At 31.7% G+C, this 280,935-nt stretch overlaps 5 protein-coding genes across 11 annotated transcripts; 3 read left to right on the top strand and 2 right to left on the bottom strand.

Annotated features, from left to right (window-relative positions):
- Window positions 1–5,190: 5,190 nt before the first annotated feature.
- Window positions 5,191–7,079, bottom strand: LOC136977689 (SCAN domain-containing protein 3-like; the record flags this gene model as incomplete). Its single annotated transcript, XM_067273233.1, has 3 exons — window positions 6,897–7,079; window positions 5,681–6,099; window positions 5,191–5,629 (listed from the first exon to the last, which is right to left on the bottom strand). Coding segments are annotated over exons 1-3 (1,041 nt in total), but the record flags the coding sequence as incomplete, so codon positions are not given.
- Window positions 7,080–19,166: 12,087 nt separating this feature from the next.
- On the top strand, window positions 19,167–19,823 carry LOC136977688 (uncharacterized). Its single transcript, XM_067273232.1, has one exon. The coding sequence runs from the start codon at window positions 19,167–19,169 to the stop codon at window positions 19,821–19,823; it is 657 nt and encodes a 218-aa protein (XP_067129333.1).
- A 25,937-nt stretch (window positions 19,824–45,760) lies between these two features.
- On the bottom strand, window positions 45,761–110,334 carry LOC136977672 (hypoxia up-regulated protein 1-like). Of its 2 annotated transcripts, none has more exons than XM_067273215.1 (12): window positions 110,131–110,334; window positions 102,400–102,458; window positions 87,326–87,390; window positions 82,321–82,352; window positions 77,519–77,597; window positions 72,547–72,778; window positions 71,900–72,028; window positions 64,436–64,613; window positions 60,802–60,988; window positions 54,278–54,412; window positions 51,246–51,461; window positions 45,761–45,958 (listed from the first exon to the last, which is right to left on the bottom strand). In XM_067273215.1, exons 2-12 carry the CDS (start codon window positions 102,452–102,454, stop codon window positions 45,881–45,883), a joined length of 1,386 nt encoding a protein of 461 aa, XP_067129316.1. In that variant the 5' UTR covers window positions 102,455–102,458; window positions 110,131–110,334; the 3' UTR covers window positions 45,761–45,880. The 2 variants fall into 2 exon arrangements, with proteins under 2 accessions (XP_067129316.1, XP_067129315.1); XM_067273214.1 differs by having other exon boundaries at window positions 110,144–110,334.
- Window positions 47,457–127,241, top strand: LOC136977669 (uncharacterized). 3 transcript variants are annotated; one of them, XM_067273212.1, is made up of 2 exons: window positions 47,457–47,463; window positions 125,327–127,241. In XM_067273212.1, the coding sequence occupies exon 2, from the start codon at window positions 125,382–125,384 to the stop codon at window positions 127,029–127,031; it is 1,650 nt and encodes a 549-aa protein (XP_067129313.1). In that variant the 5' UTR covers window positions 47,457–47,463; window positions 125,327–125,381; the 3' UTR covers window positions 127,032–127,241. The 3 variants fall into 3 exon arrangements, with proteins under 3 accessions (XP_067129313.1, XP_067129312.1, XP_067129311.1); XM_067273211.1 differs by lacking the exon at window positions 47,457–47,463 and adding an exon at window positions 124,632–124,851 and having other exon boundaries at window positions 125,142–127,241; XM_067273210.1 differs by lacking the exon at window positions 47,457–47,463 and adding an exon at window positions 124,632–125,058 and having other exon boundaries at window positions 125,097–127,241.
- A 4,764-nt stretch (window positions 127,242–132,005) lies between these two features.
- sgg (shaggy) lies at window positions 132,006–260,938 on the top strand. Of its 4 annotated transcripts, XM_067273219.1 has the most exons (10): window positions 132,007–132,354; window positions 193,156–193,322; window positions 220,149–220,339; window positions 224,844–224,927; window positions 232,337–232,447; window positions 232,518–232,648; window positions 232,724–232,830; window positions 242,293–242,486; window positions 249,300–249,486; window positions 258,716–260,938. In XM_067273219.1, exons 2-10 carry the CDS (start codon window positions 193,292–193,294, stop codon window positions 258,967–258,969), a joined length of 1,290 nt encoding a protein of 429 aa, XP_067129320.1. In that variant the 5' UTR covers window positions 132,007–132,354; window positions 193,156–193,291; the 3' UTR covers window positions 258,970–260,938. The 4 variants fall into 4 exon arrangements, with proteins under 4 accessions (XP_067129321.1, XP_067129320.1, XP_067129318.1 ...); XM_067273220.1 differs by lacking the exons at window positions 193,156–193,322; window positions 258,716–260,938 and adding an exon at window positions 252,517–252,854 and having other exon boundaries at window positions 132,006–132,354; XM_067273217.1 differs by lacking the exon at window positions 193,156–193,322.
- Window positions 260,939–280,935: the final 19,997 nt, after the last annotated feature.

Here is a 280,935-nt window from a genome sequence, read left to right as displayed (position 1 = left end):
TTAAATTTTAAACCATGACATTAGTTAAAATTTATTAATTTGTACACAAATATTAAACTTTAGACATATTTCTTCATATTTCTTGGTGATCATGTAACCGAAAGTTATTTTTATTTTGGCGGGAGTTATATTCGTAATCACAGTTACAAATTATGTAAAATTCAGCTTTATATTATAATATATCATTCGAGTAGTACCGGCGCTTAAATATTTACAGGATTAATTGACGTTTTCGAATTTTGTTTGACGAAACTGAGGAAGGCAAGTTTATCGATAGTTGTATAATGAACGGAATTTAAGTAAATTAGTTGACTTTGTATGTTTCGATGTACTTTTTTCGTAATATTACGATATACGAACTTTTGATTTTGTAAATTGTGTTAAACTATAAAATAAAGTTTTATGTTATTCTTTTACTTAATGACGTATTTATAATGTTTCTGAACTAAATAATACTTATTAAATTGAAATCCAAGCTTTACAATGTACTATGCATATTATAGAAGACCATTTTACTAAAAACTACTACGTCTTATTACAGATTACTCTAATGTTAATTTTACGAAAAGTAGGTCAGACAAGGACCGTTAGACTAATGACGTTGGCTGTTTACTTGTTCGGGTTGCATTGGTGCTCTTGCGATAGCGTCATTTACAGACGTCACACCTACTTTTTTCTGACGCGAGCCAATTAGAAATATCAATTTTTTTAACCAATCAGATGATGGCAGGAGGTTTAAATTCGATTTATGTCGATAGATGGCTGTCTAAAATTTCATATTTATTTAAATTTTCTCTCTTTTATTGTAATTTCTCGAGAACTAAAGGATATTCCAAAACAATGTTGGAGAATCCAAGTACTCGTGAAAATTCGAAGACATCACGAAATGGTCCAGGTATTTTATAAGAATTCTTAAAAACAACTTGGAGTAGCTCACGTCAGTGGTACAACCTCGAAAATACAGTAAAATAAAATAAATATTTATCATCATCTGTCATTAATATGTAAAAACAATTTTGTTGGTAGATTTGCCAATAAGTTGTAATTTCTTTATATAGTGTACTGTACATTATGTTTCTTAAATTATGTTGTAATCAGGTGGCTGTAATTGAAAAACTCCATTAAAAAATGCGTGCATATTGTACACGATGTCAGTGTCGTACAGTGAACACAAGAGACATTCATTTAAATTTAAAGTTTGTTGTCGACAATTATTTTATATCCAGTAGTATATATCAAATTCGATAACTACAAAAAAGTTTTCTGTTTAAAGATTTAATAGATAAAATTAATAATTTGGCTACCGAAATGGCGTTATATCTATCCAGTTGACGTAAAGGTCGAACGCCAAAACATTCTGTGTCTATGCTAAAGATTAAGAAAACTTAATCCTTTAAAAACTCTAAAATATAATCCAAGTAAAATAAACTACTCTTTAAATCCGATTTCGAGTGAGTTATTTAGACAAAAAAGAAACGAAAAGATGCTGTACTTTGATTAACTTCTTTATTTTATTTCCCAAATGCATTTCGCAACGCCTCATCAGTTGGTAGTTGAGTCGTCTTTCTTCTTCTTCTTCTTCTTCTTCGTTCCAGTTCATATGTAGTTGAGTCTTGGTAACCTCCGTTTCTTTTATGCTGGATGTTGTTTTCCCAGCATGCATCTATCTGCATACCGTCATTCAGATTAATTAAATTTGCATATTCTTTTATACAAAAATGTTCTATTATTCTACGTTTTAAACAATTTCTTTCTTTATAAAGTATTTTCACATTATTTCTATCTATTTTACAAAAATTATTTTTATAATGTAGGTACCACGGTGATTTTTCTCTTTTTAATCTTATTGCTGCCTCGTGCTCTTAAACGTATTTCCAACTTCCTTCCGGTTTCTCCAACGTAAGACTTCGTTTGTGGACAAGTACAAGATAATTTATAAATTATACCTGCAACATCAAGTTTGTTTAATTATACTTGTATTATCTTTGTTTATGACATTAACTATATTCAACAATTTGTTTTTTTGTTTGGCCACGATACATATAGAATACTGTTTAAGAATTAATTTATATCTCTCATAAAGACTCAACTACCCACTGATGAGGCGTTGCGAAATGCATTTGGGAAATAAAATAAAGAAGTTGATCAAAGTATAGCATCTTTTCGTTTTTTTTTGTCTAAATAACTCACTCGAAATCGGATTTAAAGAGTAGTTAATTTTACTTGGATTATATTTCAGAGTTTTTAAAGGATTAAGAAATTTAACCGATCCCATTGCCTTTTTCAAATTTTTTGAATAGTTTCAGCATTAAGAAAACTGAACACGACATGGCATAGAACAAAATGTAATCTGGCTCTATAATAACACACACACACACACACAAAAAAAACATATTTAAGCAAACTATCGCAACATGTATGCATACTTCTTGATTTTAAGAATTATATTCTTTAATAATTTTTTACTAATAAATCGACTTTCAATCAGGAAATTAATATAAATACAAAACCTTAATACAGATGTTGCCTAATGTAACATTCTTACTTGTAGGCATATATATATAAGCTCGTTTCATTTAGAATAAATTTTAACATTACGTATCGTTTCGAAATACGTTATCACTTCTGTTTCTGTGTGCATCAATTTCCTGTACCATTACACATTTAGTAGTTTCTTGGTTAGTATTGAAATATTTGAAAACCGTGGTATTAAATTTTGCATTGTCAAAAACTTATTCTTCCTTTCAACGTGACAGAAAAGTGCAAGTTACAGTAATATGTAGGCATCTATTCTAAATGATTATTAACACTTACGCCAATATTAGAGAGTGATAATGACGATTTTCTTCTTATTCTATTAAAAATTATTACAGTATATGATATAATAATAAAAGATAATTGAATTATTTTTAGACTTTGGTTAAAAACATTCATTTGAAAGCTAACAAAAAAACATGAGAATATAGATTAGCTTACCTCTGTCAAACATGCAATTAATATGCATTGTTAACAACATTAAAATATTGACAAATTTGAAATCCATTTATATGCAAATTCTGCAAATTAAACAGTAATAATTTTAATCCTATATTTTACTTAATATTATTAAAATATGCATCTTGCAGCTGCCTTTCATTGTTACAGATACAAACTTCAGAGTGTACAAGAGAAAATACTAATGAAAGAAATAAATCAGCAGACAGCAAATATTTGTCATGAGAAAGTTTATAATAAAACCAAACCCAACATGCAATTTTCCTTCCTTCGTGCAACAAATAAGAGAATATATCTATTCAAAAAGTTAATACATCTATTCAAAAAGTTGAAAAAATTTTTATTTTCTTAAATTTTCTAATTGAAATAAATAAAACTCAAAAGTTGATGCGGACAATAGAGTTTCCTATTTCATCTCTAGTGCAAATAACAATTTTCAGCCACGTATTGTCCATTGTTACTCAGTAGTTGTTTGTATAAATTTTTAATTTATATGTTGCTATTACTACATTATAATATATCAAGTTTATTGACAAACAGAATACGAAGAAGAAAAACACAAAGACAGACGAAAAGATTAAACTTTTGCATTGTGCGTATTTTGGTTTTCATTCAAACCTACAATTATTTCAATCGGAAACTGTAGAACTGTAGAAACTGTCTATAGAAGTAGTGAAAGATATTTTATGAATGTATTATACATAAAGAGATAACCCTAATAAATGAAAGAAACTACTTTTGTAAAAAATAAAATGTGATCATTATGGCACATTAATAAATTAATTTAATTATCCATTATACTGTTTGTAAATTATACCTGCAGTAATTTCATACTTGTGACTCACAACTTGTAACAAGTACAGCTGAAGGGGACAGTTAGATTGAGTAAAACACTTACAGTTGTTACAATAAATAATCAGTGTATAAATTATCTTTTTAGTGATTTTTTTACCGCGTGAATAGGTTCAGGTGCATAGTAAGTGCACTTGAAACTAAAAAATTGGTGCACGTATATCCAATTATAGTATATATAACAGAGGGAAAATATGGCGATAAGTCTAAACATTACCTTTATGATTTTACGTTTTAATGATTAAATACTTAGCTGTTTTATATACCAGGGGTTCTCAATCTTTTTTATACTGCGACTCCCTTTACAGGCTAATTTTTTTGCACGCCCATCTAAAAAAAGATACCTGCGTGTAGCTCTAGCAGACATTAAAATTACTTTATTATTCAAAGAAAACGCCAAAAAATTAAGAAGCTTAATAATTATTATTTATTAGAAAACATAACAGTACAATGAATGAAAAGGATGATCTTGCTTTTCTGATCATAACTTCTCAAATCGGGGCTGAAGTTTTGAAATCGCTACTCTCATTTCTTTTTCTAAATTTATTTGTGACGTGTATTTCGACTTGATTACTGCAACTGCAGAAAAGCCAGTTTCACACAAGTACGACGTAGTAAACGGCAAAAGAACCTTCAAAGCTGTAGTACTGACAGTAGGATATTTTTGGCATACATTGCTCCAAAATTGAAATAATATTTCTTTATTAAATCGTAGTTTTAGGCTGGTATCACAAGATAGTTCTAACAGCTGTTCTTCATCGACTGTTGAAAGTGTAGATGGGGTTGGGTCGATTGGAATGGGTCTCTAATCCAGTCTTATTGTTCTATATTGGTTGGAAAATATGTATCAAAATGGGTGCTTAGTGTTGATAAGTGTTGGATAAATATCGATTGCAAACTTGGCTCCAGATTTTGAATAGATTTTTCTTGCAGAAATTTATGTAAAACAGGAAAACAGTCAGTATATCCTTGCTCCTTTTCTATTTTTCTTTTCCATAACAGCAACTTCTTTTTAAACGCTGCAATTTTATCAGCCAGTTGCAGTATATGCGTTTCGTTTCCCTGCAGCGATTTATTAAGGACATTTAATTTCTCAAATATGTCTCAAAGATACGCCAGTTTTATTAAGTCAGTATCTTTAAACTTTTTTGCATTACGATGTGATTCTATCAATAAATACCTGTACAACTCATTTTTTAATTCGTATACACGTGAGAGTACGTTACTTCTCGACAACAAACGAGAGTTACAGTAATAAAGTAAAAATGTATACTCGGCACCCAAATCTTCACAAAGCTTTCGGAAAAATCTTGCCTTCACTGGTCTTGTTTTTATAAAGTTTACCACTTTAATAATTATATCAATCACAAGATTTAATTCAGGTGAAATATTTTTTGTAGCCAGGGCCTCTCTATGTATGACGCAATGTGTCCATTTTCCATTTGGTGCCTTGGTTTTAATGAGAGCTTGAAGTCCTCCATACCGCCCTGACTGCGCGCGAGCTCCATCCGTACACACACTGACACAGTTCTCCCATTGAATGTTATTTTCTTCCGTGTATGAATTTATGATCGCAAACAAATCACTAGCCTTCCCGGTAGTCATCTCTTTGCAAAATAACAAATCCTCACATACATTTGCTTCTTCCATGTACCGCACGTAACATATTAATTGAGTGTCATTATTACTGTCTGTCGCTCCATCCAGCTGAATGGCAAATAAACCAAAATGTTTTTCCACAATTTGCTTATTAATGTCTTTAGCTATGTCATGAATGCGACGACTAATCGTATAGTTAGAAAAAGGAATATTTTTTTATTTTTTTGCCACCGACTCTCCAATCATCACTAATATCATATCAATCGCTGCAGGTAAAATAAGATCTTCAGCAATCGTGTGTGGTTTCTTGCATTCGGCAATACGGTCAGCGACCTTGTAAGAAGCGAGCAGTGCTTTGGAGGGAATAGATGCACTGGAAATCAAGGATGTCGGCTGATGTTTCAGTTCTTGCAATTTTCTTGCAAAAAAATCTCGCGGTTTTCCTAGTAAATTACTGCGAGATGTTTCTAAATGACGTTTCAATTTATTAGGAAGCATACTTTCGGCTGCCAGCACCTTATCACAAACAACACATTGGGGTAGTTCCACATTTCCTTTGCCAACGTAGGTAAATCCAAAATCTAAATATTGGTCATCATATTTTCTGTACTGTTTTCGTTTTTCTGCTTTCCTTTGTACTCTTTCCCGAGTTTTCTATTTATTTGAATAAAGTTTTGCATTTTACAATACGTAATTTAAATACAACACACTTGAAATCAAAACACTGATTCATCAACGCTTGTAATCGACGAAAACAAAAGACTGAATGTTAAGGTTAATCATATTCGTTATTGTAAACCGCGCTTTAGTTAGGCGCCATCTGTTCATTTGTTTGTATGCCCGACTATCAAAAGACCGCTTGGGATCGAGTCTGTTTATAACTTGAAACATAATCTTGTCAGTTGTATATACAAAAGGTAAATTGTTTATTATATGATAAATGTATACTTTATTTCGTCAATTGTTCACGGTAGCAGATGCTTTTTGTGTAGAATCCAAGTCGGATGTATGTAAGCTAATAAATGTGCTCGTTAATCTTATCTCGCCTTTTGATTCGTTCACGGGTACAAGAAATTACCACACTGAACGAAAGAGCGGGAAATTGGAGGAGCGAGGTGATGAGACGCATGCGCCGCGCACTCACTCATTACGTCGCTGTGGGTAATTAATTAAGTAAATGTCGGTAGCAGAAGATCGCAGCTTAATGCCTCATCTTGCTTGTGCACTCTTCAAAATCTGGATCATTCGCTACAGTTTGATCAACGATTTCGGTTATCTTTACCAAACTTTTACCAAGGAAATTTGTAGCAAAATTCTTTGGGTTCTTCGTTTTCAGAATCACTATTTTCCAGTTCTACATGAATTCCTTGTTCTGCTAGTTCTTGAAGGTTGTCATTTGTAAGGCTCTGTCAAAAAATTTGCTCTAACTCCTCAATATTCTGCTCATCTACATCTAGTCTTGCTGTATCGATTACGTCGACAATTTGGTCAACATAACGATACAACGATACTGCAATCGGCTCTTCTCGTTGAGAATTCTTGAATATCTTCAGCCATATCTTCTTCCACACTTTATTCATGCATTTGTCAGTTGATTCTTGCCAAATGAAGTTGATATTGCCTATGACACCCATGATGTTTTTTTTCCCAAATTGCAATAAACAAACATAGATTTTGGGGAAGTGCAGTGGTACGACGAATTGCAACTTTTTGCTGATTGGTTGTTGTTCGGAAATTATTTTATTTTATACGAATCAATGAAATGCAGCGATAATTTAAATAAGCGTAAATTTTGAGCTTTTTTAAAGCTTCGAGCATACCGCGTTATATTTAACCAGCTTTAATCGAGGCAGCGTTAAGCGGGGCCTTACCGTAATGTAACAATAAGAATCTGAACAAAATTATCAAGAAAACAATAGATAAGTCAAAGACTAACTTTTTTAAGCGTTGCCAAAATTTCACAAAGGCCCCAGCTTTTACTCCTCAAACAAAAACAGTTGCTTAAAGTTTACTTGAATGATCCAAGTAGAAAAATACTTTATGGTAAAAACTTTAAATAATTGCAAAATAAAGGAATATAACAGATTTTTCAGAAGAAAGTAGATTCGGAAAGATTTATAACAAGTAGAAAAAATATTTCTATCTATCCGTACTTTAAAAGCTTTAAAATATCTGCAGGTATTTTCACAAAATTGCTATTTACTAAATGTTTCCATCTAAATATATTTATCATTTAATATAATTCATTGTTAAAAATAAAAAATTTTCTTCTAATTATTCTGAAATTTATCGAAGTAATTGCGTTCCTCCGATAAATTTCGTTACAATTTCGTTACTTTGAAATTTATCGTTTGATATTATATTATTATTATTACATAAATTATATCGTTTATAGTACTAAAACATACCAATGATATTATATTACATAAAAAATACATAGATTCTCATTTTTCATAATTATTTCTTACCAGAGATGTAAAATAAGAAAGCCTCAAGCAGCGCCGCCCCTAGCTTTTTCGGGGCCCGGGGTATATCTGAAATTGCAAGGCCCTTTCTAAAAATAAACTAAAGTATTAGTAGAAAAATCATATAAGTAAAATAATTAATGTTCACTGTTCAAAAATTTATTTAAACAAATTGCGGAATTTATAAAACAAAAAGTGTAAAAAAAAATATTTTTTAAAATTGTATGTCTGTTTTTATTAATTTTTTAAAATAAACCTTTTGCACTATTTTATGTAATATTAATTTTGCGAGCTTTTGTTTTAGCAAAACCTTTTATTAAATCATCGCATTTAATTTTTCACATATTTTGTGCTCAATAGATAAAAGTGTCAGATTTGTTAATCATTCTTGTGACATTGTTGAGCGTAAATAATTTTTAATAAGTTTTAATTTACAAAAACTTTGTTCTGCCGATGCTGTTGAAATCGGAATTGATAATAATATTCTTAAACAAATGGCCAGATTTGAAAATAAGTCGCGCATATCTCTCAGCATATTCAAGCACTGTACTAGTGTTGCATTTTCACCATTAGTACAAATCGAACAAAAAATTTAATTTCTTCGCATAAACCGGCTCTATTTGGATCACGATTATCATGCCTTAATTTCAAATCTAAATCCGTGCTAAACTTTTTAAGTTGGTCGTCTTTCATTGTTCGTAATAGGGGAATATTGTAAAGAAAACCGAAAATATTAATATGATTTTCAATTTGTTCAAATCTTTATTGTAATGAAGATATGGCTTGATCTATTATTGCTAAGAAATAATTTCTGTATAAGTTACTTTCTGGATTATTTACACATTCATCTGCTCTTTCTCCTTCATAATCAATAAACGTTTACGTTTTCTTGTTCTTACGGTTTTTAACTTGTTTGAAATATCAATTTTTTCACAAATATTATTTGCTTCCATTTTAGATTTTTAAAAATTTACTAATGGAAAAGATGATGTTGACAATTGGTTAGGACATAAACAGCAGTAAAAACAAAATAACTTATCTTTTAGTTTTGAATAGAGAAGCCAGATTCTGCAATATTTTTGTTTTAATGTACTTTTGTATAATAAGATACATTAAATTTTCTTCCTAGATCATCTATAGGAAAATCGTAATTTGTTACTTGAACAATGTTTTTATTAATTAATAATAATCTGATTTTCTCAGCGGGGTGTGATGTCCATGTTCCAGGTTCGTCTTCCAATATGGTAGATAATTATTTAGTTTTCTCGTTTGCACAAAGAAAAAAAATCTTCATCATTTGTAGCTCCATCTTTATTCAATAACAACGGTAATTCTTTGTATATAACTCTTCTTTATTTTGTACACTAGTTCTAGCTATAGCCAGATCGTTTTCTTCGTTATCAGTTTTTAAGTATTTAAAAAGACTCTTTTTGACGACTTTCTAAATCTTTTTTATTTTCGGCACGTTTTCTTTTCTGGTTACCACTTAAATAATTTGTATTTTTATCAAGGTCTTTATAAATTAAAAAAGTAGCATTAAGCAGAATAGATTTCTTTAATTAAAACATTTATTAGCTTACAATATTCTCAAGTGTATAAATGTCCTATGCTATACTAACTACATCAACCTGAATTGGCGCCTAGTTTTGTTGGTAGGTTACATACTGCCAAATTACAATTTATATTATGAAAACTATTTTTTTTTCTTTATTATTATTTTGATTCAAGAAATCAAGATTCATGAGATTTTTTCAGTGTACCTTACAATTATATTTTAAAGTGAAGTTATACATTGAAATACGAGTTGTTACATTTTAATTATAAACCATCATTATGCTGCATCCTCTTAAGCGCGGGCCAGGAGCGGTTGCCCCAGTTGACGGCTCTAGGGGCGACCCTGGCCTCAAGAAACTGACAGACAACTAATTAAGAACATCAGCAGAATTCCACCAATAATTACTCGCTGAAGTCAAAGAACACCGAAGCAAAACATAGAAAACATGTTTCTTATGTGAAGTGACCGTAAATCAAAGTAAAAAGATCGCCTTATTGCGTGCTTATCATTTCAATAATGTCCCAAATCTCAGTGTGCTTTTCGCAGATTTCTTCTAATTTCTTTTTCAGTGACAATGAATTTTTCTCTAATTCCTCTAATTCTTCAGATAACTTTATAACTCTTTTAGCTACGACCAGTGCAGAAATATATGAAAGTTATTATTAAAAATATATGAAAGTTTTCACGCTAAGAATTATTTTTAAAAAATAGATTAATTTGTTTATTTATTGAAAAGAAAGAAGACATTGAAACTTTCTAATGTGGATTTATATATTTTTGTTACCTCAATGGGAAATTAAAAATAAAAAAAAAAAAACATTTTTAGTGGATGTCGATTCATTTCTGTTCTTTTACTTATTTTGTATAAATATATTATAACAACAATTTCAATTGCATCGAAAACCAAAGTTCAGTTTGAGATAGAACAATTTTCATATTCATTTTTTTCTTGATATAAATAAAACTGTTGAATAATATTACATTGATTCATTTTCAAGAATTTTTGTACACAGGTGTGAGGTGGGTCATCCAACATAAGCTTAGAAAATGGTTACTGGTTAAAATACACATTGTTAATTAAGATTCCATTAGGACCAGCCAGGAAACTTCAGGCAAGTTTCCTGGCTGTTACTACTGTTTATCCGGAAATCTTTATCGAGATAAAGCTTTCAGGGCCAAAGCAAAATTACAGAGTGGTCGTTTGGTTGGTTATTTTAAAAGTATAGTAAAATACAACATATGGGCAATCTATCAAGGGTTTACAGATGATTTTTCTGTGGTAAATTAGGCTCAAATTATGTATTGGAAACGTAATGAAACCAAAAGAAACTTCACATTTTCAAACGTTTCTAAACCCCAACTGTCAACTAGCCACTAGGGGGATACTATATAAGGAAGCAAGGGGTAATAAAATTTTTATCTAAATTAAGAGTTTACAAAAAATATTCATAAAGAATCGTTAATGATTTTCTATGAAGTTGCGTAAAATGTTGCTTATAAAACTTTTAACATGCAAAATTAATTTTTACATATTTTAAGCAGTATTTTGTGTTGAAAAAAATTATACAATTCATTGTATTACTTCTGCACTATTCAAATTATCATTTTTACTTAGAAATGTTGCGTGTTGATTAACAGTTGATTAATATTTGTTGTAAATTTAATAAAAATTCATTTTATTTAATAAAGTTTTAAAACTATTAAACAACTATTTTTGTTATTGATTATCTGACTAGTTGAATAGGAGACAAGAGGAGTCTGGAAAATAAGGAATTTAATTAACTATTACAGAAAGAAAAACTAATTCATAAAATGAATTTTACTAAGAATCGATAAAATTTAATTCGATACATAAAATGTTCTCTTAATTATTTATATAATCTGTTGTAAAATCAATAATTTTAATTAAATCGCTATTTATTAATATGGTATGTTTTGCGGTACGAATTATTAACTGTTTTGTTACAAAACCATTCATATTAAAAATCGTGATTATTATGTTACGTCACACTTTTACCATATGACATGATATATGTTACATTTTTGCCCCTAGAACATTACATTTAACTACAGTCAAACCTGTTTTTGTGCAATTTTTTATTTGTGCGATTTGTTTTGTGTGATTTTTTGTGCGCGGTATATGAATTTCAATCAAATTGGTATACTGCACAAAAATAATTGCACAAAACACATTGCACGTATAAAAATTGCACAAAAAAAGACCGCACAAAAACAGGTTTGAGTGTACAAAATACAGTTCTGTTTAGATTTCACAATGAATGCATTCATTCGTAATCTGATTTTCTTGATTATAACGTTTATTCTCTATAACATTAGAAGTGGTAAGTAATTATATGTGAAGAATTTCATTAATATTTTCTATAAAAGCACTACTGGTGCGTAGTTGGTGTGGGTTCACTTTCTTCACACGAGCTTTTTTTTAACTCTTTCTGCCATATGGTCACAAAGTGGGACTCCTTTAGCAAGCACATAACGGGATCTCCGATGCCAACAATAATGAGGCCATGCCCGAATATGTCTGCACATACGACCGCCTAAAAACATTTTGGGTATTTTTGATGTGTTTGTATTCGATTCCCATGTCCACCCAAAGCGGCAGGCCAGCCGGCCTTTCAAAAAAGCTGGCTGCTTTGAGTTTTCCATGTCTTCTTCACGTCTCTAAACCCTAAATAGGACTAGTAACTTACATACGTTGTTTTTTTCAATCAGGGACTCGAGGTCTTTGGAATGGCAGTGAGACTCTTTCTACCTTGTTGCACGTTATTCAATTGTTGTTGGTTGAGTAGAGATTCCAAAAACGCTTCAAGGGTTGAGTAATCCTACACTGTGAGACGGATTTGGATGAGATGCTTTCTGGTGTTCTTCTGTCGCATTTTTTCCGAAAATTCAAGTTCTATTTCTTCAAGCTGCGAAAAATGCAATAAGTAACGTTTTTATTGCGCGCCGAGTTTACTCAGGAAAAAGTCAGAAAAGTGTCGGCATCTCACAGACTCCATGCGAGTTTTCAGGTAAGAAAAATTCGGCGAAAAAAACATGCTTGCGATAATCGCTATCGTCGATCGCGACCATCTCGAGCATAAAGATCGATTCTAGCCCAATTTTGAAGCGAGATATCGCAACTGATTAATAAACTCAGTAAAGTCTCACAATTCTCTGCGAGAAGTCGCGTTGTCACGCGCGAGAAATAACAGCGACAAAAATTTTTAAAATTAATTTCTCTAATACATATTGCGCTAATTCTACTTTCGAGGTAGGAGTAACGCAGGGTTTACTGACAAATTTTTTGGCATTAGCACGAAATTTCTACTGACTTCACTTGAATGAGTCATATTTCTTCCCCTTAACAAACAAACGCGATGGGAATCGGTGAAACATGAGATAAATTACAGCGAGTTGAAATTTGATATATTTATTTTTTGCGTTTTTCGTATCAAATTACATTAAATTCGACGCAAGTAAAGCATTTGTGTCAATATAGAAATATTTTACACTGTTTAAAAGTAGGGAAAATGAAGAAAACAAAAATGTAATGATAATTTTTGAAGCGAGGCAAAAAATTTACAATTTTAGGATAGAAAAACGGAGTCTGTGCGACTCCTGGTGAACGAATGTGGGTCGAAAAATCACGTGATCGCTGAAGGGGTAATGTATGTCTCTCAATGTGTATTTCCTCTAATTAAGAATACCTCTAAGAACTCTGTTTATACTGTACTATTTTAGATTCGTTTTTTCGCGTTTTGCGGGAAGTCGAACATATTTTTAGACACTTCAAATAATTCCCTAATTAGTTTCCAAAGACGGGGGGTACCTATTTCTTGCACGGGAAAACGGGTGAAATCAGCTTTGTAACATAACCTTAGTAGTGATATAAACTAAATTGTTCAATATAATACAATAAAAGGGTTAGAAGTACAAAGTTAGCTAATCGTAATGTTTGTTTTTCTTTTTTGCTTCGGCAATGATGGGCTTACCTTCTAGTTTGATAATAAACTGTTAAAATGTTGGCAACAGATTGTATAAAACACTTGAAAGATATGTTCTCATAAATCTTGCCTTTATAGAAAATTGTTGGACTGCAATATGAAAAAATTGTAGCCCGATAAATTCTGACTCTCGTCTATCTGTGTGTTTGTTTGTCTGTTTTTTTATAATCTCGAGAAAGGAGTATGATTGATGAATGTCAAGAATGGAGATAGAACGCTGAGGGCCACGAGGACCAGATTAACTATATACGAACTTCCGGTTTAGAACGGAACTAACGTTACTTTGATTGAAATCTTTGTCTGAACGGAGTTACATAGATGACCGACACGACTATTTTATTAACAAGAAAGTATTACGTACAAGAGCAAGACTAACATTAAAAGAATTGAGAATATTGTGACGAAAAGTTGCAGCCCCGCATTCTAACGACATCACCGAAAATAATCGCTTGTTAAAATTGGTTCGGTGTATAAATGGGATATTTATTACAATAAATATAAATTAAAATGTTTTATTAAAATATTTTATAGTTTTTAATCCTCTTCCTGTCCCCCGCGGTAGAATTTTCCAAAAATGTCTTCTCAGTGTGCAATCTCATGACATATCCTGTGTACCAAATTTCAACTTTCAAATCCAAATCCTAATTCTTTAAGCTCTGTGCTTAATGTTGTTTTTATTATTATCAACCCATCTAGATTACATTATAAGATTAGGATCAAATTTAGGGAAATTTCGTTTACGCTATTTTATTTATCAGATATCAAACAGCAAAAAAAAAAAATTATTATTAGAATTATTATTGAATTTTATCTGAATAAATGTTTAGTAATAAAATACATTTTTTATTTAAATAACTATAAAATACAAAAAATTTATTATAAGAGGGGAATTAATTTACTTGATAATAAGCTTACTTACATAAAATGATTAAAGAACAACACATTACTTATAACAATAATGAAAGTATATTATGCACGATCAGAGTTTTCTATTTCATGCTTTCATAAAAAAATTATATTTTTTAGGACTTCAAATTCAGACTATTTTAGTCTAAATTCACATATTCACTGCAATGATAAATGTGTTGAATGATTAAAATCAATGCTGAGATAATTATATTTCTGATTGTCTGATTGATTTCTGACAGTCCTCTATTATTGTTGTTTGTTCCATTTTAAAAGTAATCAGCAGCTAAAAATTTATAAAACATTTGAAATTGCATTTCTGAGATTTTCAATTGCATTTATCCATAAGCTGCGCAATTCGTTTTTTTTTTCAAATTAGAATTTTTCATATTAATACAACATTTACTAGTGACAATAGGTGTTCAATGTACGAGAGTCTTTACCGTGTATAAAAAATATTATAAATTTTGCAGATTTAAATAATTCGAAATTTAACAGTGAAATTTAATTAATATTAATTAAAAAATTACAAAAAGAATTTATGAAGTTTTCACAGTTGAACCTATAATTCATCATTGTTACCGTTGTAGAGTGTATAAAGAGTAGTATGTACAGTACAACTTATTCTTTTTCTATACAAATGTTTCTTTATATAATGGAATTTAACTATGTGCTAAAATAAAAAATATAATATATTTAATTCGGTCGCTTTTAATGATTATTTGACATATTTATTAAGATAAACTTTAAATTTGTATTAATTTTATATTGTCTTAAAATAAATTATCGTAAAGTATATATTCTATGAATTACAATAAATTTATATTGTGAAAATATATAAACATATATTCAAAAAAGAATAATCGTATAATAAATGCGAATAAAATTAAACCTGTTTAACAAGAATAGGAATAAAATAGCTTCTGAATTTTCTTTTTCTGAACATCTAGCATATAGATTTCTATGTTAAATCAATATGGTAAATTCGAATTAGTTGAACTGTTTAACTCAGATAGTGTTCTGTTTTTCGCACAATGTTTTCATAAACTCTCTGGAATTTTAATTAACTAATTATCAATCGTCTATGGAATAAACTAATGAGGAACTTTCTATAAAGTGTAAAAAATAATTATGACAAAAAACAACGTGTCGTATCAGAGTGGGCTGGGAATATTGGCTTTCAGGCATTATGTCACCTAGAGAAAAGCAACCCAAAAACTTTCCAATGGTAGTGTTTCCGGATATGTATGTCATTATCCTTCTCTTACCACTCCGTTATTCCCGTAGCTAGCCTGAACGAAACCATTTTGGGCTTGATTATAAAGGGCATTAGAAACGAAGAGTAACAATTTACACGATATTTATCTTCGATATAATATTAATATGAATATGTTCTATATTAATATCACTCTGTTATAATAACATAAATATTTATATTTCTTTTTAGGTAACGCTGTAAATACGAACCGAACTACTATAAAAATATCTGCGATTCCGGTAATATTTTTATAGTATATTAAATATTTACCTAACTCGTAACGATTTATTAATTGTTTTTATACAATATTTCTATACAGGTTCCTCCATTCGTTATAACAAATGAAAAAAACGATAACGACATTGGTGGAATCGACTTCAATTTTTTAAAATTGGTGCTGGAAAAATTAAAAGTCGAGTAAGTTAAAAGTTTTTCAACGTTTTGTATTCTTTCAGTTTTATATATTTTTAATACGTTCGTATATTAGTTATGAAGTTGTACTACCTTTTGATACAACGTTCGGAGAAAAACTACAAAATGGATCGTGGAATGGATTGAATGGAAGACTACAAAGAAAAGTTAAGCCTTTCAATAATAATGTTCATGACTTAGCTTGGGTTAAAACTAAAAACGTATTTACTTTAGGAAATTGATTTTGTATTACTTTCAACTTACGTAAATTATGAAAGTTTTCAAGTTGTGGATTATACAGTTCCTTTTGATTCCGATGAAATTATCTTCGTTGTTTCGGCTCCTAAACAACTTTCCAAATTAACAACCATAATTAAACCATTTGCAATAGAGGTATAGTAAAAATTTTTAAATTATATTAACAATTTTATTGTTGTTGCTCAAATTTATGTATAGAGAATCTAATGCGATTCCATATTCTGTATCTTAATCAATTATAATATTGTTATCGGCCTTGAATGTAATTAATAATAAAGTCATTGTAATAATTTTAACAATAACAATTATAATTAACAAATATTACTTAAACAGTAAACGAGATAAAAATATTAAAAAATGTATCAATAAGTCATAATTGTAAACACAGTTCATTTTGTAAATTTGAGATTTCATTTGCATGAAAATATTATTCTGTTTTTCCTATTAGCCTACCAGAATTCTTTAAATAATATTAGTACAGTAGTTTGGTTTGAGACGATTCGGCTACGCGACACATAGGAGCCAGGAGGACTTTCTACGTTAAACTGGCTTATATTTGTATTATGAAAGTAATACAACTCGGAGAAGTTGAATTATCCAACACGTTGGTGACACACGAACCCCCGATTAACTGTCAGATTTCCGGACTGTACTATATATCATTGACGTTATGCAATAATAGTATTTTTTAAATAGCTCAGAAATATAAGACTATATGAAGATTGTCGCGCCTCTTTCACAGTTGCACAGCCAGTGGTGATATTCCAAATATTTAAGAAGGAATTCGCTAGCAAAAGATTTTTCCCTAACGTAACGTGTAATGGGTGAAGGCCGGGTAGCGATGGTGTTTTAGATCTGTTGACCTTTTTTCTTTTTCTTTTTTTTTCTTTTTTTTTAAGCAGAGGAATTTCTTACCGCGAAATGGCGCTTCTAGAAATCGAAATAGACACGTGTCATCATCTCTCGACATACATTATACATTTTCTTTCGCTGTCCATAGCCCGACACGTGTTCCACAGCCATCTTGTATTATCTCGCGCGCGTGGCATTCTGGGATCTCTCTTATGATTGGATCTACTTTCAAGAATTCTCTTGAATCGATCGCGATTAAACCTTGTTTCGGTCGAGATTGAAACGGTCGAGAGGGATCGCACCAAGACATACTCCCTGACCTTGCTCACAATCTAGATTGAAATGCTCGGTACAAACGGGGTATAAGGCCCTAGTTTAGTAGTATTACAGAGTATAATACGCATATTTTAATATATTTTTTTAAAAAAAACAAACCCACTGAGAAATGTTCCGTGTGTTTAACAAGGTTCGGGAAACTGAAAACTTTAACAACGGGTTCGTGCGAACCCGTTCGGAAAACTGAAAATTTTAACAACGGGTTCGGCCGAACCTGTGCGAACCCGCCGAATATCACCACTGTGCACAGCTAAATTCAATTGTAAAAAATTTCATAAGTGGTAGAGGGAATGAAAATCACTGAACAATACTGGTTTGTGGTAGATTCGCTCTTAACCAACAAGTGTGGAGTTTGGCGGTGGGGAGATTTCTACGCTTCTGTACATATCTAACAGTATTATAAATCATTGTTTCTCATAACTCTAGTCAACTCAAACACCCTATTAGATAGACATGTGTGTTTCTTTATATTTTCTATGAGATAAACCCAATCTACTCCACATGTACAATTTCAGATGACATTTATCTATTTTCGAATTACAGTAGAGAGTCGTTAATCGGAACCCCGGTAATCGGAACGATTTTCAGTCGGACTGTGTCGTGCTGAATCGAACGTTTTTTGATACTAGATTTACTTCTAAAGTATAATTTTCATGTTTTTATATTCTTCAATATATTTATTTTGTTTGTACAAAATGAAGAAATAATTTTTAACGATACGATAGCCTCGATTATTATTATAAAAATTTTCGTTAGGCTTAAAATCGACGAAAATTCAACACGAAGCGACACGCAACTGAGAAAAATTTGAACATCGGACAGGTTAATATATTTTTTCGTACATAATCGGTAATCGGAACAAATCACTAATCTGAACAACTCCAGTCCCCAATTGATTCCGATTAACGACTCTCTACTGTAATTCGCTTAAGATTGAGTAGGAATGACCAAGGCTAGTTGTCACAAGGGAAATATTGTCACAGTGCAAATATCGCCTATATAATCAAAACTGAACGGTCACGTCATCTAGGAGTAGATTCGTTTACCGCTCGCCTACGTCATCACAAAATTCGAATAATATCCGTTGCATTGTTTTCCGTTAATTAACGGTTAAAAGATTTACGGCAAGTCGCCTAAATTTTGATGTGTCATGTTTTGTGCCTTTTGAAAACTTGCAATTAGTTAAAGGTGAGTACCAACTATATTTCCTATTAGGTGGGTCCTTAATGTATATATATACATTATGAGCAATCGAATTTTTTATTTTGAAATTAGAAACTATTAACTGATTTGTTAAAAAAGTTCATTTGGGGCAAATTGTCACACATCGAACGGGGTAACTTGTCTCTGTGACAGTTACCCCGTTTTGTGTACAATCTTTTTATTATAAGCGGTTGACGATTTTTTATCATCATACATTATACACTCAAACCTGTTTTTGTGCTGTCTATTTTTGTGCAATTTTTTATTTGTGCGATTTGTTTTCTGTGATTTTTTGTGTGCGGTATATGAATTTCAATCAAATTGGTATACTGCACAAAAATAATTGCACAAAACACATTGCACGTATAAAAAATCGCACAAAAATAGACCGCACAAAAACAGGTTTGAGTGTAGTTATAAATTTAGAAAGGGGAAAACATTACTCTAATTAGTTTGTTCTTCTCTTTATCCAGATGGTACGAAATTATAAAAGGAAAACTGATAGAAATGCCCAACCTGAAGACGTTTTACTAAGTTCTGCCAAAGCAGTAAAAAATGATGGTCAGCCAATTTCCATTAGGAAAGCTGCAGAGGAATACAATATCTATTACAGAACTTTAGCAAGATTCTGCAAGAAAATAACTGACGAAAAACTTGATTCTGGAAGCTCTACGGCTCAAATGGGTTATAAAAACAGCAGACAAGTCTTTACCAGTGATGAGGAGTTAGAGTTAGAAAAATATATAAAAAAAGTTTCTGATATTTGTTTTGGGTTAATGCCAAAACAAGTACGTAATTTAGCATATGACTATGCAACACCGCTTAAAAAACCGTTTCCTCAAATCTGGAGTGATACCTTAATGGCAGGCCCTGATTGGTTTACAGGATTGCTAAAGAGGCATCCTAGACTATCGATACGAACACCCCAAGCTACCAGTCTATCTAGAGCCACAAGTTTCAATAAGACAAATGTGGATGCCCTTTTCACAAATTTAGGAAATTTATTTAAGCGTTACCATTTCTACCCCAATGACATTTACAATGTGGATGAAACTGGAATAACTACAGTGCAACGTCCTGATCGTGTTCTTGCTAGAAAAGGATTTTGTCAAATTGGTTCTATCAGCTGAGCTGAAAGGGGCAAGCTACTAACCTATGGCTCTTGCAGTATCTGCTTCTGGAAACAGCATTCCGCCGTTATTTGTGTTTCCTCGAGTACACTTTAGAGACCACTTTCTGCAAAATTCTTTTCCAGGTTCTATTGGAACAGCAAACTCATCCATCTGACAGGATGAAACAGGAGCAATTTCTAATATTTTTGAAGCATCTCGTTGAAACTGATAAATGTACAAAAGAATGGCCTATACTGTTATTTCTTGATAACCACGAGTCTCACTTCTAAATTTCCGGATTAAATTTCTCAAACGACAACGGTGTCGTTATTTTATCTTTTCCCCCACACTTCAGCCACAAGCTCCAGCCACAAGCTCCAGCCTCTAGACCAGAGTGTTTTCGGCCCCTTAAAAGAATTTATCAACTCTACATGTGCTTCGTGGATGAAAACTAATCCAGGGAAAACTATCACCATCTATGACATTCCTGGTATTGTCTCTTCAGCACTTCCATTAGCAGTTGTGCCAAATAATATAATATCTGGAATTTATACATTGAACAGAGATATTTTCACCGATTAACACCATCTTCTAAGCTATGTCACAGATCGTCAAGATCCGAACAGCTTTGCATCTGCAGCCGAAAACATTTTCATAGAACGATCAAATAACACAGAAGATTCAGCAACTTATACAGATTCATTTATAATAAATAAATTACCAACCAATACATGTGCAGAAACTCCAAATCCGAACATACCTTCGACTTCTGGTCTATCTGGTTGTCCACCAAATGCGAAAACCTTAGTAGCTGCTAAGCCCCAGTCATGTTCAGTCATTTTTCAGGAGGTTATTCGGCCACTACCAAAGGCAGGAGGAAGAAAGGGTAACCGTCAAAACAAAGAAAATGCAAGTCTGCTATATTGACAGACACCCCTGAGAAAGACAAGTTGGAGGCACGAAAAAAATCTAAAACTTCAGAGGTTAAAATAAAAGCGTCTCCAAGACACAAGGCTGCGTCTAGTAAAATAAAGAAAAGATTCGCAGCTAAGACTGACTCATCACAAGAGGAAGAAGAGACCTTCTGTTCGATTTGTGGTGAGAGTTATAGTCGATACAAGGAGAAATTGATTCAGTGCACCAGATGTAAAAATTGGTCTCACGAGCTATGTACGGATGTAAATCCATTTTATGGTTGACAACTGTGATTCTGAAGACGATATGTAAAGATTTGAGTTAATTATCTTTTTGCAGAAAAAATAATAAGAAATCAGTAGTCTATTTTCTTTATAGAATTGATACAAGTAAATATCATATTAAGAGTAATTTAACATAATCAAATTAATTTAACATAATAAACTCAGGAAATGTGAGACTTAGGCTACCTGTAAATGTTGTCACAGGGTGACACAGTTTTATAAATAAATTAATAACTCTGACAAAAAATTATTGAATGTTTACATATTTATTATAAACCAAATCAAAAAATATGTAGGTGTATACATTTTCACTTAAATCTAAATAAATTGTTATTATAGACACTAATACTAGAAATGACTAAAAACTGTAACAACTAGCCCCGGTCTCCCCTATTTATTAGTATTAAATACAATTTATTATTAATGGCAATAAATATGATAATCTTACGAAGAAATTGTACATTAACAAGTAGACAAATATATTTCTGATTACAGGTTTGGATAATGATATCAGTTATAACAATCGTGACTGGTGTGTTACGTTATCTAATAATACAGAATAGAAATAAGATTGTACAAGGTAATCAAAAAGTATGGTCCATAAAAGTAAGTTTTTTGTTTCTATTACAAACTTTGATATCAAAAGGTAAGCATTTATATAGTTATTTATATAACGCTAGGTTTAAAATTTGTAAAAATTTAGATAAAATAATTTAAGTATTAAAACATGAAATCGTTTATTGTAATTAAGATAATATCATTTTATTATTAAAAAGATTTCATAAAACGATTCACGTTACAATTTTTTACAGTTACTTTTATCATTTTTCATATATATGTAATAATTGATATATATATAATTCATTTCTTGTATATTTAATTTAACAGGTGGTATAATAAGCCATATTCGAGATACTACCACAAGAATTATTCTTGGTATTTGGCTATTGGCAACAGTCGTGATTACTTCGGGTTACTGCGGTGTACTATTTTCTTATTTAACTCACTCTGTCTATGAAAAAGTACCAAATACTATTGAAGAATTAATAAATGACGTATTGACAGAAGAGTATTCTTGTGGAAGCATATGTTTGTCAATAGACGAAAACTTATTAATGGTAAAATTATTACTCACATCAATCAGTTTGTTCACAATTGTTACTTTTCAGAAAAGTTACAAGTTTCTAATTGATTTATATACATTCTTACGTAGTGACTTTCGTATATATACTGAGAAGCAATTTTGAAAATATATTTCTCGTCCTATCTGTATTTCCAGAAAATTGAAAATGGTCCATTTAAAATTATAGGCGATTACAAAAAATCATCCAGAAAATTGTTTTCTTACTTATGAAGAAGGGATAGAACATGCTTTGAATGAGAAATTTGCATTATTTGGATCAAGAAGTATAATAGATTCAGTTACAAAACAGAGAGGAGAGAATTTGTTTGTACTCTCAAAAGATTCCATTATTAATTTTAATATTGCATTTTTTGTCAAAAGGAATTTCGTTCTGAAAGCAGAATTTGATAAAATGTAAGTTTTTATTTGAGTGCTCTGATAACTACTTTAAGTATTTTTATACTAATACATTTGTATGCTATTTTCATATATTGGTAAATATACACAAAACAAGACTTTTTATTTAAAATTATACCTTATGCTTCATAGTGCTGGAACAATGGGAGTAATGTTGAAATTCGTTTATCCTGATCAAGCAGAGAGCTAAGTAATATGTAATTAATTCAATATATTCGAATGGCGAGAAGGTCCGTCGGTACGAATTGATCGAAGAAATTGATAGCCTGCATCCAGATGTCAGAAATTACATCCTGGATGCATCCTATTAGGGTATTCGAAATTTCTTACTTTCTGCAGATGTCTGCCATCGAAATAAGTGGATATTCTTTCCTAGCTTCGCGTCATTTTTCCATGTAAAAGAAATTATAAAGTTCAAAACAACTCCAATGGTTCCAGACTTGATGCATCAAGAATATATATGTGTGAAGTTCTTCAAACATATGAAACTGTTAGTCGTCTCAAATAAAATTGATGCAGGATAAAAAATGAAATTTGCATGTCCTTTTGTTAAAATTTAATGTTATCAATCTTCTATATTTGCTTCTAATCTAATGATTTACTATATCTTTCAAGTGTTTTTAATGGGATACCAAAAAAGTTATTTCGTTATTTTACTTTATTAAATATGCATTTCGGACAGTTTTCTCTTTCTGCAATTTAAAAAAAGCGTTACAAGTTATTTTACAATTACATTAACTCAATGAAGACTTTACATTAAATATACATTTTTCTGTTTTTTTTTCATTATTATTATATTTATATTTCTTGATTCCTTCTCTGAGACCTTTTCTAAAGACATCTTCAATAGACTGAAAGGGAAAGCTCTCAGATTAGAAGTTTGATAATACATATTACAATACTAAATAATTAGATAATAAATGTAATCAGAATAAAGAACTGAATAATTTTCATATACTTTTTATGAAGCTAATCGTTTGTGTTAGGTTTTTAGAAAGTAAAAAAATAAACGATAAGTGAATAATTTTATGTTTTATTTTAGTATTAGAAATTTAAGAGATAATGGAATTTACAAGAAATTAACCGATGATATGATGCCACCAACAAAAAATGTTGAGGAATCGGCTTATAATCCTTTATCATTAGAAGACATGATGAGTACTTTTATTCTTCTCTTCATTGGTTATGCAATTTCTGTTCTTTGCATTATTTGCGAATATTTAAAAAATCGTAATTTAAAAAAAAACTGAAAATCTAAGAGATTTTACTGTAAAATACATAAACATGACCAACATTCCTGTTACAGAATTAGACCTATTCATAAAATAATTAAGAAAAGTTTGGTACGCAGTGAACACTGAAAGCAAAAGGGATATATACAGTTGGCTTATGCATTATATTTTTGAGAATAATGGCTCATATACCCTTACATATTCATATCATATTTGTCTCATTATCACGTCTTTCATCTGAAATGTTTTGAATTTCAAGATAAGCTTTTGGAACTTATAAAAAGTAATTTAAGTCATTATAAAGACTATAATTAATTAATTATTTTGTAACTCTTTGTGGAACATTATGTTCATCAAATGAGAAATTTCTCTCATTCCTAATAACAACCGTCAACTCCTACAGTAAGACAAATATTTATGTGTAGTATGTCTCAGATAATAGAATTTATGTAGTAACTAGTTTTGTGTAGAATTCGTATTTGTGTAATTTAAATTATGCGAATAAATCTTAATATACTATTATGTATTCATTGAGTTTATCTTTATTTAATATTATCAATACCTAGAACGCGTAGAGTGTTTTAACCACAGTATAATGCTTTTTCATTGTACAATATAAGTGTGAAATGCAGAGGCTTTGTGATCTCACTACTGTGACACCAGTTGCGAGATTGGGCGCCTTTCTCTCCAGGATGATTTAATTATAGAAGACAAGGAAGATCAGCGAAATCTCTCTGTTCGATATGCATAGAGCGAGGTTGGGTTAGGCACTTAGATGAGCAGAATTTAACAAACTATTTATTTAAACGACTACTGAAATCTATACATATTGATAACTAAAATGAAAGAATTAATTAAAGCAGTAAGTACACAAACATATCAAAGGAATGGTCACAGACTAACCTTTAATATTCAATGTCTCAATACACCTCGATCTGAGAAAGTTTATATCAAAATAATAAGTTGGTATTTGCGTACAATACATCTAAACATGATGAAGATATCTAGAGCTTTTGCAACAATTGGAGATGCAGAGGACGAAGTTCCATACTTCTGGAGACTTCTCCACGATTCGACATTCAAAAAGAGTGCCAAAATAAACGGGAGCTAATATATGGCTAAAGTATGACTCAACATAACTCTTCAGTTATGTATAATGAGTGATTGGTGTATGACTTAAGCCTAACCATATGGCTAAAGAGTGAGTAAAGAACGATTGAAACGCGGGTTAAACTTGATATTTCGCCTTATATAATCGTTGGTCCATCAATTGTATTGTTATGTCCCGGAGAGAAATTAGGCGTTTCTGGCCGATAGTTAAGTGAGACATCGAATTTAATCGGTTTCGAAAGTACGACATAGCTTCTCTCTATGATTGAAAGTACAAATGTGAGAATAGCCGATTGGAGTGAAAAGTTGTCTCGACAGCCGAGCGGTCAATACTCTCATGTGGGTGAAGCAAGACTCACCAAGACAGGTTTACCATTAAAAACCATTTAATAAACATAAAAATTTCCTTACAAATGTCTCTTGTTTGATGAGGTAGAACCACACAAAGCGCGAGAATAATTGCCCAAAAAGAGTTCGATAAATGTTCGTGTCTACGTGACTTGTAGTTCGACGTGGACGGCGAAATATCCGTAGGCCCCGGAGCGTATAGCACGTCTTTCGGCTGCTTCTCTCCGAGCGAACCGACGATCTGAAGATAGCTAGGAGACACAGCAATTACCGATGCTTCCACGGGGTCCGAAAAGGTTCCTTTTCTGCAATATTTCGGGAGCACACACGACCAAGAGAGGAAACTTACGCATCCAAGAACCAAAACCGTCCTTGAAACAACGGTTTTATACCGTTTTTACCTAAAGTCGCCTCTCCATTGGTTTCTCATTGTCACCTCGTGACAATTCGAAACCATATGGAGGGTGCAAGAAAAGTCAACGTCGCGACTGAATATGATTTCTCTTCAGTCGCGTTTTCCTCGAGTTTATTCTCTTCTATTGTTTAAAATGATTTACACACAAAAAAATCTATTGTTCGATCGAAACATCTAATCTCTCCCGTTCGTGTCGGGAAAGAAGCTCTTTAAATTCTTGATTGATATCCCCCATTCGGACCTTCTTGTCTGAGGACCCCCGTTCGGGTCCTCATACAAAGATGCAGGGCCGGATTAATCCACTTTGGGACCCTAGACATTTTCTTCTTACCGGGCTCCTTTCTCTCCCATAAGAAGAAATACAAGAATACATTTTCTTAAGATTTTAGAATTCACAATAACTATATAAAAAGCAATATAATTTTGTTTATTTGTTTATTACGAGTATATACAGTTGTCCAACAGAAAAGTAAACTTTCTTATTTACAAATCTTTCAAAAATAGACAATTTGACCGGGCCCTAGACGTTTGTCTCATTTGTCTATGTAATGATCCGGCCCTGCAAAGATGGCAAGAATAGATAATTTTTCTAGATTCTTCCTGTCATAATTTACATTTAAATCATTAATTTAATAAAACTATTAAAATAATTTTTCTCAAAATTAAAAAATGCATTATATACAAATTTTATTTTTTCATAACTGATAAAATCAGTGGGGAATATGTTTAACTAAAAAACCTATTATACTGGTAAATCAAATGTATTCCCCGTTGATGGAAAATTTAGTTTAAAAAATTCAGCCGAAATTACGTAACTTTCTCCTCAACAAACAATATTATATGTGGCACTACTTGTTACGAGATTTAATTTTCAATAACTTTTTATATAATGAATTTTTATGAAATGGAAAAAACCTGCTTTTGAGGTTAGAAGTGACTTTTATAAAAAATAGTTTAGATTCAAGTAAGTAAAAAATTTTCATTTGCCTAAATCCTATGCCACTCCAGAGTTGACACACAATCTTGTTCTTATCCCTAATCTAAGATTTATAACCATTGCTGCCGCCTGCTTCTGGTGGAACTATCCTAACAGCGCCTTCGTTTTACCCTAGTTTACCCTAAATTGAAAAACTTTGAGCTCATGTTCGGATGAAAAATGACGAACGATTTTATTACGCAGATCACTGTACTATTATCGTAAAATAATAATCAGAACAATTCCTAAGAAATTGTTTCTAAAAACTAAAATGTCTTAGGATTTTCAGGTTTTATCAGAGGTATCAATTTACATCTGAAATGGAAAGTGCCAATGGCTCAATGGCATTAAAATTAAGAAAAGAGAAATTCTATTCGGGTATAATATACAATGTACACCCGTGTACCTAGCACCAATCTAGCACTTTAGCTTCTGTTGTCCTATCCTATAACCCTCCAGATAGGGGAAAACAGAACGGGTTTAGGCTAAAACTTTTTCTGGCGAAACTTGTGGTGCGTGGGTAATAGAATCAGATAACAGAGCAGTTTTATCCTAGATTTATTCTAAATATGAGACTACCCTAAACATTATTCTAACAGGTTTAAATTACTCTAGAAAAAGAGTAATTACCCTCGGAATGACAGCAGTGCTTATAACTACCAAAACTTGACAGCATCATTCCTTCAACACTCATAACTTCTTGAAAAAACACTCAAAACTTTCTGAAAATTTTCAAAAATTTTTCATGAAATGACACAAGACTTATTAAGCTTCAACGTGGGTGAAAGAAAAGTGTTCCCTCCACATACGCTGACGTCAATACATACGGAAATAGACCCCATATTGTTATAAATTTTTCGATATCTCCAGGTCTCCTCAGTTCAAACATGAAGATCTCGTGGGTGACGTTTTTGACCGATCACCAAAGTTTCAGTCTGTTATATATAAGAACCAGACCGATAAACATTTATGTCTTGAATTTTTTATTTTCTAAACATTCATTAGTAATAATTTTGATTAAATAAAAATATTCAGATAAAATTTTATAATTATACCTTTTTGATCTCAGTTGCACAATTTTCATGTCAATGCAGTAATTACATTAAATTATATTTAAGGTAGAACGACGTTATTTGGGACCATTATTTTATTTATTTGCATACATAAAAAAGAGATGGCAACTTTCGAACTTTCGTATAAACATCTATTGTCCCTCATTCTTAAATGTCTTCTCCCTTCTTTTATCTACAAATGTCTATCGTTGTAGAAATTTTTTCAAAACCCATTCGTTTACCTTGTTATACTCGTATCGTCTTATGTTGAAAGCTTTAAAACACACATATATATATATATATATATATATATATATTTCCAAATAAAATATTTGTCCTTTCAAAACTATTATACGCTAACTGAACACGATAATCTTAGAAATTAGTGTATAGTACACATACAAAGTGTATGCATGATATAAGGCTATTTGATTTAGGAATAACTGTATGCTTAATTTGTATGTATGCCACATTCGCTTATATTAAATTTCACTAACTGGTAATGCCGGTCAAGTTATAAAATGAATCTCTGTTGGGTATTTTAGGTGTGAAACTTCTTTATCAGGCTTAACGCATTTTGGTCTGGTCGAACAGATAATTGACAGGAAAAAAACTTAAATAGTGTCAAAAAAATTTAGAGAGTGAAAAGAAATTTTTTTATATCTTGTATTTTAGTGAATTTTGTCATTAATAAATACTTCATAAGCAACTTCCATTAACTTCTTATTATATTTTGTCAACGTGGACATTAATTATTAACAGGACAGTTATACTGGTGTTAAGCGTTTACGAAAGAATTGATGGAAAAGTTCTTAAAGAAAACAGACTTTCATTATTAAGCCACCTGTTATTAATCCTGTTAATAATTAACGTCCACGTTGACAAAATATAATAAGAAATTAAATAAGGACAATAAGACAATAATAATAACTTCCATTAACATTTCCGTTTATTCGTTCAAAAATCCTCCCTTTTGAATGATTATAAAAGTGAATGAATATATTCGGTAAATATTGCTAATTTTAGCTTCGTACATATAAGCATGTTTCTTCATTTAATTTTATTAATAACAACAAAAAAAAAGTAAACTACATTTAATTTAAATATATACTGTACAGTCTTGAGCAAGGAAGTTGTCGCCAGATAGATCGATCGCGCAGCTCAGGAAGTTGATCACGTAATACGCCAGGACGTCCTACCTGTTAGCAAAGGCATTTCAGGTGGACTGGTCCGATTTGCGCCGTAATAGGGGTGAGGAAATCGAGCTGGAGGGACTAATTGTGCAGTCAAGCGTGATGCAGGTTGACAACACTAATCGCTCATCACTTGCCTAATGCTAGGTTCGAAGCATCGGTCGTTTGTTTTTTTTAATTGTAAATTTCCGCCACTGATCATCAGAAATATAATTTTATCTGTTATTTTCATACTTTTCTTTCTTTATAACGTTTTATTTGCGTTTATTTTTTGTAATTAGAGACGATACAGCTTTAAAATAAACAGATCAGGTCTCACTTGCCAATAGACTATCTCAACTTACACCGATTGTCGTCGGTTCCTTTGTAATCGGAGAAAAAGAGATCGGATGTCAATGTCCAGTGTTAAGCGTTTATTGCTTTTGCCGTAATCTGAGTAGAGCGGGAGAGGTCACTTAATAAACCGCCAAGTGTTTTATTACCCTTTAAACAACTCCTCCCCACTTGTTATTCTTAGTAATCTGAGAAGGGTAGATCGTGGGTCAAGGTCAGTAAAAGTTTATTACTTTAGCAACAGGGTGTCATATGAGCTGCCACCCACTCCCCACCCTTAATGACAACAACGCGCTAAGTGCTTTATTATTGTGTAAACAAAAACCTCTTTCTCTATCAGAAATAGGTCAGTTGTCAAGGCTACTGTTTGATTGTATTGAACAGAATGCTGTCCTTGATATTTACGAATCATTTTGTAAAAACTGTTTACTTTTAATTCCTTTCTTGTAATTTATTTCCCGCCTCGGTTATAAAATTGCTTTTTATCATGTTTTAAATCTGCGCGTTTTATAATACGCTTGTATAAAGTAACGAATTAAAATTGAAATGCACATTTCGTTGTTTCATAAAATATTTATTGATTTTGATCAAAGTTCAAGTTTGCAAAAATGTTTCCATATCTCTACATCTTCGTTATTACATATATATGAATAAAATATATTGTCATTTTATAAACAGATCTTATTGAATTCAATTTGTTTTATTTTCTTGTATTTATATTCGTATTGTATTCGAATTCGCCATTTTATAATTTGTAAATATGCACGTATCACATTATATTTCATTCGTTTAATTCTATACTACTTATGTAAAAACTATTTTTATATCATTTAATTTCCTTTTATATGTTTTTAATTAGTTTTTTAAGCTAATGCGACCTAATCTACGAATGGCAGCTTCCTCGCATCACATAGAATTCTACGGGAAAGCCATCACTGCAGGCGTAAAGTTGCCTCTGTAAAGTTGTTTATCCGAGAAACATGCCGTTCAGGAATCATTTTCGACATTTTAAAAGAATATAAATATACACACTGTTTTATATTTTTAATGAATATTTATTTCAATAATCAAAAGCTATACATTCTTCTGGGCATGATTTCGAAAGAAGCCTTGTAATGAATAAGGTTAAACAATTGTAAACAACCTGATGGTGTTTTGAAATATAATAAATATAAATATTTTACATGGCATAATTAAACGCGACACATTGCATTATCGCCATGTAATTCAGATGCAATGTATCGCTCTTGGCGATACATTGCATCTGAATTTGATTTCCCTTCCCCTTTTTGCAATCTCGCCACTTTATTGCTTACTGATTAAGTTTTGCAAGTTCAAAGACAAAACACGACGTATATTGGTTCGTTATTATCCAATAAAACATTCGAAAATTTCCTTTCGAACCGCATTTTCGAAAGGAAATTTCCATTCGAAAGGCAAACTTAAAAAGTTTAATTGATATAACAAAGCAATCGCGATAGAAGTAATTTTCGACTACTGGCACGTGGCCTACCTACTATAGTAGCTTGTTTATATTTACGGCTGGCAGATGGCGCGTTTCAATTGAAGGGTAATTTCCGCATGTGAGTACATGCGACACGGAAAAACGACGGAACGGCAACCGTTTCCTGTCGACAGTTCCATCGCCCGTTTCCGCAAGTCAGTACCAGGCTTTACGCAAACCCGGAGTTACGTGATTTTCAAATTCCGACGATTCGTCTTTTGTTTGAGCTCCATGCAACTCTTGATGTCTCACTTCCCCACACACTATTGTACAGCTTACATGTTCGGATGTGTCGCGTGGAATCGACACATAGCTACAATTTATTTTGTGTTATTTATATCTGTGTTTGTTGTATCTACGGAGACTTGAGAGACTCTACTATGTCATTCTGCACTTCGTTTGAATGACATAGTAGAGTCTCTTTGATCTTGTTTGATGCAGAAGAACTGATTCTTCTGCATCAAACAAGAAAAAAAAACTTCATATTTAGAATGTAAAGTTAAAATTATTAAAGACTTCGATAAAAAAAAATGGAAATTTGTGAATTGGTAAAGAAGTCTTATCTACCAGAATCGACCGTAAAAACAATTATAAAAGGCAAAGAAAAAATTCATGAAATTGTGAAAAATGCTCAATCTTTAAATTCAAGCATCATTCGTAAACGTCACGGTAATATCGCTGAGATGGGAACAGTGTTATCTAGGATTTTATTAAACATTTTTTTCTAAATTTGTTTTCTTTAGTCTCCAGCCCCAATTAAAAATAATTTGTATGTATTTATATGCGAAGTTATACACCCCCGACTTAGGCGAATTCGGCTTAGGTGGTTATCGCTCGGTCCCACCTATCGCGTAAGTTCGGGGTATTAATGTAATCCAATACGGATATAATAAATGATTACTTAGCGCATTTAAGAAATTTAAATGAAATTACAATGTATGTACTAAAAATATTTTTTTATAGTAATTATTGCATGAGTAAATACATGAGTAATAATCTCATAGGTGAATGTTACTATAAGTTGTAGACATTGTTCATTTTAGTGAAAAAATTAAATTTTTTACAATGAAAATCCTAGTGTAATTTTTAAATTTAAGTATGTCAAATTTTATTAACCGTGTTGTGTAATAGTATTTTGTTTATTCCGAATAGATTATTGCTAGGATTTATAGGTAAATTTTATTCTGTTTTATATATCATGTATTTTATTACTGTTCATTAGGTATTGAGAGCTGTAACGTTTTCTACCTGTGGTTCGTACCAGTTAGGAATAGTGCAAGATTTTACTCTAAGTAAAAGCCAGAAATCAGTATATCCAGCCATTATAATTGTTTCAAAAGCTATAAGTACTAATTTATTACAGGATTAGATTAGAATTCCATTCATCATACAAGATCTGCTGTTTCAATCATGCATGATTGAAACAGCAGTAATTGAATGAATTTGCAATTAGTAAATATTAGATTACTTATATATCAAAATATACTAAGTAGAGTTTCTCATTTCCCAGTCCTTTGCTTGTCCTGGGATTTTGAAAAAAAAAGTGAACTGTTTTCCGGCATTCTGAAAAAATCTGGATGTAATTAATTCTTTTAAAAATAACAAAATATATTTTAAAATTGAATGATATAATTATTTTCATTCTAAGAAGTAATATAATACGTTCTGCAACCTCCAAAATCCTAATATTAATAATGCTTTGTAAAATAGATGTTAAAATTACCTTTGACTTACGTAGAAATTTTCACAAATTGAAAAAATTTATTACAGTTTGTTGGAAACTGCTTACAGAAAAAAATGCCTTTGAACTGAGTTGAAAATTTAACCCTCGCAAGGCGAAACAGCGCCCTCTCGCGGTGTTGGGCACATGGGAACACCCGTTAGCCAGTTTCAAAAATCAATTTTGTAAAAATCATAGTTTTTTTCGTTGTTTTGTGATGCTAGGTGAGTATTCTATTGTGTTTTTGAAGTCCTAGTTAACAAAATTACTCAAAATACACCATTCTTATTTATTTATAACGAAAACAAAAAAGTATTACATTTCAGAAATTTTTCAGGAAAAAATCATCAATTTTAGAAGAGTTTTTTACAAACTGTAAACAAGTCTGTTGCTGTCTAAGCTTTGAGTCGCCATCTTCTATGTGTCTTTTAACTGTTTCAACCAATAAATGCTTCGTCACAAACTCCGGGCCAAAAATATTTCAGTATTTCCAAAAATACATCCTATAATATTCAACAGCAACTAGAGGTAAGAAGGCAGATTATTGGCAGATAACATCGATAGTAAAGTTTTTTTTTACACTGTAATTGGTTAATTCCTTTGTCTGTTATTAGATTTGCGAATCATCTACCGTAAAAACAAAATTCGGAATAATTCTCGCGAAATGCCCGCCCCTCAGATTACCACTTTGAATTATGTAAACAATCACTATAAAACCGCTTGTTTTAATAGTGTTTTTCACTTCTAGTTTGCTAAAGAAAAGTTGTTTGACAGTATTTAGACAAATAAACATGATTACAAAACCTTTTAGCAATAAATATTCTCAGGAAACTCCACCTTTCAACCTTTCAAAGCGAAGTCTATGAGATACCTTCTTGCCGTAATCCACTAACTAACACGTTATTAGTTGCCGAGGTTTCTCGTTGTGACTCCTATGTACTCCTTTTTTAATCCTAACTGTTGGTTTTAATACGGGATCCTATAAACTCCAGCTTTATCTTCTTTCTTAATCTCTCCTTTATCATTTCTTAGAATTTTGTAAAGATTCGGAGCTCGATTTAAGACCAACGTTGGAGTTTATATGATCCCGTATGAAAACCAACAGTTAGGATTAAAAAAGGAGTACAAAGGAGTTAAAACGAGAAACCTGGGAGTAAGGGTCAGAGAACATAAATATGATGTTAGGAAAGGGTAGAATGCAACGATACCGACCCAGATGACTCAAGCGCAAGGATCTGTCGTTTGACGTGAAGAGGCGGAAATCGTCAGACAAATACATTCTCCAACTTTAGCGAAAACTGCCGAAAAGATGAAAATATACAAGAGTAGACTTGATGATAGATGCATTAACGCCAGAGATGCAGAGGGCTTACCCTCAGCATGGAAGTTTGCAATTAAAAGACTTATAAATGGTTCGTGATTTGCGCCATGTTTTATTTTATGAGAACTTTAATATTTTTTATTATCTGTTAACTGATTTACTAATAATTTTGGAATTGTTATATGTCTTTTATTTTACATTTACGTAATTTTTTACGCTTTAATTCTTATTTCAATTAGTTGCTCCGTTGTCGGTATTTTTGAATTTATTTTTTTGTGTTCTATTCTATGGAATTATTCCGTGTTCGCCAGTTTCAACCTGATGATGATCTATGGAATAGATCGAAAACGTTCTTTTTTTTAATAATAAAACTCCCTCGGCAACTAATAAGGTGTTAGTTACTGCATTACTTATTTTTGCTGAGTATGTTTTTGTTCTTGCCGTTAGTTGGCTTTGAAAATCCTGTTTATACGCGTTCTATCTTCCAATTGGTCATGTCTATCATGACTGACCGGATATCAAGCAATGAGCGTTCTTTCAGAATCCTAACTCAGTTACACCTCCTCGGTTACTTGCGCTAATTAAACTTCCTCCATTTGGCGCGGGGTACCATGGTTACCCTAAAACTTCGGTGTGGCTTCGTGTAAAAATTAAATTTCGTACGAATTTGAAATTTTTTCAGTGCAATCTTCAGTACTTTGAAGGAATGTAATATTAAATATCTACTGCGCTCTTTCCTTAATAAGGTAATTTAGTAAATCGAAAGACATCTTTTTATGTTATATTCTTTATACATATCAATTTATTTATTTTTTTCTTTTCTTTTCGTGATATCATATAGTGTGGGATCTAGTAGATAATAGAACATTGTTAATTAAATTTTATATACCTATTACGATTGATTAACACAGCAATGACTACTTAAATTAATTCAAATTATTGCAGTGTACGAATGAAATATGTAAAGATAATCTATTCGGTAAAAAGGCTAAGTAATAAGACACGTTGTTCTGGATGATTCACTGAGTTTATATTATTACATTTTTATATCCTAACTAGCTGTTACCCGCGGATTCGCTCGCGCGGATTTTGCATGCAAACCCTAGTTACATTCAGTATTTCAACAACCATAGTAAATTGTTATATAACACCTACCGATAAAAATTGCTGAGAATCAAACAAACTGTTTTTAATTTGATAAATTCTCTGGAACGTTTACAATCGTTCTATAATCGAACCAAAATGCAATAACGAATTCGAATTTAAAAAGGTACGAACATTTGGTTAAAAAATGGAAATATATAAAACTACTAGCAGGTAGACCCGGCGTTGCTCAGTCAAAAGTAACGATAGCGAAGATTAAGATTATTACATTATAGTCACAAAAAAAAGAGTAATTTCATCAACGAACTAAGTTTTTCTAAAAAAAGGTCGAATTTGAAAATCGAATGTTCTAATATTGTTCGATTTTTACGACGAGTTCTGATTATATCCTTCGATTTTCATCGAATATCATAAAGAAGAAAGGTCGAGAAAAACCGAACTAATCTGTTTAAATTTGAAAATCGAATATGTTCCAACATATTACTCTTTTTATTTTTATTTTATTTATTTTTTTTTCAAGCGCCCGTAAATCTTGCACGTCGCTTTCTCTCGTTATCCATTGTTACTTAACACTTCTATTGTTACTTAACACTTTGGTACTTAAATCTGGTACCCTAACTGTGTACCATATTTCAACTTTCAACTCTTACCCGTTTTAGCGAATATTAAGATTATTACGTTATAGTCAACTTTACCCGTTTTCACAGAATGCAAGAATTGGGTCCTCCCTGTTTCCAGACTAATTATAGAATTTTTAGATAGGTCTAAAAATATGTTCGATTTCCCGCAAAAATGAAAAAAACTGCATCTGCGTCTTGCACGTCGCTTTATCTTAACACTTCCATTGTTACGTAACACTTCCATCGTTGATTGAAGTTTTAAGACTTAATTCTGTTCCTCTCCTCCGTGGGGCGGTATTTGAAAAAATCCCTTCTTAGTGTGCGTTCTCGTGACGTACCCTAACTGTGTACCGAATTTCAACTTTCAACTCCTAACCGTTTGCGCTCTGCACTGATTATTATTATGTTGGGTTAAGTAAGATATACTCGGTTAACACCGGTGGCTAAGTACTATGCCGGACCAAAGTCAAGGCATAGTAACCAAAACAGAAATTAAAGAAGTGTATCAGTGTGTGTGTCTGTATTCAGGAATTTTCTCACAATATGACATGTATTCAATATAGTGGCCTTCTGTAGAGTGATGTATGTGTTTCTATTCAATTCTAATGTGCCCAGGCTTTTGTGTAGTGTGTGTGGTATGACACCTGTAGAGGAGAGAACTACAGGTACAATAAGCACCCCATCCATCCTCCACAGATGCCTTATTTCCTGGGCGAGTTCTGTGTACTTGCTAATTTTTTCAGTGCATGCGTTTTGTATATTGTGAGTGTTTGGAATGGATATGTCTATAATGTATGTGATTTTATTGTGTTTGTCAATGAGTGTGATGTCTGGTCTGTTGTGGTAAATTGTTTTATCTGTGATTATGGCTCTGTCATAGTACATTTTGTGCGTGTTGTTTTCCAATACTGTCTGTGGAATGTATTTGCAGTATGGTTCGTGAATGTCTACTAATTTGTGTTTTTTTGCAAGCTCTTGGTGTATTATATTTGCTACTTGATTATGTCTGTGTAAATAATCTGTCTGTGCCAAGAGCTTGCAACCAGAGGTGATGTGTTGTATAGTTTCTGGCATGATGTGACATTTTCTGCATGTGTCATTTGTGAGTGTCGCATCTTTGAGTATGTGTTTTCTGTAGTTTTTAGTATTTATGACCTGATCCTGTATGGCGATCATGAATCCTTCCGTCTCCCCAAAGAGGCATCCCCGAGCTAACCAGCTGTTTGACGCAGTTTTGTCAACAAAATCCTGGGCCAGATCATAAGGATGCCTGCCATGGAGTGCCTTTCGAGCCCAAGATTGCTTAATGGTGTCTATGCTTTTTATATGTTGTGTTGTGTCCATATGATACGAGTGTAAGTTTAATGGTGTGTTATTAGAGTCTGCTAGAGTTACTGCTTTATGTAATTGTGATGTTTCTTGTTTGTTGTAGAAAAACTCTCGCAGTGACTGTATTTGTTTGTAGTGAAGGTTAACTATGTCAATCAGGCCACGTCCGCCATCTTTACGTGGAAGGGTTAATCTTTCTATAGCAGATTTAGGATGATGTTGTTTATGCCTAGTAAGTGAAGTTCTTGTTTTCCTTTGGAGTTGCTCAAGATCTGTGTGAGTCCAATGTATAACTCCAAAAGAATATGTGAGTACTGGAATGACATATGTGTTTATTGCTTTAACTGTGTGTTTTGCATTTAATTGTGTTCTGAGAATAGCATTTAACCTACTTTGGTATTCTTTAATTAATCTTTGCTTTATTTGTGTATGTTCTGTTAGTTTGGCCTGTTGGAATCCTAAATACTTGTAGTACTCGCCCTCTTCCATGGATTGAATAATGTCTATATTTCCAAGTGCAAAATCTTCTTTTTTCAGGATTCCTTTTTCTGTGTGAACTGTTTCGCATTTATCTAGGCCAAATTCCATTTGTATGTCCTTGGTGTATGAATGTGTGATTTGTAGGAGTTGATGAAGTTGTTTTTGTGTGGATGCATAAAGTTTTATGTCATCCATGTACATGAGATGTGACAGTGTAAACTGTTGTTGTTTTTTCGTGTCTGATATTGTAACCATATTGCGTGTTGTTTAACATGTTGGATAATGGATTCAGGGCAAAGTAGAACCAGAGAGGACTCAAGGAATCTCCTTGAAAAATTCCTCGCCTAATAAAAATTTGGTTTGTTTGTATGGCAGTGTTACTTACCCTGAGATGTAGTAATGTTCTCCAGTGCTGCATAGTGTTTTGAAAGAATGTAATGAGTGATGGATGTATTTTGTACATGTGTAGAATATGTAGCAGCCAACTGTGTGAAACACTGTCAAATGCTTTTCTGTAGTCTATATATGCCATGCTTATGTTTCTGTGTTGTTTGTGTGGTTGCCGTAGAATGACTGAATCTATGAGTAACTGTTATTTGCATCCCCTGTGGTTTCTACGGCAATCTTCTTGTTGTTCCGTAAGAATGTTGTGCTCTTCAGCATGTTTGTATATTCTGTTTGCGATACAGGATGTCAATAATTTGTAGTGTTGGAAGACATGTAATTGGTCTGTATTGTGTGGGGTCTGTGGTATTGTTGTTTTTAGGTTTCATGTTGGTGATGCCCTGAGTAAGAAAATTTGGCATGTCTTGTGGATTGATGATGGTGTGTGTTAGATGTTTAGCTAGTTCCTAGTGCGATGTAAACTTTTTGTACCAGAAATTGTGAATGTTGTCTACACCAGGTGTTTTCCAGTTGTGTGTTCTGTTAACAGTGTATTGGAAATCATGTATGTTTATTTCAGCACAGCACATAGTTGGTATGTTGTGTAAGTTTCTGTTTTCCTCCTCGATCCAGCCTGCATCAGCATTGTGCGTGACAGCACTGGACCAAAGAGAAGACCAATATGTTGTGAGTTCTTCTTCTGTTGGTGTGCCACTGTGCTGTGTATTAGTGTTTGGTTTGTTATTAATTTGTCTGTAAAAGAGTTTTTCATTGTTTGTAAATAATTTATTTTGTTGTTTTCGTAGTGTACATGTTTTGTATCGTTTGAGTCTACGTGCTTTGGCAGCAAGTTTTTGTTTTAGTGTATCAATGTATTCTGTAATGCGTGTGTTGTGATGTTCATGTTTTGTGTGTGTTTTCATTTTCTTGAAAATGTTTTTGAGCTGCTTCCTTAATTTGGGTGTTATGTTGCTTTTAGTGTATTGTGTCAGCCTGCCTAATTGCTGTCTAATGTCATTTATTTGTGTTTCTATTCTTCTCTGCCAGGCAGGCTTGTGATAGAATTGTGTTTTCTGTGTATTTGTCTGTGATTGTACTTTCAGTCCATGGTGTGTCACTACTGTGACTGCCCCAGCATAAACTAATGTATGAATGTTTGAGAGTGTAGAAATTGAATGAATATAGTGTGGTAGTAAGTGAGTGTTTACATAATTTAGTGTTTTTTTTACTTCCTTTGACGTGTTGATTTTTGGTATTCGTGGTCGTTATGTGGGATCTGTGCCTGTATATTTAGTGAGTGTTTCCTGAAATATAAGTGAGAGCGTATTAATTAAATCCATGTCTACGTTATCAGTGATGGACAAGGAAGTGTCTGTAGTATCATTAGTGGTAATTGTTGTATGTGTGTTATTATCAATGCTTGTTGCTGGATTATCCTGACAGGTTACGTAATCTTCATTAATGTTAGATGTTTCTGTCTGTTGATGTATTTGATCAGCAACCTGTTGTTTGATAAGTTCAAGTGTTGTTTGTGGAATAAGGTTGTTGTGTATAATTGTTCTTTTTTGATCAACAACCCTTTGTTCGGTGACAGTGAGATGAGGATACTGTCGTGTGAATCTATGGTGTAGTTGTTGTCTGTATGCTGTCATGTTTGTTTCGAGTTTTGTAATGGTGTAGTAAGTACGAATGATAAACTCGTTCATTTCTACTGTCCATTTCATCCGTTGGCGTGGTTTTCCAGCCTTTGTGGTTTGTGGATGCATTGCCACAGAAACACCAAGGCTGGGTTGGTTCCTCACATCTGTTGAGGGCATTGCAGTAGCCATGCTTGGGCCGGTGCTGCTTTCGCCACCGGTAACCAAGGGAGACTGTGACCTATTTTTCGAACGTGAGCCTCTGCCTAACCCACGAACGCGGACCTTGTTAACCGGGCGACGTCCGAGCCGGTATCACACTTTGATCTAGTTATTACCATGATGAATATCTCCACAGAATGTGGGCATGGTCACTCTTAGCTTCATTTCTTCCTATAGACCTTTTTGGCATGGGTGTCCATACCAGGAGCTTATGCTCCAGCCTTCATTGCCCTATGGATCAGTAAAATTACTGGGCTCTCCCACCACGACCAGGTGGTGACCACGGGAGAGTTATTATTATTATTATTATGTTGGGTTAAGTTAGATATACTCGGTTAACACCGGTGGCTAAGTACTATGCCGGACCAAAGTCAAGGCATAGTAACCAAAACAGAAATTAAAGAAGTGTATCAGTGTGTGTGTCTGTATTCAGGAATTTTCTCACAATATGACATGTATTCAATATAGTGGCCTTCTGTAGAGTGATGTATGTGTTTCTATTCAATTCTAATGTGCCCAGGCTTTTGTGTAGTGTGTGTGGTATGACACCTGTAGAGGAGAGAACTACAGGTACAATAAGCACCCTATCCATCCTCCACAGATGCCTTATTTCCTGGGCGAGTTCTGTGTACTTGCTAATTTTTTCAGTGCATGCGTTTTGTATATTGTGAGTGTTTGGAATGGATATGTCTATAATGTATGTGATTTTATTGTGTTTGTCAATGAGTGTGATGTCTGGTCTGTTGTGGTAAATTGTTTTATCTGTGATTATGGCTCTGTCGTAGTACATTTTGTGCGTGTTGTTTTCCAATACTGTCTGTGGAATGTATTTGTAGTATGGTTCGTGGATGTCTGCTAATTTGTGTTTCTTTGCAAGCTCTTGGTGTATTATATTTGCTACTTGGTTATGTCTGTGTAAATAATCTGTCTGTGCCAAGAGCTTGCAACCAGAGGTGATGTGTTGTATAGTTTCTGGCATGATGTGACATTTTCTGCATGTGTCATTTGTGAGTGTTGTATCTTTGAGTATGTGTTTTCTGTAGTTTTTAGTATTTATGACCTGATCCTGTATGGCAATCATGAATCCTTCCGTCTCCCCAAAGAGGCATCCCCGAGCTAACCAGCTGTTTGACGCAGTTTTGTCAACAAAATCCTGGGCCAGATCGTAAGGATGCCTGCCATGGAGTGCCTTTCGAGCCCACGATTGCTTAATGGTGTCTATGCTTTTTATATGTTGTGTTGTGTCCATATGATGTGAGTGTAAGTTTAATGGTGTGTTATTCGAGTCTGCTAGAGTTACTGCTTTATGTAATTGTGATGTTTCTTGTTTTTTGTAGAAAAACTCTCGCAGTGACTGTATTTGTTTGTAGTGAAGGTTAACTATGTCAATCAGGCCACGTCCGCCATCTTTACGTGGAAGGGTTAATCTTTCTGTGGCAGATTTAGGATGATGTTGTTTATGCTTAGTAAGTGTTGTTCTTGTTTTCCTTTGGAGTTGCTCAAGATCTGTGTGAGTCCAATGTATAACTCCAAAAGAATATGTGAGTACTGGGATGACATATGTGTTTATTGCTTTAACTGTGTGTTTTGCATTTAATTGTGTTCTGAGAATAGCATTTAACCTACTTTGGTATTCTTTAATTAATCTTTGCTTTATTTGTGTATGTTCTGTTAGTTTGGCCTGTTGGAATCCTAAATACTTGTAGAACTCGCCCTCTTCCATGGATTCAATAATGTCTCCATTTCCAAGTGCAAAATCTTCTTTCTTCAGGATTCCTTTTTCTATGTGAACTGTTTTGCATTTATCTAGGCCAAATTCCATTTGTATGTCCTTGGTGTATGAATGTGTGATTTGTAGGAGTTGATGAAGTTGTTTTTGTGTGGATGCATAAAGTTTTATGTCATCCATGTACATGAGATGTGACAGTGTAAACTGTGTTGTTTTTTCATGTCTGATATTGTAACCATATTGCGTGTTGTTTAACATGTTGGATAATGGGTTCAGGGCTAAGCAGAACCAGAGAGGACTCAAGGAATCTCCTTGAAAAATTCCTCGCCTAATAAAAATTTGGTTTGTTTGTATGGAAGTGTTACTAACCCTGAGATGTAGTGTTGTTCTCCAGTGCTGCATAGTGTTTTGAAAGAATGCAATGAGTGATGGATGTATTTTGTACATGTGTAGGATATGTAGCAGCCAACTGTGTGGAACACTGTCGAATGCTTTTCTGTAGTCTATATATGCCATGTGTATGTTTCTGTGTTGTCTGTGTGCTTGCCGTAGAATGACTGAATCTATGAGTAACTGTTCTTTGCATCCCCTGTGGTTTCTACGACAACCTTTTTGTTGTTCTGTTAGAATGTCGTGTTCTTCAACATGTTTGTATATTTTGTTTGCGAATACAGGATGTCAATAATTTGTAGAGTGTTGGAAGACATGTAATTGGTCTGTATTGTGTGGGGTCTGTGGTATTGTTGTTTTTAGGTTTCATGTAGGTGATGCCCTGAGTAAGAAAATTTGGCATGTCTTGTGGATTGATGATGATGTGTGTTAGATGTTTAGCTAGTTCCTGGTGCAGTGATGTAAACTTTTTGTACCAGAAATTGTGAATGTTGTCTACACCAGGTGTCTTCCAGTTGTGTGTTCTGTTAACAGTGTATTGGAAATCATGTATGTTTATTTCAACACAGGGCATAGTTGGTATGTTGTGCAAGTTTCTGTTCTCCTCCTCGATCCAGCCTGCATCAGCATTGTGCGTGACAGCACTGGACCAAAGAGAAGACCAATATGTTGTGAGTTCTTCTTCTGTTGGTGTGCCACTGTGCTGTGTATCAGTGTTTGCTTTGTTATTAATTTGTCTGTAAAAGAGTTTTTCATTGTTTGTAAATAATTTATTTTGTTGTTTTCGTAGTGTACATGTTTTGTATCGTTTGAGTCTACGTGCTTTGGCAGCAAGTTTTTGTTTTAGTGTATCAATGTATTCTGTAATGCGTGTGTTGTGATGTTCATGTTTTGTGTGTGTTTTTATTTTCTTGAAAATGTTTTTGAGCTGTTTCCTTAATTTGGGTGTTATGTTGTTTTTAGTGTATTGTGTCAGCCTGCCTAATTGCTGTCTAATGTCATTTATTTGTATTTCTATTCTTCTCTGCCAGGCAGGCTTGTGATAGAATTTTGTTTTCTGTGTGTTTGTCTGTGATTGTACTTTCAGCCCATGGTGTGTCACTACTGTGACTGCTCCAGCATAAACTAATGTATGAATGTCTGCGAGTGTAGAAATTGAATGAATGTAGTGTGGTAGTAAGTGAGTGTTTACGTAATTTAGTGTTTTTCCTACTTCCTTTGACGTGTTGATTTTTGGTATTCGTGGTCGTTGTGTGGGATCTGTGCCTGTATATTTAGTGAGTGTTTCCTGAAATATATGTGAGAGTGTATTAACTAAATCCATGTCTATGTTATCAGTGATGGATGAGGAAATGTCTGTAGTATCATTAGTGGTAATTGTTGTATGTGTGTTATTATCAATGCTTGTTGCTGGATTATCCTGACAGGTTACATGATCTTCATTAATGTTAGATGTTTCTGTCTGTTGATGTATTTGATCAGCAACCTGTTGTTTGATAAGTTCAAGTGTTGTTTGTGGAATAAGGTTGTTGTGTATAATTGTTCTTTTTTGATCAACAACCCTTTGTTCGGTGACAGTGAGATGAGGATACTGTTGTGTGAATCTATGGTGTAGTTGTTGTCTGTATGCTGTCATGTTTGTTTCGAGTTTTGTGATGGTGTAATAAGTACGGATGATAAACTCGTTCATTTCTACTGTCCATTTCATCCGTTGGCGTGGTTTTCCAGCCTTTGTGGTCTGTGGATGCATTGCCACAGAAACACCAAGGCTGGGTTGGTTCCTCACATCTGTTGAGGGCATTGCAGTAGCCATGCTTGGGCCGGTGCTGCTTTCGCCACCGGTAACCAAGGGAGACTGTGACCTATTTTTCGAACGTGAGCCTCTGCCTAACCCACGAACGCAGACCTTGTTAACCCGGGCGACGTCCGAGCCGGTATCACACTTTGATCTAGTTATCACCATAGTAAATATCTCCACTGAATGTGGGTGTGGTCACTCTTAGCTTCATTTCTCCCCATAGACCTTACTGGCATGGGTGTCCCTACCAGGAGCTTGTGCTCCAGCCTGCATTGCCCTATGGATCAGTAAAATTACTGGGCTCTCCCACCACGACCAGGTGGTGACCACGGGAGAGTTATTGTTATTATTATTATTATTATTATTATTATTATTATTATTATTACTGTGTTGATGGAGTGTGTCCTACACAGCATATATATCAATACCTAATGCTAAGCCAGACAAAAGTTTAATAAATAGCCACAGAAAAAAATTTATGTGCTGTTTGTTTCTATATCTGTGTTTAAGAATTTCCTCACTATTTAACATGTGTTTAGCCTGGCAGCCTTCTATAGTGCAGTATGTGTACTGAAGTATAATGTAACAAGACTGTAATGTATGTGATGTAATGTCTGCAAAAAAAATGGAACTACTGGCACACTAAGTACCTTGTAAGTACCTGTACCTTATCCGTTCACTACTGATACTATTTCATGGGCAAAATTCTGCATATTTACTAATTTTTTCTCTATATATTTTGTATGTTGCAAGTGTTGGAAACAACTAAGTCTATAACATATATGATTTTGTTTTGTTTGTCAATGAATATATCTGACCTGTTGTAATGAATGGTTTTGTCTGTTATTAGAGCTCTTAGTGTTATAGTATGTTTTGTGTGTTGTTTTCTATGGCCATCTAAGAAATGTATTTGTAGTATGCTTCTGGGATTTGTAGTAGTTTGTGATCATCTACAAGCTTTTGATATATTATATTGAGTATTTGCTTATATCAAGTAGTCAGTTAAAAGTGATGTGATGTATAATCTGACATGTTTATAGTCTCTTGAATGATGAGACATTTTCTACAAGTGTTGTCTGTGAGCATTCTCTCTTAAAATGTGCTTTCTGTAGTTTCTTGTATTTATGACCTGGTTTTCTATGGAATTATAAACCCTTCTGTCTCTCCAAAGAGGTAACTACAAATCAGTCAATAGTTGAACACAGTTCTGTCAGCAGAATTCTGGCTGACACTACTAGTGTACGTACCATGGAGTTTCTCCAGAGCCCAAGACTGTGCATTTTGTTTACTGTATTAGATCTAGACCAAAGTTAAATGTTACTGTTTTTGTCTACAGCTTTATGAAACTGTAATGTTTCTTGTTTTCTACAGAAAAACTCTTTCAGCATCTGCATTTGTTTGTAGGGCAGATTTAAAGTATCTGAGGCTTAACACTTTGCTTTACAAGGATGACACTTCCTAGTGAACAAAAGAAGATAGGTAGTGCTTGTTGTGTTTTGTTTTTATTCCTGTTTTCCTTATGAGTTATACATTGAACACATTTCAGAAGTATTGTAAAACTCTTAAATGAATATGTCAATACTAGAACAACATACAGGTATATGTTGATTGCTTTAAATGTGTTTTTTACATTCAACCGTGTTGTTAGTATCAAGTATAATTTGCTGTTGTATTCTTTTATTAGTCTGTTTTTTTGTGCATGTTTTCTGAGTTAGAATCCTAAATATTTGTAGATTTTACCTTCACTTATTTAATTATTAGCAACTACTAGAATTTAAATAATTAAATTTAAGAAACTTGATTACATTATTACAGATGAAATTTGCCTTCTTTAGAATATTTGATAAATGTAAAAAGATTTAGAAAATACTTGGACCATAATTTGAATCAAACTCAAAGATATTTCATGAGTGTTCATGATTACATGATCCATATACCAAGTTTGAATTTTACAAGATTTAAAAGAATTCACTATAGCAATAATACTAAATAAATAAATAAATACATCTATCTAAATTTGATGCTAATTATTATTGTATTATATCTCTAATTTCATTAAGGGTAAAATATAACATTAAAAACATAGGAGTGAAAGAAAAAGGTTTTCCAAGTATTATTAACTCTGAAGAACTGCACAAAGAAATTATTGCAGTAAACATTTAGCTATTTTTGTAGATAAAATTGCAATTTTCTTATATTTTTCTTTTATTTACAGATAAAAGGAAGTTGAAATATAGATTAATATAATAGATGAATAAATAAAAATTATGGTTATAAGCTTAATATTTATTTCTAGACTGCTTGAGATTTGATCTGCATTGTACTTACTGATATTCCAATTGTGGTAAAAAATTGAGATCTGCGTAACTAACATTAAAAGAAAAATCTTTTGTGTGACGGTTAAAAGTCATAATCTTCTTTTGAGGAAATGGATTATTTTTACTGAATAAAATTCTTTTTACTAATTTTGTTTTCGGAGTCCCATCCTCTGAGTCTATCTCTCTCTTGAAAATCCACCTGAAAATTAAAAATTCATTGAAAAATATTATTTTCTTCCTAAAATTGATTAGTTTAAAGATACAAACTGAAGAGAAAAAAATCATCTTGTCATATACAAATTATATACTATATTCTTATTATTGCTGTATTTATTTCTTCTACTCATGCTAACATAAAAAAGTTTTAAAAATATTCAATATAAATGCATTTATTTCGAAAATCAATTTTTTATTCTTAAAATATTCATTCATTCATATGGCATCCTCTTTACAGAGGGTTGCAATTGATCAACAGTTCTCCACTCTTCATGCTTATAGGCTTTTCTCAAGCTTTAAACCAGTTCATTTTTTTAATGCTGTTTTGCCATGTTAGCTTAGATCTTTCCTTTCTCTGTCTGTCCTTCACCATTCCTTGAACTGCAATTTTCATCAGTTCCCATGAGGATCCTCTTATTATATGTCCAGCATATGATGTTTTTCTTCTCTAAATGCTGACCATCAGGTTTCTTTCCATTCCAAATTTATTCATAACCCTCTCATTGGTTATTTTACCTATCCAACTAATTCTTTTCATTCTTCTAAGACCACATCTCAAAGGAATTTATCCTAATAACTGCCTCTTGGTTTATTGTCCATGACTTGCATCCATATGTAGTCACACTCCATAATCAGTGTTATAAGTATTTTTAGTTTCAATTTTTTGCATACATTTCTATTTCTTAATACTGAGGATATTTGTGCAAAAGCAGCTTTATCCTTTTTTATTCTGTTTTTAATTTCATAATTATATCTATTATCCTCAGTAATCCAACTTCCTAGGTACTCAAACATTTTTACCTTTTCTATTTTCTTTCTATCTAGATGGTTTCTGAACAATCAACCTTTAGAAGTTGCTTCAAATTACATATACTTAGGAGTTTTATTTTCATCTTCAGGACAATTCTTACAGGCTAAAAATCATAGTATACATAAAGCTAAAATGACAATAGGTTCTATGTGACCTATTTCCTCAAGAGCGAAAATTAACTCTGCTTCTACTTATATAAAATTATTTCATTCAATGATTTCATCCTATATGAGCAATCACTTACTATGATAAACTGGAAATTGTCTTTACTTTATATTTTAGAAAAATCTTCATGTTATACAATAAAATTCCAGCATACATGTTGAGATTGGAGTTTGGAGTTTCTAGAATATCAGTAATCACAATAAAAGTAATAATTTTATTTTGGATACATCTCTTAAAATTAGACAATAAAAGCTATGTTAAATTAGTGTATAATAAACTTTACAGATTGTGTTCAATGATAAAGCATTGCACATATAATTGGGCATTGGCACTGCAAAATCTTTTGGATTGATTTGGTTTTTCTTTTCTATGGCTATCTCAGGATCCTCATTTGATTGAATGTTATCAACCATTAATTATAAAACTGGGCTGTGAACAAAGTATACAAGTAGACTTGTCTCTGTTAGAAAAGAATACACTTTTGATTATATTGTAGCATTAAAAATTCATTTGTGTGTGAAGATTAATTGCTTACGGATATAAATTATTATGTTAAACTATTAATTGTTCATTTTGGAGAATTGGCAGTCAAAATTATATCCTAACATATAATAGCAGATTAACAAAAGATTCTGAAAAAATATGTAGTAACTGTATTATGCAAGTATACGAAAATTGGGAACATGTATTTCTTCATTGTGTTAAATTTAGAGTTGGTAGAGACAAGTATTTATTAAGGTTTAAGTCTTGGAAAGATGATATTAATATATCATGCTTTTCAAAACACAAAATAAAATATAGAATAATAGTCAGTTATGTTGTACTAAATTATTAACTTGTTAATTATTATCATTAATTTTTGTTTCTGTAATGAACTAAGGTTCGAACAATAAAACATTGATTGATTTTCTTTCCATCTAATAATCTTTAGATCTTTGTTTTCTTCTCTTGAGATTATCAAAACTTTCGTTTTGTTCACGTTCATTTTCATTTGGTATCTTGCTTTTCCCACTTCTTTCAATCTATTTAGAATTTTCTTTAACCCTTCTTCAATGTTACATAGCAGAGAAATATCAATAACATTAGGTATGCTGATGACAAGATGTTCATTTAATTTTTACACCTTCAATCTAAATTTTTGAATGTTTCTCTCATCATCCATTCACTGTAGATGTTAAAAAGTGTTGGAGACAAACCACATTCCTGTCTTATTCCTTTTTTAATCAGAATCCATTTTATATTCTCTCCCTAAATTCTGACCATTGCTTTTTGACTTTTATAGATGTTGTAGATTATTCTCAGTAATTTTTTTTTATCAATACCTATTTTTTCAGAATCTCAAACAACAGCATTTGATTAATGTTATCAAAGGCCCTCTTAAAGTCAACAAAACATACAAATAACTCTATTATGGTCAATCATTCTCCTGAAAGTCATATCATTGTAATGACCTCCCTTGTCTCTCTGCCTCTTCAGAAACCAAACTGTGGCTCATCTAGTTCCTGAATTATGTACTTTTCTATTCTTTGCTGTATGATGTTAACTAAAGCCTTGAAGCATAGTTTATCAAGCTAATAATTCTGTGTTTATCACAGTCTATGGTAACCCCAGTTTTAACAACAGGGATGAAGATAGATTTTGTAAAATTATGTTGAATATCTGCTTCTAAAATTTTGTTTAAAAAATTAGTTAGGATTCTTGTTCCATATTTTCCATAGCCTTAAGAAGTTCTTGTATTTCACCTATTCCTAGTGCCTTTCTGTCCATCAACTTTTTCAATGCAGCATCAATCTCTTCCTTAAGAAAGGTTGCTCTTCTTTCTTCTCCATCTCTTCTAGGTTTAAACTGTCCTCATTTCCATAAAGATTGTCTACATATCTTTCCCATCTTAGCCTTTGCTCATCTTTCTGCAATAAAATGTTTCCATTTTCATATCTCAGAGCACCAATTCTGCATTTCCTTTTTTCCATGAGATTAAGCTTAACTTTTCATATACTCTTCTTAAGTTGTTCCCATTTGTGTGGTGCTCCATTTCCAGACATAATTGATTCAACCACTTTTCCTTTGTCTGTTTACACATTATTCTTATTTGTTTATTAATGATTCTATATTTCTCTTGTTCTTCTATGTTGTTAGCATTTTTGTATCATTTTCTTTCATCCAACTTTTTTTACTATCTTTTCTGTGACCCAAGACTTCTTTACTTGTCTCCCTTTTTTGCTGAGGATGTCAACTGCAGTGTCTTCAATGTTTGTTTCAAATCAAATCAGATTTCTTCTGTGTTTCTGTTAGTGTTGAAATTTTGTCTATTTGATATGTCAGTCTATGAATTCTACTTGATACGTCAGCCTGAAAAGTCATCTTGATGCAGTCTATATTGAGTCATTCTTTTGCTTTGTTTTTGGCCTTACATGTTTCAGCTTTATTCTTCATTTTGTTACCAGTAGACTATGATCACTGTTGCAATCTACACCTGGATAAGTGTTAATTATTGCATTTCTGAATCTGTAGTTGACTAGAATATAATCAATTTGGTTTCTTGTTTCTGTTCCTTTTAACCCTTGAGCTCTCTATGTAGCCAATTTTCTTTCATGCTGTTGGAACTAGGTGTTGGTTACAATCATGTTGGTTCTTATGCAAAATTCAACAAGTCTACTTCCTCTTTTGTTTCTTTCTTCTAAGCACCATGGTCCAATTACATTATCTTTTCTTTCTCTTCCAATCTTGGTGTTCATGGTCCCCCCCCATAATAATCACTACATCTCTCTTCTTTTTAAGTTGTAGGCATTTATTTATTTGTTTATAAACATCCTCGTCCTCTTGGAAAGCATCTATCCTCAGTGCTATAGTCCTATCAGATACTTTCTATCCATCAACCAATTTAGCCATATTTTCCAGCATTACTCCAACTCCTTGTTGACGTTCTGTTCCTCCTGAGTAGATGAATCTTATTTCTTTGTCAGTGGTAATATTGCCTTTTCCAGCCCATCTTGAGATCCCTAAGATTGAGATCTTCAGTCTTTTCATTTCATGCATTACATTTTCCATTTTTCCCATTTGATACAAAGATTTAGCATTCCAGGTACCTATGTTAATGAATTTCTTAAGGTTTGCATAGCTGTGTGGAATTTTTGTATCCTAATGACTTTGATCCTGTAGCATCATTTGAAGCATTTCTCTCATGCTTGTGACCTTGGTGTCATTTTCAATACTCAGCTTCCTTTCCACCTACACATAGAAATCTTTTTAATTAAGTTTTCTATCTGACACAGTAAGCTGTGGTGTAATTTTAAAAACAAATAAAAATACTCTCCACACTATTTTCTTTCTTTCATTTTTTTTTCTTTTGCTAACTTCCAATCTATTATTGACTGTGCATTATCCATATGGGCTTCAGCTTCTGCATCAATTTTAAATATATTTAATATGGAACTTAACAAAATTTTCATTATCCTCAACAAATTTTTACATCTGCTAACTATTAATAATCCCGATGTTGCACAAATCTGTCTTGGACATCAAAACATTCAATATGTTAGATTAAATTGAGATCACATTTGTAATCTAATCATAAATATTTTAATGGCTTACTTTCTTCACATCCATATTCCTTTAATACCAGATTATCTTGTATTTATATATCATATTGTTGCCTTAATGTAACAATTAGATTTTTCTATCAGCATCAAAAAACTGCCACTAAAATTAAAGATAAACTATTCCTTGATTCTTCTAAATTTAAAGCTATTTCTGTAGGAAATGCTCTATCCTAAATAATATCTATTGTTTTGTATGTTTTTAATGTTTTGTTATTGGTGTTATAGCAGAGGAGTAGCACATATTGTATTGTCTTCAAGACATTGCTAGATTTAATGTATAAAAATTAAAAAATGCTCCAGCCAAAAACAAATCAAGAATTAATTTTTAAAAGCATGTCAAATTTGCCTGAAGTTTTTTTTTACTTCAAATTTTTAATGTACAACCCTGCTGCTTTAAATGATTCTGCATAAAAATTAGTTCAGATTGGTGAAAATGCACTGGAAATTTCAAAAAATACATGAAAGAATAATAGTAAATTATGTATCTTTTAACCATATCTTCAAAATTAAAATAAGATGCTAATAAATAAATAATATAAGAATTTATAAAGTATACAGTAGCATATGGAAGCTTGAAAATGGAACAAATTAAAATTAAATCTTTGTACAAATGTTTACTGATTAATAGAAAAATAAGTTTAAAATAGAAATTTAGTGATCTATTGCATAGAATTTGAAGTAAATTACAAATATACCTGAATTGGATAAATATTAGCATCTTTCACTACAAATGTTTTTACTTTAAAACCCTTGCTTAAATAAGCTGCTTGATATGCAGCACCTAAGGCAGCAGCTTCATCAGTATTGATGTTTTTGCCCAATTCAGGTTTTTTAACAATTTCCAATAATTTCTGCTGTACTCTAGGAGTCCTTGTAGCAGCACCTGCTAGAATTACTTGATCAATTTCATCCTATAAATGAAAATCTATGTTAATTAATTATCAAAATTTTAATATTAATTGTAAGCTATAAAAATTGTGAGTATTTTAAATTAAACATCACATAATTTTAAATTACAATAAATCTTGAAGTCTGCAGATAAAATTTAAACTTTGAGCAATTGTATGAACTATTTAGTTCTGGAATTCAATATAGTCTACTTTCATATGGTTTAAAAGATTTTACAAAATCTTTATTGCTATTTGTTTTATTTCTATGTAGTAGTAATATATATTTTATAATAGAGTTAAATCCACTAATTGTAAATTAGTTGTAAATTGTAAATACCCAGATAATAAAACTCACTTCTCAAATGTTTCCAAAAAAATGACCCTCTGAAAATTGTTTTATAAGTTTTTGGAAGATTTGGTTTTTAGAACAGCAATAGTTGAGAGATTAAATCTAGTGACATCATTTTTGATAAACAGGTAATGACATTACAATTTTTCAATATCTTGTTTTATAAGCTTTAAATGTGAAGATTAATACAGTAGAGAGTCGTTAATCCGAACCCTGGTAATCCGAATCGCTGGTTATCTGAACGATTTTCAGTCGGACTGTGTCATGCTGAATCGAACGTTTTTGATACTAGATTTACTTCTAAAGTATAATTTTCATGTTTTTTATATTCTTCAATATATTTATTTTGTTTGTACAAAATAAAGAAATAATTTTTAACAATACGATAGCCTCGATGATTATTATAAAAATTTTCGTTAGGCTTAAAATCGACGAAAATTCAACACAAAGCGACACGCAACAGAGAAAAATTTGAACATCGGACAGGTTAATATATTTTATCGTATATAATTGATTATCCGAACAAATCACTAATCCGAACAACCCCAGTCCCCAATTGATTCGGATTAACGACTCTCTACTGTAATAGTATTATTAATGCTAATGATATGGTAAAATAATAAAATAATTTTGTTACACATGAAATAGTCTAAAATTGTAAAGATTCAAACCTATATCATGTAGCTCCAGTGCCTAGCATCTTATCCCTCAGCTATTGTCATTCTAGAATTGAGAAGACATGAAACTTCCAATGACTTATAAGCTAAATACTCAATTTTCAAAGGTCTGTTTTTCAGAAATGCTTGTGAAGTAGGTCCTATTATTTGGCAAGGTGTTTGTGTTTAGGGCTACATGCTCACAAAGTCTTGTTTGAATCAGAGATCCAAACATTTGATCCTCTCCTTGTAAGATAATACTACAACTGAAACTTTGATTACAATAATTTTATACTTGTATATTAATTTTTATGTTTTCAGACATGCTAAGTCTAACAATATTAGACAACTAGCAACAATATCTGTGACCACAATACACAGATTCTACTATATTTACAATGTTGTTTGTCAGTTATATTCAGCACATATAATGATATCTTTTCTTAAAGTTGGCTTTACAGATGATAACTCTAATAGCAGCTCATAATTTGTTAATCTATCTAAAATTTTATAGATTAACTACCAAAAAATAATTTTAGATACTATTATTATTCTAGTTAAGTTGAAATCATACAGGAATAATCTATATATAATTATATCAGAAAAGAAAATTGAACTAAAATTTAACTTTAAAAATATTAAAATTATATTTCTTGAAGTAACAATTTTCATCTTTTATAAAATTATGACAAAACATTTTTGCTAGTGTCCCTTTTTCTATAGCAAACCTGGCCAACTTATAGTTAGGCATGATTTTCTACCATAACTTAAAAGCACTGAAGATATACGAAGGAATAAAAAACAGTTGAAAAAGTTTATCAGGTTGCACATTTTTATGAAATTTTGTTGTGTATTTACTAATTGCATTATAATAAATTTAAGATTAAGATTAAAATGCTGAGGCAATTAAACAGTAGCATTTATCTTTCATCATAACAAAAACAAAATTAATTTCCCATTCATTTGTGGAAATATGTTTTTGCTCTTCTTTGACATACTCATTTTATGTGACACTGAAATTGTTAAAAGCACAAAAAAAATTTTTTTTTTAAAACAACAATCTAACTATAACCATCTGTACAAAAGAGCATGTTCACTTTCATGTGTTTTTTTATTCAGTATCAGTGCAGAATTGCTTTTGATTGTGATGCAGTGAAAAGAAGCACAATTATATATTGTCTTAAAAAAAAAAGTGCTACCAACCCATAACAGTAGCTAAAGAAAATTTCTTTAACTGAAAAAGGAGATAAAGAAAAAATATGTAAAAACAAGAAAATTAGATTTTTTTTCACATTTTAACAAACTCTTATCTAGAATTGACTAAAAATGATGATATGATTAACTGGCTAATAATCAATTTGTTGGCCAAATCTTACCTATAATAGTACAAAAAAAGTCTTTTGCTATGCTAGAAGTCTACTAATTTAACATAAAGCAGTAATTCTATATTCAAGAACTCTCAAATCTTTCTTTACTAAGCCAATTATGATCATTTTAGCATTTACTTTAATATGTTCTTATATGTAGCTTAAAAAAGTTGTTACTGACAAATTTACTTCACATATATCATAATATTTTACATTTTTCATTAAAAAATTTTTACATAAAATAAACAAGTAACCATATAGCTAAGAATAAAAAAGAGGACAAGTGTTTATAAAACAAGTAACTTGTTTCACATAAGAATTCTGTAACATTTTTTTAAGGTAAACTTATGCCAATTTAACTTTTTCTAGTCAATTAGAGATATTTTTACTTTTAAGTTTCTTCTAATTTATATATATATATATATATATATATATATGGTATACAATCAGATATATATTACTCACCATAACCATTCCTGATGATTCTAATGCCATTTTAACAGGATTCTGAACTCTCTCAAATAAATCTGAACAGAGATCTTCAAATTCACCTCTTGTAATAGTAAGTTTAAAATCAACATCATTTAATAATCCTTCAACCTTTGGAATAAAATAAAAATTTTAAAATATTTACAGGAATCAATTAATTAATTAAAACTGAAATAATCTTACATAATTTTATTTATAAAAACTTAAATTTCATCATGTTTATAAAATAACAATGATACCGTATAAAGTTTAGAGTATCTGGTATATAGGATTATATAAATTATATAGGATGGTGGAAAAGATTTTAAAAAAGATAAATTTATTTCGATTTTCTTTTAAAAGAAAATTAAATAATCTCTACTAATCAGAAACTATAAAATGCTAACTGACAAAATGATTAGTTTTGTTCTAGCATTGATACTTTGAGAAGAGTCTAATATCAGAAATATTACCGATATTAATAAACTAAACAAAAAAGTTAAGTATTTTTGAGAAAATATTTCCACCTATCTAATAGGCACTAGCTGGTCTCTAGTTTGGAAGAAAAGCAAGGGTTGTTGGTATCAGAAAAAACATCTGACTGTAAAACAAAGTCAAATCTAAGCACTCACACACTAACCATATGCTTCATTAACATGATATGATACATAGGATAATGCTGTTCATCAGACAAGATGCTAAGAAAAATTTTTAATCTACTATCAGTAAACATGATATATCATTTAATTATTGCTAAATGACTGAAAATATGAATTCATTGTTGTAATAAAGTGTATTTTGATCAAATTATTTATTTTTAATTCATCTTTCAATATGTCTAAATTTATCATGTTTAAGATTATTCAAATTACAGCAAATTGTTTAAACCTTATTAGCATTTATGAAGATAAACTACATTAAAATTAAGATTTTAAATTTAACAAGTAATATAAAAAAATTTTTTTAAAGTCAATTCCTACTTAGGTCAACAAAGAAAAATTTTATTTTAGTTCACACTCTCTAAATATAAGTTCACACTGCTAAATATCTTATATAAGAGAAATTTTTTTCTCCCATATAAAACTAAAATTAATTAATTAATTAATTAATATTTGAAAAAACTGTATTACCATCAAGTGTCATTCACTACAAGTTTAAAAAAACATATTTGACCTTGAGTGGATGAATAAAAAGTATTTTATTAACGATTGAAAATTTGAACAAGATATATAAATATATATAGGGAGAGTGTAAACTAATAGTAGGAATTTAAAAGCTATTTAAAGAGCTTAAATTTAATACAATTAATACCAAAAATGAATAACTTTTTATGCACAATATAAGAGGAGAATATGTAAATCATAAAAAGTCTGAGATTATCTTGAATTCACTGTTGGAAGTTGTTCCTGATAAATCTGGAACAATTTCCAACAAGGTAACAACAACAGGAAACTGGAGTTTTATATTATATATAAGCATTATAAATTACATACACTGAGGACCAAAAATTACGAATAAATTAAGAATAAATAAGAAAAAAAGTGGAAATAAAATGGAACAGCATGAAATTGTAAAAGAAATAATAGTGATGTGAAGAATGAACTTGTACATGCAAATTTTATTTCAATGACAGAATGAGGCAATGGGAGGGGGCTAATGTGAATGCTATAAATACAGTGATGTAAAGGTACATCTCCAATTCCAGACTTTTGTGCATCAGTGAGCACTAGCATAATCTATTGCTGTAAAAGAATAGAATATGGCTAAGAGCTGCCAAATCAATTTGTTTTTGAAAGACAGAATCATTGAAATGTTGGAGTATGGCAATCATAGATAGAAGTGTCTAGAGTAATGAATGTTACACAATGTGTAATTTCTAAACTGTGGAGAACATACCAAACTGCTAAAGATGTTCACAGACAACCTGTAAATGGTTGACTGAGAATAACAACTGCTTGACAAAATTGATTTCTATCCATAACTGGATGATCTCAGCCAGACAACTGTCTTCTGAGCTTACAACCGTGGGATCATCATCATCAGGCAAACTGTTTCCAGAAGGCTCAGGGAGAGTGGTCTGTATGCCAGACATCAAGCTATTTGCCTGCCTTTAATTTGTCAGCATAAGGGAGTCTGTGACAGAGTTGGGATTACTGGAACTTAAAGATCAATGGAGCAATGCAATGTTCTCCAATGAATCAATTGTTTGCAGAGTTTCATCACCACATCATTTGGAGAGAATGTGGAACACTTTACTGTCCACTCATCATCACTGGATGAGATCAGTTTTGCAGTAGTAGCATTATGGTGTGGATGGGCATAATGCTTAATGGTTAATGGATGCACTGACCTTCATATTTTTGGAGGAGGATCTCAATAGAACAAGGTACAGAGACAAGATTCTCAAACCTTGTCTCTAGTCTTTTCCTAGAGGCTAAGGATTTATAGTTCTTATTCATGGACAATAATGCAAGGCCACACCATTCTCAATTGGTAAACAAATTTCTTCAAAGCAAAGATGGCCAGCAAGATTCCTGACTTGAACCTGACTGAACATGTGTTAACTTGGTGGAGACCTTTTATGCTCTTGGATGAAAAGTTGAAGTTAGCCAACCTTCAAGGCACACCAAGCTGAAAACTGCTCTGCTACAGGAATAGGAGAATCTATCACTGCAATTGATCCAGATCCTCATTCATTGCATTAAAGATCACTGTAAAACTTGTATTGCAGCAAAGGGAGATCCATACTCCTTATTAACTGACTATAGCAATCTGTTCTTTTTTCTGTCAACAACAGATGACTTCCCTCTTTTACCTTCTCTTTTCTTCATTTGGTATCTTTTGCATAAGTTATGTAATAAAAATTTTGTGTTCTTCAATTTTTCCCTTTATTTGCAATTGCTTTCTAATTAACTATACCAACTCGATTCATTCTGCCTTTTATTTCATACCATGTTCACAAAAACAGTAATTATTTTTAACTTTTGGACATCAATGTATAATATAAAATTAAATCATAAATGTAATTCTTAAAATTTTGAATATTGCTTCATTTTCAAATGCACTCAAATAGAATGTACTGTACAAATATCATATACATGATATTTCTAAATTCAAATTCTAGCTCATCAGTAGACTGAAAAAATTGATAGTTTATCTTGAGAATTAACTGATATAGTTATAGTTACATTTTTGTACAAGCAGGTTCAGGGAAAACTGATTTGTCTTTTTATGAAAAGAGCAGTACAGCAGGATTGTATTGAGTCTTATTTTATTTAGTTTTTATTTAAATGATTTGATAAATTGTATTATGGCATCTTCGGTGTCTGGTATTAGTATTTGGGATGTAGAAATAAAGATCTTGTCTTATGCAGATGATTTAGTAATAATAGCAGATTTGATCAAAAATTTAGAGAGACTATTTTTCCTAAATATCTTAAGGAATGTCTTAAACTTTGTTAAATTTAAGTTCAACTGACTTTAAGATTATGATTTTTAAAAAATGGTGATGTGAGCTTTAACAAGGAAAGATTTTTTTTTTTAATGGCAAAGGATAGAGGTAGTTAGAGATTATAGATATTTAATAGTAGTGTTTTATTCAAATCAGAGATTTTTAAGGCAGTTGAAATTGATATCAGGTATCCAAATAAATAATGTAGTTTTTGAAATGTGAATAAAAATGTGTATTTTTTGTTTAAAATTTTATTATTCATCAAAATAAAAAATCACATTTATTTATTTGGTTACCTGCTATTTAAGACAATAGTTTTAGAAGTCAAAAACTCTTTTAATTCTTGTGTAAAAGGGAAATTTATTAGGTGGAAAAGAAAAAAAAAGAACATTTATTTGAATCTGATTATTTCAGTGATGATGTATGGCTCTGAGGTCTGGCAGTTTGATTAGATTTTATAATTTGAGAGGATTCAATGCAAATTTATTATAGTTTATGATAATGCTATATTACGTCTTGCCTTTTAGTTTAATAGATTTCTTTATTATTATTATTTTTTTTTTCTTAATTGAAGAGGACAGATTTTAAATCTATTTTGTTTCAGTCATGTAGGGATTTTCTCCTCTTTAGTTCTAAAATAGGTTGGGGAGGAAAGTTAGTGTGTTTTAGTAAACTCATATGGTTATTAAAAGATATTAAAGTCTAGATTTGTTAATGAGAATTTTGGATAATTGTATATTGAAGTTTAGAAATAAAGCTTTACTTAATAATAAGATTTTAGAGAATTATATAATGGTTAGATAAATTGGTAAAAGATTATTTGAATGCTGATATAGGCTTTTGGCACATTAGCTCTTTCCAGGCGGTTAGACGCTTATAGGTGTATATCACATGACTTTTTTGTTAATTGGTAATGCAAAATACATCTTTCAGTGTAAATTAAAAGATTAACCAAAAAATTAGATTAATTTGCAATATAGTCGAGTTTTCCAGCAATCTTAGCTTTGACTAGCTCTTCTGTAAGTAAACTGACTTTAAGCCAATAAGTGTTTTGTTACCACCCCTAAGCCATATTTCAGTAAATACATCTCCCTACCATTCTACAGTAAATCTTCGCAGTTAACTACACAGTTGACTGAAAACAATCAAAGGGAAACTCCTAAGGTTTTATTGAGTAACTTCTGTCTTTGTTGACATTAACTAATCACAGACTTGTGAAAGGAAAAAATTGCTGCAAAAAGCCCTGCCTCCAACCTCCAAAGTAAAATGTAAACAATCACAATAAATTCACTTTTTAAATCTTTTTTTTAGCTCTAATTAACTAATTTAATGTACTTAGACATTAAATTAGTTAATTCGACAATATTTAGGCAAGTAAATATGCTTTCAAAAGTATCTAGCAATAAATAATCCCAGAAAACTCCACCTCCCCATAGTAAGTCTATGGAAGATCTTGCTGTTAATTGGTTTTAAAATTTTTGTTTCTACACCCATTATGCTCTAATTGGTAATTTATATTATGACTGAATCAACTTCGACGAATGAGAGTTTTTCAGAACCATCTGGTCAGGATTTTCCCACGAAGAACCAATCCACGTGAGTGGAGTCAGAAATAACGTAAACAAACATTAAAAAATAGCTATATTCTTTATTTTAGAGCATAATTCTACTAGTTTTTATGTTATTTGACTCTACTTTGACAAGATTTCTTATGAAAAGCTTCCAGCTGAAAAATTTACTGGGAAACTCATTACTCCTGGATATTGCATAATCGCAGGAAAAAATTAACTAATCACCTATTATAGTGTGTTATTGTATAAAGTCTTGAAAAAAAAATATAAAAAGTGTCAAATATTCACTATTTGAAGCAAAAATATATATTGATAAACTTTGATGCGTTGCTTCACAATAACAATCAACTCCCCTCCCAGCTAAGTAATTAGAGATGTAGTGTAAATAATGGCAATAACTTCTCCCCGCTCTAGCTAGAGAGCTGCAGTTTGTACATCTGTTAGTTAGACACATCTGTCTTCTTTTAAACAAAACAAAGTTCAGCAAATCTCTGTAAATTAATTTTTTTTTTCTTTTTCTCATAAGCTTGAAATTTTATTATTATTTTAAATGTGTATTAAACTAAAAATTAAACAATCGTAAACTGTAATATGTTTTTAATCAAATGCAAAAAAACAGATTGAATATAGCATGATTTTGAAGTAAAATACCGCAATTTAAAAAATTATCCAAAAATGCAAAAAACTGCTGCATGACAAATTCCACCTAATTACTTTATGTTATTTTTTGCCAGCCGAAAAAAGGTTAGGTATCTTTTGCAATTAAGATCTGGCTCTTTTGACCACCTTATGAGAGAGAATCTAAATATTCTTTTTGTAATGGAAGAATATCACAGTTACTTATTCACATTTTTTGTTTTTGTATGAAGTTTGGTGAGGATTGTGAAAAATATTCCAGTTTCCAAATCCTATCATTAATTGAGTTTAAAGTCATTGAAAATTTCATTACTAATCTTACTACAATATAATTTTGTCTAATAACTAAAATTAATCAAAAAAATTTTGTTTTATTTTTCAGAGGACATTTTGTTATCTCTGATAATTAAATAAACAGGCATTGCATTTTTTTCATGCCATCTGCTCAGCTGTGAATTATTTGGATTTTTGTTTTTTAACCTTTGAAATTTTGCTGTTTAATTTATTATAAAAAATTTTAATTTACACTTTTTATTAGTGCTCACAGCTGGACTGAAGGATTTTTTATTTGCATATTTTGTATTGATGTATTGTGTATCAATTTATTACTTTTGAATTTTTGTAAAATCTTGTATAGCAAGCTTGGCTTTGTACTAAATAAAATAAAAATATAAAAATTAAAGTTTGCTTATGCAATATTAAATATTTATCTGATGTGTATATACACACATCAGATAAATATTTAAAGTTGTAATAAAAGGAAACTAATTCTTTTACTATTTAAACTGTATCAAAGACCATTATTGACATTATGCTACTAAATTATTTTTTATTGTATAGAACATCATTAAAAATAAACCTACTTGAGCAATATGATCAGTGTTAGCACTTAATACTTTTTGCAATCTTCCTGCTTCTTTCAGTAATTTGGCCATAGCTCGATTATTCTGAAATACATCTTGAGAAGTTTTCTTTTGCTTATTGAAACTTTCAGCTAGATAATGTTGTAACTTCAGTTGCATGGCTAAACCTCCTAAGGTACGGTCAAATCTGAGAAATTTAATGTTAAAACATAAATTAATTGCTCAAAAAACAATATAATGTTCAATTACAGTGATTCTCAACCAGAGTGCTGCAAACACACTACTGTGCCTTGGCCTTCATAGGCATGCAACAAAATTCCAAAAAAAAAATCATTTAGAAATGCTAATTTCTTGTTTACATTTTAATATTTGCATATTTACATAAAAAAATGCAGATATTCAATGTCATATTTCGTTTATACATATAGAGATTTCTTTGATGCATCACTGACATTGGTAGGCCATCAAAAGTTGTGCACATGTACACCACTAACTGAAAAAGGTTAAAGAACCACTGTTCAATTATAAAAGCAATTTTAAAAATTACAGTATTCTTATTTAAATTATTAGCATACTTTTCAAACAAAGCACTGTTTAACTATAGAATGTGTCTTTTTTATATTGGCTTATTATTATTGACAAGATAACAAAATAGTTTATGTATCTTATTTAAACAAATTAAAACTATATTACATCATGATTATTTTAAATTGTGTGTACTGTACATTCAAGCTTCCATATAATAAAGTTCTATATTACAAATTTTAATGAATTTTGCTATGGGTCATTGTAAATATACCTTTTTTTACATTTTTTAATTATTTATTTAACAAAGTTTTAAAATCTATATGATAAAAGATTTTTTTTTTAATGAAAAAGATTAAAATTAGTTGACTCATTTCTGCAACTGTAATTGTCAAATGTTGTATAGATGCAAGTACAGTATGGATAATGTACTATACTCACAACGGGGATAAAATATTTGTATCCAAGAATAGTTTCAAATAATTACATTTTTGATATATTCAAAAATTGTAAGGAACAGCTTCCACTAACAAGAAAATGTCCCAGATAGAATTTTTGATAGGGCTACAGCTGACCCTGTCACACATTTGTAATGACTTTTTTTTTAATACAACCCCCAAAAAAAATGGCAAAATCTCTCAGAAATCAGGATTCCTGACACCACTTAGTCAATTAGGCAGACTAAGACACGAATGAACATTTAATCGAGCTTCTGGAATTTATAGAAAGGTCTGTTTATAATGTGGGTAAGATGATGGAGTTAGGCAAATGATAATCAATTCAAATGATTAAAATATATTTATTTAATAAAATTAGTCAAAATCCTTATATAGAAATAAAATGAGAGATGAATAAAATGATTAAAACATATTAGAATAACAAAAAATATCTAATTATAATAAACCTTTCTTTAAAGAAGAACTCGAACAAATACCTCACTAACTAATCTTCTATCTTTCTGAGAGAGAGTTTACAAAAATATATTACCTTGATGATATTCAGTCTTTCATGTCAGAGATGAGCAGATATTTAAGAAGAGTGCATGGAACTATATGATTAGAATACATGAAGTCTAAACTTGCCTCATGAAAAGTCAAAGACAAAGCTTGATAATAAGCAATGGGCTGCGTTAAGCTGACTTAAATTGAACTAAGCAGAACTGAACTAGCTAGCTAGTGTTTAGGGGTGATGTGTCACCTTTTATTAGAAATCTCCAATCTTCAAGAATTTAAAACAAGCCCTCAATTCTTTCGATGCATGATAGAAGTTGAGCAGTCTTGCAGTGTGTGTGAGAAATCCCATACCAAACTATCGTTTTTGAAAAAACTGTGTTATCTTTCTCCAAATAAACAGGAAGTTCCTTTTTCAACTTTGATAGATATTTACTTGTTTTGTAAAAATTGTACAATTATAACAAAATTTTGTTACATAACTTAATAAATTATTAACCCTAAATTCTTCCTAATAACCTAAATAACCCTAAAACCCTAATTAAAATTCATTTAAATAATCAAAATAGATTAACTATTTTGAATGAAATTAGAATTATTTGTTTAAAGTAAAATAACTTTTGTTTAAAAAAACTCTCAGGTGATAACTATTTCTCAACAAATATATGAGAATATTTGTTATTTCAATTCTAACATTTTTTTCTCAATTTTACTAATACTATACCTTCTATTTGATTTTTCATGCAAAATACACACATAATACTTTGTTAGGAAATGAATTCAAGGTTATTTTTGGAGAATAAAACATTGCTACAATATACAGTGTTCTCCTTTCAGTATTGGTACATTTTTCATTTAATTAAATTTCCAAAATAACAAATTTTCTGCATTTCTTGGAAGAAGTTCATTTTGGAAGATTAACTATATTTCAATTATGTTTTCACAATCATCAATAGAACAAACTTAGTCACCAATAGGACAAAAAAAACACAGCAAACTTTTATTTTTTTTCCACACAGGTTCCACTACAACAAGGCAAACACTACAATTCTATCCCAAACAACCATTTCAACTGATTAGAACATACAGGTTTTCTGTATCCACAATGTGATTTAACATCACTTGTATCCATCACTTTAACATCATTTATGTCCATCCTACTACATCTTGATCAGTTCTTTCAATCAGAACTAACTTTTCCTTTTTTTTTTTTTTTATCCTTGTTAATACAGTTATCCAACTCTGAATCATTCAATTTCCACATTTCAAAAATAACATTCATTCCATTAAACATCTTTTTGAATCTTCTCTTGCACCCTGATTTTTTCATTTTGCATTTAACATTCTGGGCTTTTTGTTTTATCAAAATCTTAAATTCACATATATAAAATTGTACAGAATTGATCCTCAATCTTAACAACTTCCAATAATACAAACACATCTTGTTCGTAAAGTTTATCTTCAACATCTGTATTCCCACATTTGAGATCTCAATCACAATATGCATTTTAAAAATTTATTATTTTCTTTTTCAGTTGTATTATCAAAGCATTAAAAAATTACTCCTTGAAAACATGCTGTAAATTTGCAAATAACAGTTGCCAGCTTGTTCAATCTAAAAATTCAAGATTATCAGAATGTACTATATTTTTGCAGATTGTCTGACATGTCAGTCTATCAGAGGAGACCATGAAATCAGATATTTCCATATGGTAAAAACTGGCATACCAATTTATCCTGGGGGAATATCAGTATGCCAACTTATGAGGTTATACATCCCTCTAGAGGTCACGTAAAAAACAAGTTATGTCATGTGGGATCCTATATATACCAGTTTTATTCTAAAACTATAGTTTAGAATCAAGAAATATTAATAAAAAAATAAGCACCTTTATTGAATAAACAACATTGATTGTCTGACCAAAATTTTGATTAGTGGCTTTTAAACAACTTATAAGGTTTTATAAGGTTTCTATTTAACCAGTTAATCCAGAGATTATACAAAGTAGACACATTAAAGTTTAAAAACTGTGTGCATGCCAATATTGAGTTTGAATCTGAATCAAAATGCAAATAGTACAAAAAAGTTATTTAAAATTAAATACAATCACAAAAATAGTTATTTTTAATAAATTCAATATCAAATCTATGAAACTTACCCTACACCTTTTATAGTAACAACTGGATTAGTTTCTGCATATCCTTTGTCTTTAGTTTTTACCATCTGATAACTTGCTATTGTTGCAATAGTATTTCCAGCTCCCATATCAAAAAACAAAATATTACTTGGAGTTTCATTGAAATCTTTTCTTCGAAAAACACCATAATTCAGAGCAACTAAAACAAATTAAAGTATTTTTTTTTTTTTAATTTAAGAAGTATTAATTTAATATAAATGCATCAAAATATTGCTTTATATTTAACAGTTAAGATGCAAAATATTTTTATGAAATTAGTTCTTATGACATTACTATAATTTTTCTACATAGCCAAATCTATTCTTAATGCATTATCTTTATTAATAATTTAAATTTTTTTACAAACATCTCAAAGCCAGATGTTTTTAATAATAAGCTAAATGATTACTACATTGAATTGGACTACTTTACCACTAAAAGTAATAAAGTAGTCAGATTCAATAAGGTGATCATTTGGCTTAGAATTAAATTTCCTTTATCAGAATAAAAACTGCTAACAGTCTGAAAGAGCCACTTGTTTATTTTTGCAGCAACAATCTAATTAGTAAATAATTTGTGCAATTACTACTTAAGTTAGCAGAAAAAAAAAAAAAAATTGTTTCAATAGACCAGATATGAATTATATAGTGATCTAAATAAATACTTCAACTTTTTTGTGTCTTTATATATTATAGTATTACTGAATTGATTATAAGAAAATTTCATTTTTTAAGGATTAAACAACTGAAGATTGTAATTACTAGACTGACTAGATTGAATAATACAGTAAAAAAACAACTTTAGACAAAAATTTAAGGTTTCAATTTACAGTAAAGTTTATTACTCTGACATCCAATATCCTGGGGGAATATCAGCATGCCAACAGATGCTGGCAATGTAATTTGGTAAATTGTACATAGTCTACATTGTACTGTAATGAGCAAAAATTGCTTCATTAGAGATAGCACACATTTTGTGTTGGGTAACATGCCATAATTGATGTAATTTCTTTCCCATAAACAATACAAAGACAACATATCTAAAACAAATTTCCCCTGTTCTGAGCATACAAGAATTTTATGAATCTTTATATAGGCGCGCGCGCGCGCACACACACACACACACACACACAATGTCATGTAATCATAAAGTCCCTCCATAGAGGATGGGGAAATAGGAGAAACTTCCAAGAACACAGTAATGATACTTTAACTCAATATACAGTTTGCTTGTTATAAGTTATGATGTCACCACTTGACTGAATCATATGGGTATGATTCAGTTAAGTGGTGACATCATAACTTACTTTACTCCACATTGGACCACGCCCACACGGTACAATGTGGAGAGACAATAATCACACTATATATATAATGTCAGATTGAACTGCACATTATTATTTACTTCTCTCTTATTAATAAATATATTAATATTAAGGATAAATAACATTTGCATTAGAAATAAAAAGGAATATAGCATATATTTAATATTTAAATACAGTATATGCTTGAAACAGAAAGATTGGTTTAAGAATGAATATTTATTTTACAAATCCTATGAAAGCTAAAAAAATTTGAATTTTATTGAAGAATTTAGGAGAGTATAAAGAAAACCTTAAATTTACAAATTCAAACATTTAATTCCTGTACATAAACAATAAATCTACTAACCCAATTTTTAATTAATGCCAAAGAATTATCATAAGATAAAGGTCTCTCTTTTGTCAAGTACTGGTCTAGAGTGACCTGCTTCCTGTTACTTTATATGTAATTAAATTAGTCTTATTATATCCTGATAATATAACAGATCATTTGACATCTAATTCCTTTTTTAAGTATTAAGTTAATTTATTCAGTTGTAAATTTAAATGGTTTTTCTATGGGTTCCATTTCATCTTGCCATTTCATCTTTCCATTAATAGTAAATAGAATAATGCCTGTGAATCTTTTTTCTACAAGCTACAAGTTGATTGCATTTTTTAATGACCAATAGTATCAGAAGTGAAAATACAGTAAGATCATGTTAAGATGTTTTTGAAGGACTGGATTGGGAAAATGTCTTAAGCCTTAAGAATCTTAGATGGAAATGGCAAAAAACTTTTTTAATAAACCAAACAATTGCTGGATTTTTGGACTACTTTACCACTACTATTAATAATTAAATACTACACAATAAATAGTACTAGAGATACACATTCGTCATTCATGGGATATGAATGATATGCTACAACAAACATTGTCCCACGCCTTGACTGATATCCTCTCTTCGGAAGAGAGAGATATGATAGTTACCTACTGGTTGTAAACTCTCTCTCTCTCTCTCCACATAGCTAGAATGGGTCTAGTATCCCTAGAGCCCAATATTTACACTTAGTAGTTAACTGTAAGTTTTGTAGTTATAGTGTACTCTAGGATTGAGAACCATATTAAACTTTGTTATGTTTGTCACTGGCTACTTGTCATTAATCGAGAAACAGACATCCTATCGACTTGCCCACTGCACTCTCCACTTGACTAATAGTCCTCCTTAAATTTTTGAACTGATGAACCAAATAGATCAGACTAATCAAGAGTTAGGACGCGACTTTGAACTATCCTAACTGGTGTCAGCTCCTGATAGGGGACAGGAAACTCTCGATTTCCTTGTCTCCAAACATACAGCATTCCAGTGACCAAGTTTTACCAACTTGATGACAAGAGGACCCAACCCTCGCCATATTCTTACATATACAGTTGAGAATCTATAATCTAAATACTTGTGACCTGGCAGTACTTATAAAAAATAATAATTTTGAGAAATCTAAAAAATTATACCTATTTACAACTCAAACTTTCTAAAAACAGATTTTTTTTCATTCAAAGCAGGAAATTCATTAATTTTATATATATTTAACGAGTATAACTTTTTTCTACATTTATACATACTATACATGAAGTACCATTTGAAGTGAATCGTTCGAAGTGAAGTACCATTTTTGAATTTGAAGTGAATCATTCGAAGTGAAATTAATCTATTTTTATCAAATATTTATTGACTTTTATGCAGCCCTGAAAATGGCTGTTGCCGGTCCCAAGCCCGGATAAAGGAGGAGGGTTGGCGTCAGGAAGGGCATCCGGCCGTAAAACATCTTGCCAAAACTACATGATGAGTCTCAGAAACTGTGATAGAAGGAGAACTAGGGCATACCCTGTAGGCGACGCCCTAAAGCTAGATTGCCCTAAAGCTGCGAAAAGTGGGCAAGGGCTACCTCACCAGTGGCGGATGAGGTTAAAGAAGCAAGCCCTACATGAGGAAAAGGTGTTGAGAGTGGGAACACTGAATGTGGGAAGTATGACGGGAAGAGGAATGGAGGTGGTGGATATGATGCGGAGAAGGAGGATTGATGTACTGTGCGTGCAAGAAACGAGGTGGAGGGGAGACAAGGCGAAGGAACTTGGAGATGGATGTAAATTGTTTTATAGCAGTGCAAACAGAAATGGAAGAAATGGGGTTGGAATAGTGGTAGCTGGCAAGTGGAGGAGCGAGGTACTAGTGGTGTACAGGAGAGGTGATAGGATGATGCAAATGAAACTGAGTTTTGGAGATGATCTACTTGTGGTGTTTAGTGTGTACGCACCCCAGGTAGGATGTGCAACAGAGGAGAAAGAATGTTTTTGGAGTGAATTGGATGAAGAAATGAGGACACTGGAAGGAGGGGAGAGAGTAATTGTGGGAGGCGACTTCAATGGGCACATAGGGGGGCAGAACATGGGCTATGAAAGGATCCATGGAGGCCTTGGGGTTGGGGAACCCAACAAGGAGGGGGAGAGTATATTGGGTTTTGCTGTGGCTTTTGATCTGGGGATTGTGAATTCGTTTTTCACCAAGCAGGAAAGTCATCTGATAACTTTCAACAGTGGGCCTCATAGTTCGCAGATTGACTATATCCTTACTAGACGAGAGCACCTTGCGACGGTGATAAACTGTAAGGTTATACCAACAGATCAGGTATCGGCGCAACATCGGTTGATGTGCATAGACATGAAGTTAAGAATGTATAGGAAAAGTGGAAATACACAGATGAAGAAAATCAAGTGGTTTCGTTTAACTCCTTGGGACTCCGGCGAATTAAATACTTTTTAATTTTAATGTAGTTAAACATAAAAACGAAAAAAAAATTATAGAAATGTGTTAATTTTGAAGAAAAAGCTTCAAAGTATAATTTCCTTTGTCTCGCCTTAGCGCGAAACTTGACACCGATGTGTCATTGTTTACACAGCTGGATGACCTTGAGAACAGCTGGTGTCGTCTTTCGCGGGACATTCTCATGAAACTCTCGGGAGGAGAAGGGTAAAAAGTAGGGTGAATACTAGATGGCGGTATATTTCTAAATATTTTTTTAAAATTACGATTTTAATTGAAATTTCCGACCCCCCCGACTTAATTAAACGTATATATAATAAAATCTATTAATTAAAAAAATTACAAAACTATTGGATGCTGTTTTTGACATCAGAAAATAGCTTTAAATAACTTTACCGAAGTAAAATCGACGCACTAGAACTTTAGAAAGATGAATAAAGTTTTATAAAAAAATCCCATAAAAAAACCATTAAGCGTTAATTGCGTGTCATTAAAGGTTAATTAAACTCGCAATAAAATTTTTTCGCGCGGGTAAAAATTTTTCAAAAAATTTGGAGACTTAGAAAACATCCGAAAAATCAAAAAAAAAAAAAAAATTTTTTTAGGGGTCCTAAAGGACCCCATTTTTTGTAACGCTATACAACTTGCCCGAGATATCTCGGGCTAAGGGCTGAACGCGTTAAGGGAGGAGAGGGCGAGGGCGGAGTATGTGGAGAGGGTGCTGCTACAAATCTCGCAAGAATGGGAGGGGGTGCAGGACTGGTGGGCATATAATGCCCAGGCTATCAGGAACTGTGCGGAGGAGGTGCTTGGTGTAACATCTGGAAAGATTAGGGTGCAAAAGGAAGGTTGGTGATGGAATGAAAATGTGCAACAAGTTGTTCAGGTAAAGAAGGAGGCAAAACGGAAGTGGGACAGGTCACGTACTGAGAAAGATAGATTTGCGTATAAAACGGCAAAGCGTGAAGCTAAGAGAGTAGTGGCACAGGCAAAGGCAGGAGCATATGCGAATTTATACGAGGAGTTGGATACAAGGGAAGGACAGAAAAAAATATATCGTTTAGCCAAAATCAGGAATAGGGCAACGAAGGACATTTCGCATGTAAGGCAGATCAAGGACACGACGGGGACGGTCCTTCGAAGGGAGAACGATATAAGAGAAGGATGGAGGGCATACTTTGAGGGACTTTTGAATACAGAGAATGAAACAAAGAACAGAGAGGAAGGAAGCCAAAACATGGGTATGGTACAGATGGTAACCAGAGAAAAAGTGGAAAGGGCCCTAAAGAGGATGAAGAACGGTAAAGCGGAGGGCCCGGATGGAATTCCTGTAGAGGTGTGGAAGTCATTGGGGAGGAAGGGCAGTGACCTGCTATGGGACCTATTCAAAAAAGTCTTTGAGCAGGAGGAAATGCCTAACGAATGGAGAGAAAGTATACTTGTACCTATCTACAAAGGAAAAGGGGATGTTCAAGATTGTAAAAACTATAGAGGAATAAAGTTGATGTCCCACACGATGAAGATTTTGGAAAGGGTTTTGGACGGAAGGTTGAAAGCAGAGGTGACCATTGCAGGAGAACAGTTTGGATTCATGCCAGGACGGTCAACAGTCGATGCCATTTTTGCCCTTCGGCAAATGTTGGAAAAATATTGGGAGAAGCAAACCCAGCTGCATATGGCATTCATTGACCTGGAGAAAGCTTATGATATGGTGCCTAGACAAGAACTCTGGAGGTGTCTAAGGGAAAAGCTAGTTCCTGAAAAGTATGTTAGATTGATACAGGAACTGTATAGGGATGTGGCCACAAAGGTTAGGAGCTGTGTTGGAGTGTCCCGGTGCTTCAAGGTGGAAGTTGGTTTACATCAAGGGTCAGCACTGAGCCCCTTCTTGTTTAACATGCTGATGGAGGTGATCACGGACGGGGTCAGAGAAGAGGCGCCTTGGACCATGTTGTATGCAGATGATATCGTTCTGTGCGCCGAGACTAAAGAGGAGCTGAGGGTTAAATTGGAAAGGTGGTTGGGCACGTTGGAAGGGAGGGGCTTGAGGGTGAGTAGGAGTAAAACAGTGTATATGTGTAGTGGGGAGGTGGATGGTGCCCGGGAGAGGGATCTGGAGTTGAGGGGAGACGTATTTCGCAGAGTCAATACCTTTAAGTACCTGGGGTAACTGTGGCGGAGGATGGAGGTGTGGATAAGGAGGTGACAGGCAGGATTCAGACTGGCTGGAGGAATTGGAGGGATATGTCAGGTGTGTTATGTGATAAGAGGGTGCCGCTTAGGTTGAAAGGAAAAGTTTATCGGGTGGTGGTGAGACCAGCTATGCTGTATGCTATTGAGACTGTGAGCTTGAGGAAAACCCATGTCAAAAGGATGGAGGTGGCGGAGATGAGGATGCTCCGCTGGATGTGTGGGGTTACGAGAAGGGATCACATTCGAAATGAATGTGTGAGGGGGACTGTGAAAGTTACGAACATAGAAGCAAAGATACAGGAGGCAAGGTTGAAGTGGTTTGGTCATGTGGTATGAAGAGAAGAAGAGTATGTGGGAAGAAGGGTTATGCAGATGTCAGTGAGGGGGAGGAGGAGGCGGGGACGACCGCGGAGATGGTGGATGGATCTTGTGGCGGAGGACTTGAGAGGGAGGCATCTGAATGTGGAGGCAGCCCAAGACAGGAAGCAGTGGAGGCGACTCATAAGAAACAGCGACCCTACATAGAGTGGGAAAAGCTGAGGAAGAAGAAGATACATGAAGTACCATATTTTACGGACTATAAGACGCACTTTTTTCTTCGAAAAATTGCCTCCAAAATTCAGGTGCGTCTTATAGTCCGTAGCATCTTATAGTCTGTAAAATACGGTATATCAAGTAGGCTATCAAGTTTGTGATGCCTCTATTAAATTTGTTTGCAAATTCTTGTTTCAAACGCAAAATTGTTAGAATGATTTCTTATATTCATGCATGGTAATTGAATAAATTCACAAAATCAACTGTAAAAACATTTAATAAAAACAAAAAAGTTATGGCTATCTATAATAAAAAAAAATCTATAATCTGGAAATGTGTATTGATAGTGTTGGATTATAGAACTGTATTTTTTAATTTGTGTGTAGTAAATAAAAATTTAGTTAATAAAAAATTAAATAAAAATTTTTGCAATTAATCTACTTTTTTCATAAGAGTTTTGCTTTTACATAAGATATTTATTATTAGAAAGCATATTTTTCAAACCTTTTCATTTTTATTTACTAAAGTTTTTTTTATTTGTTTTATTTTCATAAATTAGCAATTGTAAATTAAAACAATGTAAAAATTCATAAATACCTGCTGTATTAGAATTAATGATTTGAAGAACTTTAATACCAGCTAAATCAGCTGCTTGCAAAACCGCACGCCTCTCGGCTTGATTAAAATAAGGAGGCACAGTTATTACAGCATCTTTAACTGGCTGACCTAAAAAGAAAACCAAAAAAAAAAAACCACAAATGTAAGAGATTTAAAATAATTAAAAAATACTAAATTAGACTCTTGTAAAATATCACTTATTTTTGTTAATTGAACAATTTTAAATTAATAGAATTTCCAGCATTACAATTTCTGAAATATATAAATTTAAAATTGTTAATCCAAAACTAATTGCCAAATTGCAATTAAATTAATAATTACTACATAATTCAGTTTATAGACAATTAGTAACCTCTATATTATTTTTGCTTCCAGATCTATATTAATTCCATAACTATACAGGTTAATATATGGAAGGCTGGGACATTATGTCTCAGCCTTCCACATGTCTCAACTCAGGAAGCCAACAAAGGATTTGGCTATTAATAATAAATTGGGCTGGTTCTTTTTTCAATAATCCAAACTAATTAATTATTAGATATAAATTAATATTTCAAGTTTAATAAAATTTATATAACAAACAAATTTAGTTTAATGAAAATTTTAATTTACATTTTATGTATTACCTGCTGCAGAAGTTGCTATTTCTTGTGCATGTCTTAAAATCATTGCAACTAATTCTTCTGGTAAGAAACTCATGTTGTCAGGATGATGAAGTATAACTGTTCCTCTTTTCTCATGAGTGGTTATATTATAATAAGGAAAATTTTTTTGAAATAACTGGACTATTGGGCTATCTGCTTTTTTACCTAATAATTCCAAGAAGTGTGAATATGCTTTATCTGGAAAACGTACTCTCTACAAAAATAAATATTGATACTTAATTAAGTTGCAATAATCATAATTTTTAATATTTCAAGTAATAGTACAATATGCAATAACAATCAAATGTAGATTATTTAAGTAAGAAAGCTATAGAAAAACTATTGCTCATAAACATATACTTCATATACTTGGATATATATAAATATTTAACAATCAAAATTTAAAAATAACTTAGATGGCTATATCTGGATTTATCAAGCTATTTCAGCCAGCTTAGGCATGCTTGTTACTGGCATTTTGTAGAAAAGAAGCTGTGCTGAAATACTTATTTATTAGTAGTAGTGAATTTAGTATGAGATTTGTCTTTTCATATTCTTTTGTACATTTTATTTGTGTTTTCTTATTTTACCACGGAGGGTATATTACATAAACCCTTTCACAGTGAAACAAAAACAAACTCGATATATTATTCAATTCTGTAAGAGGAAAGTCAAAAATGGTGATTTTATCATTCCCGTTCTCATTACTCTGTTAATCAATGATACTCCAGTAATCGCATTTGCACATAAAGTGTCATTGTCAATAACAATAAAAAAAATGATCTGCTGGGATACAAGCACTGAAGATGAGCCAAATTTTACTTCATTGATAAAGATATGGAGGAGAGTAAACAAAACAAGCTGGACCGAATAGAAAAAGGTCTATGCTTCTATAGGGTTCCAAAATTATTATGAATTAAAAACAACTGCAGTGAACAGAATTGCATTGGTTGCAGTGACAAAGGCAAAGCCTTTAGTAATATAATAACTTTTTTTAATTAAATTTGTTGAAGATAAGAGAAAACTCTCACAATATGTAGTAACTAGGGTTTCTCATTTCCCAGTCTTTTGCTTGTCCTGGAATTTTGGGATAAAAATGAACTGTTTTCCAGGATAGAATTAATTATTTTTAAGATATACAAAATATCTTGAAATCAAATGATATAATTATTTTTCATTTTTTAAAGTAATTTAATATGTTCTGCAACCTCCAAAATCATATTAATAATACTGTGTAAGATATATATTAAAAATTACCTTTGAATTACATAGAAATTTTCACAAATAGAAAAAAATTTATTAAAGTTTGCTGGAAACTGCATACAACAACAAAAATGCCTTTGAATTGAGTTGGAAATTTGAAGAATAAAATGAACTTAGATCAAACTTCTAAGTTAGAAAATAATTTTGAATATTTAAATAAAACATAATACAAAATTTTATTGTAAATTTTTATATGATTTTAAAAAGCAAAAATGGTCAATATTCCCATCACTCAATATGATTCTTATTTTAGTAATGAAAAATCCTGCTACCGAGAATACCCTTTCCGATTCAATTGATGCGAGTGGAATCGTGTTTAATGCATTTAAGAGAAGACAGTTGTGTTTTTTTCATCTCGTTTTCAAGATTGTAGTACTTCTTTTGCTTTCTAGTATTCTTGATTTGTCTACTTTGGCTGCTTTAATAGAAACATTAAGCTTATAGCCCAATAATTTGGCAGTTCATTTGTCGTTAATAATCAGGTTTATGAAGAAAAACTTCATACTTGTTTGTATCCTTGTCCAATTTGCACAACACGGTGTTATGCCGTTATTAAAGCTACTGGGCATGATTAAAAATTAAGACAGCATAAGCACAATTATTCCACATATTACAGGTTCCGACAAGTAAAAAATTTTCAGACTCCTGTCACAAATTGATTATTAACAATCTGTTACATGCCATAACAAGGAAAAATTAAAAAAAACTAATAAGTAGGTTTAAAATTAATAAATACAAATGTATTATGACAGTTTATGAGTTAATTATATTTTCTATTTGCAAAATTTCCTCAACTTTAACACAAAATTAAAAAAAAGTAAACTTTTAAGAAATTTGCGGGATTTCCCAGGATGAGAAGAATTTCCTGGGTTAAAAAAACAAACGGGATCCCAAGTTTCCGTTTGAGAAACCCTAGTAGTAACTAATGTAAATTGGGCAAAAAAAAATTGAAATAATTTATGTACAAATTTAAAATTAAATTGAACACTAAATCTGATAAAAAAACAACACAGTGGAACCTCGCACAACAAGTATTTCACATACCGAGAAAAACAAATTGTAAAAATTGGCCTCACTTAACGAGTGATGTTTTGCATAATGAGTGATGAGGAGAGGGGAAATCCCAAATTGTGCACATGTGGCATGCTCCATCAGTCTGTGTTTAGCACTCGTTCCGCTAGCATCTTAGTGTCGCTTGTGATCATATATTTTTCCAAACTTGTGTTCTCACGTATTACTTATCAACATCAACAACCATAGCCCATTACATAATAAACACGCCAAACATGCCAAATTCTTGGGTCATTAAATTTAATGACCAATTCCAAATTAAATTTTAGAAATGTCTGAATTAAAAATTAACTGTTTATAATTATTAAATTTAGTACGAGATGGAAACATAACTGCCTATCTCTAGTCAAATTAATTAGTTTCTAATATTTAATTATAGCCTTTACCTAACCCAAGAATTTGGCATATCGTTTGGAGTGTTTATCAAACATATTAGCTGTGATTTTTTTTTTGTTTCTGTAAATCTAATCTCATTCCAGGATGGTTCATTCCACGCTAGAAGAAAAGATGATGATGATTCACACTCTTTAACAGTGTATATAGTACTTTATTTTTTTTTTGAACAAACATTATACATAAAACATTTGAGCATTTTTTCAGTGTGGAATGCATTATCATATTTTACATTAATTTCTATGAGAAAAACTGTTTCACTTAATGAGTAAGACTCTGGAACGAATTATGCTCGTTAAGCAAGATTCCACTGTATTTATTCACTTTCACTGTTCCAGAATACAGCTTTTGACAACTGACCTTTCTTTATAGACTACTTTGGCCACCTAAATTTTAAGAATTTCCTTTTAAAGTATTTCCTTTAAAAATTTTGTGGCTACATGCCATATTTCCAATGTATATTTTTTATAAATTTATATTACTTTAAAATTGTATATTCCCTTCTTTCCTTCCTATTTGTCTTTTCTTCCTGGAGTGTTCTTGTTTAACCCTCTTTCTGTGAATGATTAATCCCTTAGAACAAGAGTGGAATACAACCCTGAGGGCAAGAAGGCAAACATGTGGCTCATTCTGGAGCAGGAACTCAAGGAGATTAAACGACAAAATTTGGTCTCTCCAGTGCATTCTAGCCTCGCATGATAGAGACAAGAAGTTTGGAAAGAGAAAAGAATTGATTGTGAGGAATAGAAACATTATCAGTCCTTCGAACTGATTTTAAGAGAGTGATAGAACTGAAACCATTCATCAGCCCAGTAAGAAATCTCATTCCATGATAACATTGCAACTAAAACATTGTACCAGGTTGTGGGTAACCTCTTTTCTGTCCCCTGTTCTTATTCTTCAATTTTTCTAATTAATCATCTTAGTTTACTAGTTATAATTAGTCATAAGCACCTAGCTGTAAGTTATGTATAATTGTAAACAATTAGACGATTGATTCAGGTAGAGGTCGTCACACAAAATTTTTGTCGGGAATTGATCTTTTACCATTTTTCATGTGATTACTTGTGCGTATTATTTGGTGGGAGAGGTGTTAGTTGGCATCCTCAAAGAATCTTGTATTTCATTGAGTGAAATAATAAATTTCATTTTATTTTTATTCCTTTGTCTATATATTGTGCTCATTCACTTCACAATTAAACAAAATTTTTAAAATATAGGTGGGCAAAGTAGCCTATAAAAACCATATTCCAGAATAGTGAAAAAGTGACTAAATGATAACTTTTTCTGACAGACTTAAAATTAAACAATATCATCTAGCAAAAAATGTTAATTATATACAAACAAAAACGTAACTCAGAAACCTTTAACCAATGCAAATCAAAACATTATAAACATTTTCAGACCCCTCCTGGGTCCTTCCTCAGGTATAAACCGTTAGAAACAATTTCTTATACGAAAATTCTTGTTTAGACCACCTCAAATGGTTAGTGCAGATAAAGATCTGCAGGGCATACAACACTTCATCGTCCATTAATTCCAGAGACAAAAATAACTTTTTCTTTGGCTTGGCAGGAACTAATGCAACGGGAATTAAATACATCATAAATCTAAAGGAAGGAGGGCAAGTGAATAGTCGATGTTTATGTGATGTGATTATTTGCTGGACATCAAAGTTCTACGACCGGTATATGGATAAAAACTTTTAAATGACATTCGGTATTACATAGAAACTTTCACATTCGGAACTGTTGAACACGTAATTCAGTTCTCTTTCTCATATTTTAAAAATCACTCCAAAGAACTATTTTTCGTATAAGAAATCGTTTCTAACAGTTTATACCTGAGGAAGGACCCAGGAGGGGTCTGAAAACGTTTGTAATGTTATGTTTCGATTCGCATCGGTTAAAGGTTTCTGAGGTACGTTTTCGTTAGCAAAATCCAATGTGCGGCTGTTCGTATTTATTATTATATACAAACATTAATAAAGATTAATAAGGCATTCTAATATTAGCAAATCTTCATATTTTGTTATAAATACTACCTAATAATTGAAATTTTAACAAAATAGTACATTTTATACTTTCCTTATGATCAAATAATAATTACCCTCCAAAAAACTCAACAAACAGCAACTTAATTATTTAACTTATAAATACAGAAAATCTTGTTTTTAAAATTTTATTTATTAAGAAATACAATAAACTGAATAATACATTTTACTTACAATAGTTGCCGCACTTTCTCCCAAGTAACGTTCATTATCTCTAAAAGCCACTATGACAGGTGTTTTCCTCTGAGATTCACTAAATAAAAATTAATGTCTTAAGAATTAAATACTGTTAAATGAATTTAAGAAAAAAAATATATGATCATGAAATAAGAACATATAAATTCACTTAATAAATTTTATATTTTAATACTCTCTCTAAGTGAGAAAAATGATCTATGTCATCTTCAGAAATGCAAAAAGCTGAATCACACATAATAAAGGGATTGCAAATGTGTACTACTTCAACTTAATAAAGCCATTACAATTAACAAATATTTTCAATTGAAAAACTTCATTAGTAATTACCAAAAACATTCTTACAATGACAAATAAAGCAGGTCTTCTTCTACACAGTGCATATTTTACTATATGAGAATATTTTTATCACTCTGGCAAAATAAATCAGCAACTGATATAATGTGAACTGGTGATAAATGATACACCCGTAGAGTAAATGTTCACACTGATTGTAATGACATTTGTCAATGCTCATGTGAATAATCAGAAGGGCAAATAGTGCTATACTTTATTTTCTGACATTCTTCATAACATACAGACTGTGTTATCAGAATGGTCTGTAGTAAATGAAGTTGGACTTGATGGACTGTGGAAAAGGATTTCACAGCCTATACAAGGAAAGAACACAACAATTCTATTTCCTAAGCCTACATTTGAGATCCATTGATAATTAAATTCTATAAACAGGAAAATTTAAGTAAAAAAGTGGACTTCAGAAAATTTTGTTTTGAAAAATGTATTTAATTATTCAATCATAAAAATTTTTGATAAAATTATTAACTAAAAAAAAAATCACAAATTCTTCAAATTTTTCTTTGAATCGAGGTTTTGGAAGTTTTATTCATCAATGTGTCACTGGGATGCATATTGTTGAAACACTTCATCCACTTGAAATGGATGTAAAACATGCTGATGATTGTGTTCCACATGCAGCCCCCCCACTTATGAAGAAAAACTGAATTGAGTATTATTTTGCCTAACAAAGGTAGGAAGCTATAAAGTTTTATTTTATTTTTCAACTAGTTATTCATTTTTATCTTTGAGAACTTTTTATGGATGAATGAAAAAGTTAAAGTTAAAATAAAAATATTAACTGAAAATTTGTTCTAGCGGGTGATGATTGCTCAGTTTTTGTGTCAACCAAGATTCCATTGTATTTGATTAATGCGATTTTAATTTACATGATATACATCAAGAAATTTATTAATTGCGTTAATCAAGGGACACCTATAGTAGGCAACCTGTATATAGCAGAACCTGTCTACTAAGGAAGAGTTGTTCTGTTTCTTGAGGCTATGTTATAGACAGGTTTGACTCTGTATGTATGTATGTATGTATGTATGTATATATATATATATATATATATATATATATATATATATATAACAGTGGGTGATTGGTTAACGTCGGTCTGCAAACAAATCAGATAACAAACTTAATTCTTTCTTACACGAAAAACCTTGACAATCCAGTGTTTTTATATACAACTGCTAACGTTTTCAACCCCTTCGGGGTCTTCATCAGGCACAGCACAAAGGTAGTTTCAAATGCCCGTGAATGGCAGAAACAGCCTTTGTACTGTGCCTGATGAAGACCCCGAAGGGGTTGAAAACGTTAGCAGTTGTATATAAAAACACTGGATTGTCAAGGTTTTTCGTGTAAGAAAGAATTAAGTTTCATCCAGTCTACAGGAAGAAGTATAGTTGTCAGATAACAAACATTTTCACGAAAGATTTTTATGTTCAGATAATAAACACTTCACAGAACAAAAAGAAGTGATGTAAAATAGTGAATACCAATTAGTCTTTTCTTGTCTCCAGGTGACAATTCGAAATCTTTTGGAGCTCTGAAGATGTTGGCATCGACACTCAACCCAATACCAATTGGACAGTATTCCTCCGAGTTTTGAAACTCTCCCTTGTAATTTCAGCCTTTTGTTTACCTTTCTGACAAATAATTTTTTATAGTCTTCAAGAGACTGTCAAGTGGGTACTCGTTAAGTTTTGTGTTGGTTTTAATTTACAAAGTTTAACTGTCCCATCGGATATTCGTTAACGTTTTAATACCATATTTTGAATTTCATCTGGGCCTTGCATTTACATAATTTTTTTGTTCACTAGTTGATTTCTGTTCTCTGAATTTTTGTAAGTGCTTTTCTGGACTTTTTATTTAAAAAAGAAACTGATATTATTATGGAGCCTAAAAAGAGTGGAATTTCAAGAACTGTGCTCACCATAGAAACCAAGCAAGAGATAATAGCCAAAGTAGAAAATGGGCAGATGTCTAATCTTGCTAAGCAGTATGGCTTGAACAGGTTACAGTAGGCACTATCTTAGCTAAGAAAGATATATCAAGAAAACTCAAGCAGCTAAAGGAGTAATGAAAATCACATCTGAGAAATAAAGAGCATTAAATAGCTCAATGGAACCCTAAAACTGATGTGACAACAGAACTTGAAAAACTCAGTGAGATGTGTTTTTTCTGAAAAAGAAGAAAATGAAAGAGGACCAATGCCAGCCAACATCTGTTATTAAAAATCTTTTGAAGAAGTGGGAGGATGTCAGAACAACAGTCATCCAAATGGTATCCAAACAAGTGTAGCCATCGGCCATGATATTGTATATTTTGTATATTTTATTTTGAATTAATCCTAGCCTTCCTTCCTGTTTCTTTATTCTGAATTCTTTCTAGAACTTTCTTGTCTAACCCTTTTGCCCTTGGGTAGGACTATCTTTTCCACGAAAATAAGAACAAAAGAGGGAGTGGGGCCAAACAGACAGAAAAAGTCAGTCTGGGCGAGAATCCCGAAGAGGTAGGCAGCAAAAAGGGAGTGCTCGAGAAGAATGATCGAAGACTGCAAGTTGCCAAGGGATCATTGAGAAAAGATGACAAAGTCAAAAATAGATGAAAGGTCTACGACAAGGAAAGGGTCACGAATAAGAGGGAAATCCAAAGTTGTGTCCCACCCTAGAGCACATTGCTATAAAAACCATGGGTATTTCTATTCCTTTCCTTAACCTTCCTTATTTCTTCTACTCTTCCATTTTCCTTAGTTTTAAGATAGTTATAAGTTAGTATAAGTTAATACAATCCTCGTCTGATTGTCGCACGTGTGCAAATTAACTATTTGAAGGACAAGTACTTAATGCCTATGTATATAAAATTCATAAAGTTGTAAAGTTGGGATCCAATGTAAAGAACCTGTTTGGAGAGAATTAAACTACTTTGTGCTGTGAATAATATTAAGTTTTGTTTTGTACCATTTCGCTCACGGAATTGAGTGCCTCTTGTTACAAACATCACACTAGAATGAGGTTAATAGGCTTGGGGGATCACTACAATGACAATGCTATTGATTACTTTCAAAAATCCTAAAGAGAGAAAAGTAATTGACATTGGACAGATTCTTTAACTCCCACAAACAGAAAAAACATAACTAATAAAAATGAAAGACTGTGTATATATGTATTTTTATTATTACATATAAACAAACATAATAAGAAATTATATATTTTTTTTTATTTTTTGGTCTCCAAAACAAATTAATCAAATTCCCATAAAAACCTATGGTAAATTGATAATCAGTTAACGAACAATTCGGGTAGCAAACAAAGTCTTGAAATGGTTCATTAACCAATCACCCACTGTAGATATATTAAATATACATTTATTTATTATATTAATTATATATTTATTTATTAAATATTATTATAGTTTTCTGCTCAGACTCAGCTTCTTAATGAATACAGTAGAAACATACAATACACCTTATCACTGAGAACAAACAATTTATTACCTAAAACTAACGTTTTCGGCCCAATTTATGGGCCATCTTCAGGTTACAGCTGTTCGATTCCGATACAAAATCGAACACATTCAAAATTAAACCAAAATAGAACATACGTTTAAATTAAACCAATAGAACAAGCATAGTACAAAATAATAAATAACAAGCATTAGAAATTTCTTTGGCATTAGAAATGACAAAGAAAGAATTGGTGTTAAAGAACAGGCGGGAGTATATGCAATTCCCTACAAAAATGACCAGTTGGGAATCGATAGGGACTACGTAGGTGTCACTAATAGAAACCTTGGAGTGAGGATAAAGGAGCATCGGTACGATGTCACAAAAAACAGGTGCACAACAGCGTTATCCAAAATGGCACAAGCAGATGGTTCAGTGGTAGAATGGGAAAATGCCAAAATTCTTGTAAAAGTACACCCGCCAACGCTGTCATCCATAACTGAGAAATGTGAAATCTACAGAGTGAGTTTGGCTGGCAGATGTTTAAATTATAAGGATGCGATGGTGTTACCGTCATCCTGGAAATACATAGTAAGACGTAACACACGTGATAATGAGTCTGCCGTCACTCAGTAGGCTTCTGGGTTAATGCAAAACAAATGGTTCCTTAAGATTGACGGCCAGTCACAGTATTTTATTTGTATTTTAATTTCATTCATTTTTCGTGTTATTTTAATTTTTGTTATTTATTATTTTGTACTATGCTTGTTCTATTGGTTTAATTTAAACGTATGTTCTATTTTGGTTTAATTTTGAATGTGTTCAATTTTGTATCGGAATCGAACAGCTGTAACCTGAAGATGGCCCATAAATTGGGCCGAAAACGTTAGTTTTAGGTAATAAATTGTTTGTTCTCAGCGATAAGGTGTATTGTATGTTTCTACTGTATTATAGTTTTTTTTATAAAACAAATTTAGTTCTAATTAATACTTACTGATTCAAAGCAATTTCCATAGGCACACCAGGCTAAACAAAAAAAAAAAATCCATAAAATTTTTTAGTAAAAAGAAATTTGTATTTTGTAAACAGTAATATCTTATAAAAACATCTGCCCTAAAAAGTTTTAAAAAAATTCCAATAAAATATAGAAAATCAACAATAGAATTCTTTCTTTTCTTTTTGTTTAAAATAGAAAAGTTGAATCTTATATACTATACAATGTGCTTATTAGCAATAAATAAAAATTACAATGAACTACAGGTATACCTCGAGTTACGTCGTTCTCAATTATACATCACTTGTCAAAAAAGTATATGGAAAAATAAAAATCAAGTTTAAGTCATTTTATTCAGCTTTACATCCGTCCGCCACAAATATTGAAGTCGTAATATCACCAGAAAAGCGTTAAAAGCACATAAAATCATATTAAAATATGTAAATTTACAGTAAATGTTAATATAATCATCATAAATCTTAGAGAACGAAACATGAAAAAATCTGTGTTTCTGTGGTCTTTAAGTGCTCATTATTGGCATTTTCCATCGTAGTTACGACGTACGTCGAAACTACACAAGTAAATTCGACTTACGTCACCTCTCCTGGAACCAATTACCGACGTAAGGCGAGGTATACCTGTATTTACTGTATTTAAATTTTAGATATAAATTTACAAAAAATGCCTGAAATTTTAACTCAGTCCTATAAATATTTTGTGTCATAAATATTCTCACAATTTTACTAATAATTTCTATTTGCACATTTTTCATGGTAATGGTAATATACCATTGTATATCATCATTGCTATTAACATTTATTTCAAAACTACAATAAATGTTTTAATACAATAATTTAGTCTCAATTCAAATAATCTAATTGCAAGATAGAAATTTTTATATTTAAAGCTCTTCAAATGTAAATTCTGAATTGAATTTGCATTCAAAGAGTTTTATTAACAAATGTTAAGCAAATCAAATTGTTTTTGGAGGCAAACAATTTTTCAGAAAAGTATCTTTTCAGCCATCTGAAAAATTTAACCAGAAAAGATGACAGATTACTACTATCTTTTGAATACCTACCTTATGTGGCAATGACAGGATGGCTGAGGCAGTAAAGGCATGAACTTGCCTTCCTGAAGGACCCAGGTTTGAGATCAGAAGCTTCACTTTTTCATGAGTGAGTTATTCAAGATAAAGTGCTCTAGCCCTCCAGTTACCCAAGGTGGGCATAACCAAACCCATAATAGATAGGATTTAAAAGGCTGTCTTAGCTGTCACCAAACTATAGCAGAAATAGTTTTAAAAAACTTGGACAGTTGCACAGTGTTTCAGAAGAGGTGACTACAAGGATACATCCTTGTTTGCATCCTTGCAGCCACTTCAACATAAAACAAAATAAAATTGATGTAACTAAATAAATAGTTTTAGGCTTAATGCAGTTGGTACTTGCTTTGATTAATTTATTTTTTTCCTAGTTCATGTCCCATCTGATTCATGCAAACACATACATAACATTTACTGTGCATGTTAATTTTTAAATTTGTATTGGAGAAAAGCAACAAGAAAAATGATTCCTTGTTCTGTTTGCATTTATCCTGTTGCAAAACATAGTTAATGATATCTGTTGTTTTCATTACAGAAATAAAGACCAGAAAGATGACACCATTTCTAAATACTATATTACTATATACGGTGAAATGATTAATGAACACTCCTGAATAGCAGACACCTCTATCTAATGGACATTTTTACAATCTCCAGTCCCTTCAAATAACATATCTATTATATTTACCTCTAATGGATGCAATCATCCATAACCAACCTTACAAAAACACAATGTACTGCATTCAATATTGTGAAACAATTATGTATGAAATATTTTAAAATGAAAACAAAGAATCAGTTCAAATACTCTCTCAGATGACAAATTTTGACTGTAGGTGAATACAGACTGGCTGGAAATAGGAATGGAAAAGAGAACATGTTGAAAAAGTTGAACAATACTTTATCTATTAGAGAAGACTAATCTGATTAAGTTGTCAATCACCACATATTGTCAAACATATTAATGTTCTTTATTAATATTAATACTTGTGTTATTGTTGGATTAAGCTAATGGTACCAAGAAACCATAAACTTAGGATAAGTTATTCATTCATTGAATGAGAATGGTAGTATAGCAGTAATGAAAAAACTTAAAACAGTTTTACCACATTAATGCTGTTCTTGGAAGTTCAAAGGTCTTATTACAAAGGGAATTTGCCAGCCACTTTAAAATGTGGAAAGATATTCAGTATTCTTGAATTTAAGGTCATTTATTATCTTAACAATTTTGTGGTGGCTAAGATGTAATTTTTAATAAATCGTTTATTGAAAAAAGCAAAACTATTTGAAAAATTAACTACTTGATAACCAAAGAGCAGACAAATCTCTATATTGATTTTTATTAATCATGTGATATTCGGGGTTACTCAAAAGACGACAGGATATAATACAAAGAACAAAACTTTATTATCGAGTATGAACAAAAGGTTTTTTAGAATAATTCAGGTTCCAACTCTGGGAAAGTCCCTTCCAAAAAAAGTTTTTTCACAACACAAATATATACAAAATTCAAAATAATAAAAAAAAATTTGTTAATCCTTTAGAAGCCTAAAGTTATCCAATATGCCGGCTTTGAATTATGCAAGCATGAGCCGCAGTTTTTAAATTAACCTTAACCTACTTATAGCAAAATGATAGAAGACAGACATAGATAGATGAAGGAAGAAGAGAGATAGGATAGGGGTACCCAATTGTCTTGAATGTTCCCTCAGTGATTCAGGTAGACTCAAACTTCTTTTGTCTCACCAGATCATTACTCCACTCTCAGTCTCTGCACCTCTCTGTGAATTTTTCTTTTAGATGCTCCTTCTGAAACATCTCAAAGACTCTTACTATTTGGTCTTCTTATCCTATTCCTGGATTGAACACCACATTTTTGTACTCTTGTCATCTACTAACAAAACGACCAAAAGTATCTCCTTGATCTGGCCGATCTCTCTGGCGTCTACCCAAAAAGTGGCTCTGTCTCCCTTCAAATCGCCTCAGGGCCTTCTTCTACCCATTGTTCACTCCCCAGACCTTTGGGATTTGGGCATGGGTAGAAAGTTCTCGAATTTTGGGGAACAAAGAAATTAGAGAACAATAGAAAGTTGATAGGTATGAAAAAGATTGAGGAAAGAAAGAAATAAAATTATAATATGAACCTATAAACCAGGCGTGGGCAAATGCGGCTCCGAGAGCCACATGCGGCTCTTTTTGAGTTACATGCGGCTCTTGCTGAAAGTGTTAATTTCTGTTTTTTATTATTATTTTTACGATTTTATTTTTATAATTTTGTGAAAATACGTTTATTTAAAAAATTCAATATTTGTTTTATATTATATTTATATTATATAATAAAATCACACTCCTTACCATACTATCCGCCACGACAGTACAGAACTGCGGCTCCCATGCATTTTTCAAAACCTACATTGCGGCTCCCACTGAACTCTTGCTTGCCCACCCCTGCTATAAACTATATACAAATTATGATGTCATGCCTCAATCACTTAGATCACAAATCACATTATATATGCAAAGATAACAAATACATTTCCCACCCCTTGAGATGGCTAGCAAATCACCTTCGTAACTCATCATTCAAACTCTCACCGCCTAAACCAGAGGTCACCAAACTTTTTTCACAGCAAGCCAGATAACAGAGAATGACGAGTGCAGACCACATAACCATTTTGATCAATACAGTACACAATCTTGTAATTGCTTTTGTTAGAAACTTCATTGCAGAGACTTACAAAAAGTACTCTTATCCAAAGTTGAAAAAGAAAAAAAAATAATAATAATAATAATAATAATAATAATAATAATTTTATTTCACTGATTTTCCTAAAAATTACATTACTGTCAGATGCAAAAATCAGATTGAACCAATTTTGACAATTTTTATTTACTTATTTTAAATTTTTCTACTTAGTATGTTTGTTTACAATATATGATATTTCCATATAAATAATTATACTTTATATGGAATAATTATACTTTATGTTAGCTCATTTATGGCACAATGCGGCGACGGGCTGGATGAACTGACCTCACGGACTGTAGTTTGGTGATCCCTGGCCTAAACCAACCTTTGTCCACCCTTCTGTTCATAACAACTGTTTCATTTTTCCTTTTTTGTTACTTCCACCCACTTCATTTTTTATGAATTAATAATTAATCATCGTTTATGTTTTGTTGTAATTTTTATGTTCCATTTAAAGTATCCTGTCCAATCTATTGCTATTTAGAATTCAATTAAAATGAGACTTTTACAGCTGAAAATATCATTTTAATCATATATCCTACTTGTACTTTTTGGTGTATTCAAATTCCTAACACAAATGTGATGTTTTCATAATTCATCTTATTCTTCACTATATGATGGCCACAACAAAACACAGTATAGCCATCAGTACCTCCTAATAGTGGACATCTTTGAATAGCAGACTAACTTCTCAGTCCTGATGGTGTCTGCTGTTCAGAAATTATACTATATTTCTGATTAACTGATAAACTTCTGATAAACTGAAAATACTCAAGGTTTCTGAAAATTCTTATTCCAAGTATTAAAATGAAATTGATTTTACAGATGTTCATTAGCCTATGAATAATTAATTTAAACAAACAAAATTATTGGTAGAAACAAAACATTGTACTGTGTGTGTTTTGCTATAAAGAATAGTGTTAAAGATTGAGAGCTAATTTAATATTTCGTGAACATATTAAACTTTAGTAGTGAAATTTTATATAAATTGTTATAAATGTAAAAACATGTTAAGAGTAAAATTTAAATTTCTGATTAAATTGAAGTATAGAAATAGATCAAATAGTTGAATAAATCCCATTTTTACTTACTACTTAAAATTTTTAACACATGCACAAAATACAAAAAATAAGTACAAAAATAATACTTACTGATACTATTGCAACTTTCATCCATTCTGTACCAAGGTCAACAGACATAACTGCTACACTATAAACTAAAATGTAGAATAGTAGAATTAACATTTTTATTCAATCATTTCAAACATGTTAAAAACTATCATTTAAATATATAAGGTATGATCAGTAAATTCTGACAATTTTTTTCTTACAAAATGAAAAATGTTAGCAGGTGGGTGTTGCACCTCAACAATAGTCTAGACATTAGTGTGTTTGTGTACCAGATATCATCATGGCTCACATGCAGTGGTAGAAAGATGAGAAGGGATACCATATAATGTTAGTGTCACATTCTAAATTGTTGGACCTACAGGAGAAACATGTAGCAATCAAATTTAATGTGAAATTAGGAGAAATGGCCATAGAAGTCCACAAACTAATGAAAGAGGCCACAACAATAACAGTATGATCATGGTTTTGATATAGAGTATGCATTATATTCATAAGTTAATTTTTTCTGGGTTTTGATGCCTTGAAAATTGGATGCACATTAGAACCAAAAGAATACAATAGTATAAAGAATAAAACTATGTAAAGTAAATTATTATTAAATTATTACTTAATTGAAAAAGGCTGTCAGACTAGGTTTTGTTTTCAGAATGTATTTTAATCTTATTTATTCCATTGTTTATTAAACAAAAGTTATACTGATTAACTCCTTGTTTATAAACTGAAGTTCATTAATGCTGAAACACATTTTTAAGAAGTCAAAAAAAAATTGCTTTTTATTTTGGAATCGTATCTTTTTGGGATATCTATATTATTTGATTCCACCATTATACATATTAGAACTAAAATTCTAGCTTTAATCTATAAGAGATGAAAGATATTTTAAAACAATGTCCCTCTTTTTTCCTTAAAATCTTCTTGAAGTTCATTAATGCTGAAACATTATGTAAAAGAGAATAAAGAGGGAATATCATATTTAAACAATACATATATATAACAATAATAAAATTAATTATATATAATTTATCTAATATAACAACAACAACAACAAATTGTTATTAAAATATCTTTTAATCATATTAGTTTTTAAAGTACCCAAAAGTCCCAAATGTCATTGAGGAAAGATGTATTATCTCCAAATATAACAGAAAACTCATTATTAATAATTGACTCATGGAGTAGACAAACAAATATTAATATTTATAACACAGTATTTCAAACATCTATAAATCAAAATTCATGTGAAGTACTAATTAGTGAGGTTGAGGCCAAAGTTTTAAATGCGAGCATGATTCCACTGACTTTCCAAACACCATTTGTCAAACTTCTAGGCTTACAGAAAAGTGGCGCTGAACGTCTGACGTATGCTGAGGTTTGGTTCTATGGAGGACTTATCACACACTATTGACATTTGTCAGAATAACCGAATTTTAATGAATAATCATTGTTTTCTAATATAAAACCACTTGTATTTTAGAGTCCTTTAAACCCACCAAATTGAAACAAGCATTACTAATGAGAGACAGATACTGTCCAAAATGCATACCATAGTTATAATAAAACTGTGTTTGCCCATTACTGTTTGATTACTCTGACAAACATCAATAGTATATAAGTCCTCTGTAGAGCCAAACCTTAGAGCTGCTGAAAACTAGCGCTTTGTGAGAGCAAAACGCTAACAAATGTGCACTAGCATATCCAATGACATCAAAGGCTCCGCCCCTTTCTTTGTGGCCGCATGGTTTTTCCTTTGCTAGTGCAGTGATGCGAGCATATACTTGCTGTTGACAGAATTTGACAGATAGAGCAGTCATGCTAGCAAGAGAAAGCGAGGAAAATGTATGACTGCATAAACATGTTGTCAAGCATTGAAAAAGAAATAATAGAATTTTATCAATGTAAGTAAATTACATGATTAATACATTCAGTATTGAAAAGAAAATAATATGAACATTGTACATAAATATTTTCAGCTAGTTAAGCTAACTAGTTAGGCTTAACTAGTAGGCATTTTTCCCCATGTTGTTTCCAAGTTTGGAACGAAAACTGACTGATTACAGTATAGGTATAATGAAATGTTTGTTCTATAGCCAATCCAAGTCATGTCGACTACTACAAAAAGAACAAGAGGGATTCCACACTAACACAATTAGGAGAGCTTTTAGCTTCTAAACATGGAATCAACATCACTTGTAATTAATCTGGACCATGAATTTAATAACCAGCCTGTTGGCAGCACTAGTCGCTAATCTCCTGTGATGCAGAACTTTTATGTGAGCAAACGTTGTGTAGTTTGCGGCTGCTTCATGTCCGCATAGCTTACCTAGCAAAAATGGCTCGTAGCCTCATGGGAAAAAAGGCAGGGCTTTGGAATGCAACCAAGCATACGCTAGCTCCCACTTCCCACAGTTTGCAATGGCTCTTAGTGCTCATATATCCAAAATTTTAATATACAGTCGACTCCGCATAAGTCGACACCTGGATAACTCGACACCATCGGTTAAGTAGTCACTTTTCTGTGGTCCTGGCCGACTTACGTAGGCATAATTGTTAAAAAAACTCCAGTTTACTCGACACCGTTTAACTCATCACTACTGAATAAGTCGACATACTTTTGCTGTCCCACACTCCGATAAGTCGTCACCCCTCTTGAAAAAATGAATTCACTCCGCACGTGTGGTGTGAACTCGTTTTTTTTCAGGAGGGGGAGTAGATTTATTTATTAATATATAATTAATATATTATTATTATTAATATATATATACATATTAATAAAAATGCCTTAACATTTTATGTATAAAATAATAACAGATAAACAAAAAGAAAATATAAAATCTACATCAGCGTCATATTAGAATACAATTTTGCATTTTCTCACGCTAGAGGCATTAAGAATCCTAAGACGTTACTTTCCAACAATTGACAATTGAAAAGATGATGTTTTCAAGGCGTTTGTGATCGTTGAAAAAGAAAGTCGAGACAGTTAAGTGCTCAAAGCAAACAACACTAAATGAATTTTTCAGTTTTTCGTCTACAGAGTAATCGTAAATGTATTGTAAACCAATACTATTGTTTAACGCAATACTGTATTTTCCTAATTGTAGTTTTGTGGTTTTTTTTCAACTTCGCTTTAGTTGTCACATCGGATAACTTGACACATTTTCACTTCCCCTTGGGGTGCTGACTTATGCGGAGTCGACTGTATTAACCCTTTCCCGGCCAGGGTACCGATCTATCGTTACCCTAATTGTTAAGCAAAAAGGCCAGGGTACCAATTGATCGTTACCCTGTTAACAATCGATTTTTATAAAATTAATCGACAACAAATGTCAGCACTTGACGGCATCGTCTTGTTTATCGTCTGTTTCACATATTTTTGTGCAGGTGGTGTTTTGTTGACTTAAAAAATTTTAATTATTGGTTTTTTTTTCTTAATTTTTCATTTTCTGATAATTTTTTATTTCATTTTTAGCATATTCATGCAATAATATTACTATACTAAGTTCATTCATGCTATAATAAGTTTATTCAGCTATAATATGTTAATGCATTATAAATATTCAAGTTATGACCCTCAGTTCTGATATTTTATGTATTTTTTTTAATTTTTAATTTTTTTTTAAATCTAAAATATCAGCAAATCTTACATCTATTGCTACTGGTAATCATATGTTTATTACAAAAATATATAATCTTGTTTGATATGAAATGGATAAAGTATATTAGTTCATTGGGGATACTATAGATTACCACCTATGGAATTTCGGGTCTGAGCATATATCTGAACTCGGGAGACGAGACGAGTTCAACAATACCCTACTTTTGGACCGGAAACGAAAAATAATAAAGTTATCATACTTTTTTCCAGCGATCGCGCATGATAGGGAGTCATGTCGCTCTCTCCGCTAAGTCGGCCTCGCTATCGCAATCGGGAGTCGCGTCGCTTGCCGTTAAAATTGCCTTTAATTGACGTTCCCCCCTTTTTTACTTTGTTCAAGAACTACCATGAATCAATAACTAGCGACATTTAGCACATGGCAGCCTGCCGGCGGCTCCCCTCCGGGAGGTTAGTCAGGAGCACAAACAGTGGGAATGGCCACCATGTTCGCTGCCATAGGTAACATTAACCGAAATGGCGATCGCGCGATGATCGGAAGTCGCATCGCTCTCTCCGCTCTCGTATCGCGTGTTTAACCCTACTGGAAATGACCGTAGTCTGACGTCATGGTTTGCAGACTTTACCGCAAGATGGCAGTACTAGCAACTATGGTACTGTCTTCATGAGAGCATTAAAAAAGTATGGTAACTTAAAAACCTATATGATAACGTTGATAACTTGAAAACGTATGATAACTTTTTTATTTTTTGTCTCTGGTCCAAAAATAGGGTACCGTTGAACTCGTCTCTGTCCCAAGTTCAAATATATAATCAAAGTCCTGAAATTCCATAAGTGGTAATCTATAGTACACCCAGTTAATTATATTAGTTGAAAGCATAATAAAGTTTATATTTCAAACAAATGTTTGATATAATGTGCGATAATTTCACAATGAATAAACGTACATGCATAAGTGTTATATCAAATTGTACAGAACAATATTCTACGTCATTCTGGCACAGTGACAATAAGAATGAAGTAACCAGACAATGTTAATTTTGACAAAAAGTAACAAATTTTCAAGTTTGAAATTCAGTTATCATATATTTTTTTTCCTCATAAATTTTTCAAACAAACTTTATTGAAAAATGTTGTATTTAAAACTAACTATATTGATAAATATATGTGATTTTTTTCATATGAATAGAATAATATTTAAAAATTCACCAAAAATTAAATTAATATTGCCTGATTCACCTATTTTGCCCTTGGCCATTTTACAAAATAAACATAAACAAGGGGGCGTGGCAAACAACAGGCTAAGGGTTAAAAGTTCCAATTTCGATATTCAAACGAATGAGACTTAAGTCTATAATTAAATCAGATGCTCATATTTATAATTCAACTATCATGTCAGTTATAAAATATTAATGCATTTCAGGGTTATTATTATTGTTATAATCCTGTTATCAAAATGTTCTGTTAAACAAACAGCAAACAGTTTTAATAATTACAAAAACTTTTTATAGAAATGAATAATTTTAGATATTTTATTTTTTTTTATCTTGAAATTATGAAGGGAGAGAATAATATGAGATTGGAATAATTCCTTAAAACTATTCCAATGACCAATTCTGAATTTGATATAAATTTCTAAATCTGGATTTGTTCATATTTTAAATTATATTGGCAATGAAATTAAACATCAAAATGGAGAAGGATTGTCAATAACTGCCAAACAACAGTTGTTGATGGCCATAAGATTTTGTGCTACTGGAAGCTTTAAGAAGATAGCTGGCAACCTTAGTTTTTCTGATGTCACAAATGAATAACCCTATTGGCTGAACAACTCCTAAGAGGAGGAGTAATGGCAAAGAAAGTAAGATCAAACGTTTTGTTGAGGTTCATTTAGATGGCATTCAGAAATAGACAACTGTCATCTTTGCATTGCATTTTAAACCGCAGTTCAGCCAGCCAACATCTAGACACCATTCGGCTGTTAACTCTGTAAACATGAAATTGGCCAAATAGCATAGCATAGCCAATAGCATAGTTGTTAGACTGGTTTTGCTATACAAGTTCTCCTTGTAGCCTAAGGAGTAAAAACAATTTAGTCTTTAGCTACAAAGTAGGAGAAAGTTTTGAGCTTAGAGTTAATCGTTGTTTAACATAAACTTCATCTCTGCAATCAGATGTTAATGTAATAGCCATCTTCACAATATATGCAAAACTGTCAGTTACAAGCAGCAACACTATGGTGCTGGATCCTTTCTGGCCATGGAATACCTAAAGCCCTATTTACAAATTAAGTTAGTTTCATGATTGTTTTCCAAGTATGTGACTTGGATGACTTCTCTTCTATTAGGCTTTTAACTATTGCATTAGCAATATACCATCCAATAGCATCTATTTCATCCATTGATATCTAAATATCCTCCTATACTGTTGCAAATTTCATTTAAAAACACTTTGTAGCAGATATTCAAGTACTTTTTCCTTAGAGTTAAACTCAGTAGGAACATTTCAATTGCTGTGCTTTGAAAAATGTTCTGAATGTTTCAATATTAAATTTATTTCATAGAATTCCTCCTATAAGCATTGCTTTGCACAGGTCTTTGTTGAAAGGATCATATTTTTGTATTTTTGAACACTCAGCAGTTAAAATGCAACACATTTAACTGGTGAGTTTTCAAAAACACAAGAATGCAATTGCATTTCTGGTTTTTTCTTATATCTGTCATAGAATTTTTTATGATATTCTGTTGACAAGTGCTGCTGTACTAGAAATTTTTTGAAGCACCCTACTGACCTTTGACAAACCTGGAAAAAATTAGTGCTACCATTAGTGATTAAGTAATCTTCACAAAGATCTTTTATCCATTGTTGCATTAAAACTTTTCTAGAAGTCTCTTTACCCCATTGTTAAATAAATATTAATACAGTAGAGAGTCGTTAATCAGAACGATTTTCAGTCGGACTGTGTTGTGCTGAATTGAACGTTCTTGATACTAGATTTACTTCTAAATTTTATATTTACTTTACTTCTAAATATAATTTTTATGTTTTTATATTCTTCAATATATTTATTTTGTTTGTACAAAATAAAGAAATAATTTTTAATGATACGATAGCCTCGATTATTATTATAAAAATTTTCATCAGGCTTAAAATCGACGAAAATTCAACACGAAGCGACACACAACAGAGAAAAATTTGAACATCGGACAGGTTAATATATTTTTTCGTACATAATCAGTAATCGGAACAAAATCACTAATCTGAACAACCCCAGTCCCCAATTGATTCCGATTACCAACTCTCTACTGTAGTACTGTATTTACAATATGGTAGGAAAAATTCACAAATACACACTAGATCAGATTTAATATTAGTAGAAAAACAAAAAAGTTCACAGATATCATCAAAAAGAAGCAAAAACCAACAATAGGTCTCCACTTGAAGATGTTTCCTAATAAAGAGGGAATTTCTTAGTTACATGTTTTCTCATGTAGATTACTAATCGATGTGTTTGTTGGCAGATTTCAAATATTTGAATTCAGTGTATTCATCATATTGTAAGGTGCAGTGATATGTTTCATGTTATCAGCAGTAGAAATAGATTATAGTCAAGACCTTGTGTTAAAAAATGTTTCCAATCCTATGCAACCAAAGCTGGGGCAATTAGAATTATGGAATATGGTCCAATTGAAAATTTAGAATTCATATATCATTACAAAATTAGAAAATTAGATTATTATTATTTGGCTGGTTAATCATATATCACGATTAACCAGCCAAATATTTTAAAAAATTTATCAAACTATTGCATCTGCAAACCTACATTTTTCAAAATTTCCCTAGAAATCCTAATTGGAAAAAAAAATTCCTCCTACAGTCCTTAGATCAGAGCCAAATTTCTTAGATCTGGAGAAATTTCCCTAACTTCCCATCACTAAGAACAGTCTGGAAAATTCAGTAAGTCATTGAATAGAAGGACAATATACTATCATCACTAACAATGGCATTAGGTTATGGTCCCTTCCATAAGGATTAGTAGATGTCAAATTAGTCTCAGACAATAACTATAATAACTATTGGATTTTTTTCATGTTTATCATCATCTAGCAATAATAATGTGCAATATTTTGAAATTTCTTCTTCTTCTTGACCTTTTCCCAACAATATGGCATTAGCACTTCCATTCTGTCCTGTTCAAAGCAACTTCTGCAGACACACCACACTCCTTCATATTAAGTTTAAGAGTCTCATTCCAGGTCTTTCTAGATTGTACTCTCCTCCTTGCCCCTTCCATTGACATTCCCAGGACTCTTTGCACTGGAGCTGTTTCTGGTTGACAAACCACCACATGTAGATTTTTCCCTCAGTTTTTCTTCTATCTCCATGATGTACAAGCTTCCCCTGATGTAACTGATCCTCATCTTATCTTTCCTTGTGACACCACTCATCCATCTCAGCATCTACATTTCTGGAATATGCATCCTCTGTACCTGCACTTTCTTCACAGCCTAGCACTCTGAACAGTACCTCAAGACCTAATAACCATTTTATGAAATTTTTCTTTTAATCTTGGCAACATTCTTCTGTCACAAAGTACTCAGTAGCACCTCTCAATTTAGTCCAATCAGCTGTAACTCTTTTCTCATCAACAATCTCTCCATCTTGCTGGAGAGCTGACCCCAAATATTTGAATCTTTCACTCTCTTTCATTCTCATTCCTTCAATTTTCACATCAATGTAATTCTGAGAAGCATATTTCATATACTCCATTTTATTTCTACTGATCTTTAAACAAACATTTTCCTTCCAGTCTTTCCTCCAATTTTCCAACTTACAATGTAATTTGTCTTTGTCCACATCAATAAGAACAATACCCATCTGCAAACAGTAGACACCAAGGTATTTCATCTTGTAAGTCTCCTATCAGCACATCCATAATCAAGACAAACAGGTAAGGACTCAGAGCAGAGCCCTGTTGCAAATCAATGTCTATGGGAAACTTGGTCATCCCATATGAACTTCTTATTCTTGTTGTGGACCCTTTGCACCATACATACTGTCAACTGGGAGATGGTGAGTGGACGCTGGACATCCGGGTGACAAAATAAGAGATGAACAATGGACAAAATACAAATTTTTTTTTCTTTATAAAAAATAATCATTTTCTATTGATCAATCCAGTAAATTTAATTAATATTTTTTAAGAAATGAGTTAAACCAGTAAAAGAACAATTTTGTAATTAACAAACATATTTATGCATAGTGCATACTTTATTTACAAGTATTCATTTTAAAAGTAAATAGAAAAGTCTCTGAGGACAGTTAATACTACCTCCAAAATTAACAAATATACATAAAAACAAAGATAATAATTATATAAAATTAAAAATTCATTACATTATACATTAAATACAATATAAATTAAAAAACAAAACAGTATAAAAGTTCTTTAAAAGATTTTGTTTTCAGAGAACTGCTTTCCTTTGATGTGCTTTGTTAACTGTTCTGACAAAATATCAATTACATTATTTTCAATGCTACAGTAAGTCATTCAAAAGCATTTCCTTTTCCTAAGTTGGAAATAACTCATAGTTTGTAACTCATACCTCATTAGTCAACCATATTTATATTTATATATTTTTTACCAATATTTACAAAAAATTAAATAAAAAGTATCCACAAAATCATATGCTTGCTAAGAATGCAAAATTTTTAAGTTTCTGTCACCAAGTTAACCATTGCCCATTGTTAACTGCTTAGTTGTCACATACCCTTGTACTGTACATATCATCAATGACCTTAATAAATCCTCTTTATTCCTTAATGCCCACCAAATCACTTCTCTTGGGATTCTATTGTAGTCTTTCTCCAAGTCAATGAAAACCATGTATAAATCTTTTTTCTATTCTCAGTGCTTTTCCATCAGTTAGACATGAGGAAAATGGCCTCTGCAGTCAATCTTCCTGAAATGAACCCATACTTATTTTCCTTGATGTCCAAAAAAATTCTCAACCTTCTCTCAATACCTCTCCCAGATTTTCAGTGTTTGGCTCATCAACTTTATGCCTCTAACTTGAGAAATCCTGAATGTCACCTTTGTTCTTGGATACTGGTATAAGACAGCTTTTTCTCCATTCTTCTGGCATATCCCCATATTCAAAATTTTAATAAATAATCCAGTTAGCCATTCAAGACCTCTGTTGCCTAATGCCTTCCATGTCTCTACCTGTATTCCATTTGGGTCCACAGTTTTCCCATTTTCAATTCTACTCAGGGCAACTTTGACCTCTTTGTACACTTATTACTTCAATCCTGCTTTCCTTTTTGTCCATCTCCAGATGCATTTCAACCTTAGACTGGAAGTTCAGTAGATTATAGAAGTATAGTTTCCAATGCTGTCTGATGTCTCTCTCATTAGTTAGCACTCTCTGGTATGCAACTTATCTATCCAAAATTCCAGCTCTTCCTTTCTCTTATTTTGTATAGCCAGTATATTGCCTTCTCACTCTCTCATCTCTAATTTCTTATAAAATTAATCTAAGACTATTTGGTCTTACAAACTGCTCTCTTAGTTCCTGTTTTGGCTTCTTTATACTTCCTATAATCATCCGTTTCTCCCATTTTTTGTTATTTCTTGAATAAAGTTTTCTTTTCCTTAATAATTGTCTGCACATCCTCATTCCACTACCAATTCCAGATTCTTTCCCAACACATCCTTTGCTGTTAGTCTCACCAATCACTTCTCTTCCTACCATCACAATACTTTCAGTCATCTTCCACACAGTATTTACATCCAATTCTAAATCCCAAAGGTCCAACTGGAACAACTCCCTAAATTCTTTTTCATCCTTCAACTTTCACCATCTTATCTTTGGAGAACCAACCTATCCTCCTCCTGTATTTTAATCTTCATCCATCACAAGCATCCTGTGTTGAATGCTAAGGCTTTCTCCTAGTATCACTTTGCCATCTTTACACATCTTCAGATCCTCCCTTCTGATTAAAACATAGACAATCTGTGATTTTCTCCCACTACTCTTGTAAGTCACAAGATGAACCATTCTCTTTACATAAAAGGTATTTAGGCCATTGCCATCTCAAAAATTTGGATTCCTTCCTCATTCTTAGCTTCAAAACTCTGTCCACCATGCACCTTCTCAACCATTTCTTTCATAACATCTCCATTTATGTGTCTGCCAAATATTACCTTCTTGCATTCTGGTATTTCCTGTAATAGGTCATCTAGGCAAATTCCAGAGTTCCTCTTCATCTCTTAATCCTGCCTGAGGGGCATATACACTGAGAAAGTTCCAAACTATCTTTTCTGTCACATTGATCATCATAATCTGGTCATTTATTCTTTTTACTTCTACTACTTTCTTCTTCAGCTCTTTACATACCACAATCCCAACTCCATTCCTTCCATTTCTCATTCAAGAATATCACAACTTGTAGTCACAACCAATTTTTCTAACCTTTTCTCCTTTCCATTTTGTCTCTTGACCACACTTATTCTCCTTTTCTTTAGAACATCTGCCAATTCTCTGTTCTTTCCTGTTAGTGTCCCCATGTTCCATGACATTACCCTTAAACTCTGGACTAGCTTCTTTTGCCACACCCACCAGTCTTGTGTGGTAGCTCTTGCTCATTTTCACAACAGGAAATCACTGCTGTGCATCACAAGGATGCCCTATCCATGGCCAAGTTTCCAGAAAGATTTATGATTTGGCAATAGTTTTACAGCTGGTTGTCTACCTGACACTAACTCGCCTTCTTTCTTATCCAGGCTTGGAATCAGCAATGGCAGAATATTTTGAAATTTGTACAATAACAAAAAGTTGTTCAATGATAAATAATCCACACCTTAAAATTACTCCAGCAGGAATTTTTTTATAAATTAAAATGTTTTTAATCCAGCTGATGGATCTTCATCAGTTGTAGAATACAATTTAACAAATAAAATTTAATGAAGATCCATCAACTGATTCAAAAAACATTTTTTTTTTACTGAAAACACCTGCTGGAGTAATTTTAAAATGTGGATTATTTAATCTTTAAGTTCTTCCTCCAGTTCATTTATAATTTATGTTGTTCAATGATTTGGGAGAGCTAAAATCTTGGTATATATATATATGCATGAAATGCACAAAAATGAAATATGCAAGTTTGTGTAAAATAAAACTATTTACAACATGAAATATTGAAAAAAAAATATGTGCATGTTCATTAAAATCTGATACTTACATATCACTGTCCATAAATGTTACAAAATTGGTTATGCTGACATATAGATGAATTGCAAAATTAAATGAAATTTCAACATAGATGATTAGAAGTCCTTCTTAGTGCATGGAATAGCTTTTGCTGCAAAACAATATGAGTTACACTTCATAAGAAGTCAATCAAAACAATATAGTCAATCAAAACAATAGTCATATAAAAAACATTTCAGAAAGCAGTTCTTACTAATAGTTTTGATGAACTGTTAATTAGAACTGTAGAATCCTTAGGTTGGAAGATACTGAAGCATCTCCTGTACAGTCCTGACCTTGCTCCTTTATATTATCATCTGTGTGATTATTTTTAAAAATTTCTTAGTGGTCAACATTTGGCCAACAGCAAAAATGTCAGTTGCTATTCAGCAGTAAATCCATATGCAGCTGTCAAGTTTCTATGATAAGAGGATCCAAAATTTAGTTATGTGATGAGATATTAGAGGCCAGTCCAATGTATCATGTCAACATTTCAAGCTGTTTCTGTGCATTGTATTTTTCAAATAAAAAATTACGCACAAAAATTTTGATCACACAGTAGTTAATGTCCCCTGAAATTTAGTTTACATAAAGTAAACATATATAATTATAATTTAGTAATCCAAAGTTAGTCAATTCAGAATCAGGATCAAGCTGCATAATACCAAAATCATCCATTTGTGATATTTTTATTAAAGTGACTATAAAAATATAATACTGGCAATAAAACCCAAATCTGCTCATTTTGACATTCAGTGTGAAATTAAATCACAAAGCACACTTCAAGAAAAACAGCACATGTCTAGCTCTGGTCTGAGGAAGTCCTGTGCACCATATACCTAGCAATTTCATGACATCACATGGGAAGTTTGGGCAGAAAAATAGAAATTGGCATTAAAAACCAATTGCCATTTTTATGCAATGCCATGTTTCTAGATTAGAGATTTCTTATTGACTGACAAAATTTGAGGTGACTTATTTCACTATACAAAATTTTGACATGACAGAACATATGAAATACTGTTTACATTTCGTAATCATGGGTTATTTGGAATTATTTATTAAAAAATTATTCAAAAATGATTCCAATTGCTAACAAGGAGAAGGTCAGATGTTTAGGTTTCTGATTCAAACAACACTGGCAATAAATAATACTGCACAGTTTGAACACATAGCCTTAAACACAAACAGCTCCTTGTCCAAATAATAGGACCCACTTCTCAAGCATTTCCAAAAATTGGATCTCTGAAAAATTGAGTGTTTATCTTGTAATTCTTTGTAAGTTTCACATCTGAGTGGCAACAGTCAAGTAGATGAGATTCAAAGTACATGAGCTAGACAACATAGGTTGAAACGTTTGGAATTTTAGTTTTTTTTAATATGTAACAAATATTTTATTGATCCGTTCTGACCAAGTTTCCGTTCGAAACAGAACTTGATCATAAAGTGAGGAGTACCTGTACTGTTAATATATGTGATTAATTGGTTCTGCAAATATGTAAGTCAAAATTGCACATATCAAAGTTAACAATTAATAAAATATAAATTAATTTATAAATTACATTAATTAAGCTCTATAATCATAATTGTTATATTTATATTTCTTGGGCAGAGTAAAAATATAGGAAATGAAGAAACAAAGTTAAAAATCAATTAATAATTCTTCAGTAAATCTTTTTAACTTTGTTTCTTCATTTCCTATATTTTTACTCTGCCCAAGAAATATAAATATAACAATTATGATTATAGATCTTAATTAATGTAATTTATAAATTAATTTATATTTTATTAATTGTTAACTTTGATATGTGCAATTTTGACTTACATATTTGCATACACTATAAGTTTTAGACAAAGTTCTGTGTAGTTGCATACAAAAATGAAAGCAAATCAGGAAAATAACATCAAAGATTGATTAGTGGTTAATCTAAACTCTCATTAAAGTAATCCAAAAAATAAAAACATGAAGTAAAAGTTTTTTAAGAATCAAGCAAAATATTTTTCACTCATCAGAGGCACAAGTTGCTGCCTTTTCTTTTCATAGTTTTCTGTAAAAGCTGAAGAATTTAAACAAATGTTGGCAAAAATTACGCTAAATGTGATAATAGAAATTGAACTATCTGAATAAGAGCACTGTATTAGAAAAACTAAAATTAACTTCTACCTACTAACTAACAGTGAGTTGGAGTAAAATGGAATTGGTTCAGCATTGATATATCTGCATGTTGTCAACATTGAACTTCCCTCAGACCTGCATTAACCGAAAAAAAACTCTCATCAAAACTGCACATACTGAGGATTACTTGTATTCTATACCTTTATGTAAAGAGATGCTTGCACCCATATTTTAACAGGAGCAAGTCAAAAAAGAGCAAAAACAAATAGTAGTATGGAATTTTTCCTTAGAAACAACTGAGTTTTATAATAGTTAGTTTATATGTACATCAAGTTCTCACCTAACATAGTTAAAAGGTTCTTGAAAGCTATGATGTTAAGCAAAAAACATAGCAAAAACCAATTCTACCATATGCTAAATGATATAAACAAGAGTTCTTTCTATTGAATATTTCTGCTTATAAAATCATTAAACTCCACATAAAAAAAAGACTCAAAACTCCTCTAATATTAAGTATGGTAAGTAGAGCTCACATTTATTTCAATCTTTCATAAATGTGAGCTCTACTTAACATACTTAAGATAGATCAATGAAAACAAGATAATTATTTACCCAATTTTGGGAATCAATGAGTGACTAAAATCACAGTGGTGGAGAATGGTATGGGAAGGAACTAAATCCTTATCATTGAAGATAAGAAAAAATGAATAGTAAAGAAAAAATATTTGCAGAAGGTAAATTGTAAGGAGCACCAATCACCATGCACTTCAAAAACAGACAGTTGACAATTACAACAAACTATAGAAGGCACTGTATAAATTTAAAACAGCAAATACAAACAGGGCATATTTGTTTACTTTGACATTAAATGATATCTTACATGTTGTTAATGTGGATATTTATTTATTTATGCATGCATGCACATTATAGTATCAAAAATATATCTGAAAATCAACATTTCAAAAATCAATTGCAACATGATGAGATCAGAAAAGTCAGTAAAGATGTTTTCTTTAAAACAAGTTATTCACTTGTCAAAGCAGTTTCATTATTTTCAGAATACTTCTATTATTTATTATTGTGATCTATTCTGATAATATATATAAAATCTTACCTTGAGTAATAAATAATGAAAGCACACAACACATCCAAATACAAGCAGACTTCATTTTCCTGAAAAAGTAAATATTTGTATTAGTACATAAATATAATAAATTTATTGTTATTTGTTTATTTTAACCACTTGTGAGAAATTTTATTTACTTGTAATGTCAATTTCTTTATACAGGTTAAGGTATACAGAAAATGTACTTTGAAAATAATGTCATAAGAATGTCATTATTTTCAGAAGAAATTAAGAACAAATTAGCAATGTTCTAAATTTGTATTCTATTTAGACATTTGATTTTAAAATTTTGCTACCCCCTTTTTAAATACTTCTCTCCCTATGTGGTGTGTACAGAATTCACAATGTGCCTTGCAAACAGAATGCAATCCTTGCAAAAAAACCCTCCAATCCATACCAATACATCCTTGTGAAAAACACTGCACTGGTAAGTAAATTCTAAATCATTTTCTTCTTCACTACTTGATCATGACTGTGGTAAGTCATCTGAGATGCATGATCTTCCAGATTGCACAAAAGAATATAAATATAATCAATAGCTACATTGTGAACAAAGTCTAGTTCGTCATCCACATTTTGTGGAAGAAATTTCTATAATTTCTATGATGATAAATTCTTATCATGTACTGTACCTACATTATGTAGATGACATGTCCTTAACTTGGGAGAACTGATAAATCATTATTGAAAATAAGTAAGGTGTTTCTCTTATTTAAGTTATTAAGTTGTTTTGTCAACAGTAGTGCATTTTGCCATTTTAAAGTCAATGATCAGTAATTGTAATTGTAATTAATGTGGCTTGTTTTAAAAAATATTTTACCTAATTCATTCTTCCTTACATTGAATTCAACAATGTCTGTCCATTTAAAAGCTTTCCCTCGTCATCAATATGGATAGAATGCACTCTATGGTTCTCACTAAATTTTTAAAAAGAGTAAGCTTTGCCTTTCTTGCAAGACAAAAGACTGGTATAAACTGAGAAGGCATAAAGAATTCACTAGCCTTTTTAACTGCATATGAAATTGCACTGAGAGTGGAGTATTCTTTACATTGTCCATGATTAGTGGTAAAGAAATGAAGACTCACTTTAAATGTTTCAACTATGAAACAATGTAGGCTATATGAGAGCTCCTACCATGATAGAATTCAGATTTTGTTCCCCACAACCTTCGGCAAATAAACTGGCAGTATGGATCTTCCTTCCATTGTATTTCAGAAACATTCTAAACAGTGCTGTTGATACTTCAGAAGCACCTTAACCACTTTCACACTCCTTCCAGATAAAGCAGTAACAGTCCTGAGAGCTATATCATAAACAGTTAAATTGTAAACAGCAAACCTTTTGTAAAATACTGTACTGTTGTTTGATACAGGCAAATAGATGACCTGTTGGAAATCAAAACATAAACAAAGCAAGCTGAGATCATTTTTAGCAGCAAACTTGCCTAAGTCTAGATATGCCTTTAAAATAATTTTAAAATGTAGTGTTTATAGCATCTTTCAAGAAATATCCATAAGTTATAATATTTTCATCAGATATTTGAGAAACACCCAGTGTTTATCATTCCATAGAATGCAAATGATGTTACATAGAGATATAGTGCTCCTTCATAACACGAAAGACCCAGGTTTATATTTAAAGATGTTCTAACTCGTTTTGGCCAAATTTTGAAATACACCTTTACGTATTTTCACCAATGAAATGATCTTAATTTCATTATGTATATATTGAACAATGCGTGCTCTACAATTAAGTTCACGGTTGAATGCAAAGCTGAACATAAGATTTCATTTTCAGAAATACAAATTACTTGTTGGAACTATAAAGTATTTCCGGGTTTTACATAATGTAAGTGTTCCATATATTATTATCCCTAAACGATGCAATCCAGCCACTAGCATATGAGCATATAGCTATTAGTGTGCTGATACAAGACCTCTCCTCTTAATGCCTTCATCCAGTTTATTGGAAAAGGAATTGAATAAAATATCTTCAGTTAATGCTGGATACCATAATAAATTTGTGAACCTTATGATAGACATTATGTGATCAATCTGTTTTTGCAATTTACACTTTAAACAAAAGGACAATTTCGCATATCAGTTATCCCTTTATAGGTAAAACTAGTCAGATTCTTTGACACAGGAATCTACATTTGTAAATTAAAAAAAGTAATCCTTTCTAAATTTATGGGTGTTAGAATAGTGTTTTTAATATAGTGATTACCTATAGTTTCCTGCTTTATATTTTTGCTTTCATTATGTAAATGAGTTAATTTACGTAAGTTATTCAGAAGTTATCACCTATCATTGCAAGTATGGAAAATGTTTTTTTGAAATACTGTATATCAAGCATTTGTTGTTCTTAGATGATTTAAATTTACATATATTTTAAGTATTTGATGTAAAAACAGTTCAGGATAAAATTAATTTGATCTTTATGATTAAATAAATAAATTTGCCAAATTTTAATTTAGGATAATTACATTACAATACTCTCTCATTATATCACACATGTTGGGAGACAAACCAAATGAGCAGTATATCAGATGATGCAATATAACCAATATATCTATCCATCTGTTTTGTTTATTTCAATCACCATGCCAACTTGCTTTTTTGTGGTTGTATTTCATACAATGGTAGTTTTAAGGTCAATAAGTACAGTAATATTTCTTTTCTATTAGAAGTTCAATGTCAACTGATTTTTAAAAAATTATTGGCTAAGGTGCTTTTATATATAGAAAACCCAAAAAAGCAGGATATATCTGAATGAGCAATATAACAAAAAGTTACTATATTTTGGATTATTCTTTTAGCTATATTTAATAGATGACAATCATATTGTAATATTTTTTAACAATCCACAAAAGCATAAACCATTAATTAGTTCATTTAATTTTATTTATCTAATAACAATTTTTAAGCAAAACATTTATTAATTTTTTGTAAAATTTTCTAATTTATATTAATAAAAAATAGCTTTTTACATGATCAGATATTTTATAAATTTTGAAAATGTTAAGTGTAAATAATAAAACTTACTTCTATTGCTATATACTACTAAATAAGAGATCATTTAAAAATGGAAGAATCTAATTCTAACTCTAATCTAATTTTCACTTAAGAATTAAAAATTTTTGATATTGGATGTAGTTTTAAATTGCAAATTGTGACGAAGAATTAGCTTCACACTTTAAGTCAAACTTAATTCAAATTTTTTTACATAACATATGTAAAATTTTTCAAATGAAACAACCAATATTTTCATTTAAACAGGTTTATAAGAGGTGATGCAATTTTCTATAATAATTTGTTCTCTTACAATTTGGCATTATGTTATGATATTATTATCAATTCTGGTTCTAATTTAAACTTGAAATATATATTAATATAGATAAGATAGATAAATTTTTTGTTGTTACTAGTGTTACCACCCGTCTGGTTTTCACCTGGACAGTACGGGAATTTACTCACTTCGGGTGAACTATTAATTTTGTCCGGGAATTTCGTAGAAATTGTGAAATTACAATGAAACAAAGTTCTTGCAAATATTGTTATAAATTTACACCATTTGAACGAAAGACCTCACACTCACTGAAACTCATCAGTTATTCCGCCATGTTACACTGTTTATGCTAAATGTGACGCACAACCTGCCTCTCGACATCCCTAACTGTAACTGATTTAGAACCAGCATGCACATTATTCTTTGCATTGTAAAATGACATTGTGCATGCGTCAGGAACTTCTGTTTGAACAAACCTGACCTGCTGTCCGAGTCAGCGATTTTGTAAAGGTGGCAACACTAGTTGTTACAGCTAAATTATTGAATAAAATTTTATTTTATTTTCAGCTATTAAAAATGTTTAGTAATTAATAATGCATTTTATCATTTTATGAAAATCAAATTAGAATTTTAGATTATATATCTTGATTTTAGATAGCAAATTATTTGTGAAATCATTGCCATATTTAAGCTTAACACAATGCATTCATATTTGTTGACAATACCGTGACAAAAGGCTAAATTTTTTTGACTAAGAAGGATGCCTGTTTGTTTTTAAGCTAAATCTTTATGCTTGCAAATGCACACATGCTAAATATATATATTACATATTTCAACATATTAATTTTATAAACACCATTTTTAAAATCTGACTTTTGTTTTTGGCTGAAATACTTAGCGCACAAAAACTTTTCTCAAAAGGTGCTGCAATAACAGAATCTGATTGCATACAGCCACCAATGTAGCCAACTGCATACAGGAATGACATCAAGAGCAGGAGGAGTTAACTTGTAGAATTAGACAGGGTAGAAGTACCTGCAGAAAGCTTGTAGTTGGCTATAAATGGAGTAGAATTAGCCCCAAGATCTTCATCCAATGATGTCATGTACATAAAAAATGCAGAGTCTGGTTGATGGAACCATTCAAGTATCCTATTTTCACACATTTGCTGAAATAAAACATTAAAAAGTAGCTAATGCATTTTGATGTTTAATATAGTTTCCTGTAATGGTTCTTTCTTTGTCTTTATTTTGTTAGCATCATCATGTTATGAAATATTGCTTTGGATGATTCTTATTTTTTAAAATAAATTATTGCAATAACTGGACATACAATATATAAATAACTAATGACATCTAAATTGAGGTTATTGATGAAACCCTTAAATTTTACATATTTTGTTTTCTGTTCCATAATTTGTTCTAACGTTAGAATCTGAAGACAACCTTTAAATAAAGTTGAAAATGTTAAATCTAGTAAAGAATAAGAGTCTATTAAATGAATTAATTTTTGTTTTTAATAGTTCAAATCACTTTTCTCCTTTTCCATCTACACCAAATCATTTACTAACTACTTTTGAAAATTAGAAATCTTACAAAAACCTAGCAAATTTTAATAAATCTCTTGAGAAAGTTCTACTATTCTTACAATATTACATTACAATTAATATATTTTAATTGGAAATTATGTTTTTCTCTTCCCTCAGTATAACAAGTCCTAGTTCATAAGAACATCCAAAGTGGACAAAAGTGTAATATAAATATTCTACTATTCTATTTATCCAAATACCTACAAGTCATCTACTTGGGGAAATCCAGCTTGTAGATATTAAATATCTGAAAATTGGGCTTTGTTATTGTTTAAATGTCTTCTATTTATTGTAACTTCACAAATTACTGGAGTAATTAATTAAATACAAACAAAACCTTTTATCCAGTAACAGAACTTCAATGAAAATTCCTAACGTTTTCGGCCTTCGTCATGTTTGGAATTTTCGTTGAAGATCTGTTACTGGATAAAAGGTTTTGTTTGTATTTAGTGATTATATATATGCAAAACCTTGTATTAAATCATATAATTAAACAATTCTAAAGTATATAAAATTTATTAACAATTAACAAAAAGAAACAGTGATAGCCTATTTACTAAAGATTATTTAAAAAGTTTATAGCTCTACTTGAGCTCTCAGTTTAAACTTAAAAATTTGTTATTCTTTTTTGGAACAACTTACAGAACAGATTTTTGATCATCATGATTTAAAATTGGTAACCAGAAGCAACAGTGCTAGTCTATTTAATTGTCAATGTGGTGCCAAATTTCATTAACTATAAAATTTACTGTTAATTTAATGAGGAAAATAAAATTTAAACAAAATAATAATTCATATTTAATATCATTTTGATTAATAGTGATTTGATTAGTGAGATAACACTATAAATTGCTAGATTATAACATTTATTGTTTTAGAAATTATTTAATTTTACATAAAAATGCTAAATTATTAGTTATGAATTAGAAAAAGCCAAAAGATTTCTAAACATTTTCAAAAGTAGAAACAGAACTTTTAAAGAAAAGGCTGTTCTGTAGCAAAACTGAACTCAAAGTGTTATAAACTAAACAAAAAAAACTTCTTAATCCTTTCCTTATATATAAATGAACATTAGTTATATAATGAATGTGTTATGATTGGCTGAAAAACAACCCAGCAAGATTTTTACATTTTTGGACTCAGGACACCTTTAAATGTTGAAAAATGCAAAAATATTTGGGGGTTTTCTCTGTATGTATGGATGTTAGTGTGTCTGTGTGGCACAATTCTTGTTCACCCTCTTTGAAGCTTAACTCCAGTGTTTATTTTTGTTGAAAATTTCTGAAATTTTGCAGGAACAAATTTTGTTTATTAAGGGAATTGATGCTATTAAATTTTGGTGATTAAAAGTCAAGAGGGTGGAGAGATAAAGGGGGTCGTGTGTATCTCCAATAGGGTCAGACTTAATGATGATTTTACTCATTATTATTTACAATATTTTTATAAAATCCATCCCTACCCTCAAAATTAAACTTTCTACCATTTTATAATATTCAAATATATTAAAAAATCTTTAAATAAAATATCATAATAGATGGCACCATCAAATATTGCCGGGAAAGTTAAACAACTCATTACTGGACTTTTTAGAGGTGATAAGAGTTGTGTGGATGGACGTTATCATCTTCATGAAAAAGAACACAAAATCCACATATTATATTCTGATTTTGTTTTTTTATAAGTGTCAATTAAGATTGATTTCTAACTGACTAGCTATCATATCATTTCGAAAACTAAATTTTTAAAATCATTTTTATTGCAATTATAATTACTAAAATATCCAATAATCAATATTTTAGGTAACATTTGATATAAATTTTGAATTACTTACAAAATGAATAAACATTAATTATCTTCAAACATAATGCATCAAGCTTAAACAACAAACTAATACATACATACCATAGGTTAGGGTTGGCAAACCTATGGTATGTTTGCCCAAAGTAGTGCAGAAGTTATGAGCCAGGTGATTTCTCCTTATCACATGATTTCAATTTATCGTCTGTCTTTTTCAATCATCCTTTTGGTTTATCACCTGATGATCTTTTTTCAAACAGATTTTTACATTTTTCCTAATTAATGCATATTTAAAGTCTAAAACTTTAGCATAATAAATGCCTTTAAAGTTAAGTATGCTTACTATACGGCATGCAGGCTCAAGCGAGTTCTCCACTCCTGCCATAGGTTATATTTCAGAAAATAAAAAAAAAAGAGTTTAAAATGTATAAAATGTTTCTGAGTAACATTTATCACATGCTAATTAAATTGCTTCTGATGATACCTACGTCTTCAGAAGTGTCAACAAAAAATTACTTTTTACCTCTTAAAAAAGTTAATGTATTTGTATGTCATATTTTTTTATTGCACTCTAATATTACACATTAAATTTGAAAAAATTAAATTGGTCTCTTCATTACAATCAATCAATCCAGTCATTCATTAATTAAATTGGTATTACAGAAAATTTTCCCTAAAAATGTATAATATGATTTTCATTTTTATATTTACATAGTAAAAATAATTATAATTATTTAAAAACTTTGAATGATAAGTAATTTATTTCAATATGATCTCTTTATACCAATTTAACTATTTTAAAGTATTATTTTAAGTAAAAATTACTACTATTTATAATTTTAAGAAATGATTTTATAAAGTCTCAATCTGAAGAAGGAGAAGGCATGCAATAACTCTATCATTATTCTAAATAAATCCAGAGAAGATATACATCTGCTACAGCTTTCATGCTAACATAACATACAATATAGCTTATCTAGCAACCACGGTATAAACCTTAAAAATAAAAGAAGTCAGCTATCAAGTATAAAATATACTTTCTTACTTGAATTATATACCTGATTTTTCTGTAAGTACAACTAAATGTATATATTAATTGATTATTCACGTAAGTCTGGTCGAACGAGAGACATGCACGTCTCCTTTAATTCTAGTAGATTCTGATTGAACCGGCAACGGGGTCAGGTGGCAAAACTTGATTGGACAGTATTTAAATAACTAATCCATTTCAAGTGTAATCGACTATTTATTTTTTAAAATAATTCATTTAAAAGAAGTGTCGTAAATTTGTAAATAAAAATTTATAAAATCTAGAAAATACCATTTTTAAATTAAAATTATTAATCAGTTTGAAGATTTAAACTGTAAAGAAATTAATAAATTAATTCCAACTGTCAAATCAGATCACTCAAAATAAAATGTTATTTTACTAATTATTAAATTTAATAATTTCAAAGCTTCAGAATGTTTATTACTGTACTTCAGAATGAAATATGCCTGAGTGATTGATTGATTTGGATAGGGCTTCATATAGAAGCCTGAAAAGCATATTTTTATAAATGATGCATTTAATTGCATTTCTTGTACATTAAGATATTTAATTAATTAATTTTTATTAATTTTATTATTAAAAAAGTGTAGCACATTTTCATTTAATTAAGGTACAGACGCCTCGAAAGGATAAATGGCCCGGAACTCTCTCCATTTCTGAGAAACCTTGTGTATACAGTAATACCTCGACTTACGCTACCCCGACTTACACTAACCCGGAGTTACGCGATTTTCAAATCTCGTCGATTCGTCTTTTGTTTGAGCGCCACGTAACTCTTGATTACTCACTCCCCCCACACTATTGTTCAGCTTACATGTTCGGACATGTCGCGCGGAATCGACGCAGGGTTACAATTTATTTTGTGTCATTTATTTCTGTCTTTGTTATATCGACGGAGACTTGAGCGACTGTTCAATTGAAGAGAGTTCAATTGAAAAGGGGTTACAAATTTTAGAAAATATAGACTCTAACGAAGAGCGCATTTCTTCTACAAAACGAAAAATAAAAAAATATTAGCACGCTACGAGGAAGTTTTGCGGGAGAAAAACAACCTTTGAGCCGTCATACGAATTTGTTCGATTTTATGAAGCCTTCTACATCAAAATAACTTCGGTTTACGAGTTTAGTAATATAATTTGTTATACATATGTATTTTCTAAGAATTTATTAAACATTTTTCCTAAATTATTGTTTTCTTTAGTCTCTGGTCCCAATAAAAAATAATTTGTATGTGTTTATGTGCGAAATTATACCTCGACTTACGCGGTTATCGCTCGGTCCCACCTTTATTTTTTTTATTTTTTTTTTAACTCTTTCCGCCCTGTGGGCACTAAGAGGGCCTCTTTTAGTAGGCCCATTATGAGTTCGGCCAGGCCCACAATGGGGCGACCGGGTGGTGAGGGACGCAGTCTGTTGAAACATGAATCACCATTTATTCAATTTCAAAGTTCCGGAATACATTATTGACGGCCGACCTTGTCTTGTAGGATACTTGGCCATCAAAATTAAAAACTTCCCTTTAAAAACAACGAAAAAGCTTGAAACAAATGAAAGGAAACGAAAGTCTCAAGATTAGAACTGATGATGCCATAAACGTCTTTCATTTTTCATTCTTTCAATTTGGGAATTGCGGGCGGATTCAGGGTGGCGATTGCCCCAACCTTTCGATATTTCAATAACCCAAAAACTCAGCGTTTAGACATTAAAACTTAAAACTGTCAAACCCATCTATGACTCACTTGTATTGGATGGATTACATTGTATCCAGCGTGCTGCTTCTTGATTTTTTCATTATTCAATATAAATAAATAAATCAGAAGCACTGGTTAATTTACCGAGCACGCTGAGTCATGTAGGATTAGATACTTGCGTTTACATATTACATACACTTTTAGGCTGTTGGCCTATTTGGATATACCGCATATGCTTTGGTTTATATTATTATAACCCGCCCCCCGCGGGGGGGGGCGCCGACGTTTTTTATCGCCCGTCTGTAACAGGCGTGTGGATCTGCCGCTGGGGGTTGTGGAGCTTATTAGTGATGGGTAATACTGGACGATACCGTTCCAAAGGAACAGTTCCACACGTAATATTGAGACAGTTTCGATCGGAAATGCTAACGCGTTCTTCAATTCATTCCGTACATTTATGAATATAGTTTTCCACGGAACGGTGAATTCTTTATCTGAATTAGAACTTGAACTAATAAAAATGTTTCACAGAATTTTAGAATTTATCAAATTAGTTTATATTATTTTAAATTTACAAAGATGTTTAAAAAAATTTATTGGGCTTTTTTTTTTTTTTTTTTTAACTCTTTCCGCCCTGTGGGCACCAAGAGGGCCTCTTTTAGTAGGCCCATTATGGGTTCGGCCAGGCCCACAATGGGGCGACCGAGTGGTGAGGGACGGGGCCCGACATATCCGAACGGACCACCCCCCGAAAAATCCCTGGGGATTATTCGACCCGTTCGGATTCGATCCCGGGTCCCCCAGAGCGGTAGGCTGCCACCTTTACCGCTCGGCCATCCGGCCAAATTTATTGGGCTGTAATTTGAAAAATTGTAGACCTATAAATTCCCACTGTCGTCCGTCCATCTTTTCTTAATCTCGAGAAAGGAGTTAGACGACACCAGATGTGGAAAGCTTAGGGGAATGAGGTCCCGATTAAACTATATACAAACTTCCGATGCAAACTGGAAGCAACATTATTTTAATTCAAAAATCTTTCCCTGAAAGTTTGTTTGTTAAGTTATGGCAACGTAAGACTTGGGCGATCTGCCTAGGGGGTGCCTTCCGGGAGGTCTTTTAAGGGAAACTGGCCCCTATTTAGGCGTTACAGTCGTGGAGAAAACCGGAAAACTACAGGTGGCCAACCCGTCCGAGCGAGGCGCGAACCCAGTGTTCAGGGAACGAAGACCGCTTGGCCACTGGTGGACCAATTCTCCCTGAAAGGTGTTAGATAGATAATCAGCACGACTCTGTTGTTAAAGGAAAAGTATGATGTACAGGGGCAACCACTACTAATTTGAGGTGGAGAGCATATATTTTAAATTAAATAAATTAAACGCAAATAAAAAATTGCAGCCCGGCATTGTGACAATGTCACAATAAATAATTGCTGTTTTGAAATGTCTTTTAAAAAACTTTAAATTAGAAAAAAAACTATACAGTTTTTAAAAAACTTACAAATCAATTTATGACAGCTTTGAGTTACATTATAAACTGTTTTATAAGAAAATTTTATTTTTATTGATTCATTAAAAATTACTCAATCAATTACTGTATTTTCGCGGATTGTCGAGAATGTCGGTCTCTCCGGGGAGACCATGCCATCAGATATTTCCATACAGTAAAAACTGGCATGTCGGTTTAAAGAAAGTTATACATCCCTCTCTAAACTGCACATTAAAAAACTAACAAGTTTTTTAAAACTGCGAAACTGTCAGTATTACATCAAAAACTACTACTATATGTTTATGCTTAATTTTATGATTTCGTCTTCTTTCTAACGATGTAAAATGTTCCTGAAATGACGAAAGTGCTTTTCTGTGTTTATTTTATTGTAATTCGAATTAAAAATGCAAAAATAAACATATTAAATATAAACATCAACCGGAACCTGATGCATAGCAAATAGACACCCACAATTGCCGTAAATAATCGGACTATATAGCCCGATTATTCACTGCAGTTGTGAGTGTCTATAAACATATTATATTTCAGAAACTAAGTAAATTATCTCGACTTAAGCCGATTAACATCCGCTTTGTGTGAAATTTTAGAGAAAGATGTATTTTTAAGATCACGATAGACGGTTAGTGCAGCTCAGACAGACTAACTTCGACTGCTACTAACTTCGACTGCTACTAACGTCGGCTGGATGGCCGAGCGGTCAAGGTGGCAACCACCGCTCCAGGGGGCCCGGGTTCGAATCCAAACGGGTCAAAAAACAGCAGGAATTTTTTGGGAGATGGTCCGCCCGGATATGTTGGGCCACATTCCTCATCATTACCACCCACCCACTCTATTGTGGGCCTGGCTGAACTTACAATGGGTTTGTTAACTGGGGTCCAGATGGTGGAAAGAGTTTAAAAAATAACTACTAATGTCAATAAGCCGTTGATTGTTTTAATGTATTGCAAACGAAAGTTCTCTTCCTAATTTTAAGTCGGTCAAATTATAATGTTATTTTATTATGATCGGAAGAATTTTTTAAACACTTAATTAACAAGTAATTTTTTAAAATCTAATTAATTTTATTTTTTAGTTGCAGTTTAACAAGCATACCGGTAACCCTGGAATTTCCGGCATGCTAGTCTAACCGGGTTAAATCAAGAGTTACATCAGAGTGGATAGATACACTGGTCTTTGAGTTGCCAATACCAAGGCCGCTTGATCGCTTCGCTAATAAGGCCGTCCGCCGATTCTCTCTATGAGACCAAGCGTATAGACGCTAGTTAATATTTTCTCCAATTGTGGCGTTGACGATCAGTGGCATTCCATCGTCAACGTTTCAAGTTTGTACATTAGCCTGGAGATTATACAGGAGTTTGGAGATGTCTCTGCATTTAAGTATTTTCCTCATTAATGCAAGTTGAAAACTTGACAATTAAGAAACGAGATGCTGCAAACGATGTTCCCTAGTTCGTGAAAAAAGCATGGAAATGCTTCGAAAAAAGTGAAATAATAATAATACAGTATTTTTCACACCTTTATTTTCATAAGTCGTTTTCAAGAAGAAATAATAATCGAGTATTATTGGCACGGAAAATACAAACTTTTCCGTACTAACACTATTTAATGATCTCTGTTCGATTCTTAAAGATACCAGTGGTTAATCGTTAATGTAGATATTTTTTTACTCGAAAAGTACGCAAACTTAGCGAAACTAGATCACCTATAATATATTCTGTCTACAGTGTAACCTCGCTTAACGAACATCTCACACAACGAGCATTTTACATAACGAGCAAAAAAATTGTAAAAATTTGTCTTGCTTAACGAGCGCTGTTTTGCATAACGAGTGATGAGGAGAGGAGAAGTCCCGAATTGTGTGCATGCAGCCTGATCCATCAGTCTGTGTTTAGCACTCGTTCCGCTAGCATCTTAGTGTCGCTTGTGAACACATGTTTTTCCAAACTTGTGTTCACGCATATTACTCATAAACATCAACAATCATAGCCCGTTATATAATAAACACGCCAAACGATATGCCAAATCCATGAAATTTAATGACCGATTCCAAATTACATTTTAGAAATGTGTGAATTAAAAATTAACTATTTATAATTATTAAATTTAATAGAGATGAAAACATAACTGCCTACATCTAGTCTAATTAATTAATTTCTAATATTTAAGTATAGTATTTACATAACCCAAGAATTTGGCATATCGTTTGGAGTGTTTATCAAACATATTAGGTGTGATTTTTTTTTTTTTTTGTTTCTGCAAATCGAATTCTCATTTCAGGATGGTTCATTCCGCTCTAGAAAAAGATGATGGTGATTCACGCTCCTTTACAGTGTATATTGTACAATTTTTTTTTTTTTTTTTTGAATAAACGTTATACATAAAACATTTGAGCACTTTTTCGATGTAGAACGCATTATCGTATTTTACATTAATTTCTATGGGAAAAATTGTTTCGCTTAACGAGTGTTTTGCATTACGAGTAAAACTCTGGAACGAATTATGCTCGTTAGGGGCTGTCCATAAATTACGTAAGGTATTTTGGGGTGGGTGGGAATCAAGGATTTCTTACGATTTCTTACTCAGGGGTAAAAGGTAATAGATCTCGTCTTACGTAATATCCTTATTTTTATTTTTTGATCACGTTGAATGGTGGAGTTTTGAATTTGGCTTCAATTTGGCGGTTTCTATTAAGAACGCTCGTTGTGCCAATGCCATCTCGTGTGACGTGATAGAATAATAACGCTAACAGATTCACGCTCTACACATTTTTTTATCATGAGAGAAAGGCAGTCTGGTGGTTTCTCTCTCTTGTTTTGTTTTGTATGACGTGTCTGTTCACACATGTAGTAGCTAGTCGATCTGTCAAAGTTTTTTGCGTCCTTTTGTGAAAATTAAAATTAATATAAAAATGAATATCATGACGTTGATTAATGATAATAATAATGAAAAGATTGTTAATAATTAAAAATAAAGTTCTTAAAATAGATTGTTTATTCGAATTCATTAAATATATATATTTTTAAATTTGTTCACATAAAGTCTTTATAAATAATAGTACATATTAATTAACTAATTAATAATTATGTATTTTGGACCTAAGATTTTTAGGGTTTCATAAAAAAAATTTTTTTGTCAAACTCTTGTTTTTAATCATGCCTAAATATTACGTAAAATAGGAAAGGGGAGGGGGATCAAAGTAAATATTACGGTTTCTTACACGGGGGTGGGTGGGGTCTAGAATGGCGGAAATCACCCTTACGTAATTTATGGACGGTTCCTTAAGCGAGGTTCCACTGTACTATGAAAAATTTTACATTCCCGGACCATATACGATAACTTTTTAAATGTTGTGTATTAAATCTGTTATAAAATTATTACTTTTGTTAATCAAGACTCTCTGTAAGAAGAAATGCCGATATAACGCTTCAAAAAAATTTGCTTATTTTTCGCAACTCGTTTTTAGATTATTAAGAAAAAAAAAAAAAACTTGCGAAAAATATGCTTGGAAATATGATGATATTCAAGGTAAGAACTTGCTATAATTAATATTGGAGAAGTACACAGAAATATGAACAAAAGCAACATATATTGTTTTAAAATTGAAATTAAAAGTATAGCTATGGTAAAAGTCACATTGCTTCAGTTTACGTCTCTAAATAAAATTCTTTATAGAAAAAGCTTGTTACAAGGAAAAATTAATTTATCGAAAACTGTCATAATAAAGTGTACACTATGTTTCTGACCAAATTTTATAAACTGCAAAGAACAGAAATGTACTTGTCTTCTTTCTTATCAGAAATTTACAAATATAAAGTAGACAACATTAGACTTAAGCCCTATTAGTCTCTATGTAGATTTGCTCTTGGCTTTACTGATGTAAGTGAAAATAGAGACGCAAATTCATTATTTACTCAAGTTAAGAGTTACTTAGACGAATTTCAATGTGCTAAAAATTTAGTGGCACAAATATACGACGGTGTTGCCATAATGGCCAGACAACATAATGGTCTCCAAGCCAAAATTAAAGAAATATCGAAACAAGCTATTTTCGTACACCGTTATGTCACAGATTGAACCTAGCTTTTTCTCAGTCTGTTGGATATATAAAATAATGCAAAATATTTTTTCAAACTCTTACAGAATTTTCCTCATTTTCTTCTAAATCTTCTAAAAGATCTCTTCGATCAAGAAGTCAAAAAACGTTTTCCTTTAGTCACACCTATTAGATAGAATTACAATAGCAGGATTATGAACTGCGTTATAAGGTACAAATAAGAATTAAAACAATGGGATTCTCTGATACCATAATCAGGGCCGGCGCGAGGCAGGTTCAGCGCGTTCGCGGAAACCCGGCTCCGCGTTTTGAAAGGCCCCGCGGTGACGAAAATTCATCAGACATTTTGCAGGACCTCCTGTATAATAGATTGAATATTCGGGTATGTGGAAAATACAATCGCATAATCCACTAATCGATGACAACTTGCTGCACACTGACATGAGTGCAAGATTTTCTCTCCCGTCTTTGCATTGAAATATTTCGTTTCAGCGTGTTGCAGACATTGACATTAGCAAGGTTGAGGCCGAAGTTTTAAACGAGAAAACGTGTACGTCGGACGTTCAACGCCGCTTCCCTGTAAGCCTAAAAGATTGACAATGGTATTTGGAAAGTCAGTGGAATCATGCTCGACATTCCAAACGCCATTGTCAAACTTCTAGGCTTACAGGAAAGCGGCACTGAACGTCCGACTACACGTTTTCGCGTTTAAAACTTCGGCCTCAACCTCGCTATTAAATGTTGTCATCAAACGTTGGCACGACTGCAACACGGGTGCGGAGGGCATTAGGTGTTAAGATAAGAATTAAAATACCCAATTAGAAAACACCAATGTTGCTTAACTTTTAACAGAATTATAATACCATACACAAACGGAAAACATTTTTTTTAGTAGTGATGATTCAGTTTGAAGGCGTGACAAAAATCATCAAAGTTCAGTGTAAGTCCATAAAGTCTTTATATCCTGGAAACTAAAATCCAAAGGCAAGCATTTTTTTATATTTTTACTTTTTGTTTAGTATGTAGTAATAAATAATATTTAAAAATAATTTTCACATGTAGTCTTATTTTGGGCGTAAATAGGTTAAAGAAAGACGCAACAGGCTATCCCATTGTTACCGTCTTTAACGTTGGACTAATAAAAAATTATCTTTGATCATCGATAAGCCAAGACCGATTTACATCTGTCTATTCTTTCAATAGAAAGCGAAGTAGCAAACGCAATCAATTTTGATGACGTAACCAAAGATTTTGCGGCGAAAATAGCGAGAAAAATTATGTAATATTCATCATACAAAAAATATATGTAACATCTTTTGTACTTATAAATAATTCCTTATTGTGAAATTTAAGTATAGGATTTGAATGTATTCTGGTCCCGCAAAATTTTTGAACCAGGCCCCGCAAAAGGTCACGCCGGCCCTGACCACAATTGCTTCAAGATTATACTATTATTTAATAGATTTTGATTTCCACTTTTTATTACTAGTTTTTCATCAAATATTTGCACAGTCAGATATCCTATTTAATATATTATGAAAAATGAATTCTAATATAGGATATTGAATTACTAGAATAAATTAGTTTATTGACTTTTTACGACAGAAAAGAAATGATTTTGATATGATTTCAGACGCTTCGGAAAAAAATGAAAATTTTTCAGATATTTAACCAAAAACACGAATGAGACATACTGATATTGGATTTTAAAAAGGAGTCTTATAAACGTCTGTTTTATGAAATAATAGTTATATTGATATAAAATTGTATTGACAGATTTTCAGACATAAAACCTTTAAAATTTTTATCACTTTTAGATGTTATTAGTCTTAAATATTATGAAAAACAATTTTCCGAAGGGAGTTTTAATTCTTTACGTAAATTTTATGAAGAATTTTTTTGATTTATCTAAATTACATAGTCTGGACATGAATATAAATATTGCAATTCACTATATTGACAAGTCACTCTTAGAAATGAAAAATATTATAATTAATGACGATCTGAACAAAGATATACTAAAAGAATTATACGATTTAATATCATTACAGTAATTTTTACTGTACCATCTACGAGTGCATCTGTTGAGTACAGTTTTTCAACCACGAAGCGAATTGATACATTGGCAAGTAATACTCAGTCAGAGGAAATATTGTCACTGGCGTGTTTTCAATAGAAATAGGGATTTTAAATACTTTTAAATCAACGACGAGCGATTTTTCTGATAAAGTAATTAACAAATTTGCGGGGGATAAAAATGCCGAATAGAGTTAGTTTATAAAAAATAATAAAATCGTTTTTATATCTTTGTTTCGTGTCAATTATCTATCTTAGAATTAAAATAAATAAACTGTTTATTTTTGTCATTTCCAGTATTCGTTTAAAATTATCTATGGAAACACAGTTTGTGTTTTAGACCCAATAATCACAAATCTTAAAAAATAAAATAATTTTATTTGGAACTCGAGTACAAGTACTGGCATCATGTGAAGTCCGGAAATAGCCCCCCCCCAAAGGGATAGGTACGAATTTGATAAGGTCAACAGTAAAGAAAACAAATTACAGTATATAAGTGTCGAGTCGACGACACCGGACTTTGATGCTCATAAAGAGTAACGGGAAAAACAAAATTTTAGGCAAAGAAAATTTAGAAAGGAAAATATTAAAAATTTAAGACGCAGTTTAGAAAGCAAAACGAAACTAGAAAGAAAAAAATATGAAAATAATCGTAGATGTCATAGTCAACGATTAAACGCGAGCAGAGTCTAAAAGACGGTGTCGGATAAACCTTCTCTTACCGACCTTTCCCGCGACCTAAACGGAGCTCCATTTATACCTGGAGACAGGTGGGAGACCAATTAGGAAGCACAGAAGAAATATCTGCCCAATTAGCGCCAAGTTAAGCTGAAAAACTTATAAAAACTCCGACTGCAAGAAAAGAAGAAACTTCCTCCATAACAGTTTCTTTGGAATCGTCGCCCTCTTCGCTCCGTGCATCTGCTCGTCTCTATCTTGTGTTACTTATCTGTTCCGAACTGTAATACGCCGCCACCCCGGGGTCCGCCATCGCCAGGACGAAAGAAAACACCTGAAGACATTTAACGGACTGGACGGTGCCTTTAACGACCATGTCAATTATATGTAAGCATTTTTCGACAAAAAATAAACGGTTTCTTAGTGAAACGCTTGTCTTTTCTACCTCCTGAAAACCGCCACCCACATACGTATAGCCCTTAGCCATCCCGACGGTTGGGAATAAAAACTCCCCCATTTCGGCGACCTTACAATCAGTACAACGAACATACCGCGCATTCTTTTATTCAGCGCGCTTGCAGCGCTTTTAGCGCATGTGTTCAATTATTAAGCCTACTGCCAGCGCGCTTAAGCTGCGCTTTCAGCGCACTGGCAGCACCTCTCGACCACGCTAAAAATACTGCTTACAAGATGGACGCCTCCGTGAAGAAGTATCTTTTTCGATTACGAAACGATAAACAGTTTTTTTGCTACATTAAATGAGCAGATTTTTAACTCCTTTGCTTCAAGTATCTTTTTAATAAATGTGAAATGTATAATAACAAAACGAAATATAAGAATCTATTATTATTGTCTTTGTTTATGAAGTCAAACCTACCGTTAAAAGTTGGTTTATGAAATACTGTTTCTAATTTTTATTTACAGATTCTAGCAATTTACTGCAATATTTGAGAGAGAATAAAATTTTGCCTTCTGAAGTAGACTTATCATCATTAAATCATTTAAAAATACATAAAGTGTTAATAGAATCAGTCAACGCCAATGACACAAATAAATCATCATTTCTACGTTTTCTTATAAAAAACATTGAACTTAATGGCTTTTCTTCTAATAATACTGAACAAACGCGCGTAAATATAGCAGTAAGAGAATCATCGTTTACATCGGCCATTTTGAGATAGCTTTCTCTCCAGCAAAAGTGTTTTCGACCGTCAGCAGCAAAAACGTCACTTCCGGTAGCAACTGCTCAGCACACTGCTGAATAAAAGAATGCGCGGATAGTAAAACTCGAGAGCGAGACAAAAGACAAAATCTGGGGAAGCGCTGAAACGTTGCCAGGTTGGCCACAACAGCTTCCCTATCATCAAATGTTACCGCACGCCACTGGAACAGTAATGGACTTTGAAAGTTTATATCTTTCTATTAAATTGGAATCATGCTCCAATATACTTATTGAGTTCATGATTTAACACAAACCAGAGTTATCTGCTTATTCAAATGAAATGAATGAGTTAGCCACATTAGTTTGCTAAGTCGCGGCAAATCGTATAAAGAAAAGAAAAGGGTTTCAATGGGAAATTCTACTTCAGGACTTTTATGCAAACTTGCACTACGTAAGCTCGAAAAAGATATCCTCAGATATTTACTCTATAAAAAGATGTGTATCAATAGATGATGTATTCATAATTTGGAGAAATAACCGGAGGGTTTAGGAGTTTTTGAATGTAGTTAACAACAATAGGCATGGTTTAAACCTAAAACTAGAACAACATAGCACTAGTTGTCTGCACTTCCTAGACATTAACATCCAGTTTAAGAATGGAATGTTTATAGTGATGTAGATATTGTGGTAGTACACCAGTATTTATCTGTATATTTCTAATATATATGTATATATTTCTATACTTTCTTCCTTCTTTGTTCTCGATTCTTTTCTCTTTCAACTTCTAGAAGCTTCTTAATATGGGTGGTGAGTCACCTACTTAGAAAACAAAAGAAAGGTGGTAACCCTGAGGGTAAAAGTAAGACAGGATAAGCTACTTTTGGCTGGGGCGTCGGAGGAAGAAGACGCAGTGTAGTGTTCTCCAGACTGTTTTAGCAGCAGTTGGAGAGACATTAGCCAAGACAAGACTGAATAGTTTGATCTCAGGACTTCTCAAAAGTTATTGGAAAGTTTTTGATTGAAGATATTCCCGACATTTTTCCTCAACCCTCAAGAAAGAAATATTTCGGCCACCACCACCACCAGAGTGTTCATCAATCTTGGGTACCCTTCTTGTCTCATCCTATTCTCTATCCTTCTCCTTCTTCTCTTTTTATTTTGTTAGCATAAGTAGTTTAGTTTTTAGATATAAGAGTTCTTTGTACCGCGGTAGATTTATATTGATCGTTTATCTTTTATTTTTTTGTCGCGGGAATCGCGTCAACGAGTTCTGCCTGGTTTTAGTGTTAATTGATCGTACAAGAGTACGAACGGTTTACGAGGAGCATCGGAATCTATACGAATCCTGATTATTGTACTGACCACGGGTGTAAATAAAAGACGTTTTTATATTATTCTTGGTATCTCTTTGTTAGATCATAAATCACCACGTGCGTGTTTTAACAATATCAAGCCCACTTATGCTCTTCTGTTCATCCCGTCATGTTCTATCGACCCTTATAAGTATAAACTTTCTGCATTCAGAGCACTGGTTAGAAAAGCCTTTTTGTATTGTTCCAATATACAGGACCGCCTAAGAAAAATTAATAGAGTTAAAGAAATTGCTACAACTTTAAGGTATAGAACATTCTCTATAGAAGGACTCGCCACGAGTTATGAGAAAACAAAGATAAGACTCTAAAAAACATCGATAGAATCAATAAATTCACATACAACAAATGGTTCAGAGGCACTATAAATGAGCTGGCAACTTACAAATACTCGATGATAGTTTGCAAAAAAGCTCTTAATATTTACAACTTACTGAGAAATCATAAAAACAAACTAAAGAAAGAACAGACTGTAGTATGCAAAATATTTTATGAAAATCCACAGTTAGGGCTTTAAAACGATTATGTTGGAATCACAAAAAATAAACCTTATAGTGCGACTCAAGAAACACAAGTACAATGTAGAAAAATGCATAATAATAATACAATTTTAGCGTCAATGTCACAGGTGGAAGGCTTTGTTTTAAAGTGGAATGAAGCGAACTTCATTAAAAAGGTACATTCTCTAACAATCCCTATGGATATAGAAAAAATAAAGATTTACAAGAAAAAAGGTTAAAGAGCAGTGCCTGAACGCGAGAGATGCAAAAGTATTACCTTCAGCTTGGAAATATAAGGCATGATCAAAAAGTTTTCGTTCGAAGGCTGTTCAGTCCAGATTTGATATGCCAGTCATGCAAAAGCGCCATGACCATTTAGGCAAGCATCCCACTGCTTTACCAGGTTGAATATACTCCGTTGGTAAAACTCCTGTTTCTGCTGCTTGAAGAAGTCCGAAACTGCCTGCTACACTTCTACGTCGACCTTTTAACGACTTCTTTAAGGGACCGAAGGCGTGAAAATCGCACGGGGAGAGATCAAGACTGTTAGGCGGGTGATCGAGTGTCCCCCATTTTAGTGCACGTAACTTCTGCGATACATTTGCGGTATGGGAACGTGAGTTATCATGAAGCAGATTCACCCCATTTTGCAGTTTGCTTGGACATTTCGCCTTAATTGCACATCGTATTTTCTCCAGCGTTTCGCAATATCGTGCCCCAGTGATGGAGACACTTTATTCCTTGAAATCAATAAGCAATGGGCCCTGGTGATCGAAGAACAGGATAAGCATCACTTTTCCAGCAGATGACTGGCTCTTGAACTTGTTGGGACGAGGCGACAAAGGATGACACCATTGCATGGTCGCCGCTTTTGATTCAGGTTCCCAGTGGTGGCACCGGCTTTCGTCGCCAGCAACAATGCGCTCAAGGAACGTTGCCTTCAACATTGAAATGCAACAGGTGCTTCAAGGAAACAGGCTACCATAAGGTCTGCAGCCAGTGAATACCCTGGGCGTTAAATTCCGAACAACAAAAAAACCGGATGGCTAACTCCTGCCGGATTATGTGTTGCACGCTACCGAAGCTTATGTCGAGATCTTTTGAAAGCGCACGTATGGATACGCGACGATCCGCCCTAATCGCATCATCAGCTGCCCGCTTGTTGTTGTCTGTATTGGATGTGGCTGGCCTCCCAGATCGATCTGCATCTTGGGTCGAATCGCGAGCAGCTCTGAACTTTGCGCACCATTCCACTACAATGGTTTTCGACAGGCATGCTTCTCCATACACATTCTTCATTCTCCGATGAATGTGTACCGGTTTGTTTTCTTCGGCAGTCAAAAGAAGAATCACAGCACGTTGGTCCTGTTTGGACGCATGTGGTATTAACGTCGCCATTGTTCACGTTTCAGCGTTTTCCACACAATAACCCCACGCCTCACTGTCGGTGCTTATATAGGGTAAAGATGCCTATTATGAGATAGGCGCCAAATTTGAGATACCGAGGTTTTGGCCAAACTATTAACGGCAACCATTTGGCGCTAGTGTCACCCGAAGCGTCCTGGCAACACCTCAAAACGTATGTCAGTGCGTGCCGGCCAGAGACACTGTTAGAACGTGGTAGTGCGAATTTTCATAGAAGTACGAAACAAATTTTTTGACATTAAATGTTTACGAGGTATTTAACAACGTTATTATTACGCTAAATTCTTTTAATTTACATTCATTGTATCAATTATACGGTCAATTCCACGATATTAGTGTGGTACTGTTGTTTTCTTTGTCAGCAAAAAAAAGTAGGAAGCCATTTTGTAAAATTTGGATGTGTTCTCAATATGAGACACATGGGGGTTCCTAAAATGAGATATCTCATATTATGATACATGTGTATCCTAATATGAGATATCTCATTTCATATGTGAGGCGAAAGTATACGTATTAGTTTAAGTTATTTTTTATATATTTTAGATGGCTCCAATTAAAAGGAAAACCTGGGATCACCATGCCATGATACGAGCCGTGAATGCAGTGCGGAGCAACCAAATGGGTTACTTAAAGGCATCAAAACAATTTGGTGTTCCTAAGGGTACCCTAGAGCGCTACGTCAAGAATGATGCTCATGCTGAAGTACTTGTAAAGGTTCGTATGGGAAGACATCCAGTCTTGCCTGACCATTTAGAAGTAGAGCTGGAAAAATATTGCAAAGAAATGGATCAACGATTTTATGGCTTACGTCTGAAGGATATTAAGTACATGGCGTATCAATTGGCTATCAAAAATAATCTTAAACACCCCTTCAGCTTGTCTAAAGCGTCTGCTGGAAAAAAATGGCTACGTGGTTATATGAGAAGACATCCTGCTTTATCAGTTAGAACACCTGAAGCAGTTTCTGCTGCAAGAGTGAAAGGGTTCAATCCTGTTGCCGTCAATAATTTCTTTGACTTATATGAGCCAGAAATTGAAAAGATAAAATCCTCTCCACATAGAGTGTACAACGTTGATGAGACCGGAATAACAGTAGTACAACATAAACGGTCCAAAGTCATCAGCGTGAAAGGCAAGCAACAGGTTGCTGCGTTGACATCATTGGAAAGAGGCAAACTAATGACCGTAGTGACGTGCATGAACGCTTGTGGTAGCTATGTGCCACCATTGATAATTTTTCCAAGGAAAAATATGGGCCAAGAACTAATGGACGATGCACCTGCAGGTTCAATAGGCGATTGTCATCCCTCTGGTTGGATCCAAACACACCAATTCACAAAGTGGTTTCAACATTTTATAAATTTTGTAAAACCAAGTGAAGATGATCCAGTTATTTTGATTTTAGATGGCCACTACACACATACACGCAACATTGATGTAATAAATTTAGCTCGAGAAAATAATGTAGCTATTGTTTGCTTACCGCCACATTGCACGCACAAAATGCAGCCCATGGATGTGGCGTTTATGAAACCACTGAAAACTTATTACGCCCAAGAAATTGAAACATGGCTGCGAAATAACCCAGGACGCACAGTGACCAACAAATACGTAGTTAGATTATTTGGCATTGCTTATGAAAAAGCTGCAACTATGAGTAACTCCGTCAATGGTTTTCGGAAAACTGGATTGTTGCCTTGCAATCGCTATATTTTTACAGATGAAGATTTTTCAGTTTTTAATGATGAAGATCTACGTCGAGATGTACTGAATGACCAGACAGATAGACCTTTCCAGACTCACCACGTTTCACCTGATCATGGAGTGTCAAATGAGAATCAGGAGGATCAGAGAGCCGAACACTGTGTAACCCCTTCAATTGGAAATCCTCTTGATGAGAATCACGCATTGGCATCTAGTGCTGGCTTATATGAAAATCCAATGCCTTGCACATCGTCTCATGTCTCACCTTTTGCACTTAAGCCAATACCCAGGCTGTCTAGAAATGATTCTGCCAAGAAAACCAGGGCTGGATCAGCTGCCATAATTACTACTTCTCCATATAAAAACACACTTATAGAATGTTTAAATAAAAAGAAAGAAAAGGAAAATAAAAAGGATCAGAGGAAAAGCTCTAAGAATGCAAGCAAAGAACAACAGACAAAGAAGAATAATAAGAAAGTTGCGAAGAAAAAGAAAATTAAAGAGCCGGACGGTTCCAGTTCTGAAGATGATAACGTACCGGAGCTCGCAGATAGCAGTAGTGATGATGAATCATATGACGCTGAATGTCCATACTGCAGTGGGAGGTTCTCGGAAGACACGAGAGGAGAAAAATGGGCTAAGTGTCAAGGTTGTTTCAAGTGGACTCATGAGGAATGTGGAGAAGTAACGGAAAATCGTTTTTTGTGTTCTTTATGTTTAGATATGTAAAATTTGGAATCCTTTTGAAGAGATCTCTACGCTATCTATATTTATTGATTTTTGATATTGTTTCAAAAGTGCCATTATAAAAATCGCTGTAATTATATTTTTGTTCTTTGATTAATAATTAACAATAATTGATATCTCCTTTATTTTGAAGATTGATGTTAGTGTACATTTAATTAATAAGTGCAAATTAAAAGTGTGATTTTAATTGGGTATGTTTTGTTTTTCCATTTGTTATTTATACTATAAACCTGAAGGAACCTAATAAGAGATACTATCTCATATTAGCAACCCCTAATATCTCATAATAGGAGACCATTTACCTAAGACGCAATTTCGGACTTTTTTCATTTTATCTAACATAACTAAAAATGTATTATACTTAGGACTAAATAGCAATTATATTGCTAAATATATTAAATTCCCTATTCAAAATTGAAATTTGTGACGCTCCAAGTGTAATAGTTATTTTTTTATAGTCAAAAATAAAAATGGTATCTCATATTCGGCATCTTTACCCTACCCCACATCGGCGATGCGCTAATTTGCATATATGTTGCATCCACGTCCTTAAACGGAAACTTTTTAATTGCCCCTTATACATCATTGAAAAAAGATTTAGACATAAAATCCCCTGAATTATATTCCCCCTATAATCATGTTATGCTTATGTGTTATACTCTCATAGTTTTTATTATATATTTTTCTTATTCTCATATTTAATTGTATTTTGTTAACCTTGTATATTTTTCATAAGTTATTCATTTAATTTGTTTCAATTTAAATTTGTATTTAATTTAATCAATTTAAATCCTTCAAAGATTAAAATTTAAATAGAATATTCCACTCATGGAACATTTTCTAAAAACGGTTTTAAGAAAATCTGATGATGGCTGAAACCAGAATAGGAGATTGAATATGAAACCTGACAGGAGTAGGCTGAAAACATTAGTTAATAAAAATATTCTCTCAGCAAATGCATAGGTATAACCATAAATTTGTTTTTTTAAAAAAAGCTTTTGATTCTGTTGATCATGACGACACTTATTACGGCTTAAACTAGGACAAATGAACCTTTCTACAAAATTTATTAATTTATTTAAAAATGTGTTTTCTAACATATTTTATTTAATACAGTAGAAGAAACACTTTTTTGTACGGAATATGTTACATCCAACAAAGGACTTCCTCAAGGTAAACCTTTAAGTCCGAATTCTTTTTGATGATTTGATGAACCTTTAAAATGATCTCCCAAATTTTCATAGGGTCAAACTTCTGAAATCACTTTATCATCTTAAATAAACATAAATAGCCTCCTATATGCGAACGATGTTTTCTGTTGACTAACACTGCAGGATCTCGTCAGGAAATAATAAATTTGATCTATAAACACTGCCAGGAAAACCCCCTAACAGTTAAGGTAAAAAAAATGAAAATAAAGATTTTTCGAAGAGATGGCAAGATTTAAAAATCGGAATAATTTTATTTTTATTTAGGAGAATCACAAATTGGATAGCGTCTCATACTTTAAATATTTAGGTATTTATTTTATCACTAATGGTTAGTTTTCTTTGCATTTGGAAAAAGTTACACTAAATGCTAAAATTTCGAACTAAATAAAAATTTCGAACCTCATCAAGCTTCTTGTTAAACTAAGAATTTAATCACTTAGTAATAACTACAAGTTATTCATATTCATTTCCTATATAGAGAAGATTGTAGGTAGACATAGTTTTTTTTAACACTGCCCTGTGGGCACTAAGAGGGCCGCTTTTAGTAGGCCCATTACGGGTTCGGCCAGGCCCATAATAGGGCGATCGGGTGGTGAGGGACGGGGCCAGACATATCTGAACGGACCACCCCCCGAAAAATTCATGGGGATTATTCGACCCCGGGTCCCCCAGAGCGGTAGGCTGCCACCTTGACCGCTCGGCCATCCGGCCTAGGTAGACATAATGGAAAATACACAATTATTTTTCTTCAAACAAGTTTTTCGTTTAAACCGTTCTGTGCCAGGCCTGTGATAAGAACGAAATTGAGTAGGCCACCTCTGGCTATTACTGTGTTTGCTACGATTCTGGAATAAAATAATTTCTCTTACCGAGTTTTGATTACAGGCAATTGATATATAACAAATTATCGTTACCCAGTAACATGACTTCCCAGGAAATATGGCCCACCACTACTAATAAATTTTTAAACAATCTTGGACTATTCTTTGCTGTCTGTTTGGAATTTTTTTTAACGAAAAATCGTTTATTTTAACCTGTGAAGAAAGATTAAGAGACTTAGGCTTCAGGATGTGTCTTATTTGCGGAGAAAGAATATAAGTTCGAAACATTGGAGACTATCCCTTAATGTCCATCATTCTATCTATTATCTAATATAAATTATAAAATTAAATCATTAACTATTCAGTTTCGTCTAAATCAGGGATCATCAAACTTTTTTCACAGCGGACCAGATAACTGAGAGAATGACGAGCATGGGCCGCATATCAATTTTGTTCAATACAGCACACTGAATATACAAAAAATAAAGACAACCAACACATTTATTTACCAATACACAAACACGATGGCTGCAGGAAGCGCGTAATCGCTTTTCTTAGAAAATTCTTTGAGGTACTTATACAGAAAGCACTCTGATATCCAGTCACAAAAAGTTGCCGAAGTTTTTATTTCACTGATTTATCTAAAATTTATATTACTGTCAGATGAAAAAATCAGATTGGACCAATTTCGGCATTTTTACTTACACTTATTTTAATTTTTCTACATAGTAAATTTATCTACAATCTATGATATTTCCATATAAATAATTACGGTATATTTTAGCTCATTTGTGGCACAGTGCGGCAAGGGGCCGGATGAAAACTTCGTGGGCCGTAGCTTGGTGATCCCAAACTCTAAATAGATATACGACTTACTCTAAAAGGGAAAATAATTGTTGGGCTGCAATTTGAAAAAAAAATTGTAGACCTATAAATCCCCATTGTCGTTTGTTCGTTTTCCTTTTTTTAATCTCGAGAACGGAATTAGATACATAAAAGTCAAGACAAGATATGGAAAACTTAGGGCATGAGGCACCGATTAATTGTATATAAACTTCTCTTGAAAAACGGAAGTCCCGTTATTTTAATTTAAAAAATTTCTGTTAGATAGATGACCGGCTCGACTCCGTTGCTAACGGAAAAGTAGGATGTACAGGGCAAGCAGCTACTAATAACTTGAGGTGGAAAGCACATATGTAGGAACAGTGATAGAAATATTGGACTAGAAATGATAATAATCTTTCAGCGTTCGCAGCCGTCTTGATAGAACAATAATGTTCTGGCCTTCGTAAGAGCTTTTGTCCCTTCTGTGCCGTCACCAACTGTCGTTTTCCCTCACTTCTCCCCTTCCTTGTCTCTCTCTCTCTCTCTCTCGTTCTCCTCGACTCCCCCCTGCGATAAATTTAAGATGGGTTGCCCATCTTAAATTTATTGTCTTAACCGTTTAGGAATGTTACTCGTCTAAACCCCATATATATTTTAAATTAAACGAGAATTATATATTGTGACATTGTCATAATGCCCAGCTACAATTTTTAATCATATTTTTAAATTTAATTGAGGTAGAGAGCATATACTGTATTTTCATTTAAAATATATGCTTAAAAATCATTATACAAGATTTGCTATGGCTGATTTTAAGTTTTAACTTCGTAAAATAAGTCGTCAATTCCTGAATTTTTTTACGTATTGCAGCTGCAGTAGGAGAAATTATCACAATATCGTCAGCATAGGAGATTGAATGTATGTACAATATATTCATTAATTATGAACCCGTTACCATCTCTATCAAAACAATAATTTATATCAAAAGTGTAGAAGCTAAAAGGATGGGGAGACCACATAATACTAACACTTTTTCTTCGATAATAGAGTCGTGGGTCATCTATTAACTGTTTTTAGGGGAAAGGTTTTAAATTGAAATAACGTGACTTCAGGTTTGTATCGGACGTTCGTATATAGTTAAAGTATTAAAGAAAAAGAAACATTGTTTATTTATTTTGATTTAGATTGCGTAATTGTTTATCAGGCTCAAAACTGTAATAAGTACTGTACATAAGCAATAATACATATTAAAAAGGTTCTCATACATATTTAATTTTAATTACACAAATCTATTTATAAGTTTATAAGTAAACTAAGCAATTTGTCAATTTTTAACATGCATTTGGAAAACCTACTTTATTATATAACGGACTTTTGGCTTTAAAGCAACCTCTCCCCCGACTTATTATTATTACAGTATTCGTATAATATATTGTAATTATCATATAAAAATTGAAGTAAAGCGTAATTAATTTCGGTAGATTGATGATAAATTTTTGTATATATAAAATAAAAATATATTTTAAAAACAATATTAGTCCAAGAACGATTATTGTAATTTCAGTTTTCAAGAATTAAAGTAGGCAATTAATTCTGTGAAAGAAATGAATATCGCCATTTAGCGTGGCTATCATAAATAATCATTTATACAAAATTATAAAATTTCATAAATTTCAATTATATTTTTTTCTTATTTTTCAAATTCAAATTAAAATTGTAATATTTTAAACAGAGTTTAATAAATATTCAGGTATAAATTTGGAATTTATATATATATATATATATATATTTTTTTTTCTAGGAAGAATAATTGGTCGATTAATCATTGAGGTTTTAAGAAGATTTCTATATATAGAAACAATATTCGAGTTTAAAAATACATTAAATAAAATAATCGTGTAACTACTCTATTTTATTTGTCGACTTTATCACTTAATTTTTTAATATATAAAAAAAATATAAATAAAATATATTAATATACCTAAAAATCTTTTTAACCGTACAAGAGCGTACTCTGGTGTTAAAGTATATAATGAGGTAAGCGGAGAATTTTTTGGAGCAGTCAACTGTTATCTAGAATCCAATTGGCCGTTAGTAACAACGTCACTAGGCGGCTAGTGACGTCAGGGTCAGCGTTTTGAGGTATCGAAAGATTTGAGTCGATTTTGGTATTACATCGTTTTAATGACAAATTTCCAAATACAAGTAGATACCGTATCCTTTTTAATTTAAGTGAATTCACCCATTACTCAATTCTGTGTTTAAAAAACACTAAGAGTTTATTGATGGACTGTGATTAACTGGAATTATCTGACTGCAGTGTTAAGCCTATCGAACTACGATGTGATGAAGATTCGATTTAAAAGATGAGTGGAAGACCAAGGACAACTTCTTTCGCCGAAACGAATAAACAGTCACAACCTAGTTTTGCAGGCATTAAAATAAGTAGTAAGTAGATTATTTCATCATTTACTCCGTGATCGTAGGATTAAGCCTAGCAAGTCATGACAAAATGGCGGATTACTTAACAGCCTGATTAGTCCTAAATGTTAACTTAAAAGATAAATACGCCCCCAACGACGGAATATTGAACTATATATAAATATAGTATATAAATTCTAAAAAATTTACTTTATATATAGAGTTAAAATATTATCCTTTCTATGAAAGTCGTAACCTGATATATACATAATGAATTAAATTATTGATTAGTTAAAACTTAAATTTTGAAAAATTCTGCTAAAATAATCCCAATTTATTTGGATTATTTTACCAGAATAGCAATAAAGAGGAATGAAAAATGGTGATTTATAGTTTTAGTTATTACTCATAAATATTTGATCATAAATAAAGAGTGAATGTTATGTTTTTTCATTATATTTATACTTTATAGATTCAGCCATCTAAATGTTTAAAAATTTGAGAAATATTTAGTACATGTTCTATATATCTGTTTACTTTTATATCATAGAAGGGGGAAACATTGAAAATGATTAACCATTCTAATTTTTCAGTTTGTATGCTCTATTTGTATATAAGGTAATGATATACATTTTATCTCATTCTCATTTATGAAATACAAGTGAAAATTGTTTTTTTATCTGCTGTTTATCAAAAAAAAATCTTGTAGAAAATATTTTTGTAGGAATAACATCATATAATTAATATGTGGGACCTTGATAATTGATTATTTAATAAACATTTTTGTAATATTCTTCATTATCAAACTCTTAAATATCAGTGTTTAATATATATTATTATTAATTATAATTAAATTAAACATGTAAAAGTTACCATTCAGACATTTAAAAAATATATTTTTTATAAATCAAAAATGAAAATCTTGGTATAAACTTAAACATAAAATTTAATTGACTTGAATTCAGATCTTTTGCAAGTTACTGTTTTTTGTTGCTATGCAATAGATTTGATGTAGAATTCTGATATGTATTTTTAATTGTTCTTATCAAACTATTTAGCGTTTTCCCCTTTTTTTAATTTAATTTATTTATATTTTTCTCATTTGTTATTACTATATGTAACTTCTCTACAATGTCATTGGACAATCAGATCTTGCACAATAATAATCCATTTTGTTTGTACTTTAATTAAATTTTAAAAAATGTTTTTCTTGAAAAATTCAAGTTTTAATATATATCTGTTTTTTTTTACATGTTGTATAGCTTCAATTTGTATTTAACTTCTGTCAGTGATAGATCCAGATTTAAACTTTTTCAGAATTATGGCAGTTTAAGAAAACTTTGAAAATTTCTGATAAAAATCTTATGATGATTATTTTTGGCATATTTGATTTTCCATTTCATTGTGGTTCTTATTGAAATTCTTAAGTTTTGTAGAAGAGTTCTTACTTATTTCATATTGAAGAAATATGAAATAAGTAATATGAAATATGAACTATAGAAACAAATACAGACAACTGAAATTAAAGATAATTTCAATGTAGCTAAGTTAATACATTAAACATTCAAAAATTTTTTTTAGTTTTGCTTATTGTTTAAAAAAAAATTAATTTCTTCTTTCAGAAATTAAGTAATGAAATGTGTTGTATTTAAATAGGTTAGGTGATCTAACATATTGAAGGTTACATGACCTATGTGATTGTATATACATGTTAGGTCATATGGGACATGTATGTGACCTGATATAAGAAATTGTCTTAGACTGTTTATCAAAAATTTTGAAAATTAGTTAATTAAAAAATAAGAGCTTAGAATTTTCCATTCTAGTATATGAATAATTTAGTTTTAAGAGATTCATGCATAATTTGAAAATTATGATATTTCAAAGTAATTATAATTTGATATATTAAAAAACAAATTGAAACATGCTGGGTTCTTATACTGATCTTTATTGATTTCATTAGATACAAAATAATCACTAAAATTGATAACTTAGAACTTTAAAGTTTTCTTAATGGAATATTATATAATTCAAAATAACAATAAAAATATATTAACAACATTAAATCTCAATAATAATAATAATTTAAATATTATTTTGTATTACTCAAGGATTGAGAACAATAATGTAAATATTATAAATATAGTTAGTAAAATAACAAATGAACATAAATACCATAATAATTAAATAGTTCTTTTTTGCAAAGATAAAATGTAATTAAATTATTATTTATAAAACCATTTATATTATCACAAAGATAATAAATGTTCAATGGCAGAACAAACTGCATTTAATCGAACAAGCAAATTAAATTGTAACTTCTCTTTAAAAGTTTAAAATCTATTAAATTAAATTTGTTTTAATTGGTAGCATTTTATAATAATTTTCAAATGTTTATGATGATTTTAAATTTTTAAAATGTTTTTAAATAATTTTTGTAATTGAATTACAAAACTTTACAGAAATATTAAATGTGTAATTGATCTTTTTATCATCAAAAGTAACATATAATAATAATAATAATAATAAATCAAAAAATAACTTCAGAAAGCATGCATACATTATAATGACTTAAGAAGCAAGAATAAACTTTTATGTTGATAACATAATATACTTAAAATTTTGAATAGTATGCTTATATTATTGATGTATTTTTTTTACATTGTGTAGTTGTGAAAGATACATTATTTGTATATATAATATATGAATGATATATCTTTTACAACTACACAATGTAAAAAAAGCAATACCTATTAAATCAGATTATGTTATTTCAAATTAATTTCAGTTTTTAAAATATTGATTTGAAGTAAATTTACAAAGCATATATTGTAATAATTTTAGGAACCTATGTTCTAAACAGTATATAATAAATGATTATTTTATTTTAACAGAGAACATATAAACATTTTTATTGTTATACTAAAGTTTATATACAAAAATGTATACTTTGGTTGTATACAAATGAATACTTTTTGTGTAACATTTATTATTATTAGAGAATGGATTTTAAGGTGCAAAATTATGGTCAGAAAAGGAAAAATATGTTCTGAAAAAGTATACAAAAAGACGTTGATGAAATGCTCTTATTCAGGTCTAAACCAGTTACGTAAACATTCTTAATCCAATACTACAGCAAATATCATAAAGTAAACATATTTACTGGGTTTTATCCAACTTATACTGGATTATGCTCAACGTTTCTATTTTCTAAAGTAAGTTGCTGGCACTTTGAGCTCAGGTGATCCTTTATGTAGAAAAACTCTGCTAAACATCAGCTGAAAACAATAGAGCATATCTTGTATGCAATTTGATAGAGAGTTTAGTCAGAAGTTGCAAAGCTTTCCACATCTAGATTGTTCCTCAAATTTTTGAGGTTTGTTTGACAAATCTGTCAAGGTTGTCCCTCACAGTCTACTTCTACTACTGTTCCTCCTTCTCTATACCTTCTTCCAAACTCTGAATCATATCAGGAAAATACTGGTAGCCATGCACTAAAAAGTTCCTGCCCTAGGTCTTTGTCATTGAGTAATTCTTTTAGCCTGCTTGATGGCTGCTGCATCCATTGAATCTAGGCCACATAGAAATTATTTGATTTTGTCAAAGTTTTTCCACAAGAAAACTATGTACCTTATTCAAGTACCCCACCTGGTTATAACAGGGAATTGTGGTAGATCAGTGTTTCCCAACCTTTTTTGTGCTATGCCCCACCTAAGTCTTTCTAAAATTCTTATGCCCCCCAACATATAAGTTGAACTCTTTTGGAAGGTCTCTCATCATGTTCATTGAAGTTTTTCTTGCACTTAATTGCCACACTGTTTTATTGTAACCACGATAAAACAGTGTTGCAATTAAATCCTTTCATCAAAGTCTCTTGCACTTTCCAGTCGTTGCCAAACGCAATCTGAAACACCACAACTCACATCTGTCCACCTCAAGGTCTGGGCAAAGAATGTCCTTTCTGCTCTTTCACCAGCCTCAGGACCTTGTTCATCTCTTTGTTCTCAGTGGTTCCCAGAATTGTTAATTCCACCCCAAGGGAAAAGGGTTATAAAGGAAAGGGAAACAAAGAACAAAGAAAATTAAAACTAACTTAAATGAATATTTACAATAAATATGGCATACAGCGGCTATACGGTTAACTTTAACTCTGCACGAGTCCATTTTTTGAATTGCCCCCCCCCCTTAACAATCGAATTGTCCCCCTGTGGGGCATGGGTCCCATGTTGGGAAACTGCAGATGGACCCCAGTAATTTCTTGATACAAAATTTGATGACTGGGAGGTTTTAATCAGAATCTTTTTTTAGAGCAGCAATGAACTTATTTACCCTAGTGTATTCCTCCCTGATATCTTCAGAAACATAGCAGTCGATGTGCAGTACATATCATGTGGTTGAGGTTGGATTACATGGCCTTTACTTGTTAGAAAGCCAATAGCATATTACATGCTTGATCATTCACCACAATCCTGACTTTTTCATATTGTATATCCACTGGCAACAGCTTTATGCCTGAATCATTGAATGGCTGCATTACTGTATAGGCATTCATTTTTTCGAGTTGATACTTCTTAAAGAACATGTGTTTTACTCATTCATAAGATAATGAATATCAGCACAATCAGTATATATTTTTGAGCTTGTTGGTAGTTTCATCTAACCTGCTTGAAGGATGACTAATAACATGTTAGGTTTGTGATGGCAGTATATCTCTTGTTTTATTCATGCTAGTACTTCACACTTGAATTCATCAGCATATTATTAAACATTTAATGATAAGTTTAGATCAGGGATCTCCAACCTTTTTCTGAGAAGGGCCATGTGAACTGTAAAAGACAAGTCTGAGGGTCAGATATGAAAGATATAATTAGATTTTTTCCATTTAGTTCAGAAAACTAATATAAATCAACATGAAATTTCTAACTGCTTTTTTAACTATTTTATGCTTGCTGACCATTTCTTTAGAAATTCTTATAAATTCGCTGTATGTAATTTTCTCTCTCATCTGGTACTGATGTTTGCATTTACTTCTCAAGGAATGATCTGAATGCAGGATTGTTTACTGTGTGGACTGGAATTCCTGATTGGATTAATGCCATGGTAAGATCTGCACTGAACTCACTTGATGACTTGCTTTTCAGATTCTGAAGTGAAGGTGTGTATCAGGATGGTTTGCTTAGGCTTTGACTTGTGAAGTTCAACATTCTTTGGATGCTTGCTGTACAAGATGGATTTTTTGGTGCTTCTCATCAATAGCAATATTTATATCATAGATAACATATCAAAGAATGAAACTATCAGTTTCAATGAATTGTATCATTGAATTCTTCTGAAACAACTTGCATACTTTCCCTTCTTAACCTTTGGCATGTTTTTATTGTGAACAATGCATTCTGGTTCGGACTGGTATAACACTAACACAACCAACCATATAGCGAAACTATCCATCACAGAGTCCAAGGCCAGAATGAAATGCTCTTTTTTCTGAACCTTATTTATATCTTGGTATGGACCTCATAGAGAATTGGCAAATAGAATGTAGTTGTTTTGTCAAAGTTTGTATTTTCTCTTGTGGGGTTTTTGCTACATTATCTTGGGAATTATGGGGCTACAATGATAGTAAATATACCATTTTATAGTTCTCAATCTGCTGTACAAAGCAAGGGTATAGGATTTTATGTAACTGCTCAAGAAGAGTGAAAAAAATTTACTTTATCTATTTTTCTGTCCAATCTTTTAAAAATATAAAAGTGATGAGAAATGTGCTGAAGCATCTAAAAAGGGGGGAAGAAATGTGCTAATCTCACAAAAAAGGTACAACATAATGTGTTCATTTTCTTCATTTCATTCCCCAAAATAAATATCTTGAACTATCTGTATGAAAACAGCTCTTTTTTTGGAAAGGTGCTGCACCTTAGAATCTGTTCTCCAATTATTATAAAACGATACCTAATGTAATTTCATTAATCCAACTACCTGAATATTTTATGATCTCGTTTTGTTGTGAAGCTTTTGAATTTGTTTTATCTTTAGAAGTATAGATAGAAAATTTTAATGTCTTTTTACAAAATGTTCATAAATTGCTAATTACTTTTTTGTTTTATATTAGTTGTAGATTCATAATTGTTATATAATACAAGGTTTACAGAAAAGGAAGCCTATCATACATATTCAGCTGAAATGTATATAATTTTTTAAAGAAAGATTGCAGAAATACAAGAAATATGTAAATATAGAAAAAAATTGCTGAATAAAGTTGTTATGTTGAAACTAAATCATTTTTTCTTTTGATATAAACTTTTGATCTATTCAATATTACTCTTGGTGTATATAACAGTATGATTATGTGTCTTCTCAAGAGTTTGAGTTTAGTAATAAGTGAAACTACATATTCAGAGGATTTGTTTTTGATGGTTAATATCAGACAAAACAATAGCACTACTAAAAAATGGTAAATTTTTGTTTAATACAATAGATATAAAAATTGAGATAATCATTTTTATGGAACTTTTACATTGTACATCTTTACATAAATCTATTTTGTCAAGACATTTGTGTCATTGTATCACTTGTTTATGAATTTAACTCTCATAGAATGTTAGCACAGTGGGTGTCTGGACATGTTTAATTTGAAAGCAGACTTTATATTATAATTACTGTAAAGAATTGGGCATTGGATTTTCATAATCTTTCATAGTCTTGACTGTTTTCTATTGGATACTGTTTGCCATATTGAGGATATGTTATTTTGCACTTGGTGTGTTATAACATTTACATAGGTGTTGTAATCTTAACATCTGTTTATGGTATTCTTGCAATTTTTGTGGATAAAATACAGAAGTCTTAGAAAATCAATGCTAATCATAAGCTAGTTGCTTGATGTCTTTTGTTATAAAGGAAAAATGATAAATGGATCTTTTCAAACCATGGCTGATGTTTGTATCATACAATGAAAAAAACAGATAATCTGTGATTCATCTGCTATGATGATTTTTTTCTTTTTTCAGACGAAACTTGTTTGCTTCATTGATTATATTGTGGATCTCAAAATTTTTGAATTATTATTCAAAAATTTTGAGATCCACAATATTGTTATTGTTCAAGTTTGTCTTTGTAGCAGATTCATGGCATATGATAGTTTTCTTGTAGAATTCCTTCAGTATAGAATTTTTGTATCAGAAAAAGCTATAGGATGACTAATAAACAGGTATACTGATATTGCTATTACAAACATTTAGGTTTGTGATGGCAGTATATCTCTTGTTTTATTCATGCCAGTACTTCACACTTGAATTCATCAGCATATTATTAAACATTTAATGATAAGTTTAGATCAGGGATCTCCAACCTTTTTCTGAGCAGGGCCATGTGAACTGTAAAAGACAAGTCTGAGGGTCAGATATGAAAGATATAATTAGATTTTTTCCATTTAGTTCAGAAAACTAATATAAATCAACATGAAATTTCTAACTGCTTTTTCAAATCTCTAAAGATAATTATCATAATTGGGAATAAGTTTAGTAGCACCCAATATTAACATCTCTCTTAAATATTTGTTAGACAATAGTGTTCAATATTTTGGTTTTATATATTTAATTTTCATAAAGGTTTTTGTTTGCAAAAATGCATAAAAGCTAAAATAGAAATTATCTTTGCAAACTTTTTAAGACTTAAAATTCTTTTCTGACAGAGGTTTGTAAAAACTTGATAAATTTCCTTCTTTAAATAGATTTTTATAAAAAATAATTTACAGCAAGATCTGTTAATTCTTTTGACTTTTAAAAAGTTTATATACTTTGAACTAGTTCAAATGTTGATGATAAAAATGTCAGTTAAAACAAGCTATGCGAGCTAGATAAATGTGCTTTTAGGACTGTAGGTTGGAAACCCAATTTAATGTATTATATTGTTTGTGAGCTATTTTCTGGATTCATCCTACCATTTATGCATGGTTGACAAATTATAAGTTCCATTTTTCAATAATAGTGTCTAACTCTTTGGATATTTTATGTACAGTAGAGCGTCGAAAATCGGAATCAATTGGGGACTGGGGTTGTTCCGATTACCGACTTTGTACGAAAAAATATATTAACCTGTCCGATGTTCAAACTTTTCTCCATTGCGTGTCACTTCGTGTTGAATTTTCGTCGATTTTAAGTCTAATGAAAATTTTTATAATAATAATCGAGGCTATCGTATCGTTAAAGATTATTTCTTTGTTTTGTACAAACAAAATAAATATATTGAAGAATATAAAAAACATGAAAATTATACTTTAGAAGTAAATCTAGTATCAAAAATGTTCGATTCAGCACAACACAGTTCGACTGAAAATTGTTCAGATTACTGGCCATTCCTATTACCGACGTTCCGATTAACGACGCTCTACTGTATCTAGTTTTTATAGGAATATACAAACTGATTTATACATCACATATTCATTTATTTATTTTGCTCTTCAAGTTGAAAAAAGCTTTCTAAGTTAAACTTTATAATAAATATATTGTGATTTGTATATAATGAAAATTAAACAAGATTTCCAATATATGTATAATACTAAATTTAGTAATTTTTTGATTGCATTTTTTTTTTTTTTTATTGCTAGTTCTGAATTTATCAAATTACATGAGAAATTTCTTCAGATTAATTTAGTAACATGATAATCCAACTTCTAGTCTTTTAATATTTAGAGAGCATAAGTATACATTTGTAATAGCAATGTTTATATTATATTGACTTTATCAAAATTATAGAGATTTTATTAAAGTTAACAATATAAAATAAATAAAATAGCTTCACAATTGTATGATAAAACCAATTTACACACTCACATTCATGAAAAATTAAGTATTCTATATTAAAAAAATTGAAAAATTTGAATTGCTTTTGAACAATATATTTCTGTTGAACATTTTATTTTCATGTATTCGTATATCTGTACTGCTAGAATTTGTACATCAATACCAACAGAACACACAAGTTTCAATTTTCAATAGATGATGATTAGTGAGAATTGCATTGACAATAGAATTGAATGTAAAAATTAACAGATTAAACTTGTAACAAGTAGGCCTATATTTTTTATAACAAATTCTAAACTTATATTGCTAGGTTAATACAGTATATTCATTATTTGATAATGAAAGCTTTCTTGAATTTTTCTATTGTTTTCAAAATTGCAGTAACTTCAAGGTAAGCATCTAAGTTAACCATATTGAAGAGTGTCCACATAAGCCACAGATGATGGATTATTATATATTTGATCACAATTATATGTATATAAAACTTATTAAAAATAAAGATTTTTTTATTGCTATATACATTTGTAAAATTTTGTGTGATTTCAGATATCTGATAAGATTTCTTTCTCTGTCTATCTCTTGGATCATATTACATATATTGAACAAATGTATGTCTGTCAAGAATTCTTAAATAAATTTTTGATTGTAATACAATATGGAATAGAAATCTAATATATGGTGTTAATATATAATCAAAAGTATGAGCACAAAAACAATTATTTTACTATAACTCAAATGTTTACAGCATTACAAAATGCCTTCAGCATTTTAAATACTGAACAAATACAGGGTGGGAAAGAAAGTCACTTAACACCCCTGTTACAGAATATAGAATGTACTCAAATGAGAATGTACAGTACACTGAGCACATCATGTAATGTGCATAACTCTGTAACCATTTGAGGTAGATCAATAAAATCTTTCAGCAATCAATTCCTTGTAAAATTCTGACCCTAAATGATGTATCATGAACCTTTTCTCATTTTCAGTTTCAGAGTTGCATTCAATATGGCTGCCATCAAAATGGGACTATGCATGTAACACACATCAGTCTGTTTCCCCTTTGGTTTAATGTGCTTCTGACATAAACAAATTAACTTTGGGTACATTCTGTATTCTGTAGCAGGGGTGTTAAGTGACTTTCTTTCCCACCCTGTAGAACACATTTGAATAAGCAATTGTTTTACATTTCAAACACATGCACTTTTTGAAGAAGGCATTATAGAAAATTATAGTCATAGTAAAGTAATTATTTTTGTGTTCATATTTTTGTTATAATATATTAATATCATATACTGGACTTTCATATTGTATTATATTTTAATGGTATACACCAAGAGAGATAAAATTTTAAATTGAGTAATCAAATAATTTTAAATGAAGATTTATAAAATATTTATTGTTTTCTCTATGTATTGAGCCCCTCCCAGGAGCTTAGGATTGCATAATATACTGGCATAAAATATTGGCAGATCCAAGAAGTGCAGCTTTTTGCATTTGGCAAGTGGTGATTTTGCTGAATTCTATCAGGCTAGATATGGCTAAATACTAAATAAATTATGCAACCAATTGGCATGCCTCCTCTAGTGCCAAATTGGTTGCATAATTTATTTAGTATTTAGCCATATCTAGCACGATAGAATTTGGTATTTGGTTGGAGTTTAGCTTTGTAGTCTATTGGGTCTTCTTCAATGCTGCCAAATGGTATTTGTGACTTTGTATTGATATTGTTCTCTGTCTAGCATGTGTGTAGAATTTGTGCTGTTTGTCATGTGAAGCCAGGTGTTGTTGTTGTCTAGCCAGACTGTTTTCAGTCTGCCTGGGTGTTTCTTGCTTTCGATCCTGCCCTCCAGGATGAGTGGCAGTAGATGGTATTTTTGGTGGTTCCTAGTGATGCGGCCTAAGTATTTGCATTTCCTGCTGATGATGGTTTTGATCAGGTCCCAGTCCGTGTGCATGTCCTGCAGGACCTGTGTGTTGGTTATCTTGGCCATCCACAGGATTTTCAGCATTCTTCGGTAGAGCCACATTTCAAAGGCCTGGAGCTTTTTTGTAATGGCTGATGTTAGAGTCCAGGTTTCTACACCATAGAGCAGGATTGGCTAGATGTAGCATTTCAATGTGCATAATTTAAGCATGTACGTATGTCGTATTATTGATATTAATATTGATTTTTTTAAAAATACTATCACACATTACTGGTTAACTTTCTACCTAGTGGCGCAGTAATATAGATAATGCCACACAACAGTTATTTTTTGAATTACTCCTCACTAAATAGAACCTGTAGAGGAGATAAATCAAAAAAGAATGACATCGACAGAAGTCAACCAACTTGGATGGAGAGAAGGCGATTTCAACCCCCTTGTTAAACAGGAAATCAACATGCGATCTGTAGTGTTCTTATCGTTTATCTATCTAAAAGGGTTGACATCATTTGGACAATTTTTACCCTGATTTTACCCCTTTGGAAGGAGAGATTTGATTGGGTAAGGATGAGAAATATTAGTGATTTTCATGCTGAATTCAGGGAGTTCACCAAAGGCTCCCGTTGCAGTAGAAGACGAGCTAGGAGTTCTCCATATGTTTAGGAAGGAGTAACTAGGATTCTCCATATATGTTTAACTAGAAAGTTCGCTAAATAATCTCGCACATAATAATTGGAGTTCACCGTTCGTCTATCTCCCAATGAGAAGACTGAAAGGGTTCTCCCAAGGTGATTGAGAATAACTCTTAAGAAGGTGCCCCATAAACTACATAGAATCTCCGATCTACAAACTCCATAGAAAAGTGAGTTTCCACACTTCAAGTCTATCAACTTGACATATCAGCAAAATATAGAACTTTATGAACTTGTTCAAAGACAATGAGTCCACCAAGGATAGAGGTTGTATGTTAATTAATATCCTATGTAAACTCTCTCACATGTATAGCCTGTAAGTTAAATTTTGGTTATTATCCTTATTCTCACGTGCATAAATCTACATGATAGATAATAGACGTAAGGTAGAAGATTTGAATTTAAGTATAACTTACTCGAGATTTGTAATCCAGATTCATTATATGTACTTTAATTGTAACTTTCATTTTTGTTTTCATTAAATTTAACTTTTGTTTCGTTAAAATGGAGTATTCCTTGACTCGATCGCCGCCTTTTACCTTTCCAACTTACTTGCGATCCCTCCCACTCGAAATTCCTTGTGAATGAGCGTGCCTAACGCGACAATTAGGCTGGTGTCAGGAAAACAACTAACAGGGGTTCTTTGCAGATCCTTGTTCAAATAAATCAAGGAAGCTGTCTCATTTTGACAAACTGTGGACTGATTTCGCAATCAGTTTGCTGAGTAAGTGGTAGACAGTCATAACGTTACCTTCTACCCCCAGCTCACCTCACAATATTGTGCAAATCATTATCGTTGTTGAAGTGATGAGAAAATATTGAATTTGTTGTGAAAGTGTTACTGAAAATAAAACAAACATTTAGTAATAATATTTTATTGCATATAATTCAAAATTTATGTGGAAAAGATTTTGAAATCTTGAAAACCAAACATTGAAACTGAAGCAAAATTGCTGATGTTCTTGATAGCAAGAATGCTATTTATAAGGAATTTGTTTCATTAGATCAGGGGTCGGCAATTTGTCAAGTGAGAAGAGCCAAATTGTCATGGAAACAGGATAACAAAAGTACCAGAGAGCTGCATATACGTAATATACATATGTATAGGATATGGATTTTTAGAGGAAAAAAGTTCAAGATTTTTTATTTAAAAATTTAATTAGAACATTGTCTATGCATCACTTTTGATAGCTTTACTATATCTGGCAAATAGATACAGTAGAGCATCGATTATCCGACCCCAATCAACCAACACATCGGTTAATTGACTGCATTCTAGTCGGCAAATTCAAATGTCCGCTAGTGATGTGGTGCTACAATATTTGGCTATGTCTCGGCTACTTTAATATTATTTTGTTAAATTTCTGTGTGTTTTAGCTCATGGCTCGACCATTAAAGGGAGGCCAGTATTTAAACCAGGTTTAATTTTCTATTTTTCTTTATTTTTGTATTTATTTTGTGCAAAATAAAGAAATAATTTTTAACGATACAAAAGCAATGATTATTATTTTTAAAAAAATTTTGTTAGGCTTATCATTGATGAAAATTCAATGCAAAGTAGGTTAATAGCAATATACTAATATATTAATTACATGGGATATACTAATGTACTACTGTGCAATTTGTTTTGTGCAATTTTTTTTTGTGCGGTATACCAATTTGATTGAAATTCATATACCGCACAAAAAAAATTGCACAAAACAAATCATACAAATAAAAAATTGCACAAAAACAGGTTTGAGTGTAATAATGTATTTTTTCATACTTTTCAGTTATCCAAACAACCCCCAGTCCCCAGTTGAGTCAGATAATCGATGCTCTACTGTACTTATTTTTAATTGAATACATGATTGTAAATTTTCATCTGTTATTCTGCTTCTAAGTTTATTTTTTATTTGTTTTCATAGTTAAGAATATTTGTTCACACATATATATGTAGCTAGCTTTTGGTATTCTCACATATATATATTGTGAGAATACCAAAAGCTAGTTTTTTTAACTTGTCATATGTGTCAGGCAAACTATTCCATTTATCAAATATTATTGTTTCTATTTTAGGCAGTTGTTTTATAGCTGTCCACTTGTGCTGAGAAATTAAATTAGATTTTTCTTTTTTGAGTTCTTCCAAGCGGCTGGTCAAATCTGTGAATTAGTTGCTCCACAGTTCCTTGCTTTTTAAATCTATTAACTGCATCTGGAGTGAACCAGCATCTGTGTCAAAAGGTGTTAAGTTCATTGACATGTATTTTGAGAGGACATACGATGAAAGCTAGTGTAGCCTTATTTGCTCCAAATTGTTGAAAACGTTCACCAAAACGTAAACTCATAAGTTATAAGGCTGCTTGAGATGAGGTGAAATTGGAGTTTATGTCCGAAGAGCCACATGCGGCTCGCAAACTGCTCCTGCCGACCCCTGCACTAGATCAAACAACAGATAATTTGTAATTATGAATTATAAATCACTTGCTCACAAAAATTCAAAATATAAAACTGTTAGTTTTGGTAAAGAGAGAAGGAATTCTTAATGCACAAAAATACAATCTTATTTTACAGAAATTAAGAAGAAATAATTTAATTATGCAATCCTACAGTCTGTTATCTTTTGTTCCCACTTGCTCTCACAGATTATTTCTTGTTTTCTAGAATCAAATCAAGGACAAAGATTTGAAGATAGGACATTAAATCGAATGTGATAAAGAAATCAACAGTTGTAAAATTTGAGGTTTAAAAATATTCTTAATCGTCTACAAGAAAACAAAAGGGTAGCATTTGCAAGAATATTACTTAGATTATTTATTTCATTAGATTTACCTATAGGCCTATATTATAGTCAAGAGTATTTTATATTATTTAACGTTGTTTCAACATTGTTCAAACATTTAAATTTAAATTCATTGTCCTGGAACTTAATTGTCCTACATTAATCACATACATACATACATACATACATACATACATTCATTCATTCATTCATTCATTCATAATTCTGATAAATTATGTTCTTAATTAAATGTGTGAACAATTCAACACTTATTTCTCACATTTTAAGACTGAAATTTTTGTTTTAATATTAAGAATTAAGCTAATACTCCAACTTAATACATAAATTTGATATAACACATCATAATAACTTTTAGATATCTGCAAACTTGTTGAATAATTGTTCAGGTACTGAGAAATATGAAATACAGTAGTGTGTTGTTTATCCGAAAGCTTTCTAGTCGGATTGTGTCGTGCTGAATCGAATGTTTTTAATACTAGATTAACTTCTAAAGTATAATTTTTTTGTTTTTATATTTTTCAATATATTTATTTTGTTTGTACAAAATAAAGAAATAATTTTTAATGATACAATAGCCTAAATTATTATTATAAAAATTTTCATTAGGCTTAAAATTGATGAAAATTCAACACGAAGCAACATGCAACAGAGAAAAATTTCAACATCGGATAGGTTAATATATTTTTTCATACATAATTGGTTATCCAAAAAAAATCAGTTATCCGAACAACCCCAGTCCCCAATTGATTCGGATAAACGACACTCTACTGTATTTACAATAGAAAATCATTCATATTAGAAATACCAAATAATATAAATAGAACATTATGAATTAATACTGCACTTGATTTATTACAGTTGCGTTACAGCTGTATTCACCAACAGTGTTTTAAATCACAAATTTTGTAATTCAGTTTTGAGTTGGTAACCCTAGATTAAAAGTTTCTTTACTTTTTGTATTCACCAGCTCAATCCAATGCTGGATTTTGAAATCCACAAATTAAAGTGAAAAACAATGTTACAAATGCAATAAGTAAACTAGCTACTGGAAAAATAAACTATTAAAAAACAAAAACCTTAATATTTCCAGCAATAAAATTATTTAATAATAACGTTTTCGACTGTTTTAAACAGCCTTCATCAGTTAAAACGAACTTAAAAAACAAAAGAATGCAGAAAAATAGAGCCCAAGCAATGCAAATTGCTTGGGCTCTATTTTTCTGCATTCTTTTGTTTTTTAAGTTCGTTTTAACTGATGAAGGCTGTTTAAAACAGTCGAAAACGTTATTATTAAATAATTTTATTGCTGGAAATATTAAGGTTTTTGTTTTTTAATGTTACAAATTCTTCAATTTTATCTAGATGTGTCTGTGTGAATTGTAATGTACAAACTAAGTATGTGATTTCAAGGTTTTGTACACAATGGATTTTCTTGGTAAAAGAAAATATTAACTTTCAGACAAAAGTATTATAAGAATTAATTTGAAAATATAAAAATGTATTACATATAATACAAATATTGTAACAAATATAGAGACAGAATATAACAGTTACCTGGGAATTATAACACCACAAAATAGTAATTAATATTTTGTTACAAAAACTTAAAAACTAAAGCAAATAAAGACTGAGTGGAAAAAGAAAGGATACAAATTCTTTAAACTGGAAATCCTATAACGATGTAACTGCTTGTGTAAATAGTTTGTCATAAGCAATCACATCATTACTTATTTTCAACTCATAATAACTTAAAATCAACATAAAAATCAAATATTTGTCATTTTATGAGGAATTCAAATAGCTCATGTATTCTAGAGTTGTACTTTCGTCTGTAATTCTAGAGTTAACTTGCTGATATTGGTAGTTAAATTACAATTCAGATTTAAGAGTTAAATTTAGAATGAATGTGTAGTGAATACTGATTTTAACTGAACTCTTAATTTAAGTTTTATTCTAGCTTTAACTGAAGTTGGTAAATATGACTGTAAGGCTTGTATCTCACTATATGACTTTCAAATGATTTTATAGTACACAAACACACTGATAGGAATTGGTTCAGAATCATTATTGTATATGATAGCAAACAAAAGTAGAAGTTCTAATAATTAAAGTAACCAAAACAATTTAGTTACCAAATCAATGAAAATTAAGGAAATATAATTAAATTTACATTGAAATTATCTCAGTTACTAATTTATATATATGCGGAAAATATTTAATTATATTCATATGATTTTGAAGACTTTTTGAAAAATTTAATTTTTTTTTTTTTGTTTGCTATTCTGTCTTGATGCAAATTTATATAATTCATTATATAGTCTGCTTGATTCGATGAATTTCATTATTTAAAATGACTGTTTTAAAAAAATTTTATATGTGAAACCAAACTCCCTGTATTTTTTCTTATGCTAAATTATGATAGATTTCTAAGAATTTGTTATAATGATCATTGAATGATTTGGCAAATTGTGTAATATTTAATTTTCTGATTTGAATGTGAATGTAGATGTAAGAAAAAACTTATTTTACTATTTCAGAGCTTATGCACATCTTTAGGAATGAATTACAGTTAACACAACAACATAACAATACATCAAGTTGTTAAAGAATGTTTAACAACTTGAATAAATAAAAATGTTAATACAAGTATACCACTGAATTTCCTGCACCCTTGATTCAAAAGCTGTGCCACTTTTTCCAGACTCTGTGGTCATGTATAATAATAATTCATCAACACTCTTCTAACCCCACTAATTATACATCTCCCATGTGTCTAAAGTATATCATGAACTTCTAGAAATTTGGATTGATATGGACTAGTGTATACACTTGACACCACCAATGACACTCACCTCTCTTAGAAGCCATAGGTAGGATTAAATTTAATTAAAATAAACTAAGAATGTCATAAAATTGCAAATGCAGTATCACCACCAACAAGTTCAGTGTAAATAATGTAAGTAAGCATAGCCTACAGACAATGTCATCTGTGACTGTCCAGCAAACTAGTCTGGTGGCTGTAGGAATTTTAAGTTCCTTCTTGTAATTTTGTCTGGATTAAAGGTGGTGCTGGATTATCAGTTGCCAGAAATTCAGTGGTGTACCTGTATTTATTTCTGATAATAGTAAAATGATAATGTTTGTTTAATGTTTTCCTTGATAAAGTAAATGTTACTAAATTTTAGTTTTGTTCATTCTTCGTGTAATGCTAATAAAACATATCAATGTATGAAAACATTGTAGGTTAATAAGAATTGGTTGTTTCTAGCATGATAGCATAGTGGGACTTTAAATGATGCATACATAAATGAGAAAAATATAAATCTTTAAAAAATAAAATATAAATTAATAGAATATGAATATAAATATTCATAGATAGAAGTTTATTTGGTAAATTAAAGAGCAAATATGCATCAATAAATTTGATTACAAAAATAAATTGATAATTAATACAGTTTTTCAGATATTCACAAGATATACTAATGTGTGTTCTTATACTTTTTCAATAAGATATTGTTAAAATGATGAATGTAGAAAGTTATGGAATGATCAAGTATTATTCTAAATAAATGGAAGAAATCTTACTGTTACAGTAGAGCATCGATTATCTGACCCCCAATCAACTGTCACATCAGTTAACCGACCGCATTCTAGTCGGCAAATTCAAATGTATGCTAGTGATGTGCGCTATAATGTTTGGCTATGTCTTAGCTACTTTATTATTATTTTTGTTAAATTTTTGCGTGTTTTAGCTGGCAACACTGGCTTGACCATGAAAGGGAGGCCAGTATTTAAATGAGGCTTAATTTTATTTAACGACGATATCCAATTACTGTTTTTAAAATGTGTGCGAGATTTAGTGGCAAAAAAACGAGTGTCAGCTGTGAAGAAAAAGAAAATTTTGGACTTTTTTTTCTAATGTATAGGCTTACTTTATGTAAAATATGTAACCTGAATCCTGAATATATGTGTATATGTATGTATATATATATATATATATATATATATATATATATATATATATTTGTTTTATATTTTTCAATATACAGTACAGTAACTTACTGTATTTATTTTGTGCAAAATAAAGAAATAATTTTTAACGATACAATAGCGACAATTATTATTTTAAAAAAAAAAATTGTTAGGCTTAACATAGATGAAAATTCAACTCGAAGTAGGTTAATAGCGATATACTAATTACATGGAATATACTAATAATGTATTTTTTCATACTTTCTGGTTATCATTTTTTCAGTTATCTGACCAACCCCAGTCCCCAACCCCAATCGAGTCGGATAATCGATGCTCTACTGTAGTAATATCAATGAAAAGCATATTTCCTAGGTTGACTATGTAATTATTTGAAGTCCAGTGGTAAGTGAAATATAATTGGGCCTAAATATGAAATCTGACAAGAGATAGACTATAACACTATAGGCCATTTTTTTTATTTATATGCCTTCAAAATATACTAACAGGTTACAAATTTTGGTTGTAAAATAGTCATTGTAGAAATTATAATTGTAGAAGTATAGACTGACTTAACTACTTTTTAAATCATTTTTATATTTGAAGTATTGAATTCTAATTTTTGTATATTAAGTTTTAATAGTTATCTTATGAATTTCTCTTTACAGTGTAACATTCAATGATTTCTATTATTTTAAATTTAAATATGGTGAAATTTCTCTAGAGTAAATTTTGGAAAAAATCCAAAAAATTTCTTAGAACAAAACATTTACTTAATAATATAATAATAATAATAATAATCACAGATAAAACAATTTACCACAACAGACCAGACATCACACTCATTGACAAACACAATAAAATCACATACATTATAGACATATCCATTCCAAACACTCACAATATACAAAACGCTTGCACTGAAAAAATTAGGAAGTACACAGAACTCACCCAGGAAATAAGGCATCTGTGGAGGATGGATAGGGTGCTTATTGTAGCTGTTGTTCTCTCCTCTACAGGTGTCATACCACACACACTGCACAAAAGCCTGGGCACATTACAATTGAATAGAAACACATACATCACACTACAGAAGGTCACTATATTGAATACATGTCATATTGTGAGAAAATTCTTGAATACAGACACACACACTGATACACTTCTTTAATTTCTGTTTTGGTTACTATGCCTTGACTTTGGTCCAGCATAGTACACAGCCACTGGTGTTAACCGAGTATATCTCACTTAATCCAACAATAATAATAATAATAAAAAGAACATCCATAAAAGTTTACCCAGTTGTGTATGGTTGTGTTCTATTTACTTTAAGAATTCTATTATTTACTTGCTGCCAATATCACATTAATAAATAAATAACTAGCTATTTTATATTTAAATAATTGACTTTTTATTATTTTAATCTATGTTTTGTTGGGTTTTTTTTTAATATTAAGGTTATTCCATGTTGGTTCAGGAAGAAGTTTACCTTTGCCTTCACTATGCCAGATTTTGGTGATTTTTATGTTTTGCACCCACATGAGGCTTCGTGAAGGCATTTTGCAAAATTTTCATTTTTGACAATTTTATATTAATTTTCAAATTTTGAACTTAATGAAAAAGCTCTTTATTTGAATTCATGTATCTAGGGAAGAAAGTGAAGTTTATTGCATTTTGTGGGGACAGGGAACAATAGTGCTTTTTTTTTTTTTTTTTTTTTTTTTGTTCAAACATTTATTGACAAGACTATATATCTTGTTTATAAAATTGCATTGCTGGCCTGGCTTACCAGCTTAGAGTATGAAGGAGTACTGTCATGAGTTGCAATTTGGCAGCACAGAGTATTAGGTGTCCAAATCATATGTGCGTAAAAAAACCAGACTTGTAGGTACTCGGGACTGAGAACCGAGTCAAAATAAAATACAAAATGGCAACACTCTTTCCACAAACAGTCACTAGTGCAAGATTTGCACATGTGTTGCTTATTGGGAAGTTGGAAATGTGAATGTGACTGCAGGGTCGGCACCTTGACACCTTGTCAGGACTGACATCACTGTGTCCACTGGACACGGAAATCTCGATGGCCGTTATGTTATTTATCGTGTGAGCAGTCACATTTGCAGGCTTTTGGACTTGGAATGGAGGCAGATGGAAATGACCAGAAGAAATACACTCCACAAATTAACATTTAACAAAAATACCCCTTTATTGATAGATATTATTTACAAGTTTATGATCATTTCAGAAGCTTAGCACAATGACTAAAAAGTATTTTAGACACTTATCACAATTGCTAAAGGGAGAGGGAAATAGAGAGATAAACCTAGTGCAACCCTGATCAAGGAGAGAGAGCTCACAGTAAGTTTGCAAGATGATAAATACCTTAAAACATTCATGAGTCCTAGTCATATTGATGCATAAATCGAGGAAAGGTCAGCAACTCAGTTTGGAGGGTAATCCTTTTTTTCTCAGCTTCTTGGGCAGCGGCAAGTGGTGATGGCTAAAACAGTGGTTTGGAACACACACACTTAGGAAAAAGGGTTGATGATGACTGCTCTGGCTTGTTATCACCTCCTCTTTTTTATTAGGGGGCTCCTCCTGCGTTTTTCCAATAACTTTGTTAGGAGGTTTAGTACATTGAGCCAATAGTCAAATTTTCACTTGTTGATTCCAGGTGACACATTCCACGTGCCATCTTCAACAAAGAAATAAGTCTGAGGGAAATATCTTTGATGATTTTAGCAAAAAAACTTTAATGAAAAACTAAATCGAACAAAAATTTCTTCACCAAATTTGGCTCTCACATGAATGTTGCAAAATTGAATTTTGACAAACGAATCTTTGAAAAGACCCATTTACCTGTCCCATGTTACTCCCGACATATCTGGTCATCACGTGCTGACCTTGACCGGTTGGCCTGAGATATCTCGTTTCAGTGTCGGAACATTTTTGAAACTAGATGGCACTAGTCATTATAATATTAAAACTAACTTCTGAAATATAAATTTTTTTTTATTTTTTTTTTTTTTTACATTTCTTAATATATATATTTTGTTTATGCAAAATAAAAAATAATTTCGGATGATACAATAGCCACAATTATTTTTTTCATAAACAGGAAATTTTTGTTAGGCATGGACAAAAATTCAACCTGGGGTAACATGCAACAGAGAAATTTTGGCATTAGGTTAATTTCACTGAAAATGCATCATGGATGACCTTGTGGCGTGCGAAGTTTGAATGATCACACTCAAAACCAGAGATACCAAAGAAGATTGGAGAATGAGAACGAGACTTGCCGTGAGCGTCAAAGTGATCCCACTTAGTAGTAGTTTCTGAGACATAGTCTTGTCCCAAATACGGCTTTGCCATTTTACTTGTTTGTACTTAGTTTTTAAATGCTTAATGTTTAAAACTGAATAGCTCAAAACAACCTGTTTGATTTCCCAGTTTTTAATGGGTGAAATCAAAGGGGGATGTTTTGAGCTATTCAATATATTTTTTACTCATACTCTTGTTCTACTGAATGGTAAAGTTTGGTATAGGTAATTTTTCATTTAAAGAAGAAAAGTCAGGTCAATTTTGGTGCAAAATAGATGGTATACTTGATTCTGGTTTATGGGCCCATGAGCTAGGTGGTAGGTCTGATATTCCAGGGGTTGCACTGCATAGCACCAAAATCATTACTTGATGATATTTTTTATTAAAGTGGTGATAAAAATATAATACTGGCAATAAAAGCCCTAGTCCGCTTATTTCAACCCATAAAGTATGTTTCAGCTAAAGCAAAAAAAATTTAATATGACTGAACCTCTGAAATACTGTTTAAGCATTGTTATCAAATGTGTTATTTGGAATTATTTGTTAAAAAATTATTCCTATTTTTAAGTGACACCTTAACATGTTACTTTTGTTTTGTAGATTCCAAATTGATTAGGCTACCAACACCAGCATTAATTAATAAGTAAAACTGGTGGTGATAAATAATTTGAATTGATGAAAAACTGGTGAAATGGTTGGTTTGAAACATGAATAATATATAAAAGATAGAAAGGAATCATTTTTATCTTTTTATACATCATTCACATCATATCAATTTCACTTGTGTTCAAAAATAATTTTATGAGCATGAGAATTGAAGTATATTAATGCCGAAAGACAGTACATATTTATTTATTAATTAATAGTCATTTGGCATCGTTTCTAATTGTTTATCAATTTTATTAACAAACTATGAACTATTGTTCCCTGGCCCTTTACTTATAAAGTGCAACAAATTGCATCTCTGTATTACACTTTCTTCCCTAGATTCGTGCATTCATGTAAAGGGTAAAAAATTCAAAATTTGGAAACTACAATAAAATTGTCAAAAATGAAAAATTTGCAAAATGCTTTGGCAGGGACTCATATAGGATCAAAATAAACCCACTCCTTGAAAATCATCAAAATCTGACATCAAGATGTCAACTCCTGCCTGATCTGACATGGATTTGAATGGTTCATTAATTTTTTTTATTTTTTTTTGGAGGAATTTAGAATTTTAAGTATTTTTTAAAATTAATGATAAGTGAATTATCATTTTCTAATATTACATAAACACTAAATTTGCAAAAGCAAATTGTTAAGTTCAAGAAACAAAATGTTTTTTTTTTTTATTTAATAATGTTTTTAGCCATTCTCAGCCTGCAACAATTACAATCAATCAATCTGGAACACAAATTTAAAATTGATTTATTAAGTTTAGGAAACTATATTGTGTTTTTTTTTCTTTCTTTCAGAGATTTTATAGACAAATTTTTTGTAAAATTTCTAAGTTTATACTTATTGTCCTGGCAAAAAGTTTTTTACATGTATAAAATTTTAGACTCAAAAATATTACTGAATAAAGAATGATTTTGATTTTTTGAGATTAGCAGTTGTAATATAACAAAATTATATTAAATTACAGATGAAGTGTTTTTATAACAGATAACTCACTTTAGTTTTAGCTGTATTAAAAAGCCAGTATTGAGTTTATCATTTACCATAATAAAGAATACAACAGTAAATTAAACGAAGGAAAATGAAAATTAATATAATATGATACAAAATTTATGTATGTTAGTTTATCAAAAGATGTTAAAATAATAATTATTATTGCTATTTGGATAATATAAATAAAAAAAAATAAATGAAGGGAATTTTTGTTCTTGAATAGATTCAAAAATTGGAAAAACTGGGAATTAGAAACACATAATCAAGGTAAAATAATTATTTCCCATTCTGCTTAATTACAAAACATTTATCAACTGTATTTCCAATTATTACATTTTAATTTTTTTTCCATTTTTGTATTAAGTGATCAACTTAAACTTCTGCTAATGCTACATTAAAAGTCATCCTTATTATTACATAAGAAAAACATTTATTATCTAACAATAATCTCCTAATGAAATAAAACAGCATATTTCTATTCTAATTGTCTGCATAATATATTCCAGTTTGAAGTTTTCAAGCATTTTGGTTTTATTTGTTAGATTGTTTGAAGTATAGATACTGATTTAATATTGGATTATCAAACCTTGGCCTTGTTTAGTAAAATAAGTTAGTTAATGAACAATCATAACTTGTGCAGAATTTGAATTGGATTATGAGGAAATATGATTATAAGTGAATTTTTATAAAAGAAAAAAAAGAAAAGAAAAGAGATTATTTACTATATTTTCATTCAAAGTGTGTATATGTTTGTAGTATTAAGGATTTTGTATTAAGAGATAATTACATTTTCTTGTAATATTAAATTCTTAATACTTAGTTTCACCACTAAACCCTTCATTCTGTAAAAAGAATATTTTATAAAATTTTTTCTAAATATTCTGATAGTGGTGACTTGTGAAAGATATACAGTGAGCAAGAAATTGTTAATACAGCAGGGAAGTTTCATTTTCCAAGTCATTTTTAAAAAGTTTATGTAGCACAATAAAAAACAATAGCCAAAATAGAAAAGACATTATTTCTTTTCCCAAAAATTATAACTACAATTATAAGCAAACGTAGGGAAAAAATCAAATGTAAAACAATGATAAAAATGTTGCAAAAAAACTGATCATACAATCTTGTTTACATAATGAACATTTCTCACATTTATTAAATTTAATATTTTGTGGTGCTTCTTTAGCTTTCAATTATGGTCAGATATCATTTTGGCATTGATGCCACCATCTTTTCAAAACATTTTGGGTTGATTGTTTCCCAAACATTTTGTATGAGTTATTTCATCTCTGCTTTGGTTTTGGTCTTCTTTTTGGTATCTGGTGATTGGGGAGATACCAATCTTAGTAATGCCATTACATCAAAAAATGATCTGTAACAATCTTTGCCATATTTTTGAGGTTATTTGTTTGAAAACAAAGTTATTTTCTAACCCCACTTTGCAAACACTTCTCCAAGTTTTCCTTGAAAATATTTTAGTCATCTTTCTTTATTCTTCCATTAATAAATACTAATTTGCCAACTCCTTTTGTACTGAAGCATCCCTAAATCATTACTGATTTCCCACCATGTTTAATAGTTGACCTTATATGGTTGAGATTTACAACAGATAAAATTTTTTGTCATCTAACAAAATAATGTGGATCCAGAAACAGATTATCCACTAAAAGTGTGGTGAGAAAAGAGAGATTATAAAAGATAATGATAATGACTCTGAACAATTGGCTGATGATATAGATGACTTTTTGTAAAAGACAAGAATAGTAGAACAAAATTGATCTGTCAAGAATGTGGTAAAAATATCTGCATAATAATAAAATCACTAAATGTGCCATGTGTGAAGGTGAGCAAAAAATGGAGGCGGCATGACCTATTTTTAATTATCTAGATGCTTCATAAACACATTTGTTCAATAAAAAATTCCAAAATTAATTTCCTCATTTATTTTATTCATATTTTCAAAAGAAATTAAATACTGGAGGATATAAAGCAATATTATATAGTGTAATAGCTGCAACATCACCATTCATGTAACTTTAAAAAGCATACCCACCAAAGTGTTAATAGGAAAAAATTAAATGTACTAGAGACAGTCAAAAAACCACTTCAAAGAATTTGTTGCCTAAAAAGATAAATTTTTTGAAAAAGGGCCAATTGATGGTGAAGAGTCATTGAAACAAATGGTGTATATATTATTTAATAAAACATATTGCTTTTAATTTTTGTCCAGCTTCACTATAAACTTTCTGAACAATCTAATAGGTGCATGATGATGATGATGATGATGATCATAAACAGCTAATAAACATCCCTTTGAATGAGAACCATTTCATTAATTGAAATTATTTTCATTCAGTTATTGAAAGTTATGAAATATGTTTAATTGATTATAAGAAATATTTTGAATTTTCTTAAAGGAATAAAAATCAAGAAAATACTAACAATAATTAAGTAATTTTGCACTTTTGAGTCAATAAGACAAAAAATAGCACTTATGCTTTTATTTAAAAAAAACTGTTTTTCTTTTCTGTAATGTCCCAAATTAGCAAGTTATTTGTATGGTACAGATGAAAAGAACTAAGTATCTAATAAATAGGGACAACTTTTTATAATAATGGTAAATGCTCCCATAAAAAACAACATTGTGACAGCCATTTTCTTCTTAAAACAGATGAAAGTATGTCATAACCTTCATTTAGCCACATTGAATGAAAAGTGTTAGGAAATGGGATTTGTCACATCTAGTGCAATGGCAGTTGATGTATCTATGATTAGTGTGAAGATGAGCTCCTATCACTATTCTGTAAATACTTATAAATATTTCATGTATCACAATACAAAAGCAATTGTATTAGGAAAATCCTGTTTTCAGCTTCTTTCCTCATTAACAAAGCACATCAGAGAAAAGCAGTTTTTTGAGAAAATTTGTTTTCAGAGAACTTTTATACTTTTATGTTTTAATGTATATTTTATTTAATGTACATTTGAATAACCGGTTTATTATGACCACCTACAAAGTTTATGCAAATCAGCTATGATGGCACACTATTGTCACCAGAGGACAAGATTGGTATAATAAAGGATTGCTGGATGATTGTACAGACAGTTGTAGAGAATTGCATATGAAGATATGAGTAAAAGATGTGATTTAACAGATTTTGAAGGTGGAATGATTGTGGAGGCTAGAAGCAGTGGAGTGAGTGATTATCAGCAAAATTGCTTTGCTTGTGAAGTGTTTGAGAACAGATGCTGTTCATGTGTACAGAGTGGACTGCCAAAGAAAAAAGCGGGCCACATTTTAACTCACATTAATTGTGAACTATATATTCAGAAAAAATTATTATTAATTGTTTATTATTTATTTGAATGCAACATGCCATATTGGATTATTCTATAATTATTTTATAATAAATTATATTAAAAGGATGCCAAATATAATAGTTTATTTAGTTTAACATCTGTGATATTAGAATAAGTTCTATTATATGAAGAGAGCTTCAATTAAATATATGCATGAAATTAAAATGTTTAGAGCAAAACTGAGCTGAGAACTGCAGAATTTTTTCAAATAATACAACTTAAAAAAAATTGTTTTTATTGTAAAGAATACCAGTAATTAGACTAAATGGACTTCTACAGGTTGCTAGGTTTAGTGAAAGAAAATTTATAATTAAAGAACTTTAAAATAGTGCTCTGTTTGTTTAACATAAATTTAGAAATGACTTCCTTATCATAATTATGGAACTTAAATACTATCTATCATAGATTTTATATAAAAAGTTTTGAACTAAGTGACTAGCAATAAATCAACAATTTAAAAGAAGAAATCCATTTAGTTGGCTAGACTAATTCCCAGATATATCTTTAGATCACAGTTCAAAATACTTTAAAAAAGTAGGTTAATTTTCTAGTTTAAACATCTGCTGACTACATACTGACTTACATTTAACTACACTATATTTTCTGTAATTAAAAGAGAATTGTGTTATTTTAACATTGTTATACCATTTTGATGTAATTTTATAGATGATTTCAAATTTGTATGATTTATTTATAATAAAATATATTGAGTTAAATTTGAACTGCATATTTTTATTGCACTTAATACATAAAATTAAAAAATTATTTGATGGAATTAAATTTTAAATTATTAAATTTAAAAATAAGTGTTTTATAGATTAGAAAGTAACAACCTGCAATTTTTATTATAAATCATATTTGTTTATATAAATGTAATTTAATCATCATTTCTAATAAATAACTAAATGTTTGACATTAGTAGCAATTGGATTGTACAGTACTTGTATACATATGTATGTATTTATGTATTGTAAATATGTCAGTTATGATCAAGCAAATGTTGGTTTTGAGGTCTTTAAGCAGTTAAGAATTGTAGTTGACAGGATGAGAATAATTGAAGCTCTTATTATAAAAAAACTATTTTTATTATTATCAAGATATATACTTTACCTTGCAAATTGATTTTGTTGTTAAATTTTAATTTGATAATTCCAGTATTTTTAATATCCTTCCTTTACTATAATCAGGATGTAATTTAGTTGTTTACATATTTTGTTGTTGTTCATATTTAAAGTTAAAAGAATCTTTTTTCCCTTCTTTATATTTAGTTTTAGGTTATTATTTTTCATTCTTCTTAAATATTAATTAAATTACTTTCAATTATCCACTATAATTGGACTTATCAATTTATCTATATATAACCCCAAATTATTTAAACCATTATAAATTATGTGAGAATACAGGGGTCATTAATGCAACTAGCCAACGCATTCACTCTGTTGGAACTTTCAGTCTGCTCACTGCGTCGAAGGATAGCTTTTCTATGAGTGGTAATAGATGATCAAGATTGTGCAATCCCGATCAATGTCAGGATGCTAACACCAGATAGTTGATTTATTGCAGACTAATGCGTATATCAAGGAGGACTATTCAACAATAAATGCCTTTAAGATAAAGAATGAGTGGAACTGCAAATATAATATATATAAATATTATTTATTATACTATAACGATAAAATATACACAATAGTCCACAAATATTATAAAATGCAAGAATATCATATCAAAGGATCTGAATTTAACTGTATACTGTATATCTGACACTAATACTTCATGAGAGAGAGAGAATATTCTATAATTATTTTATAATAAATTATATTAAAAGGATGTCAAATATAATAGTTTATTTAGTTTAACATCTGTGATATTAGAATAAGTTCTATTATATGAAGAGAGCTAACAATTGTTCTAAATATTATACTACCTTCACTTGAGGTTTGATCATCTTAAATACTGACGTGTTGATAAGTATTCTGGAGAATGCAGAACAGGAGAATCAATCTTCTATGTGCTCAGTATACATTGTGGTTTATATCTTCTACTGTGCCTTCAATATTCAATACTGTGGAAGACTGCCGAGTTATTATGGCAAATTCTGTCTTCTAAGAACTGTGCTTATGTGGCCAGTTCAGGTTCCAAGAACTGCGCCTAAAGGTGGGAAATTATCCCTTTTTATAGGAATGGCTGAGTAACTGACTTGGTATCATAGGACAGTGAGTAATTTTAGTCAGTAACAAAAAGGAAGTTCATTTCCTCCCTTTTTTGGAAACAAAAAATTTACATCCTTTTTGTTAAAATTTTATCAAAGAAATAAAATATTCTGTTATAGTATTTTATAATAATTAATTCCTTAATCTGCAGATCTCGCAATTATAACTAAGATAATTAATTCTGCACATTTTAGCAAATTATGAAGTTGATGATGAGGATTGAGTTAATAATCTATAAGTAGATTATTATTATGATAAATACTATATTTATGTAAATATTAAGACATTCAATATAGAATCTGCTGAACCTGATGGAAGCCCATAAATTGGCTAAAAACATTCATTTTTTAAACAATGAATGCTGAAAATCGAGCAAAAGGTGTAAATTTTTATATTATGATAAAATTGGATTTATTGAGTTTATTGTATAATTCAGTTGTTGATAATTATTATAAAAGCTAAATATGACCTACTTGAATCTTTAACCAGTGTGTACAAAGTTTAATCATCCAAAACAAACGTTTTCCTAACCCCTTCTGGGTTCTTCTTCAGGTAAATCAACTGGATCGAACTCGAATACGAAAATTTGAACTAAGCCGAATGATGTTATGTTTCAAATGTCCAGTTCGTTTGCGTATTCTGTCACGTGATGTGTTCAAAAGTGTTTGAATTTAACCATCAACCTCCAAACGGTAGTGAATGTACATAAAATATGTTTGTGAGAGATGAATCATCGACAATAATCTCGCATGTTCCCAAGTTTTTTCTTTACCGAAAACTTGAGTAGAAAACTATTTCTCCGCATGTAGTAAGGCCTGCCATGCCATAGAGTGGGACAAGATTGGATTAATTTTTATGAAATGAATATTTTTTTGTTACTTTTCATAATTTTTTTCACTGTGGGGCTACCAATCATTATATGTTGGCTTAACATATTTTACTTCAAATAATTACTCCAATGAACTCATTCAATTGGAAAACAGATTCATGGCTTTTTAATGGCCTTATTGTCACTTCTCTCAGGAGTAATATTAATATATTGTGTGTAGGTCTGTAGCAAGATAAGAATACTGAATGTAATAAGATACTAAAATTAGTCTAACCATTTTTATCTTGTGATTTCATCAAAATAAAAGTATTATATTAATTTACTTGATACTGTTTTTAATTGAAAGTTTCTTTCTAAGGAATTATCATTTACAATTTTACAATGATCAGTTTTGCAAACTAAAATTTTAACTTCAGTTTATTTTTAAAAAGATCAATTTTGTGGTTAATTTTATTAAAATTCTTAGCAATGTTTTTAGAATCACTGATGTTTAAAATAAATTATTTTTACATAATAAAGCATCTTGTTATTAATTCATAACTATATGACTTCTTTAAAGAGGAGAAAGCAGTTATTTTTATTTATTATTCATTAAATCCTTTAATCTATTACAAAAGTATAAATGTATTAAATTTATTCCTTTATAAATTTTCTACATTTTATTAAATACTAATAAATCAGAAAAAATTAATCAGAAATTAACTCTTGCTATAAAATCAAAATTATCATCATCATCATCATTTATTGTCTATTGGAAATTTCTTCCCTATTACAAGGGGATTACATTTACATTGTTTACTTATTTTTTACTTTACAATACTTTTGATTTTAATTTACACCTATTTTTCCGCGAATACATTCCAAACATTTTTAATTTGAATCTTACAATTTTATTGTTCTATTTCATTAATAATAACATGTTTTAATACTTCATTAGTGTTAGTTTGTTTTGTTTTTATAAATGTCGATTATTTTACAAAAATAGTTATAAATTTTATATAAGTCTTTTTTACCCATTTTGTTGAAGTTTTTTTAACAATTCTATTAGCGAGTTGCATTTATAAGTTCGAGTTATGTCATAGTGTTCACAAATATCATTTAATTTTGGACATTTTAATATTAAATGATAAGGTGTTGAATCATCGGAGTTACATAAGAAACATTTTGTTGATAAGCTTATGTAAGTGTTGTTAACATACAGCGAATTTTTATTTAAACGAAGTTGTGCTATAAAGCGTTTTACATTCAAGTTTACCGAATACAACATATATGATTGAACTGATGGTATTTTAAATATATCTAAGTACCACGGATGATATTTACTGCTATGTAATGAGAACTGATCTTTGTTTATGGATTGTGCCATAGCTGAGTTTAAAAGTAGTGAGTAGCCTGTTTTCCAATCTTGAATGTTATCTTGAAATAGTATAAAATCAAAATTATTTAAAAAGAATTATAATCACACTTTGTCATATCTTTTATTTATAATTTTTTGCACTTTCCTGATTTTTAGACTAGTTCATTAATATCTACCCTCAAATAGATGTAAATGGAAATTGTGAGGGGTTTGGAAAAAATTAAATTACTTTAGAATAAATTGTGTCCATATTAGATTGGACGAATTTATAAAATTGTAAGAACTCTTAATTATCACATTTTTAAAATTGCAAAATGTATTAAGATTTAATTAGGCTAATTAGTATTATAATAGGGACTTGACCTGATCTCCTTCGGAGTGTTCATGACACTCTCCTTCCTATTGCATTTTATAATTTTACACACAGTAATTAATATTAGTTTTAAAAATCTTACTGAAAATATTTTTTAAAAATTAAAATATAAAAGAAATATTAACTAGAATTATGTTTTAAAACATTCTCAATCTTAATGAATTTAAATTAGAGTTTTTAATGTATAATAAATTTTCTGTGTGGATGGTCCTAGTTTATTTATTTTTTAATATACTGTTTAATTGTTACTACAATTACAGTACAATCATCAAATTGTAATTATACCAAACTGATGATGCCAAAACATAAATTCCAATTTTTTTATACTTATAAAACCAAATTTTCTATTTTCTTGTCTTATTAAATTGTCAAAGTTTTTAGGAGGAGCTGGAGTAAAGAAATTTTGGTCCTAAGCAAAACTTATGATCCTGTTTATTGAATAAACGATAATTTTATTTATTATGTTCATTTAATAAATGAAATTATTGTTTTTTCAATGACCAGAATTATAACATAAAAACATAAAAGTAATTATACTGCAACTGTATTTACTTTGTTAATTAACCATTTAAATTGAAGTAAAAGTTTACAAACTGATCTATAGGCATCAGTTAGATTTGGGTCTTAGACAATTGTAATTATCTACTTTGCCTAGGACTTCAGCTCCTGATTTTAGGAAAAAATTTGAACACAGCTCAGATAATTTTATACAGTCTCTGGAAAGAATCAGAAGAGTCTCCTTGGTATTAACCAATGAACATCAGCCATTGATTGCTTAGTTGTGGCAAGTTACTTCTGGTTTCTTCCTCATTTGTTAAACATGTCACAGCCATTATAAACAGCATTATGGAATCTTCATGTTCTGGTATTGGAATATGAGGAAGTTTGATATAGTAGTTGTTAAATGCATATTTCTTTATAGTTAATTTTTGTTTGTCTCACTAGATGGCAGAATGAGTTTTCCATTAATTGTGTTAATTTTTTTTTTTAGCATACCTAAAAAAAAAATTAACACAATTAATGGAAAACTCATTCTGCCATCTAGTGAGACAAACAAAAATTCATATATTGCCTGACATATTAAATGAAAAGTTCTGATATCATTAGAGAATCTGTTTAACTGAAGTGATGTCATGTTTACTTTGCTCTCAAGTTGATGTTGATTCTTTCTATAGACAGACTTCAATAATATAGAAAAATTGTCAGATTGAAAAACTCATTGCCAAAACACCAACTGGCAACATTGGAGTCCGAGCAGAAGGAACACTCATTCTTATTTAGTTATTTTAGTTGCAGATTGAGTGGGGAAATCTTTGACCATACCTGTGACTTGTAGCAGTAAATATCCAATCGTGGCTGAGCAGAAGTTAGTGTGACAATGGAAATGGAAAGTGACTCAATTCAGAATAAAATAGCTTATCTCCTAACAATTTTACCATTGTGAAAAAATTATTGCCACTTTAATAAAGTGTTTGCACAGTACAAAAATTGCAATCAGCAGTATGACTGCAGTTTAGAGCATGTTACGATTATGCTGGTCTAGGTATTTTTATTTCTTATTGTACTGCTTAATTTTTTATTCAGAAACTAGTATTTATGTAGATTATGTGTAAATATTTAAGTTTTGTTCTGTAAAATATTCTTTGCAAGTTCTTTCATGTGTATTTTTTCTTAAGTACAATTTTTAATTTTACTTAGAAAAGCTAAATTGTAAAATTTCATTGTTGAATGTTTGAATCAATTACTGACATAGTATTCAATGTAAATTTGTGTGATTTTTGATCAAATATTTGGTTGGAGACTGAACTTCTCTGCAAATTTATCTTTTTATACATATTCTATACTATTAAGGATATCATAGAATAAAAATGTATAAAAATAAAGATTTCAATGTTGTTATTATAAGCTATAATATTTTGTGACTACTGCCATATTATCATTTTTTATATTGAAAATTTTTCCAGGACTATTTTAATTTCCACTGAACCTCATTTATGCAATTGAACATGTTCTGCATCTCTGTACAGAGCTATTCAGTAACATTAACAACATTTTAATGTTTAATTTGAAGAATACTTTACAGTACTATTCATTATATACATTATACAGATTTCACTTGTTACATCACTGTCAACTTACACAGTTATATGTTTGTAGTAAGGATGAGTCAATCTCATTTATTGAACAATGGTGTGTTTTTACAAAAGAACTGAAATCAAAACAAAACTTTAAAAAGAACTGGAAAAGAAAAACTTTTTATTTTAAAACTCTTTTTTACACTAATTAATGAGTGACATTTTGTTGGCTTGAATTAAAACAATATGTTCACTCATTTATCATATGGAAAATTTGCAAATTAATATATTGTGACCGGGGGGTCGGCACCTATTTGATGCCACATCAGGACTGACACCACCGTGTCTCTGCTGACACGGAAGCTGCGGCGGTTCAACGATCGAACGCACGAGCGGTCATATTTTAGGGCGATCGGATTCGGGGTGGAGGACGGGACAATGCCCCGGAAATAACAGAGGCCTCGTTAACTAAAGCATAACGTTTATTTATTTTAAGCATGACTTAGGTACAACATTAAGGGGAAATGGAACTAACAACGCGATTTCAAGAGAGAGAGTTTACAACAATTCGCGTGGCGATAAATACCTTGTTGAAGTGAGTTCGCTAAATCCGTCAGGCGGAGGGCGGCGTTTCTGGAACTAATGGCAAGAGTCTTAGTCCTGGCATTTCTGGCAGGCGTAAGCAGCAGCGTTAATCCAGGTATCGATATCGTTAATCCACGGAACTGGCACAAAACACAAGGACAAATGGCGCACCAGGTAAATTGGTTACTGGGCGAGAGTCGATCCGGGCGACAACTGACGAATTTTTGTAGTACTGTTTTCCTTTCGATGCACTTTAGGGCGAAGGTGATGAGAAAGCGTCATTTAAGCGACTGAGAACTAAACGGATGGTACGTTCTCATGTGGAAAGTTGACAGTTAGTTGTTAGGTAGTTGACAAAAAGGCGACAACTATGACGTCATGGCATAACACGGAAAATATACTGTAGGTCCATAATTCAGATACTCACATCATTGTGTTTTAACCATTTGAATCAGAATTGTAATTAATGAAAATTTTTAATTTTTATGCAAAAGTAAGTTAAATGTACTTTACTATAATTTTAAAAATTGTATGCATTAAGTGTACATTTTTAAAAAAAATAAACCATGGGACAAATATGTCCCAATCTGTGTCAGCAATAAAAAAGCATATATCACATAGATACACACCAACGATTGAAATCACGACTTAGAAAATCTATATTTTTAAAAGAACACATAACATTAGTTTTCATGGTATAGCTTAAAGCAGCTTCTTTTGTTTATGAAACACAAATGAACTTGGCAATTAATCCTTTGAGTCCATTGTTTGCAGCATTTTTTCATGCATGTTATGTGAGGTAAGTGGTCACTCTTATACTGTCAATCTCTTTATTTTTTGAGGTATAGGTATGAAGAGCATGTTTCTTGTTTGACAAGGTTTTGATAAGTCCTCATGCAAGAAATCTCCTGAAGTCAATGGACTTTATTTCTGAATTTGGATTAAGTTTTTTTTCAAACAATGAAGGCATTATTTACAGAATATCAAGAAGATAGGTGAAAGGTCAAAAATAATACTTTGTGTTAGGTTTCCTGTCCATTTCAATAGTTAACTTTTTCTTGTCCTTGAAGTCCACTCCATCTATAAATTCATTGAAGGTCTAGACAATGTTTGGACATCGTTTTTGTTTTTCTTTCTACTATCCCTTTGATGTCTTTCCATATTCTTTGTTATTGCTCTGATCAACACACAACAATGCATCAACTTTCCCTAATGAAAGTTTAAATTGTCTACTATGCTTTTTATTTGCCATGGTTTGATGTTTGAATGTTTCATATAAAAATATTAAACTCTCATATAAATTATTCATTCAAATTTTGACCTGAAATGAATTGGCAAAAAAAAAAAAAACCTTATCAGAAAAGGTAGGAAATACAATAGCCACTCATTATATTGTGCTTGTTGAGAGACAAAGTAAAAGCACAACATAACTGAGTACTAAAAATTCTGGGCTATTGCTAAACAGATTATACATGTTATGGAATCTCTATCCTCTTTTCTTTCATCAACAAATGTGTCTGATATAAAATAAGCTTAGTTTTTCAATACTGAATTTTATTTGTGATTATATTGTATTAATTAATGTTTGCACAAACATTGATTCCATGAATTCCCATTTTCTTTCTTTAACAATGACGTTTAAAGACAAATACTGTTGATATAAAAACAAAATATTAGTTGTGATTTTATTATACAGTACTATATTTCATAATAAATTGCTTATTAAAAATTTGTGTAATTTATATTTTTAATAAAATTTATAAATACAGTAATTGAAAATTTAAAAAATAAATATTAAACATATAATGGAACATCAAACTTATAAAATTACAGAAAAAAATTCTGTAAAAAGCAAAATAAAGTTATTACTGTATAAAAAATTTTAGAATTTTCAGTTCAAAAATAAATAAATCTATTCCTTACACATTACCTGATGAATTTGAAATTTCATACTTTTGTCAATTGTCAGTATTGTGTCAATTCACATAAAGATGTGAAATATTGAATTCACAGAAACTTGTAAATGAGGAGACAATAGCAAGGTTAAGGCCGAAGTTTTAAACGTGAAAACATGTACGTTGGATGTTCAGCACTACTTTCCTGTAAGCCTAGAAGTTTGACAATGGCGTTTGGAATGTCAAGCATGATTCCACTGACTTTCCAGACGCCATTGTCAAACTTCTATGCTTACAGGAAAGCGGCGCTGAACGTCCCATGTACACATTTTCTCACTGAAAACTTTGGCCTCAATCTTGCTAATACTTAAAACCAATAAATAAACAACTTTCAGTTTCAAAAGGAACATAAATGGTAATTGATCTACCCACCTGTTTTGCTTATTTAGATCTTGAAGAATTTTTTGTTTCACCTGCAGTTGTAGTTTCAAGGACAATGGTAGGAATAAAATACCATATTTCATTGCAAAAAGAAATTCAGTGGCAATTGATAATTTAAAATTTATTGACTCAAGTTCATTTAAAATTTGGGAGACTAAAAAAACACAATATATCTGAATCTATGACAAAACAAGGGGCTATTGTACAATGAAAAAAAGCAGGAACCAACACTATAACTCCTTTATGACATAGCCCAATAAAGCGAAAAATATACACAAAAAAAATTGGAGTTAAGAAGATATAAGAAGAACTTTAATAAAAATATACAACAAATGCTATAATGCTAAAACTTAAGGAAAACAATAAAGATTAGTCAAACTTACAGACAGAAACTTAAATCACTGCTGTAGGAATATATAACAACTCTTCATGCAGAATGGGACAGCCATATACCAATTAGTTACCTGAGTGATAAATCTCGCATTTCAATATTTCAAATAAAAAGAATTCACTAGTATTCTTCCCACTAAAAATAACAACTTCCACAACTATTGCTACAGAAAACCACACTTTATTTAAAAGAAATAAACCTAGGAAATATTTTCCAGAAAACTTTTCTTAACTTCATGTTCTAAAAAATTGTAACAAGATAAATATTTATCAAATAAATGTTATAAAAATATAAATAGTAACTGTACTTTTATATTTTATCCTAAAACTGATCTATATAGTTAATAGTTAAAATAGTATTTAAGTTTGAAATAATGGAACACCTACAGTATAAAACTATCTGCTTCATATACTAGATACATCCAATACACCTTATTGCTGAGAACATATATTTATTACGTATAACTAACGTTTTCGGCCCACTTTATGGGCCATCCTCAGGTTACAGTTGTTCGACTCTAATACAAAATCGAACACGTTCAAAATTAAACTAAATTAGAACATACATTTTAAATTTAAACAAATAGAACAAGTATAACACCAAATAATAAATAAGAAAATCCAAATAAAACACAAATGTAAATGCAAATAAAATACGGTGACTGGCCGTAAACATTAAGGAAAAATTCCTTATCCTTTAACGCATATATCTACTGAGCCTCTGTAGAAGCATTATTATGTGTGTTACTTTTTACCATGTACTTCCATGATGACGGTAACCCCGTCGCATCTTTATAATTTAAACATCTGCCAGACAAACCCGCTCTGTAAATTTTGCATTTCTCCGTTATGGATGACAACGTTGGTGAGTGTACTTTTGCAAGAATTTTGGCATCCTCCCATTGCACAACAGAACCATCGGCTTGCGCAATCCTGGATAACGCTGTTGAACACTTGTTTTTTGCGACAACATACTGGTGCTCTTTAATCCTCACTCTAAGGTTTCTATTGGTGACCCCTACGTAGTCCTTATCAATTCCCAATTGCTCATTTTTGTAGGGAATCGCATAAACTCCTGCCTGCTCTCTATCGCCAATTCTTTCTTTGTCATTTCTAATCAACCTATATACTGTGGGGGCCCTTTTGCATAATATACTGGCGTTTTTGTGTCTCGATATTTGCTTCATAATAGGGAAGAGACATTTATTATAGGTAAACTTTGTGAAGTTACCCCCAGCTTCAGGTTTCTTCTTAGAGTTGCTCTTAGGCTTTACGTATGCTGTTATTAAATGCTCTATAGACCTTGTTCCAAACCCTAACTCCTTTGCCACCATTTTTATCTGCTTCAAAGGATTAAATGTTTTCTGAATTGTTTTGATTAAAAAGAATTTTCAACATTGTTTGTAAATGTTATTTTCCTTTATTTTTTATATTTTTCAGATTTATTGTAAAATAAAAAATATTAATATTGAAATATATTTTAATATCATAAAAAATATGATTGTTTCAAATAAATAAATAACACAACTTTCACTAGTCACCACCTTGTGGAGATGTGATCTCAGTACTTATAAACCTTAGAGCAAAACCACTAGAATCATAAGCTTTCAGTAGGTTATCCATGCCAATAAGATATATGGAGAGAAAGGAGCACAGTGTGACTCACAAGCAGCAGCTAGTCAAGAGTGGATGGCTGCTAAATAGCATCTGATCCCTGGTTAGGGATCAGATGCTGTTTATAACTATGACTGGCTAATTTATAAATGTGTGGCCTTAGGTATATAAGAACACCCCTTTCGTGGAAAAAACAAAAATGATTATACATTTACAGCATGATACTGATTTGGACATTACCTAAGTTAACAAGGTTTGCATTCATGGGTTAGGCACATTTTTAAGTTCAAAAAATCTGCCATATTCTCCCCTGGCTACCTGTGGTGAATGCAGCACTGACTCAAGTATGGCTACTGCATCACACACATTTATCACGTCAGACACACACAAACTCAGCCAGAATGCTTCATTGGCAATCCGTCCACTGACCACTTCAAGGCTAGAAACCAATGGATGAAGTGGACTCAAGAAATGAATGACTATCCATACCTACTCTACCACCATAAAAGTCAAAACATATATGATAGCTTAGACAGACAGACAGACATTACATGATAAATTCACACAAAACTAGCTGCATAAACTTTGTTACAAAGCAGAGTTTTTGATCAGAAAAGAGCTTTATTTTTATAAACCTGTTAATAATTAGAAGAATCATACTATTCATCCAGTTTCTTTGCTACATTCCAGTATCTGATTCATTCTTAGAGAATTATTTTTAAAAAGTTAGTCAGTTACATGATTAAATTTTTAAAAACAAAATACTGATATAATGCTGCCTACATTTTAAGAACTTCATATTTCTGGCAGTGAAATTATCAAGAACAGGATAAATTCATTATTACTTAATAAGGATGTTTTTATTTCTAGTTCTTTACTTTAGGAAATTTGTTACCTTTTGAAATTGCAGAATCAAAAGAGGTTCCAAGAATAACAGTATCCAAATGTAAACAATTGGACAGAGATGTGGGAGGTGACACATTTCTTTACAAAGCATTTTTATTTCTAACATAACAAATTCTTAACTTCATCAGCTAAAAAATTTTTGTAATTCTATGTTGATCGTAATGGAATCAATGGACTCTTTCAATGTTTTTAAAAAATATAGATAATATAGAGTAAACAAAAATAATTATTTTGTTTTAGAAAGTTATGTTTTATTTTATGAACATCCAAACTCAATAGTTATGTAGTAAAGCCAAATTATATCAGGCTATATTACAACTACTATCATTAAATGCTAAGTAACATCTAATGCCTACTTCTAGTTCCAAATTACTTAGCAGTTAATTAATAATAGTAATAGTAATAAAGCCCAATATAATTTAGCAATCATTTGGTTTTATTATTATTATGTTGGGTTAAGTGAGATATACTTGGTTAACACCGGTGGCTGTGTACTATGCTGGACCAAAGTCAAGGCATAGTAACCAAAACAGAAATTAAAGAAGTGTATCAGTGTGTGTGTCTGTATTCAAGAATTTTCTCACAATGTGACATGTATTCAATATAGTGGCCTTCTGTAGTGTAATGTATGTGTTTCTATTCAATTGTAATGTGCCCAGGCTTTTGTGTAGTGTGTGTGGTATGACACCTGTAGAGGAGAGAACAACAGGTACAATAAGCACCCTATCCATCCTCCACAGATGCCTTATTTCCTGGGCGAGTTCTGTGTACTTGCTAATTTTTTCAGTGCATGCGTTCTGTATATTGTGAGTGTTTGGAATGGATGTCTATAATGTATGTGATTTTATTGTGTTTGTCAGTGAGTGTGATGTCTGGTCTGTTGTGGTAAATTGTTTTATCTGTGATTATGGCTCTGTCGTAGTACATTTTGTGTGTGTTGTTTTCCAATTTCTGTGGAATGTATTTGTAGTATGGTTTGTGGATGTCTTATTATTATTATTATTATTATAAGGAGCATACACAGCAAACGGGATATAAATGCTGGATTTCAAAAAAACAAAACCACGAGTCGAACACTTCCCAAGCGTTTAGGATTGTGTGATTATTATTATTATTATTATGTTTAGAAAACATAAATTTAGAAATTAATTCAATATATTTGACTTTGGCAGCATATTTCATTAAATGCTATTTTTTATTAAATAATTCCAAATATTAAGTAAGAAAAATTCAAAGAAAATAAATAAAATAATTTTCTAGAAAAGATTTAGAGAAATTCACTATTTTGTTTTAAGCTCATGTAATGGTTTTATTTTTACATTTTTAAAATGAAAGAAAATTATTTAATATTGATAAATATCTTTTTCTTTTTTTATAAATACTTGAGCATATCAAATATAATAAAAAATTACATTTACAATAATAATAAAATCTTAAGAGCAAATATAGATAAAATAAGATTTTTTTTTCTAAACTATAAAACAAGAAATCTATATCTTATAAATAGGATTTTTTAAAAATTACTTCTTCACTGTTATGTAACAGTTAAGAAGTAATTAAGAATGAATTATATCAATAATATGCGTACATATTACCATTAATTATATTATGATAACTTCATTTTTTAATGTCTAAATTTAGTAATACCAGAAAAATGAGATTATTGTAACATTACAATAATGAATACAATGCATGAATGAAATAATTTATTTATGATGATGATGATAAATTTATGTAAGTGAAATTTAAAAGATCAAGTTACAGTTAACTGATATTTTATATGAAATAATTTATTAATTCATGAATTATTTAACAAATAACTCAGGTAACAACTTCTCAACATGATATAATCTAATGTTAGCATTATTTTAAAAAGTTACTTAATTCAAAATTTGTAAATGTATAATTTAATGAATTAATTTTATTACCCACCAGTAGTCAAATGTTCCTATAATATAAATTTATATTTTTACAATTATATGAGGGGGAAAGTTGTTTAAATGGATACCAGTCTGTCTAGATAGATAATCAAATATGCTTAGCAAATATTATAATAGATATTAAAAACAATAAATGTATTCATTATAATATATATATTATAAAAAGTATAAATTTATAAATATCTTTTAATCAATCAAATTACTTATATTTTGTATTTATAACTAAGTAATTACACATCTGAGAACCTTTGTTTAACTCCAATAAGTCATGTATGTAGAAAACAGACTTAACATTTTCAATCCTTCTCTTCAGATATTCTTCAGGTCCAGTTTTTCTTAGGAAAGTATGTATCCAATGAACTTAATTAAGAGTTCCAAATGCATATTCTTTTTATGGAATATCTAACAAAATTTCAAATTCAAATGTGAGGACCGGGTTTAACCCGGCTCAAAATCTTTTTTTGTTCAAACCCCCTCGTGGGAAATTATAGAAAAGGTCGAAATTCAAAGGATGTTCAGCCTTCTGTCGCCGGAAAGCACTTTCTCTCCAGATCCAAACTCTTAGTCACGGAGATCGAATCATCAGCAATTCACCAACAATCACGATTGGTGATCGAAGATAATGTGACCTGTAGTATATAAGGGGGGAAAGGGCTGATAACGGGGTCGCTGAAGGTCTGAATAAGACGCACGTCCTGTTTGATCTGAATCAAGGGCCGAAGCTCGCCAACGACGAGCCGCCACAACCGATCCTCCTGCCAACCTCAACGACCAGAGAACAATCGATTCTCCTGCTTATCCATGCAATTACTCTAGCCAATACATCCTTGGAAGAGGTATGACTCCGAAATTTATAAACTCTATCTCTTCCTGCGGTTAGGAACCGGACGCGTTAGAGTAAATCTATTCTCTGTATTTTGTTTGTCTATCTAAATAAATCGTTATTTGTTTACATCATGGTTCCGTTATTTCGAATATCGCCTTAACTTATTGACGAACCCACACGATTTTGCCACTCGGCCTGAAAAATAACTACCCAATCCCGACAAGTCGGGATATTAAATTTTAGCCATCCACGACAGTGGGGTGGGTCTTGCCAACCTGTTCGCCGAAAAAAGAGATACGACTCTGTCCTACCTCCCAGCGTTCCCACACAAAGGAAGATCCAAAGAAAGAGCTACCACAAACTACAGCTTTGCGAGAACAAAATGCTAGCATGCGTTAACATTTTGCTTTTGCAAAGCTGTAGTTTGCAGCAATTCAAAGAGAAGAATCAAAAATATTAGTCAGTTTTTTTTTTTTTTGCATGCATGACTTACTGGAGTTAAACAAGGGTTGTCAAGCGTGTAATGTATGGAAACTCCAATCTGTAGAGAGTTTGCAATAAGTAAATAACATGCAAAATGAAAATAGCAACTATTTGGTCTAGAAATAATTATTCATTTATTTCTTTATTTTGGATAATTCATTTGTAGGAAAGGAAAAACTGAGATAGTTTTTAACAAATAAAAATTTTTTAAATGTTTGAGTTTATTGAATTTAATCAGTTCAATAATTTAAATCTATATCAGGCATTCAATGCAAATATGGTGAGATCCAAAAAATATTTTTTTGAATCTTGTATTTGCACCAGGTGCTTGATATTGTACCAAAGTTTTTAGGAAGCCTGATAGTTTTTGTGTACATTGGTGTACTTACAACTTGGTCAAACATGAATTAGCAGTCTTTAGGACACTACTAAACAGCACAATTACACACACTTCCTCTTCTGTACCTAGGAACCAGGAAATTAGGTTAAATTTTTGCTTAACATTTTCTCATGGCTTCTCACTCAATGTGATAAATGGCCTAATGAATCATCATTTAAGTAATGGGAATTTGATGCAGAATTTCAATTGCAATAGAGTAGGTCCTATACAAATGACAGATTCATTGTTATGAGTAAGGCCTTGGCTGTGTTAATATCACTGTATGCAAGATTGATCAAATGATATGAACCTTGTGATTCAGAGGCTGTCTTCATTATACGATGTTTCAAATCTGATAAGAAACCCCCAAAGTAGCAGGTGCATAAATGATTGGGCTACTCAGGTGATAGAAGGATTAATTCTAATTAGATTCCATATATAGGTTAACAGTTTCAGGAGATAGTGCAAGAATTACGAAGGCTATTTTTAAATAAGGTCTGTTTTTAATAAGAAGAAAAATACTGTAAATATCATTAAAATATATTTTTTTCCATATTCTACATACTTTTATCTACTTTTCTACATAATTTCCATTTTTGTTTAAACATTTGTCATACCGCTCAACAATTTTTTGAATTCTGACTTCAAAGAAATCTGTCGCCTATGAAAAAGCCCAATCCATGACTGCAGTTTTCACTTCTTCATCGTCGTTGAACCGTTGACCACAAAGGAACTCCTTTAAGTTATGTGTCCTACAAGTTATGTGTAGTGATTCGGGGGAAGATGCCTAACATTATGCTTATAAAGGAAATTATAGTGATAAATTGGGGTTTAGAGGCCTCTAACGAAAATATCATATTCTTGAGCATGTTTTTCAAATAAAACTTTGGAGTATATAAAAAATAATTGTATATTCTGTTTTCAATGACGACTTTTTTACTGTCTGGCATTTTAGGCATCTCACCCCAAGTATCCGGGTGAGATGCCAAATGCTATTAAGGTAAGATAACAAATATAATTGCAGAAAATGAATTTTCGAATATCTTAACCAAATTTAATTTATTGCATATGTAGTACAAAGTACTTCATAGTAAGTATAACAGCGCAGTATAAGTATTGTTAAGTTTCCGCCCGTTCTAACGTGCTCTATGTTCTCGTACGTTCTAGCTAGCTGAAAGCTTTTTTCAGTCCAAAAACCTTTTTGAGACGTCTTTATATAATTTCTATGCATATTCGGCAATAAAACGAGAAAACAAAAATTTATTAAAAATAGGCATATTGGAATTCAATTAACAAAAAATAGGCATGTTACCCCATGAAAAATGTGGCATCTTTTCCATTTGTCAGGGTAAGATGCCTGCGTTGTACGTGTTCTAGCATGTCTGATCGGGATCAGCGGTAGCTACAATGGAAACTTTAGAACCTTAACTACATCACACATTAATTCTCCAATTTTTAATAAATTCTGTTTTAACTTTTAGTTTTAAAATGATTCTAGAAACATTACACAACAAAAACTTCGTTCTTGCTTTTATTCTTATCGGATGTAGAAAATGAGGTAACGGTAGCCAACTACAGGTTTCCGCACTCAATATTGGCCTAACGATTCATCATACAAACACATGACAATATCTGACGTCACCGTTTGAAAATATCAAAATGTAGGTGTCTTCCCCCACTTACCTATCTTACCCCGAATCACTCTATATGTTAGTCAAAACCAGTTTTTAGTTAGGATGCGTTTTAACTAGTTTTATACTGGATGTCTTTGTTAAAACCCGTTTTGTCTAGTTTTAACTAGACAAAACGGGTTTTAACAAAGACATCCAGTATAAACTAGTTTCAACTAGTTAAAACGCGTTCTAACTAAAAACGGGTTTTGACTGTAACATATATACTATTCTCTACAAAAGGTACTCACACAATGATATCACAGCACATCAGGACAGAGACCTATCATTGTTAGAAATTGGATGAATATACATACCATTAAGATAGCCAAACAAAAATTTTAAATAAATACTTTGATATCATTAATTTCCAAGATTCTGTCATCAATGATGATAGGTCGGCAGATGCCTTTAGTGCTTAGTGTTGGGAAAATGTGAGGTTAACCGAGGGTAGGAGATGGAGGATGATTCCTATCTTCTCTACCTCTTAACGGCACAAGACCTTGAGGTCCGACCTCGGTTGTCGAAAGGATGATTAAGGCTCGAGCGGTCAATGATTAGTTATGGATTTGGGATCGTAAGATCCCGTTTACGTCAGGAACTGACACCAATCTATCAACTTTTCGCGGATAGATACGCGTTTTTCGGAAGCATAAGATGCCGATGATGAGGGTAATCGAGGAAGAAACGCACACTCTTCTAATATTAAACAAAAATACCCGTTTATTTTGAGATTGATAGGGAATACATCAATTAACATATTTGGAAGTATTTATATCATCGAATCGAATTATTAAACCGCGTCTCGAGTGATCGGAGAGAGAGAGTTTACAAAACATCGCGAGCAGGATAAATACCTTAGTGATCCGGAGATTTGTGATCCTGAGATTTGCACAAAGTCCGAGGAACGAGAGTTCGCTTGAAAATAAGAGTCAATGAACTGTAGATAGATGGGATGGACGGCTTCAACAGCGGGAGATGATAATCCACGACACACACACACTTGACAGTTGTCGAAACTCTTTCTCTCTCTCTCCTCTCTGCGTTCGTTTTTCCTTTTATTTCGGGATCTTGGGTTCGAGATTTTGTGAAGTACGTCAAGGGTGGAAGTCCCTTTTGACCAATGGTGAATTACATGATATAATTATTTTTCAACAGTTAACTCATCTTCTACAAGGAAGTATTACCGTGGGAACGATAGTTTATGATTAATTTTTACGAGAAAATTTGTCGGTGTTTTTCCGTTTTTTTGTTTCTGTGTTTGATTTAACCCTAACTGTCGAAAATCGGTTGGCAAATAAAATAAAATTTTAATCGAATCTCGTTATTCTTATATTCGAACCTTCACATCACCGCGGACTTTCTAAAATCAAGCTTACTCCTGACGAGCAAGCTGGATTTTTATGAAACGGATGAGTTAACGAAGTTGTTCCGGCTCTCTCTCTCTCTTTTTATATATATTGTACCGCGTTACAGTATTATTTCCCGTTGTGTCGGAAGTTATTGACACGTCGCGATAACGTTGTTGACAATTCGTTGTTAATTACTCTCTCTCTCTCTCTCTTTTTCTCTTTATTTAATAACTCTTTATTTAATTTAACACATTTAATGTCTTCTTTTTTTTTTTAATAACACGTTTTTGACATGTTTAGTGACGCGCTTAGCGTGATATTTGTTTGTAAGAAATTACGATTTAAAGCGGTAAAATATAGTTTATTATTATGCAAAATTTTCAAAATTAAACAAGGTTATTGGGTAAAGTTAAATTTATTGAGTTCATTATTGCGTTCCCTCTTCGGTTTCTTGGGATCCTCTTTTTGTGATTTTGGGAAGTTGGCCATTATTTCCTTCTTTAATTGGGCTGGCCTTTCGTTTAGGAATTCGACTTCGTTTAGGAAGTGGGAGGACCCAAGGTCGATCCTCTACTGGGCCTCGACTCCTCAAGGCGTAAGATGTAGTTGGTTGTTCCTCGATAGAGGGTGTAATCTCTGTTTCTTGTTCTTCCTCAGATTCGGATTCAGATGAAGACTCGAGTTGAGATTGTGCCATTTCTGCAAAGATAAATTCGTCCCATGGATCAATGGTGGAAGGGGGTTCTTCCGAAAGGGAAGGTTGTTGGATAGTCGTGGTAGTCGAAGGTTGGTTTACAAGTTCTTTCTGGTCGAATTCTTGTCGAGCAATAACATGTTTGAGACGATTGGCGTGCACTTGAATTTGTTTCTTTGTATCTATATTTTCGATGATAAAATTGACGGGACTCAATTCAGTTACAATTCGAAATGGTCCTGACCACCTAGGTGCTAATTTACGTTTTAATCCAATAGGTATGGTAACCTCGTCGAGAAATACTCGGTCGCCTACATGATATGTGGGTATTTTGTGAGTTTGTCGATGGTGTATTTGTCTTTCTTGAGCAGCTTGCTCGGCATGTTTCTGTGCTACCTGATGAGCTTCAGCCATTCGGCATCTAAGTTCTGATGCGTAGTTGTCGGTGACGTCATATTTCGTTCGAGTGGGGCTGGTTACAAGGTCAAAGGGATAGGTTGGATCTCTCCCATATAATAAAAAAAAAGGACTGTCGTTGGTAGATGCATGAATGGTTGTGTTATAGGCAAAAAGGGCATAGGGGATCCATTCATCCCAGTTTCGCTGATCCTTAGCGACGTAATGGGCGAGGATGTCGATTAAGGTTTTATTGAATCTTTCTACTACTCCATTGCATGCAGGGTGATATGCTGTAGTGAGAAGTCGTTTGATTTGTAACAATTCGCACACCTCTTTAAACATTTTAGATATCAAATTAGGTGCTCGATCAGTAAGTAGTTGAACGGGAGTTGAGTGTCTTAAGACGATATGAGTAACGAAAGCCTTGGCTATAGTCTGGCTTCGGGTATCTGCTAAAGGTATAGCTTCGGCATAACGGCTGAAATGGTCTATAAAGACGAGTATATATTTGTTCCCTTTGGTAGTAATAGGTAAAGGACCTATGATATCCATAGCAGTTCGTTCAAATAATCGTGTTAAAGGAGGAAATAATTGTAATTCCGCCTCTTGTCGCTTGTCCTTTCTTTTTTGTATAGCGCAACGTTGACAGCTTTGACAATAAATTTTGATATCTTGTTTCATAGTAGGCCAGTAAAACAATGACTGGAGTTTTTGTTGCATCTTCTGAGATCCTAAATGACCTCCTATAGGTGTATCGTGATGGATACGTAGAATGTAAGGGATCAGTATAGATGGGATGACTAATTGATTTACGAATCTTCCTTGTGGGGAAGGAAATTCATGATATAACACTCCTTCTTCGTCGAGGAAATAGCGTTGTATGTCTTTTGCGTCATCTCCGTCTTCTAGACGTTGAATAATAAGTTTCCATTTCTCCTCTCGTCTTTGGAATTCCCCGATTTGTGATTTTGAATAAATGGGGTCAACATCGTTGACTGTAGAAATATGTCGGACAGGGATTCTGCTTAACGCGTCTGCGTTTTTATGACAACTTCCTGCCTTATGTTTAATATCGAAATTAAATTCTTGTAAGAAAATGATCCATCGGGCTATTCGCGAGTTTGTTGAAGAGTCCTTGTTGCTAATTAACCATCTCAATGGTCGATGATCTGTAATTATTGTGAACTTTCTCCCATATAGGTATGGTTTGAAGTATTTTGTAGCCCAAACTACAGCTAAGCACTCTTTCTCAGTTGTGCTGTAATTCTTTTCGGGTTTTCGAAGTATCCTACTAATATAGGCTATAGGTTTTTCTCCATTTTCATCCTCCTGAGATAAAACTGCTCCTATCGCTTCGTTCGAAGCATCTGTCGAAAGTATAAATGGAGTCGCAAAATCAGGAGATTTTAAAAGCGGAGCTGAAGTGACTATTTCCTTTAGCCTTTCGAAACTACGTTCCTGTTCTTCTCCCCATTGAAACTTGGTATCCTTCTTCAGTAGATCAGTCAGTGGTTTTGCTATTTTAGCGTATGAATCGATATGTCGTCTATAATATCCCGTTAATCCTAGGAAAGACTTAATGTCGTGTACATTTGTTGGCCGGGGAAACTGTAAAACGCATTTGATTTTATCTGGATCTGGTCTGATCCCTTCCTCCGAGACGTCGTGTCCGAGGAATTTTATCTGTCGCTGAAGGAAGTGACATTTTTTTGGTTTTAGTTTTAGTCCTGCATCTGCGAGTCTTTGGAAAATCTGTTCTAGACGAATCAAGTGAGTTTGGAAGTCTGGACTGAAGGTCAGTATGTCATCCATATAGACCAGACAAATTTTTCCTTTCAGACCGTGTAGTATAAAATCGGCAGCCCGTTGCCAAGACGCGGGGGCTCCGGAAAGTCCCATTGCCATACGATTCCATTGGTAATGACCGTCCGGTGTTGAGAATGCGGATTTTTCCTTGTCTCGTAACCCCAACTGCCAGAAACCAGACAGGGTATCCATGGTAGAAAAGTATTTCGCTTGCCCGATTAGGCTAAGTGCTTCTTGCACGAGTGGTAAGGGATAAGGATCTGTCTTTGTTATTTTATTTAATTTCCTATAGTCTACAACGAGACGCCATGTTTGATCACGTTTTTTCACCAGGAGAGCGGGAGCAGACCAAGGTGATTTCGAATGTTCAATGATACCTTGGTCTAAAAGTCCGTCGATGATTTTATTCATTTGTTCCCGTTGAGCATAAGGGATTCGATAAGGTGGCTGATATATGGGTGTAGCGTCTCCGGTGCGTATTTCGTGTTCCACGATCGGGCAGTATCCCAAATCATAGTCGTTGACGGCAAATACATGTTTATATTTATATAATAAGTCTAATAAAGGTTTCTTTTTGTCCTTTCCTATGTTGGACCAATCGAATAACTGTCCAAATTCTTGCTTGTTTAGAATTGTAGGTTGAGGGTTGGGCGTTAGTGATTGGGTTGATGTTCGGAGGTTCTGTTTCTTCTACTGCCTCATGGAAAGTTCCAATGCAGTCCCCTTTTGATAATTTTTTTGGTTGAGTAGATAAGTTCGCTATTCGAACTGGGACTTGACCGTCCCTTGTCGTTTTAACTACAGAATCGACTCCCACTACATCTTCTCGATTGTTTATTTCTGTTTCTATAATTCCTATTTCACCCTTCCGTTTTATTCCGGAGATCCTTGCTGTGACAAAAATCTCTGATCTGGGAGGAATATTACAATCTGTCAATAATAATACTTGTCGGATTAGTCCCTCTTTGATGGGGTTCGTTGAAACGAGAGGTGTTGTTTTCTCATTTTGTGTGGGTGATGTAGAAACAACTTGGATTGGTTTACCTCTGCGATTTCGTTTTTCGCGTTTCCGGTTTGGCGTTATCCTTTCTACTCCTGCCTTCCGGAAATCGATTTCCTCTCCTCCTCGAAATAATATTTTTTCCCGTGCCAAATCTATAGTGAGGCCTTGAGCTTTGATTATGTCTCGTCCCAACAGGCCATCGAACGGATAAGGTATTTGATCTTCTACCACGTAACATAAGTACGAAAAATGCAAGGGTCCTATTAAGAAGCGGAATTCCATGGCTCCATATGTTCTGATTCCGTGTCCTGTGACGCTTTGAAATAATACCTTTCTTTCCCTCTGTTCGAATTTGTGTTTAGTCGCTCGTTGAGCGAAGGATCGAGATAAAAGGGTTACCGTGGAACCTGTATCTATGGCCAGTCGAGCCGGGTAGTCATTGATAGAACAACATAAGCTAGGTTCAAAGTTTTTGGCCACTATTCCTACTCCTACTCGAGGTTTACATTCTCTGTGCCTACCGTTGCTGTTTGTAGTTTGTGAATTCGTCCGGGAGGAGAATGAGGAACCTTGTCCAACATTCCTGCAGTTTCCGCCATTTCTTCGCCAGCTCATTTTGTTAATTCTCCCTTGCGGTAGGGGTCGAGATTGAGATGGAGTCTGTCGTGACTGAAATTGGGTTGTTTGTTCGCTTGAGCTATTGTGGTCTTCCCGTCGGGTTTGTTGCCTTCCGCCTCGTGTACCTCCACCATAAAAATTGGGTCGAACATAACCGCGTCCTTCTGATGGGGATGAGTAATGTTGTCTCCCTCTATTCGCCGATTGTATTCCTCTCCGCCGCCGATTTTCCTCCTTGTATTTTAGTTCATTCAATTGTTTTTGTAAATGCGCTATCGTTGCGGTTAGATTGCTATTTGTGTGTTCCGGATTATTAATCGTTCTAATTATTCCTCGAGGGGTTTCTGTTAATTGGAGCACCGTCTCTTCCCAAATGGCCGCTTTGACTGCATTTTGAAATGTTTCAGGATTTTTAGACATTACGGTACGTTTTATTTTGTCATTAAGACCGTTTACAAATTGGACGAGTAGTCTCTCGTCTCGTTCTTTAGCCTGACATCGCTTGATTATTTCCGTTTCCCGCGCGTCGGCCCCTGTCTGTTCGAGTATCGTTTCTGAAACTAGGCTTTGCAGCCGAACCGCGTATGTTTGTACATCCTCATCGCGTTTTTGTATACATGCATAGAATTTTTGCAGTCTAAGTGCATATGGCTCCTTTTCAAATCTCCGCGTCATCTGCTGTTTGAACTCATCATACGTGTCGATCGCTCGCATTCGCTCATCTTTCCACGCGAAATCTCTTGCTATGCCTGTCAGTTTTAGCTTCGCAACTCCGAGACATTGCGCTTTTGTCCATCCTGTCAGTTTTGCTATTTCATCTAGCGAGTCAAAGAAGTCCCTTATACGCAACCCTGATGTGTCTTCTGAAAATGTGGGAGTTAGGGGAATCATTCCCGACATTCCGGAGAATGCGCTTCCTCCTGGATTACCGTCTCCAGTTGTCTCCATTCTCGATTCTTAGAATCGCCGGAAAAGATGTATGGGGGGTGAGATGTCTGGAACGAATCGAAACAGATCCCACTTCTGACACCAGTGTGAGGTTAACCGAGGGTAGGAGATGGAGGATGATTCCTATCTTCTCTACCTCTTAACGGCACAAGACCTTGAGGTCCGACCTCGGTTGTCGAAAGGATGATTAAGGCTCGAGCGGTCAATGATTAGTTATGGATTTGGGATCGTAAGATCCCATTTACGTCAGGAACTGACACCAATCTATCAACTTTTCGCGGATAGATACGTGTTTTTCGGAAGCATAAGATGCCGATGATGAGGGTAATCGAGGAAGAAACGCACACTCTTCTAATATTAAACAAAAATACCCGTTTATTTTGAGATTGATAGGGAATACATCAATTAACATATTTGGAAGTATTTATATCATCGAATCGAATTATTAAATCGCGTCTCGAGTGAACGGAGAGAGAGAGTTTACAAAACATCGCGAGCAGGATAAATACCTTAGTGATCCGGAGATTTGTGATCCTGAGATTTGCACAAAGTCCGAGGAACGAGAGTTCGCTTGAAAATAAGAGTCAATGAACTGTAGATAGATGGGATGGACGGCTTCAACAGCGGGAGATGATAATCCACGACACACACACACTTGACAGTTGTCGAAACTCTTTCTCTCTCTTCCTCTCTGCGTTCGTTTTTCCTTTTATTTCGGGATCTTGGGTTCGAGATTTTGTGAAGTACGTCAAGGGTGGAAATCCCTTTTGACCAATGGTGAATTACATGATATAATTATTTTTCAACAGTTAACTCATCTTCTACAAGGAAGTATTACCGTGGGAACGATAGTTTATGATTAATTTTTACGAGAAAATTTGTCAGTGTTTTTCCATTTTTTTGTTTCTGTGTTTGATTTAACCCTAACTGTCGAAAAGCGGTTGGCAAATAAAATAAAATTTTTAATCGAATCTCGTTATTCTTATATTCGAACCTTCACACAGTTAAATGTCTGCAAAATAACTATTTAAACTACTGTTGAGCATGCTATTTGTATAACTAGCATTACTTTGCCTTTTGCTGCCTGTAATATAATCTTTAGTTAGTTTTATCACTCTGGCTAGAACAGTACAGAAGCATTTTCATATTTGTTATGTGATTTTTACAGTCATTTAAATATTTTAAGTCTTGAGTTGAATTTTTGAAATGTAGTTTGCATTTTAGCCATTATAATTTTAAGCTGATGATGATCTAATTCAGAGGAAACACATTTCTTTCTTATATAATTTTTTGGCTTCCTGAAATAAGCAGCAATAAAAATACTTTATTTTATATGTAATGAATAAATGTGTGTGCGTGTGCATACATGCAAACATACATTCTCTCTTTGCATATTATAATATCCATTGGTACGTCTAATAACTATAAAAAATATTTCTCTTAATCATTGTAATAATCATTGAAAACAATGCCAGTTAGTATACAGTTCATTCAACCATAGATAGGCTATAATAAATGCAAATAGATGTTTGAACTTTCAGTACTGTTCTGTTTTGTTATATCCTTGAGTGATGTGACAAAATTGTAACTGCTGTGTGCAGTGCCTATTCAGTACTTATGAGGACACAGGTTTTTCATCTGTTTTCTCTAATATGGACTCTTAGAAAAATGTTTCCATTTGGGTAGTCTATGGAAAAAAAGCATAGGATTTTTTGAAGTGGTGAATTTAAAAAAGAGAGAGAAAGCAGATATAACTTGAGATAATAAAATTGACTTATTAATCTGTCTATATCTTATCCAATCTATTTACATGGTAGAAATTTCCCAAAATGGATGCTGTCAGGTCTGTTTTGTTGTTCCATCTATTCTCAAGCTAAAACTATACAACTGAGATTTTTCATTATTTAAAAATTTTTAAAATCCCTTTATATATTTATGCATTTTCCTTGAACTTGATTGTTAATTGTTAGCAAAAAAATTTTGCTAACATTTTTTTTTTTTTGCTGTTTAAGAGCTTTCAAAATTAAAAGTATTTGACCAATAAATCCTGTGTGTGGTTATTATTATGTAAATTATTTATTTTCTTTCAACTATGAGCATGAAGTGAGGTAACTAAAATGACAAAAATGAAGGATTTTGAACAGTGAATACTTTTTAGATGTTTTCTTCAATTAATGTTATGAATGCATTTTACTGTGGCTGATGTTGTAAGTTGCAAATTGGTTTTTTAAGTCAGAGATAATTTATCAGAAAGAAGTCTATTACACTCCACAACAATAGTATAACCCACCCCTCTAATTTTTTATATTTACGGTAAAACTAAATATAAGTAAATAAATTCCTAACGCGCCAGCATTGTTCACTTGATTCTAGAACTATGGTATATATATATATAGTTACGTTCCGATGTTGCTTTGTTACGCAGCGGCAAAGTTATTGGTTTGATAGCGCGACAAAAGTATAACCCATTCGTCTCATTGGCTCAAGCAGCTCGGTGCACTGGACATGTCAATTCATGTTTATACTTGTTTCGTGTCACTCGTAAGTTTTTACGCATAAATAAATTGTTTAAGTTAATAATTGTCTATTTTTTATTTAAAATGCCACGGGGAAAACACTTAAACGAAACTGAAATTGATATAATTAAAAAATTACATTCTGAAAATTATTCTAAGGTCAAAATTGCAAAAATCATCAACAGAAGTCATCGTGTTGTGCGAAATTTTTTAAAAGATCCCGAAAACTATGGTAAGAAAAAAAGGACAGGTCGACCGAGAGCAACTACACCACGAGAAAGAAGATCAATTTTAAGAGTTGCGTCCAATTCTACGCTTACCGCAAGACAAATCGCAGCGGAGGCTGGTGTTGATACGAATTTAAGGAATGTTCAACGTATTATACGTGAGTGTGAACATTTAAAACGTAAGAAATTAACAAAAAAACCGCCGTTGTCTAATAAACATAAAGTAGTTAGATTACAATTTGCAAAAGATCATGTTCAATGGAAAAAAAAGTGGCAAAAAGTTATTTTTTCTGATGAAAAGAAGTTCAATTTAGATGGACCTGATGGTTTTAATTACTATTTTCATGATTTAAGAAAAGATAATTTTATATTGAGCCGTCGACAAGCCGGAGGTGGTAGTGTAATGATATGGTCTGGTATTGGATACTCAGGTAAAATGGATATTAAGTTCTGTTCTGGAAAAATAAATAGTAAACGATATATAGAAGTAATAAACGAGCAAATTAACTCTCATGCAATGCGAATTGCTGGTCCTAATTTCATTTTTCAACAAGATAATGCCAGTATCCATCGTGCAAAGGTAGTTAGAGACTACTTTACTGAAAAAAATATTCAAGTTCTTGAATGGCCAGCGTATTCTCCTGACTTGAACATAATTGAGAATTGTTGGGGAAATTTATCACGAGCTGTCTATCGTGGATCAAGACAATTTACTTCTGTTGAAGAGTTAAAGAAGGTGATAGTTGACGAGTGGCAAAATATAAATCAAGACATAATTAAAAAGCTATATGACAGTTTACCGGACCGAATGATTGAGGTGATAAGTAAAAGTGGTGGATCTACTAAATATTAATCTATATGAATGATTATTGTTTGTTATATTTTTCTCGAATTTTTATTTAAATTTCATTACCTGGGTTATACTTTTGTCGCACTGCAAAACTCAATATCATTTGTATTTGGTTAATTATGCATTTAATAAATAATGTATTGGTAGTATAATAAACTTACTAACACCCAAATTTTGTGTATTAGTAATATATTAATATAACTATAATTCTTTATCAGATATGAAAAAATTAGGGGGGTGGGTTATACTTTTGTCGCGGAGTGTATCTTTGATAAAGTTGAGTTCGTTAACATTGTAGTTACAGTGGAACCTCGCTTAATGAGCAACTCGCATAATGAGTAAAATAAATTGTGAAAAAATGACTCGCTTAACGAGCAACGTTTCACATAATGGATGGCCAGGAGAGAGGAAGTCCCGGATTTTGCGCATGCTACATCTGAGTTTTGTGCTTGTTTTGCTAGTATCTTAGTGTTGCTTGTGATCACACATTTTTCCAAACTTATGTTCAGACATATTACATATAAACATCAACAACCATAGCCTGTTATATAATAAATACCAAATGATTTGCCAAATTCTTGGGCTATGTAAAGGCTATAGTTAAATATTAAAAATTAATTATTTATAATTATTAAATTTAATATGAGATGGAAGCATAACTGTCTACTTCTAGTCAAATTAATCAATTTCTGTTATTTAATTATTGCTTTTACATAGCCCAAAAATTTGGCATATCATTTGGTGTGTTTATCAGACATTATCTGTGATTTATTTATTTTTTTTTGTTTTCTATAAATTGAATTTGCATTCCAGGTTGATTCATTCCATGCTAGAAGAAAAGCTGAAGATGATTTCTTCCTTTCACACTCCTTAACAATGTTTATTGTATAATTTTCTTTGAATAAACGGTATACATAAAATATTTGAGTATTTTTTTCAGCGTGGAACTCATTATTGTATTTTACATTATATGGAAAAATTTGTTTTGCTTAATGAGTGTTACACATTACGAGACTCTGGAACAATTATGCTCGTTAAGTAAGGTTCCACTATTTCAACTACCAAACTGCTGGAATCCTTATTATTACCTTATTGTCCTTATTCCAATTCATATTATATTTGTCAACTTGGACTTAACACCAGTTTAACAGTCCTGTTAATAATTTAAGTATTAATGCAAAATTGAGCAAAAGTTCTTAAAGAAAACAGACTTTCTTTATTGAGCCTCCTGTACACATACTTTTGTTTACAACTGTGTTTCGGGCTATCACACCTGAAACACAGTAAACAAAAGTATGTAAATATGTATAGAATTAGAAATATCTCTGGATTAAAGAAATTTAAGATGAAACTTTGCTTTCTCATAGTCTACATTCATGCATAATTTTTTTTTACTCTTTCCTCTGGGCACTAAGAAAACCCTTAATAGGTACATTGTGGGTTTCTCCAGGCCACAATGGGACAGTCAGGTGATGAGAGATGTGGCCTGGCATATCCAAAACAGACTATGCCCAAAAAAAATAATTGTTTTTTCAAACCTGCTGGATTTGTTCCTGTGTCCTCAAATCAGTAGACTGACTTTAACCATTTGGCCATCCAGTCATCTATATGTTTCTTGAAGGGTACCAAAAAATATGCATTAGCATTTTTTGTAACTATAATTAACAATAAAATTATGGACAATATATTTTTCTCTGCATTGTCCATAATTTATTTTGTTAGTAGTGTCCAAAGTTTTCTTTGCCTTTTCTTATTATTCATCAGAGAATCTATTCTTGTATTCAAGTTCACCTAATGTGAGTTCATGGGATTGCAAAAATTTATCAGCATAATATGCATTAACTTTCTGGAACACAACCTCACTTGCAAGAACCAAAATCTTTGATTTTGCATCAGTCATATCATTAAATTCTCTCTGTGATAAATTGAAAACTGTTATTTTCCCATACAGAATCATTTTTTGTGGAATGATTGGCTCTCTTTTCACTCTTTGTTTAATCAATACAGCTTTTTTCATGTTTTCTTCTTCTTTCTGCATCATTTTTCTCTTTTTTTAAACTTATTTTGAGCTCATTGTTAAAATACAAAATTTATTTTAAAACTTTCTTTGTGACAAAATACATCATTTCAAAATGTAGGAATTATGCACAAACACAATGGATTGAAGACCACCTCATGTCAATTTTAGAATAAATTAATGAATACATTTTCTATTAAAAAGTGTTTTTGACTGAATCCTTTTCAGCCAAAAACACTTTTTAATAAACTTTTCGGTATAACAATTTTTTTATTAAAAAGTTGTTATACTGAAAAAATGGAGAAGTTGCTCAAAATTGGTATAACTTTTCAAAAATTATTATAGCAAAAGGTGATTAAGTAAGCAGTCATACATGAAGGAATAGCTGTACAGTGTAACCTTGCTTAACGAGCATAATTCGTTCCAGAATCTTACGCATAATGCAAAACACTTGTTAAGCGAAACAACTTTTCCCATATAAATTAATGTAAAATACGATAATGTGTTCCATGCCAAAAAAAAAATACTCAAATATTTTATGTATGCCGTTTATTCGAAAAAATTTTACAATATGCATTGTTAAGGACCATGAATCATCATCATCATTTCTTATAGCACAGAATGAATCAACCTCGAATGCGAATTCGATTTGTAGAAAACAAAAAAATCACAGATAATATGTCTGATAAACACACTAAACGATATTCCAAATTCTTGGGTTATGTAAAGGCTATAAATAAATATTAGAAATTAATTAGTTTGCCTAGAGGTAAGCAGTTATGCTGCCATCTTGTATTAAATTTAATAATTATAAATAATTAATTTTTAATTTAGACATTATTAAATTTAATACGAGATGGCAGCATAACTGCCTACCTCTAGGCAAATTAATTAATTTCTAATATTTATTTATAGCCTTTACATAACCCAAGAATTTAGCATATTGTTTGATGTGTTTATTATATGAAGGGCAATGGTTGTTGTTTATATGTAATGTCTGAACACAAGTTTGGAAAAATGTTTGATTACAAGTGACACTAAGATGCTAGTGGAATGAGTGCTAAACACAAACTGATGGAGCATGCGCACAATTCGTTTCCCTCTCCTTGTCACTCATTATGTGAAACATCGCTCATTAAGCGAGTCAATTTTTTACAATTTGTTTTGCTTGTTATGGGAGGTGCTTGTTAAGCAAGGTTCCATTGCATATGTTATTATTAGAACTGCACTTTAAAATTTTATAGAATAAAGTCTAATTTTTTTTTATGAACAACTTGCATGAGACATATTAGTCTTAGATGTACATGTTGTGCATGTGCATTTTGATCGGTGCCATATTTGTGACATTTCTATTCTGTTTCAATCTCACCTGATACATGACAGAATAACCAAACTTTAAATAAGGGAAAGCATAAATTCTGAGTGATTCACCTAATGGAAGAGATATGGTGTAAGTAAATTTTAAAACAAAATAAAACAAATTCGACAATTACAAAAAAAATTCCTACACAGCACTTAGAAGGGATGATATGCAATGGTCAATAAAACCATCATAAAACATACATTTTTAGTCAGTATAACCACCAAGTGTTATAGTTTGTTTTAATGTATTAAATTTCTCTTGCTAAGGTATATTCTGAAGAATTCTTTACCAAAATCTTTGGATCAACCCAGTCACTTGATATGTAGGTATGCTGACTTTCAGAGGCAATCAGTTAATTGTGTGTCAGGAAAAGCCTAGGGACTGATTGTATGTTGGTGGTGATGCTGGAGGCAAGGATGACATGTGTCCTTACAACAAAACCGTTTTATTATAGTAAACTAACGCTTACATGAATGTCGAAAGGTAGCTCAACTATTCCACACTGTCCAAAATAACAGAGTTCACTGTTCAGATGTTTTGTGATGGCTGGTAATGGGTCAAGTTGGTTCGAAACGGCTCGGGGCAAAGATGATAATGACAATGACAATGACAATGTTGTAGTCCATTGTCGAGATGGTGGCTCGTCGAAGTGAAGTATTGATGTCAAAGTTTCATTGCGGGATGCAAAAGGACACAGAATAGGCATGATTACATTAGGCAAAAATCAGCAATTCAACCTTGAGATTCGGGGTTTTTATAGGATTTTTCCTTCAATCTTACCTTTTGATTGGTTGTGTATTCCTTTCCTTGCTTTCCGATTGGTCTTCCTTTTTTTTTCTAGGTGAAAACCGAGACTTGATCAGGTCACAAGAGTGGTCTGATTTGAGGTGTCTATACAACTTTTTCAACTCTGATCGGAGATTGTTGATTGAACTATTAACCGGAGATTGTTGACCGGATCGGAGATTGTTGACTCATAATTTAGTCTGTTGTTTCTGTTTTCTGTCATTTTGGAACTTTAACAATCGTATGTGATGTTTTTCTATCCACCAAATCCTGTCCCCTTTTTTGACCTTTTAACTTAGATCTATTGTTTTTGAGTGCTCGTGTCAGAGTTCCATCTTCCCTGGCCAACATTCCACCTGATCTGTTACATCATTCATCTTCCTGTTGCATTTGTTTTGACAACTACAGTAATTTTCATTTTGTTTTTGTTTCAGGAAATTTTTATATATAATCATTGCAATTTTAGTGATTTTGGACCTTGTTTGGAACCTCACAGATACGAAATTGATCTTAAAGTGATTTATATGCTTTTATGTGGTTAAGAATTATAAATTGGGTTATTTAGGTAAAGTATCAGAATATTCTATCTTCAATCATGAACTACAATCCTGTAAGAATGAATTTAAGTAATCTTTATATGGATTAACTCCATTGTACCATACATTAAAATTTTATTTCTGTACCAATTGGCATCTTGACTAGTAGTTGTTAAATAACCTAGTAAAAAAATCAAGCAAAGAGCAGTTTAACTTTCCTGGCAACATTTAAAACTGCAGGTGGCACCATCTGTTATGATATTTTATTTTTTAAAATATTTAATATTTTTAATTATTATAATATGGCAAAAAGCTTAATTTTGAGAGTAGGGATGAATTTTGTAAAAAAAGAAAAATATTGTAATTGCTAATGACAAGTAAAGTCCGACCCTATTCAAGATATGACCCATGACCTCCTAGATCTTTAACTACCAAAATTTAATAACGTCAGTCTCCCTAAAATACAAACCACCTGCAAAATTTTAGAAGTTTTGACAAAAATCACAGAAATTATTAAGCTTTAAATTGGGTGAACAAAATCATCCCTCCCACATACATCTATACATATAGAAAAAATCTCCAAATCTTTTTGCATTTCTCAATATTGCGCAAGGTCCCGAGTCCAAAAGTGTAAAAATGTTCCCATATTTTCCCTATGTTATATATAATAGATTCAGGAAAGTAAAATGTATGTTATACCATCTTCTACACATGATAAACTTTTAGACACAAGCCAAATTATATACATCTCCATAAACATCACAACACAAATATGGCACACAAGGTGGAGTGGTGACGATTTGGTCATGAGATGATGATCATGCAGGTTCTCTATTGAGAAAATTTAGTTTAGTAACTGATTATCACATTTTATTTATAGATCTATGAACTTTGTACTATTCAATGGAAACTTGAAACTTGTTATAATGTAACTTGATCTGACTATATATCTTAGTATTGAATGAAAAATTAAAGTATATAAAAATTTATTTTGTGTTTGAAAATATTGAATTAATTGCACTTTTTATTGCTATTTTGGTATTTTTTTGTTTTTACATATATATTTTAATAAATTTTTATCATTTCTAATATTGATGTTTATACTGTATAAATACAACCATTACATTAGCTTACTAATAATTTATTAAAATTATTTATTTATTTATTTTATTTATTGGAAGTAAACCTCGATCCATGATATTTCTTTATTAGTAATTTACTTATTTCTGAAACCCAGGGCTGCCTGCCTCATTAAGAGAGTAGGGAGCCAGCATGTGGTGAGTTCTTCACAGCTCACTGTTATAACTACTACTACTGTACAGCCTTCATCAATTGGAAGTTGAACAAGCGATTTACAGTTCTTGTCAACCTTAATGGATTCAAGTGCAGCAGATCCTTCTCACAGTAAGAATATGTAGTAGTAGTAACAGAAAATGATGTGGTTTAGAAAAACTAGTGTTTCAGTAAATAGTGTATTCGTTTAATTGTTGAAATTCTTTTGTGATGTACTTTTGTGAAACACTCTTTCTTTGTATCTATGTATATTTTATTTACTTTTTGCCATTTCTTTCATATATGTTTTTATTTGATTATTTAATATTTATTAATTTATTTAGTTAATTATGAAAAATTACTTATTTTTTTATTTATGAAAAAAATTTAATATTTTTTGCATTAATGTTAATGTAGATATACAAGAAAACATATTGCACTGATGGCAACAGATTAACATATATTATTAAGAATGATGATACTTTTTGTTTTGACCTTTTAATATTTTAACTTTTCAACATAGGAAATATACATTCCTACATTAGCAAGTGTTTTTACAATAAATAATGTTTCAATATTCTTAATAATATATTCACATTTAGTTAATGTTACTGTTATTGGTGCAGTGTATGTTTTACTAATTGAAAGAGAAAACAAAAAAAATTATAGATATAGATTCTGTTACATAAAATATAGATGAAATATGAAAATCTTAAATCTAGAAAGTGTTGATGTTTTATTGAAAATACTGTATAAAAATTAAAACATTCAAAAAATTTGTTTGCTTTTTCAATAAATTCACATTATCAAAAATATAATACAAACACTAGACAAATTCTAGAATGAGAGGATGAATTTCCAACCATTAGCATCTTATGAGAATTCATATTTTGTGTGTTATTTAAAATAAATTATTAAAAGAAAATTGACAAGATACATAACACAAGTTTCAAATAGAACTTTATATATTTTTAAAATACAAAGCATATATAATTTTGTTTTAACTTCATAGTTTAAAAAGAAATTATTTTAAATAACCTTTTTAATGTTAGTTTAAATGAGGAAAAAAATTACATAAAATGTAAGTAAAAGTATTCAATATTTAAATTATTTTTCAAAGCAACAAAATGATCATGTGCATTCATTCATTCTTTTTTCTCTTTTGCTTATTGATCAATATTTTTGTGTTAAGATTCTTAATATTCAGAATTAGAATATTTAATTTTTTTATCTTTAATCTTATTCACTACATCCATCACATTCATCTCTGATGCAAATTTTGTAAAATACTTTATGTAGTAAATTTATTTTTCCATATCACTTACATTATTTATAAATTATGATCAGCAATATCTGAAAAGGAAAAAAAATTTAATTTGGCATTTCCCCTTTTCTAAAATATTTAATACTAAAGAGCAAGAATATTAAACTGTATAAAAATGTATTTTTCTTTTTCATTTTTATAGCAGATTACATTTACTTATTAATTAATAGATTTAGAATTATCCATTTAAAAATATTTTTGATGAATGAATTAAAAACCCTTCTGTTCTTGGTATTTTTAATATTAATGATTTATTGGAGTTCCTTGTAATTTTCTAGTGTATAATCAGTTGTTTTTGAACAGTCTATTTATTTTCAACATTCTGTTTAATTTATATATTTATATAAATTTAATCAAATTGAAAATTCTTTTTAAACCTTTAATATATAGTAGTGATAATAATTATATATGTTAGGCTCTGGTGAAAATTTTTAGTTAATGGAAAAAATAATCAGAATGTAATGTGGCTTTACACAAACAGTCACAATAGGAAATTTTGCATCTTTAGCTGCCTACGAAGAGTCACGACATGTTCTGGCATTTTAAAAATGCCAATGATGTGAAATTCATGTTGAGACTTAAAAAATATACCACAATATGTTCCAGCATTATCAGTATACCACAATGCATTGTTGCAAAAACGACATAATGTATCTTTATCACACAAGCACACAACAATTTGCCATCTTAAACACAATGATGAAGAAAAGCAGAGCCAGTTCAAAATCATCTGTCATTTGTCAATGTTGATGTCATATTAGCAAACATGTCTGGGCTCTATCAGTTGAGCACCAAGGAAGGCTTACTTAATTGGCACTAAGCTCCCAATGAGTTACAGCTGCTGATAGTTTCATCAACATAGATGTGTCCTCATGTTTGTTAACTCAGCAGCTTCAGATATAACATCTGCAAGTAAACAGGGCTTTATATACTGTAATTGTGAGGGGACCCTGCATCAATAAAATGTGTAGATTTTATTTGAACAATATTAACTGTAATTTTAAGTGTTGATCTAACAGTTGCTGCAAAAATAATTAAGCTTGGGCATTGTTCTTTATTATTATACATATTTGTCATGTAGCCTGAATTCTTTATTTGCTACTACAGCAGAGTTTCTCAAAGTAGGAGCTAACGCCCCCTTGTGGGCGGTGAGTAAATCTAGGGGGCGCTGGAGGCAGGGTACTGAACGGTGATCAAAGGTAAAAGTTCCCTTTCCTCTGTCAAACGGATAAGAGGAAACATTGCATTTAATGGTTTCCAGATGTCGAGAACGATATACGGTAAGGGCACAAAGTGTGAGATTCATAGAAAAGTTTTCCTAAGAATATTTCCAATCCTTTCTCACACGGGGGGCGTTGGGTATAACTTTATGGAACAAAGGGGCGGTGGATCGAAAAAGTTTGAGAATCACTGTACTACAGAATAAACAGGAAATGACCATGACATGTTGTAGTATGTTGATAATGCCAAAATGTATTGTTGTCATATTCTTTTTAATAGTCCCAGCATAAATTTTGCATCATGGCATTTTTTAAAATTCCAGAACATGTGGCACTCTTATATAAGCAGTTAAGACACACAATTTCTTGTTGTTGCTACTTCTGTAAAACCATGACAAGTTCTGGTCATTTTTTTTCTGCCCATTAAGTGTTTTTCATCTTTGAGCCTAATTTATGCAATAACAATTAATTGTGACAGCAATTGCAGTATGTTAAATAATTTTTTATTTCAATAATTATTGTTGATTTGTGTTGCTTATAATCTTCAGAAAATTTGGATATTTATAAATAATTAAAAAATGAAACTAATAAATATGGCAAAATGTTTATTAAAACAATTACTTTCTTTTATACAATATAAAGAATGCACTAGAATTGTAAATAATACCAGAATTATAATTAACAATTAAATAACCTTCTGTTATAGAGATCACTATTTCAATAGTCTTCATTAATCAATTAATAAATTTATTAATAAGATATTAATGTTAAAATGTTAAAAGTATCTTTATTGATTAATTTTTGGCATGTATGATGAGTATGAGAGGCATTCAATAAGTAATGCCTCCATATTTATATACAAGCATGATGGTAAGATATCAAACTGAAACCAAAACAAGAACAAAGTTTAGTATTTCTAATTTAATTAACACACTTAATTTCTTTACCTAGTTCCCTCATGTTCGATACAGCTACGCCAATGTTTAACAAGTTTTTCAAACCCATCTCTGTAGAAATCTTCAGGTTGTTCTCATAACCATTTCCTTGTGGCTGCTTGAATAATTTCATCACGGGTGAAATGAATTCCTTTGAGATGTCTCTTGAAAGTAGGAAACAACCAAAAGTAGTCAGAGGTATGACTATATGTTCTCAAGCTAACATTTTTGTGTTGACATTTTACATTATGTGAGAGAGATAATGTTGCCTCAATATTAATTAATAGAAGGAAACGAGTTAACATAATTGCAAACAGTTAGTATGGTCTATGGGGTTATCTTTGCAAACTTGGTTATAACATCTATGGAGTTGCTAACAGTATCAGGATTTATTTTATTTCACACGTTCTATTGCATTTGTTTCAAATTCAAAAATTGAAACTGTTTAGTATATTAATTCTGAATTTTGTTTTAATTTATTTATTCTATGCTGCATTATTCTAAAGTGTTAAACTTAAGATTTTAAGCTAAGGATGATCAGATTTTGATTGAAAATATTTATATTAAGTAATAAAAAGTTTTTTCCTGAAATTAGCAGTGATTTATTTACCTAAAGAAATAATCTCTCTGAAATCTTAAGATATAAACACACAATTTTTTAATATATCATCTCTCAAGTATTTTGGCGCATTATTAAATTTATACAACTTCAAAAAATATGCAATTTTAGATTTTGATTTGATCAGTAAATACGTAAAGGCAAACTTGTATGATTAAATAATGAATTAATTTTTGAAAAAAGTTATTTGAAAGAGTCTCAAACATAGTTTTTACAAACAAAATTAAATGATAGTTATACTAGACTAGATCTTTTTTCAAATATTTATAAGTATTTTATTTATTTAAGAAAAACTTAAAGCAATACCAATTAGTTAAAAAAGCTTTCTTGTTAACAAATTGCCTCAAAAAATGAATAAACTTAAAAAATCCAAAAAATAATCTTGCATGTCAACTTTTTTGTCATGATGAACTACATTGAAGGATGCACCAGTCTTTGCAGGACTGTAAATGCAATGTAAACCATTTTTTTCTCCCAGATTAATAACACTTACTTCAAAATATACTTGAACATGGAATTCATGAAAATGCATTTAATAAAAAATTAGAAATAGATTTATTCATATTGAATATTAATGCAATTTTTTTTTTTTTTTTTGCTGGATTTCCTAAGACAGACAGTAAAAATTTTTACTGAAGCTAGACATTGCAATTTTGGCTGCTGGTAAAGATGGTGATCAGAAAGTTTTGATTTGAAATTTTTTTCTGGTGATCATTTTTGAAAATATTTGCTTGCATAAATAGTTTCTGCTGAAGCAAGTAAGCATGTTGGTATCAAAATTTTATAATTTAACAAAATTTTCAGGCAGTGAAGAATAAATCATCCAGTGGTCACAAGTTTTATTAATTGCTGTTTTCAGGACATTATTTGCTTGTAAATCAATAACTTTTATTTGTATTTCACTCTTCTATGTCCAGTTTATAATGATTTTATATAGTGTTGAATGTCGGGGAGACAATATTTTAAATATTGTGTGTATAATATGAAAAGTCATCAAGCAAAATTATTTTAAAATTATATAATTACAATAAATTTTTACTAATGCATTTAGGTGTTTTTAATCATTCATTCTTTTTAATGAATTATTATTTTTAATCTTTAACAAATCAATTTCACAAACTAAACTTTTTAAAATTAAAATTAATAATTAGAAAAAATATTTTTAGAATTGCTGAACTTTGTTTTAAAGTATAAAATAAGACATTTTATTATGTAAAAATTATTTTTTTTTTAACTATAAAATTGATTTTAAAGTGGAGAGAAAGTATTCATTCATAAATCCTGTTATCTGTCACAAAAGTATAAAATTGTCAAATTTGTCCCTTAAATTTCCTGAATTTATTAAAATATTAACAAATTGAAAGAAAACTGTAAAAATATTTTTTTATCATAACAGTCAGAATTGTCATTAAATTCAAAACTGAAAAAGGATCAGGGATACTATTTATATTACAATTATTTATCATCATTTGCATTTTGCTTTCATTTGTAGCCTAGTTCATTAATACCTGCTTTCAAACTGAGGGTGAGAATGTAATTAAGAAGTATTTTGAAAGAGAAACTATTTTAAAACATTATTTTTATCGATACTTTGTTAATAGAAGTATTGCAATTTGTTTCTCAAATTTATAATTTTGTCTAATGCATTATTTTGAAAATCTCAGGATGTTTTAAAACTGAAGTATAGTAATTGTTGCTAAAAGATAATATGATTCTGTCCCTTATTGTCTTCTAGGGTGCATTTCCAGCATTTTTCACTTCTATTCTGTTGCAATTTATATATAATTCCTTACATAAGCAATATTATTTATATGTATATATTAATTAAAAAGTGGTAAATAATTTAAAAATTCAATAAAGAATAGTTGAACTTGGAGTAGACAATGAACACTCAAACCTGTTTTTGTGCGATTTTTCTTTTGTGCGGTATAAAAATTTGATCGAAATTCATATACTGCGCAAATAAAAAATCACACAAAAACAGGTTTGAGTGTACTTTACAATGCAATAGTTGTGAGTAAAATAAGAAAATCTTATGCAAAATAACAATGTGTAAATATTAACTTTATATGTTCATGTGAGATAGAAAATAATAAAGAAACACATGTAAGTGCCTCCATCAATAAAAAGAATCAATGAATTGATTGATGTTTTTCAGCTACTTCAACTTGGACTTCTCTAACAATGATTTTGTTTTTAATTCCAATTCCATAGCCTGATGGAAACTACCATATCCATAATGAAAAGGAATTACAAAACTTTACAATATTATGCTTGCTGATGAATGATAAGTTGAAACATCACTGTCAGAGTACATCTTCCTTTTTTACCATATCATTTGTTGTTCCACAAATACCAGTCTTATGACCATATAAATTCCTTTCCTTATAGTAGTTGTACTGTTCTGCTTTCTTTCACTCAAGTCCTAATGAATTGAATTTACTGCCAGTTCTTCTGTTAGTTTTGTGACCATGTGAACTACAAGGCTGATATCTGAAAACAACTTTACTTTATCAGGACTTCACTTCCTCACTAATGAAAGTATATATGTTTTTTTATAATCCAGCATCTGTAAAAGATAACCCTCCTTCACTCATTAATTCATCAAATTTATGGCTAGCATAAACATCAATTTTGCTTCAAATAACTTGATTCTTAAATATGTTATAAGAGGCATACAAATTTCAAGTTTTTAATATTTCAAATGTTACTCTTCATTCAATAAATCATATCGACTTTTATACTTGTCTTTTCAAGGTTGCTGTCTGTTTTAATCCTCATTACAGGCATGGTTTCCTGGTAAATTGAGAAATCAAGTAATTGGTTTCCCATTTCATCAAAAAAAATTATCAATCTGTCCATATATCAACTAGCATAATCTGTCTAGTTTTATTGATCATACTAGTTGACAGATGTACAGTAATCTTCAACAGAAAATATCAATCTGTTGAGTATTCATTAAAAACTCTTCTTTCTTCTTTAGTCTTTCTCTTTTATTTTTTGTTGTTGTTGAACCATTTTTTAACTACTATCTTTTAATTCCAGAAATGAATTGTATAAAGTACATTCCTTCCAACTTAGCAGTTGTCAAAACATATTAAACCTCTATTCACCTACTTGTAGAGGAAGATATGCAGAAAAGAGAAAGGAATACAATAAACATTTGTATTCAACTGTTGTGAAGTAGAATTGAAATGCATCCTGCCAGATAATCCTATATCTGAACTATATCCACTAACCTGGTCAACTGTGCAGAGGAATGATGTCAAGAGTGGGAGGAGTTAGTTTTAAATTATCTAATTCTGTATAGTTAACTTCAGAAAGCTTGATTTAAAAAGAGGATGGTGTTAGCCTACTGAATATCTTCCAATAACGTCATTTCTATGAAATCTGCAAGAAACTTGCAGTGGCTAGGTTGGTAAATGTGACTCTGATTCAAGTAATTTTCAGAAAACAGTTTGAAAATTTATAAGAATTCCATAAATCAAGTGTTGAGTAAATAACACTTTATTATTCACTTAAAGTATTCTCTGCAACTTTCTGTATGATACTGCAGCACATACTTGTTGCAGTAAGTAGTAGTTTTGAATACATATATATCTGAAAATCTGAAGTGAGCTCTATTTTTGTTTTTAAGACTATATTGCATTGAAATTTCTTGGTTTCCGAAATGTATTATAAACTTAACATTTATGTGAGGATAATTGGGGGTAGAAGGCTCGCTTCCTCCCTGTTATCAGCAACAGATCTGTAAGATCTGTCCAAGGGGTCGTAGGATAGCTTTCATATGTTAATTAACTAAAAGAAGAGGCGGAAACAAGACAATCATAGAATCGATGTCTCCTATCAGGATTTTCCAATACCAGTTAAACCATGATTTAAACAATAGTTTAACTACGATATAAGATAGTGAATAAATTTAAGTAGGAGGGCTTATTCCACGATTGGGGAGGACACGTAGGTAAATGATAAGACTTGACAGAGCTGTGTTCAAAGACATGACCATAATTAATTAACAAACAAGATTTAATAAAGGTTAACAAAGTCAACACAAATATATTGAGAATATATTTCTTATCCTAATCATGAGAGTAACAACCTATCTATTCCTTGTGAGAGAGAGAGAGTTTACAAAGATATAATGTATATCATAAATCGTACTACCTTCGGTCAGTAGTCTTCTCTGTAGCTGGCGACTAAACATTGATATGCGGGAAGACTGTGGTGAAAGTTCAGGAGGGAGATGAGATTCTTGGCAGGAACTTACGGCACACAAGTTAACATGTGGTCCTATGGTAGGTCTATTCTTGGATTGACTGCCCAGAGTTATGTGGCAATTACTTCTCTTGTTGAACTGCCCAGAAAAGTGGGAAAACTACCTTTTTATTGGGCACTCTGACCAATGGCCTAAAATGAATCTGCGGTTACAACAGGATACGCGATGATGGGCAGAGGGATAAAATAAACAGATGAGTGTCAAAATTAAAGATAAGGTTCTGTGGGAAAGGAAGTGGATTTCCTTCTCTAGCTAAAAAGTGATACTGTTTCTTCCCTTTTTTGTAGATAATATGTAATTTCTTACAATAATTTATCAATATTATTTTCTTAATTAAATTATTTATGTTCCGATTCTCACATTTATAAGGAAAACAGTCTGTTATGAAAATTATTTACACAGCTGTAAATACTGTTTTAGAGGCTAAAACATGAATTTGAAGGTAATATGTGAACTCTGTATGAGGGATTTTCCACCCCTTCATAATTGTAGATCCCTCCTGTATAAGCAAAAAAATCAATAGAACCATACTTCTGTATGCTACCCTTTGCAAGATATTTGCCTCCAAAGTTTTCACAATGTCGTTTCTGGTCATGTGACTCCACACTCAAAAGGGCACCAGATTTTTACATGCACAATATATGGGTGTCATGAAAGGCCTTGTGGCAAAAAATCCACATACACCCACTTTTTTACACCACCACATTTGCGCACCTCCTCTTCCCTTGCCTCTATCACAATCTTTCATTTTAACATCACGTCTGTACTCTTTCTTTTCCACTTGCATCTTTCAGAGTTGCCATCTATTGCCTGTAATTACAAATTCTGTAACATCACATCAGTTACCTGAGCTGGGATTCAATCCTGGGTTCTCTACAGCAGTGGGTCACTTTTTGTATATGCCCATGAAGCAGCTCTAACAGAACTGCTTCAGGATTTATATTTCAGGCATACAAACATGAGGCAGCCACTGTGCATGTTGGCCCATCCATGCTTCTCTTCCTTGAACTTAGAGATGCAGTGTGCCGAATAATGGTGCCCGGGATGTTGGTCGTGTGGTCATGGTTCCTCCTCCCTAGGTAACTTACGCTGTATAGTCATCCTCCTGCTCTTGCTATGAGTATTTGTCAACAAAAAGGAAAAAAATTAAAAGAAATATGCCTTTTGCATGTGACTCAAACAGTATTTCCTGTTTTGGATCGTGCTGACATCTTTCAAAAAGTAAGATTAGATGATTTTCTTTGCTCCCTCCCCACCAAAGAAGCCACAAAATTTTGTCATCTCATGGAGCTCATGCCTCTTCCAGATTTAACTGGTTTCATTTTTCTGTGTCTTTATTGTGGAGATAAGTATTAATTGATTTTTTACTTGTAATGGAATGTGGTATGCAGTAAAATTTCCTAGACTTTTAACACACAAGGTATTAGTAGTAGTATTCATTAACAGCCACTTCAGGTCAATCATTGGTAAAAAAATAAAGAAATAATAAATGCATTAACTTCTACTGCCTGAAAACAGTTTTTATCTTTGAACTAGTATTACTGCCTATTCTCCATGATGTGTCAATCAAGGCCTGCTGTTGCTGTTGACTTTCTGCACGTAGTCGTGCACTTCAGTTTGAGCAGTGACAAGGATCTCAGCATTTATTATTATTTAAACTTCAGGAACTTCATGAATAATCAAAACTCAAAGCTGACATAGTCACATGGGTTAATAGTTAAACACAGTAGTCTCATTGGAGTGCACAGCATGACTCCTGATAGCGCACACTCTAGAAAGTGGGCTGATCTTAGGGGGCTATATCTCATGAAGGGTTACATAATAGAGGTAGGGTTCCTTTAACTTTTAAGCTCTTATGGGCATGGAATATAGAAAGAAGATTTGTATTGAAAGACAGACAAGATTCACAGACAAATTTATTGTCATGCACTGTAGTAGTAGAAGGAAAAAGAAAATGAATTTTTTTTTGTTTTTTTTTTTTTTTGCAAAATACACCTAAGCCTCAAATGTAGAAAAATTTGCCTAAAGCTCTACATCTGATTATTCTAATAAAAACCACATTCAGCTAGAGCCATTTTTTTGTGTGAGGCTTTGGATAGGTTTGAACCTCACTGAAATTTGCGTTAAAATCATTTATTTTTAGGAAAAAATTATCTTTTTTTAGAGAAAAAAAAATAGAAGTTAGAAATAGTTTTTCTTAATGAAAATGACGCAAACTTTTAAACAATAGAACAATGGAGAAACGCAGATCGTCTATCTCTGAATGGAAATTGAATTAAACTTCGATTTTGACCTCTCTCGCGCCCTCCATCAGGTTTCGAATTGGCACAAATGATTTTAACGCAAATTTCAGTGAGGTTTGGACCTATCCAGAGCCTCACATTTGTTTCCTGTACTATTTAATGATAATTAAATGTTTAAAGACAAGCATTTTTGATCTAGTCAAGATCTTCCTCGGGTTTGTGAAATGGAATGCGTTTTGGAATGTTAATGTATTTCAAAGAAAAAAACAAAACTTTTCAAATACATAAAATACAAAAATTGCACAATACCAACATAACTATAGGAAAAGTACAAGAAAAAACATAAAACTAAGCATTAAAAAATAATTAAAAAAAAACCCAATGTATCCAGTATATTATCACAATGTTGCATATTATGTGCTTGCATCATCATTGTTCTCATGTACTGTACATAATAGGATTTTCCAAGCATATGACAGGCATTGATCCTCTTTAAAGTTGATACAATGGCCTTTGTTCTCCAATTTAAAAAATTTCTATGGTCTCTAGGGTTTTTATGTACACAGGATACCTAGATGTTTTGATTATAGTTGCCTTGTTGAGTAGGGTGTGCACATGGTTATCGGATGCGTAAGTGGCCAGGGAGGTGCTGGTTTTCTTTTTATATCATATTTATGTTCCACTATTCTGACTTTTAATGAGTGTAAGGTTGAGCCTATACATTCCAGGTTGTTGCCAGATTTATCATCCCTCACAGGAATCTTGTAAATTCCTAGAATTCTAAGCAAGTTATTATGATTCTTCCCATTTTTAAGGATATTAAAGATGGTACAGTTGCATTTGAATATTAATTGTATACTCTTGTGTTATTTCTTTATATATTGGTAGCATGTTGTGATTGTAATCTAGGATGATACATCATGTGTTTTTGTGGTGTGTGTACTCAAATGAGAACAATGATGATGCAAGCACATAATATGACTGTGTCATTCTGATAATATACTGGATACATTGGGTTTTTTTTAATTATTTTTTAATGCTTAGTTTTATGTTTTTTCTTGTACTTTTCCTGTAGTTATGTTGGTATTGTGCAATTTTTGTATTTTATGTATTTGAGAAGTTTTTTTTTTCTGAAATATATTAACATTCCAAAATGTTCATTATCATTAAACAGTACTGGAAACAAAGGTTTTAGTTCAGCGGTCAGCAATCTTTCTGACTTTACGGATCACTTAACTCACAATTTTGAATCCTGCAGACCACTATCATGAATTTTTTTTAAATGATACAAAATCTGTAGAATAATAATCATAAAAGTTTAATTTTACTATTTTAATATGAAATTTGCATGTTTAATTTTAACAAATTAATGCAAGCCTAAAGTTCATTGTTGCTTGTTTGAAATAAGTTTATGGATTCTTAGTGCATTCCACAAAGGATGACAGTTGCGTGCACAATATTGTTTGTTTATTATTTATTGATAACAGTCACTTAGTATTTGATTTTAAATTCAAATAAAAACCCCCAATGAGTGAAAAAAGCAACTAAACATTTTGCATTTTTTTTCATAATACTTTGCATAACCTTCAGTTGATCAATGTCCAAATTTTCTCATGGACCATCGGTTGCTGACTGCTGCTCTAGTTAAATGTGGTTTTTATTAGTATTACTTTCTAATCTCTTTTGTTATGAAGTTATTTCTCTGATTATTCTGACATTTCCCCTTCTGATGACAAATATTTCTTAGACAAATCCTTAGAAATTTTACTAGGCATGTTGTCTTTGCTATCTTCAAATAGGTGTTCCCTTGGACTCAGACATTCATGTAGATTCCTCCCTGATTATGCCATTTTGGAAATCTGTGGCATATGACTTTCGACTCTGAAAAATTGATGAATTTCATGCTAGAACAATAATGACAGCTGTATTAGAGTTGTCTGTTGACATATCTTGACAGATCATTGTATCATGAATTGTAATAACTTGGATGATACTTCCTTGGCATAGGACTATCTGTTCTGGTACCCTTCAATTAGTAGAAGCATAAATCTATTTTTAGAATAGATTAAAACCATTTTGAAAATTTTTGTAAAGATCAAAAAATATTGTTAATTAATATTAGTATGTAGTTTGTTCTTAAATGCTGTGATATCACCTGCTGAGAATATTAGTGACATAACTCAAAATCAATAATTGAAGAGTTATGTTTACTGTTAGACACCCAGTCATTGACATTAAAATGTGTGTCATGTCACCACAAAAATCTTCTAAACTTATTAAAATTTTTATGCTTTTGTGACGTAACTAAAATTTAAAAAAAAAATACACACTAACTTGAAAGAAAGAAAAATAGCTACAAATAAAAACAAAAAATTTAATTGGATAACTCAAATAGTTGAGTAGGAATGAAAGATTGAAGTTTTGATATAAAAACAATTATCTGAAAATGACATTTTCAGAGTTAGGTTGCTAATGTTCTCAGCAGGCATGTGTATGGAATATGTACAAAAATAGTAAATAGCTTTTTATTGTATGCATTTACAGAAAATATTTAATATACATATTTAAATTATGATTTAAAAATACTTTAATCTGTGAGTAATTTAATATCAGAATCAAATATCCTCATTCAGATGACAGTAAGGTGACCAACTTTTTTACAATGAAAAGGAGGACACAAATAAATTGAAGGAAAAAATATTATAAATAAAATAAACATTTTATTCATTGCAAAGATAATACACTATAATAGTCTCTACTGCATGTGTATGTGCCGTGTTGTGTTTCTGTAAGGAGTAAATGAAGCCACTTGCGTGCAGCACACTCTCTCGAGGTCTTCCATGAGAGCACATGCGTCTTGTAATCGCATCTCGTCACACTGTACCGAGCCTTGATGAATCGTTGTGTAAAATACAAACATGTCACACACACACAGATCGGCTCGGCATTGATTGAATATGGAGATTTACAGATTAGTTTTCAAATATCGAAAAGGAGGACATGTAAGAGGACACTTTTCGAGGGAGAACAGACCTTACAAAAGGAGGACTGTCCTCTCTAAAGGAGGATGGTTGGTCACCTTAATGACAGTGAATTAGATTCAGTTGTGTGGATTTATATATTATGATATATATAAATATATATCTTACAAAATTTATATGAAATTTTTCTTTTAAAGCAAAACTTTATACTAATTTTACTTTAATAAACAGCTGAAAGTGATTAACTGTTTATTGGTACTTCTTTTCTGCTTATCCTCACCTAAAACTTGTTGAAAAGTTGTTGTCTTTCCACGATTAAACAACACACAAGACAGTTATAAACTTACCTAATTCTTATCATCTGTTGTATTTTGAAATGTATCTTGACTGTTAGAAGTAAAGTCATCTACATATTTGCATTTTTCTCACTTACTATATGATAGGTGATGATGAATTTACCAGTCATTAAATGAATAATCAATATTACTAATTACAAATATAAACATCTTCAATCCACTAGTTATATATTAAAGCCAAACAATTGCTAGATTATATCAGGTTATATTACTACTACTATAATTAATTGCTATATAATTTGGCACTAGAGGCATGTGTTAGGTACCAGCTCTTGCTAAATTTAATAAATATAATTTAAATTAATATTTTAATAATTAATTTAGAAGGTTCTAGAAGAAAAGAATTGGACTGAATATTACTAATGATTACTAATTGATGTGCACTTCTCCCACCTAGTGTTGAAACTTGAAGTGAATAATCAGTGATAATTTACAAACTGGGCTGCATTGATACTTTCTGGGTAGTTATGAATGTCATGTGGCTTGCAAGCTGCAACTTTCTAACCCCTGCTCTATTTAGTAAGATCTAAACTGTGTTTTATATTGGAACAGACAAGACTTGGAACCAAGTAAATTAAATATTTAATATCCCAATGTTATGTAGTTTGTCAGCATCAGTTTTTAAAAATTCAAAGTGTTTCTTTTTTTCACATTTTTTAAAATGTAAATGAGTTGTTTTGTACATCTGTGAAACATTAGGAAGTATTGGAGATGTATTCTCACCAATATCAGTTGGATGTTGAATGTGTTTAGAAATTTGTTCCAGTTATAGAGAAGGTAATATCAGTTGTTTGGGCTAGTAATGTCTGTACATACATGGTGCCAGTTTTGATTGTTTTTGTCTCTTAAGATATCACATGATTACTTGAAAGAAGGTGCATTGGTCTCAGTTTAGTGTTAATTGTTGTCTTAGTTCTAATGTCCTTACATTTCTATATTCAATGGTTGACTCAACAGTGAATTTTCCATTGAGTCCATCCGTTCAATGATCTGACGTCACATTTTGTAGAAAAAAGAAATGTATCTGTTGAAAGGGCACTTTTCATGATGTCCAACTTAATTAAGGAGAAGGCAACGATTGACTGTTTTGCTAAATAATTAAAGTAACTTGCTTAATCATTATTTGAATAAATCCTTTTATTTGAATGAACCCATATCTGTCTCATTTTCTTGTATACTGGGTCTTTCTTTAATAATTTGAATTTCTTGAATTTATATTATTAGGAAGAATTAGAGGGTCAAATATCAGTCGTAATGAATTTTAGACAAATTTGTGGAGGTAGTTTGTTTATGAAAAAATGCTTAATATTTCAATATTGAACAAATTATTCAACATAATCATGCAATCACGTTTTATCATATACAGATCATTCATTAATCTGTCTATTACAGCATCTACAGCAAGAGTGAATGGATAGTTTCTATAAGTGAAATTTATTTTTTCATGGAAGCTGCCATGTTAGTTTGTAAAATACCCAATGGTCTTTCAGGTTGTTGAGACCATTGAGCTTAATGGTGAAACAGCACCGATGTCACTAGTCTCTATATATATATATATATACATACATACATACATACATATACATAATGACATTATTGTGTTAATAGATTAATGCAAAAATTAAAAAGAAAGCAAGAAAAATATGCATTTTAGAAAGATTTTCATTAAAATTTTGTTAAATTCAAGAACAGAACTAAAAGCAATAAATAAAATAGTCTGTATTAAAAAAACTATGTATGTCTGCGTTTACTCAGTTTTCACATTTTTATGTATAAGTCTAAAATAGGGATTGTTTGAATGATTGTACATTTTATGTCAAATTTCTTCTGAAAACACTTAAGTGTTAAGTCTCACTAGACAAAGATTTGTGACCTTCACAAAATGTCGTGGAAACATATACACGTCCCTTATAATGCCATGAAAATTTTCCAATTAGAACTCATACAGTGCAATAAACAGTCCCATATGAAGTGTAAGATAAATTTAACATTTTCACTAGTTTCAGATTTTTTGTTTAGAAAAGCGGAAATATACACTTACCAGTTGTTTATATATGAACAGTGAAGCCAACAGTTTAAAAAAAAGTTTTTTTTGTTGTAAATAATCACCGATCACCAGTACAAAACAGTTATAAAACCAATTTTTGAACATTTCGCATGTAATCCATGCTTTTTTATTAGCTCTCCAGTGAACAGGAAGCGTTGATTTGTCTACGTTTTTCATTACACGTGGATTTAATGTACGATTAACTAACATCAGCTTAGTTATATGTTCTCCAGCTGCATTAGAACACAAAAGTAAAGTTATCCTGTCTTTTGATGCCTTGAAACCAGAAGCAGAAGTCTCATGTTTTGCAATATATTGTAAAGGTACGACGCAAAAGAAAAACACGTACACGTGTTGATCAATTAAATTAAATTTAATTTTGCGTTGGAAATAAATGGTACAAATTCTTTATGGATTCCCGCTGTTCCCTGGTGTTCGTATCGTAACTGTAATCTGCGTAGTACAGTTCCGTTACAAATGCTGCTCGACAATACTACTAAACTAACGCACACGAAACTTAATCGGACTTAAACTAATAGAAAGGGATAGAAGAAGAAAAGGGAAGTAAGAAGGATTATAGGACAGATGGGTTCCCAATTTCTTGGCTGTTGTTGGGTGCAGATCCTTGTCTCGACTTATAATACTCGTATGCCCTCCCTTAAATGACGGTTTCTTAGCGTTTTCTTCAAGTGATTGGATTCTCTTCTTGATCTATTCCTTTTGGCCCTATTCCACAGAGCTCGCCACTTTTTCAATCTCGAGGTTTGCAGCCACACGTCTTTCTTCGTTTGTGTCCGGCCAAAGAATGTCCAGTGAAAGTTCTTTTTCCCTCCAGGCTTGTCGCCATCTATTGTTTTCCTTTACCTCCTGATGGGCTACGGGTAAGTCCGAGTTCTCGGAAGATCAAGACAATGAGACAAAGAAAATTGGAAAGAAGGATAGATTTATAGAAATAGAATATAAATTAAACTAAAAACTATACATACATAAAGACGTACAGCCACAAAACTATACATAAATAAAGGCGTACAGCCACAATATGGTCTGTTGGACATTTTTTTTCCTGATACAAAGCAAACTTGTCAATGTTATAGACTTGTTCTGCTATATAATTGCCTTCCTCTATAATTTTGGGAAAATGTTTGAGAAATCTTTGACTCTTTGCAATAACAGTTAAAATTTAGACATGTTTGAACTTACATAAATTGATCCAATAATGTATGTCCCTTATAATTCAATTTCCTACAACATGGAAGGGGAAGAGACAAAGATTTAATTGTCTATTCCCCTAATACACTATAATACACCTATCCCTTGATTTACACGGAAGATAGGTTCCTGAGAAAAATGTGTAAATCGAATTTGTATCTTTTTGAATGTAAAACCGTGTAAATCGAAAAGTATGCAAAAAACGCATAATTTCGTTGTTTATTAATTATGAATTTTTTTCAATTTTTTAAAGGTACATAAATCAAACAAAAATATTGAAAGGCAAAAAAATATATTCTTTTATTAATTAAATACAAAGTACAAAGGAACAAAAAATAAAATCTGAAAGATTCATAAAAATGTAATGTAATTGTGTAATGTAAAATGTAATGTAATGTAAAAAATGTAATTAAAAATAATGTAATCGTTTGTTACTTATGAATACGAAAAATTAAAATTTTCTGGTTTAAAACTATGTGCAATGAATGCAACTTCGTGCTTATGGGGGAGTACCTTATATCGGTTTATCGGTTAGTATTTGACGGATTGAAATAAAACTGTCACCTAGTATCCTAAATATCAACTATAACATATAATTAAGGTGGATTGGAATATAGATGTAGATTAGAGTTAAAAATTGTTCCTTTTGATCATAGCCAGTTTATTTTCTACATTTATTTTTTAAACCGTGTAAAAGCGAAAACGTGTAAAAAAAGTACCGTGTAAAACGAGGGATAGGTGTACTTTTCTCACAAATTGGACACCAAAATTAAGGTCTCCAATTCACAAATTTTGATTCTCCATCACATTCTTCCATTCCATTGTCACTTACATCATTTTTATGGTTAAGCACAACTTCTACAACATCAGTTTTCAGTGAAAGCTCAGATTAAAAAATTGTCATTGGCATTTGCAGTCATTAGTAAAAGAATTAATGTTGTTCCTTTCTAACCAGTCATAAAAACTTATATTTGTTATTTCTATTGTGGACAGTTTAGATTTAATGAAGCACTTTGTAAGTGTTGTGGCAGTAACATTACTCCATTAAATCTAAACTGTCTACAAGAGAAATAACAAATATAGTAGTAATCCAGTAGTAATTTTTTTATAATGAACAAATCTTTTCAGCATTTATTCTTTTTGTTGGTTTGTTAATTTTTATTTGAAAATAGTTCTAAAAATTGAAAAATTGTGATAAAAATAAGCAAAAATATTTTCTTTTTCCTTGAAATCAGTCTATATATATAATTTTTTAGAAATAGAATTAAATGACTACATATCAATAAGATATGTATAGCAAAGATTCATAATAAAGGTTAGAATTCCGGAAAGATTAATTTTAGTAAAGTGGCAGTAATTTGCAATAGGAAAAAAATAGATAAATTTTCAAAGAAATACATACTGTGTATACATATATTAGATTTTGAGATGAAATGAAAAGTTGAATAAAATTTTTGAATTTAAATTTAATTAAAATTAATTTAATTATACTATTAATTAAGAATTATTTTCTATCCTTGATGTTAAGACAATTTATATCTGTTATGTGTAACAATTATTAATACAGCTGATTATACTAATTTCATGCATATGATCATACTTCATAATAAATATTTCAGAACTTTAAAAAATTTACAAACAAAAAATTCATTTGTGAATTTTTTAAAGTTTCTACTTATATCCCAGCTAAAATTAGTATATTTCAGAACTATGTTTTGAACCATGTTGTATATTTGTATAAAAGTCCATCTAAACTTTATGCATATTTATTAACATTATACAAAAATCCATTTTAATCAAATTATAATACATTCTTTCTTCAAAGTGTGAAGATAAAGATTTATCATTACAAGTTAACTATTTATGTTTACTTGTTTTGCTTTTTTATTTCTTTTTATTTTCTTTTTATCTTTTGCTTTTTGGATGCTAATAATGAATTCATTGGATACTGGAATTCATTGTTTACCTTGCTGGCCAAAAGTTTCTAGAAGACTTGTTTCTCAAGAAGAAATTATTTTTTGAAGTTGAATTTTTTTGGGTTAATTTATTATTATGAAAAAGTCAACAGAATTTTAAAGTGAAATGCATTAGAATTTGATATATATATATATTACATTTTATAGAAAATCAAGTGGACAAAAATTTTTAGAACTGTTTACTTCCCTAGAGATAACAAAATTATTCATACTAAATTAACAATTAATAACTTGTTACACTGCCTTTTTTTTCTCTACATCATTTAACAACCTAGACGGAATTGATCCATAAAGATTTACAATAATATTTTCATTGAAATTATCAGCACAGTGTTGAATTGCACATTTTAACTTCGTTATGAGTGTTAAACTGTCCATGTCTGTATATTTTTTGTTCCATTAAATGCCAAACATTTTCTGTAATGTTCAAGTCAGGAATATGAGCTGGTCAACTAATTATGGAAACTTTATTCGCTTCAAAGTAATGCCTGACTATGACAGCTGTATGGATTGCAGCATTATCTTGTTGCTAAAACCATTTCCTCTTTGGAAAAGAATTTTAAAAAATGATAGAAAGGTTTCAGGTTATTCAGTTACTTCATCGCATTATATTTTCCTTCAATGAAATTGATTATCAATTTTCCTGACTATTTGTGACTCCCAAAATCTGGAGTTACCTCTATGCTGGCATTCTTTACAATGAAATCTTACCATAATTCCTGTGGTTTTCTCAAATAAGATTTAATATTGTCTGGACCAGCATTTCTCAAACTATGGTTGCATTAAAATTTTAATGGATTGTGAAATAATACTACCTTCCGTAGAAATACTTGTAATACTTTTATCACTGAACTAAGAACAGTAGATGCATCCATTATGTACTGAAAACTGTTAAGAACTTTTTTCATATAATTATTACAGTAGAGCATCGATTATCCAAATACCAACATCAGTTAACCGAAAGCATTTCAGTCAGCAAATTCAAATTTCCGCTAGTGCCGTGGCACTGCAATATTTGGCTATGCCTTGGGCTAAGCCAATATTATTTTTGTTGGTGTGCATGTTTTAGCTGGCAGCACTGGCGTGACAATGAGAAGGTACTTACGAATGCCCCAGTATTTGAATGAGACCTTCCCCCATCCTGAGTGGTGAGCTTTGCTTGTTTTGTGTGGTGTTTTTCTGAGGACTGTGTGTCAGGACATGTGTCATGCTGAATAGGAACATTTTTGATACTAGATTAACTTCTAAAATAAAATTTATTTTATTATTTGTTTTATATTTTTCAATATATTTATTTTGTTTGTTCAAAATAAAGAAATAATTTTTAACCATACAATAGCCACAATTATTATTTTAAAAAAATTTTGTTAGGCTTAACATTGATGAAAATTTAATGCGAATCAACATGCAACAGAGAAAATTTTCAACATGGGATAGTTAATATATTTTTTTGTACATGATCAGTTATCCAAACAACACCAGTCCCAAATTGTTTCGGATAATCAATGCGGACTGTATTGTCATTTAGTAATAAACTTAAGATCAGAAAATGTGTGTATACCAAATTGATTTTCTATTTTGATTAACATCAAAATAGAAAATCATTTTATGTAAGATCATAGTCATAAAGCTATTTAAGTTGCAATGGTTTTGAAATATTTCCTTGTTTATTCAAACTTTTAGGTTTATTGTCATACATAACAATAAATTATAAAAAAAATAAATAAATTTTGGCACAAATGGATCAAAAAATAATTATTTTTGTATATATACAAAATGAAATTGACAAAAGCTTCTTACAATCTAAAAGGTATATTTTAAAAAAGGATTTATTAAGTTTAAATTTAAGCAGTCATTAATTTTTCAAAGTAAAAAAGACTCCTAAATAATTTTGTAACAGTCTAGTTTTATTTACAATTGTCAGTCTTACATTTTTTAATAGTTAGTTAAATTTCAGTTTTTATTATTGAAATTTAAGTTATTTGTTACAAATCTAAATTTGCTCAAACCACTCTTAATAGCACATGTAGAAGTTATTATCATTAATGCATAATTATGCTTGTTTCATTATATAGTATACAGTGACTTCAGTTTACTGTGCTTTCTTAAAATATAGAGTTGTGTAAGCAAAAAGTTTGAGAAATGCTGGTCTGGATCATCCAATCTAAAACATTTTTCATTATTAAATATAATTAAATTAAAATTGGAATGTTGTTTGATATGTTTTTTACAAATTTAAGACATTAGTATTTATGGTTATTTTTCAATGGCAGGTCCTCCTCCATTTTTTCACAAGTAGTTAGCCAGAAATCAATGAATAGAGTGCCAGGAAGCATCTAATTTGAGTTGTTGTTTGATACTTTCACTGCTGACAGTATGTCTCTTGCTACTTTGTTGAGAACATGACACTTAATTCGTTGTGCATCTCACTCTTGTATTGTTTTTGGGCTCCCAATACACTTTTCTTTCTTCCAACTTTTGTTATGCAATATATTGAAAATAGTACATGGCTACTTCTTGACTACTAGTGCTATCTTTCTTATGGTGAGTCCTAAAACAGATAACTGGAGAATCTTTTGCCTTATTTCTTTCAACAAAGTCATATTTTAGAACAAAAAAATATTTAATTCAAAGCAAATATATTATATAATAACAATGAAATTAGCATTAAATATAACAGAATAAACAAAAAGTTCCAAGTGTTCTAAAAACTTTTGGCTGGCAGTTTATTATTACTACTTTATAAATAATTTTTCACAAATAATCAAACCACAACATACACAGGGTGAGTCAAAAGTCCCTTGTCCCCTTTTCATTCCAAAAGTACTGAAGATCTATTAATTTTGTTAATGTAGTTACAACAAAGGAAGTTATGTATAGATAATTGGATCAACATTTTTGTTTATCTTAAATTATTTTCAAGGTCACTTATGTCCTATATCATATTATTGAGAGAAAATAGTTTGAACATGTATTAAAATAATGCTTTCCCTGACAATTGTTAACTAAGTTTCAGGATTTAATTAAAGTGAACAAGTAATCAGCATTACATAATTAGTATTCAAGGTATTAATCATTTTTAAAAATTAATTCAAATTTATTAGAGGTAAAAGTGGCTTTGTTTTAAGTGACCTAGAAAATGATTTTAAAGATTGTGAAAAGTTCATTTCATTATCCATACATGACTACTTCAGTATTTTTGGAATGAATAGGATGCAAGGAACTTGACTCAGCCTGTATATAAATACACTTAAATTTTTATCCCAGATAGAAATAAAATAAAAGGGTAAATTGCATATTTAAAACCTTAATAAAATAATTATAATAAAATCTAAAGTGGATTACTGTAATTACACCTTACAAATTTGTTCTTCATAAAATAGTTTTGGATGTTATAAAAATTGATATGAAATGAACTGTCACAACCAAAACCTTTTGAACAGTATTGTACTAAATGGGATACCTGTTCGAGGAATTCAAACGGAGCCAGGCAGATGGATGAAATGGGATATATACAATGCTTAAAATCAAACAGTATTGTTCTAACGGTCCAAGTAGGAAGCCAGTTTAGTTCAGCACCTGAAGCAGGCCTTGGTGAAGGCCAAAAACGTTTGGAAGTTTTGTTTAGTTCAATACTGGTAAAAAGGTTTTGGTTTTGACAGTTCATTTCTCACTCCAGAATTTCTGATTTTGATTAGAAGACTTATTTTAAATTGATGTGATAAAATAAATTTTATGATGTACAATTACAAAAATATATACATGAAAATATTTATGAAAATTTATCCATAAATATTATTATTAATATAATACATTTTTTAATACTATGGGTGCATTTACTTCTGAGCTAATTTTACTGTCAGCATGCTCAACCTGTATGTTTGTATCTGAGCATCATGCTCATTGGCATTTAGTTGTGTGACCTTATTTTTAACAGAATTAGTAAGCTCAGAGTGCTAGCTAGTTTGCTGTTGAGCTTTGTGCTAATTCAATATGGCTGCTCTGCTGAAAAAATTACTTTCTGTACAAAGAAATGAAAATGAAATTACTTTTGGAAAAATATTCAGCAGAAAATATTTTTATTGATAAATTTCAGTTATTTGTTGTATGAAATGTTTACAATGATCTTTTTTTATTATAACATTTAATAGCTTTAGATGATTTTTTTCATAAAAAAAATCAGAGAGTTAATGTGAAAAAAATTAAGTTCAATTCATTGTTTATAATTAAAAGTGAAGTTTACTTTACATGTGTTTGGAATCTTCAAGTATTATGTTCAGAGCATTAAATAAATCGTAAAGAAATGAACGGAATTAATAATAATCCAACTTAACTTAACTTACATAACTTTGTATACTTGAATGAATTTTCACTTATATATGGAAAATGACTTCTCAAGAAATTGTATCATTTGAATACCATTCTCTCATTACAAACTAATATGATGACAAAGTAATACTTATTTCTATTGAAATAAGCTGATGCTTCTTCAGTTGATGTCTTAATAGCCGTATGCTTTTCATCAATACAGTCTCTAATTCCAGGAAAACCAGATTGGGTATAAAGAATTCTGTTATTTTTACATCATCCTACTCTGGCCAAGAGATTTATTCCAAAATGGCCAAAATAATCTCTTGGCCATCCTACTGATGGCCAAGAGATTATTTTTTCATTTTCATTTAACACTAAGAGAGAATTAACTACCTTATTTATATTACATGCAGTCTGTCTAGACATATTAAAATGACCCTTAGAGAAAAGAAAGGGAAAAAAATGTTTTGTATTTAATGTCAATTATTTGTTGATTTTGAACTCAGTTTAGTTACACCATGAAAGAGTAACATCACATCTATTCACTGGGTAAAACAATTGCATTAAATATGTATTATATATATGTATAATATGCTGTTCACTTATATACTGCATCTAATCTCATATATTACTTTGGCAAATCAAGAATCATTCAGGTTTGTTTATACAATGTCTACAGGCAGCATAAAAGCTACTTTTGAGGAGACACAGGTTGTCTTCCAGAGGAAGTAATTTTTCTGTGTCTAAAATTGGGCTTATTTTTTAAAGGAGACTTTCAAAAGATTCTTTTGTAAGTCTAAGGTGCTGTTTAAAATTGGTTGGATTATAAAAAGGTACAGTCTCTTCAATAAAAGTTTCTATCTTTTTTATTTGTCATTACTTTTCTTTTTTCTTCTTTCATTTTATATACAATTATATCCACAATAAGATCATCCTCATCCAATTCGGAATCGAGTAGTTCTGTTTGTAATGTAACATTTAAAATAGCAGCTTTTGACAATATTATTTTCAGGAACCGCCACATTTCTTGTTAGTGTTTGCGTTTACTTTTGAACTGGACATGTAAGCACGAATATACATGATAATGATGTCACTTCCGGTGTTCAGAAGTAGCACTATTAGCTCAGAAGTAAATGCACCCTATATAACACAAATTTATATAGCATTTTTATTTTATAGATTAGATTTATATAGTAATTATTCTGTTATAAATAAATTTCAATTGATATTATATATATATACAGTATATATATTATAGTTTGTCTTGATGAGTTTTTAACATTTTTTATTCCAATTATCCAAATTATAATTTATAATGCTAAATTATCAGAGATTGAAGAAAAGAAATTGCTGCATAACAAATAAAAAAATTACCTTTGGGAAATCAGTCCAATATTTTTTCACTTGAGCAAGACTGACTTGCTTGTTATATATCAGACATGGGCAAATGCGGCTCTTTTTGAGTTATATGCGGCTCTTGCTGAAAGTGTTAATTTCTGCTTTTTATTATTTTTTTTACAATTTTATTTCCACAATTTTGTGAAAATATGTAATTATATATATGTGATATTTAGTAATTTATTTTCAAGTTGGTGCAATAAATTAAATTGACATTTCAAATCTATTCTTTTAAAACAAGTTCTCGACCCAGATGGGGACACCCTATCCTTCCCTGCCTTACCATACTATCTGCCACGACAGTACAGAACTGCAGCTCTCATGCATTTTGCAAAACCTACATTTTGGCTCCCACTGAACTCTTACTTGTCCACCTCTGCTATATACTGATCTTATTTACTATTATGTCAATATATGTTGTGGACAAAGTGATTAATATGGGCATTATGAATAATGACCAACAAAATTGGGCATTGTAATAAATTTCAATAATTTATCACGCTGCGTGCCCTTTTTGGTCATCATTCATAATGCCCGATTAATCACTTTGTCCATAACATATATAATAAGTTTGAAGATATAATTAAATGCTAATAAGATGCTCATTCTGACAACAGTTTGGAATTTATATATATAATGTGTTTTTCTATGAAATTTTTAAATATCTAAGAATAATTATCACTAAATAGCATAAAATATTTTCAATAAAAGATAGGATTGTGCATTAATTCTTAATTTTGATATACCTTTACTGTTTCAACATAGCCCTTTGTCATAGAAATAAAATACAGTGGACAATCTAAAGATTATATATTTAAAATGAAAGGTCATATCACATGATGTCATCAGTCTATTTTAATATAATTTTTTTAAAAATAGATCAAAGTTATAAAAAAATAAAAATATATAGAAATTGATTTTTAAAAATTACATTTGTTCTTAGTGTTTTTAAAAAATAAATAGTATTCATACTGTAATTGAACAATATGAACTTGTAAATTTTGAAAATTTGTAATGAATGATAAAAGTTTAAATAAATTTGTATCATAGAAAAACTTAAACTGACATCATGAAACCCAATACATTTGTAAAGCCAAACAAACATCAGATAACATCAGGCTACCTTTCCACGATTATATATAATTGCAGAAAAGTAGCCCGGCATAACCCGGTGGTTGTTTGGCTTTGTATAGCAAGAATAAGAATTTCATTTTGGACAAATAAATCTTCCAGTCTTCAGATCTTTTAAGTTGAAAATTTTTTAAAATTACTTTTTTTTCTATTTATTTACATGTTTTTCTTCTCATCATCAGACATTCTATGACAAATAATTTTGAAGATTACTATATTTTTAATGTTTTTGTCATATAAATAACTCCAAGTTCATTGACAGCTAACAAGTGAGTCTTGTTTAAGTGACAAAATATTGTACTGGTTTCCAAAAGGTGGTCTTTAATTTGTTATTCAGCAATTTCTTTTCTTCAGTCTCTGCATTATAAATTATAATTTGGATAATTGGAATAAAAAGAATCTTGGATAAAAATGTTAAAACTCGCTAAGAGTAATAAAATGTAGAACAAGTAATATTATTTCTTTGCTTGCCTTAAAAATATTTTCATGTATAATTATTTAAAATTTAAAAAAATCTTAAAATATTTGATGGATCATATTGATGTATAAAATTGCCATATGTTTAAAAAATTAATTCTGTGAAACATTTATTTACTTGCATCATACACAACATTGTTCTCTCAAAGAAAACACAATTAACTTCAATGCATTTAACTTTGTAATCAGTTAATAGTAATAAAATAATGCCATCATCAAATAAACAATATTATATACTACATAGCAAGAATTTTAGTATATAGAAACTTATATTCTTATATAATTTTTATTTTCTCTCACATTAGTTAATAAGATTTTATTATTGAAAGTAAATCCATGTTTGATTAAATAAAATTTATAAAAAATAAATTAATATTTCATTAATTGCATTTTTTTAAATATTTACATTAATTTAATTTTATAATAAGTAGAATTTTCTGTGTATTTATTATCAGGTAAGGATGGAAGTAAGGTTACAACAGTTGTTGCCACTCCTGGACAAGGTCCTGATAGACCACAAGAAGTATCTTATACTGATACCAAAGTTATTGGCAATGGATCTTTTGGAGTTGTATATCAAGCTCGTTTATTGGAAACAGGGGAAATGGTGGCAATTAAGAAAGTATTGCAAGACAAGAGGTTTAAGGTATACTTCTAAAATTTCATTACTTGACATTGAAGTAAATATTAAATAGTAGTAAAAATAAATTTTCACTGTGCACGTTTTTACTACTATTACTTGGTGTGAGTATAAAGTATAACAATAAAACTGTATTAAGAAATATTAAATAATGCAACAATTTTAATGAATTTCATAATTTTGTTATTTGTTAATTAAAATAAATAGCATTATTCTAATTACTGTTATTTTAAAGATTATTATAATAAATTGTGAAATATTTCATTTCATATTAATTTTATCTCATTATCATGAATTATTATTTTGCTTTTTTTCTATTACTTTCACATTATTATATTATTACATTTCATAGCTATAACAACTATAGCTATAACAACTATAGCTATGAAGAACTATTGTTTTCTTCTAAAATAATAATTAGAGCAGAAAATATTACCATACTTGCATGTAAAAACTGTAGTTTCTAAAACAAGAAGTTTCCAAGAACAATTAAGATAAAATATGTACTTTAAACAAAATAATTTATTGAAGAATTTTCTAAAATTTAGTAAAATTAGAAAGACAGATGCTACTGGTATTATTATATATCATACTTTTACATGAAAATATTTTATTATTATGTTTTTTCATATTAGAATATTACTTTTTAAGACTAGGACATTGTTATTTTAGAAGCAACAAGAAATAGTATAATTAGGATTTAATGATAAATCTGATTATAAACTATAATAAATCAGCATTATATGTTTGTGTTAGGCTCAAAGACTGAAATTGCTCATTGAGCAAAAAAAACAGCCATGTGTTGTGGCTAATTCAAAACAGTCATAAAGTGAAATTCGTGTTGTGGCTTTCATGATATTTGTCCATGAGGCATTCTGGTTAGGTTGGTTAGGTTACTTGGTTTCTTTTCAACAACATGTAATCATTTGTGAAAATCTGTTGCAGTGCTCAATATGTAATGTTTTCTAACAACTAATTTACTAAAAATAATTACTTTGTCAGGAACTTTTATTAATAAATCAGTCTTTTTTATGAGAATCAAGAATGTTTCAGAGTTATTTATTTTTACAAGAACTATTACCGTGACATTTTGAGTTGCATTTTATGTTCTTTAAGAGAGATTTGCATTTTTTATCAATACGGTATCTTTTACAGTGACACATTATAAATTCTTGCTTACTTCCAGATGTTAACATGGATGCTGAGCAAAGTGTGAAATTGAGGGTACGTCCTGAATGTTCATAAAGTTACTGTCAGAAATTGAAAATTCATTAGGAGCATAAAGTTGATCAAGAAGACCCTTGTTTCTTAACTGATAGAGACATGATGGATTAATGCTCATAACAACAGCTAAAACATTTCTGGGAGCTGTACGTCCCCAATCAACATCAGGCACTATAACTAAAACATTTGAACCAATTTCAACCTGTCTCAGTAACCTAACCTAACCAGAATACATCATCATCAAATATCATGAAAGCCATGACACAAATTTTGCTTTGTGGTAGTTTTGAGTTAGCCACAATGCATCGTGGTTGTTTTTACAAATGCTATGACACAAATTTCACTTTGTGGTCGTGTTTTTTTTTTTTTATTTTCTTTCTTTGCTCAATGAGCGATTTCAGTCTTTGAGCCTAACATTTGCATTACTTTTTAAAATGATTGTATGTAATCCATGTGGATTATATAAATAAAAATGTAATCAATATTTCTTAAAGTACATATTAAAATTGTTTTCCATTAAAATATTCATACTATTAAAAACTTTATTAAAAAATGGAAGATTTCTATAAATTGAAGTTTTTGTTTTTATGAAAGAGTTAAATTTTTGAAATTACTTAATAATAATTATAAGAATTTGATACAGATTTATTTATCAAACTATTCCTGCAAAGAAAATAAATAAATAAAAAGAAAAAATAAAGAACAGTCTACAATATATGTATAATAATTGGACTATGTCAGAAAAAAAAATTTACATTAGATAAGAAAATACTGTAATCAGTCATAATAGTTATACAGTTGTAATCATTTTTATGATACTAATAGTCCTATGCTATAATAAACAATGACAAGAGTCATTGTTATTGGCAATGCATCTTTTGGATTATTGTTATTCAGAATGACACTCATTCAGGATAACAACAGTTCAAAGTAAACCATGCTATGTCAATTCACTACATCATTTAAGTCTTTGAATCCCATGATGTATATATAAACTTTACCAACTGTCTTTTCTTTGCATTCCCATTGTTGTTTGATTTTTCTTTTTTATTTATCTGAATATTCATACAATTAATTTCATTTTATATATTTATATTTTCTTTAAAGTTCTAAAGTTAGAACGTAATAATCATTTTAAAAGTCTTATAATAATATGCTTTTCTATTCATTACATTATACTTCTAATTTAACTTATCAGACTAGCCAAGAAAGTCATTCTTCAAAGAATTATGTGATGTGTGTCTGGACAAATTTTCTGTGTGTTTAAAGTTTGATGATCTTTCTTGATTTTAAATGTAGATCTGTTGTAATTTTAGAAAGTTAGGTAGTATATTTTATATAAATTTAAATAAAATAAACTATGATAACTCAATGACTATTAGGCTAAGATCATATCTGGCTATCTTACTTCAAGTCATGGTTAATTTAGAGAGAAAAGGCAGTGCAAATAATAATATTTCATGTATATTGATCATCTGTATTAATAAGTTATAAATAATATGAAAGAATATTAGCCATTTATGAGATTTCTAGCTATACAGAAACCATATGGAATAAAGCTATGTATTGGATGAGGCATAGTAATAAGTAAGGCATACTGATAAGAAGAATGCATCAAGTTATGTGAAGAACTACTGAATTTTATATTACCTATTAAATTTATTTATATCTCAAATTTCGTAAACTTATTATGTTAACTAAAATTTATAGGGAATGATTTATAGTATACCTGAAACCTTAATGAAAGCTGTTATTAAAATATAAACAAATTAGTTAGATTATGACAATTTGATATAAAGAAAAGAATAAAAATTCTTACTAATATTTGTATAATATCAATATTTAAAATAATTCATAAGACAACAATACTATTAATTTTTTAATAAAATTATCTAAAACTTGAAGTCATAAAAAGCTATTTATTGTCTTCAAAACACAAAACCAAAATTATCTGAACTATAGATTGTAGATTTAGTTAAAATATATATGCACTTCAAGCCTTATTAATAAAATAAAAATAAAAAACATGCACATGTGTGCACACAGTATATAAATAATTTATGAGCGAGATATATATATATATACAATTGACTCCGCATAAGTCGACACCCCAAGGGGAAGTGGAAATGTGTCAAGTTATCCGATGTGTTGACTAAAGCAAAGTTGGAAAAAAACCCACAAAACTACAGTTAATAAAATACAATAGTGCTTTATACAGTAGCATAGACTTACAAAACATTGTGTTCTCCATTTACAATTATTCTGTAGATGATAAACTGAAAAATTCGTTTAGTGTTGTTTGTTTTGAGCACTTAACTGTCTCGACTTTCTTTTTCAGTAATCATGAACACCTTGAAAACATCATCTTCACAATTGTCAATTGTTGGCAAGTAACATCTGAGGTTAATGCCTCTAGCGCAGCGATTCTCAACCTTTTTCGATTCACCGCCCCCTTTGTTCCATAAAGTTACACCCAATGCCCCCTAACTCATTTTCTCTTATGTGAGAAAGGATTGAGAATATTCTTAGGAAAACTTTTCTATGAATCTCACACTTTGTGCCCTTACCGTACATTGTTCTCAACATCTGGAAACCATTAAACGCAATGTTTTTTCTTATTCGTTTAACAGAGGAAAGGGAACAGCTGTCAGTGACCCCAACTTTTGCTTTTGGTCATCGTTCAGTACCCTGCCTCCAGCGCCCCCTAGATTTACTCACCGCCCATAAGGGGGCATTATCGCCCACTTTAAGAAACGCTGCTCTAGCGTGAGAAAATAAAAAATTGGATTCTGGTGTGACGTTGATGTAGATTGTATATTTTCTTTTTGTTTATTTGTTATTATTTTACACACAAAAATTCATAAAATGTTAAGACATTTTTATTAATATGTATATATATTAATAATATTAATGTATTATTATATTATTAAATATATTAATTATATATTAATAAATAAATTGACTCCCCCCTCCTGAAAAAAATGAGTTTGCATCACACGTGTGGAGTGAATTCATTTTTTCAGGAGGGGTGTCGACTTATCGGAGTGTGGGACGGCAAAAGTATGTAGACTTATCCAGTGCTGTCGAGTAAAGCAGAGTTTTCTAACATTAATGCCTATGTAAGTCGGCCGGGACCACAGAAAAGTGACTACTTAACCGAGGGTGTCGAGTTATCTGGGTGTCAACTTATCGCGATTTGACTGTATATGCAGTAACAAATATATCAGTATTATTAACATCAAATTTTAGAACAATTTTTTTATTTTCAAAAATATTTTTGTTTTAGAACCGTGAACTTCAAATTATGAGAAGGTTGGACCATTGTAACATAGTAAAATTGAAATACTTCTTTTATTCCAGTGGTGAAAAAGTAAGTACTGTACCTTAGTTTATGAATGATATGATTTGTTATAGTTTTTTTTTTTTTTTTTAAGAAAACTTTTTTAGTTTTAAAAATTCTTATTTCTTTATTTAGTAAAATTACTTAAATGTTCAAAGCTTTATAAATTTCATGTACAGTATATAAATATTAAAGATTGGAATAAAATTTTCAAATAAATCTGTCTCAAGAAATTTGTAATGTTTTTGAACATATAGATAGCATTACTTTGAATACTATTTCAAATCTCAAATGAAATTTATATTGTAGTATTTGATTTTGTATATTGTACATTTAATTTTTCCGTATCAATTTCTAACGATTGAATGGTTTGAAATATCTTGTCCCCCTTTATCTAGATCCTTCTTTTTATATGTAAATTCATTATGTACAGTCCTTATTACAGACTTGAAGCTGTATGTTACTCAAAAGGAGCTCTGAAGTATTTAAAGAAATAGAGTATGATAGCAGTCTGAGATGTCCATCCAAACTTGTTATATTTATATGAGGTCTGTTCAAAAAATAAGCAAACTTTACTTTTTTAATTTTTATTCTTCAAATTACAGATCCTTGTCCCCTTCAAAGTATTCCCCTCCCCTATTCACACACTTATCTCTGCAGTGTTTCCACTTTGCAAAGCAGTCCTAGTAAGCTTCTTTCTGAATGTCCTTTAATGCTTGTGATGAATTTGTTTTGATGTCATAAATTGTGTCAAAACAGCATCCTTTCAGCACAGATTTTAATTTTGGAAACAAGAAAAATTAAGCTTGGTCTGGTGAGTTTCTAGCAAGGCTGAGAGAGGACAGTCATTTGATTTTTGGCACAAAACTGGTGAATTGGCAAGGCTGAGAAAGCAGGCACATTGTCATGATGAAGAAACCACGAGTTATCTCACCACAGCTCTGGTTTCTTTTTTCAAATTTTTCACCCAGCTGTTTCAAAACACCTGTGTAATACTGACAGTTGACTGTTTGACTTTGAGACAAAAATTCAAGTGCACAACTCCATTGAAATTGCAAAAAACAGTGATCATCACTTGACATTGAATTGAGACTGTCATGCTTTATTTGGGCATGGAGATTTTTTGCCAACTGATGATTGAACTTTTGTCTCAATGTCATAGCCATAAACCCAACTCTAGTCACTTGTTATGATACTTTGCATAAATGTTTCATCATCATTGGCTTGTTGAAGGATTTTCAGGCAAATGTCCACTCGATTTTCCTTTTTCAGTTCAGTCAAACAAGGAACAAATTTTGCTGCAACTTGATGTATGTTCAATTTTTCTGTTAAAATATCATGGCACAACTTTATTTAGATTCCAACCTCTTCTGCAAGTTCTCTGACTGTCAGACAACAATTTGCACACACCAGTTCCTTGATTTTCTGAATGTCAGTGTCATCAGTTGAAGATCATCTTCAACTAATTGATGACCACTTTTGAATTGGGTAAACTATTCATAACACTACATATGACCTAGAGCATCGTCTCTGTAGGCTTGATTCAAAAGTTGAAATGTTTTTGTTAAAAGTTTTTTCCAGTTTCACAGAAAACTTCACAAAAATCACCACAAACATTGAACACCTTTCACTCAAAAAACAATGCTGCGAGAATGAAACAAGATGTCAACAATCCAAAAAAGTAGTTTACTCAGAAGGTTATCACGAACATAATGTTGCCAACTTCATGACACTACGACACTTCATTTCTGCCCAATTGAAAAAGTTTGGTTATTTTTTGAACAGACCCCGTATAGCCTGTACTATTAATATACTAATACAGATTTATCTTTGCCGTAATGCATCACAGCAACTCCCCAAGATTCATGAGACATGCTATAATATACTTACTTATTGATACTCTATATGTTTTTCTTAGAAATATTTTAATAGATTTATTTTCTTAATAATAACTGGTGAAAAATAACAACTGTTTATGTACACTATTTAACAAAATTTACTCACCAAGGAGGTATTGGAAATGAATAATTAAGTCTTGGCTTTTTGTGTGTACAAAACCCATGAAATATGTATGTAAATGTGAAAATCCTAAAATATGCACAAAGTACAATATATGTTTCAAAAAATAATTTTTTTTTTATTTGTTGTTAGCCTCGATTTATGCATTTGGAGTAAGGTTGCTAAGCATCCTGTATTTTGCTTCTCAATTTGATGCTCCACAGCACACATTAGTATATCTAAAAACTTTAAAAATAGTTTTTGTTTCTTATTTTTAAAAAGGTTTTTATGAGCAATGCTACTTGATCAATCATATATTCATTTTCAAATCATCAAAGAGATTGGTTTTTATCAGTAAATTATTTTCTGTATATTCAAGCTTGATGAAAACTGTAGAGGGGGGGTCTTTTTGTGATTTTATGAATTCTTGCACAATTTTGCTAGTGAAATAAATTAGTTTTATTTGCAAAAATGATTTGATTAGTGGTGAATGAAAGCCCTGGTTTTTTGTTTATTGGAATTTGAAAAAATTGTAGACCTGTAAATTCCCACTAACATTTGTCTTTCCTTAATCTTTGAAAAGATAGATGAAAGACAAGACCAGATATGAAAACCTTAGGGGCAGGTGGAGGAGGCCCTGATTAACTATATCTGAACTTCTGATGCAAACCTGAAGTCATGTTATTCAATTCAAAAATTTTTCCCTGAAAGGTGTTAGATAGATGACCAACATTACTCTATTGTTAAAGGAAAAATATGATGTACAGGGGCAGGCCATTACTAATTTGAGGTGGAGAGCATATACAGGGTTCCTACGCACCTGGGAAGTCAGGGAAAGTCAGGGATTTTCATTAGTTTTGGAAAAAGTCATGGAAAATCAGGGAATTTGTCAAAAATTGTCAAAAAGTCAGGGAACTTGTCTCCTTAACTGCCTTGTTGATTTCGTTTGCTGAATATGGCTGACTAAGCGTAGCCATCTGCAGGCGGCAAGAAGTAATGCCGCAATCTTTAATAAGAAAATATACCAGAATCCGTTTTTAATCTGAAATGGCTCTTTTCACCGTTCCAAAGCCATATAATTTTACAGTTTTGGATTAATAACAGGATAAACTACTATTATGTAATAGTGTTTAATTTTTAATTTTAATAATTAAGCGATTATAAAAAGATGAATTTGTTAATTAGAATAAAAAATAACTAATTAAAAATTAGTTTACAAACTTTTAAAACTTGAAATCGTAATTTATTAGATTGTTCACTTCAAAATAGCTAAATAGATCAGTAAAAATCCGTGATTTAATTGTTTTTCATGTTTAAAACATTACTATACAACATAAAAAATTATAAATAGCTACCCGACATTTACAGTAAAATGCTGGCCGACTAGTAGTTTTTTACATTTGTTGTTACAACTTTCCTCGAAAAGAACTGTACTGCAAGCGTATTTTTCCCCCTCTGCCGTTAATTTCCGCAACTTCGATACATAGTTTAATAATTAGTTTAACAGAAATGATGTTGGGTAACAAATATCCACTGATTTTGGCAAATTTAGGCATCATACTTGTAATAGATATACTGTAGTTATCGTTTTGAAAATCAACTAGGTAATCCGATAGTTTAACCAATGTTAACTTGCTTATAATTAATTATAAATTTAAAAAGCTAGTAAATTTTTAAAAAATTAACTAAATTACTAAAAAATTAAAATAAATTTGATTATCTTTTGTGCGAAACAACAACAAAACAATTTTTATAGTTATGTTGCAAAAGAAAAAGATTTGTAGTTACGATTCTATGCGCCGAACTTCTATATTTTATTAACATATAATTGTAATTTCGTTTGATGTTTATTTCTGTACACTCAAACCTGTTTTTGTGCGGTATATGAAAATTTCAATCAAATTGGAACATAATTGACTTCTGTAAAATTTTTTAAAACTTTATTGGATGTTTTCTATGACATCAAGTTTTTTCATTTTTTATTCAGTAAAATTTTTTTTTTCTTGCCTTTTTTTCGGTGGTATTTTAATAGCATAAAAATCAGAAATATTGTGTTAAATGTAGACTGCAGGTGCGAAATTTCACGCCTTGTTAAATGAAAGAATAACACTTCCTGCAGCTATATTTATCAAATAAAAGTATTTTTTAACTATTACTTTTAACTTTTTATATAGTTTTTCTGTAAAACCACTTTTTGGGAGGGTGTTTATTTCGCAGGAATTATTTTCCGGCAAATTTTTTTAATGTTAGATTCGTATTTAAGTGGAAATAATTAATATAAAAAATAAACTTTTTGGAGGATTTTTTCCACCCATTAGAGATTGCAGAAAAAGGCCCAAGGAGTTAAAAAAGCAATTCCTAGTTATTTCTTACGATTTTGAGTTATTTTCCACGTGAGACTTTTTTTATGCGGTCCCCATTCACTGCATAAAAAAATACTTTTTGTATTGTGAAAACTATTTTTTATAGCTACTTTTGAAGTTTCCTGCAATTGTTTTTTTTTATGCGTTTTCTTTTATGTGGCCCCTATCCACCGCACAGAAACAGGTTTGAGTGTATTTATTTTATTTAATTTAAATTCTATACATTTTAAAAATCCTAATTTTCGTAATACTATGATGTCATAGGAATACAAGTCACAAGTCTCACTAAAATAGAAAAACATAAAAAAATTAAATTATTAGATGAAAAAAAGGAACGAGTAAAACTTTTTTTATAGAAACTTGAGAAATAGTCAAGACAGTGCAGCTCTCAAGATCGATCATTTGGATTGGAGTTGAATTTTCCATTGTTTGAAAAGACAATTTTTAAGTACAGTACAGTACAGTACTATTTGTATATCAAAGAATACTGTTTGTTGATTTTATGCTATCTTGTATTTACTAGATTTACATACAAATAATATTGATAAATGATGATAAAACAAAAAGCTCATGTTTCATTTGTAAATTGCTTATTTTTTCATTACATTGAAGTTGTGAATTCTATCATACATTTTTCTACAGGATGTATGCATACTGTATTTTTTTAATGTGGCAGTCTTTGAAACATACAACTAGGCAAAAAGAGCGATAGATATACTCGATGTTCGCAGTAAATAAAATGCTGTTTTATTATGTTGATATTTCACACTGTAAGAAATGTGAGGGTCAGGGAATTTGGACGAAGTTGGTCAGGGAAAATCAGGGAATTCAAAACAAAAATTTGAGTAGGAACCCTGCATATACTTTAACCTATTCGATGTTGAAATTTTTCTCTGTTACCTGTGACGCCATGTTGAATTTTCGTCAATGTCAAATCTAACAAAAAATTTTTTTAAAATAATAATCATGTTTACTGTGTCGTAAAAAATTATTTTTTTTATGTTGCACAAACAAAATAAATATATTGAAAATATAAAAACAAAATAAATTATAATTTAAAAGTTTGTTTTAATATAAAAATTGTGACGCATAGCGACATTTAGTATCAAAAACGTTTCAATGCAAACACAAAAATATTCGGGATTGCCCACGCAGGTCAATGAGATAATGAGGTCAACAGGAAAATTTTTCGGATCAACACAAGACAGGTTAAATTAAATAAATTAAAAATATGATTAAAAATTGCAGTTTGGCATTGTGATGATGTCACAATAAATAATTGCTTATTATAATTAATTTAGTTTATAAATGGTATAATCTGAATTTAAGTAAATCGCCACTTTTAATGCCAAATTATTCATCAGATTCCATTATATTAATATTGTTTTTAGACCTGAAGTGAATTTCAATAAATACTTAAAAATCAGGAATAAAAAGTATAATTTTTGTATAATAAGATGTAAAATTTGAGATCAAATATAGTAGGGGAACCAGAAAGTAATGTTTTTTTACATTAAAATCAAACAAATAAATTTTTAATTTGGTTTTTATTTTTAATCAATGATGTAATCACTCTCGTTATCAACAACCTTTTGCCATCTAGTGTGCAAATTTTCAATGCTGGATCGATAAAAATCAATTGGTGTTTGAACAAAATGTCTGGAGATGGCATTTTGGATATCATCAAAATTTTCAAATTTTTTTTCACATAAAGTGTTGTAGCGATTGGAATAAATGAAAATCCGATGGTACAATGATGGGTGAGGCAGTACCTCTCACCCCAATTCATTAATTTTTTCTAGGGTTCATCTTGCACAGTGCAGTCATGCATTATCGTGTTGCATAATAACACCTTTTCTGCTGACAATCGCTTGACACTTTTAAATTAAAGATTGATATACTTGATTCAATTGTTCACAGTAAAGGTCTGCATTCACAGTTTGTCCAGGTTTCAGTACTTCAAAATGAATGATTCTGCAAATACTCCACCAAACACACAAAAGTGCTTTTTTGGGATGTAAACTTGGCTTAGCAGTACAGCATGGCGATTTATTCGGAGAGAGTCACTGCTTTTGTGTTTTGGATTATCATAGAGGACCCATTTTTCAACTTCAGTGATCAAGTGATCAAAAAAACGCTTCTATATTGTGCCATTGAAGCAATAAGTTGCATGTGGTGGATCAGTTAGCTTTGTTTTCTTTGGACAGATTATGTGGGACCCAAACACCTGCTCTGCATACTTTACCAATCTGCTGCAAATGTTCTTGGATGGTCAAGGAAAGTCCGTTAAGGGTATTTGACAGTTCCTTCATTGTCTGACATGGATTTGCTTCCACTTCTGCCCTTAACACATCATTGTCTAAAGTTGTTGGTCTTCCTGATCAGTACGAGTCGTAAAGATCAAAATTACCAGATGTGAACTTAGAAAACCACCTTTGGCATTTATGCACTTGGATAAACATCACAAATGTTTTTGGTAGCAACTGTTGTGTTACTACGCTTGTGAAACTCAAAAAGCATACAATGCCAGATATGTACTGTACCTCTTCCGGTATTTGGCTGGCCATTTCACCCAAAATTGCAAAAAAAAAATTTAAGATTTAATTATTTACAAGTAAACAAGTCACTTTAACCTTAAAATGTCCTTTGCACAGCTTTGAGGTACACAATGGGCTGATAAAAGACAAACAAGTATTGACATGTGCAGAAACAACATGACTTTCTGGTTTACCTAATAATAATAATACCAACTTTATGAAACATAATAACTAATAAATAATTTAACAATTTTATTTTATACAAATTCAAAACAATATTAGTTTACAAAATTAATACAAATACAATATTAGTTTAAGGTTTGTAAGATTAATTTTTCTCATTGCATATTTTAGTGTAGATAGAGTAGTTGAATAGAAATTAAAATATGAATACACTATTCATATTTGTAAATTTTTGTTTTTATTTTATTTTGTTAATTTTCATAAATTTGTTAGTTTCTATTAACTAACAGCTTCTGTTAAAATTTAATTATTATCAATTAAAAATTATTAAAATTTTGGTAATATATTTAACTTATAGAAAGATGAAGTTTATTTGAATCTGGTATTGGAGTTTATTCCTGAAACTGTGTACAGAGTAGCTAGGCATTATAGCAAGTCAAAACAAACCATACCGACATCTTTTATAAAGGTACATATTGTTGCTGTTAATTCTTTTATGAAATTATAGATGAAATTTACATGTTTTATTGATGTTTCAGTTATACATGTACCAACTATTCCGAAGTCTAGCTTACATTCATTCCTTAGGAATTTGCCATCGTGACATTAAACCACAAAATCTTCTTTTAGATCCTGAATCAGGTGTATTAAAATTATGTGACTTTGGAAGGTAAATATTACATTTCTGTAAAATATATTGTTGTAGGTAACTTAAATTTTAATTAAATTTGAATATTCTTTATAGTGCAAAACACTTAGTTAGGGGAGAACCCAATGTGTCATATATTTGTTCGCGTTATTACCGTGCTCCAGAATTGATATTTGGTGCTACGGATTATACAACAATGATTGGTAAGTAGTTAAAATTATTATAATTATTTATTTATTATTAAATATCTTTTGAATTGATGAAGTAAAAACATAAGACAAGGGTGTAGCCAGGGAGCTGCAGCCCAGGGCTATGACCCCATAAATCTTAAAAAAAATTACAAAAATTTACATTATAAAAAAAATAATAATAATTAAAAACTAAATTCAAATCCTGGCAAAGCAAAAGAATGTCATTCTCTGGTACCAGTTGAAACATTTTACTGTGGTAGTATATTATCTCAGTCAAGCTAGGAGTTTGGGCAAAACTTGGATCTTAATTTAATGTAATATCTTTGTCTTCTAGTCACTTCCTTTTCAGAATGCTTAAGTAATTTTCAAGTAAGTGTATTCATATCCATTAACATTAGGATTTAAAGAGGCACAAGGTAACAGTAACAGTTCTGGAAAATATTACATACAATATTCCATATGGGTAGCTCAGAAAAATATACATACATACAAGAAAGAGATCGGCCATCCATAAAGTGTTTAGCCAGCAGAAAAGAGGGTAAGGGGAAGAAGGAGGGAGAGGAGATAGACAGTAGAGAAAGGTAAGATCCCTCTGAACGGCATACATAAGACTACAGTACTGTCTCTGTTTGATGTTGGCGTGCAGTTTTTAGGCTGCAAGGCCGTTGTTCCCCGAAGGGTCTTAAAGAAAACCTGAGTGTAGCGAACACCAATAATTGAGTGCCACCACAAATAGCTTACTGCAGAAGTTAGTGCTGAGTGGCTGTTAGTAGGAAGACTTATATCTACTTAATACTAATAAAACTGAATGTGATCGTGAATCTTAATAGTACTTAACAGCCAGACAGACACTGCAAAAGCAAATGAACACAATGAAAAACTAGATGAGACAAACGAGCAAGATGCAAATATTTTTATTTATTTATTTTTTGTGTATTTATTATTTTTTTAAACGTTAGCTTACTGACTAACTAAACTAACATATCATAACCTAGGAAGAACCTAACCAGATGACTAAAGCTAACAAACCCTAATCTAATTTAACCTAACCAGAAACCAAGCTAAGAGCCCCTAATCTAACTTAGGACTAACTTAAACTAACCGAATTTAGACTGAAAAAGATGGAAAATAAAAATTAAAATACAAAGTCAAAAGCAGCTATATACCAACAGTTGAAACAAAGCAAGGGAAAGCTCCCTGAGTAAGTGCTCTCAAGAGCCCCACTAAGGGATATGAATGCGAGTAGATGATGGAACATTGTACATGTGTGAATGAGTTGGTGTGGGTTGCAAGTTGTACCCTTCAAGAATAGCAGCTCTCATTAAATTATCTCTAATGTGATTATATCTATTGCAGCAAAAAACTTAAGTGAAGTGGTGTTTGGTCCTCCTGAATACCACAATTGCATTGTGGATTGTCCCCAAGGTTAAACCTATGCAAGTACAGTAGAGCGTCGAAAAGTGGAACCAATTGGGAACTGGGGTCCTTCCAGTTAATGATTTGTTCCAGTTTCCGACTTTGTACGAAAAAATACATTAACCTGTCCGATGTTCAAATTTTTCTCCATTGCGTATCGCTTCCTGTTGAATTTTCCTCCGTTGCGTGTCGCTTTGCATTGAATTTTCATCGATTTTAAGCCTAACGAAAATTTTTATAATAATCATCGAGGCTATCGTATCGTTAAAAATTATTTCTGCATTTTGTACAAACAAAATAAATATATTAGAGAATATAAAAAACATGAAAATTATACTTTAGAAGTAAATTTAGTATGAAAAACATTCGATTCAGCACGACACAGTCCGACTGAAAATCGTTCCACTTTCCAGCCATTCCACTTACCGACGTTCCACTTATCGACGCTCTACTGTATTGCTTAAAGTTGCTGTGTCCTGTAAGTAGCTGAGTGAGGGTGTAACTAGGATAAAAGTGGTGAAGAATCACAGTAGTGTCAACCTTGGGGATGAAAGTGTAGGTGAGCCTACCAGTGGTGTCATGGTCCCAGCTGTCTTGCCAGAGAATGAAGATTTGCTTCTTGACGTGATTGTTGATGTATGAGGTAGGAATGTAACTGAAAGTACTAGTGACTGAAGACTTTGCACCTTGTTTGACAAGACAGTCAGCAGCCTCGTTGCGGAGAACTCTTGCATGACCTGGGACCCATTGGAAAGCTAGGCTAATGTTGTTGTCTGTCTGAAAAATATAGTCAAATTAATTAACTATTTGTGATACTTAAAAATTAACCACAGTTGATATTAAATAAGCTACTATCTCTCTCTCTTCAAATAACGGGTCTATTAGTATTTTAATGAGTGATACAATATAACGGTTTGGATAACAAACACATCCATCAACATTCTTTTGCTGCTCCTCTCTTCTCAGGCAGAATGGCACCCATGTGACTGAACTACTATAGTATTCATTCACCTGAGAAATAGTTTCACATTCAGTTAGTCATAACTCACTTATTATGATCTATAGAATGAAATGGTTTGGATGATTGCATTATCATATCAGACACTACCTTTATATCAAAATTCATCAAAATCAGTGGGGAGATATAGGTATGATACTTCTCATTAGTGAGTATGCACAAGGAATTAGTTTTAGAGAAGAAGAAAGAGTTTGAGATGGAAGTTATAGAAAGATTTTCTGAGAATCCAAGACTGCTATTTAAGATTTTTCCAATTCACAAATTTTTTAAAGTGATGTGAAGTTTTTTAACTGAATACCTAAACCTAAAGTAGGAACTTTGGCTATGCTTGGTTTCCTTTATAGAGCAACTGAATAGATCATTTCAATATCAACTAAGCCAAAGTTCTGTTTTTGAAAGAAAAACAGAATAAATACAAAGATAGCAACAACTGAAAACATGATTTCCTAGAGAACATGAAACATGCTAATCACTTTAAAATAATAATAAAACAAGTCTATACTACTGAACTACCCACCTGTAATTTAAAAATCCAATATGGAATTTTTGTCTGCCTAACTTGTCCTACCAAAACAAAATCCTACCTACATCCTTGAATATGATTTTGCTTATTAAAATATGAAGTTTTTATATTTAGTAGATTTTGATTTGTGTGTTAAATATATTTTTACTTTATAGCATGCATTTTGAATTTTAAGTTTAAATTTTTATTTTTTCAGAATAGTAAGCTATCCAAAAATAAACAAAGCATTAAATATATTTAGAAAGCATTGCTTAATTAAAGTTTAAAACCTAAATATTCAATGTAAAACTTTGATTCAGTAATCCATAAAACCATAGTGTACAAGGTCATTTGATTATTTATGTGCATTCGCTGTTTTTAATTATAAAATTGCAATATTAAACAGTAAAACTTAAACAATGGGAGAAACAATATGAAATTTATCTTGAAACAATTCAAAGTTCCTGTAAATGAATCTTTAATATTTCAATAATTTTTCTTTCTATGGGATATTGAAAATACATTTTTTTAAAATACAGTCAAACCTGTTTTTATGCGGTGGATAGGGACCGCATAAAAAAAATGCACGAAACTTCACGAGTGGCTATAAAAAATAGTTTTCACAACACAATTAAAAAAATATTTTTTTATGCGGTAAATAGGGACCGCATAAAAAAAGTCTCACATAGAAAATAACTCAAAACCGTACGAAATAGAATTTATTGACAACAGATGTCAGCATTAGACTGCATCGTCTCGTCTATCGTCTGTTTTACATATTTTTGTCCAGGTGGTGTTTTGTTGACTTAAAAAATAAATTATTTCATTTTTTGCATATTCATGCAATAATATTACTATAATAAGTTCATTTATGCTATAATAAGTTTATTTAGCTATAATAAGTCAACGTGAGACATGACAAATCTCACGAGACTAGTCGCCAACTATACCGCACAAATAAAAAATTGCACAAAAAAAGACCGCATAAAAACAAGTTTGACTGAATAAATATATATATATATATTTAAAGATATCACTGTTTAACAATTAACAATTTCATTTCTGTGTAATGACTTCTGCAAGCTGGATGAATTAAAACAAAAAATACATTTTTAGTATTGATAAGTGTTAAAATGCTGACTGATTTTTGTAACTGCTACTACTACTACTGTAAAAGTTTAGAAGGCCGGTACCTATGGCTTAGCCTTAGAAGAGAAGTGAGAAGAGGAAGAGGGGGGAGGGAAGATGGGGCAAGGATGATAGAAAAGTGTGAAGAGAGGGCCGTGAGCGGTAAGTACCGGGCAGAGATAAGAATGCCAAGATAAGCTTTTACAAAACGTGGGCCTAGGCCCACAGAGAACAGTGTGGGTGCTCCAAATTGGAGGTGACAGATGAAACCCGACAATTACAGTACACTTAACTAAAACAAGAACAAAATGCTCCTTCGAAGGAGAGGTAGCACACAAACACCAACTCGGAGTGGACGAAAAACACCACGAAGCAAACGCCGTTACATGGAATTCCGAGTAAAGCACAGGTGGCAGATGAACATAAACTGACGAACCACTGTCTTCGGGGACCCTGAGTACCATGTAGGACTTACTACAGGTTCAGGGGTACAAGAAAGGTCGCGTGATGGACATTCCCCAGATGAGAACATAACATCCCCAATGTGGGGGAACAGAGCCCGATAGTGAAGAGGCGCCCAACAGAACACTCGGTCCTGATAAACCAAACACAATGAGATAGCCTTTAAGAAGCCGAACGTGGGTGCAAAGACGAACACCCGGTGAGAGCCCCAGGGCTCGACATAACAGAACAATACCACGACAATACACGAAAAGCAAGCATTCGCGACAACCTTTGCTGACAAGTTCCCATCTTGGGAAGGTCCTGGGTGCCGTATCGGACTTACAACCGGCACAGGATTACAAAAAGCCGCATGTAGATCTATGTGGCAGGATCAGAGGAGGGACGCCTACTGGAGCGCTGGTTAGTACTAGGATGAAAGTTCGGAGATGTGATCCCTGTGTTGTAGATGAAGGTCTTGAAGGCAGTTGTTGTTTTCTTGTTGAAGAGAAAGTCCTTATTCTGACAGGGCCAATGGAACCCTTGGGAGTACATGACACTTTTCAGCTGGACACGGTGGGTAGAGTACACTGGGCAGTGGAACAGTATATGTTCTGGTGTTTCTTTCCCCTTCTTGCAATCACACATTCCGTTGCCTTTGTTCAAGAAACGTTTAAGGTAGTGTTTAAAGCCGCCATGCCCAGTGATGAACTGCGTTGTATGGAAGTCAGGAGTGTAGTGGTTCGCTTTGTTCCTCTCTTCGATGGTTGGGAAAAAGTCAAAAGTGCTCCTTCCCGTAGAACCAGTGGCCCACCTTTCTTGCCACCTACTGATAGTGAATTCGTGGAGCTGAGCTTTGACCCAGCTGAGTGGGACGAAGGAGAAGGTAGGTTCCGCTATATTACAGATGGCCTTCTTTGCTAAGAAGTCCGCTTTGTCGTTTCCTAGTACTCCGGAATGTCCCTTGGTCCAATGGAAAGAGATGTTAATGTTTTTCTTTGCCAGCAAGTTGGTCATAAGCGTGATGTCCTTAATAAGTTTTAGATTTGTGTTTAGTGCCTGGATCTGATGGAGCGCCACCTTACTGTCGCTAACCAAGGCTATCTTTTCCTTGGCTCCTTGTTTAACTGTCCTCTGGACGTATTTCAATGCGTTGGAGATTGCCAGGCTCTCGGCTTGATTGATCGTACAGAATGGACTTAATTTGAAATACGCCTGATGGATCACCCTACTGTTGTTGTTGAGGTGCACAAAGGCAGCCCCTACACCCATTGGGCCTTTCGACCCATCCGTGTAGATAGTGGTGCAAGTCTTCTCACGAATCCCAGAGTTAATGTCCACCACTGGGGGCACGGTGGCGGGGTGCACTAGACTGTAATCATTATATTTATCGATACCATTTTTGAGAATGTTTTCAGCTATGGTTTTAATCCGAGGCGGAGTAGTATTGCAGGTGACCAGGTGAGAAGGGAAGTGCTTGAGTTGGAATAACCAGTATCTACCAGCCGCCTTGAGGTCGAGAGGGACGGTGTTGGCTATCACTTGCAGCCCACTGGTCGGGGCCGTCCGATAGGCCCGACACACAGTAATGAGACAGCAGTGTTGAATTGTTTGGAGTTTTTTTACTGATTTGTTGCCTACGGGTAGCATATCCCCAAACCTTGGCGCCATACAATTTTGTAACTGCTGCTGACTAGACAGCCATTACCTGTATTATGCTGTACTCATAAGGAGGATGAAACATTACATCTGAGAATAAAGATTTAAATAATGGCCTTTTTCATTCATTAAAGATTTTAACAAATGCCTTCTTCATCAAGAAAACATTCCAGACAAAATTTATTATTATTTAAATAAAGTTAGAATCATATGTTAAAAATAAAATAACTTGTTTAAAAATAGAAAGATGATTGACTATTTATCAGAAAAAAAACATATAAGAGTACATACAGTATTATTTGAACTGTAACATTCTGTCATCAGTTAGTCTCCAGGAAAGAGAGTTAGCACTTAAATGCATTTGTGCAATTTGTATATAGCCTACTCTGCTTGTAGATGCAGAGCAAGCCTCGGAACAGATCATTATTCTCACTATTTCCAAATTAGTCTCTTTTTCTCGATTATTTTGGAGATATATTATTATTTTTCACTTTTTCCGTTATGGGCAACAACATTTTTGTGATGCCAAGCTGTCACATGTTACTTTAATTAATGTTTAAATACTTAAATTGCGACACCCATAACGTCGTTCTCTTGTTGCAAGTTGAAAATACCTCAAAAGTCATGTTGTTATATGAATTTTGAGGTCTTAAAAGTGTTAGTTATGCAATAGCATAAATTTGAGAGTGCACAGTCTAATGACAACATTTTTTTTCAAAGTACAGTATTTTAATTCCTTCCAAGCCTCTCACAAGTAATCTTCATGCCTTCAATTTGAGGGCCAGTGTTAATAAATTAGTTTAAAAATGAAAACCAAGTGAAAGAATGATAATTATAATTTAAAACAACACTATTTATTATTTTTTAATTTTTGTTTTAATAATTTTGATAGAGTAACAAAATTACTGATTAAATTTTTTTCAAGTTTGTTATATTTTATGAATTTTGGAAAGTTTATTAAGGGACGATTTAATAAATTTATAGCTTTGTAACCGATTACAGGATTTATTGATGAATAATAAAAATTGTGTTTTACTTTTCTAGCTTGTTATGTATATAACACAGGAAAAGATTGGAATTGTCTCAAATTTGATTTTCTGGGTTTTTTGCAAATCTCCACATTTTCAAACCTTCTGAATCCAAAATTGGGGGGGGGAATCTGTGTATTGATGTCTATTTCATTTAATATTCCAGAATAGGGTAATGATTAAGAAACAAAATTTAGCATTGTAGCTTTTGTATAAAGGCATTGATACAATTAAATTTTGGCAGTTATAGATCAAGGAGCGGAAAAATAGAAAGGGATTTCGTGTCATAGTTAGAGTTCTATCAGATTTCATGAAGATTTTACTCATTATTAGTATTTATAATTTTATATAAAACTTGTCTGTACCCTCAAAATTAAACCATTTGCAGTTTTGTAATTATTAATAATATAAAAGTTGTTTTTTAACAAAATCTCGTAACGGATGGCACTGCAAACTAATTTTAAATTTGTTCTATCATTTCATCAAGCCTATCCTCAAAGGTGCCCATGTTTAGTTTTCTCACAGAAGACAGTTGGGTGAACTTTGGCATTCAGTGGCCCTGCAAAATATAGACACTGATCAGCAAGTCCTTGTCCTTGATGTCTGGTTTCTCATGAGGTTGAAGCTTTATAGATGCCACTGAGGAGCTCAATGTTCATTGGGACATTCTGCTGGCATTGATGAGTAGCTGATCTCTAGCATTTCTAGTATTGAAAGGGAATCGTAGATTAATTGTGATAATGCAGTAAAGCATCTAATATATCTGGACACTTTTGATATCATCATCATACATGTCCAGCTTGATGACACAAAGCATACAAGTACATTATTGGCAGTTTGCCAGATATCATTAAATCTGAATATGGTTCATCAATATATCAGTGGATTTGACAGGCATCTTCTTTGTACCATTCCTTTCAGTTAGCAAGGCACTTTTGATGGAAATGAAATGTGTTATCATTTCCAGTTGCTTAGAAATTATGTTGGCATAGCTGGCTCTTTCTACTGCTCTGGATGTTGGAAAATGGCATTGGTATGGTGCTGGAAGTTTTTTTAATTTTATTTTTATTTTTGGGTGACTTTTCAGTTGGGCCATTTCTCATCAAAACTGGCTATTTGACAAAATTGACAATATTAAATAGAATATACAATTTCTATTCATCTAAAGGTGTTGGGACTGTTTGCTACAGCAAGTCAAGATGAAGGCATCAACTTCCATTTTCTTCGTCTTACTTTGTTTTGTTAAATATTTTGTTAGCCTTTGGTGACCAACAAATCATTTAACAGATCTTTGGCAATATTGTCAGGTGTTATAGCTTCAGTGTTTGGCACTAGTGCAGCAACTTCACATCACAAAAGGATGTTCTGGATTTTAGACTCTATATTTCCTGGCAGTGGGACTTGGCTGTAGATTCAGTATTGTATCCCTGGCTGATTCTTGGTTGCATCCAAAAATTTCCAGGAAGGCATTTTGAAAGGATGGCCAGTCTATGATTTTGCTTTCATTGGTTTACATACCAGTGTTTGGCAGTATATTTCAAGAAGAAATAGATATTGTAAAGCTTGATTTTTATTATTCCAATTGTTATAGCAAGCAATTCAAAGTTGTTAATGTAACAGCAGGTGTCTTTGTTCTTCTCATTGTGATAGATCAGGGGGCTGTTGTCAGGCTTGTTAGACATGGACTGTAGGGTCAAGCAGTTAGTCAACATATCTATATTATGATGGAATTTTTGGGATAGTTTTGGTCTCTTGCCATAGTGGATCTTCCAGATAAGACAAATTTGAAACCTACTTCCCTCAGTCTTTTACTTTGCTAAATTCTGTCGCAATATATTGCCACCAACAAAAATGTATTGTGGAAAAGTAAAAAGATAAAATTTAAACATAATCACTTTATTTACAAAATGTGATGTTAAACAGAAAAGAAATAGAATGAATGGTAATTAACTAAAAAAGGAATAATAATAATAAAACTAACATCAAAAACCAAAAGAAATTGCTGGTTGAAACAATCCAACACAATAGAACTCCAAAAATCAAAGTCCATCACAAGTGCATTTGTCATTTCAGTCATCCTGAAAAAATGAAGTGACAGTATTGTCTCACTACTTAATTGGCTAAAGTTAAAATGTAATGCAATATGAGTTATATAGTAATTTTTCAATAAGTATATTTTTCATTTAAGATATATTAAACTATTGAAAATAACATTTTTTAGAGTTAAAAATATCTATTTTAGAAATATAAAGTTATTTTCTTTCAAACTATCTTCTCTGTAGATGTTTGGTCAGCTGGCTGTGTTCTAGCAGAACTACTACTAGGACAACCAATTTTTCCAGGTGATAGTGGTGTAGATCAATTAGTGGAAATAATTAAAGTGCTTGGAACACCTACAAAGGAACAAATCAGAGAAATGAATCGGAATTATACAGAATTTAAATTTCCACAGATTAAAGCACATCCATGGCAAAAGGTTTGATTTAAAATATTTTGTTTTTATGCAATAATATGTAGTAATAAGTTCATAGATTTTCTAAATGTATTATTAGATTTTTCAATAATTAAATTGTTTGATTAAAGTTATTTAAAAATTTGATAATTCAAAAATGAGTCTTATTCATTGACAATTTGATATTTTAGTAAAAATTGATATAATAATTTAAAACTTATTGAATAATTAACAAACAAATGTTGAAACTTCTAAAGATGGTATGAGAGTTGAATCTTTAGTTACATTTATAGCTAACACTAACATTTTGTATTGGGGACTAAAAACCATTTTGAATTTGTTTTACAATTCTTCGTATGAGTAATCCAGAGATACAAACGACTATGAATTTTTCATAGTTTCTATGGAAGTCATGTGTAAATTATAGACTTAGGGATAGCTCTCTAAACACTATATAACAATATTTTATACTGCAACTTGAACACCAACTATATAGTGTATTTACCCAGACACATGGCAAATTTCATCTTTAATTTTTATTCAGTTGATACATGTACTAAATGCTTGTACACGTTTCAGGCTGTTCACATCCCTCCTCAGCCAATTAAAATACAAGTATACACTAGTTACAAATTGAAATATATAAATAAAAATGTTATGCTGTATAGCAGGGGTGGCCAACTTTTGTGCACGTAAGATCTACTTTTTATCGGAAAAATGTGTCGCGATCGACTTGTTGTCATAGGCATAGTCTAAGTGGGGAGGGGGAAGTGTGAAATACATACTATGTTTATACACTGTTTCAGTACGAAGTGCACTCACTGCTTATGAGTCGAGTCATAACTGCATGCATACAGTTGCGTTCGGTTACAAATATAATACATTAAGTCAAGACATCGCTAGCGATCGACCAAAATTGCGATTGGCGATCGACTTGTTGGCCACCCCTGCTGTATAGAACATACCTTCAAATCACAGATCCTTATAAACTTAAAACTGTTTAAAACTTCTCTATACATTCGACTTATGCCATTAATCAATTCTTATTATCTGATGGAGAATTATACATTAATTATCGCGTTAAATTAATTTTCAGTGACAATACCATAAATCTACAACAATGTGCCTAGTTATTCATTTTACATTGAAATCAGAGAGGTTCTTATTGTATATTTTCCATTTTTAATGATCTCAATGCTTTTTTTAAACTTTCTACTATATGCTTTTTCTTTATGAAGGATTTCCACATTATCTTTATCAATTGTTCAGAGTACAATGGTCATGAAAGGCTGAATTTGTGATATTTAAGATCACCTATACCCTATCACCTTTAATCTGACTTCCAGCTTTCTTTTTGTTTCTCCTATGTATTTATTATCATTACAAGTACATGGGATTTTATATACTATGTTTCTGGTTTCAGTTGGTTCTTGTTGTTTCTTCAATGGATTTAGGTGGTTTAATCTAGTAGACATTTTCTGGTACAACGACGCAAGTTTAAAGTCCATTTGTTCGATTTCTTCATATAGACCTTCTTTGTATTGACTTTGATGTACGGGACTCCCGTACATCAAAGTAATGAATATAAATTTTAATTGTTGCAGAATTTTAAAGTATTAAGTTTCTTATCATACAACTGATTGCGAGATAGCTGGGCGATAACATCAAAGCAAGAAAATCGCATTGTCAAAAAAAGGCAATAATTTATTTGAAATTAATAGGGATTGGTCTTATCATTGAAACCAGGAGGAAAAGATAGAATGTATAGCATTTTGATAAAGGTTAAATATTCTACATAACTATTTTATTAAATTGTAATTGTTTCACATAACAGTCACTCAGTACAGTGCTCTCACATTGTGAGAGAATTTACTGTAGGTGGTGGTAAGGTATTGGTTTTTGTAAAATTTTCTTTGGAAAAAAGGTCATAAAGTTGAAAACTACTGTTTGAATTGCTTCAGAACATATCAGTTGAGAAATACTAAAAAACGTGCACTTCAACTGTTGTTAATTTTGAGAAATTCAATTAAATAAACTGCCATGTATTTGCTGGATACATAGCACCTAGATGCAGTTAATAAACAAAAATTCTTTAATGTATATATTACAGTTGCCTTCCATTTTTATATTCATAAAATTAAAAAATTATATTGGTCATGGTGTCATAAAACTTTATGAAATGATTAAAAAATACCAATGGAAAAAATTAAATTATACAAATTTGAGTTTTTTAGGAGTCATTCACTTTAAAATAATGCAAGTATTAGGTCTACCAGAAAGTTCTGTCTCTCTTTTTATCACTGAATGTATACATTTTGACCTAGCAAATGAACTAAAATGAAGATGATTCATGTTAGTATTAAGTGAGATGCGATCATGTACCCTTGGCTACTGATAAAGTTCATTTATGCCACTGTATTTCGTACAAATTCCAACAAGGAAGAAATGCTACAGAAGCATGTAGAAATTTATTGAAAGTGTTTGGTGAAGGTAGTTTCTGATAGAACATGATAGAAGATGGTTCAAAAAATTTCAAATAGGTGATTTCAACCTTTCTGATAAGCCACACTCTGGGCAACCAAACCATCTTTGATCTACGACAATACTGTCAAGAGCAAAATCCTTTTTTAACAACATTGGAGATTGCAGAAAGGCTTGATTCAGCTCAACAAACCATTTCGAACCATATTCGGAAACTAGGATTGGTGTGGAAATATTCAAGATGGGTGCCACACGAGTTAAGTGAGAAGAATTTGAATGGTCGAGTCATCATATGCACATCTCTGCTTGCACAGAACAAAATTGAACTCTTCTTGGACTGGATGAAAAGTGGATTACCTATGAAAACATCATAAGGAAAAGGGCATATTGTGAACCCGGAAACCTGCACCCTCCACCTCTAAACCAAAGTTGAGCCTGAGTAAGAGAATGGTGTGTATATGGTGGGATATTCGAGGACCAATACATTTTGAGCTGTTGAAACTGAACGAAAAGCTAAATTTGGAGAGGTACTGTCACAATTGGATAATTCAAAAACAGCACTCCAAGAAAAGAGGCCAGTGATGTTCAATAGGAAGGACATCATACTGCTTCATAATAATGCCATGCCACATACTGCTCTGGGGACTCGTCAGAAATTTGCAGAGCTAGGCTGGGAAATTCTGTCGCATCCACCATACTCCCTGGACTTAGCACCCTCCGATTATCACTTGTTTCTGTCCTTACAAAATTTTTTACAGGGCAAAAAATTCAAAAATGAAGAAGATATCAGACAAGCACTGTTCAATTTTTCACCTCTAGGGATAAGGCATTTTTTAAAAATGGGATATACAAATTACCATCATGCTGGCAAGAAATCATAAACAATGATGGAAATTATGTTATTCAATAAAGTTTATTCAAGATATGAAAAATTTATTATTTTGTTTTATTCTAAAAACGGACAGAACTTTCTGGTAGACCTAATATAAGTGAAGTGTGCACTGACGCTGCGGATTGAATACAGATGACGTGCGCTATAGTGTCAATTTGACTCCAATTCTTAAATAAAAATAACAAAACGCTTTAAGCAAAAACTAAATTACACATTGTAAAATTGAAGAAAAATTAGTCGGGTAGTAATTTTTTCAGATTTTTCAAACAATTCAAATTTTTACACTAACTAATTAAAAATTTATTAGTGCCTAATTGGCACTAGATGCATGCCAATGGGTTAATAAAGATATTAAAAATTTTATTTCTAGAACATGATGTATCTCTCTGGAAATTTAAAGAACGTGATTATAGAATGATATTGACCTGTACTGTCTGTGAAAAATTTAGAGGAATTTGTGAATATATATATATATATATATATATATATATACATACATATACAGTTGAGTCTGCATAAGTTGACACCCCAAAGGGAAGTGGAAATGTGTTATCTGATATGACGACTAAAATAAAGTTAGAAAACAAAACCACTAAACTACAGTTAGGAAAGCACAGTAGTGCTGGTATACAGTACTATAGACTTACAATACATTGTGTACTCCATTTACAATAATGCTGTAAATGATAAACTGAAAAATTCATTTAGTGTTGTTTGTTTTGAGCACTTAACTGTCTCAAGTTTCTTTTCAACAATCATGAACACCTTGAAAACATCACTTTTGCTATTGTCAATTGTTGGCAAGTAATGTCTAAGGATTCTTAATGGTTCTAGCATGTTGGTTTTGGTGTTGGCTCTTCTAGTGTTTCGTTCTCTTCACCTCCAGATTCATTACTCTTGTCCTGAATTTCTGTGACAATATTAACACCTGCTGAGGAACACACCTCCATGTGATCATCCACTGTGCTCAGTCAGTTTTATCAACAGAAGCAGTTTTTCATAGATCATGGCAATGTTGCAGCAGTTCATCCAATTGAGGTTCTGTTTTTTAACCTTATTTTCATCTTGAACTGTCACTGTAGAACGAAATCCTGCATGTTTAAAGCAGTTTGCAATAGTTAAGCATGTTATGTTTTTCTATGCAACCTTCACATAATGAATCAGACTGGGAGATGTCAGACAATTTTCTGCTTTCTACCACGTGAATTAAGTCCAAAATAAGATTTTTTTTTTATAATGATGATTGAATGAATGAATAGCACACTGATCTGGCCATCAGAGTTTGCTATGAGAAGGATTTGCAACTTTGATTTGCTTCTGCCATGGCAACTCTTGTTTTTAAACATAGTGGTTTTCTCTGGAAGCAATTTGTAGAAGTCCCGTTTCATCAACATTGAAAACTTTTCCCGGTTTATACAATTTATATATCTTGTAAAACTCTTTTTAAGTTCCAACTAAAGTCATATCAACAGATTATTTTTTACTGCACAGCTTTTTAAGTCATGCCGTGGTAACCTTTAAATCTCTAACCTTCCATCAGGGCACTAAAGTTTGTTTCTACTCCAAGTACCTTAGTGATTTCCATCACTTTTTGATAAAGTATTGACTCTGAAACAGGAAGATTTGACGAACAAATTTGCTTTAGCGAACATACCAGAGCATCTTCGACATCTTTGTATAGTGACTTTCTCTGGCACAGCCATGACAAAGACCCAAGAAAAAGTTTTTTAATATTTTTTTTTTGCAAATTTAGTTCGAGAAGTTTTATTACATTCAAATTCAGATAAAAGTTCGTATTTTTCCTTCAGTGTAAGCATTGTTAGCTTTTGGATAGTTATTTCTGACAGAAATGTGAAATACTTGTTGCAAATAATGTATGAATGAAAGGTGAGAAAAAGCAAAATCAGATTCTGCTGTGATGTTAAGCTGTGTGGTGTAAACTCATTTTTTTTTTTTCAATTAAAAAAAATCAACTTATCAAACATCTAAATAAGTTTGGGACAGAAACAGTGTCAAGTAAATCAGTTTTTTTTTTTTTTTTTTTTTTTTTTTTTTTTTTTTTTTTTTTTTTTTTTTTTTACATTAATGCATATGTAAGTTGGCTGGAACCACAGAAAACTGACTACTTAACCGATAGTGTTTAATTATATCTATGATGACTTATGCAGACTCAACTGTATATGTACTGTACTCGATTTCAATTTTGATCTCTTGTAGAAATAAAATGGTACTGTATTGTTATGCGTGTACTGTGTTTATTATGCATCTTGTGTTTTGGTCTTTATATATATTTCTGCTTTTCTCAATAAAAATTGATTATAATTTTAGTAGAAAGTACCACAATTGTATTACTAATCAATTTTATCGTAACATACACATTTGAAGTGACTGAAAAGTTCTAAAGCCCGCTTTGTAGATGAAACTAAAAATAAATGTATTTAATCTTTTTCAGAATATTCTCAAATCTACTTCAAGGAGCAAAAAATTGTTTACATTGAAACATTTTCTGGAAATATTATCAGCAGGATAATGGAATAAACACAAATCAGAAGTATCTTGGTGCAACAGTTTTTGGGTCCTTGAAGTGAATTTTATGATGATCTAAATTATGATAAGGTTGTTAATTCATATTGCTGAAGGAATCAGAATTTACTTATTCAATTCATTATATATATTTTCTTTATTGTTGTGTTAATCCCACTGAAGGAAAATCATATTTATGGTTTTTTATAGAAAATAATAATAGCATTCAAACAGTACTCAACTAAGGAAGCACTTAATTATTGATATAAATAGTGGTTGTTACTGACTGAGTACTGATAATTATCATTAGCTAATATTGATAGTTTCCCAATACTAAAATAAATGTGATTAAAATTAAAATGATTTTAAATAAATGAAATACAATTCAAATTTTTAAATATTTTTATCTTAAGTTATGAGTGGCACTGACTGGAGATTTTTGAGAAAAAATAGTTTGGACTAAATTTTGTTAATAATTTATTAACAACTTTATTTATTAGTGAAGTAGTTTAACATTGTATATGTATAAAGCACATGCATACATTTACATTAGATTTCATCTGAATTTTAATAGCCAAACATACCTAAGAACTAGTTTTTTTTTTTTTTTTTTAATTAGAATTAACCAATTATTAATTACTTAAGTGATAGACTGTGTCCTAAAGATAGGTAAGATTTTGATCTAAAGATAGTTAAGCCTACCTTTAGATCAAAATCTATAATTTTAGTAATTAATTAGTTTAATTCTAGTGTGAAAATAATCTAGCTTGTGTGTGTTTATAGTTTGATTGAACTTATTGATAAAACTTTTGGTAAAATAATTGGAACATTTGTATATTTATCAAATTACCAACGTTATAAAGAAAACTTAGAAGAGCTATAAGCTAACTTGTTAATTTAGGAGTGTGTGTGTATAATTTAACTTAAAATTTTATTTATAGGTTTTCAGAGCTCGAACTCCTCCCGAAGCAATAGATTTAGTATCAAGATTACTGGAATATACTCCATCTGCTCGTATTACACCGCTTCAAGCTTGTGCACATACTTTCTTTGATGAGCTTCGCGAACCTGGTACCAAATTACCAAATGGTCGAGAACTCCCTCCATTATTTAACTTTACTGAAAATGGTAAAGGATTATTAAGAATAATAATTTTATTTAAAATTTTTATTTTAAAAAACTAGTGAAAGAAATAAATTATGATTGATAATTTAAATTTAGTGATATATAACATATTATCTTCTACAGTATTATTTTGTATTATACTAAGATGTGACATTTTATAAAATCTAATTTTTTTTAAACTTGTATATGCTTTTGTATATATATAATTTTATCTGTCTTAACAGGTCATATTCTCAAAACATTTTCTTTAAATTGTACTTTTTTTAAGAAGGTTCAAACAGTCATTCTTATATACAGGAAATCCTTGTTAATTCAAACTCTTACAGCTGATTGCAGAGACAATGTTTAGATGCCAATAACACTTTAGAGATTGTCTAGACCGTAGTTCAGAAAAATTTCATTGCAGAGATGGCATTTCCGCTTGCCACAGTTTACACAGCAATTAGAAACAAATTATTTGACCTACTTTCTAGACTTCCCTGATAGCATGTTTAGACACCATTTTACTTGAGTAGAAGTTGCCATATTCATTTGTTGGTCACAAAGTTTATGTTACAATGGATAGCGTTCATTTAATAAATATTGTAAATGGGACAAATCAAGAAAATTATTCATCTTGACAATTACAAAGAGAGAAGGTGATACAAGATCAGAATAATCCTTTAGAAATCTATTCCTAAGACAAATTTCAAATTCGGTATAGATTTTCTAAATCTGGATTTGTTCATATTTTAAATCATATTGGTGATGAAATTAAGCATCTAGATGAAAGAGGATTGCCATTAACTACTGAACTTGTTGACGGCATTACGATTTTATGCTGCCAGAAGCTTCCAGAGGGTAGCTGGTGATCGTACCAGAGTTCATATCTCTACTGTATGCAGGTATCTATCAAACTACCATTAAATAAATTTTAAAAGTTTTTTGTATGTAATAGCAATGTTTATAATAAGAATAAGTTCTTCTTTAACGAATAAGAATAAGGTCTTGCTGCAAGCAGAATGATAAGGAAACGACAGTGAAAATTGATTCTGTATCATCTCCCATGCAGTTTTTTCATCCCCAGAATACGATTGTTGTGACCTTTCTCCTCAACTATAGGATAATTTTTTATAATTTCCGCAAGGACACTTTTTTCTTCTTTGGAAAAATTCCAGCATGATTTGAACACGTTGTTCGTTGCCATTTTTCTGACGTCATAAATGAATGACCTGATTGATTAAACTACTCCTGAGAGGGGAGTAACAGTGAAGAAAGTAAAAGCCAGTGTTTTGCCAAGGTTCGTTTAGATTGCATTCTGAAGTAGACGATTGTCGTCTCTGCAATGCATTTTAAACTGCAGTCAGCCTGCCAATGTCTAGGCCGTTTGGCTGTTAAACATCGTTTAATGTAAACTCTGTCTCTGCAATCAGCTGTAATAGTTCAAAATCCTATTAGTGTGTAACTGTACTTTTGCCCCAGCCTGGGATCTAGAAATTTACATATTAAGGAATTCAGTTAGTTTGAAATACAGCTATTCAAAATTTGAAGTGAAAATTCTGTCCGAACTGTGATCAAGTCATTCATTTATATTGAAGTGCCTCCATGCTATAAGAGAACAATAGACAAAAAACAACTCTAATCTTGTGAATATGGCTTTGCTATTACAGTAACACATTTTTTGGTGTTACCTTATCCAGGGACTATTCATTTTTCTCTTGTCTCATAAAATATGCCTGGTTTTTGGACTACAATTATCAGATTGAGATTTGTAGGACTCTAGGCTACTAGATATGCTGACTTACTAGTTTTTGAGCCACTTTAAAAATAATTTGGTCTACAATTTGAGGAATTCTGCTTTACTTTTTATAAAATCTTTCTGGCAACATCTGAAGTTCTCACTGGACACATGCTGTTTACCTTCAAATTTATATTATTATTATTAATTACTTATTAAAGAAAATACCATTCTGTATTCATAACCATATTCCATTTGCTTAATAAATTACATCAGTTACATGGAATCTGGCATATTGTACAGAAATATGTAAATCTCAGATAATTGTTGCTTGTTGTATTCCTTTTTTAAAGTTTCTGGTTTTAAGTAAAATTTCTAATTTGGTTTCTTTTATTGTTATTTTATGTTTCTAAGTCCCTGTTTTGTAAAGGAATTGCTGTTGGGACACTTGTAGTTTTAATATCCTTAATAGGTAGATATGTTAAAATATGTGTTTATTTTTTAAATTAAAATATCATTTTGCTACAGACCTGAAAGAAAGTATAAAAATTGCATCATCCATAACATTATAAACTTGAGAGAGCTTTTTATTGGATGACAGTTACTGTGACAATATTCTTAGTGATTATATCATCTATTGGATAAAATGTCCATAGTTGTTGATTTTAATAACTCTTGCAGAATAGCACAGAGTTTATTGTCATCAGTTTAAAATTGTGCATTTCTTAAAAAAGATACTTAAACATGGCAATATTGAAAGGAAGCTGGATTAGGACTTAAATGTGAGTGTATGCTATGCCAGGATAGAATGCTGAAGTATCTCAGCCTACAAAATATGCTTCTAGTTCTGAATTAAAACTAAAGTAGAAACAGCAGACAGGCATAAAAATGAGTGTATGAACTGTGCAACATTGTCTTGTAGCATGAGTTTAAAAGTCTACTGTCCACATCAGAATCCATTATTAATGGGTAAATGTGTACATATACAGCAGCTTATCTGGACCAAATAGCATGTGGGCTGGAGCATTGATATGTGAGATTGTTATGTTTTGGATGAATTCAACTTTAATCTGCATGCGAATTATTGGCCTATAAGAGGATTGATTGTTTAATGCTGACAGTAAAGTTTCTGGTGAGAGAATGGTATGAATTGCCATATCATTTTCTCACTACATTATTTATTTAGTAAAGATGTCAGCAGACTACACTTTATAAATGGGTCTTTGAATGTAGAGTGCTACGAAGATATATTATCTGCCAAACTAATTTCAACAATCAAGGAACAATTTTGTGACATGAAATCCTTCATTTTTCAGGTCAATTCTCCCATGTTACCGAATCAAGACAATGAGTAAAGTATAATGTATCCTTTCTCTACAGTGTGTAGCATTTTTGCCACTTAAACTGACAAATACTTTGTTGTTGAAATTTTTTTTAACCTAAACAAGAGACCCATATCAGATGCCTAAGCTGGCCAGGTAAGTTCTGATCTCAACTCTGTTGAGAATTGCTAGCATATTATGAGCAAAAAATTGAGAAAAGACATCTGAAAATAAATAGAAAATTAGAAATGTTAGAATTTGGTATCACAGGCTTGGTATAGAAAAACTTGAAGAAATTCATCTGCTTTATCTCAGAGAACTTCAAAACTGTTAATAAGATTTGAGGTGACCCTACGATGTATTAGGAATCCATTCAACAAGAAATAACTGTTGTTTTTCAAACTTCTGCTTTAAACTTATTTTTCTTTCCATAACTGTGAATGGAAAGTTTTTACAACAGTGGTTGTTAATAGTATTGGTGAAGCTGTGGTGTGAAATAACATTTAAGTTCCACATAGCATTCATTATATATAATAAATTGCATTTATTGTTATTGTTACTATTATTATTATTCTTGGTTTCTAATTATCATTACAGATTGAAATTGTAGATTAAATATGCTACTTTGCTCATCTGTTGATATATATCGTAGGTGATGAGATTTTTATGGCCACTGCTGTATTTAATTTTTATGATTTAACAAATGTGACATGTCTTTTCTTTGTGTAAATTGTTGTAATGCTTTTTGAATTTTTATTAGTTTATTAGATATTTCTGATGTGTTAAACATGAGTAATTCAAATTTTTTCCAGGTTCCTTGGAATTAGTACAGTGGATTCTCATTAATTCTATCATAACATCTTTTTATTCTTTTTTAGATGATGTTTTGATTAACATCTCTAACTTTTCTAGAACAGTAGTTTTGCATTTTTAAATGATTGTGTAAATAAAGCCTACAGTGAAATATTCTTTGTCATACAGGGTTTGTCCAATAAGTATCAGGACTGAAGTCATAAAAAGAAATTTATTGAATATATATGTACAGTGAATTAACAATCTTTAAGATATGGCCCTCCTGCATCAATACACTGCTGCCAGTGCTTTTTGCAGTCTTCATATGCCCCCTGGAAGTCAGCAACTGCAATGCTGTTCAGGCACCCTGTCAAAGTTGCTTGGACAGCCTCAATTGTCCTGAAACAATGTCCTTTCAGCTTCCTTTTGATCTGAGGGAATAAAAAGAAGTTTGGGGAGCCAAATCTGGACTTCAAGATGGTTGGAGCAATGTTGACACGTGTTTGATCAGTGATGCTCATACTTAGTGATGTGTGACTGGGTGTATCATCTTCATGGAGCATCTAGGTATCGGTGATCTCCCTTTGGACATGGCAGACCCTAATCAAAACTCTCCATAGTGGATTTGTTAAATTTAACACAAAATTTGATGGCAAAACGCTGCTTGACAGTGCTGCATCTTAACTCTTGATGCGAGCACTAAACACACTTTCATTTCAGGCACAATCTGTGCACTCCAAAGGCTTGGGGACAATTGAGCTGGTTCGTGGCTTACGTGGCATCCCCCACACCAATTCCACCCATAGAGACTGCCCTCCACCCCTTCCCATTGGCAGGAAAAAATCAGTCCTGATACTTATTGGACAAACCCTGTACAGTAAAAATAAACTAACTAAATTGCTCAATTTTTAGGTATTTTGAAGAATTTTTCATCGTATTCTATCTTCTGAAAGATTTTATGAAGTAGGAATAGTGTTCCAAAAATATTACAGAAATTATTGTAATTAACTACTATTTACATAAGTTAGTTTTAATTATAAATATAAATAATAATAATAATATGAAATGATTAAACAAAAAGTTTATTTGTGAGGAGTAGATATCCTGACAAAACCATAATTGTTACTATTCTGCTTTATGTTAAAAGAAAACACTTATCTTGAGCATTTATTTATTAGGGACTCAAGAAATAACATTTAAGTCTAATGTACAAGTCATCTATTACCAACTTCAAGCATTGCCAAATTCTTTACAAATAAACTGTTTGATTACCCAGTACAATCTGAATAATTGTTTTTTTTTTACTTATAAAATATGATTTTATTACAAGGACAATTTTTTCAGTTTCCAGTGAGCTTGGAAAGAAAAACAAGAGTGGTGAATGAAAAAGTTATAATGTACAGTACCTAACATAATAATTCTACTTCTCCATGTAATCACCATCTCAATTGTGAGACACTTGCCATAACTTGGCATCAGTCTTTGTATCCCCTCCTCAGAAGGTTGCTGCCTGGGTGCACAGCCAATCTGTATTCTAGTTTTCAACTCCTCATCAGTCTTAAACTGTTGCTTGCCCAGTCACACTTTCATTTATAGGATGAATCAATTACAGATGAAAAAATCACTCTGTACCAATTCTGAGTTAAACAACTCTCATCTGAAGTGTTTGTGCTGCAATGTGAGAACAGATGTTGACATGCAGAAGAACAACATCTGATGACAAAATGCCTCTTCTCTTGTTCTGTTTTTCCCTCCATAGTTGTTTGAGTTGCAAAGTATGTTGTAGGCTCCATAAACTCCGTCAACAAGATTTTATGGTTCCAAAGCATTAGCTATAAGTTTTCCGTTGAACAAGAGTCATTTGAAATTTCTTGGTTTGTTTGGTGACAAAGTATGTATCCATTGTTTGGACTGCTTTTTTGTCTTAACATTTTCAAGTTAAGTCCATATCTTGTTGCCTATCACAGTCTTGGTCAAAAACTCTATCTTCTCCTCATGATAGTGATAAAAAATGTTAGTAACATCATTCATTGAGTCTTTGAATGTCTGTTGGTTTTTGGGACCCACTATGTATGTTACTTGAGGTAGCCTTGTTTTTCACTCATATAGTGTAAAGAACTGACTGTGTAATTTAGAGAAAATCAGCAGACAACTCAGAAATTGCAAACTGATGGCACTCACAATTTGACAAAGTGGTTTACTTTGTCAACATGTTCAAAATGATCATCAGTTGCAACAGACTTCTTTTCCTGACCCCCCCCCTCATCATGGACATCAGTTTACCCTTCTTGAGATTTCTGATATTATTCCTGCACAGAACTGTCACAGATGAAATTTACTATATATATATTTTATATTTACCAGTGAATTTCAGCTGGTTTTTTTTATGCTCTTTAGCTTGAAGAAATCAAATTACAAAGTAAACCTATGCTTGCTGGGAGCATTATTTTGAGGCATATTACAATGGATGACATGATCAACCAAGTGGGAAAGGTATAGGAAACTTTTCAGCATGTGGTAGTGGTTAGCAGTGGTTCAGAATGTGCCTGATTACGTGAATGAGGTTTGAGGAAAGTTAAAGCCTTGGGGAAATTTGTGGTAGAAAAAATATGACAATAATCATAACCATTACAATAAAATAGAGTAGCAGCTTGGCTAAGTGTATAGACATTAATTGGAAAAATTTCCAAAACACAGGAAAACTGTTTTGGAAGCAAAATTGGAACATTGTTTACTTTTTTCTGATCAATTCAGTTACTTGTTACACTGCTGTCCACTTACAGGGTTATATAGTTGCAGTAAGGATGAATCAGTATCATTTATCAAACCATAGTTTTGATATTTACAGAAAACTGAGAGAGCTTTAAAATTGTCAAACAAAGAAAATCAGATTTTATTTCAAAACTCTTTCTGGCACTATTTAATTGATGAAATTTTGTGTCAATTGGAATTGAAAGAAAATATTCACAAATTCTCCACACACACAAATTTTGAAAATTAATAAACTGTGTTTAAAAACTTTTTTGAATTGTCTATATTGAATAGCCTTGTACTTCCAATTTAATTCATTCCAAGATGTCATTTGAAGTCCAAATCAATTTTTCCCATTAGAAATAATGGAAAGAGAATTAATTCATCCCCAGATCCTAAACAATACCATTTCAGTAAAATTAAAACACAAGAACGATAAATAGAATACATAAATGCTGTATAATAAAATGAAAATATCATTTACTAATCACATACTGTTCACTTTGGTATCTTAACATAGATATGTGAAAGATTTTATTCTTGTTTGGAAGCTTATTTTAAACTTTTTACTTCATATTTTGTTTGAATAAAATCACGTTGTAATGTCTTCAGATAAAAAACATATCGGGCACATTATGCTTTATTAGTTGTGAAAAAAATAGAATGCCATACAAACAGTAAAACAAAAACTAAGTTGTAATATGTATGGGGAAGTTTTGAACTAAAAGATGCAAAACTGAACGGGGTGTTCAAAAGCTGTTAACAAATGAAAAATACTGGAAGAAATTGTTAAAAATTGACAAATAACACTATAAAGTGTATATAACCAAACACACCAAAAACAAAGTAAAAAAAGCACTGAGAACTTCAAGCATAACACAACAGTGAGAGGTGACTTGGACACACAATAGATTGTGTTTATGCTTTGAGCACATTTTCTCACTGCATGCACAGTTTGAACTCTGAGGCAAATTTTTGTTGAATTTTGCATTTGAAGTTAATCATTCAAAGTACAAGGTATCACTGTATAAGTTTGAAAGTATGTTTGTGTGTACAAGAAATTAATGCATTTCTTAAATAATTTTTCAGAAAAAAAAAATCACATGACAGTTGTCATTGTAAAGAAATCACCTAGCACTTTCCGGTGCCACTCCATCTACTTGTAATTGAAGCTGCTTACAGAAACCAAGTGGTGGTTTCTGTAGGAAGAATAGCATAATAAGTGAAATTTTATTGTGATGTTTATTATTTTCAAGTTTTTAGGCTTACGTACAAGTGTTATTTCAAGCATTTACATATCCTTAGTTATTTTTTACATTTAAGAACAGAAGAATTTTTTTTCATTGCATGATCAGCAGAGAATTTGTGAGATTTTGATAAAGGAAAGATGAGAATGATAATCACATTTCAAATCATAACAATTTCACAAATATAGATGACAATGGTGATTGTAAAGAGAATTGTAAGAGTGTAGAAGTGGACTCAAAAGGAAATGGAAAATGTTACAGGGGTAAAGATGGGTAAACTAAGAGGTTGAAAACACTCATTAGTATGGAAACAGTAATTGCAGTTTATGTGCAAAAACTCATGAGTCTATATGCATGCCTTCACTGCATAAGCAATTTTAAATAATGCATTATTATTAAGTATGTTAATGTAAGCATTTTTTAATCTAAAAAAAATTTGTATATTGATTTATCTGTTTAGTGTTAGGCAGCAAATTATACAGAAGGCCTATTTAATTATTTGTATGATTTAATTAGACGTTTCCAGAATATATAGTAGTAATTATTAATTCATTAATAAATTATTGTTTTAATTTGTGTTCTGGAGTGCAATAATTTTTAGGAAAGTTTAGATTCTGAAAATATTCTGCAGCCCTGGTGCTTAGTAAAATGCTATGGCTGTTGCAATAGCATTGCAGCTCATTGGAGATTGGGAAAAAATTACCCTTCTGTTTCTTCATATAAATATTAAAATAATAATATGTATTAATATTTTTTAAGAGTAGCATCTACATTCTGAAGTTGTTGGAAATTCTTATAACAAGAAAACAATAAAATGAATTTATTAAAACTTCAATTGCTAAATTTTTTTTGTTTTAATTGATTTTGTTGTTCCATTTGTTTATTTTTGAATTATGTTTGAAATAGGGAGTCAATTTTTCACAATATTTAATTTTAAATTTATTATTATTTTTTTTTATTTGGATAACAAGCATTGACAGTTTTCAAGGTTTAACTGGATTTCTTTAAATACAATAATCACACACCTTAATTAAAGTCCATCAGATATAATGACTATAGACTAATGTTTTCAGGCATGTTCAGTGTCCTTCAGTCTTTACAGAGTCATTACATGTTCAAAAAAATTAGTCTGTAGAGTCAATAGATTACATGTTCAAAAAAATTTTTTTGAACTGCTGGAGTTTAAGGTGTGTGATTATTGTAAACATCGACAGTTTTTCAGATCAAAAACATAATATATTTAAACTCAAAATATAAATATTTAATTAATAAAGATGCACAAAATTCAACAATTTATGATAATATTTCTACTAATTTATAAGTAATAAAATTGCAATTTTTAAAAAGGCTTTCATTATTTAATCAAACAAATTTACTTACTTAAATATTTACTTTATTTGCAGAATTAGGAATCCAGCCCTCCTTAAACTCCATCCTTATTCCTCCTCACATTCGCAACAGTAGTAATAATCCACACGGATCTTTATCGAACAATCCTGGAAGTGTTGATAGTAGTTCTTCTGGTATGAACCCTCATGGAGGAGGTCCTGGCGGATCGTCTGGAACAGACATGGCAAATTCTGTCTCTCTCTCTGGCTCTGGTGTTGATCCTTCTGTAACAGCAACAAATCAGTTGGGAACTTCTGCCACAGCATGACATTAGTTTTTCCTACTTGGATCAAAAGGCAGCTGTGCCATTTCAGCGATTTTCTTCAGAAGGTAATATAATATAATGGAAAATGGTACAGTGATGGTCACTTTCAGAAACAGTGAAAGATGGTAGAAAATGCATTGAAAGTGAAGTGGCATTTGATCAAGCCAGCCAAATCAGAAGTTTTCCTTTTGTCTGTTGTAAAGCTTAGTGCAGTTTTCACTGTAACTACAAGTAACATATTTTGCCTGTATGTGTGCAACAGGCTGTAAATAGCTGCCAGGTTTAAAATTATAGTAATGAAGACTTAATTATTATCCCCTCTAAAATATTGTTGATTGAAAGTGCACAAGATTGTTCACTAAAGATATATGATGCAAAAGATATTTCCAATAATTCTTTGCATCTAATTAGTCAGCACTTTCATTATATCAGTGAGGCAGATTGATTAATCAAGGAAACAGTTATATAGATACAAGTTGACTATTGGATAAGAGGGAAAGAGAATCATTTTATGATTTAAAATATCTATAAAGGACTTGATAGATGTAGGGTGCCCTGTTCAGTGGTTTCTTCTTTCTTTTTTTTTTTGCACAGATGTGTGTATTTTATAGTGCAAGATAAAACTCTTAAAAAATTTAAAATCTCTGTATTATTAGAGATTTGTGATGTGATTATGTGAATTTATGTTGACTAGATCTTATTTTTGATGTCTCTTTTTATGAGCATCATTTTATCTGATTTCTCAATTTTAAATATAAATAATTATAAATAGCTAAATATCATAAAATTGTCTATTTTAGTCTTTGTGCTGTAATTGAAATAACTGATTAGTTTTTGTACATATTATGTGTGATTATAATTATCTTACATAATTGTCATGAGCTGTATAGGTTACATTTAGGCTTAAAATTTTGTACATAATATTTTTCTCTTAGGATAGTTTTGTTATTTGATAGCTATGAGAAATTAAATTTGTGAATTAAATGTTGATTTTCACATTGATCTCTGTAAAAATTTTATGTTGACTGTACAGGGCATCACTACTAATAGATGTGTGTTTAAAGTAATAATTTTTTTTTTCCTCATGTATATTATTTCTCGAAATTGTTTTGTCTTGTATTATTGTAAATTCCAAATTATCATCAAAATTGAATATTTAAAATATTATTTTAGATTGGTATTAAAAATGGTTTTTGATATATTTAAAATTTTAAAAACAAATTAATACAAAATTTTCTCTTCTTCCAAAAGTGTCCTCTTGTCTGCCATATGATATTAAATTGATAGTTACAAAATCTAGCTATCAGTATTTATATCAGCTGTATAGAAGCTACCTCATAAAATCAAATAATTTCATTAATTTTTTTTTTTTAATTCTAATTTTACAAATCATATGGTACTCTGTATAAATGTATATGTGTGTGTGAATATACTTCTGTACATAAACACACATTTATACTGTATGTATGCATATCAGTTGTTTTGAGCATTCTGGATAGTTAATAATTTAGTGCTAAAGTACAAGGTTGTTTGACAAACAAATAAAATTAATAAATATTTGAGCTCTATTTAATTCATAAAAATTCTTCCTCCAAATTTTCTACACTTTCTGCAGAATTGGAAATGAAACAATAGTTAACTTGGTATTTTTAGCAGTCCAGTGCTGTAAGAATGTATTGCTAACTACTTGAGGGATTGTAAAAAAGTTCCATTCCATTGTAGTTTAAATAGGGCACTTGTGGAAAAAGTTTGGAACACCCATTAATTGCTTATTCTGTCTGTAATATTTATTGTAGTCAAAATGCTTGTGAAGAGTACAGATACATATCTAACTCTTATCCCTGTGGATAATGCATAGTCAAAATTTATTATTTATCCACAGTATTTGAGTTAGATCTGATATAATTTTTAATTTGTTGAATTAGACTAAAGAGCATGTAAATTGTAAATTAAATGTTTTATGGTTTTTGAATTTTGTATCTATTGAGTGTATAGTTAGATGCAGATGAGATAAAACAATTGATCAGAGTGCTTGAAAAACATCAGTTCTCTATTCACTCTTTGCCTGTAAATTTTAGCAAATGAGCATCATAAATTAATGTGATCTCATAGAATTTAGTTTAAAAAAAATATATATATAGGATTGATTAATCAATGCAAATAGCATTGAGTGATGGCTAAGTGATTTACAATCTGAAAAATTTGCTTGAAATTGTCATTTATCAAACACAGTATATAGATAGCAATTACTGTGATGGATAGAATCAAAGTAGCAAATGACTTTTTTTATTTAAATATAATTTCTTCAAAGAGATATAATACACTGGAAAAGGCATCATACCCACTATCATAATTTAAAATGCCATTGATTAATTAAATTTTATTCATCTGAGTACCTCAAAAGACTTTGCATGTATTCAAAAGACACTGATACAAGTCTATTAAATTGTATGTAAAAATGTATGAACATTTCTTTCAATTAGAATATTGTACATGAGCATAACTAATATACAGTAGAACTCGGTTATAGTGGCCACAATATAAACAATTATTAATAACCCTTGCCACAAAATAACTTTGTTTCAAAGAGATTTAGTATATAATGTAATCCACATGTATTATATTTATTCCAAGAATGCTTACCTCATTAGCTGTTATAGTGAAAAGAATTTACAAAATAAAATTGTTACAGTATAAAGTTTTGTTAATATTTATGCAAATAAAGGTTTTATTTCTACGTTCATTTAGTAGTAGTTTTTTAAAAAGAAAAACTTGGAAAGTTGTTGGGTAATTTTTGAACTGAACAGCGAATTATCACGGACCAAACTGTTTTTTTTTTTATAAATGCATTTACTTATAAACAACAAAAGTGTTATTAATTTAGCTAATGAATGTGCATATTTACAAACTATACAAGAGTATATTATTACAGAGATTTTTGTACTTTTTTATATTTAAATATCAGCATTTAAACAAATGATTACTTGAATATTATACTCTACTCATAATCGAGTTCTACTGTAAACGTATGAATATCTAATACCAATCAAAATTAAAGCTAAAAATATTTTAAATGAAAGATACAATTTAATTATAAGTTTGTATTAATTCTCTTGAATTTAATGTATAAAATATGCCATTTCTTTCTGACTCAGCAGTGAATGATTTTAAATATATATATTTGTTTTATGTTAAGAAAGTTTTGAAAGAACACATGTTATAAAGATAAAAAATTTTATTTTCCCTTTGGGTGCAAAAAGGTCTTGACCAGGCTCACAATTGGACATCCATACAGAGAAGATGGGACCAGACATGAAATTTCTGAATTTATCTAGATTCAAGACTGTATGTTCTAAAGCAGTGGGCTGATGTCTGAGCCATCTGGCCATTTCCAATGTAAATAAAGCTGGCAATTAATATAAAAGAAGATAACTTTAATTTTTTAAATGTCTTAAAATTCATACAATTGATTACTTTGTGTATATAAAACTGTTTTCATCTGCGGCTGTTTAATTCCAAAAATCTTTTATCATTGATTGAAAAATATTCAGATTACTTGTAGATTGGAATGATTAAGAGAAATTTTTATAGATTTAAGATGTGAGAAAATTGAAATGAATTTGAGTCTATATTTAAAAAGATATGATAGGGATATGATTAGTATATAAATTTATGTAATTAAATTATATATGAGGAGCTCAGAGGAAAATAAGCACATGCCTTAAAACTATAATTTTACAAGAAATGGAAAATTTGAAATATGACTTGGGGAATTTTATTTTGTGTCTTTTTGGTAACAGTTCTTAAATAAAACAAAGATAACAGAGCTTGCCTCAATATACAAAAGACTCCACAGATGTGACGTGCTTTTTTCCACTGAGCCCCCTCGGTTGCATCATTTAATAATAATCAATGAATTTCCTATACAGTAAAAAGAACATGATAATACTTATTTGTTCTAGAGATTCTGATGTATTAATTATAATTATTCATATTCGTGCAATATCATTTCTTGTCCAGATTTATAATTTTATTTATCTGGACAAAATGAAATTTTTTAAAAGATATTTTTATTAATAAATAGGTAAATTGATAGATCATTAAACAAAGAAATAAATAGCTGCAAAATAAATACATGAGTAATAGAAGAGTTGAACATAGAAGAAAAACAAACTTTTTAAATATTTCTTTACAGATAGAAAATAAGTGAATTGATTAATGTGAAAATACAGAATATCTTAAGTTTAAAATATATGTATATATATATAACATTAAAATTCTGTTTCAAAATTACAATTAAATAAATTAAAACTTGCATGTCAACAGTAGAATAACATTTGCGAATTATAGGTTTAGATGTAGATGTATCATGAAAAGAACTTGCCAAACTAATACTAGAATTACCTCAGTGTTTTAATCTAGCATAAATGTACTATTTCAAGCAGGGAGAAAAATATGTAATTTAAACTTTTTAATTCAAAACTTCCTGTAATTCTAATTCATCTTTAGATTGAGGAAATGTGTTAAATATATAACACCAAAACCTGAAATACTGTCAGCTATTGAAATTTTACGCTACATTTTGGATTCATTTCAATACAAGAAAGTTTCATTATTATTGGAGAATATTTATTTAAACATTTTTCTTTCCCCCAAAGTTAACTAGAAAAGCTTAGCAACAATAATTTATTTCAAGCTGCGTGCATGTGACCAGACACTGCCATGTAAGATTTTAACCTACTAGGATTTGAATCTGATCCAGATTCAAATAATTTATGAATATCTCCCCAGAGGAAATTCTTCATCTTTCACCCTGTGCTAGCTGATCGTACTTTAATAATGCCTCGCATTTTACTAATAAACGTATAATATAAATGATATACAAAACCATCTTTTTTTAATCTATTTGAAAAGTTTAAAGATAAACTTTACTTTTGTAAGTTATTGGACTAAAGTCGCTAAAGGTTTATTATTATTGTCTATACTTTCAGGAATTGATTTTTTAGCAACGCTAATATACCATCCTTCTCAATGAAGTAGTTTTTTTTAAATTAATATTCAATTTAACCTATACTTTTGCATATATAGAACAGGTAATTACAAAAACTTCTCAGATTATTTTATAAAAATTACATTTAGAGATCCAGTTTAAACTGAACACACATTGTACTTTCTACAATATTTGGTTCGCTTTAATACAGATCAATACTTCACTTCTATTTCCGAGAAACAGTTTGTCAGAAATAATGTACTGTATACAAGTTCTGAAGTTTGATTTATTTTTTATTTTTTTAACTTCTATTTCATATACAATTGTAAATATATAAATTATATAACGATTTTCCATTAAAAATACGATAATTAATCAATGATGATTTTTAAAAATAGCTTTAGAAGATATCGCAGAAAATCACTTTATTACTGATATACCAAATTCTGTTTTTTAAACGGTAAATAGGTCGAAAAATTCGTGTAAAATAATAAAACACCTTACAAGAGAAAATTGAAGATTTGTTCCAGACCTTAAAAATCGGTAAAAATAATACAATAAACCAATTTATATAATAGGTTGTTTTAAACAAAATATTCCAATTTTGGTTAATAAGAGGGCCAATTGTAACCTAATTAGCGGCAAAATTTAATAAATACTCTCAAATTTTCGACTTTTTCAATTAAACGCCAAAGTACGTCTAGCATTCTTTAACTTCAAATGACATACAAAAATATTCTATATTGAAGAAAATCGGAAGAAAGGGAATCTTGCAAACAAAACTTTGAATTAAATTTTTCTGACTACAATCGCGGAATGAGATTTGACTGTGTGTAACAACAACGAAATTCAGGTGGCTGTGCGTTAAGGCATCAGCCTACCATTCTGGACTCTCCCACCAGTGGCCGACTAGATAAAACCACCGAATATTGGTAGTTTGTTGTGGGTTCACTGGGTTAACCAACGGACTGGATACAAGGTTTTCCGGGTTTTCTTCACCTTTGGCTTGTTTCACGAGACTCCTTTGCGAGGCGGGTGCTGTTTCATCTCAGTCGCAAGTTTAGGCTTTGGCAGCCGTGTAAAAATCACGCGACTTAGTTTCCGCGACAGATTTGCCGGCGATTTTTCTACTTAAGTAAACGTCTAACAGGCTCGGAAAAAAATTTTTATCCTTTGTTAATTGATGACTATACATTGAATAATTGTTTCTGCCCCAATGTCAACGAATCTTAACAACGGAAAGTAAAAGTATATTTTGTTTTGTATACATAATAAGGGAAAGTATTGAAATCGACAAATTTGATCCTCCGAGTTTTGTGCAAATCTTCACGTTTTCAGATCCTCTGAACCCAGTCAGACAGAAGGGCAAAAAAAGTTCTGTGAATATGTGTTAGCGAATATTTCGCATAATATCTCAGAACGGGGTAAAGATAAAGAAACGAAATTTTGTTTGGATATAAGGGCATTGATTCTATTAAATTTTGATTGTGTAAGGTCAAAGGAGTGGAGAGAGATAGTGGTCACGTGATATTGCGAGGGAAAGACGATGAAGATTTTACTTGTTAGCATTTAGTGTTTTATAAAATGCGTGGGGATACTATAGATTACTATCTATGGAATTTCGGGACTTTGAGTATATATCTGAACTGAGGGGACCGAGACGAAGTCAACGATACCCTACTTTTGGACCGGAGACGAAAAATAAAAAAGTTATACTTTCTTCCGGCGATCCGCGCGATGATAGGGAGTCGCGTCGCTCTCTCCGCTAAGTCGGCCTCGCTATCGCGATCAAGAGTCGCGTCGCTTGCCGTTAAAATTGCCTTTAGTAGACGTTTTCCCCAATTTTTTTACTTTGTTCAATAACTAGTGACGTTTAGCACATGGAGGCCTGCCGGCGGCTCCCTTCCGGGAGGTCAGTCGAGAGCACGAACAGTCGGAACGGCCGCCACATTCGCTGCCATAAGTAACATTAAAGCCCTGGTCACACTGCGATTTCCAGCCGCGCGGGCAACTGCAACCGCGACGGCTGTTCCCGTTAACTAGTAATCCTCCCTCGAAAACCGGCGCGACTGCAACCACAACTAGAAACAAAAAGTTTGTTCTACTCGCGACGGTTGCAAACGCGCATCCAATCAGAAAACGTCTTTGTGCTACGTCATACTTTGTGTTGTATATTTGTCAACATATCTTGATTATAACATTTGTATTAACTCAGTTTCAGTACATTTAAACGCTATATTTGATATAAATCAAATCTGAATTTATAAAAGTTATTGTTAGATTTATTTTAAAAAGTTTGATTACTTTTAATAATATACAATTGAATAAAATAAATGCTGATATAAAAGAAAAAAATATATCGATTATAAATAAATTAAATCATTCAAGCTTTCCTCTAAACAACACTTCAACCCTCAAATATTCACTTTTATAAGATTGATAAATAGCATCCAAAACTTCTGGGATAATGACTGATATCGAATTATGGGCCACTCTAAATTGGTATGCCAAACTACGAAACGTTTCGCCTAAATTATATATAAGTATTGGTATTCATACGGATATATCCCCTATTACCTTCGGAATCCGAAAGCCTTAATTCATTCATCAGCTGGTGAAAGCACGAGTGTTTAGCCCGTTGATTTTCATTTCGCCAAATTTTAACCCAGCACGAACGTTTTCTCTTATTTTTCTCTTCGTATATTCTTGCCAGTTCTAACAAAATTATCGCCTTTTTTCTTATATTCATTCCAGAAAAGGAACTGCTTGCCATTTTAATAAGAAAAGTAGCTAAAATTCCGTAAATACTCTGAAGTAGAACGTAAAATGTCGGTAAACTCACGAAAGTAGACAAAAACAAGCTATTGTAATTTTGGTGTATTATAGGGTCACGGGTTCCGAGTTGCAACGTCAATGAACAATGTGTGACCACGAGAAGACTTGCGCTTGTTGCGGTTGCAGTCGCCTGCGCGGCTGGAAATCGCATAGTGTGACCAGGGCTTAACCGAAATGGCGATCGCGCGATGATCGAAAGTCGCGTCGCTCTATCCGCTCTCGTATCGCGTGTTTAACCCTCCCGGAGATGACCGTAGTCGGGCGTCATGGTTTGCAGACTTTACCGCAAGATGGCAGTACTAGCAACTATGGTGCCGTCTTCGTGAGAGCATTAAAAAAGTATGATAACTTTTTTATTTTTCGTCTCCGGTCCAAAAATAGGGTACCGTTGAACTCGTCTCGGTCCCCTGAGTTGCAATATATAATCAAAGTCCTAAAATTCCATAGGGGTAATCTATAGTACACCCAAATGCGTCTCTACCTTCAAAATTAAGTCGCTATTTTATAATAATTAAAAACATGGGATTTTGCTATAAAAACTTGTATAACAGATGGCGCCGCATACAATTTTAGTTATTTCTTTTGATTAATAATACAACTTGTTTAAATAAAATTTCATAAAAGCCGGGAAAGTTACGCAACTCGTTGCTACATTTTTTAATTTGCAAATCTTTGTAACGATTTTACAGAAATACTTGCGAAGATTAAAAAAATTTCTCAAATCAAGAGATTCTTGCAAGTTAGTAGTACAATCTGCAACAAAATTTATTCTCTCTCTAAACTTACCACTTTAATTATATTTCAAAGAAACGTCGAATGTAGATCGGAAATAAGACTTTTTAAATACTTGCAAAATATTCGCGTGTCATTTGGTTTTACGTCAAATGCGATAAAGTAAAAGATTCGGGTGGAGAAGAGATTGGTTAAATAGTAATAATACCGTATAACGAATTTTAGCCAGTCACATATTATTTCGTGTTGTTTTCGTAATAAAATTACTTCCAAAATGAATAACCGAAACCAAAATTATGTGTTGTGTTTTGGTGGAAGTTTCTTTGTAGGCAATGACGTTATAGACTCATTTGGTAAAATAAACTTTTATGGTCATTGGAAAGAAATGTATGCATTTTCAAGGAAATTTCTATAAACTACAATGGGAATTAATTCATGAGAAAGTGTATAAATAACTAAAAAAAAATTTCTGAAGCTGGAAAAAAGTTTAGAAAAAAAGAAAAATTAACGACACTGCTAAGGGGCTGTATATAAATTACGTCCGCATTTTTCTTCAGTTTTACTTTCCCTCCCCCACTTGTCCTTGTTTCTCCAAGTTTCCTTATCCCCTCCTCTCTTCGGACGTTTAACAAAACTCGGCCCCTCTAAAACCTTTATCACTTTATGAATAATAGATACCATAAGTAGAAACGAAACGTTCAAGAAATTTTGAATAAACTAAAATTTAATGAAATATACGGACGTCCACTGAAGCTCAATCCCTCCCTCTCTTCCAGTGTAGACGTCAATTATGGACAGTCTCTAATCAAAACAAACGTGTCTACAAATGCCTGGTTCAAACAACCTCACCACAAAAATTTCCTTTTATTGGGCTGCAATTTGAAAAAATTGTAGAATAATTTCCACTGTCGTCTGTCCTTCCTGAATCTCGAGAAGGACGTTAGATACATGAATATCAGGACCAGATATATAAGGCTCCGATTAACTGTACGAACGTCCAATGAAAACTAGAAATGACGTTATTTCAATTCAAAATTTTTTTCCTAAAAGGAGTTGGATGGATAACCGACACGACTCCATTGCTAACAGAAAAGTATGATGTACGGGACTACAGTACTAATTTGACGTTGAAAGCATATATTTTGAATTAAATAAATTAAAAATATGATTAAGATTTGCAGCCTGCATTGTGACGATGTCACAATAATTGTCGTTTATAAGAAAATTTTTTAAAAGATACAAATTAGTAAATAAGGGAGGGCAAAGTGGAAAGGTTAAGTAACTTTATTTTTAATTTCAATGTAGTAAGCTAATTCAAAGAAATTAAGAATACAGAATATAAAGTAAAGACTCCTTCAAAAAAAAATAGTTGACGTGAATAACATATCTCAATTATAACAAAGTAAAAGTTTGTAAAAAGGTACACTGTACAAGTTTTCACTTTGCTATGATAGTCAGGGCAAAATGGAAAATTAATTTAAAACTGATTTTCATTACGAAACGAATATTACGTTACATGTTAGTAACAAAATGCAAGCAATTAGGCACAGCTCTCATACATGAACACCATTACCATTAAATCTTTCAGTATCTGAACAAAGTTCACGTTTCCAATTGTTACAAACACCACACTGAATCCAATCTTCTGATAGTGGTGCTTCGTATTTTTCCCCCACATTACGCAAGGAGTTTCTTCAGAATTCTTTATTTTGTGGGTAAATTTCACCGAATTAGCAATGCCCTTTTGGCCATTTTTTTAAAACTTTCCGCCCTGTGGGCACCAAGAAGGCCTCTTTCAGCAAGCTCATTGTGGGTTTGGCCAGGCTCATAATGGGGCGGCCAGGTGATGAGAGACAAGGACCAACATATCCGGTAGGACTACCTCGAAAAATCCCGGGAATTTTTCGATTCGTCCGGATTCGATTCCGGGTCCTCCAGAACGGTAGCTGCCATCTTGACCACTTGGTCATCCGGCCGTCAATAACGATAGTATAGTGTTAGAAAGATTTATGATTTTAAAATACGCGTTTTTTAAAAACAAAAGTTAAAAGAGGGGTCCCAATTGTAAAATTTAATCATAAAATGTCTTGCCAACAGAGCATTCAAAGTAGCCATGAAAAAAATTAAAATGCTAACTGCCATTCGAAAAATTTTCGAGATGACACATCACCGTGTGTCATCTCGAAATGTGGTTTCACACCTAACATGTGGTTTCACACCTAAATTTTTATACATCAAACCATATAATGGACACTGAAACGAAACTATCTGAGCCACGAAGGACGCTATGTTACTTTCCACCGTAAATTACTACTACCAGAGTCGATAGATATCCTGGTCCTTGCTCTAAAGCTACGATAGTGGCTTAATAAATATTTCTGCCACTTCGAGCACTGCAATCTCTTCGCGGCGTAAGTTTGGCTTGAGCATAGGGAAAGTCAGCTGTAAACATTCGAAATATATGAAATTTTCTCATTTTTAACTCAGATATTGCTTTTGTCTTTTTTACAGGACTGCCTATGAATACTATTTTAAAGGGCATAAATAGAATAAAGGGCATACTAATTCTGTTTTGAACATTATTTATTCGTAAATGTTAATATTTATATTTCTATTAACTGCCACTTTCACGATTGTAACTTTAAATTGATTAAACTGTTTGTTTTTGCTTACAATTTGTGTTCATTTTTAAATATTTTTGAAAGTTTTCGTTAAGGGTAAAAAAACGTATTCAAAAAATTTATAATTAAACCTGTATATACATTATTAATATGGAATGTCTTAGGGATTCCTGAGAACTCTCTGAATCAGGAAGAAAAGGCAATGATGAGAATTATATACATTTAATTATGGAAATGTATAGAAATGTTAAACCATGTGTTAAGATAAGATAGATTTAGTGTTACAAAAAAAAAAAAAAAAAAAAAAAAAAAAAAAAAAGAGAGAGATTTAGGATTTAGGTTGGCTTTGGAGTTTATCAAGGTTAAGCCCATATCTTTTTTTATTTATTAATATTAGGTGAATTATTGTAGTTTGCAGTGAGAAAAGAGCTACGATATATGTTATTCACAATTTATATTGTGTTTAATAATTTAATGAGATAGAGAGAGATTAAAGTTGAGCCACACTTCATTATTCATCCCAGCCAATTCAGCGGACTCTTACAAATAAGCTGTCTTCCGGGCCCTAACCAAAAGAGCATTCACAAAAAACTCTTAAGTTCGAAGACACAGTGTCTGAATGACAGCGCACACAGTCACGCGACACGGATATGGTAAAAAAAATCAATTTATAACATTGCTTGTGCCTATTCTTGACAATTAAACCCTAGTAACAATACAGATACTCGTATTCACAACACAAATAACAATAGCTGTGGTTGAATATAACCACCACCTCGACTCTATTTACAGAGAAATTGCAACACATACAAACAAAAAGATTGCTTACAAGAGACCCAATACTATATACGACCTTCTGCGCAATGGCAAGGACAAAATAGATAAAAAAAAAACCTCGCTCCAAAACGCTATTCCTCTATGGGATGACAGGTTTCAAAGTGAGCTTGTGTATATTGGATCCACGAAATGATCTCCCGACCAGGCGTCTAAGTGAACACAAATATGACATCGACCACAACAAAGATACCACCGCCCTATCGACTAACGCCTCGACACCGGGCATAAGTGACGACCTTAATAGTGCCAGACTGATCAGACTCTCACACCGCTTGGAACACATACGATCTCTAGAAATCCTTGAAATATATAAGGCCGGATTACATACTAACTGCATCAATTCCAAAAATGCTATTAATATATCTCAAGCTTGAAAGTTCTGTTACGAGAGTGACGACAACCCCCACAGCTCGGTTTAACTCGCACATCCATCTGTTACATTATTTGTGTTTATAATGCATATTTACTTTCGTTTGTAATTTTGCGTGATATCTATGGCAGCAATACGTATGCATCCACGGCAACGCCCACAACGGTTTTATACGAAAGATTCAAAACGTTCTAAATGTTAAATCGTATCATGAAACTGTTCTTCGAATCTCAGAATTTGTAAACCTGATGAAGACCAAATTTTAAGGTCGAAAACGTTTGTTATCTCGATTAAATATTTTTACTGGATAATTAAAGGTTTCAGTGAGTCCTTTGTATATAATTTCCAGTATCCTTATAAGAAGCTGTTGAATTTATCTTAAAGGTATTTTTAATATTAACTTTATCCAGTTTGATGTTGCATTAATACGCGAAACCCGCGACCAAGGAATCTTTCCGAAAAGCGAAATATATCGAAATCCTAAGAATTTGATTTATTTCATCCGATGGCCGAAAAAGATATTTATTCAAACGAATTTCGGGCAATTTTCGAAGATGGTCGAGCTTCGAGACGTAGAATTTAAAAAGATCTCCACGTTGGACATTCTGCACCATGTAAATGCAGAAGATAATTTATTTATCAAATTCGGAACACAAGAAAATGATTGAAGCAAAATTTTAAAAAAATTATAAATTAATTAAAAAAATAAAATTGATTTTTTTATTCTAATTTTTACGTAATTCGAACATTGTTGACGCGTCTTTGAACGTTTGTTCGAAAAACGTCACACGTGACGATTCGCAGTTCGATTGTGTTTCTGGTTGTCGTCGGACGTGCTTTTCTTGTGCTCTTGGATTGCGTTGGTTTTTTTGCGGTTTGCGGACTTGTGCAGAGAAGATTGAAGATTTTTCAGGTAAGTCTTAGTGCATATTGATCCTAGACATAAGAATTTATTTAATATTACTTGGAGAATCGGTCGCAGAAGACATCTCGGCACATCGTTCGATTGGTCGTCCGTTTGGCTTCGGATTCGAATCTTTTAGATTTAAAAAGGCAGCTGCGGTGAGCATTTTGCTTTTCTCGGAAGAATTTAAGTATTAATTTAAGCTAGAATTAGTTTATTGGAAGATTTATGATATTTTTTATTTTCAATTTTATTTTGTGTTAATTTTATATGTTCTTCCGTTTCTCTTGGATATTTTTTAAAATTTTTTTGTTCTAAATTTTGATTTAAAAATTTGTATTCTATACATGGAACGTATCTGTTCCATTTTGTTTTTGACCTGATGATGGTCTGTCAATCGGGCTGAAAATGTTCGTGTTTTCAATTATATATTCTTCTGAGCAACAAATTAAGGTGTTATATTTCTATGTCTATATTAATTTACGCTTTTGTTTTCACTGGACTAATTGCAAATTTTCTTTTTTACAGAATGACGACGTTGGTGCGGCTTTGGAGGCGGTTCCGGCGGAGGCAGGCGGTGGCGCCGGAGGGAGGGGGTTCCTCGGACGACGCGGAACGAGTCTGTCGTTCCGTGCCGTTGGAGGAGCTGGAGCTCGACGAGCGAGAGGCAGCGGGTGAAGAAGACCTTCCCCAAGTGCGCGTGGCGTGGCATCCTCCCGGTGTCGGGATGATGCGACGCTACACTCTGGGTCCAGTGCACTTGGCGAAGGTCTTCGGGGGTCATCCGGCCACAGACCTTGCTGTGGAGGATGCAGAAAATGACAACTCTTCCGAGTTGACATTTTCTGGTTGGACGCGTTCTGCCCGTTCGTCCGCGACGGCGACGCTACCGCCTTGCCGAAGTCGGAACGGGGAGGAGTCGAAGGAGAGAGCCGCCGAAGTTGAGGGACCGTGCTGTCCGTGGTTTTGTCGCTGCGGACGGCTGCGGTTCCCTTGGCTTAGGCGGTGATCCTCTTCGATTTCCTGTTCTTCACCCGGACGCGACTTTCTTACCGGATTCGACACTTTTTCCCGGACGTGACCTCTCTTACCCGGTCGTGACCCACGGACTTGTCTCCCGAACTTGACACTCGGTCGACGACAACGGATTTGACTCCTGATTGTGACCACCCGGACGTGACACCTTTACTCACCGGACGCGACATTCGGCCGATCTTTCTTCCCAAACAGCTGTTATGAGGATTGAGCTTTCGGTTAGGGTAGGTTAGGCTAGGCTAGGTCAGGTCCTTCGCTCTTCTCATAACACTGTTCGGGAAGAAAGACTATCTGATAAAGGTAATAATCTTCACCTTAGGTAATATATGAATCAACTTCTTTTCTCACTGTCTTTGTGTTTTGTAGGAACATTTGGGAGGGAGATTCTTCTCCCTCCCCAACTTTACCACGAAGAGGACCAAGTGGGCAAGTGAATATTTTCCGAAATCTCCGATGGTAAAAACTCTTTCGTTTTATTTCTCTACATTTCTTATTCTCGTAACGTAATTTACTTACTATTTTTCTGTTTTTAGACACACCGCAAGATGTTCTTCGATCACACACACACACACACGGACACAACATCACTGTACACGAAGATATACACCGTTTAACCTTTACTCGAATTCTCGCACTCACGCACTTACACGTCAAGCACCACGTTCTGTGTAATTCCACACAATGAAACAACCCGAACACTCGCTTCCCATAAATCCAACCCCTGGGTCCTCGTCCCGGGAAGTGGAAACGCCAATTTTAAAGATGAAAAGACTTTAAATTGGCGGCCGAAGGGGCTCTGGTAATTACACATCTTGCATGGATTAAATAGAATTTCACACATTAGCGTCAATCATCGTTTTGTGATGAATTTTTGTGTTAAATTTAGTGTGGTAAGAAAAGACCCACGATGTGGGCAGTCGAACTGTACGGAACGGGACTTGACAGACCGCCCTGGGTTCTTCAACAGCCCGAATCGATGTCAGAACGGTAGACCGAAGTCTTAACCGCTCAAACATTTGGCCGTCACCTTGTTATACTAGGTCTTGAAAGTATAACAAGTAGCGACACTTCCGTATAAACAGTTTCCTATTGTACACTTTACACTTGCACATAAATTGTTTTTAGTTGGTCGGCAATGTACTGTATCATAATATATTATTTCGGTGAGAAATTGATATTCGATGTACACCATTTCGTTCAGGATACGTTTTAGGAACTTAAGTATGACATATATTGAGGACGTTCTGTATTTAATTGGCAAGCGGCAAATCCGACAGAGGGCGCTTAAGATGGCTGCCGAAACAGGTAAGGAACCACGTATTTTGTGGATTAAACTCTAACAACAACACTGAAAGTTCATGTTCTTGCTTTAGTGTTGCAATCTTAGATATTGTCGTTTTAATACATCTCAATTACGCGGAGAATGCACGTGGAAAGCGGGGCTGTCTGGTTTTCGTAAACATGTGATAGCCGAGCATAATACTAAAATGAAAACAAAAAACGTAAATTATATTTTCAATTAAGAATATTTTTTAAAAAGTTTGACTGGAAAGTTATCTCGACATATGTATTTGAAAATAGAAAATTTACCTATTTTTTCGATCTGCGTACAAAAACAATTTTTCGACAGGCAAGTTCATTTACAAAAAAAATTTAGACAAAATTGGTAAATGTCTATCCTTACTACATGCGTTTTTTTCTAATTTTGCTCTCTTAAGACACCTCTCTAGTAGACGTGTCCTAAACACATAGAAATTTTTGGGGGCGAAGCATATATTAAGAGCTATAAGCGAAAACTCATCGGATTACTTACCGACTGTGCACGGTGGGAGCTGCCATTGCTTAACCTGGTTCACATCGCGGAGTAGCACGTTGGACGGCGGACGCTTACAATTCGTGTCACGTGACCTAGATTCACGTCATCCAGTCACGTGACTAGCTCGCTCGACATCATCGGTCACATGACTACAGCTTCGATGCGTTTCCGGTCAGCTATATCACGTGATAGAGCAAAGACGTCGTAGAGTGCGTTCGTTAATAGCGATCGTTTGTAGACATTGGGAACGAACGACAGACAAAGAAAGAAAAAGATGGCGACGTCCGTATTATCGACAGTATCGTGACAGCAGGATCTATAATTTTAAAATATGCGTTTTTAGAGACAAAATTGGAAAAAAAGGCTTTTAATGTCATTCAAAGTAGTCATCGGAAACGCATCGAAGCTGTAGTCATGTGACCGATGATGTCGAGCGAGCTAGTCACGTGACTGGATGACGTGAATCTAGGTCACGTGACACGAATTGTAAGCGTCCGCCGTCCAACGTGCTACTCCGCGATGTGAACCAGGTTAAGCAATGGCAGCTCCCACCGTGCACAGTCGGTAAGTAATCCGATGAGTTTTCGCTTATAGCTCTTAATATATGCTTCGCCCCCAAAAATTTCTATGTGTTTAGGACACGTCTACTAGAGAGGTGTCTTAAGAGAGCAAAATTAGAAAAAAACGCATGTAGTAAGGATAGACATTTACCAATTTTGTCTAAATTTTTTTTGTAAATGAACTTGCCTGTCGAAAAATTGTTTTTGTACGCAGATCGAAAAAATAGGTAAATTTTCTATTTTCAAATACATATGTCGAGATAACTTTCCAGTCAAACTTTTTAAAAAATATTCTTAATTGAAAATATAATTTACGTTTTTTGTTTTCATTTTAGTATTATGCTCGGCTATCACATGTTTACGAAAACCAGACAGCCCCGCTTTCCACGTGCATTCTCCGCGTAATTGAGATGTATTAAAACGACAATATCTAAGATTGCAACACTAAAGCAAGAACATGAACTTTCAGTGTTGTTGTTAGAGTTTAATCCACAAAATACGTGGTTCCTTACCTGTTTCGGCAGCCATCTTAAGCGCCCTCTGTCGGATTTGCCGCTTGCCAATTAAATACAGAACGTCCTCAATATATGTCATACTTAAGTTCCTAAAACGTATCCTGAACGAAATGGTGTACATCGAATATCAATTTCTCACCGAAATAATATATTATGATACAGTACATTGCCGACCAACTAAAAACAATTTATGTGCAAGTGTAAAGTGTACAATAGGAAACTGTTTATACGGAAGTGTCGCTACTTGTTATACTTTCAAGACCTAGTATAACAAGGTGACGGCCAAATGTTTGAGCGGTTAAGACTTCGGTCTACCGTTCTGACATCGATTCGGGCTGTTGAAGAACCCAGGGCGGTCTGTCAAGTCCCGTTCCGTACAGTTCGACTGCCCACATCGTGGGTCTTTTCTTACCACACTAAATTTAACACAAAAATTCATCACAAAACGATGATTGACGCTAATGTGTGAAATTCTATTTAATCCATGCAAGATGTGTAATTACCAGAGCCCCTTCGGCCGCCAATTTAAAGTCTTTTCATCTTTAAAATTGGCGTTTCCACTTCCCGGGACGAGGACCCAGGGGTTGGATTTATGGGAAGCGAGTGTTCGGGTTGTTTCATTGTGTGGAATTACACAGAACGTGGTGCTTGACGTGTAAGTGCGTGAGTGCGAGAATTCGAGTAAAGGTTAAACGGTGTATATCTTCGTGTACAGTGATGTTGTGTCCGTGTGTGTGTGTGTGTGATCGAAGAACATCTTGCGGTGTGTCTAAAAACAGAAAAATAGTAAGTAAATTACGTTACGAGAATAAGAAATGTAGAGAAATAAAACGAAAGAGTTTTTACCATCGGAGATTTCGGAAAATATTCACTTGCCCACTTGGTCCTCTTCGTGGTAAAGTTGGGGAGGGAGAAGAATCTCCCTCCCAAATGTTCCTACAAAACACAAAGACAGTGAGAAAAGAAGTTGATTCATATATTACCTAAGGTGAAGATTATTACCTTTATCAGATAGTCTTTCTTCCCGAACAGTGTTATGAGAAGAGCGAAGGACCTGACCTAGCCTAGCCTAACCTACCCTAACCGAAAGCTCAATCCTCATAACAGCTGTTTGGGAAGAAAGATCGGCCGAATGTCGCGTCCGGTGAGTAAAGGTGTCACGTCCGGGTGGTCACAATCAGGAGTCAAATCCGTTGTCGTCGACCGAGTGTCAAGTTCGGGAGACAAGTCCGTGGGTCACGACCGGGTAAGAGAGGTCACGTCCGGGAAAAAGTGTCGAATCCGGTAAGAAAGTCGCGTCCGGGTGAAGAACAGGAAATCGAAGAGGATCACCGCCTAAGCCAAGGGAACCGCAGCCGTCCGCAGCGACAAAACCACGGACAGCACGGTCCCTCAACTTCGGCGGCTCTCTCCTTCGACTCCTCCCCGTTCCGACTTCGGCAAGGCGGTAGCGTCGCCGTCGCGGACGAACGGGCAGAACGCGTCCAACCAGAAAATGTCAACTCGGAAGAGTTGTCATTTTCTGCATCCTCCACAGCAAGGTCTGTGGCCGGATGACCCCCGAAGACCTTCGCCAAGTGCACTGGACCCAGAGTGTAGCGTCGCATCATCCCGACACCGGGAGGATGCCACGCCACGTGCACTTGGGGAAGGTCTTCTTCACCCGCTGCCTCTCGCTCGTCGAGCTCCAGCTCCTCCAACGGCACGGAACGACAGACTCGTTCCGCGTCGTCCGAGGAACCCCCTCCCTCCGGCGCCACCGCCTGCCTCCGCCGGAACCGCCTCCAAAGCCGCACCAACGTCGTCATTCTGTAAAAAAGAAAATTTGCAATTAGTCCAGTGAAAACAAAAGCGTAAATTAATATAGACATAGAAATATAACACCTTAATTTGTTGCTCAGAAGAATATATAATTGAAAACACGAACATTTTCAGCCCGATTGACAGACCATCATCAGGTCAAAAACAAAATGGAACAGATACGTTCCATGTATAGAATACAAATTTTTAAATCAAAATTTAGAACAAAAAAATTTTAAAAAATATCCAAGAGAAACGGAAGAACATATAAAATTAACACAAAATAAAATTGAAAATAAAAAATATCATAAATCTTCCAATAAACTAATTCTAGCTTAAATTAATACTTAAATTCTTCCGAGAAAAGCAAAATGCTCACCGCAGCTGCCTTTTTAAATCTAAAAGATTCGAATCCGAAGCCAAACGGACGACCAATCGAACGATGTGCCGAGATGTCTTCTGCGACCGATTCTCCAAGTAATATTAAATAAATTCTTATGTCTAGGATCAATATGCACTAAGACTTACCTGAAAAATCTTCAATCTTCTCTGCACAAGTCCGCAAACCGCAAAAAAACCAACGCAATCCAAGAGCACAAGAAAAGCACGTCCGACGACAACCAGAAACACAATCGAACTGCGAATCGTCACGTGTGACGTTTTTCGAACAAACGTTCAAAGACGCGTCAACAATGTTCGAATTACGTAAAAATTAGAATAAAAAAATCAATTTTATTTTTTTAATTAATTTATAATTTTTTTAAAATTTTGCTTCAATCATTTTCTTGTGTTCCGAATTTGATAAATAAATTATCTTCTGCATTTACATGGTGCAGAATGTCCAACGTGGAGATCTTTTTAAATTCTACGTCTCGAAGCTCGACCATCTTCGAAAATTGCCCGAAATTCGTTTGAATAAATATCTTTTTCGGCCATCGGATGAAATAAATCAAATTCTTAGGATTTCGATATATTTCGCTTTTCGGAAAGATTCCTTGGTCGCGGGTTTCGCGTATTAATGCAACATCAAACTGGATAAAGTTAATATTAAAAATACCTTTAAGATAAATTCAACAGCTTCTTATAAGGATACTGGAAATTATATACAAAGGACTCACTGAAACCTTTAATTATCCAGTAAAAATATTTAATCGAGATAACAAACGTTTTCGACCTTAAAATTTGGTCTTCATCAGGTTTACAAATTCTGAGATTCGAAGAACAGTTTCATGATACGATTTAACATTTAGAACGTTTTGAATCTTTCGTATAAAACCGTTGTGGGCGTTGCCGTGGATGCATACGTATTGCTGCCATAGATATCACGCAAAATTACAAACGAAAGTAAATATGCATTATAAACACAAATAATGTAACAGATGGATGTGCGAGTTAAACCGAGCTGTGGGGGTTGTCGTCACTCTCGTAACAGAACTTTCAAGCTTGAGATATATTAATAGCATTTTTGGAATTGATGCAGTTAGTATGTAATCCGGCCTTATATATTTCAAGGATTTCTAGAGATCGTATGTGTTCCAAGCGGTGTGAGAGTCTGATCAGTCTGGCACTATTAAGGTCGTCACTTATGCCCGGTGTCGAGGCGTTAGTCGATAGGGCGGTGGTATCTTTGTTGTGGTCGATGTCATATTTGTGTTCACTTAGACGCCTGGTCGGGAGATCATTTCGTGGATCCAATATACACAAGCTCACTTTGAAACCTGTCATCCCATAGAGGAATAGCGTTTTGGAGCGAGGTTTTTTTTTTATCTATTTTGTCCTTGCCATTGCGCAGAAGGTCGTATATAGTATTGGGTCTCTTGTAAGCAATCTTTTTGTTTGTATGTGTTGCAATTTCTCTGTAAATAGAGTCGAGGTGGTGGTTATATTCAACCACAGCTATTGTTATTTGTGTTGTGAATACGAGTATCTGTATTGTTACTAGGGTTTAATTGTCAAGAATAGGCACAAGCAATGTTATAAATTGATTTTTTTTACCATATCCGTGTCGCGTGACTGTGTGCGCTGTCATTCAGACACTGTGTCTTCGAACTTAAGAGTTTTTTGTGAATGCTCTTTTGGTTAGGGCCCGGAAGACAGCTTATTTGTAAGAGTCCGCTGAATTGGCTGGGATGAATAATGAAGTGTGGCTCAACTTTAATCTCTCTCTATCTCATTAAATTATTAAACACAATATAAATTGTGAATAACATATATCGTAGCTCTTTTCTCACTGCAAACTACAATAATTCACCTAATATTAATAAATAAAAAAAGATATGGGCTTAACCTTGATAAACTCCAAAGCCAACCTAAATCCTAAATCTCTCTTTTTTTTTTTTTTTTTTTTTTTTTTTTTTTTTTTTGTAACACTAAATCTATCTTATCTTAACACATGGTTTAACATTTCTATACATTTCCATAATTAAATGTATATAATTCTCATCATTGCCTTTTCTTCCTGATTCAGAGAGTTCTCAGGAATCCCTAAGACATTCCATATTAATAATGTATATACAGGTTTAATTATAAATTTTTTGAATACGTTTTTTTACCCTTAACGAAAACTTTCAAAAATATTTAAAAATGAACACAAATTGTAAGCAAAAACAAACAGTTTAATCAATTTAAAGTTACAATCGTGAAAGTGGCAGTTAATAGAAATATAAATATTAACATTTACGAATAAATAATGTTCAAAACAGAATTAGTATGCCCTTTATTCTATTTATGCCCTTTAAAATAGTATTCATAGGCAGTCCTGTAAAAAAGACAAAAGCAATATCTGAGTTAAAAATGAGAAAATTTCATATATTTCGAATGTTTACAGCTGACTTTCCCTATGCTCAAGCCAAACTTACGCCGCGAAGAGATTGCAGTGCTCGAAGTGGCAGAAATATTTATTAAGCCACTATCGTAGCTTTAGAGCAAGGACCAGGATATCTATCGACTCTGGT

This window comes from Centruroides vittatus, unplaced genomic scaffold (assembly GCF_030686945.1).
Source record: "Centruroides vittatus isolate TY-2023 unplaced genomic scaffold, ASM3068694v2 contig_466, whole genome shotgun sequence".
Classification (NCBI taxonomy): domain Eukaryota; kingdom Metazoa; phylum Arthropoda; class Arachnida; order Scorpiones; family Buthidae; genus Centruroides; species Centruroides vittatus.
This window is presented reverse-complemented; position numbering and strand designations above follow the sequence as displayed.

Excerpts from the sequence above, each read along its gene's own strand:
- LOC136977672 (XM_067273215.1), bottom strand. The coding sequence starts at position 102,454 with ATGAAGTCTGCTTGTATTTGGATGTGTTGTGTGCTTTCATTATTTATT. Across the intron at positions 87,391-102,399 it reads TTCATTATTTATTACTCAAG|TTTATAGTGTAGCAGTTATG; the intron begins GTAAGATTTTAT and ends TCTACATTTTAG. Across the intron at positions 54,413-60,801 it reads ACACTGATCATATTGCTCAA|GTTGAAGGATTATTAAATGA; the intron begins GTAGGTTTATTT and ends TTTATTCCAAAG.
- LOC136977688 (XM_067273232.1), top strand. The coding sequence starts at position 19,167 with ATGGTACGAAATTATAAAAGGAAAACTGATAGAAATGCCCAACCTGAA.
- sgg (XM_067273217.1), top strand. The coding sequence starts at position 132,273 with ATGAGTGGAAGACCAAGGACAACTTCTTTCGCCGAAACGAATAAACAG. Across the intron at positions 232,831-242,292 it reads GGATTATACAACAATGATTG|ATGTTTGGTCAGCTGGCTGT; the intron begins GTAAGTAGTTAA and ends TCTTCTCTGTAG. Across the intron at positions 242,487-249,299 it reads AAGCACATCCATGGCAAAAG|GTTTTCAGAGCTCGAACTCC; the intron begins GTTTGATTTAAA and ends TTTTATTTATAG.
- LOC136977669 (XM_067273211.1), top strand. The coding sequence starts at position 125,142 with ATGGCTCCAATTAAAAGGAAAACCTGGGATCACCATGCCATGATACGA.